The sequence below is a fragment of the Onthophagus taurus genome, unplaced genomic scaffold (assembly GCF_036711975.1).
Source record: "Onthophagus taurus isolate NC unplaced genomic scaffold, IU_Otau_3.0 ScKx7SY_15, whole genome shotgun sequence".
In the NCBI taxonomy this organism is placed as follows: domain Eukaryota; kingdom Metazoa; phylum Arthropoda; class Insecta; order Coleoptera; family Scarabaeidae; genus Onthophagus; species Onthophagus taurus.
Window position 1 is genome coordinate 4,070,530 of NW_027248940.1, and position 243,389 is coordinate 4,313,918.

The 243,389-nt window shown below is 33.8% G+C and overlaps 15 protein-coding genes and 3 long non-coding RNA genes across 22 annotated transcripts; 6 read left to right on the forward strand and 12 right to left on the reverse strand.

Annotated features, from left to right (window-relative positions):
• Nucleotides 1-10,291: 10,291 nt before the first annotated feature.
• Nucleotides 10,292-15,436, reverse strand: LOC139432423 (uncharacterized). Its single transcript, XM_071200946.1, has one exon. It carries the CDS (start codon nucleotides 15,434-15,436, stop codon nucleotides 10,292-10,294), a length of 5,145 nt encoding a protein of 1,714 aa, XP_071057047.1.
• Nucleotides 15,437-25,209: 9,773 nt separating this feature from the next.
• LOC111417835 (uncharacterized) lies at nucleotides 25,210-26,232 on the reverse strand. Its single transcript, XR_011642190.1, has 3 exons — nucleotides 26,127-26,232; nucleotides 25,860-26,053; nucleotides 25,210-25,775 (listed from the first exon to the last, which is right to left on the reverse strand). It is a non-coding gene; the product is annotated as an uncharacterized lncRNA (long non-coding RNA).
• Nucleotides 26,233-28,180: 1,948 nt separating this feature from the next.
• Nucleotides 28,181-43,488, reverse strand: LOC111418324 (protein GUCD1). 2 transcript variants are annotated; one of them, XM_071200890.1, is made up of 4 exons: nucleotides 43,415-43,488; nucleotides 42,833-42,995; nucleotides 28,718-28,844; nucleotides 28,181-28,662 (listed from the first exon to the last, which is right to left on the reverse strand). In XM_071200890.1, the coding sequence occupies exons 1-4, from the start codon at nucleotides 43,437-43,439 to the stop codon at nucleotides 28,264-28,266; spliced, it is 714 nt and encodes a 237-aa protein (XP_071056991.1). In that variant the 5' UTR covers nucleotides 43,440-43,488; the 3' UTR covers nucleotides 28,181-28,263. The 2 variants fall into 2 exon arrangements, with proteins under 2 accessions (XP_071056991.1, XP_022906606.1); XM_023050838.2 differs by lacking the exon at nucleotides 43,415-43,488 and adding an exon at nucleotides 43,048-43,271.
• LOC111425423 (piggyBac transposable element-derived protein 4-like) lies at nucleotides 36,227-41,460 on the forward strand. 2 transcript variants are annotated; one of them, XM_071200888.1, is made up of 2 exons: nucleotides 36,227-36,424; nucleotides 36,482-41,460. In XM_071200888.1, exon 2 carries the CDS (start codon nucleotides 40,318-40,320, stop codon nucleotides 41,449-41,451), a length of 1,134 nt encoding a protein of 377 aa, XP_071056989.1. In that variant the 5' UTR covers nucleotides 36,227-36,424; nucleotides 36,482-40,317; the 3' UTR covers nucleotides 41,452-41,460. The 2 variants fall into 2 exon arrangements, with proteins under 2 accessions (XP_071056989.1, XP_071056990.1); XM_071200889.1 differs by having other exon boundaries at nucleotides 36,237-36,424; nucleotides 36,482-39,610.
• Nucleotides 43,489-44,056: 568 nt separating the features above from the next.
• On the reverse strand, nucleotides 44,057-46,667 carry LOC139432385 (uncharacterized). The gene is made up of 4 exons (XM_071200898.1): nucleotides 45,830-46,667; nucleotides 45,671-45,745; nucleotides 45,146-45,377; nucleotides 44,057-44,865 (listed from the first exon to the last, which is right to left on the reverse strand). Exons 1-4 carry the CDS (start codon nucleotides 46,001-46,003, stop codon nucleotides 44,792-44,794), a joined length of 555 nt encoding a protein of 184 aa, XP_071056999.1. The 5' UTR covers nucleotides 46,004-46,667; the 3' UTR covers nucleotides 44,057-44,791.
• Nucleotides 46,668-46,723: 56 nt separating this feature from the next.
• LOC139428873 (uncharacterized) lies at nucleotides 46,724-49,342 on the forward strand. The gene is made up of 4 exons (XM_071200896.1): nucleotides 46,724-47,569; nucleotides 47,654-47,728; nucleotides 48,022-48,253; nucleotides 48,534-49,342. Exons 1-4 carry the CDS (start codon nucleotides 47,396-47,398, stop codon nucleotides 48,605-48,607), a joined length of 555 nt encoding a protein of 184 aa, XP_071056997.1. The 5' UTR covers nucleotides 46,724-47,395; the 3' UTR covers nucleotides 48,608-49,342.
• A 7,266-nt stretch (nucleotides 49,343-56,608) lies between these two features.
• On the reverse strand, nucleotides 56,609-58,384 carry LOC139432383 (uncharacterized). The gene is made up of 5 exons (XR_011642197.1): nucleotides 57,991-58,384; nucleotides 57,782-57,910; nucleotides 57,157-57,726; nucleotides 56,936-57,096; nucleotides 56,609-56,885 (listed from the first exon to the last, which is right to left on the reverse strand). It is a non-coding gene; the product is annotated as an uncharacterized lncRNA (long non-coding RNA).
• A 6,971-nt stretch (nucleotides 58,385-65,355) lies between these two features.
• Nucleotides 65,356-67,366, reverse strand: LOC111418321 (luciferin 4-monooxygenase-like). The gene is made up of 5 exons (XM_023050834.2): nucleotides 67,224-67,366; nucleotides 66,963-67,170; nucleotides 66,596-66,911; nucleotides 65,708-66,540; nucleotides 65,356-65,651 (listed from the first exon to the last, which is right to left on the reverse strand). Exons 1-5 carry the CDS (start codon nucleotides 67,329-67,331, stop codon nucleotides 65,536-65,538), a joined length of 1,581 nt encoding a protein of 526 aa, XP_022906602.2. The 5' UTR covers nucleotides 67,332-67,366; the 3' UTR covers nucleotides 65,356-65,535.
• A 14,706-nt stretch (nucleotides 67,367-82,072) lies between these two features.
• LOC111414764 (zinc finger BED domain-containing protein 5-like) lies at nucleotides 82,073-83,986 on the forward strand. Its single transcript, XM_071200947.1, has one exon. It carries the CDS (start codon nucleotides 82,073-82,075, stop codon nucleotides 83,984-83,986), a length of 1,914 nt encoding a protein of 637 aa, XP_071057048.1.
• A 5,143-nt stretch (nucleotides 83,987-89,129) lies between these two features.
• On the reverse strand, nucleotides 89,130-98,060 carry LOC111419224 (uncharacterized). The gene is made up of 3 exons (XM_071200841.1): nucleotides 97,782-98,060; nucleotides 92,887-97,699; nucleotides 89,130-91,678 (listed from the first exon to the last, which is right to left on the reverse strand). Exons 1-2 carry the CDS (start codon nucleotides 97,987-97,989, stop codon nucleotides 97,284-97,286), a joined length of 624 nt encoding a protein of 207 aa, XP_071056942.1. The 5' UTR covers nucleotides 97,990-98,060; the 3' UTR covers nucleotides 89,130-91,678; nucleotides 92,887-97,283.
• Nucleotides 93,013-105,536, forward strand: LOC111419225 (transport and golgi organization 2). Its single transcript, XM_023052009.2, has 3 exons — nucleotides 93,013-93,145; nucleotides 93,200-93,677; nucleotides 105,274-105,536. The coding sequence occupies exons 1-3, from the start codon at nucleotides 93,013-93,015 to the stop codon at nucleotides 105,494-105,496; spliced, it is 834 nt and encodes a 277-aa protein (XP_022907777.2). The 3' UTR covers nucleotides 105,497-105,536.
• LOC111414377 (KRAB-A domain-containing protein 2-like) lies at nucleotides 103,074-104,080 on the reverse strand. Its single transcript, XM_071200840.1, has 2 exons — nucleotides 103,626-104,080; nucleotides 103,074-103,564 (listed from the first exon to the last, which is right to left on the reverse strand). The coding sequence occupies exons 1-2, from the start codon at nucleotides 104,078-104,080 to the stop codon at nucleotides 103,315-103,317; spliced, it is 705 nt and encodes a 234-aa protein (XP_071056941.1). The 3' UTR covers nucleotides 103,074-103,314.
• On the reverse strand, nucleotides 105,524-132,413 carry LOC111419223 (E3 ubiquitin ligase component cereblon). 2 transcript variants are annotated; one of them, XM_023052007.2, is made up of 6 exons: nucleotides 132,315-132,413; nucleotides 121,522-121,583; nucleotides 121,275-121,471; nucleotides 106,250-106,644; nucleotides 105,948-106,190; nucleotides 105,524-105,882 (listed from the first exon to the last, which is right to left on the reverse strand). In XM_023052007.2, the coding sequence occupies exons 1-6, from the start codon at nucleotides 132,379-132,381 to the stop codon at nucleotides 105,641-105,643; spliced, it is 1,206 nt and encodes a 401-aa protein (XP_022907775.1). In that variant the 5' UTR covers nucleotides 132,382-132,413; the 3' UTR covers nucleotides 105,524-105,640. The 2 variants fall into 2 exon arrangements, with proteins under 2 accessions (XP_022907775.1, XP_022907774.1); XM_023052006.2 differs by lacking the exon at nucleotides 132,315-132,413 and adding an exon at nucleotides 121,672-121,828.
• A 17,793-nt stretch (nucleotides 132,414-150,206) lies between these two features.
• Nucleotides 150,207-163,352, reverse strand: LOC111420765 (suppressor of sable). The gene is made up of 5 exons (XM_023053801.2): nucleotides 163,131-163,352; nucleotides 161,335-162,187; nucleotides 156,329-156,530; nucleotides 155,912-156,275; nucleotides 150,207-152,629 (listed from the first exon to the last, which is right to left on the reverse strand). Exons 1-5 carry the CDS (start codon nucleotides 163,145-163,147, stop codon nucleotides 150,283-150,285), a joined length of 3,783 nt encoding a protein of 1,260 aa, XP_022909569.2. The 5' UTR covers nucleotides 163,148-163,352; the 3' UTR covers nucleotides 150,207-150,282.
• A 730-nt stretch (nucleotides 163,353-164,082) lies between these two features.
• LOC111420767 (protein phosphatase 2C) lies at nucleotides 164,083-192,713 on the forward strand. Of its 2 annotated transcripts, XM_023053803.2 has the most exons (5): nucleotides 164,083-164,677; nucleotides 164,852-165,094; nucleotides 190,598-191,391; nucleotides 191,447-191,632; nucleotides 191,685-191,792. In XM_023053803.2, the coding sequence occupies exons 1-5, from the start codon at nucleotides 164,374-164,376 to the stop codon at nucleotides 191,697-191,699; spliced, it is 1,542 nt and encodes a 513-aa protein (XP_022909571.1). In that variant the 5' UTR covers nucleotides 164,083-164,373; the 3' UTR covers nucleotides 191,700-191,792. The 2 variants fall into 2 exon arrangements, with proteins under 2 accessions (XP_022909571.1, XP_022909570.1); XM_023053802.2 differs by having other exon boundaries at nucleotides 164,085-164,677; nucleotides 191,447-192,713.
• On the reverse strand, nucleotides 167,133-170,738 carry LOC139432358 (uncharacterized). Its single transcript, XM_071200842.1, has 6 exons — nucleotides 170,634-170,738; nucleotides 170,378-170,580; nucleotides 170,198-170,318; nucleotides 169,616-170,135; nucleotides 169,181-169,532; nucleotides 167,133-168,886 (listed from the first exon to the last, which is right to left on the reverse strand). The coding sequence occupies exons 2-6, from the start codon at nucleotides 170,394-170,396 to the stop codon at nucleotides 168,309-168,311; spliced, it is 1,590 nt and encodes a 529-aa protein (XP_071056943.1). The 5' UTR covers nucleotides 170,397-170,580; nucleotides 170,634-170,738; the 3' UTR covers nucleotides 167,133-168,308.
• A 10,500-nt stretch (nucleotides 192,714-203,213) lies between the features above and the next one.
• LOC139432442 (uncharacterized) lies at nucleotides 203,214-203,642 on the reverse strand. Its single transcript, XR_011642215.1, has 2 exons — nucleotides 203,389-203,642; nucleotides 203,214-203,333 (listed from the first exon to the last, which is right to left on the reverse strand). It is a non-coding gene; the product is annotated as an uncharacterized lncRNA (long non-coding RNA).
• A 2,051-nt stretch (nucleotides 203,643-205,693) lies between these two features.
• On the forward strand, nucleotides 205,694-206,467 carry LOC111413989 (uncharacterized). Its single transcript, XM_023045136.2, has one exon. The coding sequence runs from the start codon at nucleotides 205,694-205,696 to the stop codon at nucleotides 206,465-206,467; it is 774 nt and encodes a 257-aa protein (XP_022900904.2).
• Nucleotides 206,468-243,389: the final 36,922 nt, after the last annotated feature.

The window sequence follows — 243,389 nt, forward strand, 5'->3', positions numbered from 1 at the left end:
CTAGTAGAAAACCAAATACTCCTGCCAGAAGACTACACTGCTAGCAGAGAATTAGATACTACCGGATGAAGACTAAATACTCTTTCCAGAAGAATATCCTTTTGCCAGAAGACTAGATATTGCTGGTAGAAGGCCAAATAGTTGGCAGAGGACAAGATAACAAATTCTCCATCCAGAAGACTAGATACTTGCGTCGTTACCCCAATATACAGGATGTTTCAGGTTTTTGTAGCAGGACTTTAACAGTCGATAGATCTTTTAAAATTAACACAAAAACTTCATATAAACATAGATCGATAAACGCTTTGATTTGGAGATACAGGCTGTACAAATTAAATTTTTAAATTGATTTTTATTTAATATTAGACGTGTATTTCACCGATTCTTCTCAACGTCTCCGACTCCCGAACGTCCAAGCCAACGCACTGCATCCTATCGCCCAGCATGTTAATCGCCTTATCCTTCAAACCAATATAATACAACTTTGCCAATAGAATTTTGTGACTTAAGGTATCGAAGGCCTTGGAGTAGTCAAGAAGGCACATCTCACCACATCATCCACGATATCAAGCAATGCAGTAACGCAGCTGAAACCCGGACGAAAGCCAGATTGTCGATCGGGTAGAATGTTATTACCCATAACATCGTTTAGTTGTTCAAACAAAACCCTCTCCATCACCTTGGACAGAACTGGAAGAATACTAATCGGTCTTAGATCCGTCATCCTCTGTGGACTATTAATTTTGGGAAGGGGATTTATTAAATATATTTTCTATGCTGCTGGAAAAAGACTAGTCCCAATTGCGCAATTTATAATATGCCTAATATATGGTGTAATATGTGGGCAATATAGTTTAATAGTTTGCATGTTTAATTTATCATGACCTGTGGCATTACTCTTTATCCGTCTGACAGTTTCCTCCACCCTAACATCTTCAATCTCATTAAACTCAAAAACAGCCCCACGTATAGCTCTATTTAAATAATGATTATAGAAGTCTACGTCATACTTCATGGTACCTCCCCCCGCAAAATGATTATTTAATCATTCAAGTTTCTGAGGTGTACAGGTATTATCTGTTTTTTAATAAAAAGTCCGGCCTTTATTAACGCTGTCGACTTATTGTCAACACTTCCTATTTGTAATTCAAGATAAATTCTACGTTCTGTACGAATAACTTCCGTAACTGTTTTTCTCATAGCTTTGTAAAAAGTCCATTTATGTGGTAATTTAGATGCTCTAAAATCATCTCTAAGTTTTTGCATGGACCTGATAGTGTCAGTAATCCATGGTGACTGGGGTTTTGCAAATTTACAGGTCCTTAGTGGACAATGCACCTACAGAACACTAAGTATGGCGCTGCTTAAGAAATTTAACTTAGTGTCGACATCTGGCATGTCAAAAATACAGAAGAATGGAATCTTGTACAGATCCTCCATGAATCTATCATACTGAAAAACACCGAAAAAGCGAATGGTAATGACTATGGACGCCCTTGGCGGAGACTTTAACTTTAATTTACCATAAATTAAAGTGATCAGAAATTCCAGCCTCCTCTAGGACACCAACCTCCTCAACCATGTCAATGTCGCACACCAATATTAAATCAATCAAGGTAGAAGACGACACGTTACCCGTGTCGGTTTATCTACTATTTGACACAATCCAACAGAGCACAAAAGATCCTGCAATGCCCTAGTCTTTCGATCAGTTATGTCCATCATGTCAATATTCAAATCCCCAAGAATTATCACCCTATCTACCACAGGCAATACAACGGAGAGGGAGTTTTCTAATTCATCAAGAAAGGAGTTATAATTGCAACTATTCGGCCTATATAGCACCGCTACGGCCAACCATAGCCCGTCCAGCCGTATCTTAATTCACAACTGCTCCACTTCATCACCAACATCAAACACAGTCCTCCACACCTCCATTTTTACGTATACAGCAACCCCGCCCGCTCTCGTTTCTCTATTTTTTGGAAATAAGTTGTACCCGTCTACACAGGGGGGGGGGGGTGAAGGTAGTATCTAATAGTCGGCAACGCCTACGGTTACATTCATACCATGCATGCGCAAATGTCAATTCTCCCACGTTTAGGTTTGACAACACCGCAATTTTCAAATATCACACGTTTTCACACCGTTTACTGGCAATTTACTCCTCTATATATCTGTTCTGTGCGTCTACAGCTATCATCGACCTCACCAGACAGCCACGTCTCGCTACAATAATATGATTAAGATGATAATATGATAATAATGATGATAATAATATGATTAAGATGATTTTGTATGTTCTTATTCGGAAACTTTTCTTATAAAACGTTATCATTATTATTTATATATCGTATTACTATATCGTTACTATATCGTATTAATATATCGTTATTACCATTATTTTTATAGCACATCTAAAAATAGAGTTTTAGCTTTAATTTGAGATATAAATCATTTCTTAACTCCTTAAAATGAGATCGACACGATTTTTTTAAATTTTTTGACATAACCCAACTTGACACATGATATGTTCTTTTTCGGAAAACTTTTCTTATTAAACCCCATTATTTTGATACCACATCTTAAAATAGATGTGCAACTTTAAAGTGATTTTTCGGTAAGTACTACACTTTTCCGCACTTTTTTTATCATTAACACATCTTTTGAGTCATTACCTACCGATTAAAAAAAAAATCATCGATTTTTAAGAGGGACAGGTATTCTTTAATTATTCCAATTTTAGCTTTAATTTGAGATATAAATCATTTCTTAATTCCTCAAAGTAAGATCGACACGATTTTTTCTTAGTTTTCAGTTATAGTAGATAGATTACTTTGTATGTTCTTTTCGGAAAACTTTTCTTATAAAACCCCATTATTTTTATACCACATCTTTAAATAGATAGTTGTAGCTTTAATTTAATTGAATCATTTCTTAACTCCTCAAAATGAGATCGACACGATTTTTTTAAATTTTTTGACATAACCCAACTTGACAGATGGTTTTGTATGTTCTTTTTCGGAAAACTTAATAATAATAACAATAATAACATTTATTCAGCTTACAAATGTTTTACATGTAATAAAAGAAAATATAAAACAGATAAAGCCCCGTCAAGAGAAAAAATATAAATATAGTAGACGCCGCGAGAGCTGGCAGTAAATCATCGTTTTCCGCTCTTACAAATGCCATACGTAGTTCACAAACCGCTAGAGAGTAATGTGTGTTAGAAAGAGATAGCATTAGTTTAATATGTCTGCTGTACAATTCAAATGGCCACGTCGAAAAAGTACGTCTGTTCTTCTAAGGGATGTAACTCTATAATTATAACCTCAAATCGAAACGTCTTGTGAGCGTTGTCATGAATCTGTTAGTGTTTTCACAAGCCAAAAATGTTTTCTTTTAAAGGAAAATCATTAAATAATATCTTTGACAATGTTTGACATATGAGGCGTGTAGTAGCAAAACTCGCCTTATCCAGTTGAAGTAAATTTGAGAAAATCCAAATTTTAAGTTTTGAGCAATAAATTTTAGGAAAACAAATATAAAACCCAAATAAATATAGCTATTACGTTATGAAATGTTATCAACAATAGGTTCTCTATAATTGGTTTTTATCCAGTTTGAAAAAGAAACAGTAATTTTATTTGAATAATTCAAGTTTTGCTGTGTTATGAATGAATAGCAAGTTTTGTTATACCACAATATTCAATCAACAGACGGTTTTCTTAAAAAAATTTATTTATTATTTATTTTTTTGAACAATTTTGAATAATGAACACTAAATTGAAAATAATAATAATCAAATATTTTAAATTCTTAACAGGTTATCAACCTCTTGTGGTCTCCGTTCACAAAAACATGCTATGTCTTCTTCTTCTTCTTCTTGTTCTTTTAAAGATGGTCTATCAAAATCAACTACTAAAGGTATAAAAAAACTTAAGTCTTGTCTTTCCATCCACCTATCACCAAAATGTTTTCTTAAAAGCTCCCTGACGTTACCGACCTTTTTTTGATCCAAATCAACTCCCATTTCAATTTGATTTGGTGAGAAATAACTGAATGTTTTCCCTCTTTTTAATAATGACTTTGCAGTCCCAGTGTCAGAATTGTAATAAACCTCTCCACTAACAAGAATTAAATTTCTTTGACTTCGATAAAATAAATCTTTTTGCTTGCGAAAACTTAAAGTGCCACGCTTGAACAGGTTTCAAAAATTCTTTAACGCTCAACTTCCAATCTTTTACTTCACAATCCATGCCCAGCTGCACAACAGTTCCATGCTCCTCAAAAATATTTCTATACATTTTAGGATCTATAATAGTTGATTCTTTCTTTAAAATTTTTTCAATGCGACCGAATATCCTGTCAGATGGGAGATATGAATGTCCAGGCACTGGAAAAATCAATTCTATTGTTTTAACATTCGGAGGTGCCACATTTGTCAAAAAATAAGAACACATTCCTATCATTGTAGAATTCCGATTTTGTCCTCCACAACCATCAGCGCATAGACGTATATTTGAATATGGTGAAAGATCGACTTGTGATAGGCAATGAAACACAGCTGATGATATCTCATTGGAACTTTTTTTATATTCATGCTCCATCCACGTATAAATAAATACGTTTTCTGGGTTCATGTGACTTTTTGAAGAACCTCTTACAATGGTAAAATTATAGATGTATAGCTGCCGGCTGAAGTAGGCAATTTGATCTGGTATTTTTGGTATAACCAAATTTGGAATAATTCAAGATTAGGAGTCTCTCTTAAAAATCGATGATTTTTTTTTTAATCGATAGGAAATGAGTCAAAAGAGGCGTAAATGATAAAAAAAAAGTGCGGAAAAGTGTAGTACTTACCGAAAAATCACTTTAAAGTTGCGATTTGACGTTTCTTTTTGGAAGTTCAAAGCAATGTTAAAATTGCATTTTCGTATTAAATCCTAACCTGAAATTGTTTAATTTATACCCACGCACAAAATAAAAAGTTATTTTCACTAAACTTGTTGAGATTACAACATATTTTCGGATTTAAACCTTGTTTCTTAGGCTATCGATGCAGAACGACAATTAAATGGCGTTAGATAGAATTGTTTCTACCAAATGTGTATTAATAGACTTTGTGTTAATGGATTGTGTATCAATTGATCTGTCAAATGACTGAAAGCTCTTTGCAATCTTTATGTTGTAAATATAAATGATAAATAGGTATAGTAGCTTATTTAATAGTAGTTTAGTTAAATTAAAATAGTTATTAAAAAAGACATGCTTACAAAATAAAAATAAATAAATAATCCGTGTGACGATAGCAACAAACTGTGTATTGAACCAAATGACAATTACAACTGACAACACAAGCAATGTTAACCATGTATTTTCTCGTATTAAATCCTAACCTCAAATTGTTTAATTTATATCCACGCACAAAATAAAAAGTTATTTTCACTAAACTTGTTGAGATTACAACATAATTATTCATAATGACACCTATGTGAAGTTAGCCCCCAATTAAACAGAATTTTACATGTATAGTATTTTAATTATAACATGAGAACCAGTGAACCGATTTCGATAAACAATGTCTCATTCGAAAGCTTAATCTTTGGCCAATACGAAAGTGGAAATGCCCGATTGACGATGTGACGATAGCAACGATAGCAACAAACCTTCCAACAACAAATTTTTATCCGCAATTTCCTATCTATTTTATTAGCTGATATCTTTCTTATTATTAGATATAGCAGAACACTAAATGCACCATATGAAAGCTTGATTCTTTCTTTATAAAATCGTCGGTCCTCGTTTGCCGATATGTTAATATTAAAATCAATAAAAGATGAAGAACACCGCTCTGTACGTAAAATAGCTTAATATTACCAAACTTCAAGCCCTTGTGCAATTGTTATCAAACCGAATTTTAAAAAACTGTGTTCACAATCAGAAAGAACGCTCCTTCAAATATCTTAATCCGGGTTTTTGTCGGTCAATATCTATTAGCATCATGGTTAAATCACCTTTAATATACATCTCTATATACAGAAACGTTTAATTGCTCTACCTCTAAACAACTTTCTTACATATTTGATATGAGGAAAACTATAGAAGTATATCATGAAGTTATAGACTTACACAAGGACGTTTTTGGTCAAAAAAGTACCAAATTCACACGTTTTAGCTACTTTTAAACATTGTTGGGATCAATAACTTTCTTATATCACCAGGAAAAAACTCTATAACCAAGCAGCGATAGCCGCGTGTTATACACCATTAGAAAGAGCAGCAAATTGTAGATAAGATAGATCTATACTTCTATAGTTTTCCCAATATCAAATAAGAAACTTGTTTAAAGGAATAGTAATTAAACGTTTTTGCGTGTAGGGATGTATATGAAGGGCGATTTAAGCATGACGCCGATAGACCCATTTACCAACGAAAACCCGGGTTAAGATATAATAAATTTAAAGAGCGCTCTTTCCGAGTGTGATAGTAGTTTTTTAAATATCTATATAAGCTATTTAATCTAAGTACAGAGCCACCGCTTTGTAGTTTAAGTACAGATTGATCTTAGTATTAACTTATTGACAGACAAAGACCGGTTTTAGATAGAGAAAGAATCTCTAATTATTATCTCGAATTATCTCTAATAATAAGAAAGATATCAGCTAAGAAAGTAGATAAAAAATTACGGATACAAGTTTGTTGCTATCGGACAAATGTGGAGGAGGCTGAAAACTAGAAACATAAAACTAAAGAAAATTCCAATATTTTTCAGCACCACATAAAGACTGAACATAATATAAATTATGGAGGAGTTGAGCTTTTACATTCGTGTAACAAATTATAAAAATAATAATAACTATCTACTTATGAATGAACAAGTTCAACTTTTCCATAAACCCATCTTCGTATAATTTTACAATATACATGTTGCTTAAAAATCGTCAATCTTGCTTTTATCGATGTAATATCGCCCAAACAAGAATTTTGTGTAGAAATTAGATTTTGAGTTAGAACATACAAAAAAAAACAAACATTATAAACATTTCAAATAGATTTTTAGAATCTATTTGTATCTTATATTCTATTCAATTTCTTTTTTCGAATCTATCTTTGCTCCTATCTGGCGACGCTCTTGTACATAGTTAATAGACACACAGTCTATGTAACGACAGGCACTTAATCATTATGACCAATGCGAAGTTAGCTCCAAATTTTTCTAGCTCCCAATTAGATAGGATTTTACATGTATAGTATTTTGATTATAACAAGAAAACCAGTCAACCGATTTCGATAATCAAAATCTCATTCGAAAGCTTAATCTTTGGCCAATACGAAAGTGGAAATGCCCGACTCAAAATCTCTCGTGGGGTCATTTCAATAGCTGTACGCACATAATTAGTAAATTTTGAAATCGGGCATTTCCACCTTGGCATTCATTGCAGATCATACTTTCGACCGAGATTTTGATGACTAAAATTGGTCAATTAGTTACGAAGATAATTGATGTGTTTAATTAATTCGTTTGTTGTGTTTTAATCAAAATCCTTAAATATTTCGAATCGGGCATTTCGACAACAGCATTCAGCCAGACACAAACTTTCGATTGAGATATAAAACATTAAAATCCGTCAAACTGTTCTTTAATTATAGTCGATTTAGTTTAAATTAATTTTTTTTATATTGCGGACTATACTTTTGAGCGTTCACACGTGCATAAACAACGAGCCGAAGACGGTGTCATTTCGAGGGCTGTATAAAGTTAGCGGGAGAGAATTGAAATCGAACATTTTGTGATTTCGATAGAAGATACTATGACGAATCGAGTGACGTATAGATCTTGATCATCGGGTACATTGTTTACGAGTTATCACCACTTAAAGAAGGTCAATTTTGTGTTATTTTCGTGTATCTTCGCATTATTTTGGCATTTTAGCGAAATTCGAAAGAGTTTTCAAATCGGGCATTTCCACTTTCGTATTGGCCAAGGATTAAGCTTTCGAATGAGACATTGTTTATCGAAATCGGTTCACTGGTTCTCATGTTATAATCAAAATACTATACATGTAAAATGCTATTTAATTGGGGGCTAACTTCACATAGGTGTCATTATGAATAATTATGTTGTAATCTCAACAAGTTTAGTGAAAATAACTTTTTATTTTGTGCGTGGGTATAAATTAAACAATTTGAGGTTAGGATTTAATACAAAAATACATGGTTAACATTGCTTGTGTTGTCAGTTGTAGGTAATTGTCATTTGGTTAAATGCACAGTTTGTTGCCATCGTCACACGGGTTATTTTTTTATTATTATTTTGTAACGTCTTGTTTAATATTAATTTTTAATTAATTAACTATTTTAACTTAAGTAAGGTACTATTAAATAAGCTATTATACTTATTTATTATTTATATTTACAATATAAAGATATTTCAGTCGTTTGACATATCAATTGATACACAATCTATTAACATAAAGTCTATTAGCACACATTTGGTAGAAACAATTCTATCTAACGACAGGTAATTGTCGTTATGCTTTGATAGCCTAAGAAATAAGGTTTTCATCCGAAAATATGTTGTAATCTCAACAAGTTTAGTGAAAATAAGTTTTTATTTAGTTCGTGGGTATAAATTAAACAATTTGAGGTTAGGATTTAATACGAAAATGCATATTTAACATTGCTTTTAACTTCCAAAACAAAACGTCAAATCGCAACTTTAAAGTGATTTTTCGGTAAGTACTACACTTTTCCGCACTTTTTTTTTATCATTTACGCCTCTTTTGACTCAATTCCTATCGATTAAAAAAAAAATCATCGATTTTTAAGAGAGACTCCTAATCTTGATATATGCCTAAACTTTTGGCAATCAAATGAAAATGTAATTAATTCATTTTTCTTTTCTTGTAGTTTTTTGAAAAACGCCGTTGCTTTTAATTTATGAACTCTTTTTTCTATAATTAATTTGTTTTTTTTTCATTAGGACGCATTTCCTGTTTTAATCTCTCCGACAGTTCGATGCATTTGGAACATGCATCAGTTACCGGAGTTCCAAAGCCAATATTGTAATCATTAGTAAAAATTTTTTGAAAAAATGTTCTTTTTACATGACGTTCAGAATTAACATTGCTGTTATAAGTGCGCCAAAGTTTTGAGATGCTTAATCCGCTAGGCAAATATTGTCTACTATCTGTTTTTGATCTACAATGGTGGCTTTCTACACATTTTAAATTTTCAATAAATCTTTTTACCGCAATTCGTTTCTCAACAAATTTTGTACTAATCCGGTCGCCCCCTCGGTTTTCTTTTGGCATTAGTCCTGTGTTTAAATGGTTTCTACAAATTCTTTGTACACGATCTTTGGAAACGTGAAGAATCTGAAGAAACGTTTGTTGGCACACTTGAATTTTATATTTTTCATAGCGACATTTTTTCACAAAGTATTTTATTGCCACACTTTTTCGACTGCTTCCTTCTTTTAAATTTCGGTTTTGTCTTTTTGGTTTGTCGTGGCTACAGTATTTTAAAATAAATGCATCCCGCTCAACTTTATTTTTATGCAAATAAAAATTCCGTTGAAAATTGTAAATATCCAATCCTGTTAATTTTTTGCAGTGGAAGGTTTTGCCATTGTGCTTGCATATTGGGAAACATGGCAGATTAGGAGAGGAATATCTGAAGGAAATAAAGTTAAATTATTCTGCTGTGTATCATAGAATTTAATTTACTATTCGAAAAAATTAACTTCCCTTGTTAACATGTCGCCGAAAAATTATGAAACGGACAGATCGAGTACTTTTTGTACAAGCTTAATAAATTCTTAAGAAAAAAGAGCTTACCTTTCACGCTTACTGATTTCTCTTTTCCATTTTGATTTATCCGCTATTTTTTTTTCTTCCTTTCCCTTTTTTTGAGGGTAAAATAACATCTTGACTCATATTAGACATAATTTGTATGTACAGGATGTCCCAATTTCGATGTCCGCATAGGCTATCTCCGAAACTAAAAGAGATAGAAAAAAAGTAGCTTACATGTCATGATCTCGTTTTTCGAGAAAATGCTAATGCCGAAAACTCCGAACAGCTATTGTTTCGTAGCTCAAGTTGGTTAGGTTCTTTTTAAACACTCCCTTTCGTTTCTTTGACTTTATTAATCGTTAACAAAATAAAGATACACTTCTAAAAACACTGCTCAGCTCTACGCTTATTATATATGTCTGCTATATGAACAACACACACACGGAATGTGTATCACGCACGCGTCGCCCAGCGGTACGGTGGGATGCCTAAACGCTCGGCGCTTCCCTCTCCCCAACATACTCCCCCGCCTTGGAATGTTCCATTTCAACACTCTGTTTAGGAAGTGGGCAGACATCAGTTGCTGCTCTGACGTAGGTTTTTCCTTGCACCAGAACGGTCACTACTCTTCTTCGCTTGTCGCTGCCGGGATGAAATTTGAGGATTCGTCCCAGTGGCCAATGTTGAGATGGTGAATTTACTTGCCTTACCAACACGATGTCACCCACATCCAATTGTGCGGTATCCTTGGCCCATTTCCCTCTTTGTTGCAAAGTGGTGAGATAGTCTCGCTGAAACTGCTTCCAAAACAGTTGCTGAAGACGTTTTAATTTTTCATAACTTCGTAATCGGTTTGGCAGTTCGTCTGATATATCCACCTCAGGAATCGCGTTAATTGGGCGACCGATCAAGAAATGACCAGGAGTTAAAGGTTGGAAATCGTTGGGATCGGTTGAAAGCGGATATAAAGGTCTGGAGTTTAGGATACCTTCTATTTGACACAATAATGTCGTAAATTCTTCGATCGTTAATGTAGCTCCGGATGTTACTCTTTTAAAATGCCGTTTAAATGATTTTACCGCTGCTTCATGCAAGCCACCAAAATGTGGAGCACGTGGAGGCATAAATTTCCAAGTTATAGAATGCATAGTCAAGAAGCCATTTATTAAATCATCCCGAAAGAATGTTGTAATGGCTCTGTAAGCTAATTTTAATTCTTTATCAGCAGCCACAAACGTTCTGGCGTTATCTGAATAAAGCTGCTGTGGGAGACCGCGCCTCGCGACGAATCGTTTTAAGGAATTTAAGAATGTCTTACAGGTCAAATCCGAAAGGAGTTCCAAGTGAACAGCCTTTGTTGAGAAGCAAACGAAAACACAAACATACATTTTCAGCATTCGTCTGCCGCGGTATTTAGTTTCTTTAACCTCAAAAGGACCAGCGAAATCCAGTGAAGTGCATTGAAAAGGTAAGGTTATCGCTGTTCTAGTTTCAGGTAAGTTTGCCATTTTTAATTGAACATGTTTCGGCGAGTATTTATAACATACAATGCAACTTTGTAGGACACGTCTAACGGTATTCCTCCCAGATATTGGCCAAAAGGACTGTCGAATAGCAGCCAAAGTGGTTGACGCTCCTGCATGAAAATGCCTATTGTGCTCTTGCCAGACAATTAATCTCGTTAATGGGCAGTCTTTTGGTAAAAGTATTGGATGCTTAAAATCATACGGTATGTCAGCATTTTTTAATCTACCACCAACGCGTAATATGTTATTGGAATCAAGAAAAGGTGACAATGACCTTAATTTACTCGACGTGGACAATCCACCCTTTGTGTTCAGTTCATTTATATCGGAGCTAAACTCACGCTGTGCCAACAATATAATTTTTATAAATGCTTTATTTATTTCATCAGAATCTAGGGGTCCAAATTTTCTAACATTACATGGCTGTGATGCGTTTTGTTTAAATCTCATTACGTATGCCATCACTCTTTTTAATTTGTTGAGTGATGAAAACTTAGTCAACAAATCATCTGTTCGTTCACAAGTAAGTGTAACTGCTTGCCTCCTTTCTTCTTTAGTTTCGGTTGTATCAACATCATAATCTACCTTCCAGGTTTCAGGAGAATCATACAGGAATTTTGGACCACTCCACCATATAGATTCATTTAATTTGCTTATGTCATTAATGCGTGTTGGAATATCGGCAGGATTTTCTCTTCCTGCGACATGGTACCAATCAGTAATCTTGCTGAGGGCTTGTATCTTGGCCACTCTATTGGCAACAAATACCTTCCACCTTGTCGGATTTCCGTTAAGCCAGTTTAGTACTATTGTCGAATCAGTGAAATAAAATAGTTTGGAAATGTTATAGTCTAGATCATTTTTTATGCGGTTTACCAATTTGACTAATAGTAATGCACCGCATAATTCCAAACGTGGGATTGAAATTTTTTTCAATGGTGCTACTCTCGTTTTAGAACAGAGTAGAGAAATCTTTATGCTACCATCATCCGTAACGCATCTCACATAAACGGCCGCTGCATATGCTTTCTCGCTGCTATCGCAAAATGCACAAAGTTGAACATCCACAGGCTTGTTCACAAGTACTCGTCGAGGAATGGAAATTTCCGAGACGGAAAGCAATTGCCCCTTTAAACGGTTCCAAGCATCAACAATAAACTGCGGTAAATCGTCATCCCAGTCCAACCTCATTATCCACAGTTGCTGTACAAATACCTTTGTTTGAGTCGTAATAGGTGTTACCAATCCCAAAGGATCAAATATCTTGGAAACACCTGCTAGAATAGTTCTCTTTGTCACTCTTTCAGTTGGTTTGATACTTGCGTTAATAATAAATCGTAGAGTGTCATCTGATGAAGACCAAATAACACCTAAAGTTTTGTTATCTGTCTCGTCTTTAATTAAATGTTTATCATTAGCATTTGTACTTGTACATTTCTTTAAGATCTCCATACAATTGCTTCCCCATTTTCTTAAATTGAACCCTCCACTGGTTAGTATTTTGGATATTTCTTCTTGAAGCTCTAAACCGTCTTCTAATGTGTCACAACCTGTGATAAGATCATCCACGTACATATCCTTTATTATTGCTCTTGCTGCCAAAGAATGCTTATTCAAGTTTGAGTTAGCCAAGTCTGTCAAACACCTAGTAGTTAAGAATGTTGCTGGTGCAGTTCCGTAAGTAACAGTACATAATTTGTATACTCCAATTTTGTCCGTAGGTTCGTTTCTCCAAAGGATGCGCTGAAAATCGCAATGATTCTCACAAATTCGTACCTGGCGAAACATTTTCTCGATGTCAGCAATCAAAGCTATTTTGTGTTTTCTAAATCGTAACAATATCGAAAATAACTCGCTCTGTATTGTGGGTCCTACCAATAACGTTTCGTTTAATGATAATTTACCTGGAGTTTTTGAAGAGGCGTCGAATACAACTCTAAGTTTAGTTGTGGAGCTGGATGTTTTAAAAACCGGGTGATGGGGAATGTAATACGAATTTTCTCCTTTAAGCTCCTCCAAATTGTCACTATTTAAATCAGTAATTCTACTCATATGCCCCAACCTTTCATATTCTCCCATAAACCGTTTGTATTCTTCCTTCAGAATAGCATTGCGACCCAATCTTTTCTCCAAGCCTTGGAATCTATTTAATGTTTCTGCTAGGTTGTTTCCCAACTGTTCCATCTTTTCGTTAAAGGGCAATCGCACCGTATAACGTCCATTTTCATCTCTTGTGGTAGATTCAACAAATTTTTGTTCGCATTGCTCCTCTTCTAAAGACAGCACTCGTTCAGAAGGACATTCATCTAAACTCCAAAATCGTTGCAACTGATTATGCAAGTCTACCGGGTTACTTACACTTAAATGGCAAGTGTTCATTGTTTCGCGGTCTAGGTGTAATCGGCCAGTTATCAACCACCCAAACCTGGTTTCTCTTAATACAGGACTGTTCCTTCCCAGAGTTATCTTCCCATTAAGAAGTAGCTCATAGAAAATCTCAGCACCAATCAGCAAATCGATATCACCTGGTGTATGCCAATTTCGATCAGCTAATTTCACACCCTTAGGAATTTTTAGATCTTGTTCATTTAGCTTTATGGTAGGAATTTTTTCAGTGATACGATTCAATATCAAAAACTGTAGGTTCACTTGATAACTAGTGTATTTTGCTTGTATGGTCAAGTTTGTTTGTTTGGATACCTGAGAGGTAACTCCATTCACACTGGCTATTGTTATTGGGTCTATGGTTGTCTCAGTGACGTTCAGTTTTCTCGTGAATGCCTTCGTAACATAATTGGTATCGCTTCCGTTGTCAATAAGTGCACGTGCTTCAACCAATTCATTTCCGTTTTTTATGTAGACCGTGGCAGTCGATAAAATGACATAAGTTCCTCTGTTAACAGCATGAGAGGTAACGGCTGTCCTTGGGGCTTCACTGTTCTCATTTTCCAAATGGAGTAAGGTGTGATGTCGCTTACTACATTTGAAGCAATTTCGCTTCGATTTGCATTGCTGTACAGTATGATTTAAGTTTAAACAATTTGTACACAGTTTTAAATCCTTTGCTAATCGTATTCTATCAATAATAGCCCTCTTAAGGAAAATTTCGCATTGAAAAATGCTATGGGAGGCCTTGCATTGAACGCAACTAATTTTCGTAGCTGTGACGTTTGTTATCGCACGTTGTTTGTAGGGTTTGGAATAGTCCTTGTCTAAAGTTTTATTCGACTGAGCAATAGTTTCCAAAATTTGGCATCGATTTTTGATAAAATCCGTAAATTCGTTTAAATTGGGAATATCCTGTGATACTGATTGTTCCCATAAACGACGCGTGTTATTATCGAGTTTTTTCGTTAATAAATAGACCATTGGAACATCCCAATGTTCTACCGGTAATTTTAAAGCTTTTAGCGCTCGAAAATGCTTCAAAAAACCGTCTAAGAATTGTCTCAATGACTTCGGTGCATCTTTTATTACGTTTTCCAACTCGAAAATTCCGCGAACGTGGCTGTTAACAATGATTTTCTTGTTTTCGAATCTTTCGTTTAATAACTCTAAAGCGACAGGATAATTTTCACTTGAAACTTCTAATGATTGTACTACTTCTGCTGCGGCATCTTTCAAAGATGATACAAGATAAATAAATTTTTGCACTTCAGAGAGCTTATTGTTCTCGTGAACCAATGCGTTGAAGGAATCTTTAAATTTGTACCAATCTTCATAGTTACCGTTAAATTCAGGTAAATTTATTGTTGGCAAACGTACGTTATTTGTATCTAAATTACTGGCAAAGTTGTTGTTAAATGTTGACGTGCTCGTATTAGCTGATAATTGTACCGTTTTTTGTAATATTTCCTTAGCTTTGCTGACGTTTTTGTAGTACGCATGCTCAAACTCGACCCGCTCGCGTTCGTTATTAGGTTCATCGACCTTTAATTCCTCGATTTGATCTTGTATTATTTCGTATTCGGAAAGTACCTTTAGGTGGTTTTCCAAACGTATTTCTAACTCCGTAGCACGTGTTTCGTCCGTGCTAGCTATGAAGTTAGCAAATCGTGTTAAGGATGCTTTTAACACAGCACGTTTTCTAACTAGTTGATCCGCCATTACAATGATAACAGTAACATTAATCGTCGAATGAAGGTTTTTATTTTTTATTTAGGATTAGGAAAGTTTAGGAAGATCGGTACTTACTGTGCCGCCCCCGTGGTTCTAGACAGTTGTCGCCTTTTGTTGTCTTCTCTCCGTTCTCGAACGCCTCGCGTTCCGTGTCGTTTGCTGAAGGTAATCTTCAACAATCCTGCTCGAAGGACCAATGTTTCGTAGCTCAAGTTGGTTAGGTTCTTTTTAAACACTCCCTTTCGTTTCTTTGACTTTATTAATCGTTAACAAAATAAAGATACACTTCTAAAAACACTGCTCAGCTCTACGCTTATTATATATGTCTGCTATATGAACAACACACACACGGAATGTGTATCACGCACGCGTCGCCCAGCGGTACGGTGGGATGCCTAAACGCTCGGCGCTTCCCTCTCCCCAACAGCTATCGTCTTTTGTTTTCGCCCTATCGGCAAAAACTGAAAATTTTACAAAAACGACAATCGCGAATATCTCACTTATTATCAAAGATGGAGTATTATAAATAAAACATTATATGGGCAACTTTTTACGAAGAATTCAGTGGCGTAGGTAGAATTTTTTTTCCCATCATTTATTTTCGAGATTTTAGACGTAATTTTATTTTTTTAAATGGAAACCATAGTTGGCTATGACTTAAAATAATTTGTTATTTTCTTCTGATAACAAATATATATAGTTTGTGGGGTATATTTCTTATGGTTATTGAATAATTAACAAAAATTCATTTTGTTTTGTCTAAAACTAATGTATGTATTTAAAAGTTAATGTTGCTATGGTGATAACCATACATACTATGATGGACCATAATGTATCAAATAATTGCCAAAGTTTGTATTTAAAAATTCGATAACAAGTCTGGCATTATGTGCTGGTACGATGCACCAGCATGTTAAGTGTCAAAGTATAACAAAACTGAATAAAACTTTACAATGAATTTCGAAAATTATGAAAAATGTAACATGATGGAATGCTATATGTTATCAGATAAGAATGCGACGTTAGCCGCGGAATTTTATTTCACAAGATATCCAGAAAGAAGACAACCGCACGTAAGAACCTTCAGCCGGTTAGCAGAAAATTTAATAGATATTTGGTCCTTCCCCAAACCACATACAAAAACATACCAAAATGACCTGCAAGAGAAATTGCAACAAGACGTCTGGCCCAAAAGCCGCTGCTCCCGAATATGAAAGAAAAATAAGTATAAACCATACAAAGCGGGGCTAACTCATTATTTACGTGCCGGAGATGTTAATCGAAGATTAGAATTTTGTATATGATATTTAAAAATATTAAATAATCTGCTGTTTGTTCAAAATTATCTGGACCGATGAAGTCTCTGAGTGTTCAAAGAAGATTGGGGTTCAATGTATGGTGTGCCCTTTTAAATAATAGAATTTTGGCATATAGTATCTACCATAAAAACTTAAACTAAGGGAAATACCTCAATATATTAAGGCAGCACATTGAGCCTTTGGTCGACAATTTGCCACTAAATATGTCTCAAATGATATATTTTCAATATGACGGAGCACCAGCACATAATGCCAGAGTTGTTAGTGAATTTTTAAATACTACTACAAACTCAAAGACAGTAGAATCTAACAGGACTGCTACATCCATTGTTGTGACAGCCTACCCGCAAACTATGTCACACCATTTTCCACGCTCAGCTGTTGTTATGATCTATGCGTTTGCTGTGAGAGGTTATATCCTAGACGTATTCATATTGGTTTTGAAGTTTTATGTTTTTAGACGTATTAATGTCTATATCATATAACCTCTAAAAACATAGACAGTTACCAGGCGTGGCAAATAGTGTGACGTAGAGTGCGGGCAACCAACCCGTAGTCGACTACAAAAATACAATGGATGTAGCAGTCCTGTTAGATTCTACTGTCCTTGCTACAAACTTTAGCAATAATTGGAAACAATGCTTTCCCTCATGTTATGGTTATCACCATAACAACATTAAGTTTTAAATACATGCAATAGTTTTAGAAAGAACAAAAAAAATTGATACATTATATTCCATCATAGTATGTATGGTTATCACCATAGCAACATTAACTTTTAAATACATACATGAGATTTAGATGGAACAAAATGATTTTTTGTTAATTATTCAATAACTATAAGAAATATACCCCACAAACTATATATATTTGTTATCAGAAGAAAATAACAAATTATTTTAAGTCATAGCCAACTATGGTTTCCATTTAAAAAAATAAAGTTACGTCTAAAATCTCGAAAATAAAAGATGGGAAACAAATTCTACCTACGCCACTGAATTCTTCGTAAAAAGTTGCCCATATAATGTTTTATTTATAATACTCCATCTTTGATAATAAGTGAGATATTCGCGATTGTCGTTTTTGCAACATTTTCAGTTTTTGCCGATAGGGCGAAAACAAAAGACGATAGCTGTTCGGAGTTTTCGGCATTAGCATTTTCTCGAAAAACGAGATCATGACATGTAAGCTACTTTTTTTCTATCTCTTTTAGTTTCGGAGATAGCCTATGCGGACATCGAAATTGGAACACCCTGTACACAACACCAAAAACACGCTTAATAACTTATTAATAAAACAAACTATTAAAAAATTTAAATTAAAAATGGCCGCGTATCAGAACCCTAGCTCACGTGATCGTGAATCGTTATTGCTGTTGGACGGTTGGATAAGGCAACTTTTGCCGCGATACTCGCTATAAATATAGCGAGTTTTGCTATGACAAGAAAATTTTAAAATGATTTTAAAAGGGTATATAGCATGTTTTTTAAAAAAATTAAGATTGAATGTGTTGAAATTTATAAAAATAATGTATTCCAATATCTAACTAAAATTTTGTAAAAAATGGATAAGGCGAGTTTTGCTACTACACGCCTCATATAACCTCCATTACTAACATAACCTACATTTAAATGTATGTGGTGAAATAATCTATAGATCCCTGTATATATATAAATGTCATCAGCTGAGATGTTAATAGGAAGATCATTTATGTAAATAATAAAGAGCATTGGGCCCAGAATTGATCCTTGTGGGACACCAGATATAATATTAGTAACATCCGAAGTTCGACCTTTCCACTCTACACACTGCACTCTATTGTTAAGATAACTACGAATCATTTGATTTGGTAGACCTCTTATACCATAATGTTCCAGTTTATCCAACAGAACTTCATGTTGGACGCAATCAAAGGCCTTTGACAAGTCACAACACAATAATTGAACATCCTCCTTCTCGCCAAACGCACGTGCTACAGCATCAACCAAGCTAGTTAGAGCTGAAGTGGTAGACTTTTGTAACCGTGCTGCGCTTCATTAAATAATTTGTTAGTTTCCATATACTCAATAAATCTGCTTTTTAATAGAGATTCGAAGATTTTTGAAAAAACAGGTAGTATAGAAATAGGTCTATAGTTTCTATAATCATCTGGATTATCCGATTTGAAAACAGGGACCACTTTGGCCACTTTAAGTTCATCAGGAAATATGCCGTTTGTAAAGCAACAATTTACCACATTAGTAAAGGGTATAGCTAACACGTCAATAACATTCAATAACAGGGTTTTTTTTATTCTGTAGGGAAAGGACCGTCTGGAGAATCTCATGTTCAGTAGTAGGCTTTAAGAAGAAGGAGGACTGTCGACTTCCGTTCAACATTCTGGAGACAAGTACACTGGGATTTAGATTAGGACTATAACTTTGCTTATAAAACCCTATTATTTTTATACCACATCTTAAAATAGATAACTTTAGCTTTAATTTGAGATATAAATCATTTCTTAACTCCTCAAAATGAGATAGACCCAATTTTTTTAAATTTTTACATTTTTTAACATAGCCCTACTTGACAGATGATTTCGTATGTTCTTTCTCGAAACACTTTTCTTATTAAACCACATCATTTTTATACCGCATCTTAAAATAGATTGTTTTAGCTTTAATTTGAGATATAAATCTTTATATATCTTTTAGATATAAATTTCTTAACTCCTCAAAATGAGATCGATACGATTTTTTTAAATTTTTTGACATAACCCAAATTGACAGATAATAATGTACATATGTTCTCTATCGGGAAAAATTTTCTTATAAAACCCCATCATTTTTATACCGCATCTTAAAATAGATTCTCTTCTTCTTCTTCTTAAAACCAGGGGTATCCACATGGTGTCTGGGCTTATATAGCCCTTTTACCACCAGTCACAATTTTGTTTTGTTTTTTTTTGTTGTATCAGTTTATCCTCACATTAGGTAGCCCTGTGGGGGGATAAAGTTCCAAAGATCAGAGACAACTTAAATAAACAGAACTACCGGAAGGGGGGAATGATCCTTCCCTACTACCTTAACCCATCAAGCCACTTTTACTTGCTTAAGCACCTATAACCCACCGTTATGCCTATAACCCACCGAACGGCGACAGATGTACATCCCCGGGTCAACCCCTCGCAAGGATGAACATCTACCGAACAGTGATCCCTGCATTAAAATAAAATCAAACAAAAATTCTTATCTTGCACAAAAAATAAAAAAGCATTCTCAAAACTCTAGCGTTATTGGTTGCCAAAAGCATACTAACATTATATGGAGGAAAAATGCCCTCCCTTCTCAGCTTAACAAACATTCTACTTCTGTCCAACTCATACGTTTCACATGCCAAAATAATGTGGTTAAGATCCCAAAATTCTCCACAACTGCAGTTTGGCGAATCCGCCATGCCAATCCTGTACAGATGTGCAGGAAACATGCCATGTCCCACTCTCATGCGATTAATTGTAGAAATCATGTGTTTAGATTCTGAACGTAATTGCTTATACCATGCCCCTTCTCTGACATCCCTCTTAATCAACCACAAGGCTCTGCCCTTGAATCTGCTACTATCATCCCAATTCCGCTGCCATGAATCCAATACATCCCTCTTTAGTTCGTAGACAATGTCACCAACGTCCTTGCGTATCTGATACAATGGACCAGTGTCACCCGCTGCCAGACCATCCGCCCTCTCATTGCCAACAATTCCCACATGGCCAGGAATCCAAGCCAACTCAATCTTCAGTTCTTCCACAGTACACTGCCAGCTAAGTTCTTTAACTTTGTTCACCAGATAATGTACCTTCGTCTTTCTTCCCATGGCCACCTCCAATGCACGGATCACACTCAACGAATCCGTGAATATCACCACTGGTGACACCCTGTTTGTCTTTACATAGTCCATCGCCCACCATACAGCAAACAATTCTGCCACAAATATGTTAGCATGATCCGACAGTTTTCCGGAATAGGACAACTCCAAGTCGGACGCATATACTCCAAAATGGACTCGTTTGGTTGGATCCCCCGTCACCGAAGCATCTGTAAAAATAAACTTTGCACCCGGCCACGACGACTGAACTTCCGATTAAATACAGCATTATAGTTAAAGCTAACTGCAGGCAATGTTTGTCTAAGTTTAGCACAGACTAAATCGGTTCTCACTTTGGGGGCATGCATATACACCTCAAAATCTACTCTGAACATGTCCAACACATTAGTGCGTCGCATATCTACTATTCTTGGTAGCAGGGTTTCGTATCTCTTTATAATCAGTGCTACTCTACTATCAGCCACCCTACCATTTCTATGTAGTTGGCTCAAATTTTCCATTAAATTTCCTACCGAACCAGATCTACGCATAAGGTTTTTCACAACATATTTATCCATTAACAGGCGCAACCTTAAATCCAACGGCATAATATTCGCTTCCACCAATAGTGCATTAGTTGGTGTAGATCTAATTGCACCAGTAATAGCCCTCGCTGCCTGGAGCTGAATGCCAGCTAACTTCTTAAACACCAGAACTGGGACAGGCAACATCAACCAAGTAACAAACTCCAGTCTAGACTGAATAAGTGCCTTATAGAGTAACGCAGAAACCATCGGACCACATCCCCATCTAGTTGATGAAAGAGACCTCAGCAGATTAAGTGCCTTCTGACAGCTATTTACAATATAGTTCACATGCTCCCTCCAAGACAGCCTCACATTCAGATGTACACCCAAGTATACCGTGTTCACCGTCGTTGCGATATTTTCGCCCCTTAGCCTAATTGGAGGGATGAGTTCAGGTCTTCTCCTGCGGCTAAAAAACATTGCCTTCGACTTACTAGGTGCCAGACTCAAATTACGTTCCTCGAGAAAACTCGCTGTCGCATTCAATGCATCGTTCATGATCTCAACTGCCAATTCAATGGAACCCCCCTCCTTCAACAAAACCACATCGTCCGCGAACACAACAGTTTTTATTTCACGCGCCTCATTTATAATACTAATGCCTCTGATGTAGTAGTTAAATAGTATCGGACTTTGAGAACTTCCCTGGGGCAAACCCCTGTATGAGGTTCTACCTCCTATCTTGCTGGGGTCATGTTTGAGCCGATATATATTTCTGGTTAAAACCTGACGTAGAAGAGCAACCAGACAAGAAGGGCATCCATCCCGATTAAGCATTCCTAATAATAAGGTGATATTTACATTATCATAAGCAGACAAAATGTCAATGAAGACCCCGATCATAATATTTCCTCGATAAAACGCCTGCTGGATGGACCTAATCACCGTGAAAAGGCAATGAGCCACTCCCCTACCCTTTCTAAATCCAAACATCGTTTCGTCAAACATCGAACGGGATTCCATCCACCACTCCAGACGCGCCAGAGCCATTCTTTCCAGTAATTTCCTAGAACAATTGATTAGGGAAATAGGTCTATATCCCTCTCTTGAATTAGGGTCTTTACCCCTTTTGGGAATCGGAACTACCTGTATTTCATGCCAAATATCAGGAACATTACCTCCATTCAAGATGTTATTAAAGTTCAACAGGATGTCTTTGCTACTATCTGAAATGTTGTTTAACATGGCAAAACTGACGTTGTCTGACCCGGGGGATGTTGTCTTTTTAAATTTCAGAGCTAACTCTAATTCCGTTCTGTTGAATGGTTTGCCTATATTAATATCCGACTCTTCAATTATACCGGTTGCAACCTTTTCCAAATTAGGTACATACTCTCGACACTCTCGGACAAAGGTGAGACATAAAATCCCGGGTCCATGCGAAGTCTGTAGATGATTGTGTTTCAGTGCCATTAATGGCTCTGTCGTAATGCCTAATGGTTCCCCATATCATTCCTAATGATGACTCCCTGGATAGTGATTCGCAGAACCGTTTGAAAGATTCTCGTTTCTTTTTTAGTAGAAGTCTTACTCAAAGCTATATATATACCTCTTGACTATGATAAAATTAATCTCGCTAGGACACGTCATAAACTGCCTGGTTACCATCTTTGTAAGTCCCACGATTCTCGTGCAATCACCATCCCACCATCTACAACGGTAATTCGTTTTGACATTCAATTTAATCTTCGGAATGAAATAATCCGCCGCCTCCCTTATTGCCATTATCAATGCCTCGTAAGAAGGTGATGTTTCCAGCTTTAAACAGTTGTCAATGTGTTCTGAAAAACTAGTCCAGTTTGCCTTCTTGTAGTTAAACCTATCAGTTTTCGGGGTTTTGAATTTGCTAGGGAATGGAGTCCTGCTAGGAAGTATCCTAGCTAAGACGGGAAAATGATCACTTCCCAAAGTGTCTGAATCGGTTTTTGACACAACGTTTCGCACCAAATCCGATGAACAAACAATCAAATCTATAACGCTGGCATTGTTATTTCTATTTAAAAAAGTTGCTCTTCTTTCATTCATCACGGTCAAATCCAATGTTTCAATTAGCTCGTTCAAAGCCAGGCCTCTTTCGTTCACAGTGTAACTTCCCCATAAAGGATGGTGTGCATTAAAATCGCACAAAATAATAAAAGGTGCAGTAACATTCAAGAGTAATTGATTCCAATCGTAAATACTGAAACCCAAATCAGGAGGAATGTACCCCGCCACAAAAGTAATACTTCCCACCCTGAACTTGGCAAAATGAATTCTCTCCTCGATCACCATCGGATCGTCTAGCCATGTCGCTTGTACACCTCTTTTAATCAAAATGGAAAGTCCTCCATACCCATCAGTTCTTGTGATATGTCTAGCATTGAAACCAGGAGTAGTTACCAAAAAATTTGACTAAGATTCGGCTTGTTTCTGCTTAAACTACAGGAGTTCAATAACATAACATTAATACTTGAACTTGTGTTATCCATTAAACTAAGTAGAGTTATTTTTGGTGTAATGTACACGAGAAACAATGGTAGATGGTGCTACAAATGAAGCCGAAACAAAACTATCGTTCGACAAGGTTGGAGATCTTATCTCATTCTCATTCACCTGATAATTAATTTCGTCTGCGTCGCACATCTCTTCCAAATTAGCTTTTAAGTCGGCTCTATTAAAACCTTCCTCAGTAGGACGAATTTTCTTAACTAGAGTTTCTGGTGTTCTTCCATCCTGAAATAACATAAGTTCTGGGGGAGTCCCACTTCTACGTTTAGGAGAACTTGCTGGATTATGCGACTTGGTTACTCTCTTAATTGTAAAATTTTTCTTAGATTGTGTAGTCGCTTTGTTACTGTTTGTATTTAAACCTCTGCTAGACTGGCTGTTAGAAGGTAACCTAGGAAAATTAATATCATCATTTAGTCTATTAATAGCAAACTGTTTGTCTGAGGTCTTGTTAACCGCCATCAGTGCTTCGAAAGCAGAAATGTTGTAAGTTGCCATTAGTTTTTTAATCGTAGATTGCTTTGTAAATTCAGGACAAATTCTCTCACTAAAACGGGTACCCATCTCTGTAGATAAATGATCACCCTTACAAAAAATACAGTTGGGGTTTTCCTTTTTTGTGCATTGTTTGAACTCATGTTCCTCCGCACACCCGGGACATCTTAATTTAGATTTGCAAATTTTCTTGGTGTGTCCGTATCGACAACATTTATGACATTGTACTACTGGTGCTGTATATAATTCGGTTCTTCTTACATTAAAAAATAATTTGATGTAATTAGGGATTACCGTCCCTGCGAACGTAACTAATAATGTTGAAGTATCTCTGTATTCAAATTCTATTTGTGAGCCTGAATCTCCACTAACTTCTTTGGCTATTTTCCTTTTGAACCTTCTCACTGCAAGAACTTCCCTCTTATTGTCTGTGATTAAATTTTGTTTGATGTCCTCTTCGGTGAAGGATGGGTCTATATTGCGGATGATAGCTTTACAAGATATCAGATGAGTTGGTATACAGGGTGTCCCGTATCTTCTGCATCAGAGCATTATACGGTAGGATACATTATTCTGAAGCGATCTTTCTAATAAAATTTTTCCGAAATGTTTATAATAACCGCAGGAGAACGGTTTTAAGATCACCAGCGTGTTAGTAAACGCCGAAGGGAACGCCTTCGGAGATCGTAAATCTCACTCAGGCAATCGATCACACCCCCGGTCGGTCCGCCGCGCCCAGCCCAACCCAACCCAACCCAGTTTATGTATAAATTTAATAATTTATTGCAAGAATGAAATTGCTTTCCAACATAAGGTTTGGTGATACGCAGGTAGAAATTAGACGAGGTTCAATAAATATCAAATAAAATCGATGTAGTTAACGCTTTGGTAATGAACAGTTACAACATCCAAACGAGTGATTCGAGGTCGAACTACAATAATTGACAAACAATACAATAATTGTCGTACGATGCTGACAAAGTAACGAAAAAAGATATAAATCGGTCAAAATTAAGTAATAAGTAAAAACAAAGAACTTAAATGTTTTATTCCAGAATTTAAATAAATATAAAAAAATAAAATATTGTATGCGAATCGCTATCCTAATCGAAGATATCCTAATGCAAACGCTTTTGTGCAGTTGGATTTCCGATTGAGGATGGAAGGAAGATTAATTGCTCATCGCGGGGAAGGCAGACCACAACGCGGTGTTCGAGACCATGAACGAATTCTAGAGGAAGTTGAGGAAAATCCGACAATGAGTACGAGGAGATTATCAACAGTTTTAGATATACCAAAAACAACGATAAATAGAGTGCTCTGCAATAATAACATACACCCCTATCATTATTCGGCTGTGGAGGAGTTACATCCAGGGAAGTCTACTGTTGTTCGAAATGCAACCCATTATTTGCAATGCATTTATGGGCCCGTGTCACGATGTCTTGACGAACATTCTCCAGCATTGTTGGTGTGATCAGCACCGTTGCCGCATGGAATTTGGCGATGACGTCCTCTACATCCTCCGACTCCTGCTGGTAAACTTCTTGTTTGAGGTATCCCCAAAAGAAGAAATCCAGCGGAGTTAAATCCGGAGAACTATAATAAAACATAGAATATTAGTTAATTCGTTAAGTAAGTACGTTTTTTAATGAAACTAGTAATAAAAATTTTAATATTTACCGAGGCGGCCATCGAATCGGACCGTATTGACCAAACCATTGCCCCGGGTAGGTTTGGTTCAGCCATGCAGTTACCCGCCGGATGTTGTGGGGCGGTGCACCATCTTGCTGGAAGAAACTGGGTCGTTCGTTATCTGGCAATGCGTTTAGGAATTCTGGAAGAACATCCTGTAGGAATGTTGCGTATTGCTGACCCTGTAAATAACATAGTATTTTTTAATTACTATATCTGGTGCTTGTTATTAATATTTTGCAAATTATTACTTACATTAAGCGACGGGTTGAACTCGTAGGTAATGATGTTATTACCAATAATTCCTGCCCAAATGTTGATCTTCCAGCGCCGCTGAAAGCATTTTACCTGGGTTACGTGCGGGTTTGAAAACAGCCTGCCCTGGTAAACATACTTTCATCGGTCCAGAGTATCTTGGACAGAAATTCTCCGTCAGCATAATGGCGTCTTAGCAACTCGTGACAAAAATCCAGGCGCATCTCCGCATCCCCTGGATGTAACTCCTGCACAGCCGAATAATGATAGGGGTGTATGTTATTACTGCGGAGCACTCTATTTATCGTTGTTTTTGGTATATCTAAAACTGTTGATAATTTCCTCGTACTCATTGTCGGATTTTCCTCAACTTCCTCTAGAATTCATTCATGGTCTCGAACACCGCGTTGTGGACTGCCTTCCTCGCGATGAGCAATTAATCTTCCTTCCGTCCTCAATCGGGAATCCAACCGCACAAAAACGTTTGCATCCGGGTGTCTTCGATTTGGGTAGCGATTTGCGTACAATCTCGCCGCCCTTCGACCGCTGCACCGAGCCTCCCCAAAAACTAAATGCATGTCTGTGGATTCTTCTAAGCTATAATTCATTTTAACAAAAATGTCTTCACTAAACGAATGCAACAAACACTCTGACGACTTTATTCGTCTTTATCACTTTATTCTTTAACATGTGGTTCAATTCAATTACTTCGTATTTTTTTAAAAACAAATAAAATTCGCTTCGTGACCCTACCTTGTCTAATTTCTACCTGCGGATCACCAAACCTTATGTTGGAAAGCAATTTCATTCTTGCAATAAATTATTAAATTTATACATAAAGTGGGTTGGGTTGGGTTGGGCTGGGCGCGGCGGACCGACCGGGGTGTGATCGATTGCCTGAGTGAGATTTACGATCTCCGAAGGCGTTCCCTTCGGCATTTACTAACACGCCATTGGTGATCTTAAAACCGTTCTCCTGCGGTTATTATAAACATTTCGGAAAAATTTTATTAGAAAGATCGCTTCAGAATAATGTATCCTACAACCGCATAATGCTCTGATGCGGAAGATACGGGACACCTGTATATGTTCTCCAGTTATTTACCACATCAAAGTTGGCATCTAGGAATTTGTTGGCATTAACATATGAATCGAATTCTATTGCTAATCTATTTTTCCCTCTTTTTTCAACGAGTTTTACACTAGGTATCATCAGGTCATAGAAGTATTTCGCTATTTTCATATCGCTTAAAGCCGTAATATTTTTGTCGATAGATTCAATGTAGACGATGAAAGGAGCCGAATCCATATTGGAGAAGCAAAAGTTGTTAAAATTATATGAAAAATTATCAAATAGACATCTTTTATCTGCTAAGATTCTTTTCCCAAGGTTAATAATATCGTCCGCAATAATTAATTTTTCTTTATCATTGATCGGTATGCAACCACGCTCAATTGCCAATTTACATTGTGCGGCGTTTAAATTAATGTGTTCAAATGTTATAGAATCAAGAAGATTGATTATGTTTGCCTCAATATATCTCACAAACTCAAGAGCATCTTTAAGATTAATTTCCCCAGCACAACTAAGCTTTACGTCACCACGAACTGTCGGATAGTGAAAAAAAAGATTGTTTTAGCTTTAATTCGAGACATAAATCAATTCTTAACTCCTTAAAATGAGATCGACACAATTTTTTTAAATTTTTACATTTTTTGACATAACCCAACTTGACAGATGGTTTTGTATGTTCTTTTTCGGTAAACTTTTCTTATAAACCCCATTATTTTTAAACCACACCTTAAAATAGATAGTTTTACCTCTAATTTGAGATATAAATCATTTCTTAACTCCTCAAAATCAGGTCCACATGTTTTTAAATTTCAACATTTTTTGACATAACCTTGAGAGATTTTCTTGTATGTTCCTTTTCTTGCAACCTTCTGCATTAATCCAGTGAACAACATGGGATTCTGGGTATTCATTCATATAGGAATATAGGAATGTGCGGTATTGACTGGATTGGTGGATCTACAAATTAAATTAACATAAATATTTAAGACTTTCTTTTCCATATATTTCAAAATAAGACATCAATAAATAAACTTAAAATAAACCAAAAAAAAATTAACACCTTCAAACTTGATCATTTCTGGTTCGAGTATAAATCAAAATAACATCCTCATCAGTACCGTAACTTTTTCGGGCATCCTCAAACGTTTCCAGCGACATTATACACAATCGATCCTGAAACGACGGATTCCGATAATAAATTTTTTGCGTGATCGTGTTGTAACCGCACACGACAACGTAATGCCCCTGATAAGGAACCGGCCACGGGATACACTTCCTAATCTCCGTACAAACCTTGTTGAATTTGCACCGCTCGCAATTAAGAAGTTGCGCGTTCGTCAACATAATCACGGGGCCATCCTTTAAATGGCTGATTAAGAAGTTCGCCGAAACCGAAGCTTTGCGGATTTGTAGGCCGTATAAATGAGCTTTTTCGAATTTACGGTTTACACGTTTCTCATCCTAAAACAAAAATGATTGCATACAACATTCTTTACTAATAAAAATCATTAATAACCTTTGTTAGAACACTTTGGTAGAATGAGTTTCCTCTATAACCGGGGTGAACTCCTAAGGTGGTTGTGTAAAATTTGTGGGGGACGTCGAAACGTTGTAAGACGTAGCAAAGATCTATGGTCCATGTACTGAAAACAAAATCTTAACTCAACAAAAGAATAATAAGATTAAAAATATTTTATTGATTCTGCCATTCCCGTGAAGAATTATTGAGATGTTTTATGTCGAATAAAATCATTTTGACACATACCAATCAAAATTTTCTATCTTTTGGGTATTTTTGAAACACTTTCAGATAAGTTTAAAATCATTTTACTGATTCTACCGATCTCCTTAAATGTTATAAAGATGTTTTATGTCGATTAAAGTCATTTTGACACACACCAATCGAATTTTTCTAGTTTTTGGGAACCTTTGAAGCATTTTCGGATAAGTTTAAAATCGTCTTATTGATTTAGCCGATCTCCTTAAATGTTATAAAGAAGTTTTGTATCGATTAAAATCATTTTGACACACACCAAACATTTTTTTATATTTTTTGGGTATGTTTGAAACACTTTCAGATAAGTTTAAAATCATTTTATTAATTCTGCCGATGTCCTTAAGTGTTATAAAGATGTTTTATGTCAATTATAATCATTTTGACATACACCAATCATATTTTTTTAATTTTTGGGTATGTTTGAAACACTTTCAGATAAGTTTAAAATCATTTTATTGATTCTGCCGATCCCCTTAAATGTTATAGAGATGTATTATGTCGATTAAAATCATTTTCACACACACCAATAAAATTTTTCTATTTTTTTGGTATCTTTGAAACACTTTCAGATAAAAATAAAATAAAGAATTGCACTTTTTGTAATGGATAGTTTATTATATTTTCGTTCTACCGGTTTCGACTCAACTTAGAGTCATCTTCAGGAACACCTAAAGTTATAAACGAAATAAAAACAAACTTTTAGTTACAACAAATACATGTGTTCACTTAAATTTATACGCAATTATTAAGTTTTTGATTTCCTTACTGTTTTTTAATCACGAACAAATTCAATAATAATACCATGGTTTTAGTTCAAATTGTGACGTAAGTTTAAGCTCATTTATTTTATTATTTTTAATGAAAACATAACCTATAAATTTAAGTGAACACATGTATTTGTTGTAACTAAAAGTTTGTTCTTATTTTGTTTATAACTTTAGGTGTTCCTGAAGATGACTCTAAGTTGAGTCGAAACCGGTAGAACGAAAATATAATAAACTATCCATTACAAAAAATGCAATTCTTTATTTTATTTTAATACGAATAATGGAAACAAATAATAATTACCCCAAAACATTCAGATAAGTTTAAAATCATTTTACTGATTTTGTTGATCCCCTTAACACGTTAACTGCCATCCCCAATATTTAAAAAAATATCTACCGGGTCCCATGGGCCATATTTGTCTTTTAATGAAAATGATGTTTTAGTGTTTAAAAATAAACAAATATTGAAAAACCTTTTTTCTCCAGTAATTTTTTTGTTAGAAAAAAGTGTGTCCTAATATGGTACACGTGGCGCCTGAGTGAACATTACTTAATGTTTTGCACATCGTGCGCCATGTGTACCTTACGTGGACACGCACAAACTCGATGTTCGTTCGTTCAGCAGCGACAACTGGTTTCAGTAACCAGTTTGAAATGCAACAAGCGGTAAAGACTGCAGCAGAAGAGATTGAGGTTTGGAGAGAACTTGACATGACTGATGAATTTTCAGACTTCTCAAATTCCAACCTTGATCCAACATATTTGGTAGATGAAACATCACCGAACAATTCTGAAGATGACTGCCTTAGGAAAACGAAACGTAGAGGTCGATCAAGTACGTAAAAAAGATATTACCAATAGCATAAACTTTGATTATGGTATAGTTTTAGCTTTTTGATGAAAAAAAAGCTGTTTCGATTTACCATTTCAAATATTTTTTGCTCTTACCGTTTAGCAGTACGTCTGTATTTTTATGTGGTATTGCAATGCTGCAAAGTCTATTTTTCTTTTAGATTCAACACAACCATCAACTTCAGCTAAACCATCAACATCGGCTCAAGCATCAACATCGGCCCAGTCTGACACAATAACAGATCATCCAGGAAGCCGTATTGAAGAGCCAGAGTGGGGACCAATTTCAGGAAATTTTTTGACGTTCACTCTCCCTCTAAATGTTGGCGTTTCACCAGCCCTGCAGGCTCAAATGCATGGTAAAAACAAGCTTAGTTTTTTTGAATTGCTTGTGTCCGATGTTGTTGTTAACAAGATCGTTGATGAAACAAACAGATATGCCGAACAGCAAATTGTTTTAGCCATAAGCAACGAGAATTTCGGCGACTATTCACGTTTACATGCATGGGTAGATACTAGAGCTGGGCATTATTATTATTATTATTATTGCTGCCGGGCTGAGGAGGGCGGCCCCTCTCGTTACCGCGACCTATAAGATCTATTGTAACTTTAGCCCTCCAAAGGTTTAGGGTAAATGTAGGTCCTTAATGAACCTTAGTATTGTCCTGAGGTCTTGAACCTTTATGTCGGTAGGTAACAGGGGAGTTTTACCGAAGACGTTGTGCCTTAGACTGCCTCTGGCGACGCAATTGCACAGTATATGTTCAGCAGTTTCTGACTCGTCGTTGCATAGTCGACAAGTTTGATCTTCAGCTTGTCCAATGTGGAAGAGGTGGTATTTTAGGGGCACATGGCCGGTTAGGTAGCCTGAGAGCGTTCTTAGATCCCCTTTGCTGAGGCATAAAACCTCTTTGGTTTTGTTTTGCGACGGAGTTATCATACTCTTCGCTTGTCTGTGACCTGGAAGTTCTTTCCAGCGTAAGGCTATCTTTGAAGCCTCCCAGTTGTTGATTATTTGTTTTAGGTGGCTTTTTTGTAGTCCACATCCAGGTTGGGGTCCAATGAAGGGCGTGTTTGCTGCCTCTTTGGCCAGCTTGTCGGCCTTCTCATTGCCCTCAATGTTGCTGTGACCTGGAATGATGTTACCCTATGGTGGGGTAACATCATTGCCCCTAGCGAGTTCTCTCAGGTTGTTGGTGCACTCTCTGATCAGTGCGGAGCCACACGTGTAGGCCTGAATTGCCTTTAAGGCGGCCCGACTGTCTGTGAAAATGTTTATGGATGCACCTTTTTGTCCCTTCTGTAGGTTCAAAGCGGCGCAGAAGTTTATAGCAAGAACTTCTGCTTGGAAAATTGTTAAGTCCGAGCTGAGGGGCAATTTGATGTGGCTATTTGGTCCACTGATGCCCATGCCTACTCCAGATCTTACTGTCTTTGAAGCATCGGTGTACCAGGCTAGGGCTCCTCTTTTTAGTTGAGGCCCTCCTTTCGCCCAATCATCCCTGCTACTAAATATGACCTTATACGGTTGGTTGAAATTGTATTCCGTCGGTATAAGGTCCGTTTTAATTTCAATCAGGTGATTTAGACATGGGTCTTTGAGGATCTAGAGGTGTCCTCTGAGATTACCCTGCATCAACTTGAGTGAAGAAACTGTTTTCAGTGATAAGGCACTTAAGGCTGCCTCCTTTTGTATATATATGTGGAGCGGTCTCATTGCACCCGTTATGTTAAGACATGCTAACCGCTGGATTTGTGCCAGCTGTTGTTGAGCTGTCTTATGTTTTGTTTTTGGCCACCAAACCAATGAGGCGTAGGCGACCATGGGTCTGATTATTGCTACGTAGGCCCAATGAGCCATTCGTGGTTCCTTCCTAGGAGCCTGCGGCAGATCTGGTTTGCCATGATGGCCTTTTTCCTCACCTTATCTAAGTGTGAATTCCAGTTTAGTTTACTGTCAAGTATTACCCCTAGGTATTTATTTTCTGGTTTGAGGTTAATAGTTCTGCTTTCAATGGAGGGTGCTTTTATTTGTAGCTTCCTTCTCCGAGTGAAAGGGACTATTTCGATTTTATTGGGATTGATGCTGAGCCCATTGCTTCTGCACCAAGTACTGGTGAGTAGTAGGGCTTTCTGCATTAGCTGAGTTATGATTGAATCATATTTACCTCGGATTGTGATTACCAGGTCATCAGCATACCCTTGTATCTTAAATCCGTTTTTAGTTAGGATGTTCATCAAGTCATCAACTACCAGGCACCATAATAGAGGTGATAGCACTCCCCCTTGGGGACATCCTCTTAGCGCCTTTTTTAAAGCCTTCTCTATGGATTCATATGAGGTGTTATCAAACGCATCCTCTATATCTATGAAAGCACAAAGGGCTATCTCTTTGGTTGCAATTGCCTCCTCTAAGGTGCTAGTCAAAGCATGGAGAGCGGTAATTGTTGATTTTGCTTTCTGGTAAGCATGTTGGCTAGGGTGGAGTGGATTTGTGAGAAGCACTCCGTTCCTTAGGTATTGATCGATTACCTTTTCCATCCCTTTGAGGAGAAATGAAGTTAGGCTAATTGGTCTGTACGCCTTGGGGTCCGCGTTTGAACGCCTACCACCTTTGGGTATGAAGACCACCTTTACTTTCCTCCATAGAGTGGGTATATAGCTAAAGCTGTAGCTAGCTATATATAGGGATATTATTATTGGGAGAAGTTCTTCTAAGCCTTTTTGCAGAAAGATAGGCAGAATTCCATCTCCTCCAGGTGATTTTAGGGGCTTGAAATTCGAGATAGCCCACCTTACTCTGTTGGGTGTGAAAATATTCCCAGCTGTGCTGCGAACCCTACCTGATGGACGGGTTATGTCCCGAGAGCTGGGCATACTTACAATACTTATATTTAAAATATGTATTTTAAGTATCAAAAGTATTTTGGGCTTAGTATTTTAAATACTCTGTAAAATTGGTACTTATATTTAGTATTTAAAATACTTCGACAATATATTTAGTATTTTATACTTAAAAAAGTATTTTAAATATCATACAAGTATTTTAAGAATCTGAAAAGTATTTTAAGTATTTTTCATTTCCAAAATACTTGTTAGATTTGCAAGTCTGAACGTGTTCAAACGAAAACTATAATTAGAATTCGGTTTACTTGTTATGTCGGTAATATCATTTGCTAGTTGTTCTCTTGCAACTTGCAATTTGCAATCGTAGTTTGAGACGAGACGACTGTGGACTGAGACGAGTCACAAGTCGTGTGTTGCTGTGTCGAGTTCGTGTACACCAGTAGTGAAATTGTTAAATTGAATAAACGATCGCTGTAGTGATAGGAATTTTACGTTTATGGCTTGAATAAGCGCAAGAAGACGTTTACGCTATCTGCACACGTTTATGTTAGAACTAATTGATTATTTTTTAAATTTTTTCGAACCAAAATAAAATAAAATGTTGTATGTACCACGGGCATAAACGTCTTTTAAGGCCCCTAGATTATGCCCTTGATGCATAAACAAGTATTAAATAAGGTCAAAATAAATTTATGCAATGGTTTTTTGCAATTTTTAATTCAAACAATGAGTTTAATATTCTACTTCTAAACGTTTTTCGATATTGATTTTTGATCATCCTGAGTGATGAATTGGACACAAAAATTTAACAGTTTTTACATTCCAGTATATTACTCTTTAAAAAAATGGAAGAACCATTAAAACTAAGTTGTTCACATGAAAAGAATAATAATGCGATTGATACATCCACGCAATCCAGCATGAATGCACATTTACAACAGCGACTAAAAAATAGTCCATTACTGGATGGTACTTTTTTTAAAGTAGCAGGTGAAATTCGAAATTTTAAAAACTTTGAAGTTACCTGCGTTACCTGTCAACCAAAAATAAAGATTCTAAAAGCAAATTTAGATGCTACATCTAATTTATTAAAACACCTGAAGCAATCACATCGGAATAAATTTGACACTTACATTAAACACAAATCCGAAAAAAAAATCCGTTAAGCGCAAAGCTGAAAGTCCTCTATGGAAGAAACAAAAATGTGAAAAATTACAGCAACCCACTTTCACTTTCACCCACGTTCAACAAGCTGAGTTTAACAGAAGATTAACACGGTTTATAATTAATACAATATCACCGTTATCAATAATTGAAAATGACAGTTTTAAAGCAATCTTTAGGGGTTTAACGTAGATATACCTAGTCGGCGAACTATACAGGGTGGTTCAGTTTTTAATCGGGAAAGTTTACTAGGATGTAGTACTTGCCAAAATAACACAAATTTTTTATATAAACATAGGGTCGCAACTCTTTTGTTTTCGAGCTATGAGCGATCAAAGTTGAGAGAAAAATTTACATTTTGTTTTGTATTTCGGCTGTAAGTAAACCGTAGAATTTGAAACTTTGTACGTATGTACTACTGGTTAAGACCTTATTTTCAACCATACCTTAAACTTCCCCAGCGCCCTCTAAGGGGATGAAATTCACCACCTCCTTGATTTTTTTATAACAACTTTTTAACGCTATGGAATATTATCATAAAAATATATGGGTTGTAAAGCTCATTCTTTAGTGGTACTTTTTTGTCTCTTTAGTATTTTCCTTAAAGTTAATAGTTTCCGTGTAAAAAAATAAAATATCGTGCCATGTACCGCAATGTGCCGCCATGTTTAGCCAAAATTATTCTAAAAGTTGGTTCTGAGAACTTGTAAGTTTCATTTACAGTGAATTCTCATAATTATTGCTGGTTATTAATAATTTTTGACGGTTATTAAGCAAGAGTATTAATTTTTTAATATTGTTTAAAACAACGTAATTTGTTCAGACAGGCATTAATCTTATTTATGGTTTTTTTTTACGAAAATCACAATTAATTGGTCTTATTTAGTTAGTACTAAATTCTAGTAAGTGCAGCCTATAATAGCCACCATAAGCCACCTATAAAAAAAACAAAATTTTTAATAATTGCAGCGCTTTACAGTACAATTTAACATATTTTATTTTTTTACGCTAAAACTATTATCTTTAAGGAAAAAACTAAAGACACAAAAAAGTACCAATAATGAATAAGCTTTACAACCCATATTTTTTTATGTTAATATTATATGGCGTTAAGTTGTTATAAAAAAATCAAAGGGGTTGTGAATTTCATCCCCTTAGAGGGCGCTAGGGAAGTTTAAGGTATGGTTGAAAATAAGATATTAACCAGTAGTACATACATACAAAATTCCAAATTCTATGGTTTACTCATACCCGAAATAAAAGATAAAATGTAAATTTTTGGCTCAACTTTGACAGCTCATAGCTCGAAAACAAAAGAGTTGCGACCCTATGTTCATAAAAAAAACTTGTGTTATTTTGGCAAGTACTACGTCCTAGTAAAGTTTCCCGATTAAAAACTGAACCACCCTGTATGTAGAGATATGGAATTATTATATGAGTCTACTATCACTCATATTCAAGCAGAAATGTCAAAACAGAATTATTTCTGTACTACTGCCGACATTTGGTCTTGCAAAAATAGAAGCTTTTTGGGTGTAACAGTACACTGGATTGATGACAACTTAGAACGTCAATCAGCTGCTCTTTCGTGTAGCAGATTTAAAGGTGTGTGTATCGATAGTGCTCTCTAGTTGTATAATTCCTATTTTTTTAGGTGTCCACTCATTTAACCGGATTGCTGAAGCATTAGATGAAATTAATATTAAGTTTTACTTAAATTATAAGAATATTGTCAGCACAATTACTGACAATGGAAGTAATTTTGTCAAGGCGTTTAAGGAATTTGGCTATGTAACTCCGGAACTTGATGATATGGGTATGTTGGTTAATTCCTGTTTTATGCAGTAGAATACAGAATGACCTAACATTTTAGATGATGGTGCTGAAGATGATGAAGTTCTCCAGTTCGAATATACAGGGTGGTTCAGTTTTTAATCGGGAAACTTTACTAGGACGTAGTACTTGCCAAAATAACACAAGTTTTTTATATAAACATAGGGTCGCAACTCTTTTGTTTTCGAGCTATGAGCGATCAAAGTTGAGCTAAAAATTTACATTTTATTATTTATTTCGGCTATAAGTAAACCGAAGAATTTGAAATTTGGTATGTATTTACTACTGGTTAACATCTTGTTTTCTAGCATACCTTAAGCTTCCCTAGCGCCCTCTAAGGGGATGAAATTCACCACCCCCTTGGTTCTTTTTAGAAGAACTTTTTAACGCCATGGAGTATTAACATAAAAAAAATATTGGTTATAAAGCTCATTCTTTAATGGTACTTTTTTGTCTCTTTAGTTTTTTTCCTAAAATTGATAGTTTTTGTGTAAAAAAATGGAATGTCGTGCCATGTACCGCCATGCTTAGCTAAAATTACTCTAAAAGTTGGCTTTGATTTTCAAAAAACAATTTATGTTTGTATTGAGACGAGCTGTTAGTTACGTTAAATCCTCTTAATTGTTGACAATTATTGAAAATATTTCTTGATTGTTATTAAGTAAAAGTATCATTATTTTTTTATTGTTGATCATTGTTTAAAAAACTACGAAAAATTGATCATGCCACGATTATTTTCGACAGAAGAATACGCAGACATTCATTTTATTTATGGTTTTGTGATGGAAATGCGGAAGCGGCATCTAGAGAATGATCCTCAGGTATTTATCAATACACATCAACGTTTTCGACAATATGGTTTAAATACCCAGCAAGTACGAAATAATCAAAATAACAGAAACCAAAGAGCAATTTTAAACCTTTTTGATAATGACAGCACATTAAGCAGTCGCATAGCTGCTAGACTACTTCAAGCTCAAAATTTACGAGTCTCAAGAAGTACAATTTTACGAACTCTGAAGAAGGACCACAGGAAACCCTATCGTTTTCAACCTGTACAAAATTTAAGACCTGAAGATGGTCCTAAAAGAGTAACTTTCTGTAGGTGGTTTGTACAGTCTGTTGAACGTGACCAAAATTTTTGTAAGAAGATTTTGTGGACAGATGAAGCCACGTTTACAAGAAGGGGTGTCGTAAATTACCATAACTTACATAGTTGGGAGCATGAAAATCCCCATGCAATACGTCCAAAAACCTACCAAACAGAGTTTAGTTTTAATGTGTGGATGGGTGTCATTAATAATAACCTCTGTGGGCCTTATTTTTTAAATTTTTTGCAAAACGATTTGGCGGAATGTTAAATAAACTTTTTTTTTAAATTTCCATCTAGTGTCATCGACGAAATTAAATTTACAGTTTCCTGTAAATTATGGTACTATAACTAAAAATTAAAAAAACAAATTTCTGATGTTTGAAACAAATAAATTTGTTGAACTATTTAATTTATATATGTTTTACACAAAAGTTGGAATAGATTGCATTATTTCACATTTTTTATTAATATTTAATATTATTATTAAATGACTTAATAAATTATTGATAGATGGCGCTCATATATTTTTCTTTTGAATTCAAATAAACATAGCAACATTTGTTTGTATTCAAAAAGTGTCACTTTAAAAATCCTGTTTTAAAGATGAATTACGAAAACTTTGAAAAGTTTGACATGTTAGAATGTTACATATTACAAAATAAAAGTAGTGAATTGGCTGCAGAGTTGTATTTTAATAGATACCCGGAAAGAAGGCAGCCAAATGCGAAAATATTTAGTCGTTTAGAAAAAAATTTAAAAACATTCGGTTCTTTTAAAAAGCCTAGACCAAAATCGTATTATAAAGAAAATGAAGACGAAGAAATAAATGTTTTAGCGGCAGTTACAGCAAATTCGTCGATATCAAGCCGCGAAATGGAGAATGATCTTGGTATTTCCAGAAATCGCTGTCTTCGTGTTTTACATAAACACAAGTATAAGCCATACGTTCCTCGAATCATGCATCATTTACGAGATGGTGATACCCAAAGAAGGCTTGAATTTTGCCGTTGGTACGTAGATCAGGTTAATGAAAACCCAGTTTTCAGTAGAGCAATTATCTGGACCGATGAAGCACACATTAGCAGTGCGGAGATATTTAACAGAAATAACCAACATATATGGTCGAACGTTAATCCCCAAAATACCATTGAAAGGCGTACTCAAGGTCGCTTTGGTTTTAACGTATGGGTAGCATTGCTAAATAATGAAGTTTTGGCATATCAAATATACCAAGAAAATTTAAATGCGGAACGGTATTTAAACATATTAACAAACCACATTGAAAGATATGTTGATGGTTTACCTTTACGTGATGCGGAAAAACTATATTTTCAACATGATGGCGCTCCTGCGCATACTGCTAGGCGTATAACTGATTTTTTAAATATTAATTTTGAAGACAACTGGATTGGTTCCAGCGGAAACCATCGGTGGCCACCAAGATCACCGGATTTGACGCCACTGGATTTTTTTCTCTGGGGCTACATCAAAAACCAGTTATATTTAATGGATAATGGAAATATAAGAGAATTAAAGATAAATTTTGAGCATTGTCTCAATTCTATTCCAAATATAAGTATATTTAACGCAATAAACAGTGTTAGAAAGCGTTGTGAAATTTGCATCGAAAAAAGAGGAGGTCAATTTGAGCATTTTTTGTAGCATTGTTTTAATAATGTTTGGAAAATAAAATTATTAGTATTTGTTGTTAAATTACTATTTTTTTGCGTTAATAAAATATTTATAAATACTATTTGATCTAACAAAAACAAATAATATATTAAATAATGTCAATCTTATAGATGTGAAAATTTTTAAAAGTTATTCATAAAGTATTAAGAAATGTAGGTATGTAGTAAACCTACAATTTCTAAAATCAGCCACTTAATAATTTATCAAGTTGCTAATAAAATAGTGTGAAGCAATGCAAGTCATTAAATATTTCCGTATTAACAGTTGGTGTAATAAACATAATTATTTGTTTTTAAATACCAGAAGTTATCTTCTTATTTAATTGTTAACTTTTTAGATTTTACCTACCGCCCCGTAATTTACAGGAAACTGTAAATTTCATTTCGCCGATGATACTAGATGGAAATTTTATAAAAAATGTTTATTTTTGGCTTTATTCTAAAACAATAAGAAATAGACCTGTCGAACCCTATATTTTTGTAATCAGAAAAAAATAACGAATTTAATAAGCGAATAATCAGTGGTTGTTTCCATTTAAAAAAACGAAAATTGTGATGATATCTCAAAATCTAAAACCGAAAAAATTTTTTTGACTACGTCATCCAATTCTCTATAAAAAAGTGTCCATATAATGTCTTAGTTATAATACTCCACCTATAATAATAACGAAGATAATTGCACTTGCTGGTTTTACGATATTTCCAATTTTGGCCTCTAGGGGAAAAACAAAAGACGATAGCGCTATGAGGTTTTCGGCATTAGCAGTTTCTCGAAAAACGAGATCATGACATGTAAGCTACTTTTTGTCTAACTCTTATAGTTTCCGAGTTAGCCTATTCGGACATCGAATTTGAACCACCCTGTACTTAGTATTTAAAATACTTTTTATCGAAAGTATTTGTACTTAATACTTTAAATATTTCTTAAATTTAGTACTTAGTATTTTGTATTTAAAATACTTGTGGGAAGTATTTTGCCCAGCTCTGGTAGATACCAACTTTAGTGAAATACGAACATTTACTGCTATTTTGCCATCACTCAAAGATTATTGGCGTAAAAATCCATTGTATAAAAACGAGATATCAAGATTTATGGCTCGAAATAGGTTTGAGCTGCTTTTGCGCATGTTCCATTTAGCCAATAACGAAGAATGCCCCTTCAACGATAGGCTTCACAAAATTCAATGTCTGGTTGACATGTTGAATAGGAACGCTTCTCTGTGCATTGTTCCAGAAGAAACCATTTGCATCGATGAAACCATGATTCCGTTTCGAGGCAGATTGTCTTTTCGACAATACATAAAAGGAAAAAGGCATAAGTTTGGAATGAAAATTTATAAAGTATGCCTTGATGGCGGATTTACCTACAGCCTGAAGATAAATTGCGGTAAGGAAAAAATTGAAGGACAATCGGTGGCGGAATCTATCGTTATGGAAATGTTACAACCATTGCTTGATGATGGAAGAACTCTTTATGCAGATAATTGGTACATCTCTGTTGCCCTAGCGGAGAACTTACAAAAAAGATCAACTGATCTAGTAGGAACTATTCAAAAGAATAAAAAAGGTCTGTCAAAGACTGTGGTCGACGCAAAACTCAAGAGAGGAGAAATTATTGCAAGGCAGAATCAAAATAAAGTGGTTGTTATGAAGTGGCATGACAAAAGAGATGTCCTCCTATTATCCACTAAACACACAGATGAACAGAAAGAAGTACATCACAAAGAGGGTCCCAGGCTCAAACCGTCTGCAATAATCGATTACAATACAGTTAAAGCGTTTGTTGATATGTCAGATATGGCAGCCTATTCAAATTCTCTGAGAAAGTCAATAAAATGGTACAGAAAATTGGCTTGTGAATTTATTACAGGCACCTCAGTAGTAAATGCGTTATACTTGTACAACAAAATAAACAATAAGAAAACTTCTATAACCACTTTCAAGGAAAACCTTGCCATGCAACTTTTTGAAAGTGGAGAACCGCTACACCCAAACGCAGAGAATCCAGTAGAAGAACACAGACTTACCGAAAAAATGGATAACGAGGGAAAGCATAAAAGGGGAAGATGCAAATCTTGCTATGAAAAGAATTCACAACAACATGGGCGCGATTATGCAGTAAAAAATACAAAAAGAATTACTTACATATGTCTAAGTTGCAACGGCAATATTTTCATTTGCACGGAATGCTTTTTTGAAAAACACGTTTTCAAAAAAATTAAATAGAATGTTTTGTGCTTTGCAGTGATTTTCCATTAATTTTATAAATATTTTTTATTAGTTTAAGCTAAACGTTACATTTTTGAACTGAAAGAAATAAATAATTTTGAAATACAAATTTTCTGTCATATTTTCTATAAAAACTAAAATATTCTCGGGCCACACTCGAATAATGATTTCCTACGCCAGACCCACCCATACATACATTTAAATCAACGCTAAATACGGCCAGCTTGTGTACACATGGCTTAAGTGGTAGAACGTGTGCCCACTGATGGTACACATGGCGCTGGGGTTAATTCAACTGTGTTCATATATGGTACACATGGCAGTTAACGTGTTAAATGTTATAAAGATGTTTTATGTCGATTAAAATTATTTTGACACACACCAATCACTTTTTTTTTAGTTTTTGGGTATCTTTGACACACTTTCAGATAAGTTTAAAATCATTTTATTGATTTTGCCAATACCCTTAAATGTTATAAAGATGTTTTATGTCGATTAAAATTATTTTGACACACACCAATCACATTTTTTTAGTTTTTGGGTATCTTTGAAACACTTTCAGATAAGTTTAAAATCATTTTATTGATTTTGCCAATACCCTTAAATGTTATAAAGATGTTTTATGTCGATTAAAATCATATTGACACACACCAATCCTATTTTTCTAGTTTTTGGGTATCTTTGAAACACTTTCAGATAAGTTTAAAATCATTGTATTGATTCTACCGACCTCCCTAAATGTTATAAAGATGTTTTATGTCGATTAAAATCATTTTGACAAACGCCAATCGCGTTTTTCTAGTATTTGGGTATCTTTGAAGCACTTTTAGATAAAATTAAAATCATTTTATTGATTTAGCCGATCTTCTTAAATGTTATAAAGATATTTTGTATCAATTAAAATCATTTTGACACACATAAATCATATTTTTTTAGTTTTTGGATATCTTTGAAACACTTTCAGATAAGTTTAAAATCATTTTATTAATTCTGCTGATCCCCTTAAATGTTATAACGATGTTTTATTAATTCTGCCATTCTCGTTAAGTGTTATTGAGATGTTTTTAGACGTTTAGAACTATTTTGACTTACGCCAATTCTCATGTTCCAAAATTTCTAAACTTTCTGGGAAACAGCTTTTTAATTATTTTTGCCATTCTCGTTAAGAATTGATTGAGATATTTTTAGTCGTTTAGAATTAACTTAGATTTTGACTTAAAGATATTTTAAAGTTATTGTTAAAAGATATTACAGATATCTTTAAAGATTTTTGAAAATAGTGCCATCTAGTACACAATGACGAAACTAACTACCTAACAGATCTTTATTAAGCAAAACAAGAATTATTATTAATCTTAACTTATTATTAATACTTTACCTCTTATTAAATCCTTCTTCCTTACAAATAGCATTAAAATTTTCTAACAATTTCTCTCGATCCGCCTGAGGGAGGATCATCAAAACACAAGATAGCCCACAATCCCAATTAAATCGTTGTTTGTAATGGGAAAGGGCGATTTGTAACGAATCTGGTTGACCAGCTGGAAAAAAGACTTAAATTAGTATTAATTAATTAAAATAAATTAACAATACCGGGTTGTCTAAAATATCTCCCCATCTCTCCGAACCCTAACCTCAAACGTTCACCTCTCTCAACCTATATTTTGAGTTTTTTATCGCATCTTTAACCACCGATGACGATATCAATCAGAGATAATCTAATCGACGCCAATTAATAATACTGGATTCCCCGAAACCACTCGTTTCAGAACAAACCGATAAAATCATGTTTTTAATTGTTATGATTATGACAGTTTTAATCAGTTTGACATGCGCTAAAAATTAAGTTGGAGTAACTCGATTATAGATGGCGCTCATTCATATTTTAATTTTAATTATTATTTTAATTTTAATTTTATTTAATTTAAAGTATAAATTGAACAAATTAATAGAAACTTACCCGTTGTTTCAAATCGTTCCTCCATAATAAACCGTCTAAATCAGACTGAGTAAATCGTCGTTCACCGTGAAAAAGAGAAGTTAAGGTCTGCATGTTTATTAAATTAAAATCAAATATCTACAAGTTCATTGCCAGTTTTGAGACTTTTCCTTTTCTTTTTTAAGTTAAGTGACCATGAGCTCAATTTGAATAGGTCAAAAATTGTTACATAATTATTAAGAAATCATTATCAACGAGCTGTTATTGTTGTATATGGTGTTAGGTAGATGGCGCTAGTAGTAAGGTTGATAAAGAAGAGACATACCACAGAGTATACAGAGGCCGGACTCCGGCTAATAAAAGTGGCACTCCTATCTATCCTTGTTTAACTAATCTAAGCTTCGTATAGTATTTTCTCTCTCACATAAATTGAATCGATGTAGATGGCGGTAGTGTAGTGGATCGATAAATACGAGCGGGAATTTGAATGCTCGTTTGAATATAAATCTCATTACTCTTTAAAATTTTTTTTTAATAACAAGTTCCAAAATATCAAAAATTTTCATCTCAAAACTTGAACAAGTTTTAAGATGAAAACAGTGACTTTTTGAACTTGATATTAAAAAAAAAACTAATAAAATGTTATTAAATAAAAATACAAACTTCAGAAGAACAAATCTATGTATATTTATAGACAAATATTTACATTTAATCGTTTTCATGCTCATGGGGGCGTTTTTGTACAATGGTAAAGCATTTGCTTCAAGGCTAGAGGAAAACCCATGAAAAACTCTAGCATACCATAAGACAAATAAATTTCTAGACAAATTTAGGAATACAAATTGCAATTGCAAACAACAGATTTAAGACAGCCCGAATAAAAAAATTCTACAAAGCGACTAAAATTAAAAGTATTACAGCAAAAACGAGCAGTAGACAGAATTAATGATAAAATGTTATTTATATAACTGTATAGAATATATAACTGTAATATTTCTTTTTATTTGTTTCTGTTCGTATCAATTAGAACAATATTTCAGCGAGCAGAATAAATTATAACATAGAATTGATATAAACTGTAATATTTCTTTTTATTTGTTTCTGTTCGTATCAATTAGAACAATATTTCAGCGAACAGAATAAATTATAACATAGAATTCATATAAACTGTAATATTTCTTTTTATTTGTATCTGTTCGTATCAATTATAACAATATTTCAGCGAACAGAATAAATTATGTATAACATAGCGACCAAGACGAGAATTAAAACAAAGCGAAAAGGAACAATATTTCAGCAAGTAGAATAAAGTAACAAAGCGACCAAGACAACAATTAAAACAAAGCAATTTTATTAAATATGATAAGTTATAAAAGACAACTGATAAAAAATAACAAACTATTTATTTAAGTAAACAGCAATGTCTGAAAGCTGAAGCGTCCTGACCTGCATTCTGAAGGATATTTTCTTATCTGTACAAACAATTACAGTGGAAAAGTTGCTTGCATTTTGTTTAAATATGTTGTGTTTAAAATTTGACAACACATTTACTTAACTCAGCTTGTATTATGTTAGATTCATGTAACATGTATTAGTCTTAGTCATAATTTTAAGTTCTTAGTTCGTCATTTATCTTATTGTTATTATTATTATTATTAATCACGATTACATTATTTTAACTATGATCACAACTAAGACTTAAACATGTTGCCTCAATTCGTGATTAAATAATTGGAAAGTAAATACTATTACCTTTAAAAACCTGAGTAAAAGATTCTGGTGTGCTTAACATATCTCTCAGTAATGTAGTTTTATTTTCATAATTCTTTTTAAGTCTCCGGATCTGTTTTTCTTTGTTCTTTAAAATTCGTCGCAGTGATTTTTCTTTGATTGTTGCACTAAACTGGCTCTTCTTAAATACTGACTCTGTTGTTGGATTTGTAGCGGAGGAAGGTATGGCAGCGTCTTTTGTTATATTTAACTCCTATAAATAAATAAAGTGTTATTTTATACACAAATCCGGCGGTTTTGTTGATAATTTTATAGTGTTCATGATTTTATTTACTTATATATATATATTTTTTTTGGTTAGTTGCACTTTTGTTGCATCATCAATAAACATATATTATTATTATTATTAAATACATTACAAAGTAAAAAAACCTTGTTGAGTAAAAAGTGCACATAAATTAATTAATATTTGTTTCTGACAGCTCTCAACATAATATGGTATCCTATCAATGTTATTGATAAAGTGAAAATAAAAGTAAAACTTACTATGACAGAATCCATTAAATTATTTTGCTCCAGTTCAGGCTGTCTTAGCGGTTCACTCGTTACAATGTGTGCTTCCTGAATAAAGAAAATGTAATTAGAACTGTAAATTTCATTCTAAAAGTAAATAGAAGCAATTAGAAGTAAGAAATTGGAATTTACATTCATGATCACTCTTAAAGGCTTTGCATCTCTTTTTAAGGTCAAGGGGGTCCTATTCAACATAAAGCTTTCCATTGTAAAGTGATTGTTGCAAATTCTCATACGTGTTTTCTGCTGGTACACCAAGACACTCATTCCATAATCACTGTCTAAAGTATCAAAGTAAATTTTCATTTAGTACAAAAAATCTATCTAACTTAAATTTATAAATTTACTTATTGATATTTAATGGAAAAGAAAATAATTTAACCACTTCCTCTACCGAACGTCCGCAAATGTAGCAATTGCTATCCATTATAACTAAATTCTACTATAAAACTCTACTAGGCCTTAAAAACTAACTAATTCTAAGATAACGAACTATGGCAATAAACTAATGAAAACTAAGTTATACAAACAAATAAACTACTAAACAAATCTATGTAATAATCAAACGCTAAACAGGCAAAACTGCACAATAATTAAACAAGACACAGATAAAAGATTGATGAAGTAAATAAAAATGTTGAAATGGCTGAATAAGCAAGTCACGCAAGTTCTGATAGAACTGGAGAACCTGGAGAACTGGACGCATCTGGGATTTACAGATTTACGGACTTGAAATACATGGCGCCATCTATTGCCTTCTTTAAAGTCTACGAGTTTACCACTTAAAAATTTTGAAATAAATGGTGCCATCTATTGGTTTCTTTAAATACTACTGTAACGCGACCATTGCGCCATCTACATCGATTCAGTTTATGTGAGAGAGAAAGTATCATACGAAGTTTTCATTAGTTGAACAAGGATAGATAGGAGTGCCAATTTATTAGCCGGAGTCCGGCCTCTGTATACTCTGTGAGACATACATATGTGTATGTCTATATACATATGTGTATATACATATGTGTATGTATGTCTCACAGAGTATACAGAGGCCGGACTCCGGCTAATAAATTGGCACTCCTATCTATCCTTGTTCAACTAATGAAAACTTCGTATGATACTTTCTCTCTCACATAAACTGAATCGATGTAGATGGCGCAATGGTCGCGTTACAGTAGTATTTAAAGAAACCAATAGATGGCACCATTTATTTCAAAATTTTTAAGTGGTAAACTCGTAGACTTTAAAGAAGGCAATAGATGGCGCCATGTATTTCAAGTCCGTAAATCTGTAAATCCCAGATGCGTCCAGTTCTCCAGGTTCTCCAGTTCTATCAGAACTTGCGTGACTTGCTTATTCAGCCATTTCAACATTTTTATTTACTTCATCAATCTTTTATCTGTGTCTTGTTTAATTATTGTGCAGTTTTGCCTGTTTAGCGTTTGATTATTACATAGATTTGTTTAGTAGTTTATTTGTTTGTATAACTTAGTTTTCATTAGTTTATTGCCATAGTTCGTTATCTTAGAATTAGTTAGTTTTTAAGGCCTAGTAGAGTTTTATAGTAGAATTTAGTTATAATGGATAGCAATTGCTACATTTGCGGACGTTCGGTAGAGGAAGTGGTTAAATTATTTTCTTTTCCATTAAATATCAATAAGTAAATTTATAAATTTAAGTTAGATAGATTTTTTGTACTAAATGAAAATTTACTTTGATACTTTAGACAGTGATTATGGAATGAGTGTCTTGGTGTACCAGCAGAAAACACGTATGAGAATTTGCAACAATCACTTTACAATGGAAAGCTTTATGTTGAATAGGACCCCCTTGACCTTAAAAAGAGATGCAAAGCCTTTAAGAGTGATCATGAATGTAAATTCCAATTTCTTACTTCTAATTGCTTCTATTTACTTTTAGAATGAAATTTACAGTTCTAATTACATTTTCTTTATTCAGGAAGCACACATTGTAACGAGTGAACCGCTAAGACAGCCTGAACTGGAGCAAAATAATTTAATGGATTCTGTCATAGTAAGTTTTACTTTTATTTTCACTTTATCAATAACATTGATAGGATACCATATTATGTTGAGAGCTGTCAGAAACAAATATTAATTAATTTATGTGCACTTTTTACTCAACAAGGTTTTTTTACTTTGTAATGTATTTAATAATAATAATAATATATGTTTATTGATGATGCAACAAAAGTGCAACTAACCAAAAAAAATATATATATATAAGTAAATAAAATCATGAACACTATAAAATTATCAACAAAACCGCCGGATTTGTGTATAAAATAACACTTTATTTATTTATAGGAGTTAAATATAACAAAAGACGCTGCCATACCTTCCTCCGCTACAAATCCAACAACAGAGTCAGTATTTAAGAAGAGCCAGTTTAGTGCAACAATCAAAGAAAAATCACTGCGACGAATTTTAAAGAACAAAGAAAAACAGATCCGGAGACTTAAAAAGAATTATGAAAATAAAACTACATTACTGAGAGATATGTTAAGCACACCAGAATCTTTTACTCAGGTTTTTAAAGGTAATAGTATTTACTTTCCAATTATTTAATCACGAATTGAGGCAACATGTTTAAGTCTTAGTTGTGATCATAGTTAAAATAATGTAATCGTGATTAATAATAATAATAATAACAATAAGATAAATGACGAACTAAGAACTTAAAATTATGACTAAGACTAATACATGTTACATGAATCTAACATAATACAAGCTGAGTTAAGTAAATGTGTTGTCAAATTTTAAACACAACATATTTAAACAAAATGCAAGCAACTTTTCCACTGTAATTGTTTGTACAGATAAGAAAATATCCTTCAGAATGCAGGTCAGGACGCTTCAGCTTTCAGACATTGCTGTTTACTTAAATAAATAGTTTGTTATTTTTTATCAGTTGTCTTTTATAACTTATCATATTTAATAAAATTGCTTTGTTTTAATTGTTGTCTTGGTCGCTTTGTTACTTTATTCTACTTGCTGAAATATTGTTCCTTTTCGCTTTGTTTTAATTCTCGTCTTGGTCGCTATGTTATACATAATTTATTCTGTTCGCTGAAATATTGTTATAATTGATACGAACAGATACAAATAAAAAGAAATATTACAGTTTATATGAATTCTATGTTATAATTTATTCTGTTCGCTGAAATATTGTTCTAATTGATACGAACAGAAACAAATAAAAAGAAATATTACAGTTTATATCAATTCTATGTTATAATTTATTCTGCTCGCTGAAATATTGTTCTAATTGATACGAACAGAAACAAATAAAAAGAAATATTACAGTTATATATTCTATACAGTTATATAAATAACATTTTATCATTAATTCTGTCTACTGCTCGTTTTTGCTGTAATACTTTTAATTTTAGTCGCTTTGTAGAATTTTTTTATTCGGGCTGTCTTAAATCTGTTGTTTGCAATTGCAATTTGTATTCCTAAATTTGTCTAGAAATTTATTTGTCTTATGGTATGCTAGAGTTTTTCATGGGTTTTCCTCTAGCCTTGAAGCAAATGCTTTACCATTGTACAAAAACGCCCCCATGAGCATGAAAACGATTAAATGTAAATATTTGTCTATAAATATACATAGATTTGTTCTTCTGAAGTTTGTATTTTTATTTAATAACATTTTATTAGTTTTTTTTTTAATATCAAGTTCAAAAAGTCACTGTTTTCATCTTAAAACTTGTTCAAGTTTTGAGATGAAAATTTTTGATATTTTGGAACTTGTTATTAAAAAAAAATTTTAAAGAGTAATGAGATTTATATTCAAACGAGCATTCAAATTCCCGCTCGTATTTATCGATCCACTACACTACCGCCATCTACATCGATTCAATTTATGTGAGAGAGAAAATACTATACGAAGCTTAGATTAGTTAAACAAGGATAGATAGGAGTGCCACTTTTATTAGCCGGAGTCCGGCCTCTGTATACTCTGTGCATACATAGTAAAAGTTGTTGTAATCAATAATAAACGCTTGTTAAGTTCTATAATAAAACTAAGTAGTGTTTAATTAACGAATATAAGACAGTTATTTAGAAGAATAAATAACCAAAACAAAGTTTTATTTAATACTTTAATCAACTTTGCTATTAAAGCCTCTTTTTGCAACATAACCTCACTTTTACTTTTCTTACTTTAGATACAGATTTAGTATATTTTATTATTGATACTTACAGCATTATACGAAGAAATACTTTAGTTTGAATCTAAATAACACCTCAAATTACCACTAAATCTTCTTTACGATTTATAAGGATCTGAAATGTTAGTTGGAAGATAAGTGAGGTTATGTTTATAAGGCATCTAATGTTTATAACAAATTTATTTTAGAGTAAAGAAATAATAATAAAATGGTTTTAATCGGTAACAAATTACATTTAAAAACGAATACTTATCGCAATATTTCTATTTTTATCTTAATAATGTAAGAAAATAAATATAACCTTATCAAATTTTAACACCAAAACCTAAACCCAATATTTATCCTAAATTCATTAGAGACAAAATTGCAGAAAAATGGAAAGTAAGAAGGAAACGGCAAACCAATACAATTCCTGGTGATAAAACTAAATTAAATAAAATTAAGAGCATTAACAGATAGCCACAAACAAAATAATATTCAAAATTACTTAAAAAACTTTACTGACGATGCCAGTACCGATTATTCTCTGTGGAAAACAACAAGAAAACTGAAAGTTCTAAAAACACATACACCTCCAATTCGAAATAATAAATAATAATATATCTTTATTGTGCCTTCCACAACTACAAATAACATACTACATATTTCTAGTTTATAATATTAAATTAAAGAAGGAACACAATGGGCGGGTTCCAGACAATGTTTGCTCATACCAACACAATTGGTAAAGATCCGTATGATTTGTAAATGTGATACGTAAACGATCGCTGGAACATTGAAGTTCTAAATCTCGGCGGATAGAAACTCATTCACGACCTGGTTTGATGAAGCTGTGGTTTAAATATAATTTTATTATATAGATATTCCGGAATTCCAGAGACCACAATTCTGTGGAATAGAACCAAACTGTAAAATTCCCTCCTGTTGCACATACTCAACCAACCAGCCTCTTTAAGTTTATAAGAAATTCTCTCAAATTTTCGAATTCCAATTTCCGAATCTAAGACAACTGTTTTGTACTCTCTGTATTCTTCGCGCAGTGACCACATCAATAGCGCCATGATATATAGCAGACATAAAGTTAAAATGTGAGAGCACAAATGCGTCACACAAACTTATTTTCACTTTTATGGGCAAGTATGACCGATGCGGATAGAGAATTCGCAAATTGCAGTAAGATCTTTTAATATACATGGCAATTTGTTGCTTAAATCTAAAATTATTGTCCAAAATCAAACCAAGACACTTAACCTCTGAAACTCTTTTAATTAACGTATCATTCAACTTAATAGCCAAGTCAGGAGCAGCAACACGCTTTTGACTACTAAAGCACATCCACATAGATTTTTCAGGGTTTATTTTTAAGTGATGGTAAGAAGCAAGAGTAAATATTTTTTCAAGATCTTTGTTTATATTATATTCAACAACACCACTATCCGCATCCACATAAGAAGCGTACAGTTGTGTATCATCTGCATAAGAGTTAATCTTACAAAACTGAATAAATTTGCTGAACTACGAAGTATATAAAGAAAACAAGATAGGACCCAACACAGAACCTTGCGGAACACCGCTTGTTACTGCCAAATCACTAGAAACAGAATCGTCAATCCTGACCCGCTATGTGCGATCACTAAGATAATCACGTAAAATAGATACTGTGTCTTCAGTAAATCCCAAATATCGAAATAATTTACAAATAACAGTGTGGTTAACAGTATCAAATGCCTTAGAGTAATCCAAGAAAACTACGGCGGTATTCATTTCTCTGTCAAGAGCAGTCAACAAATCATCTGTTAAATTCAGCATTGATGTAGTGCAGCTATACCCACGCCTAAAGCCCGATTGCTGCGATGGGAGTAAACCCTTCAGTTCCACATACTCTGTCAACTGTATCTTCATAATCTTTTCTAAAATTTTGGAAAGCACAGGGAGCACACTAATAGGTCGCAAGTCGCCATATTCCTGCGGGTCACCCCTCTTAGGCAGCGGAACAACCACAGCACGCTTCCATTCCATGGGAAATACATGTTCAGTTAAGCAACAGTTTAGTATATGAGTTAAATATGGCAAAATAGTTGGACAAGACATTTTGATCATGTCAATGGAGACACCATCCGCTCCAACTGCAGATGAGGCAATAGAATTAATCATCTCCAACACCAAAGAGACCTCCACTGGTTTAAAAGAAAAGTCATTTTTAAAACTAGAACTATCATAGAGATCTAAACCAGACCCTTGGAAGTCTTTAACAATTTCTTTAACACTATCCACAAAATATTCATTAATCTTATCAGGAAATCTTAAATTTGACGGCAAGGTAGCATCTTTATGTGATTTGCACCACATTTGCCCTCCATGACCAGGGACAGCAATGGAACCGAAAAATGCTCTCTTCTCATTTCTTACAGCTGTAGTAGTTAAATTCCTAAGAGATTTGTAGTATTCCCAATGAGCTACTTCACCCGAATGCCTAAATCTAGCTTTAGCCTCATCACGAAGTGTAATCATTAACGTAATATTATCGGTCATCCAAGGAGCAGGAGCTTAGTAAATCGATACCTTTTTATAGGAGCATGGTCATCAAATTACCTCTTTGATTGAGTATTAACGCATTTGTGAAAAAAGATACCTGACGCTGGTACTGGAAGAAGACGGAGACATCTTTTGCTTCTATTCAATTCGATTTCTGAGACTAAAGGAAGAGGGTAAAACCCTCGTTTATAGATATTAGTATATTATTATATGCCAGTACAATACTATACTTTGTCCACGACTATTGAAATTGATTCCATAAATTTATTTTTTAAATAAATTTTTGAATAAAGGTTAAACGACAATGTGACACAAATTCAATGTTACTAACTGTAACCAACTTCACAACAATTTGTCAAAATTAAGTGTCAGTTTTATAAAACGTCGTTTTCTTTACGAAAATTAATTAATTTATGCTTAAATCATACGAAAAAACGAATTTGTTTAGGTTTTTTTAATGTCAAACATTTAGAAACTCCTAAAAAATTGAATTAAATTGACGTCTTTTGAACTTTTAACGTTTCAAATAATTATTATTAGTCTGGTCAAGATGGCTACCCGTGGATAATGATTATTATTCACCGCTATTATTCACTCCGTGAAAAATGACTACCATTTTGTTTTAGAAAACTCATTCATAAGGTATATATTATAAGGTAGTCGTGGACAAAATATTTAATTACATTACATTACATCTAAATATTTAAAAAAATATCTATCTTTTTTTTATAACAGATTACCAAAAATTGCCTGGTAATTAAATGGTGAGTTTTAATTTTTGTTCGTCCTATTGCAGACTTAATTCCAGACGTGGTAGCGCCGAGCGTTTCTCCACATATCAAACGAGTAGGTAGTATAAACAAAGTTTTTTTGCAACTACTCGAGTTTGGAGAAACGATTTCACGGAAACGGGATGAACCCAAGACACCGGGCCTCAAAGATAACAACAGAATAAAATATATCGATCAAAATATATAGAATTTACGTACATAAACTAATTATTATGATCAGCTTTACACGCCGCAATTATCAAACGTTTAAACGCGCGTAGCGAGTCGCAAAAGACATCAACCCCCGCGCCACGATGTAAATGGTCGCATGTGCGCGCCATTCCCAACATGGGAAAGTTCTGAAAGATATTCGTACGTAGAGTAGGCATGTAAAATAAATAGTCGAGCCGAAGACACCAGGGAGGAACACAAAAATTAACGACCTCAAGAAGACTAGGAAAATTGATACTACCATTAATGATTTTATGGAATGTTAAAGCATCACCACATAAACGACGCTGACGAAGCGATAAGAACAACAGTTCCATCAACGTGGCCCTCGAATGTTAGTTTCACATCAAATGTGACGCCTAAATCCCTGACTTGAGTCACTCTAGGTATGGTATCATCACCTATGCTATAATCGTATCTGATCGTGTCTGCCTTCGTTGTAAAAGAAATAACATTACATTTGTCAGGGTAAGTATCAATGTCGCGCTGTAGCCTCGAACAATCCAAAGGTAAAGAAACTCGTGTAAAAATTTTTAAATCATCAACATATACTCGTGATCTTTTTAAATGAAAATTAGAGAAGGATGGCTAGCTCGGAGTCGGGGACGGTCGGGTTGGTTTACTTTGAAACCCTGCGCAAGGCTAAGGGGCCGGAGTAATCACGACGGCCAAAGCAGGTAGAGAAAGAGTAATTTAGAATTTGTCACTACGGGATTTTTAAATAGTTAATTGTTTCTATTAATGGTAAACCTCCTTGTCAATACAAGAATTCATTATTTTCATAAATAAGTTTTATGATGATAATAGAGGACCATTCACCAGTAAATGGTGAATCTGAAACCATAAAATCCAATTTGAAGTCGAAAAGAAGCTTTTTTTTCCATTTGCTTTTGAGAATAATTTACCTTATATAGCCCAAATTAAATCAACTCAAAAAAATGCTATTTAAATGAATCGTTAACAATTAAACGTTTTAATTAAATGAATATTAAAAATCTACCCAAATTGTTCAAGACCATCTTACATCGTTTAAAAATCTTGTAAATCATTTTACAGCGGCTCAAAATCAATTAAAATATAGTAAAATCATTTAGAAACTATCTAAAATGGTTGAAGATCAAACCGTCAAAAACTGTTCAAAATCCTGCCAAATCTTCTATACTCACGTAAAATCATCTGCAGAAACTTAATATTTAGTAAAATTATTTAAGATCGGTTAAAATCATCCAAAACCGACTTAAATCACCCAAAAATGTTCAAAAAATAGTTTAAAACGGTATAATGCCATCTGGAATTTAAAATGACTTAAAACTGTTGAAATTGAGTTTAAAATTGGTATAAATTATAATCAGTTTAAAATGGTTGAGAATCATTTGAAATTGTTTAAAATCGACTTGAACCATTCAAAATTCTCTAAAATCTTGTAGGACCACTGCAGCCACTCAGACCAGTCAAAATCATCTAAAACTATCTTAGAATCATCCAAAAATGTTCAAAAAATAGTTCAAAACGTTATAACATCATCTGGAATCATCTAAACTCATCTAAGATTGTTGAAAATCAATCTAAAATGGCGTGAAATTGCTGAATCGATTTAAACTGGTTGAAAATTATCTGAAATGTTTTAAAACCTTGCAAAATCTTCTAGGAACACATAAAATTAGCTGCAACCGCTTAAAATCTAGTAAACTCATTTAAAATTAGTTAAGATAATCCAAAATTGTCTTCAAGTCATCTAAAAATGTTCAAAATAAGGATTAAATGATTAAAATAGTGCTGAATCACACTGTAATAATATTAATAATTAATCAGTATTAATATCTTAATATATTATCATCATGAAATTGATTTAAATTAGAAACAATAATTGAAACACGTTGAAAAACGTAATAATATTATCATTTAATATTTTTTCTGTATTTATATTTTAATAGTTATCATCATAAAATTTATTTAAACTAGGAACAATTTTTATTTGTTTTCCAAAAATCATTTTTTAATAAAACATAATACATTAAATAATTTATTATGCTATTTTCGATAATTTAATCGAATATTTAGCTGGTTTTTATTACAATAAACCTATTTAAAAATCCCGTAGTGACAAATTCTAAATTACTCTTTCTCTACCTGCTTTGGCCGTCGTGATTACTCCGGCCCCTTAGCCTTGCGCAGGGTTTCAAAGTAAACCAACCCGACCGTCCCCGACTCCGAGCTAGCCATCCTTCTCTAATTTTCATTTAAAAAGATCACGAGTATACATCAAGCAATGAGAGTGTTTAATTATTGAAGAAATATCATTGATACAAATATTAAATAGAAGAGGTTACAAGTGTCTCCCTTGTGGTACACCGGAGGTAACAATCATGGTGTCTGAAAAATGACCATTGATATTCACCTTCAGAATCCGTCCACGTATATAGGAGGCAAACCAACGAACAAGATGTTCGTCAATATCAAACAAACGAAGTTTTGAAAGAAGCAGAGCATGATCGACTCGATCGAAAGCCTTACTAAAATCAGTATAAATGGAGTCAACCTGAAAGGAATCATCCATAGAGTTTAAAATATAATAGGTGTATTCCAAACTTGTTGGAATCTCACGACCAAGCGACCTGCAAAAAGTCGTGCTGTCTACACTGAGAAAAATAATGTGGGAAAACTACCTAAAATTTAGTCATATTATCTAGAATGTATAGTCAAAAATTAGCTAACTACTACTACTAGTTATATAAACTAATTCTATTTCGATAATTTAAGATAGATAAATGATCGAAAAATGTATCTTATAAATACCTAATAAAATCAGTTTCATTATATAATATTAATAGATGTTTTTACTATTAATATTATTTTATTATTAATGGTAGTAGATAGCTTTATTACTTAAATATAGACGTCGTACCTAAATTTTTCACTGTAATATCGACGATTTGTAGTCAAAATATCCCATTGTTGGTAGGCGTTATTACAATATTGTTTTGATGTATTATATAATAATATTATATTAACTGCAGTAGTTATTATATTAACTACTGCAAATAGTTGAATTTAACATTGGCGATAGTTCGTTTATCAAAATATTGTAAATTTTTTGATCATTTTTTGTGTTTAAAATGTTTATTATTCATATCCGTATTACTAGATACTTTATCAAAATATATCTATAAAAAAAACAAGTATACATATATATAACAAATATATTTTCAAGTATATTGTAGTAATTACACTAAATATCAACAATTAATTTTCTTAAACTATAAAGAATACATATATTATCAAGAACACAAACTATAAAAGAAATTATAATTATAAGAAATTAATTTTAAATATACCTTTAAATAATAGGCGAAACTTTCTTGGTCATCTAGTATTGTTGGTCTGTAAATGTCTTGTCCAGTTTTAATTATAGCAGGAATAAGTATGGCATTCAGATTTATAATTAAGAGGTAATTTTTTGAATCTAAAATGTCTATATAAATAAGAAAACAAACCAAAAAATACAAAACAAACCTTCATTTAAGTTAGATGACTGTAATAAATTGAAAAGTGTGCGAGATTTTTTATCTTTTATATCTCTATGGTATATATTTTTTATAAAGGTATCAAATATCGTCCACTTGGAAAATAATAGTGTTTCGTTTTGGATGCAATTTTTCAAAATCTAATTCAATCTGAAAATTAAGTTATTTTAATGATTTTATACATTTTGCTACAACTAAGAAACAACATACCAGTGCTACAGCAATGTTTTGTTTTAAAATAGGCTATTTTGTAAAAACATCTATTGATTTGTCATGAACGTCTTTTTGTCGAACATTAAACGTGCTTATCCACTTTTCAAACACTATATCGTTTGGGGAGTAGTTGTTTTTTAACCATTCATAATCGCTAAATGTATTTATGTCAAACGTCTCTTCATCAGTATCTGCTTCGTTAGAGGCATCAGTAACGTTTCCCGTTTTTCTTTTCTGTCCGATAGAAAGCGAATGCTTATACTTCTTTCGAAGGGAATAATATTTTTCTATTAGTTTTCCCCGTTGTTTTTTGGTACCCAAATACGTTACCTGAAAGGCACATGAAATTAAAAACATAAAAAATCATGTTTCTAATGGGAATAGGTTTTTTATTTCCTTTGCGACATTTTGGCACAATTGGCGATCTACAGATGTGTCACTGGCTAACCAATCCTCCACGATTTTCGTGGTAAGGATATTTCGATTTTTCGAACTTAATCCACTAACTTTATATTCTGATAAAATTAACTGACCACTAACCGATTTTAATAAGAGATTTTCTAACTTCTAAAATAAATACATCTATGATTTAGGAAATAAACTGGAATATAAAACAACTTACAAAGATCGGTTGATTTTCAGGATTACCATTTTCATCTGTATCTATTATATTAGTATTTATCCAATTATTTACTGTTGATGATGATGAATTCGATGCAGTAATTATACTTGCCAGGGGTGTTGTTAATCCCTATAAAAAGCATTTAAAGAAAATAAACTTATAGATTGTGGCATAATGATGGCACTTATAGATTATAGCTGTCAACTTACTTTGAGTTGTTTTCACACAAAAAGTTTTTTTCTAAATTTAATTCGTAGACCGAATTGTTCTGCAGGAATTAAATGATCAATAGCGTTGGTAGTAAGTTCTGCAAGGACGTCGGACGTGATGCTGTAACATACCACATACCATATACAGAGCTGCCTTTAAAACACTTATACAACTACAAGTAACATGTCTGCCGTCAAAAATCCGGTCCGTCGATAATCCGGATTCAATACCGATGAAAAAAAAAAATTTATTTCTCTTTTTCTGATTGTACATACAAAAAACAAAGTACAGTGATTCCCCATTTAACACGGTACTCTTATAACGCGTTTTCATACTATGCAATTTCATGTCTCTGTATAACACGTGTTTTCTCCCATATAACGCGGGGATTTCCCACGTTCTGTGAAATTTATAATGATATAATGAAACTATAATAAGTTAATATTAATTACTTATCTATTTATCAATTATTTAACCACAAAAGTGGATTATTTTTGGTTCTTTTCGAAAATCCGGACATTTTGATAATACGGACAGGGTCCGGTCACAATTAATCCGGATTATCGACGCTCTACTGTATATAACAATACAATTGAAAACATAGTTAAATACTTGTCTTGAAATTAATACGTGTAATTCCCACTGCTGTAACAAAGTAGTTACAGTATCTTGAACTTGCACATCCATTTTTATTTCTTACCAAATCGTAAAAACACTCCGAATACCTGAACACGTTAATGACGACTTGTGACGACTGAGAGTACCACAAAACGTATTAATATTAGTGGACTTCCCTCTAACAAAACAAGAGTACAGTCTTACAGGTTTGTAACTGCAATAAGGAAGAAAGTTTGTAACTGTAAGTTGGTTGCGAATCCTCAAAAACAGATGCTTTATCGATCGTTTTCGATTATGAAAAAGCAATTTTTGTATTAAGAAATATTTTCTATAAACGATCGATGTAAGGGTGAAAACAGGTAGACAAAACGACTAAAATACATTTAAATAAAGTATTTAATAATAGTACATTTGTCCACTTAGGTAAAATATTTCATTGTTAAATGTATATAGAAATTCAGACTAGAACAAAATAAACAAAAATACCAAATACTTTAGGTAACTAAACTACTCAACAACTAGACTTGTCAACTAGTTTCCACGATGTAGTTTCTTTTTCTAAAAATTAGTTATATCACCTCAGTAAATAGATAAATTAACTATCATAAATTTGACTAATTAGAATTGTATATGTCAGCTAAATTACGTTAGGTAAATGAATAAATTTTCTAGCATAAATGACTATTTGTCTAACAACTAAATTGATTTAGTTCAATTTTCCATATCATTTTTCTCAGTGTAGTCCCAAGAGTTGCCCAACTTTTAACTTCTTAAAGCTAAAACAATCGCTCGTAACGTGACGCATGCGCACTTTTCTTTTTTGTGTCCTTGTAATATAGCAGTGTTTTGTTTTATTTTATAAATTGGGGTTAGGACAGTTAGGTTTTGTATTTTATTGTATTAAGGTTGTTGTGTGTTATTGTTTCGACAATTATCTCATTGGAATCAAATGCGAACCAAATTAACTCAAAATTAATAGTGTTAGCGGTATCGCAAAAGTTGCGTCGACCCTGTTCGCTCGCGGGTGTTGAGAAGAATGAATTCCTTCCCCTGGATGTGTGTATTCGACTCGAGGTCGAGCGAATCCGAGAAGAACCGAATCGGTTGGGCGGGGAAGCGACATTCGACGTGCATTTCGACACTCTGCAGCCGACTGGTGCGAAGAACGCATCTTTATTTCTGTTGGTTAAATTAAAATTAATAAACTCATTCAAAAAGATTAAGACTTCCATTAATTTTAAATTGCTTAAAATAGAGTTATTTTTATTTATCTCTTGTTTTGAAATTAAACACAAAAACATTATGAATATTTTTGCCCGATACATGGTCATATTTCCATGTTACACTTCAAATACCATTAAAATATTCACACAACAAGTCTCTGTTCTTCTGGAACCTTCTTGCCGCATTATTGCTCCCAACCCGTCCTATATTTTGCAGTGGCATTGGTCGCACTGACCATTTATAATTTCCCCTGACTCTGACTGAATAGTATGATGAATGTCTCTAATGAATAGTACCATATCCTGGGGGACAGTACCTTTCGTTTTGCCGTTCAATACGAAGGAAGTGATGTAAAACTACTGTGGCTTTTACAACATTTTCTACTACGTCTACCCTAGCTATAATTGGCCTCCGTAGAATTCGCCACCGCTGGCAGAGTATACCAAAGGCATTTTCAACGGTCCTCCTTGCCCTGGATAAACGATAATCGAAAATGTTTTTTTCTAGTCCTAAGTGCTGTCGGTTTGGTCTTATTATATTTTCCCTTAGAGGAAACGCAGCATCACCCGCAACAAAATGTAGAAGTATAATGTTGCTTCTAGACAATTTCTTTGGAAAAGGGATATCTATGTTTCCATTTAAAAAACTTTCCATCATTTCTGTCACTAGCTCCAATATCTGTTATAATGAAATTATAATCCGCATCTACACATGCCACTAAAACTTGACTTTTAATTGCCATTAAAACAATGCTGAAGGTATGTTTATAATTGAAGAACTCACTTCCCGATGCTTTTGGTGCTTGCATATGGATGTGTTTCCCATCAACAGCCCCGATACAGTTGGGCATGACATTTTTCCATCGTTTGTGGAATGTATCTTCAACAGAGGCTAATATGTATCTTGTTAGCTCTGGTGACACTCTGGGCACGTCCTACAGAACAGTTGTTGTCTCTTTAATTATATAATGTACAGTGGATTTTCCCATTCGAAAATTCCAAGCTAATTCTTGCATAGAACTTCCTTCTGACAAATAACTACAATAATTTTATTACATAATTTAAATTTTTTTATAATATAAAATTAAACAAAAACTTACTGTAGTGTTACTATCAACCTTTGAGCCGGTGAAATTGCACCTTTATTTGGTGTTTTTGCTCAGTGTTTCTAATCAGAGTGGCATAATATCCCTCTAATTCTCTATTTTTATTGATTGGTCTTCTGCCAAAACGCCGTTGTCTTTTCTTTCTTAATCTTTGTGCGATTAATAGAGCTGCATTCAAGCACATTACACTATCAGCGACAACAATTTTCTTATTATTCATAATAAACAAAACAGTTTCACTCTCGATTTCTTTTTTTTTTTTAATTTGGCACGAGTTGTGGCACGCTGTGCTTAAATATTGCATGAACCAATCCCTTTCCTTATAACTACAGCTAAAGCAAACGCTTATGACTATGACTAAAACTAAAACACTTTGCATGAACCCACCTTTAATGTCCGACACCGCCACACGTTATGTATACCCCGTCATAGGCTGCAGATTTTTAAACGTTCATTCGGTTACAACATAGTTTCAGTTTGGAATAGCATGCCATTATCAGTCAGGCGGCGGGGTGAGCGAGGCTTCACGTCAGCTTACAAAGAATTTCTGCTGAATGAGCAGAATAAGTTTTAATTTTAGTTGGTTGGAGGGTGAAGGAGAGTTAATGGGTGGTGATTTGATTGTGTTTAGGAGGCCGAGGGGAGGTAAAGCATGACAGATTTATTGACTTTATTTTGTTTTTAATATATATTATTCATCTTATTTACTACATCTTTTCTTAATTTAATTTTTGAATTTTGTTTCAGTTAATTTTTAAATTTAAATTTTATTTTATTATTTTGTTTTTTTTCCCTTGTTATTATAATGGAAATTCTTTCTTATATTTAAATTCGTTTTTTTTAAGCGTTGATGAAAAACAATAACAGTCTATTTGGACTGCATTGACTCAACCCTTTTTGATGATGTGGTTGTTGAGTATTCTATTGTGAATTGTACTATTTTGATTGTTATTTTGCCTCATCATCAATAAACATTATTATTATTATTATTATATAGAACAGAAAGGTATGTTCCTTATATCCGAAATTTGGAGTCCTCGCCTTAAGTACGCGAGGTTGGGACAGTCACAAACAATATGACTTACCGTCTCGTCTTCCATTTCACACCTTCTACAGAGGGATGTATTCGCCAGCTTCGTGTAAAACATGTTCTTGCGTAACCTGCAGTGTCCGGTCAGGAAGTGGGTGAGAAGCCTCATGTCACTTTTTGATTTTCGCCAGCCTGTCCGCATGATCATGTCCTTTAATTCCGATGTGTCCTTTTCGCCACTTTATCGTGACGTTGCTGTATACGTTTGCGTCCGCGAGTGATTGCCGACAGGACTTCACCAACGATGATGTAGTTTAGTGCCTACCAACCGCCAGCATAGCCTGTCTGCTATCAGTGCAGATTCAACGTTTCTGCCGACTTTTTTGGAGTCGATGATCGCATCGGCTGCTATGTTTATAGCAGTTATTTCAGCTTGAGCAGTCGTGCAATACGATCCTAACGAAGTGGAAAGGTGCAGCTGAGAAAATTCCCGCTCCAGAACCTCCAGCCTTCTTTGATCCATCAGTGTAGATGGTCAGCGTTTTGCCCGAGCTTGAGTTGCTCTGGAGTATCGTTTCCATGCCAAGTGTGGCTTGCCTATGAAAGTAGGTGTAATGTAGTCTGTGCGAGCTTTAAGGAGGGGTTGTTTACTAACAGCCTCACTCCAGAGCTTACTCCGGACTATTCCCATTTTAACAACCTGCCTATCATTTACTGATCGCAATCGAAGTCACGCCATCACGACCACCTCCCTGATAAAAATATCTAGGGGCTGCACGTTCCGCATAGTCTCCATCGCAATCGTAGGTGTAGATCTCATAGCATCTGTGATTAGCAAGCAGGCCAGTCGTTGCAATTGATGCAGCAATTTAGCTTTATATGCATGTTTTATGCATATAACTATGGTACCGTGAGCTACCATGGCTCTTATCACAGAAGTGTAGATCCACATTGTAACTTTCGGATTTAGTCTTCAAGTATTCCCAATAGGCCTTCGGCACTGAGTCAGTACAATCGTTCCTTTTTTGGTTTTGCAACTAATGTGTGATGTCCAAATTAGTCCTTTGTCCAAGATAAGACCAAGATATTTCACCTCTGGAGCAAAGGTTAATGGATTATTACAGAAATTGGATTGAGTTTGTTTAGTGAAGACAAGAGTCTCAGTCTTTTTAGGATTGACAGAGAGGGTATGTTCTTCACACCGTCGTTCAACAAGTTTAAGCGCCTGCTGCATTCTGTAACAAAAAAAATTGTCATGTTCTTAGCCTGAACAACTCTGCTTGCTAGCATTGTTTTTATCCAGCCCGTGATGACCAATGGCACTCTTCGAGACTCCAGTGCCAGATTAATGCTACTACATGTGGTTTTGTCAAACCACAAAGTTCCCAGAATAGACTCTTTCGAATCTAGTAGTGTAGGGCGCTATCCACAGATTTATCTTTGATATAAACATGTTGGTGCGAGTGCAAAGGAAACGCTTTAAGTACATTTTCTCTAATGTAATGTTCACATAGTCTTTCAAATGTCTTTAAAAGCAATGATGAGAGACTAATTGGTCGCAAGGCTTTAGGATCTGTTGGGTCCTTTTTTCCATTCTTTGGTATAAAGGTTACTGTAACCTTCCTCCAGCTGATGGGAACGTAATTAAAGGCTAAGCAAGCTTTAAAAACTCTTATCAAGTGTATTTTAATATCCTCTAGGCTCTATTGAAGAAGAGCAGGAGTTTTGAAGGGTTCAAAACTGCCAACGGCCCACTTTACCAATTCGTTCTGTATAACCTGGTTGGCTATCTGCCAGTCCTGGCTGGTAGGAGAGTTGTTAAATTCCACTTGGTGTAGAAGCGTTGAAAAATTTTGCAAAGAACCTGGAAGTTGCTTAATAAATGCAACGATTCTTCTGGATCCTTGACAAAACTGCCACCAGACTTTTTTAGAATATCACAACTGTGTTTTTGGCTACGAGATAACATTTTGTTTAGGAGTGAGGCTTCAGCAGCGCTCTACACCTCCTCACAAAAACCTCTCTAGGATTATCGTTTCTTTTGTCGTACTAAACGTTTGAATTCTGACTGGTGTGTTTTGAACAGAGTCCAGTCAGAATTCAGTCTAGTTCGTTTTGCTTTGTTGAAAGCTTTTCTGTAAGTGACCCTCAATGAATGCAGATCAGGTCCACCAAGGTGTAGCCCTTCCTCTCTCCTCCACAATTCTCTCAGGACATGCACTGTGGAGGGCCTGAGTTAGTGTGTCACCCACGAGGTTTGAATAATTCTCTAATTCATCGATATTCCCAGGAAGGGCATCTGGAAAATCTCGCAATTGTTCATTTAGACAGTTTGGAAAAATTCTCAAGTCAGTCCGCTTTGGATTCCGGACCCTTTTTTTTTTAAAGCATAATTGGTCCTAAATCAAAAGTGATCCATTTATGGTCAGACATAGACGCCTCCTGGCAGACACACCAGCTGTTAATCTTTTGAGATACGTTCGCCGATGCCAAGGTCAAATCAATAATCGTCTGACACCTAGCATTGACGAACGTGGGTTCATAGCCTTGGTTAATTATTTTCAAGTCATTACTCGTAATAAATTCTAGCAAGGTCTTAAGTTTCCTTCGTCACATCCCTAGGCAACAGAATGAGCATTGGAGTCGCAGCCTACAATGAGTAGCCATTTATTTACCTTGCTGACGTTGACTAATGTTGTCAAGGCCGCAGTAGGAGCCATCTGTTCTATAGGCAGGTAGACAGATGCTAGAGTCAGCGTTGTTTTCTTCTTCGCTAGGAAGTATTAAATCCTAACTACAACGGAGTCTCGATTTGATTCTTTCGGCAGGAGATACGCGGAAATATGTCTAGGAACGTAGATTCCAGCTCTCGGTCGATCCTGAGTACTAAAAAAGAAAACAGAAACGTTCGAGTTGATAGTCCATGACTCTTGAATCAGAGTAATGGTGTTTTGTATCATGTCAAGCCTTGCCACGGTGCAAGTTGCACTGTACTACCCTTATTGTCGCAGGGTCAACTGGTTTCGCCCTTTCTGAGCCCATGGTTTCACTAACCCGCTCAGTGGTCATGGATGCAGAATCTGTCTCCAATCTAACCAAGGGAGAAACTGAGCTGGACTGCTCAGCCCCGGTCGTCTCGACCTTGTTCAGTTCATCTTACTCATTGATGCCGCCACGCGACACCCGAGTGAAGTTGGTACATGCTTGTGTATGTGACGTAACATAATGAAGTTTACTATATTATAAGTGGAGTGTTTAGGAGTGAAAATTTAGAAAACGTGTTATGGATTTTTTTATAAAAAATCTGACTAAGAGATTAAGGGCCCTTTGCAGCTAATCGGATCTAGTAAACCATGGCTTAAAAAGTACAAAATTGTAAATAATAACTAACTTAATAACCATATTTATTCGAAAGAACATACACAAAACTATTGGAAAACAAAAATAAATGCATATAGAATGTTCCTTTATCTTCTTCTACATTGCCCACGACATATTTCTAAATTATCTTTGACATTTTGTTTGGCACTGCCTGATTGCATTAACATATCGTTTTACGAAATTATTTTAAGAAATTAGAGAATCTCTTAACTCCTTTCTTCTTATTTTTCCAGACGATGTTTTTGGTAAATCTTCCATAAAATAAATTCCTCCACGTAAATGTTTCGTTTTTGAAATACGCTCTTAAAATAAATAATGTAATTATTAAAAATCGGATCGGAATAAAATAATTACAAACCAGCTACGAACTGAACCAACTCCTCTTCGGTTACATTTGAATTAGGTTGTTTAACCACAAATCCAGTAGGTAACTCGCCCGCTAATTCATCTGGTTTACCAACAACACAAGCTGCTTTAACTTCTGGATGGGTTATTAAAATTCCTTCGATTTCAGCCGGTGGAACTTGAAATCCTTTGTATTTAATCAAATCTTTGACTCTATCGACGATAAAAACGTAACCTTCTTCGTCGTAGTAACCAACATCTCCTGTGTGTAACCAACCGTCGATGAAAGTAGTTTTCGTTGCTTCTGGATTACGATAATAACCTTTGGTGATCATTCTTCCTTTTAAGTAAATCTCACCCGGTTGATTTGGACCTAAACGATTTCCAAGTTCATCGCAAAAACAAATCGACATTCCAGGAACTATTTTTCCAGATGATCCAAGTTTTGTTTCGTTTATTGGCATTAAAGTTACGCTTAATGTTGCTTCAGTTAAACCATAAGCTTGACAAAAACTTTTCAATTTAGGAAATAATTTGATGAGATCTTGTTCGATTTTTGTACTTAATGAAGTACTCGCACAGTAAAGTTCTTCAACCGATGAAACATCATAATCTTTAAAGATAGTACTTTTAATTAAAGTATAAGCTATCGCTGGAACCATAGGTAAATTTGTTATTTTATATTTTTCGATCGATTTTAGGAGAATTTTTTCGTCAAATCTTTTCATTACAACCATTTGATTGCCTTTGATAATTCCGGAAATATTCATAAATAATCCGTAAACGTGGAAATTTGGCATGAATAGTAAAGCGGTTGCTTCTTTAGCTACAGAAAATTTTGGATCGCTAAAAATAAATTTGATTAAGTGATTTAGAATGGGAGGAATTAATTTGTTATTACTCTAATATATTTATTGTTATTCCGATGTTATCATGAGTTATCATAACTGCTTTTGATAAACCGGTTGTGCCAGAAGATGATGCAATAAAAGCGGTTTGATTAGTGGTGTTAACATTTGCAGGTTTAAAATGTTCGATGCAAAAATGTTGGTCGCAATTTTTTTTGATGAACATTTTTAGGTTATCATATCCAGGAATTTCTTCCTCATCCAAAATTATTATTTTTAAATCTTGGTTTATATCAAAAAATGGTAATAATTTTGAAGATATAAAAACGATTTTTGGTTGATATATATTTAAGAGATGCAAAAATTCATCTAGAAATTATTTGAAATTATAAAAATTAATTATTCGATTAAAAAAATTACTTTTCGTGTAATTTTGGTTAATAAATCCAGAAATCATCCCAAGAAATAACCCGGCAACCACAGGAACATTATAAAAAATACTATTTTCAGCTGAAATTGCTAAAACATCGTTTTGTTTAAACCCACGATTTTGAAGACTTTTAGCTAATTTGCAACATAAAATTAAAAAGTCTTTGTTTGTAAGTTTTTGGTCAGTTGAGGCATCAATCTGAAAATCAACACAAATTAATAACAAAAAATAATTACCTTTAAATTTTTTACGTATAAAAAGTCATCTCCTTTTTCTTTTAATTTTTCAAACAACCTAATTCCAATCGGATCTGTTGGAATTGGAGTTAAAAAATCCGGTCCATATAATATACGATTCATGTTTGAATAAAGACTAAAGTAAAAATTTTTTTTAATTCTTATATATATAAAATCTTTCAACAACATATTTTTGCCTTTTGATGTATTTTGAAAGTAATTAATTTAAGTAGGTATATAATTGAATAAATTACTCACTTTACTAAATTGGAAAAACATGTTCTTTTATATACCATATCGAGATTCTTGAATGATTCATGATAATTTCGTTTTATAATTTATTGTTTATTATCATTGAAAATTTGTCTAAATGATTAAGAGAAGTAACAAAAGAATTGATATAATAATCTCATGTGGGTACAAAAACAGGTCGAACGCAACAACACTGTACCACAAACAACCAATTGTATACAAATAAAATTACAGTTCACAATAGTAATAATGGTACAAAAGTGAATCAAAACATTAGCAGAGTTTCAGATCAAAATTGATAAAGTTGCGGCGTTGTCGAAGCCGAGTACTGAAATTCAATCTTCAGATTCACTCGAGGAGATTGTCATGGATTTCAATTCTTTTAAGAGATATGTGAGAGAACGTTTCGAAACCCTGAAGACATTGATTACAAATAACAGTAAGGAGATTGATATTCTTGAAAATTATTCTAGACGGAACTGCCTCGTGTTTCATGGAATCATTGAAGGAGTAGATGATAAGGGTGAGTCGGTTGACGAGTTGGAAAGCAAAGTCCTTGAGGTTATATATTAAATTTTCTACTATCGACATGACCGACCGATACCATCGCTTAGGCAGATGTACAAAGGACGGAGGGGTCAACCGATAGACACATTATATGGTCAAATAAAAAGAATTCAAAGAGATTGGTCACTGAGTCGTTATCCAGGAATAGACTAGAAGTTTTTAAAAAAGCTAGAGAATTATTCGGTAATACGAATGTCTGGACTAATGATGGGAGAATTTTTGTAAAAGCTGGTACAAGTTTCCATACCATACTCTTCCAAAGCGACCTTGAGGATCTAAAAGCTATGAGGGATCCGACGCCTTCGGTGTAAGACAAAAGAAAAGATCTGCGGTTGCGAAGCCAAAAAAAAGTAATGGCCTTTCAGCATCAACGTAGTATGGGCTGATTTTTCCAGGTGTGTTGATTATTTACTTGCGGTCATTTTTTGTTTTTTGTTCAATTTTATACCTATTGCTATTCTATTATTGCTTTTCTCTCCTCGTGCTTGAATCATTTTCTGTTTTCACTTTTATTAATAACACTAGTTTACAAGAAAAATCTCGAAGACTGTGATATGTTGTGGCACTGTGACTGTCTTCAGTTTTTCTCAATAACGTCCAGTTTTTGAGATATACCCAAAAATGTGGAAAATCGTATATTAAAAAACATAGTAACGGTTCATGTTTAGCATATTTTTTATTTTGCATAGTGTGCTTCTGTAGCTATATGGACATGAAAGTAGAGATCCAGACGAACATTTTGAGGTATTGATGGCATAAATCGAACTCTCCGTTATTTTGCTATAACCTAAAACAACTCAACAAAATCACATTTTTTGGCATTTTTCCCATTTTTTCAGTTAATCGCACCGTAACAAAAAAGAATTATACAAGATGTCCCGAAACTCAACGTCAAGCGGACACCGGGTGAGAGGCCACCCCATACCTGTTCTGGTAAATATAAGAAAAAAAATTCCATACCTCTTAGTTAAGTGGTAATATCCATATTTTTAATGTTAAAAATCGTTCCCGTACATCATATTTCTTTTTTTTTTATTTTATACCAGTGGACACAAAACGGGACAAACCCAGAAAATTGTGTCACTACATTAACAGATAAATTATTGTACGGTTAATTACGCATAAATTAACTAACAAAAACAATAATTATTCTATAAAAAACAAAGATAATAATAAGACAAAATGAAAAAAAAAAGGAAAATACACATAAATAAATAAAATGTGAAATTTGAAAAAATAAAGAGTACATTCGATTACGTAACAGTCAAGTTAAGCAGTCTGTTCTGTACCACAGCGGCAGTTATCAAGCGCTTGAATGTCTCATACGCATTACAAAAAACATCTACACCGTTGCCAGTTTTATGGAAGTGATCGCAAGCAATCGCCATCCGAATCATAGGTGAATTTTGAAATAAATTTGTCCTCGGAGTATAATGGGAGTATAAAAAATAGTCTCATGTCTTAAAGATCGAGGTGGTATACGTATATTTACACAACCCAATAAGACCGAGGAGGCACATCTATTATTGACAATCTTGTAAAATGTCAGAACATCGTTACATAGGCGGCGCTGGTGGAGTGGAAGAAGTTGGAAAGAGCTGCACGCAGAATCGTAATCCTTATAGTTTAATTTAAATTTATAGGTTAAGTGCTTTAAAAATTTCTTCTGAATTCTTTCGATTCTGTTTATATAAGTGTGATACTGCGGGTTCCAAATAGTAGTGCAAAAGTTAAGTATACTAAATACGTAAGCAAAATATAAAACTTTCACCGCTTTAACGCTTTTGAAAGAGTCTGTGAACCTTATGACAAAGCCCAACATTCGCAGCGCCCTTCCAACCACTCCATCAACGTGACCACTAAATGTTAGTTTATTGTGAAAAGTGACCCCAGGGTCTTTAATTTGAGTTACTCTGGTTAAAACATAGTCACTCAAGCTGTAACCATATCTGATGACATTCAAACTTCTTGAGAAAGAAATAACGTTACATTTGATAGGATTAAGTGTTAGAATAATTTAGTTGATAATTATTTTGATCAACGTTTATGTTATAATAAGTATTTAGATCACTTTACCTGTTGATAATTTATATGTTGTAAGCATAGTGATATAAAAAAGTTGTTGTTGTTGTTTACGATTTTGTCATATACAAGATGTACAAGATTTTGCTTTAAAATTGGCAAAAATAAAATTCCCGCAAAAGCCATAAAGTCGTTTAAATATTCAAGAAAGTCCATCAGGTTATTGGCCCAGATCGCGGGTTATAAAGATTGAAATATTTATATAGTACAATATATAATAAGGAGATATAACAGAAAGATTTCAAGATGGAAAGCGGTAAGCATATGGGTCAAATAAAGCTATTATCTAACAACAATTATCAGACATGGAAATTTCGAGTTGAGATGTTGTTAATTCGGGAATGTGGTGAGGCCGCCTTTGAACGGTCTCGACCTTTGGTAATACCGCTGCCACCAGAAACAGTATTTCGCGCTTCCTAATTCTTAGTCTGAAGGACCCCTAATTGATCCTAGCGAATCAATCAAAACTAAATGACAAGCGCGCGGTCACTATTTCAGAACCGTGGGTTCTTGCACTAAGGCTCTGCCAGGAAAAGGGGAAAATCAAAAAAAACAAGTGTTCTAACCACACTTAAACTATATTAACAAAATAACAAGTAAAAATAGACAATGAACAAAAATGAACCTTATAATCTACCTACGATTATCTATGACCCGACGTTACTTAAAAAGAGATATTTCCGAATCTAACCTCGACAGCTAATACTCGTTGACAGATAGGTGATAACGAAAACTGGCAAACAGACTTACTCAGGACTTGTATTCCGATTTGGTGGTACGCCGATGGATCGCAACCCTGGATCCTTTTTGGTGGCTTCTCGGAAGTTAACCGGGAAGGTTCCAACACCACTCTTGCACCAAATCCTCAGTGGAAACACAATTACCGACACGGATGCCCGAAGTACAAAGAATGTTCGCAAATGAAACTAAGTCACAGTTCTCGATATACGACGACACTTAGAATTGGCGTTAAAGCGAATTCTAAGTTTCTATCTAACGGAGCGCTGACGACGTTTCGACTCAAAAACCTCTTGTGATTGTTGTTATTATTCTGATTCGTAATTTGTAATCCCTTGAAAAAGGTCTTACAAGCCCTTAAGTAACCTCGGGTATTGGAGGGGTGCAAAAACCTTCTTGAGGCGTTCCTATCGCCTGGATGTTCCCGACACCTGGGCCAATCCAAAATACGGGGCGGATATTTTACAATAATTTTCTGAGCCAATGAGGAAATTTGGGGAAGGGAACAATTTTTGACCACGGGGCCAGAAGATAACATCCGCCACTAGCTAATCCCAAAAATCATCACGTAAATCCCAAACTGTGGGAGCCATCAAACCTTTACGTTTTCTAACGTCTATTGTATTTTTAACGACTTTTTCGTTATCTACGTTTTCCCATAAATTTGCTTGTACATTAATCTTTCTCAAAATTTATTTCGACGTCTGGTCACCATCCCGGACGTCGGTCGTAAACGCGAGACGTGATTTTTGGTTTTTAGAAGAAAAAGGCTGCACGCCAGGAATATACAATTCGTATGGTTTATTCCCAAAACCATTAAATAATTTCCGAATTATTACAGGAAAATCTTTGGGAAGTTGTTACAAATGAACCACCAACTACAAAGGAAGATATGTGGGACCTTACAGATAAAAAGGCTCGAGCAACAATTGGATTATTAGTGGATGATACCCAACTGAAGCTTATAAAAGGGAAAACAACGGCGAAAGAAATGTGGTTGTCATTAAAAAACTTCCATGAAAAGTCTACATTAGGAGTGACAACCAGACTACTCAAAAAGTTATGTAAAAGGGAACTCTCAGAAGGTGGTGACATGGAGATTCACATAAGGGAAATGGAGGAACTATTGGAGCAATTAACAACTGCTGGACATATTTTTCCTGAAGAAATGATTGTTATATTTTATTTACAAAGTTTGCCAGCTAGTTATGATCATCTTATAATTGCATTAGAAAACAGAACGGACACGTTGACAGCAGAATTTGTGAAACAAAGACTTCTGGAAGAGTATGAAAAACGAAAAAATCGGGACTTCGACGAAGCTTCAAAGGCCATGAAGACACTGCAGTATTCTAGAGGTATAGAGAAGAAAAATATTGAATGTTTCTTTTGCAAGAAAAAAGGACACATGAAGAAAGATTGTCGAAAGTATATAACTTGGTTGAAGAAACACAAAGCCAAGATAGCAGAAGACAAGAAAGAAAATTCCGACAATGAAAAGGAAGAGTATTTGAGTTATATAGCGAAGGAAAATACCATAATTCATCATTGCAATAAATCCAACACTATAACAGGACAGCGAGACGACCAAATGTGGTACATAGATTCTGGAGCAATGGCCCACATGTGTAACAATCCAGAATTATTAGAACATATTAATAAAAACGGTGCCACAGTAGTTAGTGTAGCAGACGGTCGTAAGTTAAATGTCAGGGGTACAGGTACTTGCGTTATTAGAAGCATTGCTAATGATAGTAGTAATATGGTTATAAAGTTAAACAATGTTTTATATGTACCGAATTTAGATAGCAATTTAATTTCTGTTAGTAATCTAGTAAGTAAAGGGTTAGAAGTTATATTTAATGGGAGGTTTTGTTAAATGTAAGGATAATATAATAATGAAATTTAATAAGATAGGTAAACTATTTGTGTTAGATTTTGGTGAAAAAACATATAAAATATCATTGCCAATAATTAAAAGATGCGTACATGAATGGCATAAGGTTTTAGCCCACCGAAATTTAACTGATATAAAGAAATTACAGTTATTATATCCTGAAAAGATTAATATTACAAATTGTAACTGTTCAGATAATAAAACCGAAAAAACAAATCCGATAGATTTACTTCATTCAGACGTTTGTTGTCCAATAGAAGTTGTAACGAATCAAGGTTATAAATACATACTCAGTTTAATTGATGATTGTACAGACTATACAACTGTTTACTTAATAAAGGAAAAGAGTGATGTAGCAAACATAATTAAAGAACATATTAGTATGTTGGAAAATATATTTAACAGAAAACCAAAAATAATACGAAGTGATAGAGGCGGAGAATATATGTCTAAAGATCTGAAACATTATTTTAGACAAAAAGGAATTTTACATCAGACATCTTGTCCTCGAACACCTCAACAGAACGGTAAAGCAGAAAGAAAGAATAGAACCTTAATGGAAGCTGTTAGATGCTTACTTATTCAATCAAAGTTAGATAAGTGTTATTGGGGCGAAGCAGTTAAAACTGCTTGTTATATTTTGAACAGAATAATTTCAAATAATAATAAAACACCGTATGAACAGTGGTATAATCAAATGCCAACATATAATGATATGATTTCATTCGGAAGTACAGTTTATTATTATAATGATCATTTAGACAGACGAAAACTTGATGATAGAGGAGAAAAAGGTATATTTATTGGATATGAAGAGAACACAAAGGGTTACAGAATACTTGTTAATAATAGAAACGTAAAGATTACGAGAAATATAATTTTAGCCGACGAAAAATGTAATAAATCAAAGATAACCATTGAAAAACCTTGTAATGAAAAGAATATAATTATGATAAATCTGGAAAATAATGAAGATCTACAAGAACCATTTCGAATTCAAAAAAATTTGAATGAAGAGGTACAAGAAGAAAAACAACAAACCGAAGAGGAACATAGATACCCAACAAGGAAAAATAGAGGTATTCCACCTAAGAGATTTATTGAAAGTGTAAAGTATGCAGAAAATATATTCGAAGATGATCCAAAAACCTACGAAGAAGCGATAAATTCAAAGGATAAAGATGAATGGGTACGGGCTATGAATGAGGAATTGGCAGCTTTTCAGAAAAATAACACATGGATTTTAATGGAATTGCCAAAAGGAAAAACAGCTATTGGTACAAAATGGGTGTATAAACGTAAAACTAACGAAAGTGGAGTTAAAGAACGTTTCAGAGCACGATTAGTAGCACAAGGTTGTTCACAAAAATACGGAATTGATTATGATGAAGTATTTACACCCGTAACTAGATCAATTACTGTAAAAACGCTTCTTGAATTAGCTAGTAAAAAGAGTTTACAGGTAAGACATTATGACGTTGAAACAGCATATTTAAATGGAGACTTAAAACACGAAGTATATTTAAAACCACCGCTTGGTTTAAATACAACTAAAGTTTGCAAGTTGTTAAAAAATTTGTATGGATTAAAACAAGGTGCTAACGAATGGTTTAAAAAATTACAGAAAATGTTGATTGAAAATAATTTTAAACAAAGCGAAAATGATCATTGTTTATATTTTAAAGAAGTTAATGAAGATATGTTATACTTAGCTATCTATGTAGATGATATATGTTGTGTAGCAAGATTTGATAAAACTTTTGATAATATGGAGCGAGCACTAAATAATTATTTCAAAATTAAATTGTTGGGAGAAATTACAGAATTTCTAGGTGTTCAAATAGAAAGAGATGGTCAGCATTTTCAACTACACCAAAGAAAATATATATCAAGAAAATTAAAAGAATTTGGCTTAGAAGACGCTAAGACTAGTGATATACCAATGAACACAGGATATAGAAAAGATGATTTAACCGGAAGTGAAAAATTTGACGAAAAGCAGTACAGAAGTGCAATTGGAGCTTTACTGTATATTGCAAATGATACTCGACCAGATATTTCTGCTTCAGTATCTATTTTAGCACAGAAAGTGACGAATCCAATGAAAAGGGATTGGATAGAAGTGCAACGAGTATTTAGATATTTGAAAAATACCATTGATTTAAAATTACAAATAAAATCAAGCCCAGATCAATCAACGGATCACCTAATTGCATATGTGGATGCAGATTGGGGATCGAATTTAATTGATAGGAAATCAAATAGTGGATATTGTGTATTCTTAAATGGCAATTTAATGACTTGGAGCAGCACAAAACAAAAATGCGTAAGCTTATACTGAGGCGGAATATGTTGCGCTAACTGAATTAACTACAGAGCTTGAATGGTACACGAGATTATTATCAGAAATAGGCATTAATGTAACACCGATAATCTTCGAGGATAATCAAAGTTGCATAAAACTTACCAAAAATGACCAGTTAAAGAAAAGAACTAAGCACATAGATACGAAATACCATTATATAAGGGATTTAGTAAATAAAAATAAAATAAATATAAAATATTTACCTAGTGAAGATATGATAGCTGATATACTGACTAAACCGTTAGATAAAATAAAACTTAGGAAGTTTAGGAAAGGTTTAGGATTAATTTAATTAGAATATTCATTATAAGGGAGGGTGTTAGAATAATTTAGTTGATAATTATTTTGATCAACGTTTATTTTATAATAAGTATTTAGATCACTTTACCTGTTGATAATTTATATGTTGTAAGCATAGTGATATAAAAAAGTTGTTGTTGTTGTTTACGACTTTGTCATATACAAGATGTACAAGATTCTGCTTTAAAATTGGCAAAAATAAAATTCCCGCAAAAGCCATAAAGTCGTTTAAATATTCAAGAAAGTCCATCATTAAGTGTCATAAAATTTTAATATATTATACAACAAGACGATCGAAAATACTCGATAATACGAGACGTATTGCCTGAAACACCACGAGACCGAAGGTCGAGTGGTGTTTTTTAAGGCAATACGTCGAGATTCGAGTATTTTCGATTGTCGTGTTGTATATGGCTAGACTATTTCATGAATAAAAAATATACATATTTTTAGAATTTTAATATTTTTTTAAAAAATCATATTGATTGTTATGGAAACATTCATGGATGTCACGAAATCGATGAAATGTCAAACAAGCGATAATACAAAGGTTCGTATTATCGTTCTCCATGGTTACGGCCAAATAACCGCTGAAATACTCGCAATTGACGGAAAACACCAATTCTTATTGGCTGTTAACGTTATGAATGAAATAGTCATAGCAATAGAGTTGTAGTGCATTAATGTTACGCTGCACCCTCGAGCGTGGGTGGAGAGGAAATTCGTGCAAACAATTTCATATCATCTGCATACATTAAGCACTGGAAGTGTTTTATTACTGTGAAAATGTCATTGATGTAAATATTAAAAAGAAGGGGGCCAAGATGGCTCCCTTGAGGTACGCCTGAAGGAACGGACATTATATCAGAATAATATCCATTAATAGATACCACCTGAGTTCTACCACGCATATAAGAAGCAATCAATAGCAACAAATAGTTGTTAATTTCCATTATCTGAAGCTTTGACAACAGGAGATTGTGATCTACACGATCAAAAGCCTTACTGAAGTCAGTGTATATGGCATCCACTTGAATTGCTTGATCAAGAGAAGAAAAAATATAATCACTGTACTCAAGCAAGTTACTCTCGATCGAGCGACCCGCAAAAAAGCCGTGTTGTCTAGTATCAATTTTATTTTTAGTAAGAAAAAATAGTCGTTTATAAATTAGTTTTTCAAAAATTTTACTCAAAACTGATAATAAAGATATTGGCCTGTAGTTGGATACATCACTTTTGTTGCCAGATTTAAAGATAGGAACTATATGTGCCTGCTATTCGTCGTCTAACTATCTATCTGCACATCTTCTGCTGGAGTCCACTGCTCTGTCGGTGCCATCCGTGCCACAACTGGGTCTGCTTGAAAACGTGGTAATAACACTTCGTATGGTGCTCGTCCAGTAGTCTTGTTTATGGCCAAATTTAAATTTCGTTCTACTTCCACTATACTCCTATCCCAACTTACATCTTCTTGCATACTTCCTAATATCAACGGTGTCACAGTTTTGTTAACTCTCTCTACCTGTCCATTTCTTGCTGGATGACTAGTGGAATTGTACGTAACAGATATCGCTCGATTTTCAGCAAACCTCCGAATCTCCGTGGATGTGAACGATGTCCCTCTATCGCATACGATCCTTCCTTGGATTTCCATACTCTTGGATTAATTTCTCCAGTGATCTTACCGTTGTTCTGGTTTTGGTGTCTCGTACAAGGTATAACTTTACAAATTTCGTCAAAGCGTCTATGCTTACTAACAGATACATGTTACCTCTGCAACTCTTTATAAACGGTCCCAAATGGTCCATGTGAATTCGGTCGAACGGTTTCTGTGGAGCAGGAATGGGATATAGTTTCCCCGCTTTCAACCCTGTCGGTAACTTGCTTAATAGACATTCTGGGCATGCTCGTATATGTATTCTCACATATCTTCTCATTCCAACAAACCAACAATCCCGCATGATCGCATCAACAGTTCGTTCCAACCCAAAATCATAAGATTTCATGATCAAGTTCATAGAGGAATATAAATCTAATCCGTGCTTATGGAAAATAAGATCTAATACGAAAAGTTGGTGAAACTTTGCCAAAGCATATATCCAGAGGCAAATCGCGATTTTGTGGTTAAAATGATTCAGAACTTACGAGGATCTTTCCGAAAGGAACTCAAGAAAGTAGAGTCGTCAAAGAGAAGTGGATCATCAACTGATGATGTTTATGTACCATCTTTGTGGTATTTCGACTTGCTATTATTCACGAAGGATCAGGAACTACCCACTGCTAGTATAAGTAACATTCCTAACACCGAGGATAATCAGATTCTTGAGGAGGATGATTTGGAGCAGGATCAGGAAGCATCCGTCGGATTTTCTGAAGAACTTGTCAGCACTCCATTACAGTATCTTGCTTCACAATTTTGGGACCAACAAGTTCTAATAATTTATCAAATGTGGTCGAATCCATTCTTAAGTAATTCTTATAGTCGTCTGGGTAATTTTTTCTCAATTGACGTAGAAGTGGCATATGTCCGTGTACCTCACGATCTTGTTTCCATTGTTTGACCCATTCCGTTCTGTTTCTGATTATTCCTTCAACTTTTAGGCATATTTAACCATCTAAAAAGTAAAAATTATTCAAAAATTTATCAACTCTAGACAAAAATTTCAAACTTACCTGAAATTCCAAACGCCACACTAATCGCGAATGATACCGGAAATTTTTACGTTCACACACACGAGATCGACGCTTACAGTTTTCAACCGCAATGAAGAATGCGAGATAAAACTGTGTCTGTTTCTACTACAACAGTCTTGGCACGCCGCGCTCCAGTCCTGTCCTTAGAACGCGCGACGGGAACGGGCCATTCCAAGATTGCGTGAAAAAGTGTACGTGTGAAAGCTCCTATTATCTTATATTTTTTAAACCAGTGGGCTGATTTTTATTATTTTTTTATTTCTTGGTAGCCAATTCTTTGTCTTTCAAAAAAAAATTAAAAAGGCGGAAATTTGTTCAATGACTCCTGGATGGTAGTGGAAAAACTGGAACCATGTTTTTTTCCTAATTTTTGACTCACCCTGTGTATTAATCAAGTAATGGTATAAAAAGTGCTTACACCCTATATGAAAGACGTTTCTTTTATGAGCATTTTGTTTTTTTATTCATTAATTTATCTCTAAAATTGTCCGAATTGAAGCTTTTTTGTTGAAACCTTACGTTTATCCCACAGATTTAAGAAGTATGATCACATTGTCAAACAATTGACGTTGCCATAGCAATTAATTTGTCGTTGTGTCATTAATTAACTACAAAAAAGTTTTGTAGTGATTAAAATTACATGAAATGCCTCAAATAAATCCAGAACAAGTAGCAAGATTAGTTGCTTTAGTAAACGATGGGCGATGAAGCATGTGGCGAACATCTGGACGCCAGAGAACCTTCTAAACCGTTCAAAAAAATCTCTCTCCGGTCATCTGGGCAGGACACCCTTTTGGTCCAGGCAAAGGGTTCCCGGAAAACTTTCACCGGAGATATTACTGGACGCTCTCCGTGGCAAACATCTGGTCGCCAGAAAGCGTTCGAAACTATTTAGAAGAACTCTCTCCGTACATCTGGACAGCAGATCCTTTTGGTCCAGACAAGGACTCGAAGAGAGCTTTCACCGGGGATGTTACTGGACTCGGGGATAAAAGGAACCAGGATCGGCCCAGAGAGTTCAGTCAGTTACCACCAGTTACCATCAGTTATCAGTTAGCAGTTAACACCCAGCAGTTACCCTTTTCGCGTCCGCACTTTTATTATTGTTAATATTGTTGTTAATAAAATTTTGTTGTTGAAGACATTGGTTTTCCTAAAACTTCCTCTCGCTACTATCAAAGCATTAGCCCCGCAAAGCAACTGCTTGTAGAGCAATCCGCAAGTACGAACAAACAGGAAGCACTGCTCGGAAGGTGGGTTCTGGTCGCCCTAGAAAAACGTCTCCAAGAGATGATCGTTTCTTGAGATTGCGGATTTTACGGAATCGGTCAAACACTGCGGTAAATGTTCAGCAAGATCTTAGTTAATTTAAAAGCTAGGAGACCTGCAAAAGGTCCTAAATTATTGCCCGAACATCGTGCTGCTAGAAGAAATTTTGTTCAAAATTATGGAGAATGGAATATTCCTTAATGGTCGAATGTCTTGTTTACGGACGAGTCAAGGTTTTGCCTTAACATGATGGATGGAAGAACAAGGGTGTGGAGAAGGATTGGTGAATGGTTTAATCAGAATTTAATAACAGAACGCGAAAGTTTTAATGGTGAGTCGGTTATGGTGTGGGGAGGGATGTCAATGAATGGAAAGACACCCCTTCATGTTTTTCCGGTGAGGCGGTCGATGACGGCCCAAATTTACATTGACATTATACAACAGTATATCTTACTTCATGCAGAGTTAGTGGGCAATAATTTTATATTAATGCAGGATAATGCCCGACCACACACCGCAGTAATAGTGCGAAACTTCTTAGAAGCTACGGGTATTACCACATTACAGTGGCCTGCGAGAAGCCCCGATATGAACCCTATCGAACATTTATGGGATGAATTAGGGAGAAGGGTACGTTCTCGCGAGAAGCCTCAGGAATGCCTCGCAGAAATAGCAGATGCGTTAGTGGAAGAATGGGATCGTATACTAAGAAACCATGTGGCTGAAGTTAGATTCATATTCGAATCTGTACCAGATTCAGATTCATAAAATTACAGTTGATCAGAGAAGTATTAAACAAATCAATTGAAAAATAGTTTTCTGAAATTACAGAAGTTGTAGCAATCTGCGACTACCCTGGATAATTCGAATAGACCCTCTAGTATGTTCCCTGTCTATCCTCACCCTCAGATTTGCCGTAGGGGCCGAGCGGTTCCTCGTTTTCAATAGCATACTTAGATATTATTTTCTTAATAACTAGAAACTGCAGCACCCTGGGACTAGTTCAGATTATTGCATTAGGTCCTCTGGTATCCTTCTAGCCCATCAGCACCCCCTGATTTGCCGTAGGAGCCGAAGGGTGAATTTTACAATATTCCTCGTTTTCAATATCAAATGTAAACATTATTTTCTCAATAATTAGAGACTGCAGCACCCTGATACTAGTCTAGATTATTGCATTAGGTCCTCTAGTATCCTTCTAGCCCATCAGCACCCCCAGATTTGCCGTAGGGGCCGAGGGGTGAATTTTTTAATATTACTCGTTTTCAATATCAAATTTAAACTTTATTTTCTCAATAACTAGAGACTGCAGCACCCTAGAACTAGTCTAGATTATTATATTTAAAATTGATGTAATATTTAGTTTGATATTATAATTTCACATTGCTTTTACTTCTATATAATAACATTGAAATAAAAGAAAGATCTACTAATGCAAATGAAACTATAATACTAAATAGTAACAGCCCCATTCTAAAACGTTCGTCGCCAACTATATCGCAGCTACTTGTTTCTAACGTTTCATTATTTAGTAATATTCATGATAGATTAGATGGAGAACATTTATCAGAACTCTCTACTGATTATGAAACCTTTATAAGTAAGGCACAGCTACCGACGTTACAAGTGGAGCGGTGTCAATATAAAAAACATAATATAAAAAACAATATAAAAAATTAATTTAAATGCTTTAATGTGTCTCAAAATTTAGAAAAGTGTCGTTCAAGTTTCATTAATAAAGAAGTAAAAGCCATATGAAAATTATACTTTCAAATCAAATTAAATATTGAGTAAATTTTGAATATAATAATCTAGACCAGTCCCAGGGCGCTGTAGTCTTTAGTTCTTCTAGTCTAGTCTAGAAAATAATTTTTAATTTTGCTATTGAAAACGAGGAATTTTAAAAAAATTCACTCTTCGGCCCCTACGGCAAATCTGGGGGTGCTGATGGGCTAGAAGGATACCAGAGGACCTAATGCAATAATCTAGACTAGTCCCAGGGTGCTGCAGTCTCTAGTTATTGAGAAAATAATTTTTACATTTGATATTGAAAACGAGGAATATTGAAAAATTCACCCTTCGGCCCCTACGGCAAATCTGGGGGTGCTGATGGGCTACAAGGATACCAGAGGATCTAATGCAATAATCTAGACCAGCGATATTCAAACTAGGTTCCGCGGAACCCTAGGGTTCCGTGGGCCATGCCCAAATATTTCCTTATATAAGTCAATAAGTCAACCCCTACTTATTCAATAAGTATACTAATTTTTGAAAATTCAATATTTTTCATAAAGATGTATAGTTATAAAAATGAAACAGTGCTTATAATTTTAAAATTTCACGCTGTAAATGTTACGTCACAATCGCTGGAGTCAGCTGATCACTGTCTCACGTTTGCAAGTTGTAGCTTGTAGCTGCAGTAGCCGCAGTAGTGTAAAGACTTTGACGTACTCTTTTGTGTATGAATACGTTTTTTGGTTATTGTTATATGAACTATATTGCCAAAGCAAAGGTAAGTGTTTTATAATATTTAAAATTTTCTATTTCAAATTTTTATTCGAAAAATAATTTTTGCCTTTTATCCATGTAAATGTAAATTTACATAGTTGAAAAAAATATAGTAAATCATTTTCGTATAAAACTTCATCTCCTAATTGGTTGTAAGAAGTATATTTTTAAATATTTGCAATCCCTTTGCAGATGGATTTTTGGTTAAAAACGGGAACGTTAAAACGTACTACTGAAAGTCCTTCAACATCTGCAAGTAATGTAAATGACACTACATTGTTAGATGAAGTTCAAGAAGTACCCATCGAAGTACCTATAACAAAGAAAATTAAAATATCTGAAGGTATAAAGACGCGAAAGTATGATGAAAATTATTTACAATTTGGATTTACCTGGGTAGGAGATGCAAATGAACCGAATGGCCTTTGTGTAGTATGTGAAAGGGTAATATGTAACAGCAGTTTGAATCCGGCAAAATTAAAGCGTCACCTTGAAACGAACCATGCAAATCTTTGCAACAAATATTTCAAACGTAAAAATGATGAATTGAAGAAGAAAACAAAGACATTTTGTAAATATGTGCTCTCTGATAACGCGAAATCACTTGAAGCTTCATTCCGCATTAGCTATCGCATTGCAAGAGAAGGAGAGGCTTACACAATTGCCGAAATATTAATAAAACCCTGCATTAAGGATGTAATATCTTGCAAATTTGGAGAGACTTATCTGGAAGAAGTGAACAGCATTCCATTATCGGACACCACAATTGCAAGACGAATTGAAGAAATGGCATTATTTTGTGAAAATGATTTAATAAATCGTCTGAAAACGTCGAACAATCCTTTTGCATTGCAGTTGGATGAAACCACAGATGTTGCAGGATTAGCTGTGTTAATTGTACTGGTACGCTATGTTTTTAATTCTTCAGTGCAAGAAGATATGCTCTTCTGTAAACGCCTCGTAGGAAGGACGACTGGAGAAGAAATTTTTAAACTGATTAATTTGTACATGGAAAAACATAAAATAAGTTGGAATTTATGCGCGCATATTTGTACTGATGGAGCAAAATCCTTATTAGGTCGCGAAAAAGGAGCAATATCGCGAATTATTCAACTAGCTCCCCATATTAAACATTCCCATTGTTGTCTTCATAGGCATCAATTAGCGGTAAGACGTATCTCGCAAAAACTCAAAGATACGTTGGAAGAAACAGTGCAAATTATAAATTTTATAAAGAAGGAACTAAATTCCAGATTATTTGCTTTGCTATGTGAGGAGCTATCTAGTACGCATAAAACTTTGTTATTGCATGCAGAAGTACGCTGGCTTTCACGTGGTAAAATTTTAACTCGGTTTGTAGAGTTGAAAGATGAAGTCAGATTATTTTTAAATGAACATAATCACAAATATGCAGCAAAATTGAATTGTGAAATATGGTTACAAACCGTATGCTATTTGGCAGATATATTCTCTGTTTTAAATGAATACAATAAATCACTTCAAGGAATTAATATCAACATTATTAAAATGCATGATAAAATCAATTCATTACTACTGAAATTAGATTTATGGGAATCTTACGTTAAATCAAATAACGTGCAATGTTTCCAAATGTTAAACAGTTTTCTAATCGAAAATGAATTAGCCATAAATAATGATGTTCGACAACTGATTGAGGAACATATTATCCAATTAAAACGGACAATACGAATATACTTCCCAGAAACAACAGAATCGTATGAATGGATTAAAGATCCATTTCAATATTACAATAAATCTGGGAATTTAATGTTGAAAGAAAAAGAACAATTAATAGATATATCAACGGATTCAGTTTTGAAATGTGCATTTGAGAGAAAAGGTTTACTAGAATTTTGGATAAAATTGTACGCAGAATATCCAGAAATATCAACAAGAGCGATTAGAATATTACTGCCTTTCGTTTCTGCCTATTTATGCGAACATTCATTTTCAATATATGTAGCAACGAAAACAAAATACAGAAATAGGCTCGATGCAGAAAATGAGATGCGTCTACAAATAACAAATATTTTACCAGATTTTAATATATTATGCAAGGGCAAACAGGCTCACCCCAGTCATTAGCGCATGCAATCTAATTTTCTTTTAATTTTGCATTTGTGTTTTATTTTTGTACTTTTATAATAACGAACAATGAAAATATGTATTTTTTACCAATTTACTTTTTAACATTCTAAAATTCACATAAGTAATAATTTGATATTAATTTTTTCTTAAGGGTTCCGTTGAAATATATATAACTGTAAAGGGGTTCCGCGCCTCAAAATAGTTTGAAGACCACTGATCTAGACTAGTCCCAGGGTGCTGCAGTCTCTAGTAATTGAGAAAATAATTTTTAACTTTGCTATTGAAAACGAGGAATATTGAAAAATTCACCCGTCGGCCCCTACGGCAAATCTGGGGATGCTGATGGGCTACAAGGATACTAGACGACCTAATGCAATAATCTAGACTAGTCCCAGGGTACTGCAGTTTCTAGTTATTGAGAAAATAATTTTTAACTTTGCTATTGAAAATGAGGAATATTGAAAAATTCACACTTCGGCCCCTACAGCAAATCTGGGGGTGCTGATGGGCTAGAACAGCGTTTCTCAACCTTTTCTGACCTGCGGACCTGTAGAATTTGTCCAAAAATTGCACGGACCGGTCAACTATTTTGAACAAAAAATTTCAATAGATATTAATGAACTACTATTATAATATTTTTATTATCATTTATTTACAACAGTACGTCAATAGAAAAATAAGTATTTATTATAATTTATAAATAAATAAATCTTTAACAAAAAACAGAAAATTAAAACAAAATCACATAATCATTGCATATAAACAAAATAAAAAATCAATCCTAAGTTTAGCAAAAAATTAAATGTCAATTTTTGTTTATTTGGCATTAATGTGACGATTGCTGCTGCTCCTCTTCAATTAACTTTTCAATTGTGGGCTCTAAATTAGTCAGGCTAAGTCGGAGTGGTGAAACAACCGAAAGCCGATTTCTAAACTTATTTTTTATAACAGTCATAGCTGAAAATCCCGTTTCACATAAATATGTTGTTGCGAAAGGGAGTAACATTTTCATCGCTTTTTCGTATAGAGATGGATATTCATTTCTCGTATTGACCCAAAATTTATCTAAAGACATCCTTGAAAAATTTCTTTTCAACATTATGTCTGAGCTAATCTCCAGGACGAACTCATATTCTCTGTGAGTTAAATTTAATTGACTATTGTCATATGTTATGAAAGGGTTTGTTATCCACAAATGTTTTTCATATTTGGTGTTGTCAGATGGAAAATATCGTTCGAAACTACTATTTAAAGATTGTAAGTGGTGTGCAATAATAATGTTTAATTTTGCTAGGTTTAAATCATGTTGTGAATTAACAAAATCATAATAATTATTGAATATATCAATATTATTACTATTTATTTTATTCAACCAAAAGTTAATTTTTTTCTTAAACGCAGCTATTTTATTAAACAAATGAAACACATTTATCGCAGTTCCTTGTAAACTTAAATTTAATTCATTGATATATGAAAATATATCGCTTAAATATGCGAGTTTTGCAACCCATTCTATATCTGATAAATGTACTTTTAAAGGATTCTTTTTGTCAATTAAAAATATTTCGACTTCCGTTCTTAACTCAAAAAGCCTAGTTAAAATCCTACCTCGCGAAAGCCACCTTACTTCTGTGTGCAGCAATAATTGTTCATATTCTGCACCAATCTCTTGACAAAATATTGCAAATAACCTACTATTCAAATCGCCTTTTTTATAAAATTTATAATTTTTATAGATTCCGCTAAAACCTCATTTAATTCGGTTGATAGACTTTTCGCTGCTAAATGCTGTCTGTGGATTATGCAGTGGGTAATTAGGAAATCAGAATTAGCTACTTCCTGAATTCTTTTCGTAACACCACAATGTTTGCCAATCATACTAGCCGTCCCATCAGTACATACACCAACACAGTTTTTCCATTCTAAAGAGTGTTTAATAATATAAGCATTGAGTGCGTTAAAAATTTCAGAACTTGTTGTGTATGAAACCAATTCGATATAACACAGTAATTCTTCTTTTATTTCTCTAAAGACAAAATCAACGTATCTAACATAACAAATTAATATGGCCTTTTTAGCAATGTCGCACGACTCATCAATTTGATTGAATTGCAAAAAAAATTGATTCCTTTATCTTATGAATTAATTGAGACTCCACATTCTCTGATATTTTTTCAATTCTTCTTCTTATGGTATCATTAGATAAGGGAATTGTTTTAATTTTGTCAGCAGCGGAGGGTCCAAACATTTCTGAACAAACGTCTATTAATACTGGTTTTATTAAATTTTCTCCAGTGGTAAATGATTTTTTGGTTTTAGCAATCCGAAGAGCAACTAGGTATGAGCATTTCAGTAGTGACTTATTTTGAACAAAGTTTTACTTAAATGCCTTTGTTTGTAATCCTAATTCTTGTTTCCTTCGTTCAACATATTCACATGGTTTATTTTCCAACTCGATATGTTTAGATTTCAAATGTCGTAACATTTTTGATGGTTTCATAGCATCATTTACAAAGACTTCATGACAAATGATACACATCGGACGTACATCTTCGACAACCAAGTTCTGTTTCGGTGACTTTTTCTTGAGACGCTGAACTAGTATTTAAAAAATTTAATAGCGTTCCTCGTTTACGGTTCATGTTATTAACCACTTAACCTCAAAGTACAAGCAGAAGAATCAAAGAAATAAGTGCTAAAAAATGTGTTTTTGCTAGTGCCTGTATAAATTATAAAAATTATTAATAAACTTACTTGTATTCAAATAAATGCCATCACACCCTGATTACACGACTCCGATACTTAAACAAATTACAACCATAAGCACATCTTTTACCATACATGTTCGAACATTCCCGAACAATCCCGAACATTGCATTATAGTTTTGTTCGTTGAGCCGATCGTAAACGGTTTAATGTTGTGCTAATTGTAAATTATGTAAAATAAAATGATATTATTTTTTGAATAATAACAATATCTTAAAAAAAATTTTTAACTTGGGCGGATAAAAATTGTCCACGGACCGGTTAAATTTCTCTGCGGACCGGTGTCGGTCCGCCGGACCGACGGTTGAGAATTGCTGGGCTAGAAGGATACCACAGGACATAATGCAATAATCTAGACTAAGTAGTCCCAGGCTGCTGCAGTCTCTAGTTATTAAGAAAATAATGTTTAAATTTGCTACTGAAAACAAGGAATATTAAAAAATTCACCCTTTGGCCCCTACGGCAAATCTGGGGGTGTGGGTGGGCTAAAAAGATACCAGAGGACCTAATGCAATAATCTAGACTAGTCCCAGGGGGCTGCACTCTCTAGTAATTGAGAAAATAATTTTTAACTTTGCTATTGAAAACGAGGAATATTGAAAAATTCACCCTTCGGCCCCTACGGCAAATCTGGGGGTGCTGATGGGCTAGAAGGATACCAGAGGACCTAATGCAATAATCTAGACTAGTCCCAGGGTGCTGCAGTCTCTAGTAATTGAGAAAATAATTTTTAACTTTGCTATTGAAAACGAGGAATATTGAAAAATTCACCCTTCGGCCCCTACGGCAAATTGCCGAAGGGTGAATACCCTTCGGCAAATCTGGGGGTGCTAATGGGCTACAAGGATACCAGAGGACCTAATGCAATAATCTAGACTAGTATCAGGGTGCTGCAGTCTCTAATTATTGAGAAAATAATGTTTACATTTGATATTGAAAATGAGGAATATTGTAAAATTCACCCTTCGGCCCCTACGGCAAATCTGTGGGTGCTGATGAGCTAGAAGGATACCAGAGGACCTAATGCAATAATCTGAACTAGTCCCAGGGTGCTGCAATCTCTAGTTATTGAGAAAATAATATCTAAGTATGCTATTGAAAACGAGGAACCGCTCGGCCCTTCGGCAAATCTGAGGGTGAGGATAGACAGGGAACATACTAGAGGGTCTATTCGAATTATCCAGGGTAGTCGCAGATTGCTACAACTTCTGTAATTTCAGAAAACTATTTTTCAATTGATATGTTTAATACTTCTCTGGTCAACTGTAATTTTATGAATCTGAATCTGGTACAGATTCGAATATGAATCTAACTTCAGCCACATGGTTTCTTAGTATACGATCCCATTCTTCCACTAACGCATCTGCTATTTCTGCGAGGCATTCCTGAGGCTTCTCGCGAGAACGTACCCTTCTCCCCAATTCATCCCACAAATGTTCGATAGCGTTCATATCGGGGCTTCTCGCAGGCCACTGTAATGTGGTGATACCCGAGGACCTAATGCAATAATCTAAACAAGTCCCAAGGTGCTGCAGTCTCTAGTTATTGAGAAAATAATATCTAAGTATGCTATCCAGGGTAGTCGCAGATTGCTACAACTTCTGTAGTTTCAGAAAACGATTTTTCAATTGATATGTTCAATACTTGTCTGGTCAACAGTAATTTTATGAATCTGAATCTGGTACAGATTCGAATATGAATCTAACTTCAGCTACATTAAAAAACCTGATTTCCAGTATGCCGCTTAAATTAGAAACTCTTAGAGTTGCTAGGGGAGGCAATACACGGTATTAAGCAGTTATCCCAGTTTATAATTTAGTGTTAAATAAAACTTTTTTAAAAATTCGTATCAGTTTATTTCACTAGAAAACTGTTGTTCCATAAATTCAGAAAGTTGGCAATATGCAAGATTTCAACAAAAAAGCTTCAATTCGGACAATAAGAAAAAGAAAAGACAATTCGGACAAAAGAGATAAATTAATGAATAAAAAAACAAAATGCTCATAAAAGAAACGTCTTTCATATAGGGTGTAAGCACTTTTTATACCATTACTTGATTAATACACAGGGTGAGTCAAAAATTAGGAAAAAAACATGGTTCCAGTTTTTCCACTACCATCCAGGAGTCATTGAACAAATTTCCACCTTTTTAATTTTTTTTTTAAGACAAAGGAATTGGCTACCAAAAAATAAAAAAATAATAAAAATCGGCCCACTGCCTGGTTTAAAAAATATAAGATATTAAAATTAGGCAGTGGCGTAACTAGAAAATATGGGCCCAGACGCAAAATTTTGTAAATGGCCCCTGTCTTTATAGCAAAGGTAGTAATACTATGTATACATATTATGGTATACAGAAAAAAAAGAACACAAATTAAGTTGAAAATACTTATTTATTTTCAAATTTACTAACGAAAAACCAAGAACTAAGAACTAAATTATTACAAAAGTTGTTTTCTTCTAGATTTCATCGCTGCAAATATACTTATTAAATTTTTTAAATCCATTTTCTTAGCCTCACTGCTTTCAATTGCTAATATAGAAAGATCATTCAGCCGCGATTGTCCTATACTATTTCAAATGATCTTTCTACAGAAGCAACTGTTACAGGGAGTGTGAAGAACAATATAAAAACAGAAAATACATCCGATATATCAGTTTCTAAGCAATTATATTTGGTCATTACTAAGTTAGCAAAATCTTTTACACTTTGCAATTCTTTTAACTTGTCTTTTAAAAGCGAATGAACATGAATAAAATGCAATGAAAATTGTTCACTTAAAAAAGTTGAATATTTCTTTTGTAATTTTTCATATTCTTTTAAAATATCTTTGTCTTTTAACGTTGATAATCTTTGTGGATCCAGAAATCCAAAATAATTTCTTAATTTTTCCATACTTTTAAATCTTTCATGTAGTTGATGTAAAATAGTATCTATGACAACATTAAATATTCCAACTCTAAACATATCTTCTCTTGAAGAAAAGTGATAATTTTTCGCCAATTCATCAAAATGGTGTTTCAGTTTAGGCTGTCGTTTCTTTTGAAACTCAAGGGGAACATTTCAAGTTCTTGCAATTTCTGCAGCCTCACCTTTTATTTCAGTAAATTTTGATCTACTTTCTGAAACTTTATTATAAGCTTGGTTCAAAACAGTTTTGGCTTCATCTAAATCTACATTTTTCTTTTGTAGAACTTTTGAAGCTAAATTAATTTCTGCTAGAATTTTATGCAAAAAGACGCACATAAAAATAAACTCCAATTTTTCCATTCTATCTTTTATGTTTTGAGCTTCATCACGAATTTCTTTTTTCTCTGTCAACATCTAGTGTATTAAAGATTTTATAATATCTAAATAACGTAGTTTCACAGCTAGTAGAGAAGTCAACCTTCCAGACCATCGAGTAGGATTTAATTTTTTTAAAGTTACATTTGATTCGCCTGTGAACTTTGAAAGCAAATCCCATCTATTAATAGAATTTCCAAAAAATGAATATATTTCTTGGAGTGTAACGAAAAATGCGGACACATCTTTATTTTTCTCTATTGCATCTTTTATGACAAGATTTAAATTATGGCTTGCACAATGAACGTACTCTGCATTTTGTTGAATGTTCTTTATTTTTTGTTGCAGACCATTGTATATATACCACTCATTACATTTGCTCCGTCGTATCCTTGACCAATACATTTTTCAATTGGTATCTTCATTTCGTCTAATATAGATAGAATTTTATTTTTCATTCCCTCAGCAGTAAGATCTGTTTGATCAAAAAATCCCAAAAAAGTTTCTTTAATTTGAAACCCTTGAGATTCTAAGCGATCATTTCTTAGAAGATGCACATGTCCAATCATTACACTTAATTGGTCCTTTTTCACTATATCTTGGGTAGTATCCAATAAAAACGAATAACATAAACTATTGTTAATTTCACTTATTAAATTTCCTCTAAGATTTTGCCCTGCACATAGAATTAGTTCGTTTTGAATTTTGGGACTTAAGTATCTAACTGATCCATTTGGCACGTCAATTACTTGTTTTAAAATATTGTCATATTTAGCCAATAATTCAACTTCTGCTATAAAATTGCCGTTATAATCATCTCCGATATTTTCTGAATGGCCACGAAATGAAGTACTATTTCTTGCCAACTTTAAAGTAATATCAAACAAACGCTTTAGAACCTTTCTCCAAAAGATCTCATTTTGACGAATAAGCTCCTCTGAGCATTTGTCTATTGTCTTATTTTCTTGCCAAATTTTATGCACTGCCAACGCTTCAATATGATGCTTTGTAAGAGAATGAGTGTTCAACTTATTGGAAAAACTTTGCCAATCACGCATACCAGTACACCATTGATTTTTTGGCCAGAGAATAACCAACATGGTTTACAGTAAGCTGCATCAAGAATTTTCGAATAGTGTAACCAAGATCGAGGAACTGGACCATATTTAGTAATGCATGTGAAAAATTTTGCAGAAAAGCAACGATTATTCTGCATCGGATCTCTGGGAAATGGTCCTTGTGCTTTGTTTATTGTATCGTCTAGACCCACTAAAAACCGTCTAAGTTTATCTGTTAAATTGATGTTATTTTGTACATAATAACCCAAATCCGGATCTCTAAATTCTGAGTTTTCTTCGTCGTTGTTTTCCTCATTTTTATTTAGGAAGTGCAGCACTTGTGATTTTTGATGTTGTGTTGTATTTATTAAACCAGCAGTACTAAAACCAGAAGCACTTATTTCTACTTCTGGAGTGGAAAGATTTTCCTGTGTCTCCGATTCCACACTTTCTACTCTTTTCAATTTTTGGAGGAATGTATCTATTTTTGGTAACTTTTTTCTTTTTTCATCCTTTTCTCTTTTTATCTTTCGCTTTTGTGCCCCACTGACAACTTTTTTCTCCATTGTATTTTATGGACTAAAACAAATACTAAATAAATAAATTTGCGACCCCGTAGTTACGCCACAGAAATTAGGTCAAAAATCAAGTGCGTCCCTTTTTTTGGAACTGAGAGTATTTAGATTAACATAAATTCAATTAACTTTTTATTCTGTGTATGCAACTTATGCTACAAATCGGATTTCTAATATTATTCAATTCATCCATAAATGATGTTTTTCTCGTTTGTCGTTAGAGGCAGCACGAGCTAGATCAACCTAACTCGACCGGTTGCATAACTATGTATATCTCATATATATACTATCTCCTATATCGCTGACTAAGGCAGCAAAAGAGTGTAAACATTAGAGTGCAGATATATATATATCTGCGTCTGTCGTGCCCCCGTCTACACAAGGGACATGCGTGAACACGTGGTGAGTACGCTCTTATCTTATTGGACGGTGAATTAAAAATTAATAGCAGTTGATGACCTTGATGTTTATAAAACACCAAATAAATGTTTGACATAAACATAACCGAAAATCTAATACAATAATGGCTTCTTGTTTTATTTATAACATTTGAAATCGACAAAATTGTCATGGTTACATAAAATTTGGTTTGTTATTTGGGTTGCCTAAACAAAAGTAAAGAATATAATGTTTAATGAACAACCTACATAAAGTTGATATTTAAAGCAATATTCAACGTCAATTTCACACAAAAGTACATATATTCTAATTTATTTGATGCATCTACGATAATTTATAATTAAAGTCAACTATCTACAATAATTGCATTTCAAAGCTGCATAAAATACGCGCGAAACACTTCAAACTCTTAAAAATTTACGATTCGCGCATGCGCCTTCGCGATATGGGGGCACGACAAAGACAAAACATATATCATTCCGTCTGCTTTTGATGGAAACGCTCGCCACTCATTGCTTAGATAGGGAGTCAGCGATATAGGAGATAGTATATATATGGTATATCTATAAACAAGACTATGTATATCTATAATTCTATAAACAAGGGAAATACTTTAGTTTGAATCTAAATAACACCTCAAATTACCATTAAATTCTCTTTAAGATTTCTAGGGATCTAAAATGTTAGTTGCAAAATAAGTGAGGTTATGTTTATAAGGAATCTAACATTTATAACAAATTTATTTAAGAATAAAAAAATAATAATAAAATAGTATTACTCGGTAACAAATTACGTTTAAAAGCTAATACTTACCGTAACATTACTATTTTTTACTTAATGTAAAAAAAAATAAACATAACCTTATCAAATCGTAGTTTTGATAAGATTTATTATCCCAAATTAGCTAGTCATTTCATTACGTATCTCAATGAAACGAAAATGTGTATCCTCTTCATTTATATTAACCCCAACCCGGAACCAGGACAATTCCGATTAATAATAGCTTCAAATCGGGATGAATTTTATAATAGACCATCACAAATCATTTCAAAAAACAACGATGTTATTGGAGGTACTACTAATAACTTAATTTTATAATTCACCGATTAAATCAAATTGATTTTAGGTCGAGATCTCTTCGAAGGAAGAAAAGGAGGAATGTGGCTTGGAATTTCATTAAAACCAACCGAACAAGCAAAGTTACGTTTTGGTGCTTTATTAAATGTAACCGGAGAAGATCGTAAGCATGGATTGAAAGGTCGAGGTTTTATCGTGGCTGATTACCTGGAAGGTGTGCAAAAAGCCGATGATTATATGCGCGAACTTTTGGCGTCCGAAGAACCGTACAACGCGTTTAATTTTGTTAGTGTCGAGCTTCAAGATGGCGAAAGCGTTTTAAGTCATTGTAGTAATGTTCCAAAAACGTTTTCCAAATTTACCGGGACAAATATTATGGGATTTGGAAATACCGTTCCTCCTAATTCCCCCACTAAAGTTATTAAGGGAAAGGAGAACTTTGAAGAGATTGTTAATACTTTTAATTTGACTAATAAAAAGGGGGAATTGTTGAAGGAATTGTTGGAATTTTTGAAATGGGATTATCCGTAAGTTTTTTATTTAATTAACATTAAAAACTTAAAATTTTTGACAAGTGTGAAATAATAATTTTGACACTTCTCAAGGTTTTGCAAAAAATTATACAGTGGCTTGTAATAAGTCTTATGACAATTCATAGAGCGTTTTAACCTCATGTCCTGAAATATTGAGCAGCTCTTTCGTCGTTGACGTCGTTTGCGGCCGAATTGATCATAATGGTAGCTGACTTGGTTCCAGTCCAAAACCTGCATCATCTTTTCATGTCGTATCTTGTCGAAAGCCTTCTTATAGTCAACAAGGCAAGCGAAAATGTCACAGCTCATATCTGTGAAATAACAGACCCTCCCCGACTCGATCTCAGTCTACGTTAGCCGCCTTAGCGTGGCCCGCTTTCTACCACGAGGAAGTGTAGCTCGAAACTCAATTTTCCAGTTTGAGACCTGAACAATTTTTCCAAATCTTAAAAAACCTCCAGATCTTAAAGAGCTTGTCCAGGCAAAACAGTATATAAATAATAATATGCTCACTATCGCCTCTATTGCTAAAAGCCCTAAGTCGGATACCCGATCCTGATTCATCGTCGACCTTAAAACATTTTTTATTCTCGCTAGACAACTAAATGACCGTTCTGCTTGGGCAACAGTCACAGGTATGGTACAGAATAATCTTAAAGAAACGCACACATTAGGGAACAATGTTTTCAACTTTAGAGAACGTATTTTATTTAATAGTTCTAGTGGCCCAAGTTGTACGATGGCAAAATTTGTCTTGTATATTGCTTTTAAATGCACCAATTCTTCTTGAAGTTGAGGACCTATATCATTTTCATACTTATTTCGAAGAATAATTGAGCAAAGGTCCAAAGAATACTGTTGATCTCTTGTACGGCCTTAAATCGAGTGGTTAACCCTACAATAATATCGTCCAGAAGTGGATAAAAAACCTTGAATTTAAATATTTCTTAAACTAAAACTAACACTAGCACTATCACAAGAACCAACACTAGACCTAGAATCTTTCGGGTTAAGCCGTGCGTTTTTTGAAAACATGTTTGACGATTCGGATGCCATGTTGCAACCTTCTTCAGAAACAAGTTCGAAGTGACGAATTCGTTTTAAAATTTGACAATAAATACATGAAAAGGTAATTAATAACTAATTAGTGTCTAATTGTCAACTAAGTTGTTTTGTCAAATCCGGGTGGAGAAGGCTTCGTTGAGTTCACCATCTTCCATGTGCGGCTGAGTTCCCAGCCATCTTCTCTATTCATGTTATTCCCATGTCGATGAATCTCTATCGCCTCTCTCGTCAATCTTTGGAAGTAATGTCCGCTTCTTGCTAGCACTTTGGTTTTTTCGAACTCTATGCTGTGTCCTCCTTTGTGGCAATGCTCTGCGACTGCAGATTGTTGGATCTTCCTTAGTCGGACGTCTCTTTCGTGTTCCTTGATGCGGCACTCGATGTTACGTCCAGTTTGGCCAACGTAATATTTCCCGCAACTGCAAGATAGCCGGTAGACTCCAGCTCCCTTTAATGGGGTTAGTTTGTCTTTGGCTATCGGAAGAGCGTTTTGTATTTTGCTAACCGTAGCGTATCGTACCACGATATCATTCTTCTTCAGATGCCTCGCAATTCGCTCCGTCACACCTGAAACATAAGGAAGGCAGATAAAACCGGTTGGAGTCGTACTTACCGAGTCATCCTTCTGTTTGTGTGGTTTGGTGGATCGTCGGATATCTCTCATCATAGCCGTTCTTCTGCAGCACATCTTCAAGGAATCTTTCTTCTTTTCTTAGGTTCTCTTTATCGCATATCCTCTCTGCTCGCTGGAATAAGGCTTGAATCACAGACCTCTTCTGTTGTGGGTGGTGGTGGGATGAAGCCTGCAGGTATCTATTCGTATGTGTCTTCTTTCGATATACTCCCAGTTCCATGCCCCCATCTGTCTTCCTAGTGACTAACACATCCAGGAATGGCAACTGTTTTGCATTTTCTGTTTCCATGGTAAATTTTATCATGAATTGAGGTGGTCTAGAAATTCCTGGAGTTGCTCTTTTCCATGTTGCCAGATCACAAAAGTGTCATCGACGTAACGGAGCCATAGCTTCGGTTTCCAAGGACTCTTCTTTAGCGCCTCGATTGACGAGAGAGGCGATAGATTCATCGACATGGGAATAACATGAATAGAGAAGATGGCTGGGAACTCAGCCGCACATGGAAGATGTTGGTGAACTCAACGAAGCCTTCTCCACCCGGATTTGACAAAACAACTTTGTTGACAATTAGACACTAATTAGTTATTAATTACCTTTTCATGTATTTATTGTCAAATTTTAACGAATTCGTCACTTCAAACTTGTTTCTGAAGAAGGTTGCAACATGGCACCCGAAACGTCAAACATTTTTTCAAAAAACGCACGGCTTAACCCGAAAGATTCTAGGTCTAGTGTTAGTTCTAGTTTTAGTTTAATTAATATCAGCCGTGAAAGCCTTCGTACTTATATTAAAAATTTCTGCTGGGGTAGACTTTCCAAAAGACTCTTTTGTGGCTGATTTTTCTTTCATGCCGACTAACACCAATTTAATCTGCATTCCAACAAAATCGCATCCCAGTTGTTTCTAAGCAAGTTTACATCAGCTAATAAACTAGATAGGTTTTTTTTCTTCTACGTCAATTCGTCAAGTCGTGTTCAGCTCCTGTAAAAGAACACTTCTAAAGTTTATTGCGGTCAAAATCTTTTCCCATGTAGATGCTAAAACTAAACATTCGAACGATTCCATGTAAGTATACAATCCGTTAAGATCTGATCGAATTTTTTTAATTAAATTCAAATGCTTATATGGCCTTTATTGCATCTTTTATCCCAGGAAGTCTTTCAGTAAACGGCTTAACGCTTTCTATCCTAGCAGACCAACGAGTTGTAGACAGGCAATGAAGGGATACCTCAATTTGATTTTTAAGAATTTCCCATTTTTGAGGACTGGCAGAGAAAATATTATAAAGTTTTTGAACAGCACCAAAAATGTTATAACTTGAGGACAACATTCAGCTGCATGTACCCCGCATAAAATTAGAGAATGGCACACACATGGAGAAGAAAAAATAGCAAGAGGGTTAACATGTTAACTAAAACTGCCGTTGTCGTATCCCTGACCCCGGAATCTGCGATAGGAATGGAACGTTTTTGCAAAACTCTAAGGACTAACTGGGCTATAGCATCTCCAGTCTTGTCATTACAATTTACAAATTCCAAAAATCTTTCATAAATTTTATAATCATTGGATTCGTTTTCTAATCCGACATATTGCAGAATGAAAGTTGTTTGTTCATCATGAGAATAATCTGGAGTGGCGTCAACAATTATAGAATAATATTTGTATTACGTGTTCAACACAGCAAGATATAAATTCATTTTGTATATCCGCCGATAAATAGTGCACTGTAATCTATAATTTTTTTCTTGCGATCGTTTTACTTTTTCCAAATGAACGGCAAGAAGCGGATCGTAGTGAGTTTTCTAATTGGCGCCATTCAACGTAATTTGCCTTACGAATGTTGCTGCTTTCATGGACAGGTATTCTGTCGTAGAGTTTTTTGTACCCTCTAGATGATTCTCAACCCACTGTTGCAACTACTGACACTGACTGCTGAGAAGGTTCACTGGATTCCTTGTGGAAGCAGAAAAGAGCTTGTTTTGCCACACTCCAAACTAACCAATCTCTGGTAACTATTTCACTATTCTGTAACTTTTTATTTAACATATATTTAGGAAAAGGGCGACCATCAGGATCAGGCGGAAAGTTAGCTGGAAGGGACTGACGTCCTCGACGCACTGCATCCTCTATTTTTAGAGGAGAGAGATTTCTGTTTTGTTGCAGAAGACCTACGTCGTACCCAAGTACCGATTTGTAAGTAATATGATCGGGATCAATTCGATCATCATTACCAGAATTAGAATCGTTACGGCCGTCATTACCACCACCAGAAATAGAATCCTTAGCACTACCAAAGTTAGAAGCGGAACCGGAACCTAAAAAAAAGTGATTTTTAGTATGAAAAAATACATATACTTCCGGCTTCACAAATCGTTACTAACTACACTTTCATCTCACCTATAACTGATGTTGATTGAACTAGATCTTCAATAAGTTGTTCTTGTTCATGTTCTTCATTATTAGATATTGAAAGTGGATCTATAGAGGGCTGTCGGAAAACTGCAAATCCCATACTCTCAAGTGTCCTTCGCCCGCTTTCGCAGGCACTTTCACGTATTTCTTTTTCGATCCTCTTTTGAGCGTCCGATTTATGCTGATAAGTCATTTTAAAAATGGCTTAAATATCCCATGCCGACTATTACACAATTTTAAGCTTGAGCAAACTGCCCCGTCACTTGTAGCACAATAGATTATTGATTGATACCAAACAACAAAACAACATATACTTTGCAAAAATGTATATTTTGGAATTCGCTAACGTTCTTTTTAAATAAGTTGCCATTTAAAAAGTTTCAAGGCTCACGTCAGACTGAAATCGTCGTAGTATAATAAAGTGACTTCATTGAAGTCACAAAAACAAAGTAATAAAACAAAAAAGCGACTTCTCAATTGCAATATGGCATATTGCATAAGCATAATGAGCATAACCGACTTCTTTTCCTGTTTGCAAATTTAAAATCGTATGCGCTAGAGCCAACATAAACTACCAACTTACACTAATATGGTATTAATAATTGTAGGCAACCATATAAACCATGAATGTACCCGCGCCAGGGTCCCCAGACCTTACGGGCCCCGGGTATTTGTCCCTCAGATGCCAGCTTTAGGTTTATGTTCCAGAAGGCATTAAACAAACAATTAAGACGTGGAAAGATGCAATTGATGCGTTTACCGCCATATCGGGTATATTGTGAACTATTTTCGAAAGAACAATCGGAAAATGAACAAACTGAACATTTTATATGTAATGCTCGTGCATTACTCGCGCAAGTGACGTATACAATCTCGGAAGAAATGCAAATCGATATGATTTACGGATTGTTGCATAGGAAAATTCGAAAACGTGTTAGCCGCGAATCGGTAAAAAGTTTCACTGACTTAATCGAGTATTCGCGTAGTGCAGAACAATCTTTAGCGTGCAAAGATGATTTGAAAGATAAAATGAACGGAAAACAAAAAGACAATAGTGCGCGTAAGAAAGTAAAGTGTGCGTATTGCAAAACCTACGGACATTTGATTGCCGACTGCGAGAGCCTTAAACGGAAAAAACAGACCTATGAGCCCCAGCACAACGAATGCTGCTTCAAACTCCTCCAAACCAACGATTTCTTGTTATGGTTGTGGTGCCGAAGGGGTAATTCGTTCGAAATGTGGAAAATGTAATCCAAAGATAACAAACAACGACACGGTTGCTTCCGTAGAAACAGTAGAGTTTTATTCGCTTGATGAGGTATGTCGTAAGTCAAGGCCAACCGTTAAGGTAGGAATATTGGGTATGAATGGTCAGGCATGCTTGGACACTGGTGCAGTAAGAAGCATTATTGGTAAAACACTTTACGAAAAGATTAAAGACAAAGTAGCTTTTACGAAAGAAAACATTGTTGTAAAGTTGGCAGATGGTAGTATGAATGGAGATGACGTATACAGTTGTATTTTGGATGTAACCCTAAACGATAAAATCATAACGAACAAGTTTATAGCGTTAACGACATGTCACGACAATTGTACGTTGCTAGGAATGGATTTTATTCGCCAAGCTCAACTTGTATTAGATTTATGTAAGGACCAATGGTATTTCAGCGAGCATCCGGAAGAGAGATACAGTTTTGTAAATGGGAATCATCAACCTGCCACATCACCTATCATAAATTCTATAGAACTCAGACCAGATGAGGCTAAGGATTTAACACGAGGTCAACGTGAGGATTTGAGGAATCTTCTTGCAAATACCCCGGTGTTCAAACGAGGGGAAGGCTTTACCCCTTATGCCGAACATTGCATTGTCATTGAGAAGAACCAAATTCCTATCTCCGTCCCTCCATATGGAATGCCTGCTCCAAAAAAAGAATTGTTGAAGAGAGAACTGGACAAACTTCTAGATGAAGGTATCATCGAAGAATGTGAGAGTCCTTGGACTGCTCCTGTGGTTCTAGTCCCAAAGAAAGACGGAAATGTACGATTATGCGTAGATTACCGACGCTTAAACGCAATAACAATCAGTGACAAGTATCCTATGCCCAGGATTGAAGACTTATTACATCAAGCGAAGAACACAAAATACATGACAACATTGGACATGCGTGCGGGATATCACCAGGTGAAGGTACGTGAGTGCGATGGAGACAAAACAGCTTTTACAACCCCGTTCGGTATTTTCCGGTACATCGGTATGAGTTTTGGACTTAAAAACGCGCCCGCGACTTTTCAGAGACTGATCGATAGTTTTCGCGCAGGTTTACCGCATGTGACAATGTTAGCTTATTTGGACAATTTAATAATTCTTTCAGAAACATTCGAACAACATATGTCAGATTTATGCGATGTATTTAAAAGACTTGAAATGTACAATTTGAAACTCAATCGGGAGAAGAGTGTTTTCGCGTGTGCTACTGTCAAATATTTGGGTCATTTGATTACTTCGAATGGTATTTCTGTCAATCCTGAAAAGGTTAATGCCATCACTCAGATGCCTGAGCCAAGAAATTTGAAGCACCTAGTTTCTTTCGTACAGACTTGTGCATGGTATCGAAGGTTTATACCTGAATTTGCAAACGTCGCAAAACCTTTAACGAATTTGATGAAAAAGAACGCTTCTTGGACGTGGAATGATTCTCAGAGGAAAGCTTTTGAAACACTGAAGAGTTTGCTCACCTCAGCACCGGTACTACGTCAAGCGGATGAAAGCAAATCATTCACATTAAATACAGATGCAAGTGATTATGCGATTGGAGCCGTGTTACTTCATGGAGAAGGCAATGATGAACGACCAGTTGAATATGCCAGTCGATTGTTGACAGCTGCCGAAAGAAACTACACCACAACAGAACGAGAAGCTTTAGCTGTAGTCTGGGCAGTAAATCGTTTTCGAGGGTACATCGAATGTTCGGAAATACATGTGAAGACTGATCATCAATCTCTTCGATGGCTTATGGGATTGAAATCGCCAAGTGGACGCCTAGCCAGGTGGGCCCTTCAATTACAATCATTCAATCTTAAAATATCCTATATTCCCGGAAAGGCGAATCCGATTGCTGATACTCTTTCGAGACCTATCTGTACAGATGAAAATTCCACCACATGTAGTGTATGTACAATAACTGTTGATCTAAAAGGGTATAGTTTAGAAAAATTACGGTCTGATCTATAAGCAGATCCAGAGTTGGATAAGATTGTCAAGTCCTTTGAGACTGTTCCTACGAATGAAGATTACGTTCACTGGGCTGGAAAAGGTTATTTAATGAACAATGCACAATACGTAGTGCCATCACAATGCAGAGTCGAAATCATGAGGGAATACCATGATGATGCGACCGCAGGACACTATGGATCCGAGAAAACCATTGAACGAGTAGCGAAAAGGTACTATTGGCCTGGAATGAGACGATACATCCAGAACTATATAAAGGCATGTGTTCCCTGCCAAAAGTACAAACCAACCAATTTAAAACCCGCATGGTTACTGCAAACCCCTACTTACAACCGAAGATTTGAAGTATTGTCTATTGACCTATTTGGACCATTACCCGAAACAGCGAAAGAAAATCGATGGATTTTTATTATCGAGGATACTTCTACAAAATGGATTGAACTTTTCCCAATGAAAGAAGCAACAGCCGTCTCGTGTGCTCGACTTTTGGTGGAAGAAGTATTTCTAAGATATGGCTAACCAAGACGAGTTCTTAGTGATAATGGTGTGCAATTTGTTTCCGAGGTAATGCAGCAAACAATGTATATACTACATGTCAAGCAGACTTTGAATCCTGTATATCATCCTGAAGCAAACCCAGTAGAAAGAAAAAACCGTGATTTAAAACCACAATTGGCTATCTTAGTGGGAAATGATCACACAACATGGGATGAGAGACTCCCACAGATTCGATTTGCGATGAATACAGCAACATGTTGCACAACAAAATATTCTGCAGCCTATTTGACGTTTGGACGAGAATTGCGGACTTTGGATGATCTCAGACATGATGCTAGAGAGGTATTGGAGACCGATAATTTCATTCCGCAGATGACTCCATATTTGAAACGATTCGTATCCAGACTGGTAGATGTTGCGGAAAATGTACAAAAGGAACAGGAACGTCGAAAATAATACGCAGATATACACAGACGTCCTGCTCCAGACTATCAACCTGGACAATTGGTTTTGATACGGTCTCATGAATTGAGTAAAGGGTCGAAAGGGTTCACTAGCAAATTAACGCCGAAACGAGATGGACCATACGCAATAAGAAAAGTGATTTCCGCAACAACTTATGAAATAGAAGAACCTAAAACAAACAGAATAATTGGAAAATTTCATGCATCGGAATTGACTCCTTTCGTTGGAGCACCTGTGCCACCAACTTTACCGAGGAGGAAGAGAGGCCGTCCACCTAAGGTGCTGAACCATAATGGAGGACCAAATCATGGTTCGGAGGGGGAGAGTGTAGCGTGATACTAGATGGCGTTAGGTGTATAAACAATTAGAAGAAAAACCAGTTCGTAACTGGTGCGAGTAAGAACAAGTCGCTACATGACCTCGGTGTGGTGCGCGTCTTTCGTAGTGGTTCCATTAAAAAGAAAACCGAATTATTATATTTTTCTTAAGTATTGTCTGTAACCGAATAATACGAAATATCTAACGTTGAACCTAAATTAATATAAGATTAAAAAGAAACTGTGACGTGAGTTTTTGGTTAGCCCCTCAACGACCGTTACAAGATTATTATTATTAAGTACGTTTTTAAATGGTTTTTTGCAAACGTATTACCGTAGTTACCGGGATTTAAAATTTAGAAATTCTCGTTCTCGAGAATATTCTTCTCTTTTATCTCTAGTCTTCAAACGCAGGGCTAAACAGGCTTTTATTTACATGTTTTGTATATGTTGGAGGCAGATGACGAATTCGGCCCGTGGCCGATTTATTTAGACATATCGGCATATGTCTAAAGCTGTTAGGTCACATGACGAAAAAATGATACAATCGGGATCTGACCATATCAGTTTGAACACGTCCCGATATGTACATTTGCACAATGCGCCGATCCGATCGGAACTACACATAACCTCTTTTGGGATGTTTATGAGGGACATCACTTACGTGCAGTGTGTTTATTAGTACGTTTTACTGTTTTTAGCAGTTAAACATATCCCGAAATGTTAATTGTTGCTTTGGTCATATGAGAAACAAATGCAATGTAGGAACTAACATAATATTTATTTTATTACTTATTGCGACATGAAGTACTTGAATGACATTTACTGTTACATTTCAAGTTCTTTAATAAGCATTTGCACTTTTTATTACTGCACTGTTTACGACAGTTGCATCTTACAAACCCCTGGGAAGAATTTGATTCTTTTGTCGCCACCGTTCGGAAAACCTTATTACCGTTTAAATATATAAAATATTAGTTAAGTACATACCTGGAACTCATTTTCAGTTTTTCCAAGACGATGTACCAAGTTGGTATAAATCATCTTTCTCGGACAATACAACAGCCAAAATGTTACGAGGAGCTAAGCGTCCTCTGTCGACATCAGGAATCTTAACTAAAACGTTCTGCCCAATTTCAATTTTTGGGAATTTGGAACAACTTTGCTGTAACATTTCTGTTGCTTGCTTTTTTAAACATGCAATACTATGAGATCGATGTTGATTTATTGATTTTAATCGGATTTCGTTGTTCCTAAAATGAAATATATAATAATAATAAGCAATGTAAATTCTCTGCGTTTTTTTTAGGTTACCTCAACAATTCTTCCTCAACATCATCATTTTTATAATAATTTATGGGAAAGCTTTCTTGTACATCTTTTTCATTTCCTCCATCACTGTTTTGAAATTCTGAATCTGATTTTTCAGATACTACCTGTTCTATGTTTCTACCAACACTGCTTTCTAATCTATAAATGTCGACCTCATCGTGCAACTTCTCTACAATTTCAAGAGGAAGATTTGAATCTTTTAAGCCATTAACAAGTGGGATGCCAAACATAGCCTCGTATAGAGTACGTTGGATGGCTCGGTGAAATGATCTATTCTTTTTTAATTGCACAAATCGTAGACCTTCTGCCCACTTAGTTGTCTCATTTTCCTGCATCCAAGTAATTAAAATGTCTCTTACATCTTGGTTCGCTCTCTCGATGGACCCTTGGCTTTGAGAATGACGTGGTTTACCATGAATTATTTTCGCTTGAAACATATTTGCATATTACTTGATTCACAAATTCTCTGCCATTGTCACTATGAAGCAAGCAAGGTGCCCCGACTATGCAAAAAAAAAATCCATCAAGTTATATGCTACTTCTTCTGCCTTTTTAGTTTTTAGAGGTTTTAAAAACACAAATTTTGTGAGGTGGTCTTGGTAATTCATGATAAACTTATAAGGGCCATCCGGTTCTGTTTGCATATCAATAAGATCAATTTGTCCCCTTTTATTAAATCCTGTAGAAATTATTGGTTTTACTACTAATCCTTTCTGCTTCGATTTTTTCTTTAATTGACACATAGCACATAATTTCAAATACTCTTCAATGACACTTCTGGGAATATTACAATATTTCTTAGGAATTTCTTTTTCCATTCCTAATCTTCTTTTATGGCCAGTATCTTTATGAACTTTTTCTTAAATGCCGTGTACCCCCGTAACATCGCAATAATACCTAATAGAAACCACATCATCATTCTTTCGTTTTGCAATAATTTTCTCTTTATCGCCAATTCTTAGAATTTCAAATCTATTCAAACGACTATAATCTTGGCAACTTAGTTTTCCTTCGTCTCTTTCTTTAACATGCTGTTCTTTACTTGATTTAAAATACTTAAATAATGCTCAACAGTTAGTACGGTGGTAAAAATATTAGCGCCACTATTTTCAATTAATTTAAAAAGCTTAGTTTCAAAAATTTGTTTTTCAACTAAACATATTTAAACTCAACCACTTTATATTTAAAACGTTATAACTTCGGTAACTGCTAAAAACAGTAAAACGTACTAATAAACACACTGCACGTAAGTGATATCCCTCATAAACATCCTAAAAGAGGTTGTGTAGTTCCGATCGGATCGGCGCATTGTGCAAATGTACATATCGGGACGTGTTCAAACTGATATGGTCAGATCCCGATTGTATCATTATTTCGTCATGTGACCTAACAGCTTTAGACATATGCCGATATGTCTAAATAAATCGGGCACGGGCCGAATTCGTCATCTGCCTCCAACATATACACATTTCCCAAATATTAAATATTTATTAGAATTGTTATTATTGCCTGTCAACAATCATTTGAAACAACTAACCAAAATATGGCGATAACGCGAAATTAGAAATTTATTTATTTTAGTCTATACAGGTATTGAACGTTTGTAATTTTTAATTTATATCTTTTTTAGACACTTACCATGTCCGGAATTAGAAAAACGACAACCAATTTTTTACAAATACCTCGCATGCGTTTATGTAAAAGCGATCGAAGTTAATTATGGGACAAGAACCCACAGCATAATTTTGGTGGATAATGAATGGAACACGGAATTTTTTGAGGCAACAATGCAAGATCCCATCAACATTGAAAACCCCACGTGGGTGACAAACACAATAAACGCAAAACTTTGATGTAACAATTAATAATTAAATAGCCTCTTTTAACCCTAAACATTAAATCATATTTTATTCAACAACAAGAAAAATTCCAACTTTGTTCGAAAAAAAATCGTGTAACCGATAAACATCTAAATCTAGAAGTCTAATAGAACTTTATTACTCTATCAGAGAAGCTTTAGGAACGATTTTAATATCAAGACAACTATGGGCGAGCCCAAAAAACCGCTGCGGGTGATGGTTTTTCGAGGTAAATTGCCAGCCTAAGTGGCTGCGACAAGCTGCGCATTGCATAATCGTCCAAGCGTACCCCGGAAACCAACTGAATTGTTTCGATGATTCCCCGACCAAAGTAAAATTGGTCGCTTCCATTACGGTTACAGTTTCGTAAACATTTCCACCTTCAAAAATAAGTTCGCATAAAATAATTCTTAAAATATTGTAATTGTATTGTGTTAAAACCTACCTGGATTACAATAATTACTTTGAATACCATCCTTGGACATCGCAAAGATATCCCGTTGAAAAGCAATTCCAATCCTACATTTTCCGCAGGATAAGATCCGCGCCATTTTCATTAATTTCAACTCCAATTTTAATCGATCCAAAACCGAGGCGCATTTTAAAATTTGTAAACGCTCGTTATGAGTTAATTGGTAATTTTGAACGAACCAATACGATAAGATGTTTGGGTCTTCTGGCAAATGCTCTAAAATAAATCATTTTTTAAATAATAAAGGTTTAAATTAGGCAATTTTTTTAAGTAACCTTTCGAGTAATACTTTTTTAGCCCCTCCGTTAACGCATTAACATAAAAACTTAATTCGTTCCAATCGTAAACCCACGATGCAAAAGGAAATTGGCTCAAATGATATCTCCGGAAGCGATAATTTTTCATCAAAGATTTGTAGTCTTTGCTAAAAACCGTTCGGCGCGATTTTAATGTTTGTAACTGCGTCGAATTGATCGGGGAGTGAATGTACGGTTCCGGGAGGACTTTTACGGTTAATTTACGTAACCTTGATCTAAATGGGATTTCGGTCCCTGCTACAATTTGGCACCTTTGTCGTCCTTTCGCTTTTAAATTAATCGAGCCGCGTTTTACGCTCGTTTCAAAGACTTCCATAATTACGCCGTAATCGGAGAGTTTCGTTGATGTTTCACTAAAAAAGAATTCATTTAATTTAATTTTTGTAGGATAAACACGCCTAAGGTCGACAAAAGAAATACATATTCAAAATCATAAACAGCTTTAAGAAAAATAAATCTAGTTTTTCAGAAATATACGCTTTTTCAGAAAAATGTCAAAACAAAAAAGTGTTCCACAGATATTCAGAAACATCTTTAACAGATGAAGGGTCCAGGGGAAAAACGTGATAAGTCAAAAATGCGTAATTTCATAAGAGAACTATTTTAAAGTTACCAGACTTTTTCTAGGCCGATGGGAAGTAATTCTTCGATTTTGCTATGGTAATTAATATTCGAATTTATTTTTTATTGATTTTGTGAACACGATAATTCTTAAATGTTTGCGTTCTACCCGTAAATAAAGTCAGACTAGGGTAACAAATAGAATTGCAATGAAAGAAAACGGTAAGTCCCACAATTATCATTTTTTTGCTCTTTACCAAAGAAGAGTTAATGGAAAAAAATTTAATATTTGAGGATAGATCAATGCAATAATAAACACAGGTGCTTATAAAACAAAAAAATATATAACTACATTATTTAAAGTATCAAAATCAATTTTATTAACGAAATCTGTAACAAATAAATGAGTTGTCTGGTTTCAATATCCCCTAAATCCATTTTTGGGCAAAAATGAGATATATCTGTTAGAAAAAGTTGTTTTCTATAAAATACTCAATGATTTGTATTAAAAAACGCGCGAATCCCTTAAAAATTCAAATCAAATAGACAGCCTTTAGATATTAAAGAGAGCTACTTTCGATTTATTTTTAATACTTCCTTCAACATCGGCTTTGGATCTCCTAGCACCGATGTTTGCTCTAAGTGTCTTGAACTCCGGGAAAAAATTAAAAATGAAAAGGTTGCATCTATTAAAACAGTGCTAACTACAGAATACCGAATACATAAGCTCAGGGCCAAAGCATTTTTTGAACAGCTAAAAGAGAAACGGGACGGCCTTCTGACAATTTCTTTTGATTGTCAGAAAAACTTGGTATTGCCCAAAATACCAGATCAAAGTACCTATTATAGTAGACAACTGTACATTTACAACTTCACTACTGTAGTGGGGCACTCACATGCTCCGTTAACAAAAGATAATGTTAAAATTTTCACGTGGACTGAAGATGAACATGCCAAGGGCGCCAACGAAATCGCAAGCTGCGTCTTTTACACTTTAAACAATAGTAACTTAGAGGGAATAGATACACTTCGATTGGTCGCCGATGGATGCGGCGGCCAAAATAAAAATACCATTATGATATGTATGTTGTTCAAATGGCTAAGCAGTATAAGCAGTTCTATTAGAACAATCGAGCTGGTATTCCCAGTGGTTGGGCACTCCTACATTCCACCTGACAGGGTTTTTGCTACTATCGAAAAAGAAAGAAGAAATTGTAATGCCAGAAGAATACATAAATATTTTTCAAGAACATGCTACTGTTTTTAAACTTGGAAAAGATGTTCCCGATAGTGATTGGAAAGGTGCTGGTCAAAAAATCCTTAAGCCAGTGTCTCAGTGGCATTTTAAATTTAACCAATGTAAGAGATATATTATACGACGTGGCAAAAAAAACGCCATCACCATTCGAGCTGAGTTATCTTACCGTTCAGACACCGGAACATTCAAAGGAGTTTTTAGGAAAAACCAAACCGCCATGAATATCCAACCAAAAGAAATTCCTACCGGAGTGAAACCAAAAGATCTGAAAACGAGAGATGTAAATAACTTGTTAAGCAAACATTATGGAAAGAACTGGAGAGCGGTAGAAAATTTGGCTTATTATAGAGATGTGTTGGGAAAATTTCAGAACAATAATATTCCTGGCGATTCTCGAGAAGACAGTGGGGACGAAGAGCCTAGTTTATGTGAATCAACCGAAAATATACCTGATGTTAGAGTTTAAGAGTTTTTTAAGTACAGTTTTTAAATAACATATCTTTCAAAAAATAAAGTTTCCTGTTATTAGCTACAAAGAGATTTGATTCACTTTCAATTCATGCCTAATCCATTTTGTTCAGATTCAAATGAGCCTTAATCCACAGTTTGGTAGCAAACGCAACCAAACACCATTTTTAAATCCACTTTGTGATTTTTATATCTATTTCAAAAGACGTGGTTATAGAATTTTTGAAACTTCAGTAAGTCTTCTGATAACAAATAAATTATGTTTGAATTATTAACGCCAAAATCATCCCAAAATACTTTTTTGCCGTTTTCTCAAAATCGAAAAATTTGGACTTAAGGGTATTTGAAACCAAACAACTCAAATGTTCTTATTTATGTGGTAAAGAATAAAAATATTCGGCAGCTTTATCGCCACAAAACCTTTTGAGGAATTGTAAATTTTGATATTTTTCGGCCGAGATTGGAGACCTGAGAAACAATAATATTTTTTAATAATATAGAATAGAAATTTCTAAGTTATAGTTAATTTAAACATACGATCGTATAAATGCTGTGGTAATGAGAATTCGTTTGGACGTAATTGTTGAGATGGTTTAGAACGTTTCCTTTTAGAAGTTTTCAGTGATTCACTGAACCAAGGACCATTATAGGCAGTTTTGTACCGTATAACATCAGAATCTTCCTGGTTAATATCTATAATTCTGACGGGTCTTGATTTAAACGGTAATTTTTTTTTATAAAAAGTGTCCAAGTAAACGGTCCAGCTTCGAAAGAAATTTTGCTGAACTGGAATTACATGAAAGGGAAATGGCTTCCTCCGTGCATTTTTAAATACTTCCAGCCATTCATCGGGATGTTCCACCCTAATCTTTTGATTCACAAGAGCCATGTTCTTATCACAATCTAGGTATGAGTTCTAGTCATTCCCTCTCTCTCTCTCTCTCTGGAGGCGGAAAATTGCAACTAAGTACGCTCTGTGATTAATTTATGAATTTTGTGGGTTTTGCGTGACCAACAATCTTAAATCAAAGTGTATTTCAAAGTTCATAACAATTATGACGAATGGAATCCTGTGTTCCGGTGTAAATTGTTGATATTGTGAGTGAATCTCGCGTTTTATTTCCACGTACTATTAACCTCGAGCTTGTGAGGTACAAGTTTCGGCTTGAGACCGGTTCTTTTCCTTCTCTCCCGAACTCTGTCAACTTTTGGATCTTCGATACGGCGAATTTAATTTGTGATTTAAAATTTTTTTTTACTTTAATTGGTGATTCAGAAAAATGGATTACTCTGCTCTAAATGTCGATAATTTGAAGCTTGTTGAGCTACGTAACATATTGTGTCAATTGGGAGGCGATACGACCGGCAATAAAAATGACTTAAAGTACAAATTGAACCAAATTTTAAAATTAAAAAATATATCTGACCAAAATACTAGTATTGAATCATTAAATGATAGCTCCGATAGTATCGAAACGATTGTCGAAAAAAGTCTTAAATCTCTACCGGCTCCGAATCGATACGATAATAGCAATAAAAAGCTGGTTTTTCGCCTACTTAATAGGATTGAATATCTTGAAAGGTCAGTGCGAGCGTTGTCGATCCGTCTTACTAAAAGTCTGAAAATGAAAAACAAATTGAGGAACAAATCTACTAAACCTAGAACTAATAATCAAGTTGTTGCTGTTCCTAATGGTACCGAGCGGAGATCTATGGACATCCGGAAACCCCCGGTAAGAAATGTTGAAGTCAATAACCAGCCAATCGGAAAGAAGCCCAACAGTCCTCCGCGTCCAGTCCTCAAGCCTGACCTAGAGCTGGAACAACCCTCTTATAGAAAACCTAGAGTTCTGATCCTCAGCGATAGTCACGGACGGCACTCGGGAAGTATTTTAAGTAATCACTTGCCGAATTTTGACGTTTTAACAATTTGCAAACCGTAATACTAGATTCTGAGAATTTATGTAAAGATCTCAATAAACATGACTTTCTTATTATCATGGGCGGGTCAAACGACGTGTTTGCAGGTAAAACGATTAGTCCACTTGTGTTTAAAAAAATTAATCATTTGTGTAAGTTATGTAATGTTATATTTTTATCGATTCCTTTTTGGCACCAGCGTCCTATTTTGAATAAATTGATTTTCGAGTTGAATTGTAATATATATGATGTAATAATGAAATATTTTAAAGGCGGTTGTGCTTACATAGAATCTAACTCTTTGATAACTTACTACGACAAAACTCGGCACGGTTTGCATCTTAATCACGCCGGTAAATCTATAGTTTTTGAACATGTTGCTACTTTTGTCAGGGATTCCTGTGGGCACTATGTAAATCATGATAATCTAATAACCGTAAATTGCAAATCTTCGAGTTCTTTTTGACAATTGACTTAATCTGTCTTCGGGGGGGCGACACACGTTCAGACTTTTACATTATAATACACAGGGTCTGGTAAAAAAAATTAACGAATTCGAATCTTACTTAATGCGCAATAGTTTTGAGGTGTTATGTTTGAATGAACATTGGTTAACGGCTCCTGAAATTTGTAATTTAAAATTTCCCGGTTACTCGTGTGTATCCCACTTCTGCCGTTCTGAACATAAGCGTGGCGGATCTGCTGTTTACATTAAAGAGGACCTTGCACCTGCTGTTTGCCCCTTGCCGTTTGATTTAGTTAATCTTTCCAACGAAATAAATATTGAGATTGCAGGCGTCGATTATCAGGCGGTACAACTCTTAACTGTCTATAGATCACCGCTCGGCGATTTTCAGATGTTTCTAAGCAAAATGAACGATACGCCGTCAAAGCTTTCATACACACGCATTATTATAATTACTGGTGACTTTAATGTACGCTTTGAGCTAGATAGTAGAGAGGCTCAGAGTTTGTGCAACCTATGCGAATCTTATGGTCTGCACAAATGTGTTAATGATTGTACCCGTGAAACTTCGAGTCTAGACAACATATTTACCAACCTTGATCCAACTCTGTTTTTGGTCAATGTTATCGATCCGTCAATTTCAGATCACCTAGCCGTTTCCTTTCAAGGTGACTGGTTGGGCAGTTCTCCAGTAATAAAGAATCGTATCATTTGTAGACTCATCACAGACGAGGGTCTCTTCCATTTTTATAACCTTCTCGAGTCAACTGATTTTAGCTTTGTCAGTGACGCTAATTTACATGTAATCGACAAATTTTCATTATTTATTGACGTGATTGTAGATTCTTTTCATCTCTGCTTCAGGGAGAAATCTAGAGTAGTTGACCATCTTAAGGATAATAGACCGAAAATATCCTGGTTCAACAACGAAATTAAGTCTGCTAGGAATGTACTTCACTTGCTGGTCGATATCAACAGACACCGGCCAACGGTAGTGTCGAGTGCTCAGGTTAGGTACTATAAAGACTTTTACCGGAAACTTATTACTGACTCTAAGAAGAGAGCCAACAGTCAACACATTGAAAACTCAGGAAACAAACAGCGTGCTATTTGGGAAGTTATTCGGAACACCAATCCTTCAATTTGTAAACGTTCGTCCGACAAACTCACGGCCTCAGACCTAAACGCGTACTTTGTTAATGTGGCCGAAAGTGTTCTTAATGATATTAACCTTCCTACACTAAACAATCATAATGTCTCTTCGGGTCCGTTGGTCAATGATCATAATAATAAACTTTTCGAATTTAAACCGATATCTTATAACGAACTACGTGACATAATTTCAATCAATTAAACAGTAGGTTAATAAAAACAGTCTCAAATATAATTGTTTATCCATTATGTAAACTAATAAACCAGTGCTTATTGAACTCGATTTTTCCGGACTGCCTGAAAGTGGCAAAGGTTATTCCTATTTACAAAAAAGGCCCGCTACACGACCCCTGCAATTACAGACCAATATCCATTCTGCCAATTTTCGGGAAAATCCTTGAAATAATTTTAAACAATCAACTGGCAACTCACCTCAATTCTAATAGCCTATTGTTTTCCGGACAGTTTGGCTTTAGAAGAAATAGGTCGACATCGGACGCCATCCGCACTTTGGTACAATTTGTTCAGAATGGCTTCGAAGCCAATAATTATTCGAGAGCTGCTTTTTATGATTTAACAAAGGCGTTCGACTGCGTCTCTCATGACTTACTAATTCGTAAATTTAGTGCCTTCAATATGGACATCAGCAGCATAAATCTTCTCGAATCTTATTTGACGAACAGATCGCAGTATGTTTCCCTTGACGGTCTAGAGTCCGGTCGTCTTCCACTTAGGTTTGGTGTACCTCAGGGCTCAGTATTGGGGCCACTCCTGTTTTTGATATTTATCAACGACCTACCCAGTAACATTCCCCATGATTCCGACCTCATCCTTTTTGCTGATGATACAACCGTAATGGTCTCCTCAACAGATGCCGATGCTTTGCATCACCGCATATCTGAGTCACAAGCCTGCATCTCAAATTGTATTCAGGCCAACAGACTAAGCATGAATAGAGAAAAAACACAAACTTTAAACTTTTCACTTAAACGTCTCAGGTTGTATACGCAGCCGGTCAAGTTCCTGGGGGTTTATCTTGACTCTGGTTTAACGTGGAAGGCCCACATTGACCAATTGACGGAAAAGCAGAATACCATTGTATTCGTCATTCGGAGACTGAGAGACATTGTCCCATTCAATGTTGTAATGAACACATATTACGGCTATTTCTTCAGCCACGTATCGTACGCGTTAATTTGTTGGGGTCACTCCGCCCATGCGGATCGTGTTTTTGGTGTGCAGCGAAGATGTGTTAGAGTTATGGCCGGTCTAGGTTTTCGGGACTGTTGTAGAGCCAATTTTCCCTTCGCTTTATATTCTCCATTGTCTCTTATATATCAAGGGTAATATCTCCAAATTTAAAACTCTTAATAGTTATCATAATTACCACACAAGGGCAGGTGATACCTTAATTACGGACTATTCTCGGACGGCAAGGGCCAGGGATGGCGTCAATTATTTTGGCATAAAATTCTACAATGTCCTTCCGAAACACATAAGATTGTTAGAGAGTAACAATTTCAAACACAAAATAAAAAATTATTTAGTGGCGAAGGCCTTTTATACTGTTGAGGAGTTTTTGACCAATGATTTTGATGACTTGCTATGACCAGTGTGTCGCCTCCCAGAAGCCTTTTTCTCTCTTTTTTGTTTGTTCTTTTACTTACCTGTTGTTACTGATTACTACGTTTAGTGTACTTACTATTATTGAAAATTGCATTTTTGCGTTTATTGTATTCTTTTCTTTTATGACCTGTGAAAATCACTTTGATGCTATCACCAATAAAGTATTATTATTATTATTATTATTATTATGGGAAATGTCATTTTCCATGATATCAATTTGCGTTCTTCGTGTACTACGTGATGTAAAAAACGAAACATTGTCACATTTTTGTTTTGGCCACCACAAGAGTCACAAAATATCTCAAGCTCTTTCACTTTAGTGTCTAAAATGTTATATATAAAGTGGTGAAGTAAGGAGCAAACATCATCGCTACCTTTTTTACCAACAGTTTCTGGGTAGACGTAAAACACGCTTTCACCAGTTGACAATATATGGATATTGAAAGCAAATACAGAAAGTTGTCGTTTATAATAAACATCATTGGTCGGTATATTGGGGACTGGCAAATTTTTACCAAAATCTAAGCAGATTGCTTCTCTAGTTTCAGATTTTTACACAACTTCCTAGAATTTCGCTTTTTTCTATAAAAGGTATCTGCGTTTAAAAGATGAAGTTTATTTTCTATTGCTATGCGATCGACTTCAGTTTTAAGTGTTAAATGTTTTTCCCTATCCGTTTCATTGCTTATTTGTGATAGTAAACTCTTCTTTCTTGCTGCAAACTCATCACAGTTGCTACACGTATCGGTACGTGGGTAACCAAACGCTATGTTGAAGTCATTATTGAAGATTGTTCTATATAAATTTCTTTAAACATCAAAAACAACTTTTTGATGTTTAATTCTTCAGGCAGATATGTCTTAGTGGAATCGTGCAAACTGTAGTGACTAGATCTTCCTTTCAGAGATTTAATATGAGCATGAACAGCACTCTTCACCTCTTCAGAAATTTTGTTGGGGCGATTTTTGTGTTTGCCTCTCTTATCCTTTGGTGCTGTTCCGTAATTTTTTAACGATGCTAATATATAATCGACTTTTGATCTCCCTATACCATGCAGAGCCAAAAATGCTACCTTACAGACAAGTTTTTCTTCCACATTTTCATCCATGGCTACGCGGACTTTATAACAGTAACTAGCTTCCCGAAATAACACAATTCTGCTTCCGGTTTTCTGTTCCTTCTTCGCCGAATTGGCAATATAGATATTAATCCTGCCAAATGCAAATTTTGTTCGTCATTTGACTTTAATTTATTGAAATGATTAATAATTTTTTCTTTACTTTTTTTAGATAATAGTTGTTCAAAACATTTCTTCTTGCATGTGCAGGCTCTTCCTGTTTCATGGGTTTGTAACCGCAATTTCTTACCGACCTCAGTAATTTTTCCAAATATTTTTCTTTTCTTTGTCTTCAACTCTTTACATCCACTGCTATCATCTTCACTTAAACCTACAGATGGACTTTCAGACATTTTGAGATATTATACAACACAAAAACCACAGAACTACTATATTGATAGTAATAGTTATTTAGGGCTTAATGCCGCGATACACATTATATTTTTTCTGCAATTATTACAATTTTATTAAAGTATTTAAACCGTTTTGAATTACGTTTACCGGCTGTCACTGTCAACTAAAAATTTAATAAATGACAAGTAATACCAACCTAAATATTGTTGTCATTGTATATTTTTTATTCGTTTAAATGGATTAAAAAAAGTCTGCTAACATATCTTGGGATACTATTAACCACAAAGAATTATGTTTTTTTTTGGACTTAACGGTTTTTTATACTGTTTTAGATGGAATTACCATGTTTTTCCCCTGTACATCTAAACTTATTTTGTGAATATCTCAAGACTAAACATGTTTTCATCTAAAACTCATTGATCATCTTGTAGGTCGTAATTTTTACTACAAGATTCAATCATTTAGATCAATTAATGAAATATTGGACTTATCACGTTTTTCCCCTGAACCCTTCAGATACTATTGACGCAATTCATAATGGTATAAATGGTATGAATGTCACCTACCATTCTCAGTCAAGAAGAGGAATAAAAAATAATCTTTATGGCTGAAGTATTTATCCATGACAAGATTCCCCTTGAAGAAGGAAGAATTGTTGAAATCGGTTCAAGACATCATAAATATAAAACAGACAGAAGACGAGCACCGTTCAAAGACGGCAAGCCTGGGGAGAAGTGGTTTAAAACATTTTGTAGACGAAAATATCGTCTTTCAGGAGCCCGCAATACGAAAATAGTTCAGTGAGCTAAACCACTTCCTAAACGAAAGTAATTGCAAAGACATTTTTGAAGACCCTCGTCGGGTATTCAATAGTGATGACACCGGGTTTTTTATGTGTCCAAAATCCGGGAAGGTTTTGACACCAAAAATACATTATATCAAATAAAAACACCAATGAAAAGAAATTAAATTTTTAAAATAATTTTTTACTATAAGTACACGACGGCCGGTGTTAATTAAACTAAAACTAGAACTAGAAACTTTCGGGTTAAGCCGTGCGTTTTTTGAAAAAATGTTTGACGTTTCGGATGCCATGTTGCAACCGAAAGTCAAGTGAACTTCGAACTTGTTGTTGTTGTTGCAACATGGCATCCGAAACGTCAAACATTTTTTCAAAAAACGCACGGCTTAACCCGAAAGTTTCTAGTTCTAGGTCTAGTGATAGTGTTAGTGTTAGTTCTAGTTTTAGTTTAATTTTTTACTACCTCCGTTCCAAAATAAGTGTCCGATTTGTATATTTTACTTGTTCCAAAATAAGTATCAACTTTCTAAAAAAGTGAAATATAAGTACTACTATATTTTAATTTATTAACAGAGCTGTATTAAATTATAATTGAACCAAATTTTTTATGAGGTAATATCCATGTTGCAAGTAAAAATGAAATTTGAATAAGAAAATAAAACTAAATATGTGAACTTCGCACTTGTAAAAATTATTTAATTTTAATCGGGACCGGTTTCGAAGTTTACAACTTCATCTTCAGCCGAAAACTATACAAAAATGAGAAATATTATAAGTAATCTATCTTATAAAATACAGAAAATACAAAAATGTATAAAAACAAACAAAATACTCACTGTGAAAAAGTGAAGCCAACAGGTATAATCATTTGAAAAATTTTTGAAATGTTGAAGAAATGGTAAAAAATTTTTAAATCTTATATAATATCCAGAAATGTATCGTTAAATTTATAAAAAAACCAAAAGGAGGAGATATAAAATGTGATAAAGTTACAATGAAATCTAAAAAATAATAAAGTAAATTAGATTAAAATTAAATTATCATAAAAAACAACTCGCGAGACAAAAATGATGGTTGAATATAAAGAATTTTTCATGAAAACGAAACAAATGAGGTATCAAAAAACAGACGTGACCATCTTGGCGGAGCGAGAAGAGACTGGTGACCGAAAACCAGATACAAAAGAAAAAATTTTAAATCTTTAAATTGAAATCAATCAAATATGAAAAAATAGGTTTACGGAAGAGCTGAAGTTGTTCATTCAGGAGTTGATAATTATTATTATTTTTATGTTTAGTAATTTCTAACATTTCAAGAAAATCTAGTTTAGTACCTTTATTGCATGAATGTAAAAGTGGAACTCCTCCATAATCTATATTATGACCAGTTTCTATGTGGTGTTTGAAGAATTTGCTTTAGTTATATTTATATGTTCTCGGATAGAAATTGAAGAAATACTCATACCGGCAAAAAGTGAAGCCAGAATTTTCGGTTATGAAGACAGAAGAAAGAAGAACAATAAATTCAATAATTTAAAGAAGAATTGAATATTTCAAAAAAGAACAATTTTTCACAAAACAGGAAAGCCATGACAGATCAGTTTAAGAACTGTACGAATATACAATTTAGCCAAGATGAAATAAATCTACTCAATAATGGTCACAAATTTGCTCTGTCTCCTAAAGTTAATATAAATGATACAGCGATTGATTTGTATGTCATGATTAAAAATTTGTTCTTGTTACAATGAGATTAAAAGTGATTTGATACATTTCCTAAATAATAATAACAAAACTAAAATAATTAACAAAGTTGACAAAAATAACTTAAATAACTGGAAATGTATCAAATCAATAAAACGAAAATTGAAACTTAATGATGCTGTTTTTGTCAGGGCTGATAAGGGAGCGGGCATTGTCATATTAGATAGACATATATATGTACAGAAAACTCTTGATTTTTTACTTGAGAATAATTATAAAAAGATAAATTTTAATCCATTAGATAAAATGATTAAGAACACTCGAGATATAATTAATAAGTGTAAAGAGACTCTGACTAGGTATACGCCATATTTCAATAACACTGATAGAAAATTTTAAACTACTTACTTTATAGATATCAAGCCCAATTTACCGTCAATTTACTCCTTACCAAAACTGCATAAAGAAATTCACCTTCACGAAACCTTATCAATTTTATGTCTAATATTTTTAAACAAATTATTCTTCGTAAATTATTTCTTTGTAATTGTCCAGTAGATCGTAATTTTTCTTTCTCTGTGTGAGGGATTTTGTAATTGTTACCTCCTTTATGAAGCATGGAGGACTCCATACATTTCTGCAGTGTCATAAAAACATTGTCTAATTTATATGCAGATGTATCATCTCATGCCTTCAAAACAGCAGCAATTAATTCATCTATATTATGCATCGAGCTTTTATGTTGTATAGACTGAATTGCATTAAAAAGCCTAAATTAAGAACATTAAAGTCAGGGCTATTTCGTGGCTGACACATCAAACTAATATTCCATCCATCAGCTGTTCCGGCCCGAATTACTTCCCCATTATCTATACTACAATGTGGTCGGGTATTATCTTGTTGAATTTTGATGGGCATCTTTTTGCTACCCTTCGGCCACTTTTCTTTTATAGCTGGAATAACTTTTTTGGTAATCATGTCCACATACATTTGACGAGTAACTTCAACAGCTGTTGGCACTAATGTCCCACGTACACGATTTTTAGAATTTCGTTTTGCTGGTTTTTGAGTTACAATAGGCCATTTTACCATTAAATTGAGACTTTTTGTTGTCATCATATCTTGGAAGGTGGCAGTTTGTCTTAGTTTTGGTTATGTAAAACCACTTTTCATCAATATGAACAAACTCTAACATTTCTTGAAAATATTGCCAGCGACACCTTGTCGCTGCTCGTTGCTTAAATTAGGTTTTTTCAACGCTCCTTTATAATTTCGTATATTTTCTGACATGATTTTTTTCAATTTTTATACTTGGCGGAGAATATATAAAATTAACTTTTTTTTACCAAGATTTAGTAATTGACACTGGTTTAAATTTCTACTGTCATAAACATACCCGACCTACTATGATCTATGAATATGTGTTCTATATAAATAAATTCATAATTACAAATTTTTTTTTTGTTTATTCAATAAACCTATAAAAAATCTCAAATCGGACACTTATTTTGGAACGGAGGTAGTATTATACAGTGTGTGTATAAAGTTCGGAAAAATTCATAATTATGTGGTATATGTGACCTGGACTACGGAAAGGGGGTTTAGGTGTCAAGAGGTCGATTTTGAGATTTTGAATCATTCTAATAGTGTAAAGTGTAGTGGTCTTTTCAATCAACTTAACCTCAGCTTCGCAACCATCTTCGCGGCTAAGTTATTTGCATTGAAAGTTTAATGACTTTAAATTAAAAACGCAAAATGTAAAATTGAAGTTTAGATTTTTTTCGTAGAAATACCACTGTCTTTCAAGTGACTTTACGACCGTTTAAGCTTTTCTGGTATTTTTTGCTCATCCACTGGCTTGAACATAAGACTGGTCTGCTCAAATTCTTCCCTATTTGCATATTGTTTCAGCTTCACTATGCTATTCTCGCAATTTATAAAGTGGTGATATTTAGTTATACCTTTCAAGCAAGTAAAATATTCTTTTAAATATGATATCCAGTCGTACCATGTAACTTATTTAGTCGAAACTGGCTTGTTATGATCGCTGGGACACATTTCATCAAGTCTCTATATGTATCGATATTACTTCGAGCGTATTTACATTTAAAGATGCCAAAATACCTATCTGGTAAAAATTTAGTATGGTCCGTGAGAAGGAAATTGTATAAAATAGATTTCTCCATTCCAAGAGCCACTCTCCACAACAGGTATGCCAGTACCGAATTATTGTTATTTTGTCCCACGCAATTGTCGGCGAATAGAACGAGATTATCACTTCTAACCGAATTTTCTAAATAAGTTTCTAAGTTGTTTTGTCAAATCCGGGTGGAGAAGGCTTCGTTGAGTTCACCAACATCTTCCATGTGTGGCTGAGTTCCCAGCCATCTTCTCTATTCATGTTATTCCCATGTCGATGAATAAGGAAGATCCAACAATCTGCAGTCGCAAAGCATTGCCACAAAGGAGGACACAGCATAGAGTTCGAAAAAACCAAAGTGCTAGCAAGAAACGGACATTACTTCCAAAGATTGACGAGAGAGGCGATAGAGATTCATCGACATGGGAATAACATGAATAGAGAAGATGGCTGGGAACTCAGCCGCACATGGAAGATGTTGGTGAACTCAACGAAGCCTTCTCCACCCGGATTTGACAAAACAACTTAGTTGACAATTAGACACTAATTAGTTATTAATTACCTTTTCATGTATTTATTGTCAAATTTTAAACGAATGCGTCACTTCGAACTTGTTTCCGAAGAAGGTTGCAACATGGCATCCGAAACGTCAAACATTTTTTCAAAAAACGCACGGCTTAACCCGAAAGATTCTAGGTCTAGTGTTAGTTCTTGTGATAGTGCTAGTGTTAGTTTTAGTTTAATTAATATCGGCCGTGAAAGCCTTCGTACTTATATCAAATGTATTTAGTTAAAGATCATATTTGACTAAAAGTTTAGTGATAGTGCATTTTTTTCACTATTACTAAAGGTTTAGTGATAATGCAATTTCTTTTTCACTATCACTAAATTTTCAGTGGTAATGGTTTTGTATTTTAACTACCACTGAATAAACAGTGGTAGTGCAAAAATGTCCAACCCTGATAAATACAGTTAAAGGTATGGACTATCACTATATAAACTCAGTATATGTATATTCAATACACATTGCATATAACCGTACAATATAATCAACAATACAACAATCTTAACAAAATTAAAGAACTGAAAAATTCTTAATTAAAAGTCCAGATAGTGGTAATACCAATCTAATCAAAAAAAAATCCTATATTATATGCCAGTCATACAGTAAGCCAAATACAGCATGATTATACCACAAAAAAATCACCAGTTTTTGTATTTTGTCCTCCTAAATTTGAGAAATTGACCACTGTATGGCCTACACCTATTTGTATTTACCGAGGTATTTACTAACAGAAAAAAAAAGAAAAGTTACTGTCAGCTATTTCTTATATTTCAGAGATGAAATATATCGTAAGTGGTCGACCACTGGCGTGTTTACCCTATTTAATTTAAAATTAAATGTTTTAAACTTACTCAGTACAAATCAAAGCAAACATATATCCATTTTTGATATCATCCATGATGTGGTCCGTTTCATATTCACGAATTACCAAAGGGAGTGTAAACCCAGGAAAAACCAAAGTGTTTGTGTGAATAGCCAACATTGCTTGGATGATTTCACCATCGTCGTATAAAGTGTAACCCCCAACATTATCCAGCTTACCCAAATACTTCAAAACGCAACATTAAAAATAAATTAATTTGTATAACCGTGGCTTACTTTGTGAGTTGTTGGTAATGCTGTGTCAAATTCGCCTTTATCCCCCGTTTCTGAATCATCCTCTATAACCAAAAAGAATGCGTTAATAAAAGAAATGTGTTAACAAAACAATGTGATAATAAAAATTGTTAATTAAGATTTAACCCTAACCTATATCCGACGAGGAAATTGGGGAATTTGAGTCGTCGGAATAATGCCCGTTCTCTAAATCGACGGTTGAATTGTCCGACATAGTTATAACAATGAATCTTGTTGATAATTTGTTGTGACAATCAGCTGTTGTATGAATACAAATTTGACAGATTAAATTGTGTCAACAAAAACAAGGTTAATGTGTGGCGCCATCTTTTGTTGCAAATTCAAACTATTGATTAATTGTCAATTAAAATTATTAAATTTAAACATTAAAATTTAAAGTAAATAACGCTTTTTCATCACGACATGTTTATTTATTAATGGGGGATAAAATTGAAAATTGAATATATAGATATCTCTTAAAAATTGTGACCCTAAATTTTGACGTTTATAACGTCAAAATAATGTTTATTATTAACGCGATATATCACTCGTTTGAGAGAAAGAATATATTATTACATATCTTTATTCGGCTATTGACCTATGGATCTACATTATTACAAACTATTTATAATTTCTATATACAGTGACTGACATAAATGATCGGACACTAAGCGATAAGACACAAAAGAACAAATATTAAATCAACAAAAACGAAAAATGTTTATTATAGAGAATATGTAGAAAATATAGTTATTAATAACAAAACAGTGAAAAGGTTTTATTTATATTATGCCTTACGACACCACATAAACAAAACAAAAAAATAACACAAATTAAGAGACATTTTGTGGGATTTCCCTTGGCCGATAAAACAGCTGGCAACCTTTTCGGAATCGAGTTGACCAAATTATGGGTAATTGTGGAGGATATACTTATTCGGTGATTTAATTCTTCCCAAAGATGTTCGATTGGGTTTGGGTCAGGTGATTGTGGAGGTGTTTCGATGACTTTTGGGTGTTTGTTTTGGTCCCATAATCCAACAAAGATCTAACTATTGCTTTGTAAAACTTGACTACCAACTTTTTCAATTCTAAGAAGTCGTGCAAAGTATCTAATCCATCGTAATTATATGGAGTATGTTAGAAGAGCTGAAAGCAATATCCAATCTGACCCGAAGGTGTTTTGGGCTTTTACTAAGTCTAAGAAGCGTGCGGATGTCATTCCTTCTACGATGTCATGGAATGGAACTGTTGTCGGTGTTGAATTGATCGCTGATTTCTTTTCTTCGGTTTTTGCTGATCCTGCTCCAATCCAGCAGAATGTAGATTGTGTGGAAACGGATGCACTACTTTTGAAACAGATGCAGTTTGACAAAATTGAGGTTGAGGATGGCATCAAAGTTACAGACAGTATTGGTACTGATGGTATTCTATCAATTTTAATTAAGGAATGTTCATACTCTCTGTCCCTTCCTTTAAATATTTTATTTAATGCGTCATCAATAATAGGTGTCTTTCCTTCATTGTGGAAGCGGGTTTTTATTCTTCCCATTTTTAAATCTGGGGACAGTTGTGATATATCTGATTACCGCCCTATATCTATTTTGTCAGCATTTGGGAAAGTGTTAGAGAAAGTAGTTCATGCACCACTATTATTTACCCTTAAGTCAAAATTCAATGGCAGACAACATGGCTTTTTTTTCTGGTCGCTCGGTTGAGAGTAACTTGCTTGAATATACCCACTATATCTTAACTTCTCTGGATGATTCTTGTCAAGTTGATTCTAAAGGAGAGATGCCAGATTGCTTTTTTTTTTTCTAATTCTGTGTCGGTTCCTTCTGGTGTTCCCCAGGGTAGACATATCGGCCCTTTACTGTTTAATATTTATGTTAACGACATACTTGACGTCCAATGTTTAATGTATGCTAACGATTTAAAACTCCTTCTGCATAAGGAGTGACCTCTTGATTAATCTACATGATTTTTGCTTAAATAATCGCCTTGCAGTAAACTCATCAAAGTGTAATATTATTTCCTTTTCTAAGAGAGTGAACACAATCCACTACAATTATAACGTCGCTGGTGAGAGGTTGCAACATGTGATTTATTATGAGATCCACGGTAGGTTTTTCTAACATTGATGCAATTAGAAATATCTATTTTGCCTATGTTTACAGCACACTTAACTTTTGCAGCATCGTTTGGAATCCTCAGTATCACTCGTATATCACTCTTAAATCTAGAATTGAGGGTATTCAATCTAAACATATACCTTTGTTTTAAATTTTCCGGTCAATACATTGATTATAAATCAACTTGCACTTATTTTCGTATGTTAACCCTTAGGTAGCGTCGCTTTTGTGGGGATATGTTATATTTTTACAAACTTTTGAACAAGTGTGATTCTCCAATGCTGCAATCATGTTCCTCCGAGATTACTTCACTTCGACTTTCTATTTATGACACCTACTCCTAGAACCAATGCCAATCCTAGAGAATGCCAAGATCCGAAAATCGTGCTAACATAGATTTGTTTCAGCATTCATTCTACGCATTTAAAAAATTGCTCTGCTGCAGTTGGTGTATTGCCTCGAGCGTTCACTTGATACGTGATATATTTATATCACCTAGACTTAGTTTTTTTAATTTTTGATTTGTGGCGATTTCAACTTGCCCGAGATAGTTTGGAATATCGATGGTTCTGGAATGTGTACTGCCTCTCCTGCTAGCCCACGTTCAACTGATTTCTTAGACGTCCTTTCACTTTGTGAATTTAATCAGCATAACTCTTTTAAAAACATATCTGGCAACACGTTAGATTTGGTCTTGGAACGCTTTGTAGACGTAGCTCATTCGTCACTTGAGTTGGCGTGCAATGTTGCACCTGTAATCAACCTCACTGAAAGACTTCCTAGTACTTATAACTTTAAACGAGCTGGTTTTAATGATATCAGTGATTACCTTAATTTTAGCTATTACAAAAATTTGTACCACACAAATGCCATTCTGTGAATGGTTCTCTAATGGCTTTGTTCTCAAAGAGCACAATAAAAGTAATAAAGGAAAAGTATAAAGCGCATAAAAAGTGGAAGTGTTGTGGAAATCAGTTGGACAATTTAACGTTTCGTCTACTGCGCGGACGATCTAAATACCTGATTGATCAGGATTATAAGGCGTATATTAAACGTGTGCAGGATGGTGTTGCATTGGACGCAAAGCAGTTATGGGCATATCTCAAACGCAGAAGAGGCGGTACGGGTATCCCATTAACTGTAATTCTGGATGGGGTTGATGCAACGAGCGGCGATGCCATCTGTTCGTTATTTGCGAATTATTTTAGTGCAATTTATGATGCGGTGGGGACGGTTGATTCTTCACGCGTACTCATTCATGACTTTGGTCTCATTGACGTGGAGTAACTTTGAATAAGGGTCCTGATGCTGACGGTATACCTGCTATACTGGTCAGAAACTATGCTCAGGCAATATCAGTTCCTTTACAGCTGATATATAATAAATCCATTATGCTGGGAGTGTTTCCGGATGCGTGGAAGCGAGCCAACGTTGCACCCATTTTTAAATCAGGTGATCGACACTTCGTTGTCAATTATCGTCCAATATCTATATTACCCATACTTGGAAAGGTCTTTGAGAAGTTGGTGTACGCCAGTGTATTTTTTAAAATTCGTGGAAGTATTAATACTAATCAGCACGGTTTTTTCCGGGCGTTCAGTCGAAACTAATCTTTTAGAATATACCGATTTTTTATTTGCGTCACTCGACGAAAATGTTCAAGTGGACGCAGTGTACACCGATTTTAGTAAGGCCTTCGACAAAGTTGATCACTCTCTGTTGGGAAGTAAATTGCAACTTTTTGGTATTTCTGGCAATTTGTTGCGTTGGTTTGGTTCATACGTGTCCGATCGCTCTCAGTCTGTACATATTGGTGGCTATAAGTCACGCTTACTTCACACTACATCCGGAGTGCCGCAAGGCAGTCATCTCGGTCCTTTACTGTTTTTAATTTACATAAACGATATTTTTAATAATATTGTTAATTAGCGTTGCCTGATATACGCTGACGACTTAAAAATTTACCTTTCTACTCGAAACATCGACGATTGTGTTAAATTACAGGCAGATATTGATAGGATTTGCAATTTCTGTACAAGTAATCAATTACACTTAAACTTTTCTAAGTGTCACACCATCACATTCACCAGGAAAAAGGATTACATAAAATATGATTACATCCTTAACTATGATAAATTGCGTCGAGTTACATCTACAGTTGATCTTGGTGTAACACTAGACCAAAAACTACTTTTCGATGTTCATGTAGATGGTGTGGTTGCTCGATCATGCAGAATGCTGAGTTTTATAAAGCGATCTTCCGAGGATTTCAGAAACCATAACGCAATTATAAGTATGTGCAATGCATATGTGAACAGCATTTTAAACTTTGGTAGCGTAATCTGGAATCCTCAATATTCCGTATATATCACTACTTAGGTTAGAAGGAATCCACAAGCGACTGATTAAATATTTGTGTATAAAACCCCACAAGTGTACAGGGTGGGCAAATTTGGGTGTTATTATAGGCTATCTCAGAAACTATAAGAGATACGAAAAAAGTAGGTGCCATGCCCCGGTCTCTTTTTTCGAGACTAAGCCAATCCCGCAAACATCAAACCTCTATCTTCTTTTGTTTTTAAGTTATAGCCAAAAAGTCAAATTTTCGTGATTTCAAAAAATGCTCATATTTCGTTTATTTTTCAAATTAGAGGAATGGGGTTGATACGTTCTTAAGACACTTTTTTAAGTGGAATATACTGCCGTTGAAAAGTTTTAAATATACTTGATGATTTTTGAGATATAACACAAAGTTGTGTTTTTTTAAATACAAACTATACTTGATTATGATGTTAAAGAAAAGAGCATATTTTTAGCTTTCCAATGATGTATCGCACGCATGATGTTTCTGCGGAAAATAAGCGTTAATTTTCAATTCGAAAATAGTAAGCGCTAATGTTCAAAATTTTGATTATAGTAGGCGGGTCCGGACAGTAAATACCTTGGTTTTGTACTATTATTCAGGATAAGTTGGTTTTGTACCAACGAATAAAAACTTTGAATAGTTAATTTAAATTTCTCAGCATCTTATCCCTGACTTTGTTCACCAATGAAAAATGATTAGCATTTAAAGTTTGTTTATTAAAAATACAAGAAATGTATTAATTAATGAATAATTAAATATGGACAACTTCAGGAACTAAAGAGTCATAAACTGTCATCTTCTTCTCTCAACTTACTGGTTGTAAGATTAGAACAGTTCGGTATCAATGAATGAAATCTTCGGTAGTATTTTCCCAGTTTTCCCCAAACATAAGATGTAGAAGTTTTTTGATATCAGCAATCTTTTCTTTTGAAATTGGGTGAGATAGAGGAAAATTAGGAATCATAAACTGGGAGCGGACTTTCCATTGAAACACCGTTTGAATGGGGATATGAAGACTTATGTATCATCTTCAAAGCGGACTCCAATATATTCTATATTTAATTTTATCGTTTTGTTTAAAGATAATGCGGAACTTCTTAAACGGGAAACTCGTTTCGCAAAATTCATGAATGAAATGACAAGTAAACTCACGTTGCTATAGTAACTAAGTAGTATTTAGCGCTTTCCTCGCCAACTGTAATTAAAAATTTGAATTTTAATCTTTAATATTTTAAAAATTGAAAAATAACAGCATATAATGACGTTTTATTTTTGTATAAGCTTGTCAATGGTCATACTGATTCCCCATCGCTGATGGCGACAATTGATTTTCTCACTCCACGAACAAACGCATATCGTAACTCGCCTATTCTGAGGATGGAAAGAACCGCGGATCGGGTGAGTTGCGATTTTTTTTCGAGTAACCCACGAAATATTAAGTTTGCGGTCCGCGACTCTGTGAAGATTGCCCACATCATGTGTAATTTAAATATTTAATAATGTTAATTTAAGATAACAACATATTTGTAATCACATTAAATATTACTTTAAGGTTTTCGTATATGTATAATAATTATACGGAGCAACTTTATTGGGTTTGTCCTGTTGTTGCTCTCCGATATCAATAAATAAATAAATAAATGTGTACGGCTGTTTTAGTGGAAACTCCTTTATTCCCGTACATTAAGCTTCGAAAGAGTTTTGCTCTTCTTATTGCATCGAGTTCTCTTTCTTTGTAGTGTTTTTTAAGACGTATAGTTTCTTGTCTAAAATCACACCTAGATATTTGATGTTTTCCGAAGGTCCTAATTTACCATGTCCTGTTTGGATGTAGGGAGAGTCCTCTTTGATGTTGTGGTAAGGTAGTAAGAGCTGGAATTTGGAAGGGTTGGGTTGTAGTCTCAATTTGAATAACCAGGCAAGTGTCTCGTTGTAGAATGTTTGCAGTTCTTTTGTCGTGTCTTCCGCATATTGTGGGATATATCGAATAGGGAATGGTTTAGCGAAAAAATGTCGAAACAGTATACACTGTATATAGTAGGTGATAGAGGAGAGCCTTGTAAAAGAGAAAACGGGTTAAAATATGTATTGTTGATTTTTATACAGGTTATTTCATGAGGAATAGTACATACGTTAATATGTTATAGATTAGTTCATTTTAAGCAGAAAAGTTCCTAAAAACATGTGGTCAATTCTCAAAGGTAACTGAGATACAGCCAGTTAGTGCATAAATTTATATCACGCACGGCTGTTGTGAAACAGTCTTTTGTCAATGTTTGCCATTTAACATTATTTGGTTGACGTATCGACTAAGTTGTCGATAATGCCACATATGAACTCATGCAAAATATATGGTGTTTTGTTACGGTTTCTGCAATGGAAATGCACGTGCTGCTCGTCGCCGTCGTGACTATAGGAGACCGAGTGCTACCAGATTTAAGAGCATTTACTCGAATATTCAACAGACTCTGAATGAAGTTGAACAAATTCTTCAGTCGGTAGAACGCAGTCCATCTACCAGGACAAAAAGACTTCCTGTTCGTCTTGGTGTTCCTCATGTAAAAGTATGGAGAACATTGAGTACTCATGGCTTGCATCCATTCCATGTTCAACAAGTGCAACACCTTGAACCAACAGACTTTGCCAGAAGATTGGAATTTATATCTAAGTTATATAACCAAGCGGTTAGACAGACGCGGCGCGCCGCTTGGTTCCTGTGATACTTTTCACCGTTAGTCTGAGGATAATCCACATGCCAGTGTTATCACGTAAAATTCTCTGTGAATGTATGGTGTAGAATGATTGACAATAACTTAATTGGGCCTTTCGTACTACCCGAGCGTCATACAGCGGACAGATATTTAGAGTTCTTGCGCAATAAGCTTCCAATACTGTTAGAAAATATTCCTTTGGCCACCAGAGCCAATATGTTCTTCCAGCATGAAGGGGTCCCCGCTCACTACGGCCGTCAAGTGACGCAATACTTGAACCAAATCTTTGCGGAACGGTGGATTGGTAGTGGGGGCCAGCTCTGTCACCGGACCTTTATTCGTTAGATTACGGAATGTGGGGATGGCTGAAAAGCGATGTTTATCAAGTAAAAGAATCAAGGCACATCACGATAAATTACGCAGCACAGTGCGTGATATCTTCAAGAGATCAGCCAAGTGCATCGAGTTAGGCAGTAGGATATTCGAACCCTTCTTTTAAAGCCCTAATTTCGATATTTTATGTACATATTTACGTATGTACCGTTCCTCATGAAACACCTGTATTTAATTGTCGTTCATTTAAAAAGTCAGTTATGATTCTGGTAGACATGGGTTTACATTTAGAAGATTCATTTTGTAAATTATTCCCTTATGTCATACGCTGTCAAAAGACTTAGGCCCACTTGTCGGTTGTAATGTAAACGAAATGTATTTCTTGTCGGGACAGTAGGACTACATGTCGGTGTCGGATACAAAAATCATCCACGAGACATACGAACGAAGTTTTCGTATCTACTTTGCAAGCGAAGATCAGTCATTAAGGAGCTATATGCACCTTCGAAACGTCTTTTCGCTAAAAAGCTTTTGCGTTTTCGGTTTGAATTCTATTGAGGTTTTAATACCTCTATTGCAAGACTTCCTGCCAACACTACGAAAGCTGACATTACTTGTTCTACTTGATCGTCTGCCATCTTGATGCTAACTGCAGAGTTCGATTTTTCAGATCGTCTCCACGACATGTCGGTTGCCGACAAGTAGCTACGTAAACATCCGTCAATTTTTCCAGCATGTCGGCCAACAAACATGTCGGACCAACAAATCGGCCGGATGTGACCTTACGAAAACATACCTGTATTGATGTCCAAAAAGACCGCTGTTTGTGTTTATTTTGTAAGTGTGTTGTTTCGATGTTGTTGAATAAGATTGAAAGAGGAATGGAGGTAGAGTTTTGCAGTTTGAATCCGAACTGGTATGTAGGGATTTTTGAATCAATGCTGTTTAGAATTCTTGCGTTGATTATACTTTCGTATATCTTTCCGATTACGGGGAGAAGGGTAATGGAGCGGTAGTTTTTGGGATTTGAATGGTCGGTATTAGGTTTGGGTATTGTAATGATGGTTCCAGATTTCCACGCGGAAGGGAATATTTGTACATGTAGTCGACGTATATAGTTGTGAACCTCTGGGTCAAGTTAAAGTAAGTTTTGTTATCAGGTCATGCCCTGGTGTCGTGTTTTTTTTCCTTTATGAATATGTATATTGTATTCGTCTTCGCTAATATCTAGGATAGACTTATTGTGTATTGGTGCTGTTAGATACCCTGCGTACCAGTTATCTATAACATTTTGATGGTCTTTCTCGAATCGTGAGTTTTCTTTCGGTGTGAATGCGTTTAGAAAGTGCTCTTCCATAGCGTTGCATTTCTGTACGTCAGATACCCACTCGGTATTGTTGTACATGTTTTGGGATCGACCACAATCTCTTGTATTTGGTATATCTTCCTTGATTTCTGAACAAACTTATAACCATTGGTTAGTTTGGTACATTTATGCTTTTTTATGTATTTGCTTATAGAGACGGTTGAAATCTGTCTTTAAATTTATGTCCTTCATCTTCTGATATTGTCTGTATGTCGTCCTCTTCGCATGTATTAGATTCAATATATCTTTGGAAAGTTTGTAAACAAAATAATTATATGTTACTGTTGGAAAGTGTTTCATGATTGATTGCGAGAATTGTTGCCCGAAACTTATTAATTGTTTCACCGTTAATTGGTGTCGCTGTGTTGTTTGTGATAAACATCATCAAGTCATTATTCACTCATTCAATGTTAGTCTTATTTAGGTCGAATTTAGTAATATATTTTTAGGTTGGTCTGGAATTATGTTTGTTTGGAATTTGAGAGATATGCTGAGATGATCTGAGCATAGGTCTCGTTGGCGTCGTTGTTAGCCGGCATGTTATATATAGCCGGATATATCTTGTTATTGGTTGTAATTAAATTAATGTTTTCTTGTTATTAAGGCTGCAAATGTTGTTATATACTATGTTTCGATTCTTTGTAGTCAGTCACGTCAAATGGTCTTATATTTGTCAAATTTGTTAACTGTGGTTGCTGCAGGTATCCTAAAGTTAGTTGCTATATATAACCCGGTTCGGTTATATTGTCGAGTTCATCGGGATTTTGGTCGGAATTGGTGATATCCACAGGGATGCAGCCCTGAGAGCCACTGTGTGGAGCTGTTGCTAAAGATGCTTCTTGATTTAGGCGGTCCAATATGACGATGTATACTATATTGCCAGATATATTCTGATGGATGTCAATGGACATTTTTTACATTTGAAAGACTAGGCTTGGTGATCAGGTTCTTCACAGGGTTTGTAGCTTTCTGGTAGAGACATATTACATTTTGAGGTCACTTTCAATAACAAAGTAGTAGTTGTGTAGGTAATATAAGCCGTCTGTGATTAAATTTTCGTACGAATCAACGTCGCTGGTAATGATTCTTATCTTGCGTGTTGGTTTGTTTGTTGCCCTTGAAACAATTCGTTTGCAATATCGATGGGCTTTATTTCCTTCTTTTAGCGATGTACTAATTCTTCTTCTTTGATATCCAATTCCACATTGCATAAAATTGCAGAGTAAGAGATGTCTGGAACTTTATTGTGGTTTTGATCCAGTTTCTGTGTAGTTTGGGTTGGTTCTATCGCTTTTCAATACCTCTAAAAGTTTCTGCACTGTTAGCTTATTTTCCTTGTTTTTGAGAATGAATCCATTTCTTGAAGTGTATATTATCGTATTATGTATATTATTACATAAATGTATATCATGAGGCAAAAAGTTTTAGCCTACCTTTTCTTATATGTCAATAAGCATTTATGTCGCCATCTTTTATTGAAAAAATAAAGCTACTTTTGATAAATACTTAAAAAAGTATAAAGTTATTTTTTGATTACTTGGATTAAATTAAGAACAATATTTAAATTCGTCTAAATAATTTCACCAACAATATTAAGGTGTCATAAATTTAACAAAAATCACAATTTTTTGGACAATCCAACTAAACTTGTGACGCCATCTTTTGCGACAAAAATAAACTTATTTTTATTTAAAGTTTTATTAAGCATTATTTTTATAATTTATTTTTTTGTTAATATTTCTAGATCAGCAGCATCGAAATACGATTTTAAATTCTAATTGACGTTACATAAAATCTTTGAGATTGAAATTTCTAATCTTAATATGTAAGGTTATGAAATTATGAATTTATTATTTATTAATTTCTTACCTTTTTGTTTAGAAACGCAACTGATTAATTTGGCGATGTTTAACCGACGAAGCGATTTGCGAGACATTGAATTTCTTGAGAAAATTACCGTTCAATCGTCTCTAAATTTCTAACCTCAAAAAATTATCGATTTAAAACTCAAATGACCGCGGTGATTTTCCACTCCAACACTTTTACAATTAACAAGATACAAATAACTCGTACCTATAACATATTTAAATAATTTATAAATGTTTTAATATGAAATTTTTGGGTATAGTTGTTGACATGTTGTCTTATTGAAAAAGATGTCAGTCAAAGTAACTTTGTGGCACAAATACAAAAGTCTTTATGTCAAACATTAAATTAGGGATATTGTCCTACTCAATATAGCCTTGACAAAAGGAGGGTTCAAAACCCCATTCTGCCCAGAATACCCAACCAACCCAAGATCCACAATCTAAACTTGTAAAAGACAGCGAAGTTTATGATACAAAGTTCAAAGTTCTTGATGGGCGACTTCAATGCTAAGATAGACAAAGGAAGAGCAAGGAAGTACATTGGACATCATGAAATGGGTGTCAGAAATGAAGACAGCAACAGAAACTACACTTACCAAAGCAGCAATGTATATCAGAGATAAATACCTCAAGAATGATGGGAGGAAACATATATCATGGATGACAGAAGAAATCTTGATGCTCATGGAAGGACCAAGAAAGCAAAAGAACAATTCACCCGGAAGAGTACTGTGGGAAAACTTGTAAATGATGGAGGACTTCCACACTGAACCTGAACCTAACATCATAACAGAAAAAGTCTAAGTCACCATTCACACTCTAAGAGAAAATTCTTCAAGTTTCTTGGTGATAAATCCACTAAATTCGTGACTGACACATTTAATGACGTCTACAATACTCGAAACATCACCAATGAATGAGTCATCTCTGAAATCAAACTGTTGCCAAAGAAACAGGAAGTTAAAAATCTCATGGATAGATAGAGTAACTAACAGGACATTGATCTATATTATGATAAACCGATACTGCCTTCTAAGATACGTCCTTCAAGGTAAAATGTATGGTAGAAAAGGATCAGGAACATGAAGGACTTCTCGCAAAAGACTTGATACTTCAAGCAGAATATTAGATACTGCTGTAGAAAACTATTTACAGCTTGCAGATTAGATATTGCGATTAGGAGAGCAGAAAACTAGAAATTCCTTACAAAAGAATGGATATTAATACTGAAAACTAGGTACCACATGCAGCAGGTCTTGAAGAAGTCTAGATACTACATTTGTTCAGGGAAATTGTTAAATGTGGTTGTGACGTAGTTATTTTTGACGCAACGCCAAGACCTTCCAAAATGCAATGTGTTCTTAAAGTTATGGTACACTTTTGACCGGTCACAAAAAAGCCACCAAATAAAAGGAAAAATCTCCAAATATTCGCCAATCTGTTCCAAACTCTTATACATATAGTAATATATTAAATTGTTATCTAGAGAAACTTTCTTCAGAATCATGTTCTCGTGTATTGTAAAGTCCACCCAAAGAGTTATTAACTTTTATCAAATTTTTTCAAACTTTGTTAAGAGTATCCATGTTGATCATTTTAAGATTAATATTTTCTGTTTCCCAACGAGGTTGCCTTGTCGATAATTGTCTTCGTGATTGGAGACGACTTCAATAAGAAATTATTAAAATGTTGACAAACTTCTGATTTGTAGAATAATGTATTAAAATTGCAGCATCACTTGAATAGAATTTCAGATCTATATCTTGTCTTCTACCAGAATTAAGTATGCTCAATACTTAAATACTAATACTAATACTTTAATACTAGTCTTCAACCACTAGTATCTATAAAGAAAATTTAGCCTGTTGCCTTCTATAAGCAGTATCCAGCATATTGCTAGTGGTAATTAGTCTCCTGTTAGTGATATCTAGACTTTTGTAAACAGTGTTAGTGTTCTATAAGCAAGGTGCAGTCTTCCGTTGGTAATATATCGTCTTCTGTCAGAAGTATCTAGCACTTTACAAGCAGTAAATGATTCCCCAGCAATGTGTAGTATTCTCCCAGCAACGTTTAGTCTTCTGCCAGCAGAGTCTAGTCTTCTATAAGGAAAATCTAGTTCTTTAATAATAGTTCCGCTTTTATCAGAAGCATCTAGATTTCTGCCAATTGTATAACACCTAGTAAATACATACTAATTAGTTACTTATTTTTAACACCAAATTAAACTAGATAATGTTTTGCAGCTTTTCCCAGTGGTCCAGTATGCTTTACCCATAATTGATAAATTATTTTTATCGTTTTAAGACCAAAACACAAAAACGCGCGCACTGCGATATGCGGAACACACGTTTAGAGTATTATTGTTTTTGTTATAATTCCGCACTATTGCTTGCGTTTGAATCGACTAGGGCACTTAACTAGGTCACTAAATCGAACGGCTTCATCCTCTGAAGGCGATGCAGGACATCCTCGTTGCCGAGAAGCCGGATGGCCTCGATGTTGGGATGATCGTGCATTCTCCTCTCATGTTTAGATGCTAATGATGCAATTTCTGATGACACCGATGCTACTTTCAAGTCGCGATGGAGGTCGGCGTTTCTTATATACCAGGGTGCATTCACTATGCACCTTAGTACTTTGTTCTGGAATCTTTAAATCAGACTTGCATTTGTCTTGCAGGTACAACCCCACCATTGGATTCCGTATGTCCATTTTGGTTTTAATACTTGCTTGTATATTAGCAACTTGTTATTTAGTGATAGTGTTGATTTTCTGCCAATAAGCCAATATAGGTATCTAAATTTGATATCAAGTTCCTCACTTTTTTTTTTGACGTGAGCTTTCCATTTGAGTTTGGCATCCAGCGTCATACCAAGATATTTTGCGGTGTCGGCGTAAGGGACTGCATTGCCATTTATGAAACATTTAGTCGGGATTTCTTTGGTTTTAGTGCATTCGCTGGTGCAGTGTTCATCAGCACATTTAACACATCTCGGATTTTTGTAGCAGTAAGCTTTGGTGTGGCTCCAACCTTGACCCTTTTGCACTGGGGCATTTGTTTTGGCTTTCTGTACTCTTCGATTTTGATACGCATTCCTAATATGTTTGTTATTTCATGGATTCTTTTTAAATCACTTGACGTTGCAAAATCCAAGATGTATAAAGGAAGAGGCTCTCTTGTTTTGTATTTTAACATTTGGGTTACTTTACAAATGTTATACTTGCGCTCCAATAGATTATCTTTGATATCATTAACATCACAGCTTTTATGTATCTTTTTAGCGACTACTTTCAGATTTCTGGTTTGCTTATTTTCATAAGTGGACCAGGACAAATTCTTTTCAGTAAGCATCTTTGATGATTCTCTGTACTTTTCTTCCGAATTAAGATTCAGTTTGACTGTGCCGTTATTATTTAGCGCATGTGTTAAATCTATCCATTTTTAATTACACTTTTAAGTAATTTATAAATATCATCATATTGTTTGACATTTGACATTATAAATTAATATTGGTGGGGGTAGTAGTACCTTTGTTTAGCTTTTTACGCCAGATTGTACGGGTTGCTATATTATCAATATCAAAAATATTGTACTGTTCACACTATTTTACATTATTTATATCATCTATAAACGATTTATAAAGCGTAAAATAAAACACTTGACGCACCATCGCAAAACACATCCGCTCTTTAGCGATGCACAAATCGAACTGATATTAGGTCTTCTGTCAGCAGGGTCTACTGTTCTATAAGGAAGATGTAGACTTCTATTAATAGTTTGGCTTCGGATACGGATACAAATCAAATATTTTGTCCTAATGACAAGCCTGTTCTCACCTCCAGAACACCAAAAAAGTATCAACATACACCGTGTACCGAATACGTGTACCGAAAGTCCCAACACCGGGAATACCTCCGACTAGTCTTTTTTGTGGATTTGGGAGCCATATGTCATATTAATGCCCAGAGTCTTTATGATGATTTTGATGACTTCTTATATACTTTTGAGTCAAACATATTTGATGTAATCTTAGTTAGTGAAACTTGGTTTAGGCCTTCATTGCCCTCTTCCATGTTTGTCTTACCAGGTTATTGTTTACTAAGAAATGATTGTGAATATTCCCAGGGTGGTGGGGTTGGGATTTTTATCAGGAATCATTTTCACACTACTGGTGGAATCAATTGATGGATTTCAAAACGAAATGAAATTCTTATTGATTGAGGTTAAGTGTCGCTGTGATAGGTTACTATTGGGTGTGTTCTACTGTCCCCCAGGAGTGAATTATTTCGACCATTTTGAAGACTCCTGGAGAGGCATGGGGTTAATTATAATAGCATTCTGTTAATGGGGGATTTTAACACATGTATTCTGAAAAATGATACGCGTAGTGAAAAACTTCGATTTATTACATTATCCTTAAACCTAACTATATTACCCTCCCAACCTACGCATCGTCTGCTATTGTCACAATCTCTTCTTGATCTCATCATTACGTCCTGTCCCGATAAAATTTTAACACATGGTCAATTACCTGCTGGACAGTTTTCTTGTCATGATCTGATTTATTGTGCTGTTCAAGTTCGGCAGCCTGTCTCTTCTCATTGCATGTTCACTTACCGTGATTTTAGGCATATCGATTATGAACATCTCAAATCTGATTGATTGGAGCCATTGTATTGTATGCGTGACATTGACTCAAAAGTTAGTTGCTTTAATGACAAAATTACATGTTTGTATAATAAACATACCCCGCTTAAGCAGAGAAAAGTAAGGCATTTCCGTGCCCCCTGGCTAAATGATGAGATTAGAGACCTTATGGGTGAACAAAACAGCTAAAATGCTTCTTAAACGCAATTCATCGAATATTAATTATGAAAGGTAATGTGTACAGGGTGTCCCAATTTCGATGTCCACATAGGCTATCTCCGAAACTAAAAGAGATAGAAAAAAAGTAGCTTACATGTCATGATCTCGTTTTTCGAGAAAATGCTAATGCCGAAAACTCCGAACAGCTATCGTCTTTTGTTTTCGCCCTATCGGCAAAAACTGAAAATTTTGCGAAAACGACAATCGCGAATATCTCACTTATTATCAAAGATGGAGTATTATAAATAAAACATTATATGGGCAACTTTTTACGAAGAATTCAGTGGCGTAGGTAGAATTTTTTTCCCATCTTTTATTTTCGAGATTTGAGACATAACTTTATTTTTTTAAATGGAAACCATAGTTGGCTATGACCTAAAATAATTTGTTATTTTCTTCTGATAACAAATATATATAGTTTGTGGGGTATATTTCTTATAGTTATTGAATAATTAACATAAATTCATTTTGTTCTATCTAAAACTAATGTATGTATTTAAAAGTTAATGTTGCTATGGTGATAACCATACATACTATGATGGAACATAATGTATCAATTTTTTTTGTTCTTTCTAAAACTATTGTATGTATTTAAAACTTAATGTTGTTATGGTGATAACAATGCCACGATGGAAAACATTGGGTACGTTCAGCAGGTGTCAACAGTTGAATTAAATCAGTCAGCTAGTTGTATGAGCTTTAATACAGCGGAACGAAATCGGCTGAACAAGCAATTGAGAATTAGCAGTTCAGCATAACCTAAAACTATGGCCAACAATAATATTTTTGAAAATTTTGTGTTATTAGAAGAGATAATGGATGATGATGTTGATTTTAAGGCTCATTTCATTTTATACAGTTCTGCCAATTTCAAAATTAAAGGGGAGAAACAAAAAATATTAATCCTAACCTAGAATTTCACAACCGTTGACAAACTAAGCGCAGATTACTTACGCTGAGATATTTACTAAACTGCTGCGTAACAGCGCTGACTTAGCATATCGTTCAGCCGCGACTGCTAATATAGCAACTTAACAGTTGACACCGGCTGAACGTGCCCATTGTTTCCAATTATTGCCAAAGTTTGTAGTAGTATTTAAAAATTCACTAACAACTCTGGCATTATGTGCTGGTGCTCCGTCATATTGAAAATATATCATTTGAGACTTATTTAATGGCAAATTGTCGACCAAAGGCACAATGTGCTGCCTTGATATATTGAGGTATTACCTGAGTTTAAGTTTTTATGGTAGATACTATATGCCAACATTCTATTATCTAAAAGGGCACACCATACATTGAACCTCAACCTTCTTTGAACACTCAGAGACTTCATTGGTCCAGATGACATTTTGAACAAACAGCAGATTATTTAATTTTTCTAAATATCATCTACAAAATTCTAATCTTAGATTGACATCTCCGGCACGTAAATAATGAGTTAGGCCCGCTTTGTATGGTTTATACATATTTTTCTTTCATATTCGGGAGCAGCGGTTTTTGGGTCAGACGTCTTGTGCAATTTCTCTGCAAGATGTTGATGGATTTATCGCAAGTGAAGCCAACACATTGACTTTATCCTCTTGCAGGCCATTTTGGTATGTTTTTGCACGTGGTTTGGGGATGGACCAAAAATCTATTAAATTTTCTGCTAACCGGCTGAAGGTTCTTACGTGCGGTTGTCTTCTTTCCGGATACCTTGTGAAATATAATTCCGCGGCTAACGTCGCATTCTTATCTGATAACATATAGCATTCCATCATGTTACATTTTCATAATTTTCGAAGTTCATTGTAAAGTTTTATTTAGTTTTGTTATACTTTGACACCTAATATGCTGGTGCATCATACCAGCTCATAATGCCAGAGTTGTTATCGAATTTTTAAATACAAACTTTGGCAATTATTTGATACATTATGTTCCATCATAGTATGTATGGTTATCACCATAGCAACATTAACTTTTAAATACATACATTATGTTTAGATAGAACAAAATGAATTTTTGTTAATTATTCAATAACTATAAGAAATATGCCCCACAAACTATATATATTTGTTATCAGAAGAAAATAACAAATTATTTTAGGTCATAGCCAACTATGGTTTCCATTTAAAAAAATAAAGTTACGTCAAAAATCTCGAAAATAAAAAATGGGAAAAAAATTCTACCTACGCCACTGAATTCTTCGTAAAAAGTTGCCCATATAATGTTTTATTTATAATACTCCATCTTTGATAATAAGTGAGATATTCGCGATTGTCGTTTTCGCATAATTTTCAGTTTTTGCCGATAGGACGAAAACAAAAGACGATAGCTGTTCGGAGTTTTCGGCATTAGCATTTTCTCGAAAAACGAGATCATGACATGTAAGCTACTTTTTTTCTATCTCTTTTAGTTTCGGAGATAGCCTATGCGGACATCGAAATTGGGACACCTGTACTGCGTAATCGCTGTAATCATAGATGTAAAAATGCGAAGAAAGCATATTTTTACCAGAAATTGACTGGGACTACTCCTAAGACGTTCTGGAAAACTTTAAGGTCTCTTGGTGTCATTGATTCTGCTCCTACACGGTGTTGTGGACGAAAATTCTTTAGTGAGCCACTTCGCTAAATCACCAGTAACTCTTAATACTGCTTCCAAAATCATCTTAATTCAAGCTATTGAGGTATCTAATCTTATTTCTTCTAGCTTTTCACTCACTGTAATTGATGGGGACGAGGTGTACAAGGCAGTTACCTATTCTAGTTCTAACGGCGCCGGTGCAGACGGTATTAACTTGAAACAGATTTGACCGATTCTTCATATTATTATGTCTCCATTAACACATATCTATAACTTTTCCATTGCAACATCATCCTTGCCGTCTATGTGGAAACTTGCGCATGTTGTTCCTATTCCTAAGTTAAAAACTCCAATTTCCCCTTGTGACTTTCGTCCTATATCAATTCTCTCTATCCTGTCAAAGGCTTTTGAACGTATTGTATATAATCAAGTATCTAACTATCTTGAGGAGCGTCGTATACTCAATGATTTGCAGTCTGGTTTCCGGCCAGGTCACAGTACTACAACTGCATTGATCAAGATTACTGATGATATAAGATACGCTTGTAATAACGGACGTTTGACCTTGCTAGTACTGCTTGATTTCAGTAAAGCTTTTGATTCAGTCGATCATGATATTCTCCTTGCAACTCTCTCATCTATTGGTTTTTCTCCTACTTCTTTGTTATGGTTCCGATCTTACCTTTCCCATCGCATCTTATGTTATGTGCCCTTCGTCCACTCACGAACTTCTTTGTGGGGTGCCCCAAGGAAGTGTTTTGGGTCCGCTGCTTTTCTCTATTTTTATCAATAGTGTCACAAAAGTAATTTCTTCTAGTTATCATTTATATGCAGATGACCTCCAGAGTTACACTAGTACAACCGTTAGTGAATTCCCTTTGGCTGTGGAGCGTCTAAATCGTGACCTTGCTAAAGTGCGTGACTGGTCTAAGCTTTTTGGGTTAAAACTAATTGCTATTAAAACTCAAGCAATTGTGTTTGGTACAAATTCTATTTTAAATAGATTACCCGCTTTTACTAATTCACAACTTATCCTCGATGGCGTCGTCATAGAATTTTCGGATGTGGTGAAAAATCTGGGTGTTATGATGGATTCAACACTGTCCTGGCGCCCTCAAATTCAACTTATCTGCAAAAAAGTGTATTCTTGTTTTCATTCACTGCGTAGGCGTAGATGTTTCCTTCCTCCTTTTATTCGTCGTAATCTGTGCTACACGTTAATTTTTCCTCATCTAGATTATCCTGATACAATCTGCACCGATTTATCGATTACAGTGTGTAAAAAGTTGCAAATATTACAGAACAATTGTGTACGTTTCATATTTGATTTGGATCGCTATTGCCAAATCTCTCCCTATCGTAATAATTTAAAATTATTAACGTATGAGAACCGACGATCCTTTCGTGTATTATTAAACTTGTATAAAATTCTTCATAATCAACAATTTCAACTTTTTGTCAGCTCATAACAGATCCACTCATGTTCCCAATACATTACACCAATACTTATCGTAAGTCTTTTACATTGCAAGCGATTTCACTTTGGAACAATCTTTCTGCTGTCATTCGCAATGCTCTAGCCTTCCATCTTTTAGGGTATCCCTTGCGCACCTCTCGTCAAGTCATACTAAACTTTTTTTTAAATGTTTGCGTGTTATAAAATACTTTGTATGTTCACGTCACTGTAATTCGTTTTTTCTTGTCAATGTTCCCTTTCCTTTCCTTTTCGAGTTCTTATAATGCCATATTGGATATTATTTAATTTTAATATATGTGTTATCAATTGGATCATTTGGAAGATATCGCCGTAGGCGATAAATTGATTCATTTGTCTAATAATTATGTAATAATATTGATTGTGTTTTCATGTTTTTGTAAATCTATTTTGTAATTATTTATGGCAATAAATATATAATATATGTTATGTTATGTTAATTTTGACACTAAGTATAATAATAATAATAATGTTTATTAACCCATAGCACCATTATAAACCCCTATAACAAAATACTTAAAAATAAAACAAAAATTAAATGCCATGAGTTAAAAAGGACCAAGTCAGCATTCCTAATGGGTCAGCTGTTTTTCATTGGTCCTTTTTCTACATTTTATATATATAAACTTCATGAAATAGAAAGACTTCTTGTTACCAAAAACTTAAAACTAATAGCAATTATACATATCAGTAAGACATGCCTTCTAGTAATTAAGAAGAGCTAAGACAAGGAAAAGAGAAGAAACACGAAAAGACAATAAAAGAAAGAAAAAAAATAGAAAAGAAAGAAAGAAACTAAAAAGACATAGAAATAGAGAAAAAAAAACGAAAGAGAAAAAGAGATAATTGGTTCATATATCATCATAATTCTGTTCATTCAACAACTTAGACCTCTATATCACCCTGAAAACCCGCTCAGTTTCCTGCAAGACCGAAAATGGACAGTTATTTAACAAATTAGGCACAAATACGTGAAAGATCTTTTAAAAATTTCCAGTCGATGCTGGGGTATTGTTAACGTATATCTGTACCTAATATTAATATTATGAACGTCTGTTCGAAATTGAATTTTGTTGTATAAATATGGTGGACATTTGCGAGTCAAAACCTTATGGTAGAGGTAAGCAGAGTGAAGGGCCCTACGACGGGACATATTCAACCAGCACACCCATTTTAAGGTGTATGAGATACTCGCATATGTCCTAATGCCATAAATAAAACGTAAGCACGCATTCTGAACTTTTTGAATTCTTACTTTGTGAATATTATCAATACAAGGGCCATATAATACATCATCGTAATTAAAGATCGAGAGAACCAGGGCGCCACACAAGCGTATCCGCAGTTGCTGTTCCAATAAATGCCTACTATTATAGAGCAATTTTAGCGCTGCATATGCCCGACGCAGTAGACCACCAATGTACGAGTCAAATCTAAGTTTACTGTCAATAATGATACCCAAATTCCAAAAAAACATCAGAGTCAATTTTCAAGCTCAACCTATCCCTGACTTCGTCCAAAACACCCCGGCTCCCAAAGACCATCACCGATGACTTAGATGGATTTATCGTTAAGCTGTGCTCCTTAGCAGCATTGACCAAAGTCTTTAAGTCAGCATTAATATTACTTCCAGCCACAGCTAGATTTGATATTGGAAAAGTGTAGCATAATTGCATGTATCAGCGTACATGTGCACAGTACAGTGTTTTACAGCCAAACACAGTTGGGAAGTATAAATTGAGAACAGAATTGGGCCAAGAATAGAACCCTGCGGCACACCCGACACGACCTCAACTTGTGCAGATAACTCATCATTACAAGCTACTCGCTGTGAACAGTAACAAAGATAGCTCTGAATAAGATTGAGAGGTGACCCCGACAGTCCAATATACCCAAGCACTCCAACAAACAGCGAATGATGAAAAGTCAAGCAAGACCAGAGCCGTGGCCAACCCGTCATCAATACCACGAGGAACATCATCCGTGATATCCAAAAGAGTCGTAGTGCAGCTATACCCTGAACGGAAACCTGACTGCAAGCTAGGTAGTATGCAATGTGCATTTAAATGTGACCACAACCTAGTGGACAATAATCTTTCAAATACTTTAGAGAAGACCGGCAAAATACTTATCGGCCTAAGATCCTGCAAACAAGCAACCGTTCCAGTTTTAAGGACAGGTTTAACAAGAGCACCCCTCCACTGCCTCGGATAGACCGACCCTTCGATGCAAAAGTTGATAATGTGGCACATGTACGGCAGTGTCACCGGAGAACTTAATAAAAGCATCTGCTTCGTAACTCCATCACTACCAACAGCATTTGTTTTAATTCGATTAAGCGCTTGTAAAACCTCTTCCTCAAAGGAAAATTCTGTAGAAACAGAAGATAATCTATTAGTATTGTAGAAGTGCAATAAGCCAGGATCGCAATCATGTTGATTTTGAGAGGAAAGAAAAAAATTATTTATGTCATCAGCATTTCCCACAGTAGACAGAACTGACTTCGTTTTAGCACCACATGCTCCAAACGACTTGAGATTGTTTCAGACTTTACGACAATTATTGTTATGAAATATTAAAGAAAGGTAAGCCTTTTTTTCCCGACGGATTGCTGAGTTAGTATAGTTTCTCAAGTCTTTGTACGACTCAAAATGAGAGGTATCCCTGGTAGACTTGTATTTCGAATAGGCATTATTTCGTAAATTAATGATAATTTTAATAGTATCGGTTATCCACGGGCGATAATTCTTTCGCAATGTAACTGTTCGGAGTGGTGCATGAGCTCTAAATAAGGATATGGAATTATTAAAAAAATCTACCTTATCATCAATGGAATCAGAAATAAGAAAGTTGTGCCAGTTTAGATAGTTTAGGTCATCCAATAAGCATCGGTGGTTAAAATGCCTGAAGTCCATAAAAGTCAATGTCAATCACTACCTAAGGTTACAAAAACCATGCTGTGGTTTATGTAACCTTATGCAACGTTATGAACAGGAATGACACCATGATCCTCAATAAGAGCATCATCGTCTATAAGAATAAAGTCAATTAATGTCGCCGAAAAGGAGTTTACACGGGTAGGTGACGTAATTATTTGCTTTAAACTAAACTGTTCAATTAAAGGAAGAAATCTGCTCCCATAAATACCACTAAAATCGAATCCATTAATGTTGAAATCACCAAGGCACAAACATTTTTCAGATGTTGGGATCAGAGCGGAAAGTAGGTCTTCCAAGTTCGTAAGAAACTGCAAGATAGAACCATTGGGACGGTATAAAGGCTATATACAGGGTGTTCATTTCAAAACTTTCCACCTCAATTTCTGTAAATCCGGAAGTTTAAAAAGAAAATCGCTGAAATAGGTAAAGAATAAAACCAAGGGGGACAACTTTTTATGCAAAAATTGACTCACTCACTTCAACCCCCCGCCGCCAGAAACCAACCCCTTAAAAATCTTAAATGGAAAGGGGTGTCAAGTGATACCTCATTTTAAAGGTCTTTTAAGGTACTACATGTTAGTATTTATTTTTTTTTAAATTAATCGATTCGTTTTCGAAATTTTTGCGAAAATCTTTGTTTTGTATTTCCCGCTTTAATTAATATTAAAAACTTTAATCACCTTCTTAAATGCAAGAATAAGTAATCTTTTATTATTAATTTATAAAATTAAATTACCATGTTATTTTGACAATGATCTGTCAGATTCTGTCGTGAGATATTTAGAAAAAACGATTTCTGTTTCATTTTTCTTTTCTTTTAGGTTTATTTGGTTATTACTTAAACAACTTTTAACTGCTTGAAACGTTCTATTTTATTTTCAGTTATTTAATTATGTACAAAAACTTTTTGCAGAAGAAATCAACTTAATAATTGTTGAAAGTGTTGTCCGTTATTAGCTAAACAATGGTACAACCGTTGTTCAAAACTACGGCGCATATTTTCAAAAACTTCCCTTTGAATTCCACGGCAAGCTGCAGTAATTCTCTGACAAAGTTCTTCTAAATTTTGAGGTTGAGGGGTAAATACAACAGACTTTAAATGACCCCATAAAAAAAAGTCTAATGGCGTCAAATCTGGTGATCCATCTGTTTGGAAACGTATTATCTAACCACTGTCGTACTGGGAGAACATAGTCTTGTTGAAAATGTAATTCATTCTCATCAAGTAAGGCATTTTCTTCTCTATCCAACTCATTCTCGAGAGCTTCCGTAATTAGTGGATTGATAGTATTTTCTAGAGTTGGGACCGAAGCCGAATAATTATTCGCTATTCGGCTTATTCGGCCTCATTTTTAGTATTCGCCTATTCGGCTGAATATTTGGCAATTCCGCCGAATATTGAGTTTTATGTGTAGACGTTTTAAATTTTAATAAATCTTGTGGTGCAGATCACAATAGGTTTACGAAACAAAACACATGATAACTTACTCATCAGATAAACTTTATTTAATAAAAAAGATCAATAATCATAATTAATTAACGGCAAGTTTTCGTGCAAAAATACTAAATGGGCAGCTCTCTCTGGTAGTAAGCGATTTCTTTTTTTTTTCATATAAGTTCCCTGCTTCTGAAACAGTCGCTCACTGAAAATGGTGCTTGATGGAGCGGGTAAATACACGTTTGCAAGACAACTCATTTTAGAATATTTGAAACTGTTTGTTTTCCACCAAACAAATGGATCTTCATCTCGTTTTAAGAGTTCTCCGGATAAATAACAGTCCAGTTCAATTGCTATCCTATTTCTTGGATTGGAGTCTTTAACGGCCTTACTAGACGAAGCTATGTCTTTATAGCAGTCCCAGAAAATACCATGACTTCGATTGATCCCACTTGTTGAAGGTAACTCTTCATCGGTATCTCTATCATCGCTACTGCTGCTCTCTGAATTAAATTCCCTTTGAAGCGCTTCTAAAAAAAGGTACGCCTTATAACAGATATGTTTTCAGATGAGAAAAATTGAAAACGAAATCGAGGATCAAGTAACGTTGCCATATAATAATTTTTTTCCATTTCTATATTTTCAAATCTTATCTTTACCCCTTTCAATAAAGTAAGTCTCATTTCAGTTAAATTTTCTGAAACGAGATCGTCTTTCGATAAGTATTTTATTAATGTTTTTACATTCGGAATTACGGAGGAAATGGTAGCAGAGGAGGAGCTTGCCAATTTAGTAATTTCTTCTAGCGGCTTAAGAAGCAACATACATTCTTCTAATAGTTGCCATTCTGCTACAGACAGATTCTGAAACTTTACATCATTTTCAGAAATATATAGTGTAGCCGCCCTCTTTTGTTCACACAATCGAGCGAGCATGTAAAACGTGCTATTCCATCTCGTGCGGACATCTTGGATGAGTTGATGGGGGTCACAATACGTCTTGATGCGATTATCATCTGAGTTACATTTTCCTGAACACATATGGCTTCGTTTACCACCAATTGCAACGTGTGAATAAAGCAAGGGATCGGGTCGTACATGGAGTCATTAAGGGCTTTGACCATATTAGCACCATTGTCACGTAAAATAACGTGTACTTTTTCTTGTGCTATGTCCCAAATTGTCATAATTTCAGATATTGCACTGCGAATATTGTTCGCTGTATGTTGCCCAAGAAAATGTTTCATATCCAGAACACAGTGTTTTTGTGTGAAATCATCTGTTAGCCAATGAATTGTTAAGCTAATAAAACTCTGCATATTGTTGTCATTAGTCCACATATCTGTCGTTGCAGAAACTGCTACAGCTTGGGATATTTCTTTTTTTATGACATTTTTGGTTCTGTTATATATATCTGGAATTATTACGTCGGTTATATGTTTTCGGCTAGGACTTTTATATTTTGGCTTCATTTTTTTTATTAACCTTACAAAACCAGTGTTTTCCACTATGGATATCGGCTGATTATCTACAGCAATCATTTCTGCAATTGCATAGTTTATTTCTTTTGTTCTACTATCAATCTCACTCCACTGGGTAGTAAAAGATTCTTTAATAGTTTGTTGTATTTTCATTTTTTTGGGGGATTCTGTAAAAAAACTTTTATTTCTGTCGGATGATTTTCTTGTGACTTCTGAACACTTAATTCTTTGAAAGCCTCTGGATGCTTTCCTGAAATTAAATTAAAGTCACTTTACGCTGTCGCAAAACATTTCTTTACGTTTGTCAAAAATATTATAAGTATTTAAGTATTAGTATTTAAGTTTAAAATTAGGCTTATAGAACAACCTTTCAAATAACCCTGTATAATGACTAAATGACTAGCATTTAACAAAAGGCTGGATATTCAATGTGAAATTAGATAGTTTTATCTTCGATTTGCTAAAAAAATTATGAAAATCGATGTAAAAATAAGAAAGTTATCACACTTCAAACTTTACCAAAAATTGACGTGTTGCGTTTTTTTGCACCTGAGTGTATATTAATTAAATTATATTATATTAGAAATAATATAAATTGTTTTCAATTTTATTATTTTATTTATTTTCATGTCTGTTAATGTTAGACAGTTATCCAAACACGTATATACACTTACCTTTTATGTGGTTTATAAGGGAACTAGTTGTTGCTGATTTTCCTTTTCCACCTCTTGAAATAAGAGCGTTGCAAATTGTACATTCTGCTTTACTCTCCTCCTCGGAATCTTTGAAAAACATCCAAACTTTCGATTTTTTTGTTGTACTCATATTATTCACGACACTAATTTAACTCAATGATTGAACTATCTTCTCACCTCTCTTGTCACTTACCAAATAGGCAGTAACGAAATTTTTCGTATACTCACAAGTTCAGACATGTACGGCGATTAATGCAAATATAACCAAGATAGAACTCGGGGAAGCACCGACTTCGAGTTCGATTATCGAGATTTGAGAAATATTCGGTTAGGCCGAATATTCGGCCGAATATACGATTCAAATGTCGGCCGATATTCGGCTAAACTACTATTCGTCACATCACTAGTATTTTCTAACATATCCAAGTACACTTCGCCGTTTAAATTTCCATCGATAAACACTGGACCAATCACTTGGTCTCCCAAAATGCCGGCCCATACATTAACTTTTTCAGGATATTGTGTATGCCCTTCTACAGTCAGATGAGGGTTTTCATTACTCCAATATCTGCAGTTATGTTTATTTACAAATCCATTTAAAGAAAAAGTGCATTCATCACTAAAGCAGATATTTTTCACAAAAACGTTGTTATTATTAATAATAGTGGTCACTTCTTCACAAAACTGTATTCTCCTGTCAAAATCGTCTTCAGTTAGCTCTTGATGTATTTTCAATTTATAAGGATGGAATTTGTGAAGTTTTACAACTTTATGAACAGAACCCAAGGATATACCAGTTGCACGAGATACCTGACGCAATGAAGTATTGGGGTTGATACCGAAATTACCCAACACTTCCAGTTGAGCGGTTTCATTCAAAACTCTCGACTCATTATGTTTTATGTTGGCAACGGACCCAGTCTGAGTGAATTTCTTCATGATCTGGATGCCTTTCATTAAAAACTGTGGCAGTTCGTCGAGCACATTCATTTTGGGATCCATACATTAATACAATTTCAATCCTTTCCTGCAAACTGTAAACCATTATTGCTGTTTTATTTAAATAACTTTGTTAAGTGGATAACACAAAGTTGTTTAAGTAATAACCAAATAAACTTATGTTTAGAATTGCACTTTTATTTTATTCTTTTCTTGCACTGTTTCGTCTCTTTTTTTCCTTTTTTTGGCCATTCGAGTCAAGAGTAATTTTCATACAGGTTTAATGTAAAATACTTTCAATAAAATTTAGTTTAATTCATAATTATACGTGTTTAGTTTTCTTAAATATTTCCGATTGCTCCGAAATAATAAAGGTTTAATGGTCGTTGTAAAAACGAACATGCTAATTTAATTTTATAAATTAATAATAAAAGATTACTTATTCTTGCTTTTAAGAAGGTGATTAAAGTTTTTAATATTAATTAAAGCGGGAAATTTCGAAAACGAATCGATCAATTTAAAAAAAATAAATACTAACATATAGTACCTTAAAAGACCTTTAAAATGAGGTATCACTTGGCACCCCTTTCCATTTAAGATTTTTAAGGGGTTGGTTTCTGGCGGCGGGGGGTTGAAGTGAGTGAGTCAATTTTTGCATAAAAAGTTGTCCCCCTTGGTTTTATTCTTTACCTATTTCAGCGATTTTCTTTTTAAACTTCCGGATTTACAGAAATTGAGGTGGAAAGTTTTGAAATGAACATCCTGTATAAGATATATGTATATACAAGCAATATTATTAACTTACTTGGTTTTTAATTGGATGGTAATTCTGGGTGTTCATCCGCTTGTTGGTGGAACAATTTCTTCCATCACTATTCACGATCAATTCTTGAACATTTCTTCATTTATTATAATTGAGGTAACCAAGTTAGGATTCTGGATAGTTCTGGATTCATTTTTCTTATAGTTGAAGGACTAGGATTTATGATAAATTACGATTAAGTTAAAATAGTAAATAAATTTTTTTTCTTAGATTGTTTATTCGACTAACAATAATTATGTATGTACCTATGTACAGGTGTACAATAATGGGCGACAAATAAATAATACTAACCGTTTTTTTGTCCTATGAAGAGAGTATTACGAGTTCCTTATCAACATTTAAAAACTAAAATCTACAAGGAAAAAAAAAAAGAAAATTAATCTAAACATAATTAGTGTAAAAATAAATAAGTTCATCAACTTCGTGAAAAATAAAAAAATAATCATTATAATTCTTTATACTCATAAACAACAACAAAAATGAAGAAGTCAAATAACTTTAAAGTTTAATATTTATATGTACACATATATACAGGACGTTTAATGTGCTTAATTCAAAATAAAGTTGCAAATATTGCACACAATTTCTTATCGAACCTCCTGTATATACTTTTAATTTAATTCTATATTAAATATAATTAATTATATTTTCATTATAATTGGGAATGAAGTACTTAAAGTATTATATTAAGAACAAAAAGTGATTTTTTTTTGGCACGACTCATTTTACGAATTATTATGACCCCGATTTGCTCGATTTCGATTCCTAAAGTTATTATTTCGATTGTTCCTCATAAAGTTTCGGCCTCTTCGCCCTCCACGACCTCCACCCTCACGATTATGGAAGCCCCGATTTTCTCTTTGATTATTATTATTACTATTATTATTATTATTTCCACCACCTCCATTATTATTATTATTATTGTTATTATTACTATTTCCACCACCAAAATTATTATCTTGATAAAAATTATCCTCAGCGAAATTAAAATTATTATTATCAGGATTAAAATTAGCAAATGGGGGGGCGTTCCCTAACAACCCCCCGTTTCTCGGGTCGAAATTTATGGGAAACTCGTGGGGTATCGATGGGTTTTGACCCAATAATCCCAAATTCGATTGGTTTTGGACGTTTAATTGCAAATTTGGGTTTTGGGGGGAAATCAAAGTTTGATTTTGGAGCTGGTTTTGAAGCAAATTTGAGGTTTGGAGTAACGCGGGATTCTGCAACAAACTTTGATTTTGAATTAGAGTTTGATTTTGAAGTAAAGTCGGGTTTATATTTGCGTTTTGAATTAAATTCGGGTTCTGTATCAAACTCGAATTTTGAATCATCAAGTTTTGGTTTTGAAGCAAACTTTGATTTTGTATCAAACCCTGATTTAAATTTGGATTCAAATTCATATTCGGATTCAAATTAGGATTTAAATTTGGGTTCAAATTAGGATTCATATTTTGATTCAACATCATTCCTAAATTAGTTTTCGTCAACAAACTCAAAACGGCCCCGTTAATGTTCGAAGCTTGCCCCGAACATTGTACCAACCCCAAAGTACTCAAAATTCCTTGTAAAATTTGTTCGTTATTCCCTCCCGTATTTGGGTCGCGCACCGACAACTCCTGATTCAATTTCACCTTTTGATTACTAGTCAAATTTTGGTAAAACGGCGAGCTTTGTAGCATCGCCATTTGTTGCGAATAACTCATCGCCTCGTTTTTCTCTTCCTTCCGAATCCTGGGATCGACTCTCGGAACGACGCTAGAACTAGACCCGGCTTTTGGACTTTGTTTAGGACTGGCCGGGCTATCTTTTTCATCGAGATCTAATCGGAAGATTTTTCGTAGTCGCGGATCCCCGGTGGTGTGAGCGTCTTGCACGGTGAGTTTTAACCCGGTATAATCAGGCTTTGGGATGTCAACGATATGAACAAACCACTGTATTGGAAGGTGCGTGCTTAAACTCGCATCGATTTCAGTCGCGGGGGTATAATTTTGCATCGCTTTAAATGGAAGCCCTAATTGGCGGAGATCAACGTCTGGGCGGGAACTCCTCAAATCCATATCGCCGAAATTCGTCCTCAAATCGGTATCTTTTTCATCACCACTCCTCAAATCAACATCTTTCCCGCAAAAACTTCCTTGCTCATAAATACTAATTTTATCCCTAACAACTTTCGAATCATCCCCTGAATCGACCCTCGCTTTCCTCGGATCGGCTCTAACCGATTTCGTCGGCGATTCTTGTCTTGGATCTTTCGATTTCTCATCTTTCCTATTTGGAGATAGAGCAGAATTAGAACCACCACGAAACGTGTTCAACAACTTTGAAACTTCCTCTGAAATCGTGATTTGCGATAAATCCCCGAGCTGGCCAAACCCTGGGGAAGATTTCGCTTTATCCTCCTCTCCTTCCACGATTTCGTCATCTTTTTCTTTGATTACGAAATCGTCGTCGCATTTTATCATCAATTTCCCGTCGTTTGAGTCGTCCGAATACCAATCGATGTTGTTTTCGTCGTTATCGGAATTCGTGTCTTTTTGGTCTTCGAGTAAATTTTGTTTCTGTTGGGATTGGATTCTTAAGAAAAGTTCTCTTTGGCGTTTAGGAAGGTTTGCGGGGATTTCCGATGGAACTTCGTCCGTTATTATTTCTAAGGCTGGTTCGTAATCGTCGTCGATGTCTTTGCTCGAATTGAAATCGTCTCGTTTTTGTGTATTTGTGCTATAATCTTCTTCTGTATTATTTTTTTGAATATTAATTGGGCTACTTTCGATCACGTTATTGTAGTTTCTTATATCGGTGTCGCCGCGGAGATTTCTTATGTCGACGTCGCTGTTATTTGATAAGTTGCTTTGTTGAAATTGCGAAATTTGTTGTTGATTAGCTTGGTTAAATTGGGATTGTTGATTTAAATTAAGTTGTTGTGGAATGTCAATGGAGCGCACTATCGGGGGTGGATTCATCATTAATATGTTCGGGGGTGGTATTGAAAGGTTCGGCGGTGGCATCATCAAATTCGGGGGGCCTTGGGGTATCGACATTTGTAATGTTCGCATATCTACATCTCCATTACTAAAAAAAAATAAAAATTTGTTTAGAAAAATTAAGTTATGAAGTTATTTAACATATAGTGTAATAACTAGTTTCGGAAATATGCCATCATCAGAGAAAAAGTCGAAAGGAAATTCCAAAATTGCAAAATGAACGATTGGTAATTGAAGTTGAATAAAAATTGCTTATAATAAATCTAGAATGAACTACATGAAACATTGTTGGCAGAAGAGCTAATATTACTGGTAAAAGTCCTATTATGCTAGCAGAAGACCTAATATTAATAGCAGAAGACCTAATTTTACTGGCGGAAGATCTAATATTACTGGCAAAAGACTTCATACTACTGGAGGAAGAGCTAATTCTACTGACAAATGACTTAATGCTAATGGTAGAAGACCAAATACTACTGGCAGAAAACTAGATGCTGTTAGGAGATGACTACATACTGCTAACAGCACATCAAATACTATTTGCAGAAAGTTAGATACTGCTAGAAGAGGACCAGAGAATGTTAACAAAAGATTGGATACTGCTAATGATAAACTAAACTCTGTTAGTAGTGGACTATACATACATTGCTAGAAGATTAGATATAACTAGCAAAAGGATAGATAGTACTAGCAGAAATCTAGATTCTAGTAGAAATTAAAGTATTAATGGAAGACTAGACTTTGCTGAAAGGAGACTAAACATTGAGGGGAGACCATTTACTACTTGTAAAATGTTAAATACTTCTTGCGGAAGACGATATATTACCAAAGGGAGACCACACCTTGTTAATAGAACACTAGTACTGTTTTCAGAAGTCTAGATATCACTGGCAGAAAACTAAATGCTATTAACGGATGACTAGATACTGCTAAAAAGAACTACAGACAGTTAATTAAAGACTAGATACTGCTAATGATAGACTAGATACTGTTAATAGTCTAACTTAGTCTAGAAGATTAGATACAACTGACAGAACGATAGATACCACTGGTAGAAATCTAGTTGCTTCTAGTAGAAGCTAAAATATTAATGGAAGACTACGTTTTTCTTATAGAAGACTAGACTCTGCTGGCAGAAGACTAATATTACTTGGAAATTACCATTTACTGCCTGTAAAATGCTAAATAGTTCTGGCGGCAGACGATATATTACCAATGGAAGACTCCACCTTGCTTATATAACACTAACACTGTTTATAGAAGTCTAAATATCACTGATAAAGGACTAAATGCTGTTAACAAATAACCAGATACAGCTAACAGAACATTAGATACTATTTGAAGAAAGTGAATAAAAGACTAGATATTGTTGTGCTAGAAGATTACATACAAATTGCAGAAGGATAGATACCACTGTAGTAGTTATAGAAGACTAGACTCTGTTCGCAGACAACTAAATATTGGTGGGAAATCATTTACTGGTTGTAAACTACTAGATACTTCAGACGGAAGAAGATATATTTCTTATAAAAGACTAGACTCTGCTGGCCGAAGACCTAATACTATTGACAAAAATTTAGAAATTATTAATGGAAGACTAGATCTTTTTTATAGACGACTAGATCCTGTTGGCAGAAGACTAAACATTGCTGGTAGAATACCTAATACCACTGAGAGAAATCTAGATGCTTCTAGTAGAAGTGATACTAAACAAAGTGCCAAAAAAATAGCAACACTTCGAAAGAACTAAAATTTTTACAAGAAATTAGTATTTATTTCAGTCATAACAATTGAAAAATACCAACAATATATGTCCCGATTGTCAAAACTCTGCGAGACATGCTCTGCTGAATGAGATGATCAATGATATCTTGTGGAATCTCATTCCAGGCTTGATGTAGACGACGACAAAGTTCCTGCAAGGAGTTTGCAGCTTGTGGTAAACGCATTATATAGCGGCCCATCATATCCCATACATGCTAGATCGGGTTTAAATCCGGAGATCAAACAGGCCAGGGGCGAATTTCTACTCCTTCTTCCTGTAGGAAGTTTGATAGATGTGGGCGATATGACGTCGGGCGTTATCCTGCTGGAACATGATTTCAGGGCATTCGACTTTCTACATCCAAATGTTTTGTTAAGATTCCAGCTTAGTGACTCATTTTTTTTCAAGGTTTTGCAATTTTTTGGCACGTAGTGTATTAATGGAATACTAAATTTTCCTTATAGAAGACCAGAATCTACTGGCGGAAGACAATAATACTACTGATAAAATCTAGATCCTTCTATAGAAGCCAAACTGTTTATGGAAGATTAGATTTTCCATATAGAAGACTAGACTATGCTGGCAGAAGACTAAATATTGCTGGCAGAATACTACACATTGCTGGAAGACCATTTACTGCTTATAAAATGGAAGATACTTCTGGCAGATGACGATAGTACCAATGGAAGACTCCACCTTGCTTATAGAATACTAACACTGTTTACAAAAGTCTGGATATCAATACCAGAAAACTACTTACCACCAGCAATATGCTGGATACTGCTCGTAGAAGACAAAATATTACCAGTGGAAGATCAAATCATCATTATAGAAGACCAACACTACTTATTGAAGACTACACACGTGTTATCTGCATTTTTTGGCACCGAATACTTTGTTCAAAAATTTGTGATTGAGCATACTTAACTCTATAATTCTATTTAACCGATTGAACTAAAATTTTAACACATTATTCTATACACTAGTAATTTTGGTTGGAAGCAGAAGTTTGCCAGTATATTAATAATTTCTTATTGCCCCAAATCCGAAAATAATACTATACCGAAGACAATCATTAAGGTAAAGTATGAAACAACCACATCAAATATACTCCTCATGAGCTCCACTTGACAGAACTGAACTTTCCGTCTTAAAGACTGATTTTTCGATTTCTGAAATTATTTGAAGCTAAAAAGACGATAACTCGTTATTTTTGTCCAATCTATGAAGAGAAACAAAACCATCTTGATCAAAAAACAGTCTTGATTTTTTTTCTCTCTTCTAGGGATGGATCAGTAAAATCGTGTAGGGATGAAGATTCATGTAGGAAAATTTGGAGTTGTTTTCGAAAAACATAACGCAGCCAATTCTGACAAAGGACCTCCATCTCAAATGACAACTATTTGACAGTTAAATGACAATTCTTAGATAGTCCGGCTGACAACAACCTTCTTTTGATAAATACTACAAAATAAAGGAAAGGGGAATTCCCGAGATATAATAAATCGAAAACTGCAAAAAGGGGAGCTTATTTAGCAGCGAAATCATGTTGCTGAGATTACAATAAAAGAACATCTAACATTGACAGATCATTAAAATTCTTACTTTTGTTGCAGTCTCATATCTAAATCTTGTCCAAATGCTTTCCCACCAAAAGTAGCTTGTCCAATTCCTGATCTATTAACCGGTTCGGGATCTTGCCACCGCGACGGTCGATTCCTCGGTTTATCTTTGTCCTTTTTCGGGTCGTGCATCGCGTCCGAATTATTATTACCATTATTACCCAACCCGACGTCGAACGGCAACGGTAACATGTTCGGATCGGCATCCGGCGGGCCAAAATGCGCCTCTAACTCTTTCTGCGTCTGGTTAATCTTGAACGAGGCCTCTTCGCGACTCATCCGAGGAAACCGACCCAAAATGTCTTTAGGCGCCGTTTCGATGTGTTTAAAAAGAATTTGTTTTAATCCTATAAAATAAAGTTAATAAAATTGTTGAAATAAGGTTTGTGGGAAATCTTACTTTCATTGAGGGGTTTTCCGTGGGCGAATTTGCAGTTGTCGCTTTCTAAACACTGCTGACCTGTGTGGTAGAATTTGCATGGAAAATCTGAGTGCATATAAAAGCATTTGTCACCTTTCGCGCAACAATCGTTCAAGTAGAACTTGCATAATTCCCATTTCATCGGCGGTTGACTTTCGTGCGAATACTGACATTCGTCGCCCTATAAGGAAAAATTAAAAAAATTAATTATAAAATAAAATTCTTAATAACGAAATGAAAATGTCGCAGGAAAAATGGTTATTTTAAGAATTTCTTTTTTATTTCTAATCGCGGCCTCTACATTTAATATCATATCAACCTGAAACTGTTGCGCCTATGAACGACCTTGGCTTTGATTAAATTGGGAAATGATGTTATCCGATTAAGCCGAGGTTGTTTGCAGTCGAGGCAGTAGATTGTGTTAACTATTTTTGGATTCAAAGAAAAAAGCCGAGGTCGTTTGCGGCCGAGGCAGTAGATTGCGTTAACCAACTTTGGATTGAAAGAACTAAGCCGAGGTCACTTGCGGCCGAGGTAGTAGCTTGTGTTAACCATCTTTGGATTCGAAGAAAAAAGCCGAGGTCGCTTGCGGCCGAGGCAATAAATTGCGTGAACCAACTTTGGATTCAAAAAACTAAGCCGAGGTCGCTTGCTACCGACGTAGTAGATTGTGTTAACCATCTTTGGATTCGAAGAAAAAAGCCGAGGTCGCTTGCGGCCGAGGCAATAAATTGCGTGAACCAACTTTGGATTCAAAGAACTAAGCTGAAGTCGCTTGCGGCTGAGGCAGTAACTTGTTGTAACCATCTTTGGATTCGAAGAAAAAAGTCGAGATCGCTTCCTGCCGAGGCAGTAGATTGTGTTAACCACTTTTGCATTCGAATAAAATTGGCGAGGTCGCTTGCGGCCGAGATAATAAATTGCGTGAACCAACTTTGGATTCAAAGAACTAAGCCGAATTCGCTTGCGGCTGAGGCAGTAGCTTGTCGTAATCATCTTTGGATTCGAAGAAAAAAGCCGAGATCGCTTGCGGCAGAAGCAATAGGTTGTGTTAAGCATCTTTGGTTTCAAAGAACCAAGCCGAGGTCGCTTGCGGCCGAGGCATTACAATTAATACTATATCGGCTTAATCAAGAAAAATAAGTTTTCTACATGTTGTTGGGATTTGGATTGAAATGATATTAATTGTACTGCCTCGGCTCGATCTGAGGCTTTATAGTTAATATTATATCAAAGGAAAATAGACAGAAGCTCTAATAACAAAACTGACTACATATTACGGTGTGACTATTTGCAGAAATATAGAATGTATCACATATGCTCTGCAGGCGACCAAAGACACGCTATATCAAATATTACTTGATCAATCTTCCTGAAATTTGTTACACATATAAATAGTGATGTTGTTTTCTATTTGAACCTAAAATATTGCATACATTTTAAAAAAGCTGCTTTTTTTGTTGAATAATTCATCAAAATTGAAAAATAAGAACATTTTCTTAAAACCATTACATTTCTTTTAATTACACTGTGCTGCAAGATTTTTGTACAGTTGATGAGTTGAGTGTTTTCAGTTAATTTTGGGTTGCTGATTTCAAGTATGCCTTCAATTTTTTTTCTTTACGTATTTTTTTTTATTCAGGTGTTTCACTACTGCTGGACATAGGATTTTATAATGCATCTGTTGATGCAATTAATTTGATATTTGGCACCTTGATATAAGATGAAGAGATCTACCTTTTAGTGGTAGTGTCATGTTCTTGCAACTGAAATGGCGTCAGAATTAAATGTGTAGCCAATTTTTAAACCCCAAAAGCGACTAAGACGCATTAAGTGCATCGTGATGAACCAATAAATGACCCCAAAAAAATGTTTGAAGTAAAATTCTTTAAAAATCTCTTAGATACGGTGCTTATGTCCATAAAACAAAGATTTAGTCATTTTGAAACTTGGCATTTTTTGTTTGGCATAAACGATAATCAAAATAAAGAACAACTGTTGAATGATTGTTCTGCACCGCAAAAAGAAACTAACATTCAACTCTAAATCGGGTATTAATGGAGACTTATTATGCGACGAAATTGAGTCTGCAAGAAAGACAACCAGACAAGACAACTCTTACCAAAGTTTTGAATTTTATCAAAAAGGTGAGTGCTTTCAGGAGTTGTTTCCTAACACCTGGATAACTTTGCGTATTATGCTAGCAATACCAGTAACAGTTGCAACTGGAGAACGCAGCTTTTACAAACAAAAATTAATAAAGACCTACTTGCGATCAACAATATCGCAAATAAGACTGCCCATTCAGTCGGTTAATTAAAGAATTTTCCGATAGAAAAGCTAGAAAAGTTAAATGTTGTAGACTGGTATAGAGCATGAGGGCAATTATATCAGTATAGACATTGATTTTTAAATTTAATAATAAATTACTAAAGAATTCACATATTTTAGTTTCCATTCTTTGATATCAACAAATTTGAACCGCTGGCATATATTTTTCTGTTTGTATAAAAATTGTGTTTGAACTAAAATGTTTTTCATGCGTCTACTTATTGTTAGTAGTGTTAGTAGTAGTACCTATTGGTCATAAAAAAAAGTCAAGTACAGGGTGGGTTAAATTAGACACTTTTAAAGGAAAACTCCTCTTTCTATAAGAGATAGAGGAAAAATGATATGAGTGTTTGAGGCTCGATTTTTATAAGAAACTTATCGATATCTCTTACGGTTTCAAAGATACAGTGTTTTTCAAAAAAGTGCATTTTCGAAAAGTCGTCATAACTTTTTTCTTATCGATAAATCTTCCTTTCTGTCAAAACATTTCCGAAACAACTTTTTATGTAGAATTCGATGGAATAAGTTAGCTTTCCCGCAAAGCAATATTTTAGTAGTTATTGACATAAAAATAATTTTTTTAAACGGAACACCCTATTTATTTTTGCAAATTCGACGAGAGCATAACACTTCTTTTGCAAAAATATAGCACACTTGATACCTCGTTCAAGTCTTCTTTGCAATATACAACTTGGAAACTTTTAAGATTTCCAATTCCGTACTAGTGCATTGGCTTTGGCGGCACTTCGATAAAACAAATGCATTGTTTCTGAGTATAGTAAGTATTGTTAGAATACTACTTAGTTGTCATCAACTTTCAAAATTTTTTCATATAAAAATTGAAATTATATCATGAACGATATCCAGAGAGGCGGCAACCTTTTAATGATATTTTTAGAAGCTTGTGATATAATCTACAAACTAGTGATTAATTCGAAAAGAAAAGATCAAAAACTTATACACCGAATGAAAACGGGGAATTAGAAGAAGTAGTAGTTTTAGGGGCAATGGAAAATAATTCACAGATATCAACGCGGCAATTCAGTGTAACCACGGGAATTCCAAGAACCAAAGCTAGGCGGATTTTGAAAAAATTCACACTTAAGCCATACAGAAGTAGCAAAGACCATTACCTCAGACCAGGAGATTTTGAACGGCGCATGAATTTTTGCCAATGGTTGTTGGGAAAATATGACGAAGTTTGACGATATTTAGGCAACAAATCGAACCTGTTCTTGACAATTTACCTCTAGCACATCTGCGAAATGTATTTTTTCAACATGATGGTGCACCGCCTCACTTCTATTCGTTGGGCAGCTCAGTTACTGGCCCTAACACCTTGGGGATTTTTTCCTTTGAGGAAGATTGAAAGATATTATCTATAAAAAGCCAATAAATTCCCGACAACAATTAGAAGACACAGTTGTGAACGCTTTTGCAACACTTAGGCTCATTGAGCTTATCAACTCGGTAAAAAGGGCTAAAAACCATTTTGGGGACATTTTAAACATTTTCTATAAAAAACGGATTTACTTTTGTTGTTATTTTTTGTTGCTATATATTTATTCTTGTCTTAAAATAAGTTTTATTAATTTAATCTGCTTCTTGTTTATGAATTTATGTTATAATTCATTGTAACCAACCATCTTGATCCTATTTATAAATATAATCTCGTTCTTCTTTTATTTCCAAAGCCTATTTTTTCAAAATCTGCACATATAAGTTTTAAAGTTGTATATTTCAAAGAAGACTTGAACGAATTATCAAGTGTACTATATTTTTGGAAAGGAAATTTTATGCTCTCGTCGAATTTGCAAAAATATATAGGGTGTTCTATTTAAAAAAATCATTTTTATGTCAACTGCTAAAATATTGCTTTGAGAGGAAGGTAACTTATTTCATCGAATTTTACATAAAAAGTTGTTTTGGTAATGTTTTCGCAGAAAGGAAGATTTATCAATAAGAAAAAACTTTTCGAAAATACACTTTTTTGAAAAACACCTGTACCTCTGAAACTGTAAGAAATATCGATTTGCGATTTTCGCCATTAAGTTTCTCATTTAAATCGTGCCTCAGATACTGACATCAGCTTTCCTCTATCTCTTATAGAAATAGTAGTTTTCCTTTAAAAGTGCCCAATTTGGCCCACCTGTACAACAGTAAGAAATAAAGTGCGCCAAAAAATATCTTGCCCTGGGCAAAAAATATATATATATATTTTTATATATATCTTGCCTCTATCTTACTCTGAAGCCTAATGCTGGTACTGGGTAGGTCAATAGATAGTAAGTGGGGTCAAATGGTAAAATGGTCAAGGACAACCAAGCTAGGATGGTGTTGAAGGGATGACATAGATTACCATGAAAAATCAAGAATGACTTCAACAAAATAGTTCACAAATTTAGACGATTTTAGAAGATATAGACAATCTTTAGAAATATTAAACATGATATTGATTGATTAAGAGTCCATTGAGTGCAATTTGAAAATATTCAAGGTATACCTAAAGTACTAAGACTCATTATGAGGCTTTAATTATGAGGATTTTAAAATCGATTAAAATCAAATTCTTAAAACAACCATTCGCCTACAACAAAAAGCAATTAAAACAAAAAGTAATAAAAATAAATCGTTTCGAGACATCCAATACTAACTTTTTGGCATTTCCCTTGCAAATAATACATGCAAAGCTGCGACGGATCTTTATTCGCCGAATTATCCTGTTGTTGTTGTAGCTGCTGTTGATTTTGTTGCTGTTGCAATTTTTTCTCGCGATGTTCGTTCCTGCGATTTCGATTCCTCTCCCGCATCCTCCCCCTTCGATCCCTCCTCGGTCTCCTTCCTTTCTCCTCGCCAACTCCTCCACTTCTATCGGAACAAATCGATTCTTGATCATCACTAAACGATTCGACATCGCTTCTAGGTGATTGATGATAATCAATATCGCTCCCACCGTGTTGTACTACTCCTAAATTTTCCATCCCAACATCCATTTCGACGTTTTCACCACCTGCATCAACAGCACCCATTTTTCGACGTTTTCTTCGATCCCTTTCTCGTTTTCTTCGTTTTTTTCCGCGTTTCTCATCGTGATCATCGTCGCCACTAAGGCGGTGATCTTTTTTTAATACACTCGCAATTTGTTTTTCGAGATTTGAGGCGAAATCATCGACTGGTTCTCGCCGGTATTTTTCGCGTTTATCTCGTTCCAATCTTTCTAATTGGTGTAGGTACATGACGCTTTTTTCGGCTTCGGTCATCGGTTGTTGCTTTTTCCCCTTTGATTCTTGATGTCGACGTCGTTCTTTCGAACGATCGGACTTTTCGTGTTGCTTTGAAACGTTCGTTTCTTGTGGTGGGGTTTGTTGGGGTTTTGGGGGGGTTGAAGGTGGTTCTTTTGGGGCTGCTTCAGAAGCTGGAGCTGGCGTATCGTCATCGTCGTCTTCGATTTCACCATCTTCAAGATCATCATTGGGGATTTGACCCGGCTCGGGTTTATGATCTTCGCTAAAATTGAAGCGAATAATATAATCATTTGTATTGATTTCAAATTTGAGGAAAAATCCTTCAAAATGTAAATATTTATGGCAAAACTCAAATAAGATAAATTTGTTTACTTTTCAATTAATTTTTATCTGTTTGCCTTGAACCAATGTTCTTAATCATCAAAATTTATTTATTTCATCAACTTCATCAAAAGTGAGGTTAAGTTATCCTCAAATCTATCACAAATCTTAACATTTTTTTAATATCGGGTTTTTTCTAAAAAATAAATCTATTAATAATTAAATTAGATTCGTGTAAAATCATTGAACCCCATCGTAAATCTTGTATCTGATATTTTAAGTTTAATCTTCGAAATAAAAAAAATTTAAAAGGCCCGCCAAAAAATTTTAGTTCAAATCGTAACACATAGGGGCACCGCTTTGCAATCGATGACGTATTCTTTTGTTTCCAAGCGGATCATTCACAAAAAATGCGATTTAACACAAAAATTGTGTACCCCACGTTTAAAATTAATTAAAATCGGGGATTCCCTTATGCTACAAAAAAATAATAATAATAATTCGATAAAAATAAACAAGAACGAAAATAGAATGTTTGGCTCGTTATGCATGATGGCGGCCATTTTGTCGACACAAAAATAAATAGATAATAAATAAATAGTAATAAATAGATCGGAGTTGAAATTTGGGGGTTTAGTTTCCTTCGGGGCTAGAAATAAACACAAATTTGCGCCTCCTTCTTGCAAAATACTAGAAATTGAGGTCAAAAAAAGGTCGCGTCATCAACAACGAAAATGACGTTTACGTCATCGAAAAAAAATGGCCGAACTTTGGGGCCGAAAAAGTTTGAGGCTCGTTTCGAGGATCCTTTTTGGGGCGCGATTTGAATTATTTCTGGCCTCGAGAAAAAAACCGCTTCCGTGGCGTGTAAAAATAATGCAAACCTTTCACATAGGGCCATTTTATCTGGCGCCTAATTATAGTCTCACTAGGCAGGAAAATGTATGAAATGGCATAAGAGTCACTCATTCACTGTTTTAAAAACCTGGCCCTGTCGTATGTTTTTTCGGTTTTTCGTTTTCGGACAGGCGGAAATTAAATTTTTCCGAGATTATATTTTTAATTACGCATCTCTCATTTTTCTACCGACTTGTCTCTTCTGCGTCGAGATCACAAATGGACGCCTTCTCTTTCCGGCGTTTATCGAACGGTCGTCACGGAAACGACCAATCAGAACGCGCATAGCAACAGCGATTATACACGAATCGCCAACTTCGGGTTTATTCGCCCCTTTCACCTACGCACTTTTTTTATTATTTTTATAACAATTATTATTATTTTTATTTAAAACTCGATTTAAAAACATAACAATAATTATAACTTTACTAAACAACAATTTTAGTCGATAATTTAAAAGAAAAATAATAAATTAAATTTAGCGCCATCTCTTAACTAAACCACCAATCAAAAAATATTTATTAAAAATATCTGCACAAAATGAAACATAATTAAATCACCCCCAAAATATTTAATAAAACATAAATTTCTTGTTTCAAAATTATCCTACAACATTAACCCACGTAATTTATAATAAAAAATAAATTATCTTCGCACCAGCGCCACCTCCATTACCTTTAAGCAACTACAAAATTCCACATTACAATATCAATTAAATAAATTAATTAATAAATAATAATAATTGTGAAACCCCTCCTACATTATTACGCACACAATACAAATAAATAAAGGTACAATTTAATTAATTACCAATTTTATTAAATAATCTACGATTTAATTTCTCCCAATAGATGGCGCATCATCCCGACGCGTTTATTTGTGACATGTAATACTTGTAAGTTTCGACGTACCGTCTCGATAACCCCCGCAAAGAAAAATCAAACGATTCTCAATCTAATTTTATAAAAACACCCCCAAAATTAATCACAAAACATAAATTGTTTGATTTAAACACGAAAAATAAATAAATTAACTTGTATTAAAGAAAAGATAATATCCCGCGCGTCGGTAACGTAGATCTTAGCCATTGACACGATTAGTAATTGCCAAAATTGACAGTTGATTCTTGTCCAAACACGAAAACAGTCTTTATTCGCACCAAAACAACCCAATAAAATGCGATATAATCACTTTTTATAACTTCGAATTGCGGTTTTGATTTGACGAAAAATGCCGGCTTCGATCGGCGTAAATTTGCGAGTTACGGGCCATTGCAGACAGGGAGGTCGTAAGTACATGGAAGACTTCTTTTCGGTTGCTTATCAACAAACGGAGGATGAGAGAGATTTGGAGTACGCGTTTTTTGGTATTTACGATGGTCACGGCGGGGCCGAAGCGGCCGAATTCGCCAAGGAACGTCTCATGGAAACTATTGTAAGACACAGGAATTTTTGGTCCGATAATGACGAGGATGTTTTGAGAGCTATTAAAATGGGATATTTAGCGACTCATTATGCAATGTGGAAAGAACAAGGTATGTTTGATAAATGTATTAACAAATTTGTTTTTTTGTTATTTTTTAGGTTATGTTGATATTTTAACCTGTCAAACAAAATTTTAAAAATGTATTTAAGAATTTAACAAGTTTGTTAATTATTATGATGTTATAATTAATTAATTAAGGATTAAAAAAAGGTTTTTTTTGTAGAGAATTGGCCGAGGACTGCATCTGGATTACCGAGTACGGCGGGAACCACGGCTAGTATAGCGTTTATACGACGAGGAAAAATTTATGTTGGTCATGTTGGGGATTCTGCTATTGTGTTAGGGTACAATGAGCCAGGATGTTCTGAATGGAAGGCTAAACCTTTGACGAGGGATCATAAACCAGAGTGTGCTAATGAAATGTCGAGGATACAAAGTTGTGGGGGAAAAGTTGTTGCTAAATCAGGTAATATTATAAAACATATATATTTTTAAATACATTTAATGGAATTTTGAGGTTATTTTGGAGCCCTAAGTAATTTAAAATTCTCATTGGAAGGTGATATCTTCTTTAGTCTTTGGATCTTAATCTTAATTAACTTTTACTTGGGCAATTATTACTAAATATATACCGTTTTTTAATTGATTAGATAAATAATCAATAAGTAACTTACAACTTGGCAAATATATCTTGGGCAAAAGTGTGACAATAAATCATTGAAGTGAGATAGGCGAATAATAATAGGTATAGCGCGCGCCAAAAATTCTTATTGGATGAGGAGGTTTAATCCATGTCGACCAGTTATTTTATATAACGTAAATTAGAATAAAAACAATACTTTCTAGTCCTCTGCCAGTAGTATCTAGTCTTCTGGCCGTAGTATTTGGCCTTCTTCCAGCTGTATTTAGTCTTCTGGTAGAAGTAAAGTAAAATCTTGATAGAAATAGAATGATCAGAAAAAGTATTGTTTTTATTCTAATTTACATTATAAAAATTCTTATGTCTCTAAGTCTGTAATCTTAACTCTGAACTCCTTCATCTCGACCACATATTATATTCTTTGGAATTACTGGATTTTAATGTACTTTGAGAATATAGGCTGTTTGTTGTCTTAGCGTCCAGACAGCCATAAATTATTGTAGGCCTTAAGAGGGCTCGATACCAGCTGATTTTTAGAAGCGTGAAAAGAGCAACTTGACAGTTCACTGTTGAACAATAAGTTGCATAATATCTAGGCGAATATATTTAAATTTTAATATTCAATTAATTATTAAATGATACAATCAATATATTGGAATTAACAGAAAATTTACTAAACATCGGTATTAAAGGCGAAGTATACTTTTTTTTAGTAGAAATACTCTTAATAACATAAGTATCAGTCAATATCTTGGGAAAATAATAAAACATAGTTAAATAAAAACATCAATTTGTAGCCAATTAATAATTATTAATCCATGTTGCAAGTGGAAAATATAAAAAAATTCAAAAACAGATAAAAACTTCTAACTTGGTTTATTGTAATATATAAATCGGAACCGGTTTCGGAATCAACGTTCTATCATCAGCCGAATGCTAATAGATAAGATAATTAGCTTTCGGATGATAATGGAACGTTGATTCCGAAACCGGTTCCGATTTATATATTACAATAAACCAAGTTAGAAGTTTTTATCTGTTTTTGAATTTTTAATACATTTATAGGATTATTAGCTAGTATATTTTAAAAGACCTTAACAATTTTTAGTACTAATATTTTATTGATACAATTAAATATATCAATAAAAAATAAGAAGAAAAGAACTAAAAGTAATAATTGAGGGTATATTAAAAAAAAACAAAACACACTTTAATAATAACACAGTTTTATTGAATTTCAAGTGTTAATTTTAAATTAAGTTGCCGGAAACTCTATATACTTAGTAACTGTAGTGAATAATCTTCCAACCTACTAAATTATAAAAAAGAAGAAACAAAAAGAAAATTCAAATATCTGAAAAAAATCTAAATGAAATGAATGGTGTTCCACACAGCAAAGAGTTTAAACAAATTTAATCATACTCAAATCATCAGGAGGTCCCATTCGTAGGCTTGTTTTTTGTCATTATTTTAAATCTCACAATTTACCACTATGCGAAAATGTGGTCGACATTACTTGATACCTTTACTTCCGATTTTCCTAAAATACGATTTTCATCTTTACTCATATGTATTTCAATTTGCCTTGCCGACCCCCTAACCCTGCAATACCCATTTGAAGGAGATAAAAGCAAAAAACTAGTTAAAGACGGTCAACGATCTTTTTTGGTCTAACTACTTTGATATATAAGATTAATTAAAATATATGTCAACGTGGTGGGCTTCGAATATTTAAACTTCTATTCTTCCTGGGGTCCACAAGTTCAGGAAGAATACATTTAATATAAAATTCCTTTAGTGACTCCCTCATTTTTGAATTCCAGAAATCAATATCTCTAAAAATCTAATTACATTTATATTAAAATGTGAATCTACAGAGTAGCTATACTATGCACCTTTTCGACAAGCATTCCTTTTGGACTCCATAAAACGAAATAACACATATAGTAGAAACCACGAGAGCTGGCAGTGACAGGTCGCTTAAAAATGGTATGAATCAAGATATGGACGTACGACTTAGATTATTTCACCACATACATTTAAATGTAGGTTATGTTAGTAATGGAGGTTATATGTCAAACATTGTCAAAGATATTATTTAATGATTTTCCTTTCAAAGAAAACATTTTCGGCTTGTGAAAACACTAACAGATTCATGACAACGCTCACAAGACGTTTCGATTTGAGGTTATAATTATAGAGGGACATCCCTTAGAAGAACAGACGTACTTTTACGACGTGGCCATTTGAATTGTACAGCAGACATATTAAACTAATGCTATCTCTTTCCAACACACATTACTCTCTAGCGGTTTGTGAACTACGTATGGCATTTGTAAGAGCGGAAAATGATGATTTACTGCCAGCTCTCGTGGCGTCTACTATAGTACGTTTTGTTACATGTAACTGGCCTTGAGTTTGAAAATAGTAGTCATGGTTTCGTTTTATAGAGAGTATATTATTTTCATCCAAAGTGGCAAATTTTACAGTTTTGTTTCGAATCGCATCTTCAGGGCTTATGCTTTTACAATTTATTGGACATTTTATTTCCAGTATGGCTTCAGTACCTATTAAACCGTCTGGACTGGCTGCTAAATACCCACACTCTTCATCGATGAAAAGGCCACATGTCATCACAGATATTTTAAATTCATTTTCAAATGTTCTTATTGCTTCTAACTCTGAGTTTTTGCCATAATTAGTAGCAATATTCCCTTTAAACGTTTTGTATAAAATATCTTCCACCTTTTTAGCTCTCGATGTAGTTAACCTCATTTTACAAATTTTACCAAAATTTGATGCTGTTAGGCGGTTATTTCGATACTGAAACCATAGTGGATTATTGCTTTGGCCCACTGTAGCTCTTTCTATAACATGACGTTCATCGATTGATTTAATCATATTTGAGAGCAATTCTTGTTCTTTAACTTTGTATTTATCATCTGTTAAATCGGGAATTGGGTCTTGTACCTGACCATAATGATGATCCGCAGAAAATACCTTTTTTAAATAAAATTTTCTCTGTCCTCGACGTTGTAATTCATTTTTTTCTATGACGTCTAGCAATAATTTTTTTTAAAATTGACCTGGGATCCTTGCTTGTCAATGCCTTCTGAATAATGTTGTAATAATTACTTTTTTCATTAAAAGATAAGGCAGCAGCTTTGCATCGAATACTATAAGAGTTTTTTAAAGAAAAATTTACTCTTTTTCCACCAATAAATTTGCAAACTACTGCATTATAATGTTCGGCATCATTTGTGTTCATATTATGCAATAAGCTACTTGCATTGTAGGTAATCCTATGTAAACATGCTAAAATATCTTCATATACTCCACATGCTTTCATTTCGGGAACATAGTTGACTTCACTATCTTTTGGAGAACAATTAAAATAATTTATTGCTACACAATCTTTATGTTCACCAAAAATGTGTGATGGGCAGTTAAGGATATCATGCTTTAAAAGTTTTATTTTATCTGCAAGATCATTTGTTTCTGTAGCTCTATACTGCGTAGCTTTCTTAATTGCAATGCAAAGTCTTTGCGTGGATGTCATAATATGTTTCCTGATGGAAATGGGTACACAACAATTTGTTGAAAGACTCTTTTTTCTGCCTACAAAGAACATAAAATTAGCATTAATAGCGGATATTCGATTTGTATTGAAAGCATATCATCAATCAATAATTATTGTCATCGACCTGAAGAAAACGGATCTTATCTTCCCAAAATGAAAATTAATAAATTATTTGTAACGTAATGTTTTTACTTTCTCGCATATACGAAGTATATAAAAGAGAATGTATTGTGATCATGCAAAAATTCGACTTCGAGAAAAGGTGGTTATATTATTGTATTGTAAACAGATGGGTTACTAAGAGATAAGATCTAAGCGATCATGTAACTTACGAGATATTTCACGTAGTTTTGTACCAAGGTTTCTATCTAAATGGTTCCTACATTCTATTTTTTCTATACATGCACTACCATACGGTCTTGTCTCTAAAATCTTCTTATAGACGCTGCTATCCCCATCACCAACAATTTTTGTATATTTTAATCCATGCATTTCTATGCTACACTTAAAACCTTCAACAATAATGTCACTTTTCATTGCAGTGGATGAACCATTCCAGTTTTTATAACATATATGATCTGTTTTATAAGACTCATTGTGTTCTGCTCTTGCACAGATACAACAGTACTTATTACGTATGTTTAAGTACAACAACTTTCCTGTGCGTTGACCGATTATACAGGCCTAAAATAAAAATATCACATTTTTAATTTTTATTTATAATAAATCTACAATGAAATACAAATAATAACACAATAAGCACTTACAACTCCAGAAAGAGCGTTATAATTGACATTGTATGATCGCTTCGACCAAGCTCCATCCACTACAACGGTTATACATGGGATACCATTCTTGTTGACATCTCCTATATTTTTGGCTATTTCAGCTTCTTCTTTAGCTGCTTCTTCCATACTTTTTAGGGCACTATCATGAATTATATGAGCTATATTATCTTGAGAATTATTGTAGGTTTTATTAGCCATAAATGGGATATCAAGAACAGAGAAAAATTCATCAGCTTGGGAGTAGCCGATTCCTATAGACGTTGCTGCCAAAACAACACTATCATTTATTTTTGAGGTGTTAATGGAATCAGTGGTAATTTTTTTTTGTATTCCGCACATTTTACATTGAAGTGTAATTTGTGAAGACAAACCATTTCTTTGTTCTGATATAATATGCATATCCACAACAGAACAATTAAATGGATTATGGTAGCCGATTTCACATATTTGCTTCATAAAAGATGAAACATCAACAATCCTACGTCCATCCAATTCAAACCTAAAATTTTAGTTCGTCTGTGTGTTAATTGTATTTACTCTTATTCATAAGTAATATACTACCTTGGTGAAAAAGTTCTTTCAATTTCTACTTCCAATAATGAAGTTTCTATGTTTCTTTGTGTGGGTGATAATGGTCTCTCTACATCAGAGATGACATTATTATACATGTTAGGATTGTCAGCTAAAACATTTAATGTAGGTAGTAAGGAATTATTGGTTTTATAATATGGTTACTCATACATTGTTCCTCAATATCCATACCTATATCTTCTTCATGTGCAATAACATCCTCTAATCTAGATGTTAATATTAGATATTATCACATATTGAAAATGTAAAATAATTGCATGCAATATCTATATCTATTTAATATCAATATCTATTTACTGTTACAACCCAAACTGTGTAGAATTATCGGAAAAAATCTAAAATAAAATGGCATTCTGCCGTTTGTTTTATTTACATACATGGATGCTAACTACATGTTTACACTTACCCTGCACAATTCAAGGTTTCTGAAATTCTTGTCTTCTTCATCCTCCTAACGAAATAATTTCATAATTTATTATACTTATAAAACACAACATTCACGCTATCTCTTACCTACAACGATTCATTCTTTGCTTTATACTTTTTCTGCGCGTACCTACGGTAAGGTTACGATTATCCATGTCTGCAAATTATAGGTTAATACTAATAGTATATTGTTTTATATGGAAGAGAAGCAGTGCTTTTTATGGCGTGGTCTGTCGCTAATGACAGATGAGCCGTTAAAATTGTGGCGTGTCCGACAGTTTGCCGGACGAACGAAGTGAGTCCGGCAATGACGGACCAGCCACAAACGAATCTGCTTCTCTTCCGAATAAAACATAGTATTTTTTCTTCAAACGTTGCAAATAATACGGCGCTAAAGTGAAATGTTCTTCAACGTTATGGCGCTAAAGTGAAATTTACTTTAGCGCCATAACGCTGAAGTACTTTTTTGCTATGTTGATCTTAGCAACCGTCGTTATGCAACAATGACTTACTTCTACCGCGAGTAAACATGACAACAAAGTTGTCATTTAATGACGTTTGAAGAAAAATAATATTACTGACAATGTTACAATAATATATATAAAATAATTCTACGGCAATTTTGGTTGCCTACAACATTAATTACTAAATAATTCGCTTTCTCGCAAACGGGGGCGCCACATTCCAGTACCTCATAAAAGTAATTGTTCATGTAAAAATACACATAATTTCACTTTTATTTATTAAATTGTTTCATATAATTGCGATCATTGAGTTATTCCAAGGATCGGTACAATGCCGTATTTTATATTTGTATTATTATTTTTTCACTTACGTTATTTAAAAGTATTTATTAAATATCGCACTGTACCGTATATTATTAAACTATTTTAGGGTCATACACCAAATTCCATAAATTAAATACATATATTAACTCTACAATCTTACGTATACGAATACACAGTGCTGCCAACATAAAATGGCGGTATCGAGGCCTCTTAAAGAGCTGCATGGGTTTCAAAGGTTAAAAAAATGCATAACTTTTCTATTTTTTTTTACATATAATACATGAATTATTTAAATCAAAATTATAAGGATATAAAGTAGTAGCATTTAAAGGAAGAGTTATATTATTTTTAGTCAAAACTTTGGAAAAATCAGCGGATTGGACCTAGTTTTTGGTAACCCCTCAAAAAGAAGGGTACTCCTGGACAGCACTATTCATGGAAGCTTTACCTGAAATTAAAAAAAACATTTTTTTCTATTAATACATAATAGTAGATAGTGATTGAATGAAGGATTAAAAAAAAAGAAATTTGAATTCTTTACAAGTTGTATGTAAAACTGTACAGGTGTCCTAAATTGGTTGTCCGCATAGGCTATCTCTAAAACTAAAAGAGATAGACAAAAAGTAGCTTACCTGTCCTGATCTTTTAATAAGAAGTTGCCATTTTAATTGTTTTCAAATAATTTTGTTGGCAACAATGTAATATTGGTAACGCCAACGCTTGCTAGGGGATTCCCAGTTAGTTTGTTAAACGTTAAGGGATTTAAAGAATATATTTCTTCTCGCAGCTCGTCGCAAATAAACCGTAAAAGTTACTGAATGGTGTCTTTGTATCACATCTTTAAAATCTTTATTAGACAATAAGGAAATAGGTGAATTTATGACTCCCCAAAGTAATAAAAAAAGCGAGACAGGAGCGAAATCTCGGAAAAATACGTTTGGTTAAATTTTATTTCTTCTTAAAAATATTAATAAACGTTTTTGAAAATATTGAATTTGAATACTAATATTCAGAGACTTCAAATAGACTCTCTAACTGAATCGCTTCAGACTCAACGAAATGATTTTGAAACTTTATGGGTACAAATTGTTAATGGAAAGGATAATTTTAATATTGATGAACCAGTTTTGCGAAGAAAGAGAAAATTTTCTCTTAGATTGAACGGATCAAAAAAATCAACATTTCTTTAGTTCATCTGAAGAGTTCTATCGATCTTTGTATTACAAAGTCATAGATTCTTGCATTCAAGGTATCAACAACCGCTTTAATTCCGATGGAATAAAACAAGCTAAAGATATTGAAACGTTTTTATTGAAGAACAAAAATACTAGAGTGTTTGAGCAGCCAATTTTGGCATAAAGCGATTACACAGTGCAACAAATTTCGGGTCATCGCTTCCATCCCAAATGACTCTAAAGGGAAATGAAAGTAGACCAATAGACTAACAAAATCCCCACGGGGTTTTACTTTATTAGCTCGGATTTTTTTTTAATGGCTACCTGAAATTTTTCGCGGATGCGCCGGCGGTGGCTATGCAACCTCTTGAAGTTCGCATATTTTTGGGTCATTTTCTTAACTTTTCGCGATGTATAAATGGATATACTTAACCATTTAAACTTGAAAAAATAGAATATCTAATATTTATTAAATATTTCGTGGTTGAAAATGCCTTTTTTAGCCCATTTTTGCAAAGTAATTAGGATTTAATTTTTTTAATGAAAAAACATTATTCTTGTATTTTTTGTTTATTTTCCAATGAATTACACGATAAATGAGATGGAACGACTATGTTGCTCGAACCCTTTTTGGTGCCAGTTGGAATGGAAAATCGTCGATACCATCGCTGTCATCATCAGAGTCCGTGTCTGAATCTACCAAAATTTCGGTTTCTCTTTCTGAGACACCTCCTTCTTCTTCTTGTTCATCTTCAAACACATTTTTGCTCCACCAACAAATTTCCGCAAGAACTGCGTCGGGCAATTGTTTTCCTCTATATCTGTAAATTGTTTTCATTAAAATCCGTTTTCTATGCAACAAAAAAATAATCACATTACCTCATTTCAAATGGCACGGCTACTTGGTGGCTAACTGTCGACCGAAGTAATCTAGATGATGATGTAAATAGTGAATTTTCAGCGACATATTAACACCAATTTTGGAGAACGCATCCAACATTGTATGCACAGAACGTTGATAGCGTTCAGACCGATGTTTCCCTAATAAGCCCTCAATGACCTCTTTTATGGAACGCCAAGCAGTCAATTCGTTGTCAATTAAAACATTGTCGAATTCTTCAGTTTTCACCAGTTTTCGAATGTCTGGGCCATTCACAACGCCTAAAAGGAGAAAGTTTTAATGTTACGGTTTAATACTAAATCTGATATCTCATTTTGTTGTGAAAAAAATAATATTTAAGGTTTCATACATTCTTTCAATTTGCTTTCGCTAAGTCGAGGGAAAATTTGTGCCAAAACCGCATAAACTTCTTGCCTCTTAGCCACAGTTTTCAGGAAACTTTTGACTATTCCAAGTTTCACGTGAAGTGGAGGTAATATAACTTTGTCTTGTGGCACCAAAGGATCTTGAATTACATTGGCATTTACGTGTTTGCTCGATTCTCTGCTCTGCCATGTGTGGTTTGTATATTGGTCGCCTTTATATCTGGAGTCCCAATCGCAGATAAAATACATATATTTAATGTATCCGGTTTGCAATCCGCAAAGAATTGCAACAACCTTCAAGTCACAGCATATCCGCCATTGATGTTTGTCATAATCAACATTTTTCAGTATTCTTTTTAATGCATCGTTGGTTTCTTTCGTTTCAATGCTGTATGCTGCGATTGGTACCGATGGTTTCGTGTTTGTTTGATGGAGCAACACCGCTTTCAAACTTATTTTGGAGCTGTCAATAAACAGTCTCCACTCATTTGGTCTGTATAGGATGTCCATTTCTTTCATGAGGCCGTCGACATCCTTGCAGTATGCAGATGTTTGCTCCTCATTCACAGTGAAACATTTTTGCAGTGCGGATTGTCGATGCCTATATGCTGTGACTTTTGTCTCAGGTGCCAACAGGTTGTTCGAATTTAGAAATTTAGCTAACTGTTCCGACTTACGTTGCGATAGTCCTAACTTCGCAACGATGGAGTCCAGCTGATGTGGAGTAACCAAAATTGGCCCAGTTGATACAATGAAAAAGTATCACTCAAGTGGGTTGAAAAAGTAATACCCGATAACACGTCCGGGCTCGGTGGTTTTGGCACTGGAATGTTTTCTGTGTGTGGCAATGGTATTTGAGCACTTGGGACACTCAAATACACTTTACTCCTTATTTTCTTTCTGTTCATTCCACTACCAGAATTCACACACGCGTAACAAACAAATGTGTCGTGATTAATCAGATCCGTCCAGATCATTGGCACGCCGAACGACAAACTTTTTATTCTTCTATGCATCCAATTCAAGAGGTCATTGTAACATTTCTCGCAAACCACATTGGGAACCCAAGTCACGTTGGAAATAACTGGTTGGTTGAAGTATTTCTCGTATGCGAACTTAAATTCTTTAGCCATGCTTTATCTGTTGTAGGGTGAAATGACCACAAACGGAACAGAAATTGTTTATATTGCAAACCATTTTAGCGCCACAAATACTGGTTTTCCCACCGTAAACACAACAAACAATTCACCAAACAAATCACTAAGTCACAAATAAACGATGCTCTGCCAGATGCTTACTGTTTGAGAAATATTCTCGAACTAAAAGCTACGGACTTATGTACTAACCCGCCTGAACATCTAACTTCTACCCTTCTACCTATTCATCTTTTTACCTGGACGACTTTCTTGTATCATTCTTATAGCGCAGGGTGACGAATGGACCCCCTGTACGTGTACTTGTTCGTCTTTTTACCTGTAAGATTTTCTTGCTTCTTTGTTGTAACGAAGGGTGATGAATGAACTCCCTGGACGTATACCTGTACGTCCTGTAGTCTACTGTCCGTTTTAAGTCATTTTTCATAAAATGTTTTAAAGAAATAAACAGAGTATATAAAAATAATAAAAATAACTTAAATTATTTCATTTACTATTATTTAATTTTAAAGAAATACCGCCAAAAACTGCTGTAAATACATGCCAACTTTAGTTGGTCATAAAAAAAAACCCGAGCTAATATAGTAAAACTCCGTGAGGGTTTTGTTAGTTAGTTGGTCTACTTTCATTTACCATTGGAACCAACCGAGATGGTTTTTCTCGTTGCACAGTGTTATTAGAAGGCTGTCTCAGCGAGACCGGTCATTAGACGTTTCTGGGATTCTGGCGAAAATAAAAATTTGAGAATTGAGACTTAAGTATTATCAATTGTGTTCTCTTTGACTAAAATATTTTTAGATTTCTAGCACTTGCGGTTATACCGGAAGTCGGTATAGTCTACTTTATTTTTTTAAATGGAACACTGTATATTTTTACATATTTAGATTTGTCTGTTACTTTACTTTTTGCAATTTGATTCGGCTGTTCTCGAGTTATCCGAATTTTTCTAGAAAAATCTGCTCCAGCAGGCATTTGTTCAAAAAATCAGAGTACCATAACTTAATTTTATTACTTACAAGGGAAGTATCACGACTGTGTCTCACCGATTTCGATGAAATTTGGTACAGTCATAGAATGGGCCAAATTAAGGTTCGCACATTTTTTTATACGTGCGGTAAAAGCCTCTGGGGCGAGTTATAGGGGTTGAAAGTTTGGAGAAAAAGTACGTTTTCACTTATATTTTCAAAACGAAAAGTGCTATCAACATTTGTTAAATTGTAGCTGATATTCATTTTAAATGAGCTTTCTTTTGATGTATCACACATATACCGGAAGGTTAAAAGGGGCGAACTACCCCTATTTTTTCGTGTTTATTTAAAAACCACCCTATCGATTTTGATGACGTTAAATATACTTGTAGTGCATTCAAAAATATTAGTTAAGTGTTTTTTCTCGTTCATCATAGATCAACCCTAGCGATTTAACCCTAATTTAATTCAACCCTAATTTTAAGAAAAACATTTTTGAATCTAAACTTGCAAAATTGAGGTTGTGTCAAAAATTTAAAAAATCGCTGTGATCTTATTTTTGGAAGTTAAAAAACGACTTATATCTTGAATTAAAGCTGAAACATCGTATTTTCTGAATATGATATAGAATAAATAGGTTTGATGATAAAAGTTTCGAGAAAAACATTTTTGAATCTAAACTTGCAAAATTGAGGTTGTGTCAAAAATTTAAAAAATCGGTGTGATCTTATTTTTGGGAGTTAAAAAACGACTTATATCTTGAATTAAAGCTGAAACATTGTATTTTGTGAATATGATATAGAATAAATAGGTTTGATGATAAAAATTTCGAGAAAAACATTTTTGAATCTAAACTTGCAAAATTGAGGTTTTGTCAAAAATTATAAAAATTTAAAAAATCGCTGTGTACTTATTTTTGGGAGTTAAAAAACGACTTATATCTTGAATTAAAGCTGAAACATCGTATTTTGTGAATATGATATAGAATAAACAGGTTTGATGATAAAAATTTCGAGAAAAACATTTTTGATGAAAAGTCGATGTGATCTTATTTTTGGGAGTTAAAAAACAACTTATACCTTGAATCAAAGCTGCAACATTATATTTTGTAAATATGATATAGAATAAATAGGTTTGATGATAAAAGTTTCGAGAAAAACATTTTTGAATCTAAATTTGCAAAATGAGGTTGTGTCAAAAATTATAAAAATTTAAAAAATAGCTGTGATCTTATTTTTGGGAGTTAAAAAACGACTTATATCTTGAATTAAAGCTGAAACATCGTATTTTCTGAATATGATATAGAATAAATAGGTTTGATGATAAAAGTTTCGAGAAAAACATTTTTGAATCTAAACTTGCAAAATTGAGGTTGTGTCAAAAATTTAAAAAATCGGTGTGATCTTATTTTTGGGAGTTAAAAAACGACTTATATCTTGAATTAAAGCTGAAACATCGTATTTTCTGAATATGATATAGAATAAATAGGTTTGATGATAAAAATTTCGAGAAAAACATTTTTGAATCTAAACTTGCAAAATTAAGGTTGTGTTAAAAATTATAAAGAATTAAAAAAATCGCTGTAATCTTATTTTTGGGAGTTAAAAAACGACTTATATCTTGAATTAAAGCTGAAACATCGTATTTTGTGAATATGATATAGAATAAATAGGTTTGATGATAAAAATTTCGAGAAAAACATTTTTGAATCTAAACTTGCAAAATGGAGGTTGTGTCAAAAATTTAAAAAATCGGTGTGATCTTATTTTTCTGAGTTAAAAAACGACTTATATCTTGAATTAAAGCTGAAACATCGTATTTTGTGAATATGATATAGAATAAATAGGTTTGATAATAAAAATTTCGAGAAAAACATTTTTGAATCTAAACTTGCAAAATTGAGGTTGTGTCAAAAATTTAAAAAATCGCTGTTATCGTATTTTTGGGAGTTAAACAACAACTTATACCTTGAATCAAAGCTGCAACATTATATTTTGTAGATATGATATAGAATAAATAAGTTTGATGATAAAAATTTCGAGAAAAACATTTTTGAATCTAAACTTGCAAAATTGAGGTTTTGTCAAAAATTATAAAAATTTAAAAAATCGCTGTGTACTTATTTTTGGGAGTTAAAAAACGACTTATATATTGAATTAAAGCTGAAACATCGTATTTTGTGAATATGATATAGAATAAATAGGTTTGATGATAAAAATTTCGAGAAAAACATTTTTGAATCTAAACTTGCAAAATTGAGGTTGTGTCAAAAATTTAAAAAATCGGTGTGATCTTATTTTTGGGAGTTAAAAAACGACTTATATCTTGAATTAAAGCTGAAACATTGTATTTTGTGAATATGATATAGAATAAATAGGTTTGATGATAAAAATTTCGAGAAAAACATTTTTGAATCTAAACTTGCAAAATTGAGGTTTTGTCAAAAATTATAAAAATTTAAAAAATCGCTGTGTACTTATTTTTGGGAGTTAAAAAACGACTTATATATTGAATTAAAGCTGAAACATCGTATTTTGTGAATATGATATAGAATAAATAGGTTTGATGATAAAAATTTCGAGAAAAACATTTTTGAATCTAAACTTGCAAAATTGAGGTTGTGTCAAAAATTTAAAAAATCGGTGTGATCTTATTTTTGGGAGTTAAAAAACGACTTATATCTTGAATTAAAGCTGAAACATTGTATTTTGTGAATATGATATAGAATAAATAGGTTTGATGACAAAAATTTCGAGAAAAACATTTTTGAATCTAAACTTGCAAAATTGAGGTTTTGTCAAAAATTATAAAAATTTAAAAAATCGCTGTGTACTTATTTTTGGGAGTTAAAAAACGACTTATATCTTGAATTAAAGCTGAAACATCGTATTTTGTGAATATGATATAGAATAAACAGGTTTGATGATAAAAATTTCGAGAAAAACATTTTTGATGAAAAGTCGATGTGATCTTATTTTTGGGAGTTAAAAAACAACTTATACCTTGAATCAAAGCTGCAACATTATATTTTGTAAATATGATATAGAATAAATAGGTTTGATGATAAAAGTTTCGAGAAAAATATTTTTGAATCTAAACTTGCAAAATGGAGGTTGTGTCAAAAATTTAAAAAATCGCTGTGAACTTATTTTTGGAAGTTAAAAAACGACTTATATCTTGAATTAAAGCTGAAACATCGTATTTTCTGAATATGATATAGAATAAATAGGTTTGATGATAAAAGTTTCGAGAAAAACATTTTTGAATCTAAACTTGCAAAATTGAGGTTGTGTCAAAAATTTAAAAAATCGGTGTGATCTTATTTTTGGGAGTTAAAAAACGACTTATATCTTGAATTAAAGCTGAAACATTGTATTTTGTGAATATGATATAGAATAAATAGGTTTGCTGATAAAAATTTCGAGAAAAACATTTTTGAATCTAAACTTGCAAAATTGAGGTTTTGTCAAAAATTATAAAAATTTAAAAAATCGCTGTGTACTTATTTTTGGGAGTTAAAAAACGACTTATATCTTGAATTAAAGCTGAAACATCGTATTTTGTGAATATGATATGGAATAAACAGGTTTGATGATAAAAATTTCGAGAAAAACATTTTTGATGAAAAGTCGATGTGATCTTATTTTTGGGAGTTAAAAAACAACTTATACCTTGAATCAAAGCTGCAACATTATATTTTGTAGATATGATATAGAATAAACAAGTTTGATGATAAAAATTTCGAGAAAAACATTTTTGAATCTAAATTTGCAAAATGAGGTTGTGTCAAAAATTATAAAAATTTAAAAAATAGCTGTGATCTTATTTTTGGGAGTTAAAAAACGACTTATATCTTGAATTAAAGCTGAAACATCGTATTTTGTGACTATGATATAGAATAAATAGGTTTGATGATAAAAATTTCGAGAAAAACATTTTTGAATCTAAACTTGCAAAATTAAGGTTGTGTTAAAAATTATAAAGAATTAAAAAAATCGCTGTAATCTTATTTTTGGAAGTTAAAAAACGACTTATATCTTGAATTAAAGCTGAAACATCGTATTTTGTGAATATGATATAGAATAAATAGGTTTGATGATAAAAATTTCGAGAAAAACATTTTTGAATCTAAACTTGCAAAATGGAGGTTGTGTCAAAAATTTAAAAAATCGGTGTGATCTTATTTTTCTGAGTTAAAAAACGACTTATATCTTGAATTAAAGCTGAAACATCGTATTTTGTGAATATGATATAGAATAAATAGGTTTGATAATAAAAATTTCGAGAAAAACATTTTTGAATCTAAACTTGCAAAATTGAGGTTGTGTCAAAAATTTAAAAAATCGCTGTTATCGTATTTTTGGGAGTTAAACAACAACTTATACCTTGAATCAAAGCTGCAACATTATATTTTGTAGATATGATATAGAATAAATAAGTTTGATGATAAAAATTTCGAGAAAAACATTTTTGAATCTAAACTTGCAAAATTGAGGTTTTGTCAAAAATTATAAAAATTTAAAAAATCGCTGTGTACTTATTTTTGGGAGTTAAAAAACGACTTATATATTGAATTAAAGCTGAAACATCGTATTTTGTGAATATGATATAGAATAAATAGGTTTGATGATAAAAATTTCGAGAAAAACATTTTTGAATCTAAACTTGCAAAATTGAGGTTGTGTTAAAAATTATAAAGAATTAAAAAAATCGCTGTAATCTTATTTTTGGGAGTTAAAAAACGACTTATATCTTGAATTAAAGCTGGAACATTGTATTTTTTGAATATGATATAGAATGAATAGGTTTGATGATAAAAATTTCGAGAAAAACATTTTTGAATCTAAACTTGCAAAATTGAGGTTTTGTCAAAAATTATAAAAATTTAAAAAATCGCTGTGTACTTATTTTTGGGAGTTAAAAAACGACTTATATATTGAATTAAAGCTGAAACATCGTATTTTGTGAATATGATATAGAATGAATAGGTTTGATGATAAAAATTTCGAGAAAAACATTTTTGAATCTAAACTTGCAAAATTGAGGTTGTGTTAAAAATTATAAAGAATTAAAAAAATCGCTGTAATCTTATTTTTGGGAGTTAAAAAACGACTTATATCTTGAATTAAAGCTGGAACATTGTATTTTTTGAATATGATATAGAATGAATAGGTTTGATGATAAAAATTTCGAGAAAAACATTTTTGAATCTAAACTTGCAAAATTGAGGTTTTGTCAAAAATTATAAATATTTAAAAAATCGCTGTGTACTTATTTTTGGGAGTTAAAAAACGACTTATATCTTGAATTAAAGCTGAAACATCGTATTTTGTGAATATGATATAGAATAAATAGGTTTGATGATAAAAATTTCGAGAAAAACATTTTTGAATCTAAACTTGCAAAATTGAGGTTGTGTTAAAAATTATAAAGAATTAAAAAAATCGCTGTAATCTTATTTTTGGGAGTTAAAAAACGACTTATATCTTGAATTAAAGCTGGAACATTGTATTTTTTGAATATGATATAGAATGAATAGGTTTGATGATAAAAATTTCGAGAAAAACATTTTTGAATCTAAACTTGCAAAATTGAGGTTTTGTCAAAAATTATAAAAATTTAAAAAATCGCTGTGTACTTATTTTTGGGAGTTAAAAAACGACTTATATATTGAATTAAAGCTGAAACATCGTATTTTGTGAATATGATATAGAATGAATAGGTTTGATGATAAAAATTTCGAGAAAAACATTTTTGAATCTAAACTTGCAAAATTGAGGTTGTGTTAAAAATTATAAAGAATTAAAAAAATCGCTGTAATCTTATTTTTGGGAGTTAAAAAACGACTTATATCTTGAATTAAAGCTGGAACATTGTATTTTTTGAATATGATATAGAATGAATAGGTTTGATGATAAAAATTTCGAGAAAAACATTTTTGAATCTAAACTTGCAAAATTGAGGTTTTGTCAAAAATTATAAATATTTAAAAAATCGCTGTGTACTTATTTTTGGGAGTTAAAAAACGACTTATATCTTGAATTAAAGCTGAAACATCGTATTTTGTGAATATGATATAGAATAAATAGGTTTGATGATAAAAATTTCGAGAAAAACATTTTTGAATCTAAACTTGCAAAATTGAGGTTGTGTTAAAAATTATAAAGAATTAAAAAAATCGCTGTAATCTTATTTTTGGGAGTTAAAAAACGACTTATATCTTGAATTAAAGCTGGAACATTGTATTTTTTGAATATGATATAGAATGAATAGGTTTGATGATAAAAATTTCGAGAAAAACATTTTTGAATCTAAACTTGCAAAATTGAGGTTTTGTCAAAAATTATAAAAATTTAAAAAATCGCTGTGTACTTATTTTTGGGAGTTAAAAAACGACTTATATATTGAATTAAAGCTGAAACATCGTATTTTGTGAATATGATATAGAATGAATAGGTTTGATGATAAAAATTTCGAGAAAAACATTTTTGAATCTAAACTTGCAAAATTGAGGTTGTGTTAAAAATTATAAAGAATTAAAAAAATCGCTGTAATCTTATTTTTGGGAGTTAAAAAACGACTTATATCTTGAATTAAAGCTGGAACATTGTATTTTTTGAATATGATATAGAATGAATAGGTTTGATGATAAAAATTTCGAGAAAAACATTTTTGAATCTAAACTTGCAAAATTGAGGTTTTGTCAAAAATTATAAATATTTAAAAAATCGCTGTGTACTTATTTTTGGGAGTTAAAAAACGACTTATATCTTGAATTAAAGCTGAAACATCGTATTTTGTGAATATGATATAGAATAAATAGGTTTGATGATAAAAATTTCGAGAAAAACATTTTTGAATCTAAACTTGCAAAATTGAGGTTGTGTTAAAAATTATAAAGAATTAAAAAAATCGCTGTAATCTTATTTTTGGGAGTTAAAAAACGACTTATATCTTGAATTAAAGCTGGAACATTGTATTTTTTGAATATGATATAGAATGAATAGGTTTGATGATAAAAATTTCGAGAAAAACATTTTTGAATCTAAACTTGCAAAATTGAGGTTTTGTCAAAAATTATAAAAATTTAAAAAATCGCTGTGTACTTATTTTTGGGAGTTAAAAAACGACTTATATATTGAATTAAAGCTGAAACATGGTATTTTGTGAATATGATATAGAATAAATAGGTTTGATGATAAAAATTTCGAGAAAAACATTTTTGAATATAAACTTGCAAAATTGAGGTTGTGTTAAAAATTATAAAGAATTAAAAAAATCGCTGTAATCTTATTTTTGGGAGTTAAAAAACGACTTATATCTTGAATTAAAGCTGGAACATTGTATTTTTTGAATATGATATAGAATGAATAGGTTTGATGATAAAAATTTCGAGAAAAACATTTTTGAATCTAAACTTGCAAAATTGAGGTTTTGTCAAAAATTATAAATATTTAAAAAATCGCTGTGTACTTATTTTTGGGAGTTAAAAAACGACTTATATCTTGAATTAAAGCTGAAACATCGTATTTTGTGAATATGATATAGAATAAATAGGTTTGATAATAAAAATTTCGAGAAAAACATTTTTGAATCTAAACTTGCAAAATTGAGGTTGTGTCAAAAATTTAAAAAATCGCTGTTATCGTATTTTTGGGAGTTAAACAACAACTTATACCTTGAATCAAAGCTGCAACATTATATTTTGTAGATATGATATAGAATAAATAAGTTTGATGATAAAAATTTCGAGAAAAACATTTTTGAATCTAAACTTGCAAAATTGAGGTTTTGTCAAAAATTATAAAAATTTAAAAAATCGCTGTGTACTTATTTTTGGGAGTTAAAAAACGACTTATATATTGAATTAAAGCTGAAACATCGTATTTTGTGAATATGATATAGAATAAATAGGTTTGATGATAAAAATTTCGAGAAAAACATTTTTGAATCTAAACTTGCAAAATTGAGGTTGTGTTAAAAATTATAAAGAATTAAAAAAATCGCTGTAATCTTATTTTTGGGAGTTAAAAAACGACTTATATCTTGAATTAAAGCTGGAACATTGTATTTTTTGAATATGATATAGAATGAGTAGGTTTGATGATAAAAATTTCGAGAAAAACATTTTTGAATCTAAACTTGCAAAATTGAGGTTTTGTCAAAAATTATAAAAATTTAAAAAATCGCTGTGTACTTATTTTTGGGAGTTAAAAAACGACTTATATATTGAATTAAAGCTGAAACATCGTATTTTGTGAATATGATATAGAATAAATAGGTTTGATGATAAAAATTTCGAGAAAAACATTTTTGAATCTAAACTTGCAAAATTGAGGTTGTGTTAAAAATTATAAAGAATTAAAAAAATCGCTGTAATCTTATTTTTGGAAGTTAAAAAACGACTTATATCTTGAATTAAAGCTGAAACATCGTATTTTGTGAATATGATATAGAATAAATAGGTTTGATGATAAAAATTTCGAGAAAAACATTTTTGAATCTAAACTTGCAAAATGGAGGTTGTGTCAAAAATTTAAAAAATCGGTGTGATCTTATTTTTCTGAGTTAAAAAACGACTTATATCTTGAATTAAAGCTGAAACATCGTATTTTGTGAATATGATATAGAATAAATAGGTTTGATAATAAAAATTTCGAGAAAAACATTTTTGAATCTAAACTTGCAAAATTGAGGTTGTGTCAAAAATTTAAAAAATCGCTGTTATCGTATTTTTGGGAGTTAAACAACAACTTATACCTTGAATCAAAGCTGCAACATTATATTTTGTAGATATGATATAGAATAAATAAGTTTGATGATAAAAATTTCGAGAAAAACATTTTTGAATCTAAACTTGCAAAATTGAGGTTTTGTCAAAAATTATAAAAATTTAAAAAATCGCTGTGTACTTATTTTTGGGAGTTAAAAAACGACTTATATATTGAATTAAAGCTGAAACATCGTATTTTGTGAATATGATATAGAATAAATAGGTTTGATGATAAAAATTTCGAGAAAAACATTTTTGAATCTAAACTTGCAAAATTGAGGTTGTGTTAAAAATTATAAAGAATTAAAAAAATCGCTGTAATCTTATTTTTGGGAGTTAAAAAACGACTTATATCTTGAATTAAAGCTGGAACATTGTATTTTTTGAATATGATATAGAATGAGTAGGTTTGATGATAAAAATTTCGAGAAAAACATTTTTGAATCTAAACTTGCAAAATTGAGGTTTTGTCAAAAATTATAAAAATTTAAAAAATCGCTGTGTACTTATTTTTGGGAGTTAAAAAACGACTTATATATTGAATTAAAGCTGAAACATCGTATTTTGTGAATATGATATAGAATGAATAGGTTTGATGATAAAAATTTCGAGAAAAACATTTTTGAATCTAAACTTGCAAAATTGAGGTTGTGTTAAAAATTATAAAGAATTAAAAAAATCGCTGTAATCTTATTTTTGGGAGTTAAAAAACGACTTATATCTTGAATTAAAGCTGGAACATTGTATTTTTTGAATATGATATAGAATGAATAGGTTTGATGATAAAAATTTCGAGAAAAACATTTTTGAATCTAAACTTGCAAAATTGAGGTTTTGTCAAAAATTATAAATATTTAAAAAATCGCTGTGTACTTATTTTTGGGAGTTAAAAAACGACTTATATCTTGAATTAAAGCTGAAACATCGTATTTTGTGAATATGATATAGAATAAATAGGTTTGATGATAAAAATTTCGAGAAAAACATTTTTGAATCTAAACTTGCAAAATTGAGGTTGTGTTAAAAATTATAAAGAATTAAAAAAATCGCTGTAATCTTATTTTTGGGAGTTAAAAAACGACTTATATCTTGAATTAAAGCTGGAACATTGTATTTTTTGAATATGATATAGAATGAATAGGTTTGATGATAAAAATTTCGAGAAAAACATTTTTGAATCTAAACTTGCAAAATTGAGGTTTTGTCAAAAATTATAAAAATTTAAAAAATCGCTGTGTACTTATTTTTGGGAGTTAAAAAACGACTTATATATTGAATTAAAGCTGAAACATCGTATTTTGTGAATATGATATAGAATGAATAGGTTTGATGATAAAAATTTCGAGAAAAACATTTTTGAATCTAAACTTGCAAAATTGAGGTTGTGTTAAAAATTATAAAGAATTAAAAAAATCGCTGTAATCTTATTTTTGGGAGTTAAAAAACGACTTATATCTTGAATTAAAGCTGAAACATCGTATTTTGTGAATATGATATAGAATAAATAGGTTTGATGATAAAAATTTCGAGAAAAACATTTTTGAATCTAAACTTGCAAAATTGAGGTTGTGTTAAAAATTATAAAGAATTAAAAAAATCGCTGTAATCTTATTTTTGGGAGTTAAAAAACGACTTATATCTTGAATTAAAGCTGAAACATCGTATTTTGTGAATATGATATAGAATAAATAGGTTTGATGATAAAAATTTCGAGAAAAACATTTTTGAATCTAAACTTGCAAAATTGAGGTTGTGTTAAAAATTATAAAGAATTAAAAAAATCGCTGTAATCTTATTTTTGGGAGTTAAAAAACGACTTATATCTTGAATTAAAGCTGAAACATCGTATTTTGTGAATATGATATAGAATAAATAGGTTTGATGATAAAAATTTCGAGAAAAACATTTTTGAATCTAAACTTGCAAAATTGAGGTTGTGTTAAAAATTATAAAGAATTAAAAAAATCGCTGTAATCTTATTTTTGGGAGTTAAAAAACGACTTATATCTTGAATTAAAGCTGGAACATTGTATTTTTTGAATATGATATAGAATGAATAGGTTTGATGATAAAAATTTCGAGAAAAACATTTTTGAATCTAAACTTGCAAAATTGAGGTTTTGTCAAAAATTATAAATATTTAAAAAATCGCTGTGTACTTATTTTTGGGAGTTAAAAAAACGACTTATATTTTGAATTAAAGCTGAAACATTGTATTTTGTGAATATGATATAGAATAAATAGGTTTGATGATAAAAATTTCGAGAAAAACATTTTTGAATCTAAACTTGCAAAATTGAGGTTGTGTCAAAAATTTTAAAAATCGCTGTTATCGTATTTTTGGGAGTTAAACAATAACTTATACCTTGAATCAAAGCTGCAACATTATATTTTGTAGATGTGATATAGAATAAATAAGTTTGATGATAAAAATTTCGAGAAAAACATTTTTGAATCTAAACTTGCAAAATTGAGGTTTTGTCAAAAATTATAAATATTTAAAAAATCGCTGTGTACTTATTTTTGGGAGTTAAAAAACGACTTATATCTTGAATTAAAGCTGAAACATCGTATTTTGTGAATATGATATAGAATAAATAGGTTTGATGATAAAAATTTCGAAAAAAACATTTTTGAATCTAAACTTGCAAAATTGAGGTTGTGTTAAAAATTATAAAGAATTAAAAAAATCGCTGTAATCTTATTTTTGGGAGTTAAAAAACGACTTATATCTTGAATTAAAGCTGGAACATTGTATTTTTTGAATATGATATAGAATGAATAGGTTTGATGATAAAAATTTCGAGAAAAACATTTTTGAATCTAAACTTGCAAAATTGAGGTTTTGTCAAAAATTATAAAAATTTAAAAAATCGCTGTGTACTTATTTTTGGGAGTTAAAAAACGACTTATATATTGAATTAAAGCTGAAACATCGTATTTTGTGAATATGATATAGAATGAATAGGTTTGATGATAAAAATTTCGAGAAAAACATTTTTGAATCTAAACTTGCAAAATTGAGGTTGTGTTAAAAATTATAAAGAATTAAAAAAATCGCTGTAATCTTATTTTTGGGAGTTAAAAAACGACTTATATCTTGAATTAAAGCTGAAACATCGTATTTTGTGAATATGATATAGAATAAATAGGTTTGATGATAAAAATTTCGAGAAAAACATTTTTGAATCTAAACTTGCAAAATTGAGGTTGTGTTAAAAATTATAAAGAATTAAAAAAATCGCTGTAATCTTATTTTTGGGAGTTAAAAAACGACTTATATCTTGAATTAAAGCTGAAACATCGTATTTTGTGAATATGATATAGAATAAATAGGTTTGATGATAAAAATTTCGAGAAAAACATTTTTGAATCTAAACTTGCAAAATTGAGGTTGTGTTAAAAATTATAAAGAATTAAAAAAATCGCTGTAATCTTATTTTTGGGAGTTAAAAAACGACTTATATCTTGAATTAAAGCTGAAACATCGTATTTTGTGAATATGATATAGAATAAATAGGTTTGATGATAAAAATTTCGAGAAAAACATTTTTGAATCTAAACTTGCAAAATTGAGGTTGTGTTAAAAATTATAAAGAATTAAAAAAATCGCTGTAATCTTATTTTTGGGAGTTAAAAAACGACTTATATCTTGAATTAAAGCTGGAACATTGTATTTTTTGAATATGATATAGAATGAATAGGTTTGATGATAAAAATTTCGAGAAAAACATTTTTGAATCTAAACTTGCAAAATTGAGGTTTTGTCAAAAATTATAAATATTTAAAAAATCGCTGTGTACTTATTTTTGGGAGTTAAAAAAACGACTTATATTTTGAATTAAAGCTGAAACATTGTATTTTGTGAATATGATATAGAATAAATAGGTTTGATGATAAAAATTTCGAGAAAAACATTTTTGAATCTAAACTTGCAAAATTGAGGTTGTGTCAAAAATTTTAAAAATCGCTGTTATCGTATTTTTGGGAGTTAAACAATAACTTATACCTTGAATCAAAGCTGCAACATTATATTTTGTAGATGTGATATAGAATAAATAAGTTTGATGATAAAAATTTCGAGAAAAACATTTTTGAATCTAAACTTGCAAAATTGAGGTTTTGTCAAAAATTATAAATATTTAAAAAATCGCTGTGTACTTATTTTTGGGAGTTAAAAAACGACTTATATCTTGAATTAAAGCTGAAACATCGTATTTTGTGAATATGATATAGAATAAATAGGTTTGATGATAAAAATTTCGAAAAAAACATTTTTGAATCTAAACTTGCAAAATTGAGGTTGTGTTAAAAATTATAAAGAATTAAAAAAATCGCTGTAATCTTATTTTTGGGAGTTAAAAAACGACTTATATCTTGAATTAAAGCTGGAACATTGTATTTTTTGAATATGATATAGAATGAATAGGTTTGATGATAAAAATTTCGAGAAAAACATTTTTGAATCTAAACTTGCAAAATTGAGGTTTTGTCAAAAATTATAAATATTTAAAAAATCGCTGTGTACTTATTTTTGGGAGTTAAAAAAACGACTTATATTTTGAATTAAAGCTGAAACATTGTATTTTGTGAATATGATATAGAATAAATAGGTTTGATGATAAAAATTTCGAGAAAAACATTTTTGAATCTAAACTTGCAAAATTGAGGTTGTGTCAAAAATTTTAAAAATCGCTGTTATCGTATTTTTGGGAGTTAAACAATAACTTATACCTTGAATCAAAGCTGCAACATTATATTTTGTAGATGTGATATAGAATAAATAAGTTTGATGATAAAAATTTCGAGAAAAACATTTTTGAATCTAAACTTGCAAAATTGAGGTTGTGTCAAAAATTATAAAGAATTGAAAAATTTCGTTGTGATCTTATTAACCAGTTTGAACTTGTTTCTGAAGAAGGCATTCGAAACGTCAAATATTTTTTCAAAAGACGCGCGACTTAACCCAAAAGTTTCTACTTCTGGGTCTAGTGTTAGTTCTAGTGATAGTTCTAGTTTTAGTTTTATCGTGTATATTTTGATTTCTCTGTAGCTCATCAAGATAAGTATTGGGAATCTTACAGGTTGGGCAAAAAGAACGCGATATATGGCTTTCGGAAAACCCATGATTTGGACAGAAGCAGCTGGGTTTTACAAAGTATTGTTGCTTTTTATGTGAATGGAACAGCAGAGATCGAAACTATCAATTACTGCACACTGTCTTCTACTAGCAGTATCTACTCCTCTACCAGCAATATTTAGTCTTCTGGAAAGAGTGTTTGGCCTTCTGCTAGCAGTGTCTAGTCTTTTGCCAGGAATATTTCGCCTGCTACCAGCAGTAGCTAGTCTTCTAGAAAGAGTGTTTGGCTTTCTGCTAGCAGTATCTAGTCTTCTGGCAGGAATATTTCGATTGCTATCAGCAGTATCTACTTTTCTGATAACAGTATAGTTTTCTGTCAGTTTTTTCATTCTTCTAAAAAGAGCTCTAATTTATCGGTAAGAAAAGAGAGGTGATCCCCTTTGATATTTTCTTCGCTGATTATCATCCGTTTTGTTTTTCAGACATGGCAATATTGAAAAGTTGTCATATCACATTTATTCCAGTTTTTTTCGATCGCGGTTCTCAAATTCTTCAATATTTTATGGACTATGTTATTAAGGTTAATAAAGAACATTTTTTGTATTAATCATCTTGTCCTATCCCTTTTCATTCTTGAGCTGTCATCAATTTTTATGTCAGAAACAAGAAATATTCGACTAATTTAGATCAGCATCTGATCGATAGAACAATCTTAATTAATTCAACAATTATTTTTTTAGGTGTTGCCCGAGTCGTTTGGAATCGCCCCCGAATCGGCCACAAAGGCCCCGTACGTCGCTCCACCCCCATCGACGAAATCCCCTTTTTAGCCGTCGCGCGAAGTCTCGGAGACCTCTGGTCCTACAACTCCGAATTGGACGCATTCGTCGTCTCCCCCGACCCCGATTGCTCCGTTATTCCCATCGATACAAACTGCTTCCGCTGCTTAATTTTCGGCACCGACGGCCTCTTCAACATGCTCAGCCCCCAGCGAGCGGTCTCGATCGTCCAACAAGCGGAGCGCCACAACGAAGAATCAACATTAAGCGGCCAAGCGAAAGTATCTTGGGTAAACCCCAGCAAATGTCTCGTCGAAAAAGCTTTGGACATGTGGAGTAACACGAAAATTCGCGCTGATAACACATCGGTCGTTACGCTTATGTTGGATCCACCAGGACCGCCAAGAGCGGAGGTTTTGAGAAATCGACGCAAAGCCGTTCCGGATAATGGGTTAAGAATTGTTACGAGGTATCCGAGTATGGCGGGAGGGAATGGAGATGGTAGTGAGAAGAATGATGTTGAAAATGGGGGTGGTGATAAAAATGAGGTTAATTCCGGGGAAATTTCGCCTCAGGGGAGGATTCAACATAAAATTAGGACGTCGGAGAGGCAAGAATTAATTAATTGCGAGGGTGAGAAGAAAAACTCGGAGTATTTCGTTTCAAATCTTGAGAGGAGGAGGTTAGAAACGCTAGTTCCTTATGGATTTTTTTTACGAACCGTTCCCGAGATGATTCCGACATCATCTCCTGATGTACTTGATTAATTAATTTTTTTTTTAGTATTAAATTAATTTTGATTAATTTTAGGTGATTGGTGATGTAATAAACGAAGAAATCGAAGAGAACTCGTCGGAAAACATCCAAATTAACGAAGTTTCCTCATCATCCAACGAAATATCGTCGGAGAGCGAAAAAAATCTCCGCCCAAAAGCGAAATTGCGCTCGCAGCCCTTTCGTCGCAATCGGAAACGGAAACGCGACGAGGAAATCAACGTAAGAAACTCCCCCTCATTATTAGAAGACGTAAACAATAAATCAACCGTAGATTTTCGTGAAATAAAGCGGCCCCATCGAGAAATAACCCAAGAAGTCACCCCAAAACGAAATCTTCGCGAACGAAAAATGACCGTTTTAGAGAGCGTCCAACGTAAAAGCGAGGCGATTATTAATATGATGGATAAAAGTAGGAAAAAAGTCGATTCGGAATCGATTTTGGTCGACGTAAACGTTTTGGTTAAAAAATATCAAGGAATTAATAAGAAGACGGTTAATAATAAAGCGGTTAAAGAGGTAAAGGAAAAAGTGAATAAAATAAAAATAAAAAAGTCGATTAAAAAAACGATTATCAATAAAAAGGGGAAAATGAAAAAAACCGAATTGGTGACTCGAATGAACAAAGAAAATCGTCGAAAAATAATCAAAAAAGATATCAATAAGAAAGGGAAAAAAACCACATCAAGTAATAATAATCGGACGTTGAGGGTGGAACATTTGAGGAGATTACGAAACCACGTGATGTTAAGGAGTCAAAGAAAAAGCTAATATAGTGCCTCAGGTAGATTGTACGTTTTTTATTATGGGTTGAAAATTGTAAGTCTTATTTTTGTTTTAAAACTTAATAATAATGTTTTTTTTAAGATTACTTTTAGCGAGTTAATTCGTTAATTTAAACCTATTTAAAAGTAAAAAAATGAGGTTAAATTAAATTTTAATTTGGTGTTTATTACAAAGTTGTAAGTAGTATTTGAGGGGGTAAAAATAAAAATAACTCCCCTTGTACATAAAATAAAGTAAAATAATATTAATCTAGATGGGATTTTAAAGAGGCGAAACAAACAAATATTATTATATCAAAGTTTTACAAATTGGAATGCGGTGCCTTCGTTTGTTACCATATTTTATTAATATAAATATATATATTATTATATTTGTGTCTGTCTTTCTCTTTCTCTCATTCTTGAAATTTTGGGAAAATTTTATTCTTGAAGGGGAAATGAGACTTAACGGATTCAATTTAGTGTATTATGTTTATTTTCTTAATAAAAACTAATAATAAAGGTAAATATAACAAGAATACTTTTCAATTTTTATTTAGCCATTTTATTTCAACTATTAAATTTGTAACGGTCGTTGAGGGGCTAACTAAAAACTCACGTCACAGTTTCTTTTTAATCTTTTTTTAATTTAGGTTCAACGTTAGATTCAAAAATTACAAAAGTTTTAGTAGCCATGTTTTCATTTTTTTGTTACCGAGAAAAATTCATAAAAAAATGAACGTTGTTATTTTTAGTTTTTTATCACTCTTGTCTGATTGTAACTACAGTGTCTTAATTAATTATCGTACCCGTCGTCATCATTGCAAATATGCAACCAATATCACAGTATTGGTATTACAATACGCGATTTGCGTATTTGGTAACGTCGCACATACTGGTATTTGAACGATCTAAGCGGCCAAAATTGTCAAAAATCAAAGTCAAGCATCTCAGTCAAAAGTCTGGGATGCTTGACAGGTTAAATCACAATACCCAAGAAATTTGATAGTGTCACATGGTGTATAAGTTTGTTTGCAACACAGAGTTAATAGTGAATATTTGTTATTTTGCGTTTATTTTGGAAGAAAAAAATTATGGATCCTGATAAAGCAGGTAAGTATCTACTAATTTAAATATAATTTGTATAATCCTTGTTTATAGATATACATAGTTATCCAAAGAATTTAGTTCGTGGTCGTGATGCCTAGATGGCAGGGTGACTTATGTGTCGCCATTCATAAAAATTTAAATTTTACTATACGTGCCCTAACGTATTACTACGAAAAACGTAAAATAAGTTGCATATATTTTAGTATTTCTTGCATAGAGAAAAATCGATAATGTGTCCTTCAAGAATAATACCGAATTGTTGAGACTATTCGTCGGTAGGTACCGATTTGTAGACGCCAAATTTTTTAAGTAGGTGTATGAACTTGTTTTATAAGAGGACACCAACTGCGTTGAATCTTTTTAAGAAGTTTTTTTAAAAGACTATATTTCATATACTGAGTAAGGCATTGAAATTGAGACTACCTAATAATAACTCAGAAAACATCAATTTTATCAAAAAAGTTTCATAAAACTTTCATCGTATAAAGGGGGAAAGTATTTTGAACGATTTTTTATTGCATTTTAGAAGCGCCATCAATATTTTTCATTTGTTAAGTGTGCTTTTCTAAAGCGGCCCTTACACGATCAATATTGACAACACCTTAGCATATTGACAATAATATTGACAGTGTAAGGTAAAAAATTTTAGTGACGGTAAATATTGATGGAGTATTGATAAAAATCAGAATTTTTGATTTTCGTGCATCAATACTGAAAATTAGAGGGGATATTGATAATATTATTGACTGTGTAGGTTGGCGCCAATATTTCCATCAATACTCAGTGTAATAAATTCAACATTCAAAATTAAATATCTACTTTTACTTAATTGTAACAATAACAAAACATGTCTATCAACACACTGAAAAACATATGTTATTTTACCCTTTAAAGGGCAAATTATTTTTTCGTTTTTAGAAACGATTTAGTTGTGGTAATGCAGCTATTTGACCTTATTGATAAGTGATCTCTATAGAAGTCACTAACCGTTAAAGGGTTAACCCAGGTGATTTGAAAACAGGTTTAATTCTTATTTTCTACATTACACTCAGTTCAGTTCAAGCCGATCGCCTGTGAATAAGTGGTGAAAATGACCGCCCCATTACCTGACGTTGTTGACGTTCAAGACGATGAAGATACTGTTGGTTCATCTAGTTCATTCAGTTGGTCTTGTAGGACATATATAAAGGTTTGACAGATTTCTATTACACCTTTGCTGATAGTTGCTGGGGACATTATAACAGAAAACTTTAAGTCTTCAACATTTCTTTCTGTGGAAAAATACCTCAGGCTTAAGGTTAATCTTTCCCTAACACTTGTACTTTCTCTCATATTGCGATCCTGTCTTTTCAAAAATGGTTCAACCATCTGTAACAGTTTGTTAAAGGAACTTTCATCCATTCAAAAGTAGTTTTTGAAATCATCAACATCCCAGAGGTTGATTTCTATCAACAGTACTAGATAAGAATATTCATCTCTCTTCTTCAACCATTCTTTCATCCAGTGTTTGCGTTTCAGTCGAAGAGTAGTTCCAAGCCCCAAAATAATAGCTACGCAAGCTTTTGTACGATTATCCTTATTTGGAAAGGAAAACCGGCAAATAACCGAGTAAAACTACGTAGATTCACCCTGTACGTGGTAAAAAGGTAACTTATTGAGCAAACTGATTGACAAAACTATTGACAATAATATTGATCGTGTAAGGTAGTGAAGTATTGAGACTGGTTACCACGAAGATTGATGGTTGTATTGTCAATACTATTGATCGTGTAAGGGCCGCTAAAGGGTACATGCTTTTTGAGAAGCATGTTTTTCGAAGAAAGGGCCAATTGAAAAGTTACCTATCATTCATTTCACGTAACAAATAACAATTTTCTAGTAACCAATAATGGATATCATTCCTGAAGCTCTAGATGCAAACAGCGTACTGGTGAAATTTATGGCAATGTAAAAATCTAAGTACACTGATAATACTATTAATAGTGTATCCCACTGCATTGGGATACAGCAGAGTCATAAAAAATTACGCGAGAAGAAATACATGGATTATTACAAACAACAGCTTAAACATTAAATTTCTTGTAGCCCCTTCTTCTCTATTGAAGTTCTTACACAAGAAAGGATGTGTCTGTCTAGAAATCTTTGTTCGAATAAATTTTGGGCAACATTAATATCTTTGACTGCTCCATAAACAAAAGTCATTTTAGTTTTTTCAGCAATCGTGTCTCTTTCCATGCATAATTAAAATAAGCAATAAAGTTACTATTTTACAACTTAAGTAATTTGCAATTATAAGTAGTTAGCAGGATTTGTCATGTTTTTTGTTATTATGTATTCATGATTTTCATTATATTCAGTCAACACAATAACGTCACCTTAAAAAAGTTCATTAATATACTGGCTGTTTCTAAATTAATGCGACAGATTTCAAGGAGTGATTTTTCAGTAAAAATTAAGAAGAGTCTTTCATATAAGTTTTTGTTCAAAACCTCTTCCCCACCGAGTTACAGTACTCTAAAGTTAGGGGAAAAATTGTTTTTATTTAATAAATCCATTATGGAGGAATTTAGAAGATTGAAATTTGGCAGGGACCTGTTGTTAATAAAATGACACTTTTTGACGATTTTTATAACCCGAAAATGTTATTACAAGAGGCTGAAAAAATCAACCCCATAATACTAAGCATTAGAACTTTTTAATACGTCTACATTTTTCTATTTAAAAACTTGATTTAAATAGTGGGATTCAATACGCACCTTTTTTGTATCTTGACATTTTCTCCTAAAATTGTTAGTTTGATCACAAAAAAATAAAATAATATACAGGCTCAAGTGAATTAATTCGGAGATTGGTTATTATTAGTCAAAGAAATGAAGTTATGTCAAATTAACAATTTGTTAGTTGTAAAATGTCAAGAGATAAGAAAATAGCAGATTTTTTCCTTAATTTTAGAGGGCTATAACTTGGAGGAGAAGGGGTTTTGAACAAAAAGTTATATGAAAAACACCCCGTAATTGTTGCTGAAAAATCATCCCTTGAAATCTTTCACATCAATTTAGAAACGCTCGTTAACCCTTTCGTTACTAAGAGCGTACGCATACGTTTTTGTATATATGGGCTTGCTAAATGATCTTGAAAATACTCCGTAACGAAAGGGTTAATAAAATCAGAAATACATACTTCGTTTTTATTTATTTAATTGATTCTAATTAATATTTCTTAATTTTTGTATTTGTATTTTAACCAAAGAATTCTCAACGACGAAATAACAGTGTTGTTAAATACCCGGGTATTTATTTTCAAGGGAAAATTCCCTGGATATATACCCGGGGGTATTTACCCAAGATGGGTATTTAGAGGTATTTATAAAATTTTATTCAAATTGAGTTGATGGCAGTTTTGCAACCACTTCAAGAATGCAGAGTCGATTATCGATACACCAAACATATTTATAGCATTTACAAGAAACTACAATGACGGTAAAATTCCATAAAAGTACCATTGGTCGTGGGCTAAGATAAGGTGATACAATGTTGAACCCAAATTGTTCATCACAATCCTGAAGACAGCATTTAAACAACTGAATTGGACCCAAAAAGCATAAACACCTAAGTAATTCCTCGTCTTCAATGTCTATTTCATCATCTTGCTCTCGTTTTTTTCCGAATTTGTTATATTTTTACTTGTATCATTTTTATACATAGGTACTGTTTGGGTATTTATCCTGGGCTGGGGTAAATACCCGGATAAACACCCATTTTATAAATACCTACCCGCCGGGTATTTACCCAACGCCCATCACTGCGAAATAATAAAGAACGAATTTGTATACGTGAAATCGTTTATCCAAACTCGAGTAGTTACAAAAAAACTTTGTTTATACTACCTACTCGTTTGATATGTGGAGGAGGCGCTACCACGTCTGGAATTAAGTCTGCAATAGGACGAACAAAAATCAAAACTCACCATTTAATTAGCAAGGCAACTTTTTGGTTCTCTGTTATAAAAAAAAGACACATATTTTTTAAAATATTTAGATGTAATGTTTAATGTAATTAAATATTTTATATGTTAAACTGTTAAACAATTTCGTGTTCAATCACATAAATTCACTTGAATCTTTTATTCTGAGTATGCAACTTCTACTACAACTTGGATTTCCAATTTTATTCAATTCATTCATAAATGATGTTTTTCTCGTTTGCTGTTAGAGGCAGCACGAGCTAGAGCAACCCAACTCGTCCGGTTGGATAACTATGTATATCTATAAACAAGGGTATAATTTAAGGGTTATACTACCAAGTTAGATCCTGTCATAATTGTTGATATAATCGAAAGTTTAAAGCTTTGAGTACTGACTAATCCCAAATTTTGCCGCGGAAAGTCGCATATAAGTACCTAATTATTTTTTTGAAGAAAACATATGAGCCGTTTATTTTGAAAGTGGCCCAAGTCCATTTTTATCTTTTCAAGTTAACTGTGGTGACATTTATAATTTATATTGAACTGTCAAAAAAATAAATCGCTATTGAAATATAGCGAAGGACGATTGAAACGTGTATTAAAATCTAAAAATGTAGGCAACGATTTACGTGGGCGTTTGCCTGGATCGTCGAGAAAAATATGCGATGAAGCAAATCTGGTTGTTCAAAATCATATTAACAGTTTCCCGAAATTTGAATCCCATTATACGAGGGATCATAATTATTTAATCAATGATCATAATTTTCTATTGGGATTATAATCCCAATAGAAAATATCTGCATCCTCCCAGTAAACAAATTTGCGTTTCAGAAACATTTCTGATACATATTATTGAAACATGAAATGTTTCTTCGACATATTTCTGAAACATAGTTGAAACGTGTCTGAAACTGCTAATGTCCGGCCCTTTTTATGTTTCATTGAAACGTTTCTATTGAAATGTTTCTGCAACATACAGTTGACAATTACTGTTAATAGAAGTGCTATACTTATTACTTACGCCTACTGTGCCAAATTTCATAATTATCAATCAATAATTTCTACGATTCTATTTTCTCATTGATTAGGACAAATAAAGTAAGTATAGGAGTAGGTATGCATTAAATATATTTAGTAAATATTTATACAAAATATATTAAATTGGTAACTAAAATAAAATTCTTATTTGTAAACAAATTAAAAACTATCAGTATTACAAAATAACTGACCAAAAACTGTTACATGACAATTTGCATGTCAGATAATACAATAAAACAAGTAATGTACCACAAAAGATGTACTACAGTTGTGGAATTGTTTTTTTCGTTTTTCTTATTTTGTAATACTGACACTTTTTTCTTGATAAAAAGAATATTACAACATGTGGTCTCACTTATAGCAATAAGATTTTTAAAAAATAAATAGGTATTCTTTACTTGTAGTCATATTATATGTGTTTTAATTGAAACATAGTCTTTAATTTGAGATGAGAATTTTTTTATGATTCTTCAAGATTAAGAAATTTTACTAAAATTTGAATAACTTACATAAAAGTACAAAACTACATATACATACATACAGGTTGGTCCATTTAACGTGAGACAAAATCTAAATAATTTTTTTATTCAAATAGTTTTAAATATTGTTTATTTATAAAAAAATGATTAAACTATACTATTAATCAACAAGTATAAAATTTATAATAAATGTTCAAATATTTCCCCACCCACTTCAATATATTTATTAACCCTTCTACTAAAACTTTCTTTACATCTTAAAAGGTTTTCTTGGCTACTATTTCTGCATGCATTTCTTATCCGGTTTTCATGTTATCTGGCGTAGTCGCTACTTCACGATAAACATTATCCTTAACGATGCCCTACAACAAATCAAGAGGTGTTAAATCAGGTGATCTGGCAGACCAGGAAATTGGACCTCCTCTTCCAATCCGTCCCCCAGCATAATCCCGATCTAAAGCTTCACGTGCAATATGTGAAAAATGTACTGGACACCCAACATTTTGCAGCCACATATTTTGTTTTTCTTCCCTGCTCAAATTTACAAGTCAGGTTGGTAAGACGTCATCTAAAAATTTTGGTACTTTTCCCCATTCAGCATACCATCAATAAAGTATAGACCGATCAATTTATCACCAATTATGCCACACCAAACATTAACCGACCAAGGTCGTTGATGTTCTACTTCACGCAACCATCTCGCATTTTCAACGCTCCAATAATGCATGTTATGTCTATTGACTTGTCCTTTGTTTGTAACAGTAAACTCATCCGAGAATAGCACGTTACCAAAGAAATTGACGTCCAACCGCATTCGTTCTTGTGTCCATTGACAAAATATTAATCGATTTTCAAAATCACCTCCATAAAGCTGTTGATGCAATGAAATGTGGTATGGGTGATACTTGTTGCGCTTTAATATTCTTAAAATGCTGGTCTTCGATATTCCGGCGTCAAACCTATGTCGTCGAGTGCTAACTTGAGGATTTTCCTTTTTTCCGCAATTTCCTTTTCTTCCGTAGTTACAGTTGTTCGCCGAGTTTTTTTCTTCATTCCACATTTCCAGTGTTAGTAAAATTATTCACAACTCTGTAAAAGGTACTTCTCGAGGCGTATTTCGATCAGGAAAGTCTTCTCGATACAAAGCTATACTATCAGCAACATTTCTGCCACTTTATCCATAAATAAAAATCACTTCGAATTTTTCTGCCACACTTAGAGAATGCACGATTTATGACTTAGTTTAAACACTTTGCCTTAATGTAAAACGATGGAAAGAATTCAGAATTTTTTGCCAAGCAGGTTTTATGCAAATTTAGTGTTACCTGTTGCATTTTAAAACAATTCAAGCAATTAAATCTCTGAAAGCGATATTCTGAAAACTCTTGTTTTTTATGCGTTAATCTATTATCAAATTGACAAAGGCAATCCAAAGGCATTGAGCCAGATCACCCGATGTACCTCTTCTGGATTTTTTTTGTTGAGCATTCTTAAATAGTATTCTAAAAATTAAGATCTAAAGACAATGTATCGAAGCGGGTAGGAAAATGTTAAAAATTCATACATTCCATTTGTTCTTGCTAGATTATAAACGTTAGTTAATTGTTTCTGAAGAAGTTTCAATTTTTTTCAAAAGATGTTTTGCCATTGTACTGGCAAAACCAAACAGTACATTTTTTTAATTTACAGATTCAGATTTTACAATAAAATATATAGGGTGTCATTTAAAAAATTGGTCGTGACCTTTATATAACTTTGAAAATAAGGTCAAGGTCAAAAAATATTATCGTCATATGGTTTCCCCCTTCGCACAGAAGAACTTTCATTTGGTTCATTTTTATGTAAAATAAACCGTTTTCGAGATAATCGCTTGTCTCACATTAAATGGACACCACCCTGTATATGGAGAAATGGCATCACAAAATTTTTAAATTTGTTTCATATTTGAGCTGCGATTCTTGCACTACGTTTTCAGTATTGCTACGAGACGAAAGAAAGAATACTAAAAGAAAATAACAATATTCTTTATTATTATCGTGTTTCATCTGCGGTTTCCTTATTTCGCCTATTATAACGTAAATTCGCTTGTCGTAACCATTTGCTTACTACCAGTTCATATTCTTTATCAGTTAAATGGAAGCTCTTCCTAACTGCCACTAAAATATATGAAAACGTAAAATTCTTTCTTTAAATAGTGTTCACCAGCCGTATTTTCATTAGCTAAATCTAGTGGTGATATATAAAAAAACTTATACAAAACTTACCTGCGCCATTCTAAACCAATATTCGAACGATTCGAATTCATTCGAACTCAGAACAGAACACTAGAACCACTAGAACAAGATTGAACAAGATGTGACAAGACGCTAACGTGTCACCGCGGCTTGGCACATGCGTATACGTTCACACCCAGTAAACAAGAAACATCTGCGAAACATTTCAATTTTAACATACAATGAATTAAATGAAACATTTTACAACTACGTTTCATATACGTGACAGATACGATTGTTACGAAACGTATCTAAAGATATGTATCAAATACATTTCAGTAGGAATATTTATGAAATATCATTAAAATATGTAGCAGAAACATTTCATTTGAAACATTTCTCTACAAATGTGTCTGAAACATGTCTGAATATCTTCATCAGCGCCTCATCAGCGCCTCATCAGCGCCTGTGAACGTATGCGCATGTTCCAGGACGCGGTGACTCATCAGCGTCTTGTCACGACTTGTTCTATTGTGTGTTTTGTTCTGTTCAGTTCTGTTCTCAGTTCCTTCGAATCGCTTTGTATATATCTGTTCTGTGGCTCGAATATTGGTTTAGAATGGCGCAGGTAAGTTTCGTATAAGTTTTTTTATATATCATCACTAGGTTTAGTTATTTTTAAATTTATCTAAAAACATTCTTGTTTAAAATGGTGGCTTAAATCTTGTGATTGAATTTAACCGAAGAATATTATATTGACATAAAGTTATTCGTTAACCAACGCGATGTATTCGCTGCGACGGCGATTGTTACGCTTGATAATGTTGTCGCCAAGTCGACACGGCGGCAAATAAACATGCACAAACGTGCCCAAACCGACGTTTTCAACTGTCAGGTGACAACGACAAAAACCGTGGGTGTAGCGATACTTTCGCGTCGGTCTGGCGACGTCATGCGAAACAATCGCCGTTACAGCGAATAAATCGCGTGGGTTAAGGAGCAGTTTAAAACTTTTTCCATGACCGAATTCTAATTTAAACATACATTTTAGTGGCAGTTAGGAAGAGCTTCCATTTAACTGATAAAGAATATGAAGTGGTAGTAAGCAATTGGTTACGACAAGCGAATTTACGTTATAATAGGCGAAATAAGGAAACTGCAGATGAGATAATAAAGAATATTGTTATTTTCTTTTAGTATTCTTTCTTTCGTTTACTCGTCGCAATACGGAAAACGTAGTGCAAGAATCGCATCTCAAATATGAAACAAATTTAAAAATTTTGTGTTGCCATTTCTCCATATATATATATTTTATGTAGTTTTGTACTTTTATGTTTTAGTTTTATGTAGGTTATTTAAATTTTAGTTAAATTTCTTAGTCTTGAACAATCATAAAAAGATGATGAAAGAGATCTCCAGCTTCTTCAGACTACAAGTAAAGAAGACCTATTTATTTTGTAAAAGTCTTATTGCTATAAGTGAGACCACATGTTGTAAAATTCTTTTTATCAAGAAAAATAAACAATTCCACGACTGTTGTACATCGTTTGTGGTACATTACTTGTTTTATTGTATTATCTGACATGTAAATTGTCATGTAACTGTTTTTGTAAGTTATTTTGTAATACTGATAGTTTCTCTTCATAAAAAGAATTTTACAACATGTGATATCTCCAATAACTAAGATCAAAAAAAATGTTAAATATATTATTATAATTATTATTATTAAATATATTATAGGTATTCTTTATTTGTAGTCTGAAGAAGCTGGGGATCTCTGGCGAAACATCACAAATATATGTGTATTAATTGAAACAATGTTTCGTTTGAGAAAAAAAATTCTTTCGGTTATTCATATATAAACAGAAGTAAAAATAATTAAAAATACCACTAATATGATCTAAATTTAACTTTATATTTAAATGACCTACATAAATTATTGGAATGTTTATGTTTAATTTGTTTACAAATAAGAATTTTATTTTAGTTACCATTTTAATATATTTTGTATACATATTTACTAAATATATTTAATGCATACCTACTCTTATACTTACTTTATATGTTCTAATCAATGAGAAAACAGAATAGTAGAAATTATTGACTGATAATTTTGAAATTTGGTACAGTAGGCGGTAAGTAACAAGTATCGTACCATATCGTACTTCTATTATTATTTTTCCTACCTTAAGGTATGATTTTGTTGCAGCGTCCACCGTCTGCGCCCTGGGTGGTATGCTCAGAAATGCTTCCTCAGCATATGCATATCTTTTGAGGAAGCATGTATGAGCATCTTGTCCAGGATGCAGACGCTACACCTCAACGAAATTATATCTTTACATACATATGTACATCCCTGAAACGTCAACGAAACCTTTCAGAAATTATTTTTAAATGTTTATGATACATACTATTAATGTAATGTAAATGTAAACAAAACATTACAGAAATAATTCAAAACCATTAATGAAACATTTTAGTAGTGTACCGTAATTGTCAGCTGTATGTTGCAGAAACGTTTCAATAGAAACGTTTCAATAAAACATAAAAAGGGTCGGACATTAGCAGTTTCAGACACGTTTCATCTATGTTTCAGAAATATGTCGAAGAACGTTTCATGTTTCAATAATATGTATCAGAAATGTTTCTGAAACGCAAATTTGTTTACTGGGCAGGCGCTGATGAAGATATTCCAGACATGTTTCAGACACATTTGTAGCGAAATGTTGCAAATGCAATGTTTCTGCTACATATTTTAATGATATTTCATAAATATTTCTACTAAAATGTATTTGATACATATCTTTAGATACTTTCCGTAAAAATCGTATCTGTCACGTATATGAAACGTACTTCTAAGATGTTTCATTTAATTCACTGTACGTTAAAATTGAAATGTTTCACAGATGTTTCTTGTTTACTGGGCTGAATTGACAATAAGAAAAATATTTGATTTGTACGAGTTTCACTGTAAAGAAAATAATTTAAAAGCAGTTAATGAATAGAGATTTTAATCTACACTTCCACCAACCACGCAAAGACACATGCCAAAAATGTGAACCATGAAGAAGAGAAAAAACTTATGGAAGAACATGATATTCATTTAAAACTAGCAGAATCAGCTAGAAATGCGTTAAAACAAGATCAAGAACTAGTATCAAGTAATCCATCTTATTATTTTGGCTTTTCTTTCGATTTGCAGAAAGCGTTACCACTCCCAAAGCTAACTACTTCAGTAGCTTATTATAAATGCAACATGTACATTTTAATTAAACTAAAACTAGAACTAACACTAGCACTATCACAAGAACTAACACTAGACCTAGAACTAAAATCTTTCGGGTTAAGCAGTGCGTTTTTTGAAAAAATGTTTGACGTTTCGGATGCCATGTTGCAACCTTCTTCAGAAACAAGTTCGAAGTGACGAATTCGTTTTAAAATTTGACAATAAATACATGAAAAGGTAATTAATAACTAATTAGTGACTAATTGTCAACTAAGTTGTTTTGTCAAATACGGGTGGAGAAAGCTTCGTTGAGTTCACCAACATCTTCCATGTGCGGCTGAGTTCCCAGCCATCTTCTCTATTCATGTTATTCCCAAAAAAAACAACGATTTGCCAATTGAAACAGTCGTTATCAACCGATCAAGCGTCCCATTAACAGAGGAGGAAACTAAAGTACTCGCCAAAGGCTTAAATTATGCAGTTGCTCCAAAGAGGGTTCCCAAAGAAGAAATTATATGTGAAGTGGAAGCCGCTATTCGCAGAATACCTGCAGTGAAAGCAGAGGAAATTCGTCAAGACATAGCAAGAGTGCTTAACGAGCGATAAGGGAAAAACCAGACATTATCATCCTACCAGCGGACAAGGGGAATGCGACCGTGGTTATGGACAGAAAGGAATACGACGACAACATCAAGAGCCTTTTGGACCCAGCCACCTATAAGAAAATAAAAAAGGACCCAACCGACAAGGTAGTAAGGAAGATGAAAGAACTGGTAAAATCCACAGAAATCCCAGCAGATCAACAAAAAAGCTTATTCGTACAGGCTCCAGTACCACCAAGGATATATGGATTACCCAAAATCCATAAACCAGACGTCCCACTACGCCCTATTGTCAGTGCCATAAATTCTCCCACCTATCAACTAGCAAAACACCTTTCCAAGATTCTGTCTCCTTTTACAGCTAAACAGAGTCATATGTCAGAGATTCCACACATTTTGTAGAATCAATTAGGAGTATGAAGCTACACCCTCAGGATATGCTGGTAAGTTTTGACGTGGAATCTCTATTCACCAGAGTACCAGTCAAGGATGCCGTGGATGGTCTTCGCCAGAAACTCATCCCGGAGGGTTTGCCCAAGTATGTCCCAGGACTAGTGGAATACTGCCTATCGTCGACATATTTCAGCTGGAAGGGGGAATTCTACGAGCAATGCGAAGGAGCAGCCATGGGATCACCTCTGTCTCCTGTGATAGCCAATTTTTACATGGAGATGTTTGAAGAGGAGGCGCTAAAGAAGAGTCCTTGGAAACCGAAGCTATGGCTCCGTTACGTCGATGACACTTTCGTAATCTGGCAACATGGAAAAGAGCAACTCCAGGAATTTCTAGACCACCTCAATTCACAGCACCCCATGATAAAATTTACCATGGAAACAGAAAATGTAAAACAATTGCCATTCCTGGATGTGTTAGTCACTAGGAAAACAGATGGGGGCATGGAACTGGGAGTATATCGAAAGAAGACACATACGAATAGGTACCTACCTGCAGGCTTCATCCCACCACCACCCACAACAGAAGAGGTCCGTGATTCAAGCCTTATTCCAGCGAGCAGAGAGGATATGCGATAAAGAGAACCTAAGAAAAGAAGAAAGATTCCTAGAAGATGTGCTGCAGAAGAACGGCTACACGCTGAGAGATATCCGACGATCCATCAAACCACACAAACAGAAGGATGACTCGGTAAGTACGACACCAGCCGGTTTTATCTGCCTTCCTTATGTTTCAGGTGTGACGGGGCGAATTGCGAGGCGTCTGAAGAAGAATGATATCGTGGTACGATACGGTACGGTCAGCAAAATACAAAACGCTCTTCCGATAGCCAAAGACAGGCTACCCCCATTAAAGGGAGCGGGAGTCTACCGGCTATCTTGCAGTTGCGGGAAATATTACGTTGGCCAAACTGGACGTAACATCGAGTGCCGCATCAAGGAACACGAAAGAGACGTCCGACTAAGGAAGATCCAACAATCTGCAGTCGCAGAGCATTGCCACAAAGGAGGACACAGCATAGAGTTCGAAAAAACCAAAGTGCTAGCAAGAAACGGACATTACTTCCAAAGATTGACGAGAGAGGCGATAGAGATTCATCGACATGGGAATAACATGAATAGAGAAGATGGCTGGGAACTCAGCCACACATGGAAGATGTTGGTGAACTCAACGAAGCCTTCTCCACCCGGATTTGACAAAACAACTTAGTTGACAATTAGACACTAATTAGGTAATTAGTTATTAATTACCTTTTCATGTATTTATTGTCAAATTTTAAAACGAATTCGTCACTTCGAACTTGTTTCTGAAGAAGGTTGCAACATGGCATCCGAAACGTCAAACATTTTTTCAAAAAACGCACGGCTTAACCCGAAAGATTTTAGTTCTAGGTCTAGTGTTAGTTCTTGTGATAGTGTTAGTTCTAGTTTTAGTTTAATTAATATCGGCCGTGAAAGCCTTCGTACTTATATGTATATTTTAAATTTAGGCATACACAATTTCCACAACGATCATGTATTCATGTACGCTTGGGATGAAACAAAAGCTTCTAGAGGTTCCCAAGAAGTGGCTTCATGCCTCTTCAGACACCGTAAAACTCTAAAAAGTGAAAAACATATCATTGCATATAGTGACATGTGTGGAGGACAAAATAGAGACATTAAAATATCTTTAACGTGGTTAAAAATTGTTCAATCGATGGAAAATTATGTGGAAATCATAGACCACAAATTTTTAATATCAGGTCATTCATTTTTACCTAATGACGGAGATTTTGGCGTTATCGAAATGTCGTTAAAAAGAAATCATTTACTGTATGTGCCACACGATTATTATAATATAATAATAAAATGTAGAAAAGGTAATACTTTCATACTAAATTTAATGAAACAAGAGGATTTTATATCAACAAGACTCTTAGAAGAAGCAGTTTACAGAAGATCTAAAAATACCAACGGGGAAAAAATAAACTGGCTGCAAATATGCTGGATGCGATTTTTAAGAAATGAACCATATAAAGCTTTATATAAAACAACCATGGATTTATTGCCACGTCAGGGTAGACCTAAAAAATTTGGAAATATTGTATTGCCATCATTATACAAAAGTATAAGAAGCATCACATCACTAAAATACCGACGCATGATGGACTTACTGCGACATATACCTCCGGAACACCATAACTACTTTAAATCCCTTCCGCATACTGCGAATGTTAACGAATAACTTGTTATTAAATTTAATTGTTTTCTTCTAAAACTATAAAGTATATAAAATGGTTTTTAGTTTTTTAAACTATATGCAACAGACTTAAGCTGTTTCACATTTAATAACAAAACAAATTTTTATTTTGAAAGTGACCTAAGTCCTTTCAAGGTAAGCAAGGACATATTATACACTTAATAATAGCAATTTTTTAATAGGAATTATAAAATTAACTCTCTTAAATACGATTTAGCATTGCGAGTTAACCACATATCCTACATATATTTTTAATTTTGTAAAAACGCAAAACCTTAAATATGTCAAATTAAAGATAAATGAACTTAGGCTACTTTCAAAATAAACGGCTCATATAAAAGTCTTTATTTATGTTAAATGAATTTTTAAACAGTCTTTTTTGTTTTAGGTTCACAAAGAATCTCGGGAGCAAGAACTGTGACCCGTAAATACTTATTCGACCGCATGCAGAGCTTTAATTTGCCTAACTTCTGTCATGCGGAGCGTACTCAGAAGAACAAATTAAGACCTTTAAATCCACCTTTTCTCACTTTAAAAGCCAATTAAGACAAAGGTGGTCAAAGGCTCAGAAGAAGGAAGGTGTTTTGCAAATACAATGATTAAGATTCGGTCTAATGTAGAAGAAGGCGTGATCGTTCATGCTGCTCAGATTCAGTTGCGGAAAAGTGGAAAACGAAATGCTTCCGATATATTAAAAGAAATCACCAATACTAGTCCGAAACGTGCAACAAAATATAAGAGGGCATTTTCTGAAATAAGAAAAGAACAAACTGGCCCTCTTACACCATTGCAAGCATTGGCAATGTTTGTAGAAGCTGATTTAAGTCGTCGACAGTACGAAATAATTAGATATACCAACAAAAAGTTCTTCCCTTGTTACAGCCTTTTACAAAAGACAAAACAAGAATGTTACCCACCGCCAGAGGCATGCAAAGTAACAAGTACCTGCGCTGAAAGCGAATTACAATCTTTGATTGATCTAACCGTAAGGAACTGTAGGATTAAATGAGAAAGAACGAGATAGCCAAAAGATAATATGTAAATGAGGTTGTGACGGATCTCAGCAATCTACCCAGTAAACAAGAAACATCTGTGAAACATTTCAATTTTAACGTACAGTGAATCATGAAACATCTTAGAACTACGTTTCATATACGTGACAGATACGATTTTTACGGAAAGTATCTAAAGATATGTATCAAATACATTTTAGTAGAAATATTTATGAAATAGCATTAAAATATGTAGCAGAAACATTGCATTTGCAACATTTCGCTACAAATGTGTCTGAAACATGTCTGGAATATCTTCATCAGCGCCTGTGAACGTATGCGCATGTGCCAAGCCGCGGTGACACGTTAGCGTCTTGTCACATCTTGTTCAATCTTGTTCTAGTGTTCTGTTCTCAGTTCGAATGAATTCGAATCGTTCGAATATTGGTTTAGAATGGCGCAGGTAAGTTTTGTATAAGTTCTTTTATATATCACCACTAGATTTAGCTAATGAAAATACGGCTGGTGAACACTATTTAAAGAAAGAATTTTACGTTTTCATATATTTTAGTGGCAGTTAGGAAGAGCTTCAATTTAACTGATAAAGAATATAAACTGGTAGTAAGCAAATGGTTACGACAAGCGAATTTACGTTATAATAGGCGAAATAAGGAAACCGCAGATGAGACACGATAATAATAAAGAATATTGTTATTTTCTTTTAGTATTCTTTCTTTCGTCTCGTAGAAATACTGAAAACGTAGTGCAAGAATCGCAGCTCAAATATGAAACAAATTTAAAAATTTTGTGATGCCATTTCTCCATATACAGGGTGGTGTCCATTTAATGTGAGACAAGCGATTATCTCGAAAACGGTTTATTTTACATAAAAATGAAAGTTCTTCTGTGCGAAAGGGGAAACCATATGACGATAATATTTTTTGACCTTGACCTTATTTTCAAAGTTATATGAAGGTCACGACCAATTTTTTAAATGACACCCTGTATGTTTTATTGTAAAATCTGAATCTGTAAATTAAAAAAATGTACTGTTTGGTTTTGCCAGTACAATGGCAAAACATCTTTTGAAAAAAATTGAAACTTCTTCAGAAACAATTAACTAACGTTTATAATCTAGCAAGAACAAATGGAATGTATGAATTTTTAACATTTTCCTACCCGCTTCGATACATTGTCTTTAGATCTTAATTTTTAGAATACTATTTAAGAATGCTCAACAAAAAAAATCCAGAAGAGGTACATCGGGTGATCTGGCTCAATGCCTTTGGATTGCCTTTGTCAATTTGATAATAGATTAACGCATAAAAAACAAGAGTTCATGGAACTGCTTATGTCGACATTTTCAGAATATCGCTTTCAGAGATTTAATTGCTTGAATTGTTTTAAAATGCAACAGGTAACACTAAATTTGCATAAAACCTGCTTGGCAAAAAATTCTGAATTCTTTCCATCGTTTTACATTAAGGCAAAGTGTTTAAACTAAGTCATTAAATCGTGCATACTCTAAGTGTGGCAGAAAAATTCGAAGTGATTTTTATTTATGGATAAAGTGGCAGAAATGTTGCAGATAGTATAGCTTTGTATCGAGAAGACTTTCCTGATCGAAATACGCCTCGAGAAGTACTTTTTACAGAGTTGTGAATAATTTTACTAACACTGGAAATGTGGAATGAAGAAAAAAAACTCGGCGAACAACTATAACTACGGAAGGAAAGGAAATTGCGGAAAAAAGGAAAATCCTCAAGTTAGCACTCGACGACATAGGTTTGACGCCGGAATATCGAAGACCAGCATTTTAAGAATATTAAAGCGCAACAAGTATCACCCATACCACATTTCATTGCATCAACAGTTTTATGGAGGTGATTTTGAAAATCGATTAATATTTTATCAATGGACACAAGAACGAATGCGGTTGGACGTCAATTTCTTTGGTAACGTGCTATTCTCGGATGAGTTTACTGTTACAAACAAAGGACAAGTCAATAGACATAACATGCGTTATTGGAGCGTTGAAAATGCGAGATGGTTGTGTGAAGTAGAACATCAACGACCTTGGTCGGTTAATGTTTGGTGTGGCATAATTGGTGATAAATGGATCGGTCTATACTTTATTGATGGTATGCTGAATGGGGAGAAGTACCAAAATTTTTAGATGACGTCTTACCAACCTGACTTGTAAATTTGAGCAGGGAAGAAAGACAAAATATGTGGCTGCAAAATGTTGGGTGTCCAGTACATTTTTCACATATTGCACGTGAAGCTTTAGATCGGGATTATGCTGGGGGACGGATTGGAAGAGGAGGTCCAATTTCCTGGTCTGCCAGATCACCTGATTTAACACCTCTTGATTTTTTTGTGGGGCATCGTTAAGGATACTGTTTATCGTGAAGTAGCGACTACGCCAGAAAACATGAAAAACCGAATAAGAATGCGTGCAGAAATAGTAGCCAAAAAAACCTTTTAAGATGTAAAGAAAGTTTTAGTAGAAGGGTTAATAAATATATTGAAGTGGGTGGGGAAATATTTGAACATTTATTATAAATTTTATACTTGTTGATTAATAGTATAGTTTAATCATTTTTTTTATAAATAAACAATATTTAAAACTATTTGAATAAAAAAATTATTTAGATTTTGTCTCACGTTAAATGGACCAACCTGTATGTATGTATATGTAGTTTTGTACTTTTATGTAAGTTATTCAAATTTTAGCAAAATTTCTTAATCTTGAAGAATCATAAAAAAATTCTCATCTCAAATTAAAGACTATGTTTCAATTAAAACACATATAATATGACTACAAGTAAAGAATACCTATTTATTTTTTAAAAATCTTATTGCTATAAGTGAGACCACATGTTGTAATATTCTTTTTATCAAGAAAAAAGTGTCAGTATTACAAAATAAGAAAAACGAAAAAAACAATTCCACAACTGTAGTACATCTTTTGTGGTACATTACTTGTTTTATTGTATTATCTGACATGCAAATTGTCATGTAACTGTTTTTGGTCAGTTATTTTGTAATACTGATAGTTTTTAATTTGTTTACAAATAAGAATTTTATTTTAGTTACCAATTTAATATATTTTGTATAAATATTTACTAAATATATTTAATGCATACCTACTCTTATACTTACTTTATTTGTCCTAATCAATGAGAAAATAGAATCGTAGAAATTATTGATTGATAATTATGAAATTTGGCACAGTAGGCGTAAGTAATAAGTATAGCACTTCTATTAACAGTAATTGTCAACTGTATGTTGCAGAAACATTTCAATAGAAACGTTTCAATGAAACATAAAAAGGGCCGGACATTAGCAGTTTCAGACACGTTTCAACTATGTTTCAGAAATATGTCGAAGAAACATTTCATGTTTCAATAATATGTATCAGAAATGTTTCTGAAACGCAAATTTGTTTACTGGGTAAGTATAAACAAAAATTTGAAAATGATGCTGACTCAGATGCTAATATATTTCAGAGCTGTTTCGTCTCTCTACGATTGGTTTGTGGCCAAGATGAAAAAAAGATTGTATGGGAAAACCCAACACCCTCTTCTCCACGATATTGCCGGCCAATTAGGTTTCGTTTCGTAAAAGAGAGTACCGTCATAACGGAAGAAGACATTAATTATGTCAAAAACTTTACTGATTCACTAACGGTAACAGAGGTTTATTTAAATGGGGAAAAATTTTTAGTGAAACAATCATTCATCATGACAATGGTAGACAGTAAAGTCTGCAATGCTGCCACAGGCACGAAATCCACAAGTTGGTGCTACATATGCGGCGCAACTTCTAAGGATTTCAACTGATTAGATGTTAAAAAAAGATCGTCTTTTCGAAAACATTCTCCGCTCGGCGTATAAATTGCCTGTAAAAAAATACAAAGAGAGGAAAACAGAAGTCGAAAAAAAAATCGAAAATGAGAATAAGAAACTGGAAATTCAAGCCAGATTTCGAAAAGAAACTGGTTTGATGGTAGATATGCCAAAGGCAAATTTCGGCAACACTAATGACGGCAATACAAGCAGAAGATTTTTTAAAGATCCTCAGTTAGCTTCTGATATAACGGGTATTAGTCATGAACTAATATACAGATTAAAAGTCATACTAGAAACGATTTCGAGTGGACATATAATCGATCCTGATAAATATGATACTGCTCGCTTATATGTCGATCTATATCCTTAGCATCCTATGACACCAACAATGCACAAAATCCTTATCCATGGTGCAGTTATAATAAAAAATGCATTGTTACCCAATGGGGCAGCTCTCCGAAGAGGCCGCGGAAGCGCGTAATAAGCATTTTAGGTCATACCGCCAAGACTTCGCTCGAAAATTTTCTAGAGACAACTGCAACAGAGACATTTTTAACCGGCTTCTTTTGACTTCGGACCCTCTGTTAAGTAGCATGAGAAGGGTAAAAAGTAGAAAACTTAATTCTTTCTTGCCAGAAACAATTGCTCTACTTATGCCTGCGAATCCGAATGAACTTGGTCATTCTTCTGATGAACATTTGTCTGAAAACTTATAGTTTTTTTGGTGTTTTTTGTTTTAAATAAATACGTCTCGATTTAATATTAAAACCTTTGTTTCATTTACTAATATCGTTTAGAATCAATATCGAACATAAAATAATTTTGGCCGCGTATATAGTAAGTATCAATCTATCAAAACAAGCTATATTTTATTGGTGACCCCGACGCAAAACGCAATACGAAAAATAATTTGTAGTCCGAGTCTCGACGTGATGCCCAATACGAAAAATAATTTGGAATCCGAATCTTTATATTCCCTTATACCTTGAATCCTTATATTTCCACTCAATTATTAGAAAAGTCAAAACAAGGTGAAGAACAATTATCTATTGAGTATGCTTCAAAAATTGGAGGAGAAGCTGATGTTGGAACGATAGAAAAATCAGCGAAAATATAGGAAAACAGAAAGACCCGACGTCACATTGATTCGGCAACTTGGTGGAAGATATTAGCTTAAGATACATTTTAAATCATTATGTTTGGAGGTGGATCTGCGCAGTGAGTACCCCTTTTCAGTACGGAGATATAAAAGACCTCTCAATATCAAAATTTTAACAAATCATTAACAAACAAGAATTATTAATCATCTCAAAATTTTTTCTTAACTTTGATTCGTTATGTTGGGAAGTGATGAAGCACCAGGATCGCCAGACCATATTGGGGCAGTCAATATGAAACTACCTCGCTTTTGGGCTGCACGTCCAGAAACGTGGTTCTGGCAAATTGAGTCTTGAGAACAGTTTGCCTTTAGTAGGATCACTAACGATCGTACCAAGTTTATTTCTATAGTCGATTTAATTAACACAATTCCGGCGAAGGATGCATACGGGTGTATAAAGAGAGCAATCATTCGCCGTTTTTCCTTAAGTGAGGAAAAATTACTTATTGATCTGCTCTCCAGCACACACATGAGGGACCAGAAGCCCTCAGAGTTTTATCGAGAGCTTTTGGCCTCCATTGGAGACTCTCAACTGGTGAGCGCAGATCTGCTTCTCAGATTGTGGCGTAATAGACTGCCAAAGTCTATTTCAGTAGCTCTCCTAGCATCGGGGAAAGAAGAGACCACCGACTTATTTGCAATGACTGATAAGATATAATAATAATAATAATGCCTTTATTGGGAAGCTCTTTCGAATTCCTCATTAGAAAATCAAAATTTTAAAACCAATTTCCCAGAAACTTCTAATAAGAATTTCCAACGGCCGAAATTCGAATTTCCGTCCACTTCTACTGCTTCTTCAACATTGACTCCAATTCCGTGTTTACAACAGACAACCTTGAATGATGTATTAAAGGCATTTGACAATTTCACAACAAAATGTCAAAATATATTTTCTACATTTTCACAAAAACAATCTGTTGTGGACGCACAGATTGCGTCAATAACTCAAACATTTAGTAACTGCAACAATTTTGACAGTGGTCGTTGTTGTAATCATTGTTCACTTAAGCAACATTCGAATTTTCGCTCAAGGTCTACTTCTAAAAGTCCTTCAAGAAGTGACAACAATTGCGGAATTTGCAAATTTCGTTTTGGTGATAAAGCAAGGTATTGCCAAGGGAGTTGGTGTAAATTCAACTCATCATTTACTGAAAAATCAAAGGTTTCAAATCAAAAAAACTTATAAAAGTTTCAATAGAGATTAAAAATAAGGGTTTAAATATGTTATGGTTATTAAAAATAACTTTATTAACGAACAGATTAACAATTACACTTAATGAATACATAGAGAACTATACTAACTAACTTGCTTAACTTAGATGACGTAGGATCCTCTGACAGATCCAGGTCATACAGTAATGAAATCTTACTACTATAAGAATACGTTCTTCATATTCTCATACAGATCTCGTATGTAGTGGTACTTTACATTTATGTGTTTCGTTCGTCTATGAAACACAGGTTCTTAACTAACGCTATCGCACTTTGGTTATCACACAAAAGCACCGGACACCCAACAAAACCTGTCAATTCACTAAACAATCGCGACAACCACACACTTTCTTTCGCTGCTTCGTTGGCTGCGACGTATTCGGCCTCGGTTGTAGATAAAGCCACCAAGTTCTGCTTTCTGCTACTCCATGATATGGCTCCCCCTGCATAAATGCTCACTGTGCCACTGGTAGAGCGCCCTGATGTCCAATTTCCTGCGTGATCTGCATCACTAGACACTACGAAATCTTCCAATGAATCCATCTTATAAAGAATTCCTAAATTCATTATTCATCGTAGGTACTGATGTATGTAAGGAAACGGAAGTGCATGCGTTCCCGCACACCGCACTTAGGCCCCATTGGACCCCTTGTGCATACTCCCAACATAACCTCTTTTCACATCAACCAGTCTAGGGAATTACCGAAGGCCAGGATATTACTCAGAGGTAAATTCCTGATATCATCTGTGGTCGGCCGTGCCTCTCCGAGGGTCCTCATTCTGAGGTCTGCTAAAGAGGGGCAATCACACAAGATGTGTCTAGCGGTCTCGTCGTTCTGTTCACAGGCTCGACAGAGAGGAGAATTTGCAAGCTTCATATTGTGAAGGTGCTTGTTTACCTTACAGTGTCCCGTGAGGAGACCTATGGCTAATCGAAGGGCGTTTTTTCCAAGCCCTACGAAAAACTGAGCTGTAGATTTCGAAGGATATTTTAACAAATCCTTAGGTACCGATAAATCGTCTTAACCCGCACCCAATCTAGTTTGGTGGGCTTCGATACCTTCCTCGCCACCATCAACACGGCGTACGCTATATCAGGTCGAGTTCCCGTTGCTAGATATTGTAGGCATCCTACAGTTTCTCGGTAAGGCATGTTATCTTCAATTTCGATGTTTTCTTCGTTCTTATCGATTGGCATAGTTGGTAGACCAGCCGGCTTTGCACTCGTCATACCAAATCTTTCGATTATTTTCCTGATGTAACTTGACTGGTGGATAAATATTCCGTCTTGCTTTTTCTCAATTTGGATGACGTTACAGTTCCTTCCGTCACCCTAAATTCGGACTGAAGCGCACACCTGTTCCTGTATCTCAGTCCCATCCGACCCTGCTATTAATCCGTCATCAACGTAGACGACAAGAAACAATTTGTTTTTTCCTCTTTCACAAATATACAGACATGGATCTGCTAAGCTTTCATGGAACTCGTGTATCAGCAGGAACTTTTTAAAACGTGCACCCCAACATCGTGGGGCCTGCTTTAACCCATACACCGATTTTTGTAAACGGCAAACGCGATCCGTTCCATCCTCAAATCCTTCGGGTTGCTGCATATATATCTTTTCTTATATTTCGCCGTATAGAAACGCGGTTTTTATATCAAACTGGCGTAGTTTGAGGTTGTGCGTGCCCGTCACTCCAAGCAATGCCCGAATCGTGTCGTACCGTGCGACGGGGGAATACAATTCATCGTAGTCTACTCCCGGCTTCTATGCGCAACCCTTTACAACCAGCCGCGCTTTGACCTTATCGACGGTCCCATCCGGCTTCTATTTTAAACGGAAAACCCATCGGTTTCGGAGCAGACTCTTTCCCTTTGGCAAGTCAACCAGCTGCCATGTTTCGTTTTCTTTATGTGAAACCATTTCCTCAACCATTGCCTCCTTCCACATACGAGCATTCTCGGAGGTGGTCGCCTCTTCAAATGTTGAGGGTATTCCACTAGCAATGAATGCATAGTAGGCAGAGTCTTTGAGGGTGCTTGTGTCTAGATTCTATGGGAGGGAAAGGGGAGGTAGAGAAAGTCGTTGGTAAATTGTATTTTTCAATTAATCATTTAGATTGAATTTTAATTGAATGAAGTTTATTAATGGTAAATGTATAGGTGTAGTACCTTTTGGTGGAGCACCTTAAGATTCAAATTTTTATTAATTTATCTTTAAACGATATATAGAGTGTCTAGATTCTCCATGATGTAATCGTCGAAGCGTTTGGGTAGTTTTCTATCTCGCACAGGACGCTTGTTCGTGACTATACATTCCGATTTCTGACAGGGTTCCTCGTCCGGATCTTCCAGGTCTGCTTCTTTTTCATTCAGTGGTTGCGGCTGCTGTGGTTCCTCCATCGATTCTTCTGCGTCGTCAATGGGATACGTGGACTCGCTTTCAAATTTTACGTTGCACGATCTAACCAGATCGCGACGTCCGTTCCGTAGATACGATAACCGTCAGAGCCTTCATACCCAACCAGCAGACCAGGCTCGCTTTTTGAACCGAACTTTTCTCTTCGATGACACACAGGTAGTAAATACCAGACCTTCGTACCGAAAACTCTAAGGCGATTTATATCGAAGTAATTATCCTTTTGGTACCATTATTCTATGGGCGTTTTGTTGTCTACTGATGTTGGGGCTGTGTGGTTTAATATAAATACTGCCGTGTTACACGCCTCGGCCCATAGTTTCGTAGGTAGACCCTTCTGGTTGAGCATCGCACGTGCCGCTTCACCCACGGTGCGATTTTCTCGTTCAGCGGCACCGTTCTGCTGAGGAGTTTCTGTCATAGAAATTCTTGTTTTATGCCAAACTTCGACAACACTTCCTTGACAGCTTGATTAATGAATTCTGTACCAGCATCGCACAGAAGAGTTTTCACCTGTACACCGCCTGTCTTCGCTTCGTTTAGGAAGTCTTCTATACATTTTGGGGTTTCGCTTTTCGCTTTAAAGCAATACAGGTTAGACCATTTGAGCATTTGGGCAATCCACGCATCTGCCCTGATGGTGCTGACGTAGCTGGACAGCGCCATAATTTTCCCAACTACTTCGTTGTTATACTACCCTTGCCGCCACTTTGCTTCCTGCCACTGTTGTCAACTGCACGTTTCTCTTGACATTTCGCTGCTATGTGTCCACGCTGACCGTAGTTGTAACATTTAAATGGGAATTTTGTTTTCTTTTCTGCATCTTTCTTGGTACTTGGTGTTCTGACACTGGATTTTGTTGGTTTTGGTCGCAGCGCTATCATGTTACCTTCAACGCCCCCTCGTATTCTTTCCTCGTGATTACGCATTCTTTCTGTCAGAACGTCCAGGAGCCGTGTTTGCTCTGGTTCTGTTTCCCAGACCGTCTTGACTGGAATGTACTCCGCCGGTAATATACAGGGTGTTCATTTCAAAACTTTCCACCTCAATTTCTGTAAATCCGGAAGTTTAAAAAGAAAATCACTGAAATAGGTAAAGTCTTGATAGTTCAATAGCCATTTATACTCACCGTCGGGTATAGATTGAAAATCGATTAAATATACTTGACCTCTGGTCATCAAATCTTTAGAAGTAATCGGTTTTACAACAATTTTTGATACAATTTTATTCTTTTTTGTTTGACAATATTTACATGACTTCAAGAACATTTCTACGCAAGGCCTCGGAATAAAATATCAGAATTGAAGCTATTTAAAAATTTCCTCTTCCGAATACAGCTGAACAATTACAGAGATTTTTAGGAATGGTTAATTTTTACCACCGTTTCCTTCCTAACATTTCTAGAATTTTAACGGCATTACATTCTTTGGTTACTTCTTATAATTCAAAGAAATTAAAAACAATATCTTCATGGACAATAGAAGATAAAAAGGCATTTGAAGCTACAAAAGAAGCCCTAATCAATTCTGTCCTTCTTGCTCACCCTTCCCCTACAGATATCTATTCTTTAACCACCGATTGCTCGGATTATGCTATGAGTGCAGTTCTTTCTCAAATAATTGATGAAGTTGCTTCACCTATAACATTTTTTTCAAAGAAATTAAGTTCTAGTCAGGTAAAATATTCCACTTTTGATAGGGAATTATTGGCAATATACATATTCAGCTATAAAACATTTCTTACATGGAAATCAATTTATTGTATTCACTGACCACAAGCCACTAGTAACAGCATTCTTTTCAAAATCAGAGAAATCGCCTAGACAGATAAGATATATTAACTACATTGTAGAATTTACTTCTCAAATTAATTATGTGTACATTATACAATTATACTTACACAGAATTGAACTAACCATTTCTATGTTTTTATTTATACAGTGTATTTCACTTAAGAAGGAATACACAAAAATATAAAATAAAATAAATATTAAAATATAAAGCGAAATATTAACGGTTAAAATTTTATTATTTTTAGGTTATCCAACTTGACTTGGTTACCATGACGATTAAGATCCAAATATTGCAGGTGCTTGTCAAAATTGAAATTGATTTTGTGTTTTTAAGGTAAAAGTTTTATTTAAATGGTTTAAAAGGCTGTATTTAACTGAAAACTGGTTTATCTAGGAAATTATAAACAAGGTAAGTGGATTAAATCAAAGAAAGATACTTTTAATTTATTTCTCTTAATTAGAATCGATTTAAATTAACTACAAGTAACGAATTTGTTATGAATGCGAGATAATCGTAAAGAATTCGAATTGTTTTAAAACTAATAAAAATTAGGTTAGAATTGATAAAAAAATCGGAATAAAATTTTATTATTTTAAGGTTATCCAACTTGACTCGGTTACCATGGTGATTAAGATCCAAATATTGCAGTTGCTTGTCAAAATTGACGTCGAATTTAAGTTTTTTTAATGAAAAACACATAATTAATTGGATTTAAAGGTTGTATTTAATTCAAAATGGGTAAATAGATTAAATTATAAGCAAGGTAAGTGGATTAAATCAAAAAAAAATTTTTTTAGATCAATTAAAATGTACAAGAATTTAGGGTTAAATAACAATTAAAACTAGAACTAACACTAGACCTAGAAAGTTTTAGGTTTAGCCGGGCGTCTTACAAGGGAAGTGTCACAACTGTGTCTCACCGATTTCGATGCAATTTGGTACAGTCATAGAATGGGCCAAAATAAGGTTCGTACATTTTTTTATACGTGCGGTAAAAGCCCCTGGGGCGAGTTATAGGGGTTGAAAGTTTGGAGAAAAAGTACGTTTTCACTTATATTTTAAAAATGAAAAGTGCTATCAAAATTTGGTAAATTGTAACTGATATTCATTTTAAAAGAGCTTTCTTTTGATGTATCACACATATACCAGAGGGTTAAGAAGGGCGAACTACCCCTATTTTTTTGGAATTATTTAAAAACCACCCTATCGATTTTGGCGGCATTAAGTATACTTCCAGCACGTTCAAAAATATTAGTTAAGGGTTTTTTCCCATTCGCTCTAGATCATCCCCAGCGAAGTTACGGGGGTTAACATGTAACCACTTTTCGTAAGAATGATGTGATAAAATTGTCAGGTATTTTGAAAATACTTTAACAAAACCGTAAATTAGTCGCACAATAAAATGTTTAATGTAAAATAAGGCATAATACACCATTTAGGGGTGGTTGGGGTTAACCACCCCCTTAAAAATTAATTCTATCCCGGGCATTACTTGTTGATTACGGCGAAATTTGGTACTGTGTTTGTTTTATATAGTTTATTAGTTTATTTTTATTCTACATAATGTTGCCAAAAATACACCTACCAAAAAAATTTTGGCACAATATTTGTTTTTTTAGTGCCGCTTGCTAAAGGTCATTTCTCAAAATAGTTTTTTCTAGTATAAAAGAACGTGTGCCCAGTGGGTAGATTTTAGTTTCAGAGCAACTGACAGAAGCAATGGTTACAATAAACCCAATAAACGTTTTAAATTTGCTAATGACAGTTTTTACTGTTATGAATATTCCCCAGACTCCTGTAAATGAAGCAGAAGTTAGTTTAAAAGAAAATATACAGCGTATTTTAATGGAAAGTATGGAAGACTACAATATGCAAATTGAAGACGAAACTGTATTAATTTTCGATTCATCCAATGGCATCAATGACGGTCAGCAAATTATTGAAGACCAGGATACAACTGACAGGTTTGTAGAAGATACTGATGCTCATTGTCCATTGAAGGATGACATCGACTACGAGTACAAATTAGAGGCGGTAAATTACTGGACAAGTGGGAAGAAAGGTTATTTGAAACTAGAAACCGTAAAAAACAAATACCGAAAAGTAACGTCAAAGACCCAATTGCACAGATGGTCTAAATATATTGAAGAAAGAGGGACATACAAAGAAAAATTAGCAGAAATTACCGAATTTGTAATTAATCAAGCGAGAGCCGCCGTAGATAATAAATTGCCACTACATGATATTGATATACGCAGATGGGCTATACAAGCTAGAAATGAAAAGAATTTATCTCCTCAACTGTTCAAAGCATCTCATAGCTGGGTGCAACGTTTTAAGAAAGCAAATCGGTTAGTAAGCCGAAAAATAACAAAATTTCTATCCCAAAAACAAATTGGAAATGTTGATCGAGTAAAAACTTTAGCAAAAGATTTCGTTAAAGAGGCAAAGCTACAAATCCAAATATATGGACCTGAAAACACCTACAATTCGGATCAGAGCGGTTTTAACTTGGAATTCCATTCGGGAAGAACATTAAGCGATTTAGGAGTTAAAACCGTAGAAAGTGTGGTCCAGTCGGTGTCATCTACAACGCACAGTTACACAATTCAACCCGTAATATCTGCTGATGGGAAACTTCTTTCTCCACTTTTTATTGTTTTAAAAGAACCCTCTGGCAGCTTTGGACCGAGGGTAGCAAATACAATGTTTAAAGCAGACAATATATACGTTTTGGCATCAAAATCTGGAAAGTTAACTTCAGAACACATGAAAAATTGGCTCCAAAATGTATATTTTCCAAATACTGGTTCTAAATCATTATTATTATTAGATTCTTGGAGTGGCCATTGTCCTGAAGTTATTAGTGAAATAACTCCATCAGGTACTAATTTTAAACATTTATCTATACCTGCAGGGACAACAGGTCAAATACAGCCCCTAGATGTATTTGGTTTCAGAATATGGAAAAATTTTATTAGAAGATTCTCTGATCAGATTATTCTTTACCAGTATGATGTCAATTTACATCAGAGGGATAACATATTAAAATTGCAATCGTTGACGCATAACCAGTTGGCTTCCCCTCGGTTTATAAATGTTTTTAAATACGCATGGTTTGCAAGTGGCTATATAGAGGAGAGACCAGACCATTTTGAAAATCCCGTGGAAGTTTGCTTTTCGAGTGAGAAGCCAACGTGTGATATCTGTGGGGATATAGCGGTCATAACATGTGCATGGTGTAAAAAATCCTTATGTTTAAAACATTTTTTCCACGACTTTCATTTTTGCCAACACTACGTAGAATAAAAATAAATTTAATATTGAAAATTAATATAATACATAAAAAACGTCAATTAGTAATGTAGAATAAACTTCTTTGGTATATTGAACTATTTTTTTTGTCAGTTGCTTTTTAACTCATAAATAAATAAAATATCTTATTTATCTAGTAGTTTTATATTTATTATTTAAAGAAAATGAGGGTAGTTTACCTCGTGGAACATCGATAGATAGATTTTTAAAAAACAATACCACAGTTACGATGGCAGTTTTCATCTTCGAGGTATAAACAAAAAACTACCCCTAATTTGTAACCCTTATAACCATTTTCAAAAATTTTTACTTCAAATATAAAACAAACACAGTACCAAATTTCGCCGTAATCGACAAATAACGCCCGGGATAGAATTAATTTTTAAGGGGGTGGATAACCCCAACAACCCCTATATGGTGTATTATGCCTTATTTTACACTAAACATTTTATTGTGCGACTAATTTACGGTTTTGTTTAAAGTATTTTCAAAATACCTGACAATTTTATCACATCATTCTTACGAAAAGTGCTTACATGTTAACCCCCGTAACTTCGCTGGGGTTGATCTAGGGCGAATGGGAAAAAACCCTTAACTAATATTTTTGAACGCACTAGAAGTATACTTAATGCCGCCAAAATCGATAGGGTGGTTTTTAAATAATTCCAAAAAAATAGGGGTAGTTCGCCCTTTTTAACCCTCTGCTATATGTGTGACACATCAAAAGAAAGCTCTTTTAAAATGAATATCAGTTACAATTTACCAAATTTTGATAGCACTTTTCGTTTTCAAAATATAAGTGAAAACGTACTTTTTCTCCAAACTTTCAACCCCTATAACTCGCCCCAGGGGCTTTTACCGCACGTATAAAAAAATGTGCGAACCTTATTTTGGCCCATTCTATGACTGTACCAAATTGCATCGAAATCGGTGAGACACAGTTGTGACACTTCCCTTGTTAGACAAGAACTTAGAAAAGTCTAAAGACGCATGGCTAAACTGGAAAATTTCTAGTTCTAGATCTAGTGTTAGTTCTAGTTTTACACTATCACTAGAACTAACACAAGACCTAGAATTAGAAACAGTCGGGTGTAGTCGTGAAAAAGACTTTCAGTTGTCAATGTCAACTTTAATTTTATTGTTATATTCGTAATCTTCTTAAAATAACCTTTAAAGTGAGTCCAAATTTGACGTATTTATCTCAAAAAACCAAAAAGTTCGAACTTTCAACTTTTAATTTCAACATATTTGTCAACTTCATAAAAAATCCTTTAAAATGAGTCCAAACTCGACATATTTAACTTTAATATTTAATTAATAACTTTATATTTAACTTATTAATGGAAATACAATCACTTCCAGTTTGAAACGTCAACGTCAATTTTTTCATATTTGTCATCTTCATTAAAAAACCTTTAAAATTAGTCCAAAGATGACGCAGTTATCTCAAAAAACAAAAAAGTTAGAATAAAAAACGTTAAACCCGAAGTTAGTAACAATGAAGATAGCAATTTAATTATTAAATATTAATACCAACCTTAATTTTTTTTATTTTATTTTTGTGATAAATTTTAAGACATTTTATAAAAATTAAGAATTTGTCAAAATGACATTGACATTTCAAACCGGAAGTTGCTTATATCTCGACTAATATTGAAATTAAACGTAGCATGTTTGGGCTCATTTTAAAGGATTTTTTACGACAATTACAAATATGTCAAAATTGACGTTGACATTTCTAACCCGAACTTGATCATAACTTCATTAATATTGAAAATAAATATGTCGTGTTTGTACTCATTTTACAGGATTTTTAATGAAGATTACAAATATGTTAAAATTGAGGTTGACATTTTAAATCTGAAGTTAGTTATCATATAATAGACAAATGGACAACTTCATGGTTATAATAAATGTAACCAAAATGGGCGATGAATGGTTTTATTAATGTTTCGGTGCTTCATGGTGTTCTTTTATGATGAATTCTTTATTAAAAAAAAACATTAAAATAAGTCCAAAGATGATGTTGCTAGATATCACTATGTTGTATATTTTTATTGCACTAAAACTAGAACTAACACTAGACCTAGAAGTCTAGTGTTAGTTCTAGCTTTAATTGTCATTAAGTGTTAAATTGTTGTCTATTTTTACTGAAATAAAACTAACATTAGAACTAGAATCATTCAGGTTTAGCCGCACGACTCTAAAGACGACTAAACCCGAATGTTTCTAGTTCTATATCTAGTGTTCGGAATTCCAGGTACTTGACGATCTCGGATATCTAGATTCATGTTATTAGTTAAATTTTCTTAATTTGTTTGTTTTCTGAAATAAAAACAATTGAATGCCTTATTATGGCAAACAAAATATTAAACAGCTTTTGTATAAATTGTTTTTTTATAAAGATGATACTTACCAAGATATATACTATATTCCATAGATAATGTGCACTCTGTATATTATATTAAACTTTTTCTCCAATGACGTCACGTTTTCTACCTCACCTCGTCAACGTCAATTTATTTGAGTTGGATAACCTTATAACCAATACTCAACGGACCTGGACTAGTTCCACTTTATTTTCTCAAGTTAATTGGTTTGTTTATTATTATTTTTATAATGTAGCGATAGGATATAATGCACTGTATCTTTATTTTTTCGAATTTATTGCTAAAAATTTAAACAGACAATCTTGAGATTTGTACCTACATCATGAAAAGTGTTGTGATGATTATTGCGATAAAAAAGAGGTTGTTGAGCTAAGTCCAATTCCGCACCTGAAGCGCACTGGTTTGTTGTACCACATAAACGGTATGTGCAATATAATTACAAACTTTTAATTTATTACAACTGTATATTATGTGTACTTAAAAACAGGAGCACTTGAAAACTTATTGGTAAAAGCGCATCGACTAGTGGCGAAAGAAACAAACAATAGAGCCGAGTTATATATGTCATTATTGGCAAAACTGAATTGTGGAAAACGTTTGAATTTTACGCAACGAAATTCTTTCCAAAACAGAGCATATATAACCGGCTTGCGTTACAATGAAGGTAAGTATGCAGCAAAGAACTGTAGGTACTCTATAAATATAATTATCATGGACAGGATGGCAACAACGGGGATTACAAGCATCTAGATATGTGTCAATTGGCAATTATTTCATGAGACATATGCATAAAATGCAACGAAAACGGGAGACTCTACATGTAGCTTCTCCACGGAAGCGAAAGCATCGTGAAATAGTTGCATCAAAAAACTCTGATTATGGAGTATCTGCTATTCAGGGAACATTATCCACTGCAGAAATAGAATCTGAATCGAAAAGAATTTTACTTTCATTACAGGTTTTTTGATCCACTATAACCTCACCCTTAGGGCTGGTTTCTAGAACGAAAGTTAAAGTTAACGAATCGCTATCTCTAGTGTTGTCCTCGTTTTTCACACATGGTAAACAAGAACAGCACACAGATACATCCAAAATATCGGAACGACTACTTTCTAGAAATTGAGCATAAAAGTATCTTCACAATCTCTACAATTTGTATGTAACTATGTATCCTAGATAGGAACTAACAACGTAGTGTATGTTGTGTTTGTCTACATATAGTATAATATTAATCGTGTAAGTAATGTTTGATATCTCTGTTTAGTATACATTCTGATGGGTACGTAAATATCACCAATATATGTAACATAGAATAATGGCTTATACATGAAATTTATATATTATAGGCATGCTGTGTTAATTCCGTATAAGCATGCGTCAATAATAAATTTAGTTGTGACCCGTGATACCTTTGGCGCTGATAACATACAACACAAGAACAGCTTCTTTACCGATTGAATTAATGTTCACATTTTTGATTTTTAGTTGTCTAAGAAATAATCTAAAAACTGTTTATAGCAGGCTTGTAGTTTATTTATAACGAATAGTGACAAGTGAGTGACAAGAAGATTGAAAAGGAAAGTATTGTTAATAGCTTTGTTCGTTGGGACTGCACTACTCTGCACGACATGGCACTCGTATGACGTTATAGTGCAATGAAGTGTAAGTCAGTGCAATGTCATGTCAACTTAGTGCAGGTCAGAAAAGTGTATAAACCGTGGTCGCAACGAACAGATTTTTATAAAATAAGTGTATAATATTTGAAATGGACAAACAGGAGATTGTCAGCGAAATACTCGTGAAAATGAAATCATTGCAGAATGTTCTTTTAGTAGCGATTCATCAATTATTATTATTATTTTTTATTTTTTTCAATTATTAGCGAAATATACAGGGTGATTCATTAGCTCTATGACAAACTTTGGCAGATGAAAGGTGATGCGATTCTAAGGAAAAAATATTATATGAATATGGGTCCGATTCATTTTAGTTAAAGAGTTACAAGTCTTTGAAAACTTTACACAGTTTAATAGGCAAATGAAAATGTAACATAAAAAATAAGTTTAAAAATTACAAAAATTGTTCGAAATGTCCGCCTTCAGCTTGAATGCACGCCTCACATCGACGAAGTAAAGATTCTATCACACGACGTATGATATTTGGATCATTCCGTATGCTATTAGCTGCATCTTGAATTCTGTCCAGTAGTTGCTGACGGGTAGTAATTTCTACATGGCACACAAGCTGCTTCATGTGTCCCCAGAAATAATAATCCAGCGGATTTAGATCTGGGGATCGTGGTGGCCAGACTACTGGACCTCCATTGCCAATCCATTTGTTTGGAAAATGTTCATGTAACCAAGCGATGACTTCTCTGCCTCGATGTGGTGGTGCACCATCGTGCTGATACCACATATTTTGAACGATGTTAAGTGGTACGTCGTCGATAAAATCGAAAAAGTTATGTCCCAAGAAATTTCTGTACATATTTGCATTTAAGCGTTCATTTATCACCCATACAGGTAGCAAAGAATTGTTAAAAATGCCACCCCAAACGTTTACACTAAACCGTTGCTGAAATCTTCCTGGTCTAATTGCATGTGGATTTTGCAAGGACCACACATGTTCGTTATGATAATTATTTATGCCGTCCCTAGTGAAACACGCTTCATCAGACCACAGAACTTGGGAAATGAAGTTATTATTTTGAGCATGTTGCTGAATAATCCAGTGGCAAAATGCTAAGCGTTGCTCAGTATCTCCAGGATGTAATGCTTGAACATTTTGGCGATGAAACGGATGTAACATTTCTCGATTCAATACACGCCATACAAAACTTTGGGATTTTTGTAACATGCTCGCTATACGCCGAGTACTAATTGAAGGGTCGTCAAGTACTAAATCAATAACACGTTCTTCATTTTGTACATTCACATCATGGGGACGAACGGAATGTAGTGGAGCGGGGTTACCTGTTTCTCTCAGTCTGCGAAATGATGCACTAAACACTGTATGGGCAGGCAGGTTGATGTCTATTTGGAAACCTACGAAGGTATTCTCTTGCTGCTTGCCGAGCGTTTCCGTTACAAAGCCCGTATATAAAAATAATATCTGCATATTCTTCAGTCGTAAATACATGCATTTTCGTTTTCGATCAAAACTCTGACAATTATAAACTTTGAAACACACAGAATAGAGTAAATTGAAATGTTTGACATAAAGAACTCAGTTTTGTTATCACAGCCAACTCTGTATTTGTGTTTCATAATTATTGTTACGATTGTTGCAAATCTTTACTTCGTCGATGTGAAGCGTGCATTCAAGCTGAAGGCGGACATTTCGAACAATTTTTGTAATTTTTAAACTTATTTTTTATGTTACATTTTCATTTGCCTATTAAACTGTGTAAAATTTTCAAAGGCTTGTAACTCTAACCAAAATGAATCGGACCCATATTCATATAAAATTTTTTCCTTAGAATCGCATCTGTATTTTCTACCCCAAACTACTAACCCTTATTAGTTCTTTCAAAAGTACTACTTAACGTATAAAGAAATCACATGCTAAATTGCACCAAAATCGATAAGCAGTACTTGAAAAAAAAAATTTGGGGTGGTGAGGGTAGTTAACCCTCACCACCTCAAATTAATTAATATTTATAACCCCAAGTTAATTAATATTTTTAAATGTACTATAAGTGTATTTAATGAAGCCAAAATCGACAGGGTAGTTTTTAAATTATTCCAAAAAAGTAGGGGTAGTTTTCTACTGCCTCTACTGGAATTGAATATACTGTGTTCTCTAATACAACAAATATTAATTATTATAAGGTTTTATTTCTTAATATTTAATATTAATATTAATTATTACAAAACACGCTTTCAAATATTCCGCCATTTTAGTTACACTGCATTAAACTGCACTTATTGAACTTAATCGAAAGCAGGTGCAACAAAATCTGCACTAACTTGCACCGGCTGCACTAAATTGCACTGCACATGGCCCAACGAACAGTATGAGTGCAACTGCACTAAACTGCACTATCCCCAACGAACACACAACATCTGCACTAAACTGCTTAGTGCAAGTAAGTGCAAGTAGTGCAGTCCCAACGAACAAAGCTAATGTTAAGATTGATTAATGAAGTGAGTAACTAAAAGAACAATTAAGGTTGATGTTTTTTAGCTTATATTAGTGATAGTTTTAGTTTGTATAATTATAAATTAAATTAATTTATAAAATAATTTTGTAATTTAATTATAGTTTTTTATTACATACTTTTTTTACTTCATTTTATATATTTTTTTATTTTGTTGTTTTACTTGTATGTAATTTATTTTATCAAATTTTGTTTTATTATTAACATTATAATACCTGTTACACTATATAATTGTTTTTTGATAATTGTGTATGTTGAAATTTTGCAGAAACAAATTCGCTATAAGCGAAAATTGTTTCTGTTTAATTTAATCATCCAGTTTTCAAAAATCAAGGAAATCAAATTTGAAAGATTTTTAAAAATTCCCGCGCATGTTCACTAGCGCCATTGGTATCGCGGGTCACAACTAAAAACAGCGTTAAATCTAAAGGTGGAGAACACGCCATCTATATAAGTATATATCGTCTGTGAGGTTCTAATACCTTGTAACCCTAAAAGCATTTTTTTTCAGTAGACATAAAAAACGTTTTATATTAAACTGGGAAATTATTTGTTTGTTTGTTTTGAAACTGTCAGTTACACAAGGGCTTAGATACAAACATATGATTTTTAATTTTTTAGTAAATATTGTATATTAAAATTTGCAGTGGCTTACGAGTGATTAGCTTTAGATTTTTGTCAAGTTTGTGGGTTAGGATATATTATATTATTTTTACAGAAATAAAACAATAAATTCTCTAAAAAATTGTACTCTGAATCATGTTTTAAGCTGTCATAAAAACTATGAGAGTCAGTAGGTATTACTGACTTTAACAGCTGCAAATGTTGCCATTTTTGAAATTTTATTTTTCGTTTCTCTTTATACATTTGTGGCCATTCTACCATTTGAGAAACAGGTTTTTGTCGTTGTGGAAGTTCTCGCCATTCATCATCAAAATCCAATTTGTAATAAATGTTTCTATTCGGCAAATATTGGAGAGCTCTAATATCGGTGACCACATCATTTGTGACCTTAAAGGGAAAATGACAGGCAGTTATAAAGAATGTTTCATAGTATTACTAATTTTTACCTTTCCAGGTCTAATAGATGCATATCTTTGATATTTCTTGATTGAGTAATCTTTAAAATTAAAATATTGCACTTCATATGGAAAGGGCTTCATTCTTGCTTCCTTTGTTATTCGTAGATAATCACTAAGTAAATGAATGTCTCGTCCTTTTAATTTCCTTTCGATGCAGCTGTGAACTGAGTCGCATTCCATTTGTGTGTGTCCAACTTCGAGAAATTTTTGAATAATTTCTATGTTATTATTTACAGAACAGTTTAATAATGCATTTGCTATAATATTATTTCTATTTTGGTAAGTACATCCATCACTGTAAATTATAATTGGTCCAGATTCATTCTGACAGTCTGTTGTTAATAATGCAAGAAGCAAAAGTCGATGCAGTCATATCAGTTTCACTAAACCAAAAACACTTTGCCTCATGCGTTACTACATTATAAACTGTAAAATTGTGGCAACACAGTTTTAACTTAAAAAATATTGTGCTGGCTTGGACATACGGACACACTTTTACAGCTTGTAAATCCATTGTTAAAACCCGACCTTTTTTGTTCATTTTTGATTCTTCCTTATCTCTCTTTTTTTCTTCACGAGCCCTTTCTTTTTTACGTCTGTGCGTATTCCATTCTTTGTCTGATAATTGACCAACTTCATGTTTTGTGCACAAATCACATTTATCCTTTTCAATGGGGTGAATTGACAAGTTCATAGAATAAAACATTTTGCTAAAAATTGTTCTCGACAGGGTTTCTTTGTTTTCTTCTTTGCACTTAATTTCGTATAACTTAAATAATTGATTTAGGCTCCGGATTACCGTTTCTAAATACAATTTACTTGAATTTGAACGTCCATAATGTGAAGGCAACTTTGGTAAACAATCAAAAAATCTTCCACCTTGTCCTGTCGAGTGGTTCGTTTGTTTGATTTGTAGGTCAAATCGAAGCTAGAAGTCATTACCGTAACATCCCTTTTGGACCCAATCATGAACGGAATATTCACCTATAGCAAGTGTTTGAAGAAACATTTGTTTACAAACTTGCACTTTGTTCATATTTATTGTGAGAAAATATTTTAAGGAATATTTTCGCCTACTCTCAAAGCTTTTAGTAACGTTCTTTTTGTGACAGTTTTTTCTATGTGATTGATTACAAACACTTTTCGTTGATTCCAATTCATTTCACTCCAGAATTTAGTAAATATGGCATTGCGCTGAACGTCATTAATTTCTGAACAATTCCTGGATTTTACTCACTCTTTTGATTTGCAAGAAGAACCCATTTTTCTTGCTTCTTTTGGGACATTCTGTTTTACTTTACCTTCTTTAGTTCTGCTGTACCCCATGTACGCTTTTCCTTCCATTCGGCTCCTTTTTGCAGAATTTTTTGCCCATTTATCAGGTTGAGCAGTAATACTTCTTTTCCTTCCTTCCGTTATATTGCCATGATTGATATCATTTTCTGTTAATGTCTCATCCTGTTTTGTTTTTTCATCTTTTTCAGCATTATTTCCTTGCTCTTCGTCGCTATCTGATGTACCATTTTCCTTTTTAGGTTCGTAGTCATCGTCATTAAATCATTGTTAACACATTCTTCATGTTTTCGTGCATCTAGCTCCAACATTTGAACATCTCTTAAATCCTCAATTATAATATTTTCAACAGGTTACAGATGGCTTATATCCTTCAGCTCCTCTAGCTTCAAATTCGTAATTACATTCAAATTAATTAAAACGCAAACAATGTTAGCATAGTAATGCAAAATAAATAAGTGACTTCGTTATTATACATAATAATTTAATATACTTACCGTAACTATTTCCATCACTCAGTAAATTTATAGATATCAAGTACTAGTTTAAACACACTTTTGACACAGAAATCCACACCAATATCAATTATTTTAATAAAACAATAACATTAGTTATAGCGGACACAGCCTACTACAACATTACTTTATTTTAACAATGCCTACTTTTTAATTATTTTTAAATCAAATTACCAAAATTGTTTCTGTAAACAATATTTATTCATTTTTTATTGATTCAATTAAAAAAAAACATAAAAAACAATGTATTTTTAAAAAAATACTATTTACAGTATTACAAATCGATTATTGTTTAACCTTGTATACCACAGTTTGACTTATACCAAATGTTGCTTAAGAGGTATTCAAATTTTCATTGTGGTGTACGAGGTATTATTGTTTTCTTGTTGAGATGCATTTGGGATACGTGATGAAAGAAATCCCTTTTATCTAAGTAAATGCGTATTTGTGGATTACTAGGTGTTACTAGTATTATGTATAATTCTGTAGATTTCATAAAAATATAATAACACAATTTTGGATTTTTTGTGGGTTACAAGGCATTAGAATTTCACAGACGATATATTTCTTTAATCCAAAGAAATTGTATAACTAGAAGCACATATAAACACCAAGAGTTGAAGCCAGCGTTCGATGTGTTTTGTTTACGTTTTCACTCAGTCCAGAACGGAACGCGCTCAAATCGGACCGTCCGACCGACGATCACCGAGTATTTCCGAACAGGCCAATCTTTTTATTGTTTCTTTAAAAATAAATTTACCTGACTAATGTTTATCCATGTTTACCGAACAGTAATAAAGAACAACCCTCTCCAAAGTAAACAAGGTTTGTGAGGGCATTTGTGTTTTGGCTTTACCCAAGTTAACATTCTAGTAGTATTTTTCTTAAATATCTATAAAATGGTTAAATTGTGTGCGGTGTGCGGAATGTATTACGAAAAAAATAATAAAAGAACATTACATTTGTAAGTAGTAATTTTAATATAATTGGAAAATATATGTATATAACATACCAACTGATTTTAGTTTTCCTAAAGATAAAGATAGAAAAAAGAAGTGGTTAGATATTTTAGGAATTGAAAATGTGCGTGAATCTGCGTTGGTATGCGGTGATCACTTTAAAGATTCAGAAAAATATAAAGATATACGGAATCGTACATTGACAAAAAGACTGCTGTTCCTGAACCTTATTATGTTAAGCCTTCAACGGCTGAATTTTTTAAAATGCAAAAAAAAACTTAGAAAATTTTTTTTAAGGCTAATTCACTTTTTGTAGACGGCACCAAATAATTAATAAAAGCAAATGAACACATACGTGCCATCGCTTGAAAATGTCAAATATGGTATAATCTAGATACTTAGCATTGATTACTTTAAAAGAAATTTTAAGTTCCTAACTTATGTCTAAGTTTTTTGTTCTTTTTTGACTGTTCGTTCGCCGAAATATTAGTTGTGTACCCCCACCCCGCATTAACTTTTGTACGAGGTTGTGATTGACAAGTCGACGGGAGAGAAGCTCACTTCCCGTGTGTATCGCAAACGATCAAGATAGTAAAGTAAATTTATTGTAAACCTGTTTTTTTTTCTTTTTGCTGAATACAAGTGAATGTGTGGAAATAAAAGGACAGTTAAGTAAGAAACATTTAATCAGACTTTATTAACTTTAAGATAGTATTTTTTGTCCTTAAAAGAATCGGTACCTTTCTTTTTGAACATCGAAAATTTAATTTTTTTTTATCTTTTTCCGCGTGTTCATTTGACAATTCAGCTAATGATGGCCTACTAGCCGAAACCGGTACTGATTACATTAAATTTTTTAGCGAGAAAGAAGTTATTTTATTTAAATACCTAAATTTTATATTTATTTAGTATTGATTGTTTCAGTTCTTTCAACAAGTCTTCTTCAGCTACAATTAGCAACATTTATTCAACATCTGCTACTTTGACTGCAACACTGTCTTCCACAACTTTGACTGCATCAGAAAACATTTCTTCATCATCCTCAGGATCAATTAGAAGCAACATTAAAGTAAATTTTAAGAAGCCTCGAAGGTGTAGTCTTTTTTAATTTAATTCACTTCCATATTTTATTATGTTATAATTGTGGGAAGAAAAAACGAGTAATGGTAGGAGACTGCAGTTCAAGTGATATGGATAAACCACAAAAAGCACGCCAGAATTGGAAAATTGCTTGTAATACCATAAGGAATCTACGAAAAAAAGTTAAAATTCTTCAACAAGCAAACAGAAGATTGACGAAAAAAGTGGGAACTCTAAAGGAATTAAGTGAACATCTGAGAAGTAAAGGTTTTATTTCAGATGAAGCTGTAAATACTTTACAAGTAAGAAAAGTTATTATAATATTAATAATGTTACATAGATACAGTTTTATGTTTTATTAATGTTTCAATGTAAGTACTCATTATTAATTTACTATTACAGGCATCTTTACCAGATGGAGCATGCCAAGAATTGTTCAACAAAATTCTTAGAGGCCCATCAAAAAAGAAATACACCCCAAAGTTAAGAGCTTTTGCTGTAACGTTAAATTATTATTCACGAACAGCCTATATGTATGTTCGTGAAACATTTAATAAAAGCTTACCACATCCCAATACTTTGATGAAGTGGTATCAGAGTATTGATGGATCACCAGGTTTGACAGTGCAAGCATTAAATACATTAAAACGTAAAGTCGAAGAATATAAGATGGCTAAACGTAAAGTAATATGCAATTTAACGATGGATGAAATGTCCATTAAAAAACAAATATTATGGACAGGACAAAAATTTTCGGTTTATGTAGATTTTGGTTCCGGAATCGGTAATGAGCAAATGATTGAAGCACGCGAGGCCCTCGTCTTCAAGCTTGTTGGGATCAACGGATATTGGAAATTGCCTGTTGCCTATTTTTTAATAAATGGAATGACAGCCGATCAGAAAGCAAACATAATCTTGAAGGTTCTTGAGTTTGTACATGACTCAAGTGTTGTTGTTACGTCTATTACTTTTGATGGGACATGCACAAATTTAGCTGCGGTAATGCAATTGGGTGCGTCCTTAGACGAAGGTCATATACGTCCATATTTTCAACATCCCATATCAGAAGAACAAGTATATATATATCTTGACGCTTGTCATATGTTAAAGCTTGTGAGGAATTGTTTAGCAAGCAAACAAATTTTAATTAATGAGAATGGCGAAGAAATAAAATAGGAGTTTATTAAAGCTTTAAATAAGGTGCAATTTGAAGAAGGATTAAGTGCAGGTACTAATATATCTCAAAGGCATGTGAATTGGGTACGAGAAAAAATGAAAGTGAAGCTTGCTGCTCAAACCCTCAGTAAAAGTGTGGCTGATGCACTTAATTATTTACAAAATAATAGAGACCTAGCTGAATTTAGAAATTGTAATGCAACTGCTCAATTTTGTGCAATTTTCAATAATTTATTTGATGTACTAAATTCGAGGTCCCTGATGAGCACATACATATTTAAAAGGGGTATTGGTCCCGAAAATGCTGAAGTTACATTTAGCTTTTTTGAACTTTGCCTATAAGTATATTATTAATTTAAAAATACAAAACACACCCATACTTAATACGCGCTGTAAAACAGGATTTTTAGGTTTTTTGGTATGTATCGATAGTTTAAGATTGATGTACAACAAATATGTCCAAGAAACACATATATTAAAATTTATTTTAACTTATAAATTGTCACAAGACCATTTAGAAATTTTTTTTAGTGCAATTAGGCGTCGTGGTGGGTATTGTAATAATCCTACTGCAATACAATTTGAAAAAGCTTACAAAAAACTATTAGTACATAGTGACATTAAAGGGGCATAATCTGCAAATGCAATTGCATTAGATCGTACTAATATTTTAAACTGTTCATCAATACTTAAAAATAAAAATGATGAAATTGAATCAGTAGAAATTATAGACGTTCCCAATTTAGACAATATGCATTTAACTACAATTCAGTTTAATAATAATAATAATAATAATAAATCCTTTATTTTCAACCATACAATACATTATTATAAAGAAAAAATATATATACATATTTATATCAATAAAAAGAAAAAGCAAAAATAAAACAAAGTAAATGTATGGCAGAAAAAAGGTGCTGGGTTCAAATTGCCACAAAAGTGGTATTTGCTCTACCACCCAGCCCTATTACAAAAGAAAACAAAAACTGGAACAAAAAACAAACAATAAAAAAAAAAAAATTAAATTAAATTACACTAAAACAAAATTGCCAAAGTAATAACAAACCCAGCTGCCATTGAATTTATTATCAGGCCCCCAAGCCACTCAACTGACCCGCCATGATGGAAGCCTTCAATCTTCGCTTAAAGATGTGGATAGACATACTGGTCTTGACGTGAACAAGAACGTCATTGTATATGTGAGCGATTTGATAACTAAACGACTTTTTAAAAAATTCATGTTTATGTTGTGGAGGAGTCAAATTGCCCTTAAACCTTAAGTTCAATGTATGCACATCAGACCTAAATTTTATTTTATGGTAAAGATAAGCAGGCTTCCCGCCAACAACAACAGTGTGGAACAGTGAAGCGGAGTGAAGCAGTCTCCGATTGCACATATTTAACCATGGAACAACCCTAAGCTTGTGTGATACGTGCTGCCGCCTCCTAATACCGTATATTAGCCGCAAGCAGGCATTTTGTATACTCTGCAGCTTACACCTATCTCTGGCGGAAATATTAGGTCCATAAACAACATCACAGAAATTCATATGAGAAAGAACTAACGTTTCACATAATAAAATTTTAGTTCTCAAAGGTAGAAAACAGCGCGAAGCGTATATCATTTTTAATGCCGCATACGATCGCTGTGTACACTTATTAACGTGCTCCGAAAAGGTGAGCCCCTCATCTAGCAACAAACCTAAACTACGGACGCAAGTTTTTAGTGGTATGCACTGACCGTCAATAACAACCCTCAACCTCTCTCTGAATGAAGTGTTACTTCTAGTTTTTTTAGAACCAAACAAAATTAATTCTGTTTTCGCAGCATTCAAACGTAAAGAATGTTTACGGGACAAAACTCTTAACTGTTCAAGGTCATCATTTAACCTATCACAAGCAGTGTCTAACTCGTGGGGAAAAAACGAGATGTATAGCTGCGTGTCATCAGCATAAAAGTGACAATTACAGTGAGACAAAAAGTTTATGAAAGAAGACACATAAATAGAGTACAGAAGGGGTCCCAGAAGCGATCCCTGTGGTACCCCAGACGCAACTTCCGAAAAAGTAGATCTAACTCCATCAACCTCAACACATTGCACCCGATCACGGAGATAGCTAAGCATAAAAGTCGAAGCTGAAGGACTTAAACCAATGTGTTGCAAAATTGCAAACATTATTGAATGATTCAGAGTATCGAAGGCCTTACTATAATCGAGCAAGCAGAGTAAGGTCATTTTACCTTCATCAGATGCCCGCAACACATCGTCGACTATGCTGAGCAATGCTGTCGCACATCCATGACCTTTTCTAAAACCTGATTGTACGCTGGGCAGAATATTGCAAACATTAACATATTCCTTCAGCTGCGCTTCAATAATTCTTTCAGCCAACTTTCCCAAAACAGGCAGAATACTTATTGGTCTTAAGTGACCAAGCTCTGTAACATTTGACTTTTTTAGTAATGGTTTAACCAAAGATCGTTTCCAGCATGCAGGGAAGACACTTTCTGCAAGACAAGCATTTATTAAATGAGCAAGATATGGTACTATATGCGGGGAGCACAATTGAACAAATGAAATGTTTAGACCATCAACGCCCGCACAGTTTTTTCGAAGAGATGAAATAATCTGAAACACATAGTCTTCACTAACCTCACGAAACTTGAATGAATTGTTATTAAGTGGGTTGGAAATGTAAAAGTCATACAACTCCCGACTCATTGGCATTGCAGGAATAGAGTCTACAAAGAAATCATTAATTTGTTGCGGATCTTTTAAACAATCAGGAATTATTGTTTTTCGCTTTGGAGCTACATTTACATGCCTTAGAAAGTTCCACATTTCTCGACCATGATAAGCACACTTTCCAAGAGTATACTCAAAATATGCACGCTTTTCCCTACGAATCGCTTGATTTGTTAAATTACGCAAGGACTTGTAATATTCCCATGTCGCTTGACTATTACTTTTCTTAAAAGACCCATATGCAGAGTCTCTGAGACGCTGCATTTTTCGAATTGTGTAAGTTAACCATGGGGCCGGCGGTTTAGTGAAACGGGCGGTAATCATAGGCACATGCCGATCCATCAACTCAATTAATAGAGTATTAAGATAATCCGCCTTATCATTTATGTCCACTATATCAAATATATTAAAAAAAGGTAGTTGAAATAAATCAGATTGAAAGCGAACGTAATCAAAATTATTATAAGATCTGAAAGTTCGCAAATAGGGACAAGACTCTTTACGTTTTACATCTAGTAAACAATACGTCAAGTCATGGTCAGATGCATTAAAATAACTAACGCCACTATCAAGAACCAAATTAAGATCAGATATAAAAATTAAATCAATTAAAGTTCAAGAGGAAGCTGTAACGCGAGAGGCCGTTTGAATTATTTGAGTTAGACCAAAAGAATTCATTAAATCAAGCAGTAGTGCAGGCCGGGAACCACCACAAGCCATAAGGTCAACATTAAAGTCGCCCACAGCAGTAACGATTTCATGCTCAGAGCATATCGCACTTAAATCAATCTCTAATTCCGAAACAAAGAAGTTAAAATCACAATTAGGGGGCCTATACACAACGCCTATAACCAAATCATTTGTTCCACTATTAATTGAAATCCAAAGCTGCTCCACACCGTTGCCAGAGGAAAGAACGCGAAATTTAAAATTTTTACTTATATACATTGCTACTCCTCCACCCCGCGATACTCTATCTCGTCTAATAAGTGTATAACCGTCAATAGACAGCCGTTCGTTGTTGACATTATCATTAAGCCACGTTTCAGTCAATCCCAACACCGAGTATTTCTTCTGAAAAAGTACATTCGATACTTCATCAAGGCAGGTCAGAAGAGAACGTACATTTAAATGGCCAACAGATAAAACCATTTAACTAAATATAAAAAAAAAAAAAAACAATAATAATAATAAACAAATAAAGAAAATAAAACAAAGATTTTAACAAAGCAACCAGCAAATTAATTGTCCGTTTAAACTGCCGATGCTACGAACACCTTTCAGCCTACGTGTGAACCAAAACATTATTATAACAATGCGAATAATGAAACTAACAAAAACAAAATTATAACAATAATGAAACAAATAAAATAAAAATGCCACTACCAATAATAATAATGAAAAGCATGCGATTATTATTGCGATAGAGAAAAAGAAGCATCAATTAATGAAACCTTGTTATTCTTCTCTACATCTAGATCGCTGATGTCCCTAATTATAAGTTTAGTTTGATATTGTAGCATATATAGCAGGTTTTATTGTTAAAAAATTAAAAGATAATATCACTTGCCAATTTTGTTTAAACATAATAGAAGGGACTAGCAATATTTCAATGCTACAAGTACAAAAAACATATGGAGTTTTGACTAAAGCTTCTGAATTTGGTCAAGCTTTGCTCAATTAGCGAAAAAATTATTAGAGATTACAAACGACAAAATGCCTTGTTCAATAATAAAAATATACTTTTAAAGTTGACTAATTCCATTTTATTAACTTTACCTCAAAACATATATCATTTTTTTGGAGATCATGCATATGATGATGTTATTGATGGACACAAAATACAACTCATAAAATTAATAATAACTAAATTTATTAACATAAGGTTATTTCATGAAACTAAACTAATAAATCGAGAACCTAGGCTTAGACATATGCTTTGATTATATATAATATGGATTGAGCCAACGAGAGAGATAGCTTGCGCAAGGTGATCGAACCGAGATAGACATAGAAGCGTACTGCCATATAATATATCTATCTTTGTTACACTTTCACATTATCGCTTTCCATCTGCGTCTATTCACCTTGAGCAACATTTTTGTTAGTAGATATATTCAGTTAGCTCAATCCATATTATATATAATCAAAGGACATATGTTAAATAAACAAATATTATTTTCTAATCAATGAGTTATTTTTAAATTTATATTTATAAGTTAATTTTTAAGTTTTTTGTTTTGTAATAAAAATTTGTAATCGAAATACCTTTTGCGTTATTCATCTTTAATTCACTTGCAAATATAAACAGTTATAGCCTTGTTTATAGATATACATAGTTATCCAACCGGTCGAGTTGGGTTGCTCTAGCTCGTGCTGCCTCTAACGGCAAACGAGAAAAACATTATTTATGAATGAATTGAATAAAATTCGAAATCCAACTTATAGTAGAAGTTGCATACTCAGAATAAAAGATTAATTGAATTTATGTGATTGAACACGAAATTGTTTAACATATAAAATATTTAATTACATTAAACATTACATCTAAATATTTTAAAAAATATCTGTCCTTTTTTTATAACATAGAACCAAAAATTGCCTTGTTAATTAAATGGTGAGTTTTGATTTTTGTTCGTCCTATTGCAGACTTAATTCCAGACGTGGTAGCGCCGAGCGTTCCTCCACGTATCAAACGAGTAGGTAGTATAAACAAAGTTTTTTTGCAACTACTCGAGTTTGGATAAACGATTTCCGTATACAAATTCGTTTTTTATTATTTCGTCGTTGAGAATTCTTTGGTTAAAATACAAATACGAAAATTAAGAAATATTAATTAGAATCAATTAAATATATAAAAACGAAGTATGTATTTCTGATTTTATTAACGAGTGTTTCTAAATTGATGTGAAAGATTTCAAGGGATGATTTTTCAGCGAAAATTACGGGGTGTTTTTCATATAACTTTTTGTTCAAAACCCCTTCTCCTTCAAGTTATAGCCCTCTAAAATTAAGGGAAAAATCTGCAACTTTCTTATCTCTTGACATTTTACAACAACAAATTGTAAAACATTGTGTATACTGTATTAATTTGGCATAACTTCACTTCTTTGACTAATAATAACCAATCTCTGAATTAATTCACTTGAGCCTGTATATTATTTTATTTGTTTGTGATCAAACTAACAATTTTAGGAGAAAATGTCAAGATACAAAAAAAGTGCGTATTGAATCCCACTATTTAAATCAAGTTTTTAAATAGAAAAATGTAGACGTATTAAAAAGTTCTAATGCAAAGTATTATGGGGTTGACTTTTTCAGCCTCTTGTAATAACATTTTCGGGTTATAAAAATCGTCAAAAAGTGTCATTTTATTAACAACAGTTACCTGCCAAATTTCAATCTTCTAAATTCCTCCATAGTGGATTTATTAAATAAAAACAATTTTTTCCCCTAACTTTAGACTACTGTAACTCGGTGGGGAAGAGGTTTTGAACAAAAACTTATATGAAAGACTCTCTTTAATTTTTGCTGAAAAATCACTCCTTGAAATCTGTCGCATTAATTTAGAAACAGCCTGTATATTAATGAACTTTTTTAAGGTGACGTTATTGTGTTGACTGAACATAATGAAAATCATGAATACATAATAACAAAAACATGACAAATCCTGCTAACTACTTATAATTGCAAATTACAAATTACTTATGTTGTAAAATAGTAACTTTATTGCTTATTTTAATTATCTTATTTTATTGTAATGCATGGAAAGGGACAGGATTGCTGAAAAAACTAAAATGACTTTTGTTTATGGAGCAGTCAGAGATATTAATGTTGCCCAAAATTTATTCGAACAAAGATTTCTAGGCAGATACATCCTATTTTGTGTAAGATCTTCAATAAAGAAGAAGGCACTACAAGAAATTCAATGTTTAAGCTGTTGTTCGTAATAATCCACATATTTCTTCTCGCGTAATTTTTTATGACTGCTGTATCCCAACGCAAGTATACTGCGTTGGGATACAGCAGAGTCATTTTGAGATTTTTACATTGCCATAAATTTCACCAGTACGCTGTTTGCATCAAGAGCTTCAGGAATTATATCCATTATTGGTTACTAGAAAATTGTTATTGGTTACGTGAAATGAATTACTAACGACGTTGGACAGTTAATATATTGTGTGGGATTATAGGTAACTTTTCAATTGGCCCTTTCTTCGAAAAACATGCTTCTCAAAAAACATGTACCCTTTAGCGGCCCTTACACGATCAATAGTATTGACAATGTCAGTATTGACAATACAACCATCAATCCTCGTGGTAACCAGTCTCAATACTTCACTACCTTACACGATCAATATTATTGTCAATAGTTTTGTCAATTAGTTTGCTCAATAAGTTACTTTTTTACCACGTACAGGGTGAATCTACGTAGTTTTACTCGGTTATTTGCCGGTTTTCCTTTCGAAATAAGGATAATCGTACAAAAGCTTGCGTAGCTATTATTTTCGGGCTTGGAACTACTCTTCGACTGAAACGCAAACACTGGATAAAAGAATGCTTGAAAAAGAGAGATGAATATTCTTATCTAGTACTGTTGATAGAAATCAACCTCTGCTATGTTGATGATTTCAAGAACTACTTTTGAATGGATGAAAGTTCCTTTAACAAACTGTTACAGATGGTTGAACCATTTTTGAAAAGACAGGATCGCAATATGAGAGAAAGTACAAATGTTAGGGAAAGATTAGCCTTAACCCTGAGGTATTTGGCCACAGAAAGAAATTTTGAAGACTTGAAGTTTTCTGTTATAATGTCCCCAGCAACTATCAGCAAAGCTGTAATAGAAATCTGTCAAACCTTTATATATGTCCTACAAGACCAACTGAATGAACTAGATGAATCAACAGTATCTTCATCGTCTTGAACGTCAACAACGTCAGGTAATGGGGCGGTTATTTTCACCATTTATTCACAGGCGCGCGGCTTGAACTGAACTGAGTGTAATGTAGAAAATAAGAATTAAACCTGTTTTCAAATCATCTGGGTTAACCCTTTATAACGGTTAGTGGCTTCTATAGAGATCACTTATCAATAAGGTCAAATAGCTGCATTACCACAACTAAATCGTTTCTAAAAATGAAAAAATAATTTGCCCTTTAAAGGGTAAAATATGTTTATGTTTATATATGTTTATATATGTTTTTCAGTGTGTTGATAGACATGTTTTGTTATTGTTACAATTAAATAAAAGTAGGTATTTAATTTTGAATGTTGAATTTATTACACTGAGTATTGATGGAAATATTGGCGCCAACCCTACACGGTCAATAGTATTATCAATATCCCCTCCAATTTTCAGTATTGATGCCCGAAAATCAAAAAATCCGGATTTTTATCAATACTCCATCAGTATTTATCGTCACTAAATTTTTTTACCTTACACTGTCAATATGCTAAGGTGTTGTCAATATTGATCGTGTAAGGGCCGCTTTAGAAAAGCACACTTAACAAATGAAAAACATTGATGGCGCTTCTAAAATGCAATAAAATATCGTTCAAAATATTTTCCCCCTTTATACGATGAAAGTTTTATGAAACTTTTTTGATAAAATTGATGTTTTATGAGTTATTATTAGGTAGTCTCAATTTCAATGCCTACCTCAGTATATGAAATATAGTCTTTTAAAACAACTTCTTAAAAAGATTCAACGCAGTTGGTGTCCTCTTATAAAACCAGTT

Coding starts and splice junctions, on each gene's coding strand:
- LOC111413989 (XM_023045136.2), top strand. CDS start 205,694: ATGGGGGCATGGAACTGGGAGTATATCGAAAGAAGACACATACGAATA.
- LOC111420767 (XM_023053802.2), top strand. CDS start 164,374: ATGCCGGCTTCGATCGGCGTAAATTTGCGAGTTACGGGCCATTGCAGA. Junction 164,678..164,851: donor TGCAATGTGGAAAGAACAAG/GTATGTTTGATA, acceptor TTTTTTTTGTAG/AGAATTGGCCGAGGACTGCA. Junction 165,095..190,597: donor AAAAGTTGTTGCTAAATCAG/GTAATATTATAA, acceptor TTATTTTTTTAG/GTGTTGCCCGAGTCGTTTGG.
- LOC111420765 (XM_023053801.2), bottom strand. Junction 156,531..161,334: donor TGCAAGGGAAATGCCAAAAA/GTTAGTATTGGA, acceptor TTTTCCTTATAG/GGCGACGAATGTCAGTATTC. Junction 152,630..155,911: donor GATATGAGACTGCAACAAAA/GTAAGAATTTTA, acceptor ATTTTTTTTTAG/TAATGGAGATGTAGATATGC.
- LOC111418324 (XM_071200890.1), bottom strand. CDS start 43,439: ATGGAGGAACGATTTGAAACAACGG. Junction 42,996..43,414: donor GGAACGATTTGAAACAACGG/GTAAGTTTCTAT, acceptor TCTTTTTTCCAG/CTGGTCAACCAGATTCGTTA. Junction 28,663..28,717: donor ACCAAAGTGTTCTAACAAAG/GTTATTAATGAT, acceptor TTTTTGTTTTAG/GATGAGAAACGTGTAAACCG.
- LOC111425423 (XM_071200888.1), top strand. CDS start 40,318: ATGGCTCGAAATAGGTTTGAGCTGCTTTTGCGCATGTTCCATTTAGCC.
- LOC111414764 (XM_071200947.1), top strand. CDS start 82,073: ATGGATTTTTGGTTAAAAACGGGAACGTTAAAACGTACTACTGAAAGT.
- LOC111419225 (XM_023052009.2), top strand. CDS start 93,013: ATGTGTATCCTCTTCATTTATATTAACCCCAACCCGGAACCAGGACAA. Junction 93,146..93,199: donor AAACAACGATGTTATTGGAG/GTACTACTAATA, acceptor AATTGATTTTAG/GTCGAGATCTCTTCGAAGGA. Junction 93,678..105,273: donor TTTTTGAAATGGGATTATCC/GTAAGTTTTTTA, acceptor TATCTTTTTTAG/ACACTTACCATGTCCGGAAT.
- LOC139432423 (XM_071200946.1), bottom strand. CDS start 15,436: ATGGCGGATCAACTAGTTAGAAAACGTGCTGTGTTAAAAGCATCCTTA.
- LOC111419224 (XM_071200841.1), bottom strand. CDS start 97,989: ATGACTTATCAGCATAAATCGGACGCTCAAAAGAGGATCGAAAAAGAA. Junction 97,700..97,781: donor TCAATCAACATCAGTTATAG/GTGAGATGAAAG, acceptor ACTTTTTTTTAG/GTTCCGGTTCCGCTTCTAAC.
- LOC111419223 (XM_023052006.2), bottom strand. CDS start 121,753: ATGTCGGACAATTCAACCGTCGATTTAGAGAACGGGCATTATTCCGAC. Junction 121,584..121,671: donor AATTTCCTCGTCGGATATAG/GTTAGGGTTAAA, acceptor TTTTGGTTATAG/AGGATGATTCAGAAACGGGG. Junction 106,645..121,274: donor TTTGCTTTGATTTGTACTGA/GTAAGTTTAAAA, acceptor ATTCTTTTTTAG/TGAAACATCAACGAAACTCT.
- LOC111414377 (XM_071200840.1), bottom strand. CDS start 104,080: ATGTTTCAAGCGAAAATAATTCATGGTAAACCACGTCATTCTCAAAGC. Junction 103,565..103,625: donor GTTGAGGAAGAATTGTTGAG/GTAACCTAAAAA, acceptor ATTTCATTTTAG/GAACAACGAAATCCGATTAA.
- LOC139432358 (XM_071200842.1), bottom strand. Junction 169,533..169,615: donor ATAACGCTCTTTCTGGAGTT/GTAAGTGCTTAT, acceptor TTTTTATTTTAG/GCCTGTATAATCGGTCAACG. Junction 168,887..169,180: donor AAAACTACGTGAAATATCTC/GTAAGTTACATG, acceptor TGTTCTTTGTAG/GCAGAAAAAAGAGTCTTTCA.
- LOC139432385 (XM_071200898.1), bottom strand. CDS start 46,003: ATGAAAATTTACTTTGATACTTTAGACAGTGATTATGGAATGAGTGTC. Junction 45,378..45,670: donor ATTTAATGGATTCTGTCATA/GTAAGTTTTACT, acceptor ATTTATTTATAG/GAGTTAAATATAACAAAAGA. Junction 44,866..45,145: donor TTTTACTCAGGTTTTTAAAG/GTAATAGTATTT, acceptor TTGTTTGTACAG/ATAAGAAAATATCCTTCAGA.
- LOC139428873 (XM_071200896.1), top strand. CDS start 47,396: ATGAAAATTTACTTTGATACTTTAGACAGTGATTATGGAATGAGTGTC. Junction 47,729..48,021: donor ATTTAATGGATTCTGTCATA/GTAAGTTTTACT, acceptor ATTTATTTATAG/GAGTTAAATATAACAAAAGA. Junction 48,254..48,533: donor TTTTACTCAGGTTTTTAAAG/GTAATAGTATTT, acceptor TTGTTTGTACAG/ATAAGAAAATATCCTTCAGA.
- LOC111418321 (XM_023050834.2), bottom strand. CDS start 67,331: ATGAATCGTATATTATATGGACCGGATTTTTTAACTCCAATTCCAACA. Junction 66,912..66,962: donor TAACCAAAATTACACGAAAA/GTAATTTTTTTA, acceptor AATAATTTCTAG/ATGAATTTTTGCATCTCTTA. Junction 65,652..65,707: donor GTTGGTTCAGTTCGTAGCTG/GTTTGTAATTAT, acceptor ATTTATTTTAAG/AGCGTATTTCAAAAACGAAA.